The 288358-nt window shown below is 41.3% G+C and overlaps 2 protein-coding genes and 1 non-coding gene across 3 annotated transcripts; 1 reads left to right on the top strand and 2 right to left on the bottom strand.

The window, feature by feature from the left end:
• Positions 1 to 6120: 6120 nt before the first annotated feature.
• Positions 6121 to 126920, bottom strand: VSNL1 (visinin like 1). Its single transcript, XM_019970671.2, has 4 exons — positions 126622 to 126920; positions 76559 to 76725; positions 10177 to 10392; positions 6121 to 7079 (listed from the first exon to the last, which is right to left on the bottom strand). The coding sequence occupies exons 2-4, from the start codon at positions 76718 to 76720 to the stop codon at positions 6882 to 6884; spliced, it is 576 nt and encodes a 191-aa protein (XP_019826230.1). The 5' UTR covers positions 76721 to 76725; positions 126622 to 126920; the 3' UTR covers positions 6121 to 6881.
• A 30459-nt stretch (positions 126921 to 157379) lies between these two features.
• RAD51AP2 (RAD51 associated protein 2) lies at positions 157380 to 164234 on the top strand. Its single transcript, XM_019969511.2, is given in 3 exon segments — positions 157380 to 160465; positions 160715 to 160798; positions 163690 to 164234. Coding segments are annotated over 3 exon segments (3294 nt in total). The 5' UTR covers positions 157380 to 157413; the 3' UTR covers positions 163848 to 164234.
• A 41988-nt stretch (positions 164235 to 206222) lies between these two features.
• TRNAC-GCA (transfer RNA cysteine (anticodon GCA)) lies at positions 206223 to 206294 on the bottom strand. Its single transcript has one exon. It is a non-coding gene; the product is annotated as a tRNA-Cys (tRNA).
• Between the last annotated feature and the right edge of the window lie 82064 nt (positions 206295 to 288358).

A 288358-nucleotide genomic window follows, 5' to 3' on the forward strand; every position in this document is an offset into this window, starting at 1 on the left:
TGCCATAAGGGTGGTGTCAGCTGCATATCTGAGGTTATTGATATTTCTCCCAGCAATCTTGATTCCAGCTTGTGATTCATCCCACCTGGCATATCACACGATGTACTCTGCATATAAGTTAAATAAGCAGAGTGACAGTATACAGCCTTTTACATACTCTTTTCCCTATTTGGAACCAGTCTTTTGTTCCATGTCTAGTTCTAACTGTTGCTTCTTGACCTGCATACAGATTTCTTAGGAGGCAGGTCAGTCTGGTATTCCCATCTCTTTAAGAATTTTTCAGTTTATTGTGATCCACACAGTCAAATGGAGTAGTCAATAAAGCAAAAGTAGATGTTTTTTCTGGAACTCTCTTTCTTTCCCCATGATCCAGCAATCCAGCAGATGTTGGCAATTTGATCTCTGGTTTTTCTCCCTTTTCTAAATCCAGCTTGAACATCTGGAAATTGATGGTTCATGTACTGTTGAAGCCTGGCTTGGAGAATTTTGAGCATTACTTTGCTAGTGTGTGAGATGAGTACAATTGTGCAGTAGTTTGAACATTCTTTGGCATTGCCTTTCTTTGGGATTGTAATGAAAGCTGACCTTTTCCAGTCCTGTGGCCTCTGCTGAGTTTTCCAGATTTGCTGGTATATTGACTGCAGTACTTTCACAGCATCATCTTTTAGGATTTGAAATAGCTCAACTGGAATTCTATCGCCTTCACTAGCTTTGTTCGTAGTAATGCTTCCTAAGGCCCACTTGACTTCCCATTCCAGGATGTCTGGCTCTAGCTGACTGATCACACCATCGTGGTTATCTGGGTTATGAAGATGTTTTTTGTACAGTTCTTCTGTGTATTCTTGCCACCTCTTCTTAATATCTTCTGCTTCTGTTAGGTCCATACCATTTCTGTCCTTTATTGTGCTCATTTTTGCATGAAATGTTCCCTTGGTATCTCTAATTTTCTTGAAGAGATCTCTAGTCTTTCCCATTCTGTTGTTTTCTTCTATTGCTTTGAACTGATCACTGAGGAAGGCTTTCTTATATCTCCTTACTATTCTTTGGAACTCTGCATTCAAATGGGCATATTTTTCCTTTTCTCCTTTGCCTTTAGCTTCTCTTCTTTTCACAGCTATTTGTAAGGCCTCGTCAGACAACCATTTTGCCTTTTTCCATTTCTTTTTCTTGGGGATGGTCTTGATCACTGCCTCTTGTACAATGTTACAAACCTCTGCCCATAGTTCTTCAGGCACTCTATCAGATCTAGGCCCTTAAATCTATTTCTCACTTCCACTGTATAATCATAAGGGATTTGATTTAGGTCACACTGAATGGTCTAGTGCTTTTCCCTGCTTTCTTCAATTTAAGTCTGAATTTGGCAATAAGGAGTTCATGATCTGAGCCACAGTCAGCTTCCAGTCTTGTTTTTGCTGACTGTATAGACCTTTTCCATCTTTGGCTGAAAAGAATATAATCAATCTGATTTTGGTATTGACCATCAGGTGATGTCCATGTGTAGAGTCTTCTCTTGTGTTGTTGGAAGTGGGTGTTTGCTATGACCAGTGTGTTCTCTTGGCAAAACTGTTAACCTTTGACCTGCTTTGTTTTGTACTCCAAGGCCAAATTTGCCTGTTACTCCAGGTATCTCTTGACTTCCTACTTTTGCATTCCAGTCCCCTCTCATAGGACTTTGTAAACTGATCCATAAAAAAACTATAAGATTTTTCTTTAAAGAATTGTATCAGCTTAGACTGAAAGAGACAGTACAAAAATGAAAACAAGTTTTTGTACTCCTGAAACCTTATGGGCAGGCAGTAAGCAGAGAAACCACTCAGCTATAAACAGGCTACTTTTTTATGAAAAAGGAAGGCTAACTCAGAAGGTAGAAACAAGAACACAAAAGGCAGAGCCAAAAGCCACGGAGAACAACCAGCAGAAAGTAGGACTGAGCCTTAATCAAGGAATTTACAAGATGTCCCTAGCTGGATGTCAGAACTGCTATGGACCAGAGACTACCTCAAGCTTTCCAGTTTCCCCTTTTCTCAAAGTGTGTCTCTACTGTAGTTTTGCTTCAATTCAGTTCAGTTGCTCAGTCGTGTCCGACTCTTTATGACCCCATGGACTACAACACGAAAGGCTTCCCTATCCATCACCAACTCTCAGAGCTTACTCAAACTCATGTCCATTGAGTTGGTGATGCCATCCAACCATCTCATCCTCTGTTGTTCCCTTCTCCTCCTGCCCTCAATCTTTCCCAGCATAAGGGTCTTTTCAAATAAGTCAGTTCTTCCCATCAGGTGGCCAAAGGATTGGAGTTTCAGCTTCAGCATCAGTCCTTCCAAAGAATATTCAGGACTGATTTCCTTTAGGGTGGACTGGTTGGATCTCCTTGCAGTCCAAGGGACTTTCAAGAGTCTTCTCCAACACAACAGTTCAAATGCATCAATTCTTCAGCACTCAGCTTTCTTTAAAGTCCAACTCTCACATGTATACATGACCACTGGAAAAACCATAGCTTTGACTATGCTTCCCCATCCCAACATTCTATGTTGTGTAAGGCAGGTGGGAAAGGGGGCGATAATTACCTATTGGTTGTCCACAGGCCTTTGGATTTAAAAGAATGATCTCAATGTGCTACATCTGATGAACCAACACTGAGGAGCCTTTAGATGATGAGATCTGGGGCTTCAAGCCCAACCCTGAAGTCGTAAGGGGATGAGACTTTTGTCGTTACTTGGGAGCAGGTGAATGCATTTTGAAGGTGGAAGAGATGGATCGTGGCTACAGGGCAGACTGTGGCCAATGGTTTTCCAAAACGGGTGGCAACAACATTGCTCCTGTTCTTCTAGAAACTTTTAAAAACCCATTAAGAAAGACATGGAATCTAATTTCCCTCTTGATTATGGGCTAGGTTTGTGACTTTCCTGTAATCAGTGGAAAGCCATGGAAGTGCTACTTCATGACAATTGAGGCTAGGTCAGAAAAGACTCCAGTGTTCTTGCCTGGAGAATCCCAGGGACAGGGGAGCCTAGTGGGCTGCCGTCTATGGGGTCACACAGAGTCGGACACGACTGAAGCGACTACGCAGCAGCAGAAAAGACTATGAAACTTCCAGTTTCTTTGCAGGAATGCCTGTGGTGGAGATCTGACCCACCAGGTAAGTACTATGGCTGCTGTGAGGTCACCATGCTGTGAGGAAGCACAAACTAGCCTGTGTGGAGATGCTCTGAGGTTGGAGGGGGAGAGATGCCCTCTCCACTCCAGGCTGCTCCAGGGACCTGTTTCAGCTCAAACTATCATGTGACTGCAACTGCATGAGCAACCCCCAACCAGAAACATTCAGGTGAACCTTCTCAAATTCCCGACCCACAGTAGCTGTGAGGAATATTAAGATGATGATTTCTATTTTAAGCCATCACCGCTTGGAGAGGATAAAATGTTGTGGTACACCCCTCAACTCTAATGTGATATTTCCTTTTATTTTATGTGTCTTTAGTGTTCTTTTGTGAGAATGCATGCTTCATTTGTATGTATTATACTGTGCAACAGGTTTCACTGTTGCTCTTTCTCCCTTTCAGCATTGTTAAAACCCATGTGTGGGCGTCGGCTCCCAGCTGAAGGTAAGTAGGCCATAGGGTGAATGCACCACATCTTACTTACCTAGTCTTCTAGTCACGAACCACTAGTCGCCTCCAGTCCCCACACCAGAAACAGAGTTGTCATAGACATGCTGGGAAAAGTCCCCATACAGACCCCTGTGAAAGCATCTTGGGCAACATACCCAGGAGTGGGGATGCTGGGTCAGAGGGCATATGTGCACTTATTCTAACCAATACTGCCAGACTGCTCTCAGCCCTCTGCAACAGTCTACTCTAGTACAGCAGTGAGGACTAAAACAAATAAGATGTTCATTTGCTGGCCCAATTTCTACATTTTATTTATTTCCCAGTGAGTCTGCTGGGAAAATAAGATCATGGCATCTGGTCCCATCATTTCATGGCAAATAGATGGGGAAACAGTGGAAACAGTGGCAGACTTTATTCTTTTGGGCTCCAAAATCACTGCAGATGGTGACTGCAGCCATGAAATTAAAAGACACTTGCTCCTTGGAAGAAAAGTTATGACCAACCTAGACAGCATATTAAAAAGCAGAGACATTACTTTGCCAACAAAGGTCCGTCTAGACAAAGCTATGGTTTTTCCTGTAGTCACATATGGATGTGAGAGTTGGACTTTAAAGAAAGCTGAGTGCTGAAGAATTGATGCTTTTGAACTGTGGTGTTGGAGAAGACTCTTGAGAGTCCCTTGGACTGCAAGAAGATCTAACCAGTCAATCCTTAAGGAAATCAGTCCTGAATATTCATTGGAAGGACTGATGCTAAGGCTGAAACTCCAGTCCTTTGGCCCCCTGATGCGAAGAACTCACTCATTTGAAAAGAACCTGATGGTGGGAAAGATTGAGGGCGGGAGGAGAAGGGGACAACAGAGAATGAGATGGTTGGATGGCATCACTGGCTTGATGGACATGAGTTTGAGTAAAATCCAGGAGTTGGTGATGGACAGGGAGGCCTGGTGTGCTGCAGTCCACGGGGTCGCAAAGAGTCAGACACGACTGAGAGACTGAACCGAACTGAACCGAGTCTGCTGGAGGGTGTGTTTTGTTCTTGTTCTTGTTTGTTTGGCTGCACCAAGGGGCATGGGGGATCTTAGTTCCATGCGGGATCTTAGCTCCCTGAGCAGGGATCAAACCCATGCCCCTATGGTGGAAATGTTGAGTCTTAACTGCTAGACCACCAAGGAAGACCCTGGAGAGTTTGTTTCCCCAAATACCCATGTGGCTCACTTCCGTCGCTTGGGTCTTACATCAGTGTCACCTAACCAGCTTAGAGCAAACACCACTGCTGCATCCCATCGTTTTCCATCTGTCTTCACCTCTTGTGCTTTTCTTCAGAGTTCTTACAATTGGAGTGTATGTGGTTACTGTCTTTCTCTCCCTAGAAGAATGGTGTTGGGGGCGTTATAGGTGATCAGTCAAAATTTGCTAAGAATTCATTAACTCGAGCTTGATTTCACCAAGTGCCTTTCTAAGGTGTCTTCCCAGTTCCTCGACCCTCCACCTCCACACCACCCTCAATCAGAGGAGAGAGTACTGGGGGCTCTGAATGACCCCATCTTCTCCTGCCTCCACTCTGGACTCACCAAGTACAGGGTTAAGGGCACCCGGAAGTCCTATGAGCCCTTGGGACTGTTCTTTCTGGGGGTGGAAGTGTGGTCTGGCAGGGTTTCAGGTACCACCGGTCTCCTGAGAGTTTGTGGGGAGTTTTGCTCACTCCCATCTTCTTGCTGAATAGATGAATGGAATCGTCAGGTCCTGGTCTCAGGTCTCACTTAAGGATCCTCAGACAGACAAGGGACGAATATTTAGGAAAAAAGGCAGTCCATAAAAAGTGAACAGTTTAGCACTGTACTGTCTGATACGATGACAACTTGCTACATGGGGCAAATTAAATGCAAATTAATTAAAATGAAAAATTCAGTTTGCCAGTCATATTAGCTGAACTTGAAGTGCTCCAAAGTCACACACAACCAGTGCAGAAGTTTCCACCATCCCAGCAAGTTCTACTGGATGGTCCTGGAGAAAGAAACCGGTCTCATCCACGCTTGCTCTGAAAATGCAAACCTGCCCCTAGGGCTCTTCATGGAATCTCTGCCTTCCTTCCTCAAGCTCAAAACGGTCAGGATTTTGTTCCATCTTTAAAACCACGAGTACGTTTATGATTTGGCAAGACAGAAGGCCCCTTTTCTGCCAGCAGGACGCTTCTCACTCAGTGTGTTGTGTAAAACATAACACACAGTCACACTGAGATAGCATGTATTGTCATATAGTGAGCAGTTTTTGAGAATGAGCAAGTTTTATGTTTTATTTAAACTTGACATGCCATATTAATTTTCCCTCTTCTGAGGGCCAGGATGAAGTATTGAGAAGTCACTTTTTCCCCGTTGGTTGTCACTACGTCTTTGAATTCCCAAGTTGTGTGTTCAAAGGGAAATTTAGTACGTTTGTTGCTACCGACCCTGGATGATCATGAAACATCTGTTTCCAATTTAAAATTATGAAATAAGAACTGAGGGGAAAAGTCAAATGTTATAAATTTATTTGGGACATCTATTGCCACCTCTTTGGAAGCCTTTGAAAATTCAAGCAGAAATCAATACACATCCATCTTTTTTTTTACTTTCAATAAATAATATCTTTGAGTATATGCATATTATAGATATATTTATGAGTCATTTAGCAGAGTTTGTAAGGTTTATACTGCATTAATTCCAACACAGCTCTTTCCAGGTTGATAGGGTGCAAATGAGGTAAGAATTAAGGCAAACCTAAAAGGCATGCAAATGTCATACATTTATATTCACTGATAATACAAGCTCTTGTGTGTGGACCATACAGAGGAGTCAAGATCTCCTCAGTGTGTCTGTCTAGTACTATTTTACAGGAGAATGGTGACACAGCTTAAAATTCAGTTACATTACCATGGGGGTCTCAGTGCTACTAACATTATGTAATCAAGGAGACACAAGCATTAGCAAAACATGAACAAGAAATCATAGAACTCTTTGCAGCACATTTCTGCCCAGGCTTTGGAGGAGGAAGGTTTTTTATGAAATGATATTACACATATCACATTGTGGCAGGTTGTCTGTTTTAGAATATATGTTTTTTAAAATTCATTAGCAAATGACATTCTCATGCACACAAGTGTTTCAAACACAAGAAGCAAGTCCATTTATAGGTAGTCCAAGCAATATCTGTGTGTGTGTGTGTGTGTGTGTTAATAGCTGCAGACTGAATGGAACATTGATACTCTTGTGCAGTCCATAGCATTGACCTCCGCTCATTTCTGAATGTCGCACTGCAGAAGTAGTACAATGGAAGGGTCGCTCTTGGCAGCTTCTTTGAATTCATCCAGTGTAATCTGGTCATCTTTGTTCTTATCCATCTTGCTGAAAATCTTGTCTACTCGTTGCTCGGGCGTGAGGCCATCCTCATTCATTTTCATCATGATCACTGTGCCCACCATTTTGTAGATAGCCTTGGGAAGACAAGAAATAGATCATAAAGTTCACCTCGGATGGGGTAAAGAATTTAAATTTACTTCAAAGGACTCCTTAAACGCTTTTAAATAAGAGAGTGGTGTAATCAAATCGGTGTGAGTCTCATGACTAACGGGATAGAGAAGAATTTCATGACTCCTAATTTTTCGGGCTGGAGGAAGTGAGTGAAAAGAGTTGTGGTGAGACCAAGAATGACGAAAATGATGAGCTCAGTTTGGAAACTTCTGAGTTTGAGGTCAGATGGTAATCAACAAGCTCTACTCCTTGGAGATCTAGGAAAAGATGAAGTGGTCCCAGATGAAATGGACCGTAATCTGATCCTAACTGATAAGGGACTTACAATCTGTCAAGAAAGCAAGCGAGGGGCACCAGTAAAATTAAGCCCTGAAAGAAGTTAGCTGAGAGGGATCTGCGAGTCAGGGACTATCTTCATGAGTGAAAGAACAGAGTAAGATGATTCCATTTTCCATTAAACTGCACACATGTAATTCTCAAAATGGAAATGAAAGGTAGAAACGAGTTTCATTCTTAGGAAAGTGCCTTAAAATGCTCATCTACACAAAGACTTGTAGGTAAACATATAGCAGCATTTTCAATAATAGCCCTGAAGTGAAACAGCACAAATACTCAACTGGCAAAGAGATAAATAAAATACGATGCATCTGTACAATTGAATATGATTTTAGCAACAGAAAGGAATGAAATACTGACAGATGCTACAACATAGATAAATGTCCAAAAAAGTGCCAGATATAAAAGGCCAAACGTATATTGTAAGATTCCATTTATATAAATGTTCAGTGAGACAAATCCATAAAGAAAGTAGAAGGGTAGTTTTCAAAATCTGGGGATACCCATGGGCATAAGGTATCCTATTGGGAGAATAAAAATGTTCTACAATTGGATTATGATGATGGCGAGATAACCTAGACCTTAAAGGGTAAAGAAGATTTGGATGGGCCCAGAGCCCTGAAGGAAAAGGTGAAAAGCCCAGGTGGAAAGCATGGTAGAGGCCGAAGTGGCCAGTGGTGAGTGTTCAAGGGTGAGCAGCCCTGGATGGACAGTGAGGCTGCAGGGGACATGCAAGCGAATGGATGTCAGCTGGATAGCCGGATCTGTGTGCACAGCTGTGCGTGGCATGGAGGAACCTCTCTATAAAGACTTTTGACCAAATGAATGAGCAGCTCCTGAAGTACAGAGATGCTGTAAAGGCTGTATCAGTTACTGATACCTTGGTTCTGAAAAGGTGACTCAGCAAAAAGGAACCTGGAGGCAGGAAGGGGTGCCAGGGTGCAAGTGCAGAGGGCTAGAAGCTGGAGAAACTACTGGAGAAGGAGATAGGGAGCCACGTGCAGAGGGAGTATGAAGAAGGGGCACGGCTGATTAGAAGGAAAGAAACTGAGAGTCGAGGTGGATATTTCCAAGGGGGACAGAGCCTTGACAGTGAACTGCCATGTACTGAGCATTTCCTACATGACAGGAAGTCTTGTTTAGTCGCTCAGTTGTGTCCAACTCTTTGTGATCCCCTGGACTGTAGCGCACCAGGCTCCTCTGTCCATGGGATTTCCCAGGCAAGAATACTGGAGTGGGTTGCCATTTCCTTCTCCAGCAGATCTTCCCGACCCTGGGACTGAACCTGTGTCTCCTGCCTGGGCGGGCAGATTCTTTACCACCGAGTCACCAGGGAAGCCTGAGAGAAAGTGTGCCAGGTGCTTAATCATTACCACAGTCTTGAAGGGTAGGTTCATTATCATTTTTTCATAAAGACATTGATGGTTTGGTGCTCAATGCCCTATAGCCAACTCCATGCCTGAACCTTACTGGGTCTCCCAGTTTACTTGGGAAGGGAAGTGGGTACTAAAGGTAGAGAAGGGACTAAAGATGCTGGTGCAGGTGGGGTAAGTGGAAGGCAGGGCTCCAGAGGTCAGAGCTGACTGAGCTGGGAAGCGGCCCCAGAGGGAGGAGAGTCAGCATAGCAGAGAGGGCATCTGGGTCACTTGGGTTTTGGCTACTGTTTCTCGCCATCACCCCTTAGCTTTGCTTTGGGGATCTACACCTCTGCTTCCCCCCCACCCCAAATCTCAGCCCTGTGGTCTGGGCATGGCCTTGCCCCAGCTCCAGGATGAGACACTTGGTCCTGCCTTCCCTCTTTGGGTCACCTTGTCAGCGCAGAGGTGGACACACAAGCTAAGACAGTGAGTGAAGAGGCATGACTCATTCATCAGCGGGTGAGTGCTCAGCAGGCTCCCACACTGCTCTAGGCTGGAGGGATACAGCAGTGAGAGAGTATGGCCCTCTCTGTACACGTAGCTTGTGTTCTATTGTATCAGATAATTTAGGGCAGTGATAAAATCTATGACCAAAAAAAAAAAAAAATGTTGGTAAGGGATTAGATGGCCCAGGGGTAGGGGGATGTGAGTTCAGGGAGGAAGGCCTGCCAAGATGTTGAGATGAAGGCGCAACCCTGAGAGGAATGAGGGGACCTGGGGGGCGGTCCTGGGCAGAGGGAGAGGATATCAAGGCCCTGATGTGAGGCTGTGTGTTCCAGGAAAACCAAGGCTCAGGTATCTCACACTCGGTGTGTAAGGAGTGGTGTTGAAGACTGAGGTTGCAGCAGTGGGCAGGGGGTCCTGGGACATTTGCACAGGCAACTGAGGAAGATGCTTGTTTACGTGGAATGATGGGAAACTGGGGACCATGAGCAGCATCTTGTGCCCACCGTGGGGAAGCTGGCTTGAAGAAGACAGTGGCGTCCAGCAGGGCGGAGCTAAGCCAAGGGCTAGAGAAGCTGGGTCCTGATACCATCCTTCTCACCCTCTAGGCTTATGTTGGTGGAAGATCTCACAGTGAGAGCATGGCTGGTTGAAATGTGGTTGACAGTCAGAACCCAGCAGCTTGGAGCTGAGACATTATCCAGCATGGAGGCAGGGGACAGGACAGAGGATTCAAGGCCTGCCAGGGCTCCTGGTGGGGAAGCAGGGGACCTGCCATAGGCCTGTGCCCAGGGAGGCTCTTCCCAAGGTCTGCGTTTCTGCCTGCAGCAGCCCAGGCCCTGAGAACACCCGGGGGCCTCACCTCGATGATCTCTAGCATCTCCACTCGGGTGATCTTGCCGTCCCCGTCCAGGTCGTACATGTTGAAAGCCCAGTTCAGCTTCTGCTCAAAGCTGCCCCTGGAGGTGATGGACAGCGCGCAGATGAACTCTCGGAAATCGATGGTGCCATCCCCGTTCTTGTCGAAGGTGCGGAAGGCGTGCTGGGCAAACTTGGAGGCATCCCCGTATGGGAAGAACTACAGGGCAGAACACACAAGGTCACCTGTCAGGAGGGGAAGAATCGCAGGCCCCAAAGTGAAAGCCCAGTGGCACACGCTGGCCCGGGGCTCTCCCAGCCCTCCCAGGGGGCGAGGGGGTCAGGCTTGCCCGTGTGGACCGGGTTTGGCCCAACACTCAAGGCTAAGGACGGGCACAAGGAAGCGGTCTCCCCATGCGTCCTCACTCCCAGGCTCCTCGCTCTTGCCTGAGGGTGAGGCTGGAGACACTGGGCTTTGAGGTTGGTGGGACCTGGATCAGGGCTGCTAGAATTCCTCCTCTGTGGCCTTTCTTGTCATTCTCCCTCGAGGTCTAGGACGGGGCAGCCAGCTGACTTCTCTCCTGCACAGGGCAGTATGACCTGGACTCCCACATTTCTCCGGGTGTCATCATCCAGGCTCACTGCCCGTGGGGCCTGAGCAAGGTGGCCCTGACCTCCCGCCAGTGGCTCCCGGTCCCTAGCCCACCAAGGTCCCCCTGGGTGTTGGGCCAGCATCCAACTCCTTTTTCTAGAAACTTTTCTTTTGCGGGGCATTTAAGACCCACTAAAAATAGAACATGACTGGGCTTATTTCTGAGAGACATAAAGAGGTGTCTTCTCAGAGCCAGCAGGGTGCTGCAGGAGACAGGAGAGGGACGCAGGAGGAGGAGGGGGTGCAGACCCCAAAGTGGGAAGACCACGGAGACCGTGGCCATGGCCCTGGGCTTGGACACACATCTGGGCCTGCCACACACAGCAGGGAGCTCTGATGCCTGACCCTCTGCCCTAGCAAAGCTAAAGGACATCCTCCATATACGTATGTAAGTATATGTAGGGCTGATTCTCTTTGCTGTACAGTAGAAACTAACACAACATTGTAAAGCAACTATACTCTGATAAAAATATTAAAAAAAAAAAAAAAAAAGGAAAAGACATTCTCTCCAGGTGGAGCACAGGAAACTAGCAAGCAAACCTCGTCCCATCCCTGAACAAAAACAAACCACGTGCTGTTTTAAACCAGAGAAGGTGCATTCGTGTTTCTGGATGAAGAATTCCACTAAATACAAAGTCCAAAGCAGATTCCTAAGGATGCCATGGCATTCATATTCTGGCGTGGGTGCTGCCACTTGCTAAGTGGGTCAGGCTGGCCACACACAGATGGCTGGCATCATGCCCTCTCTGACTGCGTCCTCTTTCTCACTGTACGTCCTGACCTGGGACCCGCTAAGCCCTGCTACCCACTGACCCTTCACTGCACATTGAATGGTAGGAAATCTCCCTCCAGAAACAAAAGACAAGCATTTCATGTAAGGGGCGAATACAGGAGGCCCAGGGATGAGACAAGCATTCCTGGGGGCAGGGGTGGGGAGATCTGGTTTCAACTTGCAGACGCCAGTATCTGATCAGGTGCTTGCTCTTGTTGTGTAAGAAGCTACCCCTAAACCTGGTGGCATGAAACAGTATCAATCATTTTATTAATCTTGGGAAATAAAAACTTGACCATCTCTTCTTTTCTAATCTAACAACTCATTCTGTAACTATGAGCCTCCTATATTCTGAACTGTTCATTATTTGTAACACTTATAACACCACATGGTGGGGGAGGAGTTGGGGGGTTGTTCTATTTTTTTCTCCTCACAACAACCAATTTTCTGTATCCCAGCTGGGTGTCCTACAGGTCAATTCACTTCTGATCCTAATGGCCTGGAGTTACTGGGGTGTCCTGCAATGCAGGAGACCCCAGTTTGATTCCTGGGTCAGGAAGATCTGCTGGAGAAGGGATAGGCTACCCACTCCAGTATTCTTGGGCTTCCTTGATGGCTCAGCTGGTAAAGAATCTGCCTCCAATGAGGGAGACCTGGGTTCGATCCCTGGGTTGGGAAGATCTCCTGGAGAAGGGATAGGCTATCCACTCCAGTATTCTGGTCTGGAGAATCCCATGGACTGCATAGTCCATGGAGTCGCAAAGAGCCAGACACAACTGAGCAACTTCACTTCACCACTTTGTTATAAAGGATACAATCCAACGGAGGAGATGCATAGAGTAATAAAAGGGATGCATGGAGCTCCCAGTACGGGTTGCCCCACTCTCCCAGCCCTTGAATGTTTTCATCAGCCTGGAAGTTCCTGGAACCCCATAGTTAATGGCAGTTTCATTATGCAAGCATGATCGATCAAATCATTGGCCATTGATGATTGAACTCAATCTCCAGACACCCTGTCTCCACTGGAGGTCTGGCTTGGGGCTGGAAGTTCCAGTTCTCTAATCTGCCCCTTGTCTTTCTGGGACCAGCCGCCCCCTCAACAATCCTGCCTCACTCATCTTATTAACATACACTCATCTTATTAACATACACTCATCTTATTAACATACAATAGACACTAAAGAAGGAAATGGCAACCCACTCCAGTATTCTTCCCAGGAAAATCCCATGGACAGAGCAGCCTGGCAGGCTACAGTCCATGGGGCTGCAAAGAGTTGGACATGACTGAACATGCATGCGGACACTGATCACTCCAGAGATTCCAAGAGTCTTAGAAACTTCTGTACCAGGAACCAAGGACTAAGACCAAATATATTTATTTCTTATTCTAAGTATCATATGTGCCCTCTGCCTGGGTGGTCTTCCTCTCTCTCTAAGGGGGTGCTGTTTGCTAATGTGTCGTCTGTGTTCAGGGGTCTTGAGCAGAGCCTGTACCTGAGAAATACAATAACCTAAAAACAGAGCAGACTGAGCCCCTGGTAGATTCCAAGGTCTCCCTGGGGACTTTTATCCATCAGTCTTTCTGCACCCAGTGTCAGGAGTCCACTGGGTATAATTTTTTCCATCCCTGTGGGTTTCTGGTGGTGCAGTGCTTTACCCATTTTACATCTCACAGCATCCTTCTAAGTTAAAGGCCTTCTGATATTTTTATCTGAAAATAGCTGGGCATCTTAGGTCAGTGTATTAAAAATTAATTTAGATCTGGAAGGCCTTCAGAAAAAAAAATCGATGGTAAATTTTGAGCTATAAAAGTTGCATGTGCCTTGCTGAAGGTCTGTTTACTGACTTTTAAAGCCAACATGTTTTCTCTGGAGGAACGGAGTGTGTGATGAAGAGCCCTCAGATATCTGGAGTGGTTGTTTCCTTTAGAAAATTCATCTTATCATTTTCTGAGTACTTCAAGTTTTTTGAATCAGGGGAATGATCCTTCTTTTGATGAAATAATTCAACTCTGGATGGGGCATGACAGAAAAAATGAAGCCATACTCCCTTCAGTTTCTGTAGGAAGAAATCAGGGTCTTGAGCTCATATCTACTTCTCTCGGAGGAAAACACTGCCTGAGAAGTACAAGTATCTGGACAGTATTATTGCTTGAAGGGTATTTTTAAATTCAATGTATTTTGCATCAACTCCTGCATTAAATATTGATGTAGAAATAATTTTTGTGTTATTAATAATCCAAATATTTTAATATAATAAAAAACTTGGAAGTTGAAATTTTATATATATATATATATATATATATATAGTTTTATATATTTCACTTGTGTCTTTGTGTGTGCATACTAAGTCACTTCAGTCATGTCCGACTCTTTGCAGCCCACCAGGCTCCTCTGTCCACAGAATTCTCCAGGCAAGAATACTGGAGTGGGTTGCCAAGCCCTCCTCCAGGGGATCCTCACAACCCACAGCTCAAACCGGAGTTTCTTAAGTCTCCTGTATTGCCAGGCAGCTTCTTTACCACTAGTGCTATCTAGGAAGCCCTTAGGTTGCCATAAAAAACTACCAAGGATTGGGTAGCTAGTAAACAACACACATTTATTTCTCATAGTTCTGAAGGCTAGATGTTCAAGATCAAGATGCCAGCATGGTCAGGTACTGGTAAGGGCCTTCCTCTGGGTTGCATTCTGCTGACTGTTTGCTGTGTCCTCACATTCTGGAAGGTGCCAGGACACTCTATGACGTTTCTTTTATAAGAGCACTAATCCTGTTCATGGGGCTTCCTAGGTAGCTCAAATGGTAAAGAATCTGCCTAAAATGTGGGAGACCTGGGTTTGATCCCTGGGTTGGGAAGATCCCCTGGAGAAAGGAATGGCAATCCACTCCAGTACTCTTGCCTGGAGAATTCCATGGACAGAGGAGCCTGGTGGGCTACAGTCCATGGAGTTGCAAAGAATTGGCCACAATTGAGCAACACTTTCACTTTCTTCAATCCTATTCATGAAGGTTCCACCCTCATGACCTAAGCACTTCCCTCCTAATACCATCATTTTGGGTATGAAGTTTCAACATAGGAATTTGGGACACACAGAGTCAGCCCATAGCAACTTGTTTAAAAGGAAATAAGTTTTGTTGTAAAAATTTTCAAAAACTATATTAGATAATCTAATATAGCTAACCTTCAATTAATTTCCATTGTCTCTTTTATGCCCATGTATACACACACAGCTCTACTTTTGGTCAAAATATTTAAATCTAGTGTATCTTGTATTTCCATTAAAAGGAAAGTAAAAAAAAACAAAAAACAAAAAACACCTCATCTGAGAAACAGATTGTTTAGTTTTGTCTGACTAAACAACATTTAGTCACTGGGTTGTGCCTGACTCTTTGAGACTCCATGGACTGTAGCCCACCAGGCTCCTCTGTCCATGGGATTTCCTAGGGAAGAATACTGGAGTGGGTTGCCATTTCCTCCTCCAGGGGATCTTCCCAAACCAGGGATTGAATCTACATCTGCATCTCCTACATTGGGAGGCAGATTCTTTACCACTGAGCCACCTGGGAAGCCAGGGAAGCAGCTGCAAATGGCCAGTTAATAACGCCTGCTTGATGGGAATCCAGGCTCCCAGCCAGGAATTCTTCTGACCCCAGAAGCCGTGTGGTGTGCTTCCCGGAGGCATCCTTTGGGGTTTGGCATCAGTGGGGCAGCCTGTCCTCCTGAGGATACCCAGGAGAAGGCTCCTTTGTGAAGAGCAGGGTTTGGGGTGGAGCAGGGTCTGCTCCAGGTTCGGGCCAGCAGAGCCCTAGGCTTAATTCTGGGGGCGTCTGAGCTGGCCAGTGCCCCAGGCTCCTTGGGCTGGGGGTGAGGCTGCCCCGGAGGCAGTCTTCTCTACAGCCCTCTTTTGTCCTTGCCCCTGTGGAGCCCACAGCCCTTTGGTTCCAACACCTGGGGACTCAGAGCTAGTAACCGAAGGTGGGACCACCAAGTAGCCCCTCTGTCCCTGGGTTCTCTGGGACCCCCAGCTGTGGAGGGCTGAGTGTACTAGGCCAGTTTATACAAGGAATCTGAGCATCTATGGATTTTGGTATTTGAGCCCTAGAATCAATTCCCATGGATGCTGAGGGACCAACTACTGTATAACAAACAAGGTAGAAGGTTAGGGGAAAAAAATGTATCTGCCTGATCTGCCTGGAACAGTCTGATCATAAACTCTGCATTGTACTCTGAACACTCTGCCATCACAAACTCCTGTGGACAAGCTTGAAATGTCAAGGCCTTGGCTCATGGTGCCTGGCTGGCTATGATAGAGGCAGGATTTGAATGCATATCTGTCGGGTCATTTCTGCTACATCTTTCTGTTTCTCTTAATCAGGTATTGTGTGTGTGTGCTCAGTCTCTCAGTTGTGTTCAGGTCTTTGTGATCTCATGGACAGTAGCCCGCCAGGCTCCTGTGTCCATGGGATTTCCCAGGCAAGAATACTGGAGTGGGTTGCCATTTCCTTCTCCAGGTAATCTTCCCAACCCAGGGATGGACCCCACATCTCTTGCATCTCCTTCATTGGCAGGTGGATTCTTTACCACTGAGCCACCTGGGAAGCCCTAACCAAGTATTAGCTGAAGAAATAAAGTTAAATCCACATCTGATGAAAAAAACGAATTTGTTGCATTATGTAATTCTTAGCTTTCATCCTGCTAATACTGTGTATTTATCGCCATCTCCTGGCAGGAAGTATGTACTACATGAAAATCACTACAATGCTCCTGAGGGACATTTTTTATGATTCATTCATTCTTTAATGCAACAAATATTTACTGAGCAGTTACTACATGTCAAGCACTGTGTTGGGTGGTGGCCAAAGTAGAAAAAATATATATTTATAATCATGGGAGACCTAGACACTAATCATACAACTGCTGCTGCTGCTGCTAAGTTGCTTCAGTCGTGTCCGACTCTGTGCGACCCCAGAGACGGCAGCCCACCAGGCTCTGCCATCCATGGGATTCTCCAGGCAAGAACAATGGAGTGGGTTGTCATTGCCTTCTCCATTGTGTGAAAGTGAAAAGTGAAAGTGAAGTCGCTCAGTCGCGTCCGACTCTTTGCGACTCCCTGGACTGCAGCCTACCGGGCTCCTCCATCCATGGGATTTTCTAGGCAAGAGTACTGGAGTGGCTTGCCATTGCCTTCTCCGAATCATACAACTACATAAGTATAAAATTGCACTATGATATGGTAACTCAGTTGGTAAAGAATCCACCTGCAATGCAGGAGACCCCGGTTCAATTCCTGGGTTGGGAAGATCCCTGGAGAAGGAATAGGCTGTCCACTCCAATATTCTTGGGCTTCCCTACTGGCTCAGCTGGTAAAGAATCCACCTGCAATGAGGGAGACCTGGGTTTGAAAGATCCCCTGGAGAAGGAATAGGCTGTCCACTCCAATATTCTTGGGCTTCCCTAGTGGTTCAGCTGGTAAAGAATCCACCTGCAATGAGGGAGACCTGGGTTTGAAAGATCCCCTAGAGGAGGGCACGGCAACCCACTCCAGTATTCTTGCCTGGAGAATCCCATGGACAGAGGAGCCTGGCGGGCTACAGTCCATGGAGTCACAAAGAGTTGGACACGACTCAGCAACTAAGCACAAGTGCATAGAGCCACAAGCGAAAGTTATGGGAATGATCTTATGAGTTTGAAACTTAATGAAAATTTAGTGTGCAGCTCCCCTCCCCCACCCTAATATGCAGGTGGTGACAACTCACTGCTCTTCATCATAGCTGAAGAAAGGTCTCAGAGTCCAAAACTTTGGGGATTACACAAATCTAGACTGTATCCCACTGTACTCCACATCCTTATTCAGAACTAACCAATGTGCAGAATAGGAACAAAACCAGGAAATGCTCGAGGACTCTGCCTCCCCCAGGGGGACAAAGGGAGACTTGGCACAAATTAATCAGCTTACTCCAAAGCCACAGCAGAGGTTTTTCTTACAGAGAGTGGGCTGATGTCCCATATTTCCATCTTTTCAATAATCTATGCAGTTGTGAATATTAAATGGGCTGTCTCCTTAAAAGACGGTGAGTGAACCCCAGATACCTCATACTGAATATGCCAATGTTCCCCCAACCCCCCACTACCCCCAGTGCAACACAGGTGGCTGCATCAGAAAAAAAAAACCCAAAAAAACAAAAACAAAAACAAATGACATCGAAACACAGTGCTTCCATTCCCCGCTCCAGCCCTGGCTGCTGTCCCTGTGTCTAGCTCATCCTTCTAGAAGTTGTACTGAGTTCCAAGAAAACATCGTAACATTTCCCATGAGAATCCTCCCTTCTCTCTCGGAGTCACTGGGGGCCTGCCTCAATTTGATGGAGGATTCCGGGTCCCCTAGAAGCTCTCCGTCCAACCTTCAGGCGGGGGAGGTTTTCACAAGCAAAGCCTTGACCCACCGTGACAGCTGACCACAGACCTGCTGTATCGGGGGGCGTGGCCACAGGACGCTGAGGAGGGCAGTCTCTCTCCAGCTCTGGGCTGCTGCTGGGCAGCCCTGAGACCTCAGAGTAGATATCTGCCCATTAATCTGCCTGAAATAGCGCTCACAATGGGATCAAAGAACAGAAGAGTATTCTTGGACCACTCTGCAGCTCACTGTCATGGAGAGGCCTGCCATCCAGTCTCTCACCAGACACAGTCCCTTTGGAAAAGTCCTCGCTCAGGTCAGTTCTGTTTTCCTTTGTTCTCAAATGTCAGAAGCCTATATTGTCTGGCTTATGAACCCACCAACAGAATCCCCTCCCCAGGGATGGAGTAGTACTCAGTTCAGTTCAGTTCAGTCGCTCAGTCATGTCCAACTCTTTGTGACCCCATGAATCGCAGAACACCAGGCCTCTCTGTCCATCACCAACTCCCGGAGTTCACTCAGACTCACGTCCATTGAGTCGGTGATGCCATCCAGCCATCTCATCCTCTGTCATCCCCTTCTCCTCCTGCCCCCAATCCCTCCCAGCATCAGAGTCTTTTCCAATGAGTCAACTCTTCGCATGAGGTGGCCAAAGTACTGGAGTTTCAGCTTTAGCATCAGTCCTTCCAAAGAAATCCCAGGGCTGATCTCCTTCAGAATGGACTGGTTGGATCTCCTTGCAGTCCAGGGGACTCTCAAGAGTCTTCTCCAACACCATGGTTCAAAAGCATCAATTCTTTGGCGCTCAGCCTTCTTCACAGTCCAACTCTCACATCCATACATGACCACAGGAAAAACCATAGCCTTGACTATAGACTAAAGTAGTACTAGGGAAGAACAAATCTGACTTCATATTGGATCTATTTTTTTAACTTTAACCTTTATATTCTATTGCTTTTGCTACAAGCTCATCACTAAAGGAATGTTGTTAGTTGCTGAGTCATGTCCCACTCTTTGTGATTCCATGGACTGCAGCCTGCCAGTCTCCTCTGTCTGAGGGATTTCCTAAGCAAGAATACTGGAGTGGATTGCCATTTCCTTCTCCAGGGGATCCTCCCAACCCAAGAATTGAATCTGGATCTGCATCTCCTGCATTGGCAGGCAGATTTTTTTTTTTTAACCATTGAGCCACCTTAAAGTATACATAATGTCCCACCTCCAGGAACCCTGCCTCCCATGCCTGAGAGTTAAGCTAAAACACTTTCCTTTAAGCTACAAGAAACATCCTGACCAGGACCACCTGTGAATGGATGCAGGAAAGAAGAAATTAACACATCCTCCCTGGAGTCTGGCTGGAACCAGGAAATATTTGCAACAACTTATCGCCTTTTTTTACTTTACCTTCTCACCTCCCCCTCTTTGTTCTATAAAATAAGCTAACATCCCAACTGGGCAAGATGGTTCTTAGGGACTCGAGTTCACCATCTTCTGGGTCTGCTGCTCTCCAAATAAAATCACTATTCCTTGTCTCAACAACTTCTCTTGATTTATTGGCCGGTTGTGTGATGAGTGGTATGACAGAGTCTTATCTATTGCACCCCTGAAATATAGCAATTCTGCTTCCAAGGTCATCTCCCCTCACCTCTGCTGGAATTAGCCAGAAGCCTCTCCTGGATGACCTGGCTCAGAAATTAACCTCTCCAGGTCCTGCCAGTAGAGCAGTGGTCTACTGGCCACATGAAAGTCTATCGGGGAGCGAGGTCCTAGGCAGTTCCTTCTCTTGTGCTGCCTCGGCTGGTCTTTCAACACATTTAGGACTAGAAGGTCATCGCTCTGCATTAAGTAACTGGCTCAAGGTTGTATCATTGGAAAAGACCCTGCTGCTGGGAAAGATTGAGGGCAAGAGGAGAAGGGGGTGACAAAGGATGAGATGGTTGGATGGCATCACTGACTCAGTAGACAAGAGTTTGAGCAAACTCAGGGAGATGGGGAAGGACAGGGAAGCCTGGCATGCTGCCGTTCATGGGGTTGCAAAGAGTCAGACGTGACTTAGCAACTGAACAACAACAATAAGGCTGTATCTCTAAGGAGGGTGAGGGCACTGGGATCAAACCCAGCTTGCTCAGTGGACGCTGCCTCTCCTGCGCTTGCTGAGTCTGCCTGGCCTTCTGCACTGAAATGGAGCTGCAACCCGCCTCCTCCACCAGGTTCTGGAAAGGATCTGCCCATCTGGCCCGTGGTTCTGCTTCTTCCTCCCCACGCACTCCTGCCTTGCACTGTGCTCACAGGAGCCTCAATCCTTGTCATCAAGGCTGGTCCAGGCCAGAGCAGGCTCACAGGGAGTGGGTACCCACTGTTAGGGACAAAGGGGGGAAAACACCTGTCCTTCACAGGGGACACCCCCTCCTCTCCAGGCAGTAGGAAGGGCTGGGCCCTGGGCAGGTCGGCGGGGACCATAGCCCCTGGCTCCGGGGCAGGTACTGCTGCAGAGGGAGAGAGGCTAACCAAGGATGGCAGTCAGCCTCCTGGACCTCATTGTGGCCCAGCTCAGAGCAGATACTCCATCTTGCCCCCAGGGCTGCAGTGGGGTGGGGTCCTTGAGACAAAGCAGGACCCACCCCAGGCTCATGAGAAGCAGAGGTGAGATGCGAGCTCAGTTCTATCTTATTCTGTGATGTTGACAAAGTCATCTGAGCCTCAGTTTCCTCTTCCACAAAATAGGGCAATAATAATCAATACCTATGATGTAGAAGTGCTGTGAGACGTACTGGGGACAGAACATGTGTAAACTGTCTGAGACTGTGAGGAGCTGGGCCTGGGCCCTTCCATGTTCCCCTCAAAGCTGCCCCAAAGCATCCATCTCCTGATGTTTGCAGATGGCAGCTGGGCGAGCAGCTGGTTAGCGGTGGGCTCTCTCACACACATGCCCCGGGCTGCTGGCCAAACTGGTGTCCTTGAGGATTCACTTGGTATTTGGTTTTGGCTTTAGGCTCATCACACCCACAAACCATCACACGTCCAGAGGGAACTTTTCACACCCAAGTTTTCTCCTGTTCACTTCCCATAACCATCAATAGCATCTAACTGTTTTCAGGACAAGGAACAAAATTACCCCCAAGCCTCTATGTCGTTTTCGGTCCACTCCTCTGCCCTCTGGGATTCTTTCACTACCTGCTACCTGGGACTTACTGAGCTCTCAGCCACAGCTATGCAGCCTTTGCCGTTTTTCTCTTTGCCTGAAATGCTCCTTTTCTGCTCCAACCCAGGTAATGCCTGTGTTCTTCTTCAGACCTTGAAGTCTTCTCCAAGGCAACGTCAGAAGCTCCCATTATACACACGCACATCACTGAGTCCCACCCTCGGTTACATTTATCATCACAGTGAAGAAATGTTCGTGGCCTTGCTTGATTAAGGCCTGTCTTCCTTAGCATTTGTTGTGGTTGTTTAGCAGCCAAGTCGTGTCCCACTCTCTTGTGACCCCATGCACTGCAGTCCACCAGACTCCTCTGTCCATGGGATTTCCCAGGCAAGAATACTGGAGAGGGTTGCCATTTCCTTCTCCAGGGGATCTTGCTGACCCAGAAACTGAACCTGTGTCTCCTGCACTGACAGGCGGATTCTTTACCCCTGAACCACCAGGGAAGCCCCTCCCCTAGTAGACCATAAGCTAAATGGAGGCAAGGAGTGGCCTGTTTTCGCCCACCACTGTGATCCCTGGCATCTAGTACAGGGCCAGGCACACAGGAGGTGTCAGATGAACATATGACTCAGCACAGCAGGTCTTTTTTGAGCCTGAGGATACAGCAGCAAATCCACCCAATGACCAGGGAAGGCCTGAAATGTGTTCCAAAGGGTGTCTTAAGTCAGCTCTGCTAAAGAAGGCTCCCACCTGGCCTTAAATCGTGTCATCCCCGTTACTGCTTCAGCCGATGATTCATGAGGATTGAATCATCATCAGAGCAGTATGTGCACTTGGTCATGTGCAGGGGAAAAGGAGAGAGATATTTCTCCTTAATCAGAAATGGTGGATCCCCAAACTGTTCTCTGCCAAGATGTTCATTCAACAGATACTCCCAAAAGCCAGGGGTGGTGCCAGGCTTCATGCTGAGATCTGTGTGGGAGGGAAGGAGGGTGAGGGGCAGCGAAGAAGAAAAAGAGTAAAATATAAGACCCGTCCCTGCCCTCAAGCAGACATAACCAATCATATGTAGATGCAGCCCAAAGTGTGAGCTGCCCTCCACATTTGGGCTCTCTGGAAAGAGATTAAAGATACAGCCCCTCTACCCTGCCCCCCATGGGGGGCACCCAGATCCTGAGGTCACTTTTCAGAGCTGCCTCTCCACTTGTCCTCTCGGTGACAATATCCATTTTTTACATTATGGGTCCCTCAGGAGTCCAGGTTTTATTAAGAGACAACCACTATTAGCTCATGGTTCTTGAGCTGCATCTATTTGAGAAGAAAATTAGTCCTGAATTAAATTCCTAGAGAAGGGGTTTTGCCCCTTGGGTCACGGAAGCAATTTTCATTTATGTCCTCGACCAGGTCCCTCCACAGGCATATCACCCCAAGAAGGTCATGAGGCCCAGGGGAAGTTCTCTGACCTTCTTATAGAAAACCAGACACAGGCAGCGGAAATCCTGCCTAATGTTCCGGTCTCCCTCATCTGAGAATTCACACCATGGGTAAAGCCAGAATCGCCTCTTCGTTAAAGGAAATACGATGCTTTGCTCTTAATTGCATCTTCACTGGTTTTAGATTAGGATCTGTTATCCTGCAGATGCTTGATAAATGCTTTATAAATGCTTAGCGTGGATAAAGGAAGCAACTCGCTGCAGAGGAGCCGATGCTGGGTTGTGGCAGGGTATCTAGTTGTAACTGAACTCAAGCCACTTGGGATATAAAATGACAGCATATATCAGGTAAGCTTCAAAATTTCTTTCAGCGATCACATTTTATTTATTTTTTTCTGATTCTAGAAGTGAAATCTTTAAAAAAGGAGAAAAGAAAATGATTTTGGCAAATGGGTGACACTTTCATGAATTTGGATTTGTTACTTTACTGCCCCTTTCTCTGGCTGTTGTCTAGTTGCTAAGTCGTGTCTGACTCTTTGTGACCTCATGGACTGCAGCACGCCAGACCTCCCTGTCCTTCACCATCTCCCAGAGTTGGCTCAAACTCATGTCCACTAAGTCAGTGATGCCAACCAATGATCTCAATCCCTGTCACCCTTTCTCCTCCTGCCATTAGTCTTTCCCAGCATCAGGGTCTTTTCCAGGGAGTGTGGCCCCTTTTGTTGGTATAGCCTAATTACAGGATCAGACTTTGAAGGGTGAACATATCTATTGTTGTTGTTTTATTCACTAAGTCGTGTCTCACTTTTGGTGACCCAATGCACTGTAGCCCTCCACGCTCCTCTGTTCATAGGATTTCCTAGGCAAGAATACTGGAGTGGATTGCCATTTCCTTCTCCAGGAGATCTTCCCAATCCAGGGATCAAACGTGGGTCTCCAGTGTTGGCAGGCAGATTCTCTACCACTGAGCCACCTGAGATGCCCACTCACTGGTTACTCAGACTTTAAACTCTCTCTCTCAAAAAATAAATAAAATAAAATAAAAATAAACTCTCTTTACTTCTGCCCAAATACCCAATTCACATTACAAATTGGTTCAATGACATCTTGATTTGGGACAAGGGGTTTCCTCCAGTACTTCTCTTGTTGACTAATGTTGAACCACCAGGATAAAGCAGTCTACTGTTAGCACTTATTACAAAATAGGGGGTCAACAATAGTAAATTACACAACAGTCAATTGTCATGTTTCCATTTAAGTCAGTCTACTATATTAGAAAGAAGACAATTTTGTCAATTTAAAAAGAAACCCATCTTTGAAACTGAGGAAGGGTTGAGGCTCTTTGAAGATGCTCAGTGAAAAGCTGGTCGTGTGGGGGAAAACTGGAAAAGGATTCCTCATCTCACAGTCTCTTCAATTATTCCAACTGAAGTGGGTAGAGCAGCAGATTTTGCAGTGGGTCTGAAACTGCTTATTTATTTCACCTCCTGAACTCCTCCTAGAATAAAGTAGTCTCTTCAAGATCGATGACCATTTCACCCTAGGCCCAACTCATTTCACAGTGTCATGGTGACCATGACGAGAATGCTCAGCCTGGCTGCATCTCAATTAAAACCTTCTATTAATATAATGTCACAGGCCACCAAGGCTGCAACTCTGAAGAGAGAGCTGTACAGCACAGCTGGTGACAGGGACCGCAATGATTGTCTGAGATGGGGAGTTCTGTCTGTAGCAGTTGAACTCATTTGTAAGAAATGAACATATACAGGGCCACCACCTCAGTAGCTGTGTCCTCCCTTTCCTGGAAAGAGAAGTCTCCCTCCCAACTCTAAAATGTCCCCCTCGATTTTTTACCGTCCATCATTGCTGACATATCCATAACTTTTACCTAAATTGTTCCAGCGAAAGTGAAAGCGTTAGTTGCTCAGTCGTGTCTGACTCTTTTTCGACCCCATGGACTGTAGCCCGCCAGGATTCTCTGTCCATGGGATTCTCCAGGCAAGAATACTGGAGTGCATTGCCATTCCCTTTTCCAGGAGACCTTCCTGACCCAGGGACTGAACCCAGTTTTTCTTGCATTGCAGGCAGGTTCTTTACCATCTGAGCCACCAGGGGAGCCACAAATTGCTCCAGATGTAATGCCATCTCTGCCACCTGAGGTATAAGAAAAAGGTCTGACTGCAGACCAAGAAATGAACAAGAGATACAAATCCCATGGAGGAGGAAGGGTGGTATGCCGTGGTGGTGGGATCAGATGGGTCTGGGACTGAGTATCAGTTCTGCAGTTTCTTAAATGTGGGACCTTTGGCAAAGTGTTTTTAAAGCTTTTTCAAAGTCTTTGTTTATATGAAAACTGGGCAGGGGAAGAATTGGCTGCTGGGCTGGGATCTTTGGGATTTAAGGAGGAGGACACTAGAATCGAAAAAATGGAACGATTAGTCAATAATCGTCTACTAACTGGACATGGAACAACAGACTGGTTCCAAATAGGAAAAGGAGTACATCAAGGCTGTATATTGTCACCCTGCTTATTTAACTTCTATGCAGAGTACATCATGAGAAATGCTGGGCTTGAAGAAGCACAAGCTGGAATCAAGATTGCCAGGAGAAATATCAATAACCTCAGATATGCAGATGACACCACCCTTATGGCAGAAAGTGAAGAGGAACTAAAGAGCCTCTTGAGGAAAGTGAAAGAGAGTGAAAAGGTTGGCTTAAAGCTCAACATTCAGAAAACGAAGATCATGGCATCTGATCCCATCACTTCATGGGAAATAGATGGGGAAACAATGGAAACAGCGTCAGACTTTATTTTTGGGGGCTCCAAAATCACTGCAGATGGTGCCTGCAGCCATGAAATTAAAAGATGCTTACTCCTTGAAAGGAAAGTTATGACCAACCTAGATAGCATATTGAAAAGCAGAGACATTACTTTGCCAACAAAGGTCCATCTAGTCAAGGCTATGGTTTTTCCTGTGGTCATGTATGGATGTGAGAGTTGGACTGTAAAGAAGGCTGAGCGCCGAAGAATTGATGCTTTTGAACTGTGGTGTTGGAGAAGACTCTTGAGAGTCCCTTGGACTGCAAGGAGATCCAACCAGTCCATTCTGAAGGAGATCAGCCCTGGGATTTCTTTGGAAGGAATGATGCTAAAGCTGAAACTCCAGTACTTTGGCCACCTCATGCGAAGAGTTGACTCATTGGAAAAGACTCTGATGCTGGGCGGGATTGGGGGCAGGAGGAGAAGGGGACGACAGAGGATGAGATGGCTGGATGGCATCACTGACTCGATGGACGTGAGTCTGAGTGAACTCCGGGAGTTGGTGATGGACAGGGAGGCCTGGCGTGCTGTGATTCATGGGGTCGCAAAGAGTCGGACACGACTGAGCGACTGAACTGAACTGAAATGAAGTGCACCCATGATGTGCCAGGTGCTAGTCTAACTGCCAAAAGGGATGCAGAAAAGCATAAACTGTGGCCAGATTTTGAGTTGAGGCAAATAATTCTTGCAACAGGAGAAATTCTAAAAAGTGTAGGCTCTCCCTTGCCTCCTAGGGCAGCAATATATCCCACCTTCCCAACCCAGCCCCGGAGCGGAAGAATGAAAAAACCAGAACAGACCATAGCAGTAGATTTCCACTGCTACAGAAAAACCCCAGATCCCTATTTCCAGATCTTGCTGGACTGCTGATTCCAGGAGGGGTTCCTTTTTACCACAACCCAGAGTCCAGAACCTGCTGTGGGAAGAAGGCTTTATTTGAGAAGGGCCAAAACAGGAACTGGGCTTGGTGGCTCAGTTGGTAAAAAATCTGCTTGCAATGCAGGAGATCCAGGTTCGATCCCTGGGTTAGGAAGATCCCCTGGAGAAGGGAATGGCAACCCACTCCAGTATTCTTGCCTGGAGAACTCCATGGACAGAGGAGCCTGGTGGGCTATTGTCCGTGAGATCAAAAAGCGTGGGACACGACTGAGCCACTAACACACACAAAAGAGGCACCAAGAGTCAGGACTCAAGATTACAAAGAGCAGGAACATGAAACCCACACAGAGGAGCAGCCAAGCCAGGGTGTCAGACCCGCACGGCTTCTCATGCTGCTGCAGAGCCAGCTCTTGGACCGAGTTCCCTGGGATGGAACCTGCCTCTGCAGCTTCTCCTCCCAAACCCAGACTCCTTGATCCTCCTCTCCATGGGGAGTAACCCCAGCAAAGGCCATCTGATTCTTAACTCGGTTGTCTAGAAGGATCTATTTAGAGATTAGATCTCAGGGTGCAGGGGAAATCTCTGAAGAGTCTGCCAGTAGGGGGCCATGATAGAATCCTCCCACCCTGATGAGGCCAAAGGGCAGGAGCCACTGGGGTTCTGGGGTGCCAGACAGCAGAGGTTTGACTCTCTAACTATCTCCTGCAGGGTGTGAGCCCATCGCAGACAAGGGACGGAGTCCAAGTTCTGAAGGTGACACTTACTGATGTTGGGGAAGGGTCTGAGCAATTGGGCCTGTTTCCTCTCGTGTAGAATGAGGGGGTTGATTCTCCATCAGCCCGAGAGGGTCTATCAACCCCTGTAATTCTAAATCTGCATAATCGACAACATTATACTTGACAAAAGATGCTGATTTAATTAACAACACTTTTATAGCACTTCCTACGTGCCAGGTGTGTTTCAGCACACTGCCAGTGTTTCCCCATGGAATCCTCTAACAACCCTCTGACAGAGGTACCACTCCCAACCCATTACAGACACGAGTCAGCAGAGGCAAAGGGGGTATTATGTTACTTTGCCCAAGATCACACACCTAGTTATTGGCAGAATTGAACTCGTTTCACTCTAAAGGCTACACTTTTACCAAGCTACTTGCCTCTGATCTAACACGTAGGAACACAGACACCAGAAAGGTCAAAAATCCCAATTCTGCCTCTCACTCTCACCACGTACCAACAGTAGAATCTGAGTCCATTCTAGTCTGATAGAGAAGCAGAGAAGCCTGGCGGGTGAGGTAGCAGACATTCTGAAGCTCCAGATGGGCTCTGTAGCTCAGAGATTGCATAGGATCGTGGGCTTTGGCCAGAGCCAAGGCTTCTTGACTTAACTGCTCAGCATCGCTGGCGGGGGGTTAGGGGGGTGGAGGTGTTGGGGGTACAGCCCGCAGGGGGTATGGGGCGGGGGGGGGGGGGGGCGGGGAGGGTGCAGCAATGGTGATGTGAGATGGCACCGGCACCTGTGAATGAGCTGCTTCAGCTGCATCAGTCTGCCTGGGTGATACTGTCTGGGGGTTGGGGGAAGGCTGGAGGGGGCACTGAGCTGGAGTTAAAGACACTGAGCCATTCAGCCTTAAAGAGCCAGAAGCTACCTCCTCTGGCCCGAGGTGCTTAGGCATTAGATGAGGTGGGGTTCAGACTCCAGACAGGAAAGTTCTTCTCTCACATTTCCATATTTATCTCTCAGCAGGGAAAGCAGAGAGCAGACTTACCAAGGCTCCAGGCTCCTCCCTCTCCCTGCCTACCCCCAGGCTCACGAATAAAGATGCAGAACCTCCCAAGGAGAGCCTTGCAGGCCTTCCCCTAGGGGAGGGGAGGGGAGTCCACACGGGGCAGGAGGCATTGAAAAACATCCACCAGCAGCCTTAGGAGGGGGCATGGGAATGGGGGCCAGGGGCCAGGCGGAGGGTCTACAGATGATCGTGGAGGGCCAGAATCATTTCTGCTCTCAGCACCTCAACTTCTCTGCTTATAAATGGGGTTGTTTAGTTGCTCAGCCCTGTCCACCAGCTCTTTGTAGCTCTGTGCACTGCAGTTCACCAGACTCCTCTATCCATGGAATTCTACAATCTGGAATACTTGAGCTGGTTGCCATTTTCTTCTCTAGGGGAACTTCTTGACTCAGGGATCAAACCCATGTCTCCTGCATTGGCAGGCAGATTTTTTTTACCACTTAGTCACCAGGGAAGACCTAGAATGTGTTTTAATTACCTAGATTCTAGAAATATAGGCTACTGCTTTAAATGAACTTTGTGATGATGTATATGTTATACAGAAGCATCCACTTGGTCAGGGAAGTAGGGGTGTGTGTGTTAACAAGGAAAGTTGTGCTCTCTCAAGCCCAGTCATTGGTTTTCCTTCCCACTCTCGGACACGGCAGGCTTCTCCGCCAGCTGCTCTGGGCCTCTTGCTGATGGGTGGCGCTTTATTCCAGATCCAGTGTCTGATGCCTTCTCACCTTGGTCACATCTCCCATTTCCTCAAAACGCTGGCTGGTATTTCCCCATTCTGGGTGCATGCACAAGGAGTGCCATGGTGCAAAGCCACTGAATTTGTAGAGTGTTTTAAGCTGTCACTCTGGGGAGGCACTGTCTCCAGCAACAAATCCTGACCCTCCGAGAGAGAGACCAGTGTTTGTTTTTCTTCTCAGAGAAGTAACAGGGGAGACAGCACAGCTGTCAGAGTCCCTCAGAGTGACGCTCTGAAGCCACAGTGACCACATCAAACCCCAGCCCACCTCTGAAGTGGCTGTGTGACCTTGAGGAGGGCACTTTGTTCTGAGCCTCAGTTTCAGGTGTGAAGAGAACAATCCCAGGACTGGCTAATGCACTAGCTTATGTAAAGCATTTTGGACCGTGTCAGGTACATGGAAGACACTAAAGAACATAAATAAATAAAGCATAGCTTACACCTCTTCCTCCTGCCCTCAAGATCATGCATGCCTGTGTTTCAGACTCTACATTACAGTTTGTGCCATCTCTAACCACAAACCATTTTTATCCCAGAGAAATGTAGTTGATCACAGGTTGATCCACCTCTGTGAGCTGGACTTCAGGTTAGGTCCTTTTCCCTGTGAAGAGCTGACTCATTGGAAAAGACCCTGATGTTGGGAAAGATTGAGAGCAGGGGTGACCAAAGATGAGATGGTTGGATGGTATCACCGACTCAATGGATGTGAGTGTGAGCAAGCTAGGAGACAGCAAAGGACAGGGAAGCCTGGTGTGCTGCAGTCCATGGGGTCACAAAGAGCCAGACACCACTGAATGACTGGACAATAACCTGCTTTAACTTAATTCTCATAACGGTCCTATGAGGTAGTGCCCACAGATGAGAAATCTGAGGCACAGAGAGGTTAAGTAATTTTCTTAAGATCACACAGGAAATGGCAGAGTGGAGGTATGAACCTGGGAAAGTTACGTGCAGAGCCCGGGGGCCCTTTTCCCCCCACTGCTATACCAGAGGCAGGACTCTCAGGGGAGAGAATTTTGACTTTAAGCCCGAAAGGCAAGAGCTTTCCAGGTGGTGCAATGGTAAAGAACCCATCGGCCAATGCAGGAGATGCAGGTTCAGTCCCTGGGTAGGGAGGATCCTTTGCAGGAAGAAATGGCATCCCACTCCAGTGTTCTTGCTTGGAAAATTCCATGGACCGAGGAGCCATGGAATGGAGTCCATGGGGTCATAAGAGTTGGACATGACCAAGCAGTCACTCAGGCACCAAAGGCAAGAACCACAAACCAGTGTGGAGGACGAATGACCTGAACCCAGGTCATCCTGCCAAGGCAAATCCCATCAGCATAGATTTATGAATTCGTGCATTTTGCCTGCCACCTGTTATCAGCACCCGGGCCGTTTCCCCACTGCCCACGGCTTTCTGTCGGGATTCTGTTTTCTGGACCATCATTCCAGCAGGCCCCTGAGAGCCGCGGCTCAGCACCCATGCCTCAGTTGTCCTGTCTCTGCTGTCCTGCTGGCCTCCTCACAGCCTTGTCCTCAGCTCGAGTCCCTCCCAGGGACCCTCCTTCTCCCATGGGGCACCTGCGGTTACAGCAGCTAGAGAACCATTTAATTCCCAGTTCGGCCCAAGGGTGTGTTGCTAAGCAGCTAGTGCACACTGAGATGTGTGGAAGGAACCCTCATGGTGACAAAAAACAAACCCTGATGTGCCCAGAGCCATAGGCATGAGTGTGTGTGTGTGTGTGTGTTTGTGTTCGTGTGTGTGTGTTTAAAGGAGCTGGGGGTGGGTAGCAGTGAGCTTCCCACGCACTCAGGTCCAGCTGGCAGCCAGCACTGGCTTTGGGACCAGTTCCCTGCAGCAGGACTGCAACAGAGCATGGGTGCGGCAGGAACGCAGGGGGTGGGGGGGGAGGGGGTGGGCAGGAGGGGAGGGGATGGGGGTGGGGCAGGTGCACAAAATGACCTAAAGCAGGGAGGTAACCATTTTCTCTTCTTTGGTAGCTGTGCTCCTCAGGGAGGGAAAAAATAATATACAAAAATACCTGTCTTCCCCCCTCTCTTTCAGCGCCTGCTGTGAACCTCATTCTTGCTGTCAGTTCAGTTCAGTAGCTCAGTTGTGTCCGACTCTTTGTGACTCCATGGACTGCAGCACGCCAGGCCTCCCTGTCCATCACCAACTCCCAGAGTTTACTCAAACTCATGTCCATCAAGTCAGTGATGGAATCCAACCATCTCATCCTCTGTCATCCCCTTCTCCTCCTGTCTTCAATCTTTCCCAGCATCAGGGTCTTTTCAAATGAGTCAGTTCTTCGCATCAGGAGGCCAAAGGATTGGAGTTTCAGCTTCAGCATCAGTCCTTCCAATGAATATTCAGGACTGATTTCCTTTAGGATGGACTGGTTGGATCTCCTTGCAGTCCAAGAGACTCTCAAGAGTCTTCTCCAACACTACAATTCAAAAGCATCAATTCTTCTGTGCTTAGCTTTCTTTATAGTCCGACTCACATCCGTACATGATTACTGGAAAAACCATTGCTTTGACTAGACAGACGTTTGTTGGCAAAGTAATGTTTCTGCTTTTTACTATGCTGTCTAGGTTAGTCATAGCTTTTCTTCCAAAGAGCAAGCATCTTTTAATTTCATGGCTACGGTCACCATCTGCAGAGATATGGGAGCCCATTCTTGCTGGGCTGATCCCAGTTTCCACAGAGAGGAGAAATGAGGATGGCAGGACAGGAGAAGGGGCCACAGCCAGTGAGTCCTGGACTCAGGTTTCTTACTTCTGCATTGCAGGGCATCTTCATGGGTCTGGGTAAGGGCACTCATAGCCCCCTGATTTGTCACTCCTGTCTTGTAAATGTGTTGACAAGACCTTTAAATACAATGGCCGAGAGAGGGAGATACAGAAGCCAGGATGGCCTCCCACTATGATCCACTGAAACACGAAGCCTGCCTCTAGTCTCGGCAGGACCTTATACATACTTTGTGGGACCCAGCAAAGAAATTACCTGCAATACAGGAGACACACAGAAGATGCAGGTTCAATCCCTGGGTCAGGAAGGAGGAAATGGCAACGCACTCCAGTTTTCTTGCCTGGGAAATCCCATGGACAGAGGAGTCTGATGGGCTACAGTCCATGTGGGTCTCAGAGAATCAGATATGACTAAGCAACTGAGCATACACGCATGAGTAAAATGAAAATGGGAGTCCCCTGTTCAACAGTGATTAAGGATTTCAAGATGGCGACAGGAACATTAAAGCAAGTGCAGGCCCTTCTGAACACGCGGTCCTGAGCCGCTGTTCTGGTCTCACATCCATGGGCGGACCCTGGGTCTCGCCTCCACACTGCTGTTGGAATGAACTAGTACATATGCAAATCTAACCCTTTCACATCTCTACTGAAAGCTCTTTGATGTTCTCACACCACAGGATCCCACAGCCCCAGAAACAAAGTCACCCTTTGGGACCTGGGTCCAGCCATCTTTCTGGTCTCATTTCCCAGGCCACCCCCTGGGCACTCCATGCCTGTATGATCCAGTGGAAATCCTCCCAAAGTGTTCTTTCAAACTTCTCTCTCTCTCTCTGCAAGGAATATCCTTTTTCTCTCTCACTCCTGGCTACTTCCCATTAGGCCTATGCCACTCATCTCAAGGGTCGCCTCCTCTGAGCTGTCTTCCCAGATCATCCTTCCCTTTCAAGCCCAGAGCCCACATTCTGCCCTCCTAAGCTTCCCCTCTGAGGAGTGATGGAGCCTGTATCACTGTGTACAGGACACTCACCACTCATCACTGTCCTGACCTGTTATGTGACTGCCTCCAACTCTACTATGAGGTCCTCAAGAGAAGGACTGTGCCTGACTCATTTATGTATCTCTAGTGCCTGGAACACAGTGGATATTCAATCTCTAGTTCTTCATCAATTTAATGGGTGAAGCCCTCCACCAGATCTGTCGTATTCAGTTCTGCTGTAACTTTATATGAAGTGAGCCAAGACAAATTTTTCACATGCTCCATTTCACATTTCTTTTAGAATTCTTCTCCATAGAGTGAGCTGCTCGATGTCTAACTGAAGGAGATTTGTTGTTGATTTTAAAGAAGCATTTCTATTTTCATTTAATGAAAATAGCAATTTTTTTTACTATAAAGATAAAGGCCTGGTGTGCTGCAGTCCATGGGGTTGCAAAGAGTCAGATACGACTGAGCAACTGAACTGAACATAAAGATAAAACACCTTTATAAAGAAAAAAAATAAAACATTGTCATTAAGGACTAACTATGCAAAACTCTGCTGCTTAGAGAGAGCCATTAGGAATAGTTCGCTCATTCACTGATTCAGCAAGTATTTAGTGAACACTATAATGTTTCATATGTTGGAGATATGGAAGTGAATCGGGCACATAGAAAGCCTTTTCTTTATTCTAGCCGTTGCTTGTGTATATGCCTGTGTACAATTTGCACACACAGCACCTACACACACAAGTATATCTGCACTTTCTAACGAGGTTTATCTATTTAGTGATAGGCCATGAAAATCTTTTCATGCCACTGGCTTTAAATGTATGACCCTCTTTTTCATGGTCAATATGTTTTGTAATTTCTTTAATCAAGTCTTCACTCTTGGCATGCTCCGTTGCTAAGTTGTGTCTGATTCTTTGGTGACCCCCATGGATTGACCCCTGTCACGCTCCTCTGTCCATGGGTTTTCCCAGACAAGAATACTGGAGTGGGTTGCCATTTCCTTCCCCGAGGGATCTTCCTGATCTAGGGATCAAACCTGTGTCTCCCGAGGCTCCTGCATTGGCAGGTGGATTCTTTACCACTGAGTCACCAGGAAAGCTCCTTAACTCTTGGGTAATTGTTTAGCACATCAGGGTCATCAAAACCTTAGTCAATTTTTTTTTATTCATAAAATTGATCTATATGCTATGTGTGCGTGCTCAGTTGTGTCCAATTCATTGTGAACCCATGGACTGTAACCCGCCAGGCTCCTCTGTCTGTGGGATTTCCCAGGCAAGAATACTGGAGTGAGTTGCCATTTCCTCCTCCAGGGGATCTTCCCAACCCAGGGATCAAACCCATGTCTCCCGAAGCTCCTGCATTGGCAGGTGCATTCTTTACCATTGAGCCACCTGGGAAGCCCTGGTTGATCTGGTTACTTCCTAAAATAGATGGCTGGTATAAACAGTACATGAATTTTAATTTTGACACATATACCAAATGACACTCCAATAGTTAACCAGCATTAATTTATCCTCCATCTTTGTCAAATTGGGTATGAACATTCTCCTTCATCTCTTCTCTTCTAGTAGAAGAAAAAGGGTATCACTTTATTATCTAAGTGTTTGTGCATTTCTCTGATTCCTGGTCAGCTTAAATATTTCTTGTATTTCCTTTGGGAAATCATAAATAAACTTGATTATAATTTTCTTTTTTTTCTATACAGACATTTAAATTTTTCGGTAGTCAGATCCATCAGCATTCCTCTAATTGTCTTCTGGTTTGGGGGTCATACTTTGAAAGGCCTTTCTCACACTGAGATTCAAAATATTCCTTTATATTTTCTTTTAATTCTCTCTCACACTGTCTCTCATTTACCCTTGAACAGTCACATGTGTTGTGTGAATAGGATGAAGAGACAAACTTTATATGATTTAATGAAGAGTCCATTTATTCCCTGGCTGTTTGAAACGCTACATTTTCCCCATATCCTGGGGCCTATGCTTGCACTTGCTATTCTGTTTCTTTGCCTGTCAGGCAGTCTATTCCTCTGTTAATAGCTTGCTGCTTGAATTACTGCAAGATTATAATACATTTTAATATGCAGAAAGTGAAGAAGAACTAAAGAGCCTCTTGACGAAAGTGAAAGAGGAGAGTGAAAAAGTTGGCTTAAAGCTCAACATTCAGAAAACTAAGATCATGGCATCTGGTCCCATCACTTCATGGCAGATAGATGGGGAAATTATGGAAACAGTGGCTGACTTTATTTTTCTGGGCTCCAAAATCACTGCAGATGGTGATTGCAGCAATGAAATTAAAAGACACTTACTCCTTGGAAGGAAAATTATGAGTAACCTAGATAGCATATTAAAAAGCAGAGACATTACTTTGCCAACAAAGGTCCGTCTAGCCAAGGCTATGGTTTTTCCAGTGGTCATGTATGGATGTGAGAGTTGGACTATAAAGAAAGCTGAGTGCCGAAGAATTGATGCTTTTGAACTGTGGTGTTGGAGAAGACTCTTGAGAGTTCCTTGGACTGCAAGGAGATCCAACCAGTCGGTGTTCATTGGAAGGACTGATGTTGAAGCTGAAACTCCAATACTTTGGCCACCTGATGTAAAGAGCTGACTCATTGGAAAAGACCCTGATGCTGGGAAAGATTGAGGGCAGGAGGAGAAGGAGGTGACAGGGGATGAGATGGTTGGATGGCATCATCAACTCGATGGACATGGGTTTGGGCAGACTCTTGGAATTGGTGATGGACAGAGAGGACCGGAGTGCTGTGGTTCATGGGGTCGCAAAGAGTCGGACACGACTGAGCGACTGAACTGAACTAAATACTCGATAAGCATTCCTTTTATTCTTCTCTTTTGGATTATTTTGAAAATACGTTCATCAAGAGGAACTTCAAAATAATTAGGTCAAGTTCAAAAACAACGAAACAAAGCAAACCTAATGGGATTTTGACAGGTTTCTCTGAGCTGCTACACTCATTTATGGAGAGCTGGCATCTCTGAGTTTTGCTATCCAAGAACTAAGAGCATCCATGTGCTGATTGACGTCTGCCCAAATGATTAGGCTCTTGGAGTGTGAACAGCCAGCTCCCCAGGCCTTGAAGAGTGGAGGGGAGGCACTGAGCTCTTGAAATGAGTCCCCCAGCCCAGAAGGACTCTGGGCTGGCATTCCCAGGGGTAGCTTAAACCCACTGCCAGGTAAGTCAGTTCTGTTGGACTCCGAGGTGCATACACAGGGAAGGAATTTAGAAAATCCTGCCCTGGGAATAAATATATCTTTCTCTGGAGAACTGCCCTAGCCTAGATCTCAGTAGGGGTGGCTCAAAAGGCCTTTTCTGAGCCAAGTGAAGTGGTGCTAATTCTGGCCCACCTCCTAGGGTAGGTGTTTTATGTAAGCATTTCACCGCATTTTCTCACTGACCCTGGAGGTGGATGACACTGCCCCATATAACAGGGATAGAGAGGAGGATTTGGTGACCTGCCCAAGGCCTGGCAGCTGAGGCTCTGGGATTGGATTCTAGATCTGCCTGGCTCTAAGCCTTTCATTAAATCATCGTGATCATCAAGGGGCCTAATAACAGCCTGAAAACCCAGCCTAAGGGAGGTAGGAGACTGAAGGAGGGGGCAGCTCTGGATCCCCAGGCTGGGTGCCTGGGAGAGGGGCCAGGTGGGCGGACATCCAAGAGAAATGCATGATTGGAGGAGGATGGGGCTTTGGCGCTGAGCCCCATGTGGAAGGCAGAGGTTCAGGAGCCGGAAGACCTGAAGTTCAGACAAGAAAGAGCCAACACTCTGTGAGTGTGGGGGAGGCAGAGTCTGAACAAGTGGCACAGACGAGAGAATGAGGATGCAAGTGTGGGGCTGTGTCTTCTAGCGCCTGGGGGGCGGTGGACAGAGCGCTGGCTCCTGAGCCCTGGCCCCTCAAGACACCAATGGGGCCACAGACCAGGCAGGAGGCCGAGCTTCATACCCAGCTCAGGGTCCACCTGCCAGGGTCCAAGGGCCATCCCTGACCTTCCAAACTCAAGGACCTCGGATATTATGGGGCAACCTCCCTCACACCCAGAGGTGGCTAGCCTGTTCCAGGGCTCGAGGACTTTGAGTTTCTCTTTTAAAACTGTGAAGAAAAAATGAACAGAGTGTCACTCATCACCCAGTTTTACAAAGGGTAAAGTCACAACCCAGGGACAGTGTTCCCGAGGGGAATTGAGGATGGAAAAAACAGGACTGGATTCTCTGTCCATTGGGAAAAGGCCCCATAGCTAGTTTGATGTATATCTCAGAAAGAATTTCAATGACCCTAGATTCTTGCATCTTCCTGAATATTCATTGGAAGGACTGATGCTGAAGGTCCAATACTTTGGCCACCTGATGCGAAGAGCTGACTCAGTGGAAAAGACCTTGATGCTGGGACAGATTGAGGGCAGAAGGAGAAGGGGGTGACAGAGGATGAGATGGTTGGATGGCATCACCAACTCAGTGGACATGAGTTTGAGCAAACTCCAGCAGATGATGAAGGACAACATATTCAAAGAGCACTAAAATCATTAACTTGAGATTTGTGATTAGCGGTCATCTTTTATCAAGATGTACATTTGACCATATGGATTTCCTAACCACAATGACTCATACATATACTGGCTCCTCCCCTGTGTCTTTGGAGCAATTTCTCAGAGCCACTGAGAGACTGTCTCCTGAGTTACAGTCCTTGGTAAGACCCTGAGTAAAACATAACTCACATCTCTTACTCTGTGTTTTTTTTTTTTTCAGTTGACAACACCATTTAAAAGATGTTCCAACAAACTGAAACCCACGTTTGAAGACTCAGATGACTGCAGCCCTCACAAATCTCTTTCCTTCGAACAGAACTCCTTTGCCACACCTCTTGCCTTTAATCACTACCCAAGGGCAGTATTTTCAAAGCCATGCATTTCACAGCTTCTCGTATCTCTTGAACATCTTTTCTGCCCTTCTTGCCCAGAGGAAACAGGGCTGACTCCTATGCACGGCATCCTAAAGCCTTTGAAATGGGGTACCAGATCTCTCTTCAGTCTCTTCTCTCTCTGCTGGAACTCAGACATGTTGAATTATTATTATCTTTTTTTTTTTTTTTTCAAATTCTCCATATGCCTCCAATGATAAGTTAACTTAACAAATGTTAGGTATCCAATATGTGTCAGACACAGTGCTAGTCCCAGACAAATACAGAAAGAGAGAGAGAGAGAGACGATGCAAGGCTGTTCTCAGCTCATACGTTTGTGCCTTTGCTGATTCAGATTAGAATCTCTATCCTGGGGGACTTTCCTGATGGTCCAGTGGTTAAGCCTCCACATTCCCAATGCAGGAGGCCCAGGTTCAATCCCTGGTCAGGGAACTAGATCTCACATACCACAGCTAAATGATATCATATGCAGCAACTAAGACCCAGCACAGCCAAATAAATGTTTAAAAACATTAAAAAAAAAAAAAAAAGAATTTCTATCCTGGATGTATTCTTTCCTAACATTTTATTTACACTTTTCTAAGGGTTCCTACCCTATTGTATCTTATTTTACAGGCAGGTTGTCTGTTTCCAGGGGGAAATGGTCATTTCTATCTTTGTGTCCCTCAAGGCACAAAACAGGGAACAAGATAGGTGCCCCATTGAAAGAATGAATAACTGAAGAAGCCCTGGGAGCAATTACAGTTTTGTCTGATGTGTGATATGTATGAGTGTTTTGAGGGGTGCTCCTCTAAGCTCCTCCAGTAACCCCGAGGCAGCCACACAGCAGTGGTGCAGTCAAAGGGAGCCAAGTCTGGAGATGCGCAGCCCTGGGTTTGCATCCTGATCATTGAAGCTGTTTTTAGGCAGTGTTGTCAGAATGAGGGTGGAGCTGCTGGGGTAGGCCAGGAACAGTAGGCTTTGGACAAAATAGCCCTTTACGGCTTTTGCTGCTTGGGTCTCACTCATCCTGAGTCTCTGTGAAGGCATGGGGGACCCAGCAGGTCATGGCAATGGTCAGTTGGAAGTGGGGCTGGCATAGGAGTGCTGGAGTTCTTATCATGTTAATACATTGATGAATCTTTCTGGTACTTCTAAGTCAATGAAGCTTCTAGCCAGTGACAATTTTTTCTGGTGTCCTGAAATTGTGGCCCAAGGCCCAAACTGGGAATTAGAGGCGCTAAACACTTCTCATTCTAGCTTCAGAGAGCTGCTGGCAGTTGGGGTCAGCCATATGCTGAGGGGGGTTTATGAGAAGGTGCTAATCCAAGAATGCATCCTGCATCCAACCATCGTCTCCTGGGTAGCTGAGAGAGCCTGATCCCTTTTCCTGCCATGCCTCCCCTCCTCACCATCAAAGTGGGTGGCTCTATAAAAAAGAATGAAATAATGCCATTTGCAGCCAACATGGATGCAACTGGAAATGATTATATCAAGTGAAGTAAGTCAGAAAGACAAAGACAAATACCACAGGATATCACTTATATGTGGAATCGAAAATATGATTGAACAAATGAACCTATCTATGAAATAGAAACAGAACCACGGACAAGGAGAACAGACTGATGGTTGCCAAGAGGCAGGGGAGCAGGGAAGGGATGCAGTGGGAGGTTGGGGTTAGCAGATGTAAACTTTTATATATGTATAAATATATATATTTATAGAACAGATAAACAACAAGGTCCTACTGTATAGCACAGAGAATGATATCCAATATTCTGTGATAAACCACAATGGAAAAGAACATTTAAATAGAATATATGTAGAAGTATAACCAAATTACTTGGCTGTACAGCAGAAATTAACACAACTTGTACATCAGCCATACTTCAATAAAAAAAATTGATAAAATAAAAAAAAGCAGTTTTTATTTTGAGAAAAAATAAAAATACACAACTTAATTAAAATAGCTCCAGGAGGGTTACTATAAAAGAACGTCAGGCCCTGCATAAAGCAAAGGCTGGCATCTTGTTCCCTGGATGAATGCTGTGTAGGCGGTTCATTAGTGGCCCCCAGGCTTCTGACCAAGAAGCCCTGGAGACTTACGATGTGGTCGACAAAGACTAGGCTGGAGGTTCCTCATTCAGGTCCCCCTTTCCAGTTCTTAGTTCCTAAGGGGGTTAGACAATGGATCTGGCAGGTGCCCACTAGCCTGAGTGTTAGCCTGGGGGTGGCTGATGGGGAACACAACCCAACTCCTCACAAAAAAGTGAAGTCGCTCAGTCCTGTTCAACTCTTTGCGACCCCATGGACTATAGCCTACCAGGCTCCTCCATCCATGGGATTTTCCAGGCAAGAGTACTGGAGTGGGTTGCCATTTCCTCCTCCAGGGGATCTTCTGGAGCCAGGGATCGAACCTGGGTCTCCTGCATTGCAGGTAGACGCTTTACCATCTGAGCCACCAGGAAACCCTGACCTCACAGAAAAGCAGCATGAAATCCAAGGGCTTAGGGGGTACCGCAGAGTCATAAGCTCTGCTCTTGCTGGGGGAGCCTACTGGAGCCTCGGCCATCCTTCAAGGATCCTGAGACAATGGGTTAGATTAGATCAGCCAAGGAGAGGATGTAACCAGAACCAGTTCAGTTAGGAGAGGACTCCCTTTTCTCTACATTCTCCCTGCCCTAATGCACTGAAGGGGGACAGGAGCTATAATGGTAGAGGAAAGACGAGCACTTTGCCAAGAGCTGATCATTGAAACTTCCCACTCCCGTCACGAGAAGCTGAGGCTACAGACAAGTCAGCCTACGCCGTGGAGTGGGGCAGGGGAAAGAGAACCAGACGTGAGATGGAGATGGGATTTTTTTTTAATGAATAGGACTGAGTCCTAAATACCTGAAATGAGTCTATCCTAATAACTGAAAGTGACTGCAAATGTGGGGAATCTTGCCAAGATGCTGTCAAAGCAACTACTACAAAGGGTAGAGTAGCATGGTTGCTGTGTGGGATTGTAAGGGGAAAAAAAAAAAACACTTCACGATTATAAGTCAAGGAGTCAAGACTCCTCAGGAAATCTCATCACTGAGCCTCCTTCTAGCTGCTCTGTTAAGGCAACCAGTGCTTTCAATTGAGCATCTGGATGCCAATCACCATACTAGCATTTCACATAGGTGCTTTCATTGAAAATGTCTTAATCATACATTGAAGTATCATTTGTTGCAGGCTTCCCAGGTGGTGCAAGTGGTAAAGAATCCACCTGCCAATGCAGGAGACATGAGATGTGGGTTCGATCCCTGGGGTGGGAAGACCCCGTGGAGGAAGGCATGGCAACCCACTCCAGTACTCTTGCCTGGAGAATCCCACGGTCAGGGGAGCCTGGGGGCCTACAGTACGTGGGGTCGCAAAGAGTCGGACACCACTGAATCGAATTAGCATGCATATGTTATTTCTTGCATTGGTTTCCTATTGGTGCTATAACAAGCACCTCAAAGTTGTGGGCTAAAAACAAGGCAAATGTGTTATCTTACACTTCTGGAGGTCAGAAGTGTCACATGGGTCTCCCTCAGTTAATAGCCAGGTGTTGGTAGGGCTGCATTCCCATCTGGGGGCCTTGTCATCGTTGCTGTTCAGTTGCTCCATTGTGTCCAACTTTCAGACTCCATGGACTACAGCATGCCAGGCTCCCCTGTCCTGCACTATCTCCTGGAGTTTCCTCAGAGTCATAAACACTGAGTTGGTGATGCTATATTACCATTTCATCCACTGTGGCCCTCTTCTCCCTTTGCCTTCAATCTTTCCCAGCATTTAGGATCTTTTCCAATGAGTCAGCTCTTCACATCAGGTGGCCAAAGGATTGGAGTTTCAGCTTCAGCCTCAGGCCTTCCAATGAATATTCAGGACTGATTTCCTTTAGGATGGACTGGTTTGATTTCCTTGCAGTCCAAGGGACTCTCAAGAGTCTTCACCAACACTACAATTCAAAAGTATCAATTCATTGGCACTCAACTTTCTTTATGGTCGAACTCTCACATCTGTATCTAACTATTAGTAAAACCACAGCTTTGACTATATACACCTTTGTCAGCAAAGTGATGTCTCTGCTTTTCAATATGCTGTCTAGGTCTGTCAGAGTTTCCCTTAGAAGGAGCAAGTGTCTTTTAATTTCATGGCTGCAGTCACCAACCACAGTGATTTTGGTGCCCTGGAAGCCCTAGAGGATAGTCCATTCCCATGTCCTTTTTTCCTTCTTCTATAGGATGTCCTTTTCTAAATCCAGCAGAGGAACCAGAGTTCAAATTGCCAACATCTGTTGGATCACAGAAAAAGCAAGAGAATTCTAGAAAAACATCTACTTCTGCTTTATTGACTAACCCTAACCCTAATTTTGACCCTAGCCTTTGATTGTGTGGATCAAAATAAACTGTGGAAAATTCTTCAAGAGATGGGAATACCAGACCACCTGACCTGCCTCTTAAGAAATCTGTATGCATGTCAAGAAGCAATGGTTAGAACAAGACATGGAACAATGGACTGGTTCCAAATTGGAAAAGGTGTACATCAAGGCTGTATATTGTCACCCTGCTTATTTAACTTATATGCAGAGTACATCACGTGAAATGCCAGGCTGGATGAAGCACAAGCTGGAATCAAGATGGCTGGGAGAAATGTCAATAACTTGAGATATGCAGATGACACCACCCTTATGGCAGAAAGTGAAGAGGAACTAAAGAGCATGTTGATGAAAGTGAAAGGGGAGAGTGAAAAAGCTGGCTTAAAACTCAACATTCAGAAAACTACGATCATGGCATCTAGTCCCATTACTTCATGGCAAATAGATGGGGAAACAATGGAAACAGTGACAAACTTTATTTTTGGGGGCTCCAAAATCACTGCAGATGGTGACTGCAGCCATGATATTAAAAGACGCTTGCTCCTTGGAAGAAAATTTATGAACAACCTAGACAGCATATTAAAAAGCAAAGATGTGAGTTTGCCAACAAAGGTCCATCTAGTCAAAGCTATGGTTTCTCCAGTAGTCATGTATATTTGTGAGAGTTGGACCATAAAGAAAGCTGAACACCGAAGAACTGATGCTTTTGAAATGTGGTGTTGGAGAGGACTCTTGAGAGTCCCTTGGACTGCAAGGAGATTCAACCAGTCCATCCTAAAGGAAATTAGTCTTTAATATTCATTGGAAGGACTGATGCTGAAGCTGAAATTTCAATACTTTGGCCACCTGATGTGAAGAACTGACTCATTGGAAAAGATCCTGATGCTGGGAAAGATTGAAGGTGGGAGGAAAAGGGGACGACAGAGGATGAGATGGTTGGATGGCACCACCAACTTGACGGACATGAGTTTGAACAAGCTGTGGAGTTGGTGATGGGAGGCCTGGCGTGCTGCAGTCCATAGAATTGCAGAGTCGGACATGTCTGAGCAACTGAACTGAACTGAACTGATAGGATGTCCACATTCCTTGGCTTGTGGCCCCTTCCTCCATCTTCAAAGCCAGCAATGGGCAGTGGAATCCTCATATCACACATCTCTGAGCTCCTCTTCAGCTCCCTTCTTCCACTTCTCAGGACCCATTGTGATTACATTGGGCACCTAGATGATCCAAGGTTTTCCCCCTATTTTAAGGTGAGCCTATTAGTAATCTTAGTTCTACCTACTACCTTACTTCTCCTTTCCCACATAATGTAGCATATCCACAGGCTCTAGTGATGGTGCTGTGGACATTTTTGGGGAGCATTATTCTGCATCCCACACCTGTCATTTTCCACAGGAGGCAAAAGGCACAGGGAGGCAGAGGGACGACTCCAAGTTTACCCAGTAGGTAAATGCAGCCCAGTTGATCATCACACACTGCAGGCATCTGTCCACAGCTAGGCTTGGCTTCCCAAAAGCACTGGGTCTGACACGTATCAGTGAAATCAACACTGCTCTCCCAACCTCTGGCAGACTTGAGCACATCCTCTCTCAAAAGTTGCCTTGCAGAAATCGGTATTTTTGATCAACAACTTTAGTCCTTATTGTAACTCAGTGCAAGGTGTTTCTACAGCAGAACTGGTTTTTGGTCTTTAATTTAGCCTGGGGCATTTCTGGATTGACAGTATCTTTAATTTATATGTAGTCAAACTACATGTATATAAACAAATCAAACATATATTTTCCATTACTTTTAGAAATGGCCCTTCATGCAGATAATTAACAGCCCCTTCTTTAGATGGTAAAGAATCTGCCTGCAACGTAGGAGACCTGGGTTCGATCCCTGGGTCGGGGAGATCCCCTGGATAAGGGAACGGCAACCCACTCTAGTATTCTTGCCTGGAGAATCCCATGGACAGAGGAGCCTGGAGGGCTACAGTCCATAGGGTCACAGAGTCAGACATGACTGAGTGACTAACACTTTTCTATTTCCTTATTTTCCTTATTACTTAATTTAAATAATAAATTCTTTCATTTGCCTGAATTTATTTAATGCTGGATGGAAGGAGAGGATCTGAATTTCTTTTCTACTCTCTCCCCACAGAAAACGAAAAACCGACAAATGTCCCAGCAGTCTTTAGTTGGTGATGGCATCTGAACACATGCAACATTTTTATGCAGCGAGGCATTGTTTCTGACCTAACTGCCATTTTTCTGTCTTGGACACTGGTGCCATACTGTTTTAATTACTGAAGTTATGGAACATGTTCACATCTGAGAGAACAAGTATCCCACTTACTTAAGAGTTAGCTGCTCTCAGCTATTTATTCTTCCAAGGTGACCTTAGAATCATTTAAAATTGACATTTAATTACAGGAAAATTGGTATCTTTATAATATGTAATTTTGTTGTCCAGGAAAATTGAGTTTCCCTCCATTTACTTCAGGCTTAAGTCCCTCATCATATAAGTCCCACACTTTTTTTTCCAAAAGGTTGCTTCTAGGTGTTCTATTTTGTTGCTATTATAATTGTTACCTTTCTTCTAATATGTTTCCTGATTAATTATTAATGTATACAGAGAAGGTGATGACTATTATATTTTTAACTTAGGTCATTTAAAATTAATCATTATTAATATAAATTTTTCTGTTGATACTCATGGAGTTGTTTTCGGGGAACATGGTCCCTTAATAATTATATCTCTTAATTTATGATACTAGTGCTGACGGAGAAGGCAATGGCACTCCACTCCAGTACTCTTGCCTGGAAAATCCCATGGATGGAGGAGCCTGGTGAGCTGCAGTCCGTGGGGTCTCTAGAGTCGGACACGACTGAGCGACTTCATTTTCACTTTTCACTTTCATGCATTGGAGAAGGAAATGACAACCCACTCCAGTGTTCTTGCCTGGAGAATCCCAGGGACGGGAAAGCCTGGTGGGCTGCCGTCCATGGGGTTGCACAGAGTCAGACACGACTGAAGCGACTTAGCAGCAGCAGTAGCAGTAGCAGCAGCAGCAGTGCTGATATCCTATCTTACTGAATGGGGGAGGATTTCCATAACAAAAATAAATAACAGCAGCCAAAGATCATGGATGTACCTTCATCAGTCTTGGCTTTAATAAATGTTTATTATTAAAGATGATGATACCAATTAAGGTTTATGATAGTGAACCTTGCTCAAATTTAAGAATTTCCCTCAGTTATTATTTTAGATGATGTTTTAAAAAATTTTTGGTGTAATTATATTATAAAGTATTTATAGTTTTTTCTAATGCTAAACTAGCCTTAAAGTCTTGGGAGAAAACAAAAACTTAGTGGTAGTTTTACTATGCATTAAATATAGATGCCTAGGGGGACTTCCATGGTGGCTCAGTGGCTAAGATTCCACACTCCCAGTGCAAGGAGCCCAGGTTCGATCCCTGGTCAGGGAACTGGATCCCACGTGCCACAACTAAAAGGTCTCACATGCCGCAACTAAGACCTGGAAGAGCCAAATAAATACATAGTTAAAAAAAATATAGATGACCAGGATGCATGGAAGATTTTTCTATGTTTAGAGGTAAGATTGGTGCTGGATTAAGGGATGAGCTAGAAGAGGTTGATGGTTTGGGATGCCTCTGGGTTTGACTTGTGTCATAAGTAGGGGAAAGGGGGAGGTAAGAAAGCATCTCAGAAAAAGTGAGGAGAATGAATGAGGACTTCACCTATTCAGGTTAGCCTCTTGCATTGTGATTTCTCCTGGTCTTCCCAGAAGAATCGAACCTATGAACCAGTAGCCTCCCTGGAAACCACTGATTATTTCAGGGCCATCTGTTCAGCGAGAGATTCTCTATTAAGTGAGAGGCTGGATATTGTTTTAAGAAAACTATCCATCATCAAGTTCATTCCTGTATATGAAAATGACCAGACTGCTCCTGACTCACCATTATATAACACAAGTCTATTATATTTTCATATTAACTTGCCTTATTCTACTCATCAGCATCTGATGACACAAATATTCTCTTACCCTTAGATGTGAGAGGATTATAATTGCATTCCTTAGGAACCATGTAAAATTCAACTAAGCTTTCCTCAGTGAGTTCAAATTGAGACATTTCACTCTACATGTTTCCTGAATTTATCAAGAGTTACTCTCTGAGTTTTGTTTTGTTTTTTTAATCACAAGCAAGGAAACACTGTGTGATCTTGCTATTTTTTTTTTTTTTTTTACTATACACCCTCTTTGATTTCTGAGGCTTGGAATCTATTTTGTAATGCTACCAGAAGAAAGACAATGGTGGGTGAGAAAATCTTTTTCTCAAAAGAGCATATCATGACTAGCACATTACTCACTTACCTCCTACCTGCCCACTTTTCCAGGAAAGCAGAGAAGAATGCACTTTTCCAGTGGCTCCTTGGTTTTAATTAATAGGGTTGATCTGTGGGTGAGGGTGTATGCGTGCTCAGTCGCTTCAGTCATGTCTGACTCTGTGCAACCCTATGGACTATAGTCCACCAGGCTCCTCCATCCATGGGATTCTCCAGGCAAGAATACTGGAGGGGGTTGCCATGCCCTCCTCCAGGGAACGGAGCCCATGCCAAAGCCAGAGACAGTCCTCTATCCTGAAACCTTTCTATACAGGGCAATCCCCTGGGGGTTCAAGGACCTTCCTGAGGGAAGCGACAGTGACCTGACCTCCTCCCAGCTGGGTCACTTGGTCAGTGGCTCCTGACCTTGTTGCCTCCAGCCTGCCCCTCTCATTTCGCCAATCCATTGTCCACACACTCTGCCAGAACCAACTACTTAAAAGGGGCTGTTCATCTCTCTAAGGTTTACACTATTCATACAGCGGTGCCCTACCCGCCTGATCAATACTTTCCACTCTAGTAAAATATACTTTTGTATCAATACTTCTCAACGTACCTCCCAATGTAGTTTCACACCTCCAGGCTTCTCCCACTATATGGAAAGCTTTCACTCTGATGCTTTCTTACCTCCTGGCATTTTCCTACACAACTTCCAGGACTCAGGTCACATAGGGAGCCTGAACTCAAGCCAGGTGGACTGCTCTGCCTCCCCGCCCTCTTAACACCCCCAACAGGACCCTGTGTGGCACCAACCACGTGCCAGAGGAGCCCAGTAACATCCCTGTGTTCCTGAAGAGTTAGGGACGGCATCCAATTTTTAATTTTAAAAAAAAGACTGACATTAGGGACTTCCCTGGTGGTCCAGTGACCAAGACTCCGAGCTCCCAATGCAGGGGGCCCGGGTTGCATCCCTGGTCAGGGAACTAGATCCCACATGCTGCAACTAAGAGTTTGCATGCTGCAACTAAAAAGATTCCACATGCTCCAACAAAGATGGAAGATCCCGTGTGCCACACCTAAGACCTGCAGCCAAACAACTAAATACATATTTTAAAAAGACTGACATTAACTCATCTTTGAATCTCTGGTGTCTAGTACAGTTCCAGGTCATCACAGGTGCCCAGTAAACCTTGACTCAGTGAATGAATGAGTCACTCCTTCTTTTTCAGGTGGGGACATGCAGCTGGTGAAGTAAAAGAAGCAGGAGATGGGAGTCAGGACAGGACAATTCTAATATTGCCGATGACCCACTTACTCTGCCTAGAAGAGGCCTTTTCTAAAAAGGCAAATACGAGACAATCAACCTGGTTGAGCACGTTGGGGGACGAGGCTCAGATCTGCCACCAGTGTACACTTGGAAGTAGAGAGTACCTGTGGCCTTGGTAGGCTCAGGGGCTGCTGTTTGAAGCTTCACATTTTACTTAGCATGTATTTATTTATCTCACATTTTATTTATATGAAATCTGCCTTATGCTCCCTAAAATGTCTTATTTAAAAACTGAAACATGCAACTCAACTCTCCACTGACAGATCAATGGATAAAGAAAAATGAGGTATATAGATGCAATGGAATATTATTGAGCCTTTAACAAAGGTCGAAATCCTTTCATATGCAGCAATGTAGATTGACCTGGAAGACACTGTACTAAGTGAAAGATGTCAGTCATCAAAGGACATGTGTTAAATGATTCTGTGGTTAAGAAGTGTCTAAAGCAGTCAGACTAATAAAAGCAGAAAATAGATGGAGTTTGCCAGATATGGGGGAGGGGACGATGGAAAGCTGCTCCATGGAGATAAAGTCACAGGTACAGAAGATGACTAAGTTCTCGAGATGGGCTTACACTTAGTGCCTGTGGTTAATGACACACTGTCGTGCACTTAAACACTGGTTAAGGTGAGCAGATCTCAAGCTAAGTGTTCTAACCACACATAAACACACACAAATCACAAAGGGACACAAAAAAGTTTTTGGAGGTGACGCATAGGTTCATTACCTGATTGTGGTGATGGTGTAGTGGGTAAATGTCTAGCCCAAACTCATCAAATTGTACACATTTTACACATTAAACATGGGGCTTCCCAGGAGGAGCTAGTGGTAAAAAATATACCTGCCAATGCAGGAGACGCAAGAAATACCAGTTCTATCTCTAGGTTGGAGAGATCCCCTGGAGAAGGAAATGGCACTCCACCCCAGTATGCTTGCCTGGAGAATTCCATGGACAGAGGAGCCTGGCGGGCTGCAATCCATGGGGTTGCAAAGAGTCAGACACGACTGAAGTGACTTAACATGCACTCAATGTAATCACAAGGGTCCTTAAAAAAGTCAGAGGAGATGTGAGAACATAAGCAGAAGCAGAGAATTGAAAATGCCATTCTTCTGTATTTAAAGACAGAGGAGGGACCATCAGTCAAGGAAAGCCAACAGCCCCTAGAAGGTAGAAAAAACAAGGAAGTGGATTCTCTACAAGTCTCCAGGAGAAACACAACCCTGCAGACACTCTGATTTTAGCCTAGTGAAACCCATGTCACACATCTGACCATTGGAACTACAAGAATATAAATCTGTGTTGTTTTAAGTCACTCAGTTGGTAGCAATTTGCTGTAGCAACAGGAGACTGATACACCAGGTGACAACAATCTTGAACACTGACAGTAACAATGACCACCAAACTCTGGTCACTAGGTACAGTGATGACAGCTGGTCCCCCTCACACTTCTCTCATCCCCTCTCCCCACCTCCCCTTCCCAGGTTACTGATGCTGTCTGAGGCTGGGAAGGTCCTTCCATACCTGAAAAGGGCCACTGGGAATCAAATGTGGTGAGTGTGTATGTATGTGTGTGCGTATGTAAATGAAGGCATTTTCAAAACTGAAAAAATATTACATGGTGGGGCAAAAATTCAGCCCTGCTCTACTCCAGAATGCCTAACCTGGCAAACCGAGGATGAAAGGCAGTTGCCACGGAAACAGCACCCCTTGGCTTCTGCTCGCTGCCTCCTTAGAACAGCTCTGCCGCTGTGCAATCCAGTCACCACCCAGGGCTCGGCAGTTTCTGGTCAAGACAGGGTCTGACTTACCATGAGGCTAGAGCACTTCTGCTATGCTCCCTCTTTCTAAATTAACTGCAGGATTCCAGAAGCCAGGAAATTTGATTGAGAACATGGTTCTCAATGGACAGGAGGCTGCAAGGAAGAGTGGGCAGAGCACTGGATTCAAGATCTCTTCACTAAGGCCTTTCCTGCTTAGCCTGTTTCCTCTTTGGTGTGATGAACAAGCGGTTGCCCAGGAGGGCCCCTGACAGCCCCTCTAACAACTCTGAGATAAAGTTCACTGGGAGACAGTAAACTTAAACTCAAGACTGAGCTGGAGCTAAAGAAATCAGGTTGATGGCTATTTTTTAGCGTTCCCCAAAACCAACATTTTCCCTGCGGCAGAGGGGAGAAGAGCCCCAGCGGACAACTGCCAAAAGATGCTACTCTCTGTGTTATTCCAAATTCTCATTTTTCTCCAAGGAGTGCCCCATTCTAAGGTGGATGAGATAGGAGAATAGGTGATGAATCCACCCTCCGGTTGCCATCCATTGGAGGAGCCCCAGAGAGCCTTGCTTCCTGTACTATTTATTCCTCAGAGACCTATTCCTATTCCTCAGGCATAGTTCATAAGCCCCACCTCTGACCAGGATGGACTCCCAGACCCTGTTAATACAAAGCAGGAGAAACTCCTCCAACCAATCTGATCCACCAGGTAACTTCTCTAAGGATGCTCAACTAGCTCCCGACTTCCAGGAGCTGTAGTCAAGCAAGTTGAGACATACACACAAGTAACTGTAATTCAGGGTCGACGTGGAGCTCACCTTGACCAAGGTTGCATTTAGAAAGCAAATTCACTTCGCTCTGTCAGTTCATGCCACCTAAAACTGCACTGCCCATCAGCATGGGGTATTCGGAGTAGTTTATTCTGTCCTTCCTCATCTTCGTGGGGCTTGCTAGAGTGCTGCAGAGAGCATCCAGGGAGCTAGCAGCATTCATGGGACAAGGCTACACTGTGCCATTTCATAACACTTTATAATAAATAAACAGGACTTCATTAATTAACCATGAGAGCCCAACAGGAGCCACACAGCTGGCTGCAGGGCCACCCGGAGTCAAGAATCAGTGTGTGGCAGCTGGGCTTCTCTCTGTGATGATGTTCACAGTATGTGAGTGACTTGTTCCCTTCACCATGTCCTCCCAAGGGAACCTGTCATAGCCAAGAGAACAGTGGAGTACAGGGATGGAGGTGCCACATGGAGGCTTGTTTGATGACAGGAAGCTGTCTGTGTTAGCTGGTGCTTGGACTAACTCCATGAGAAAGAAAAGTCACCAGGCCATCCAGCAGATAGTTTAAGTCACCTCCTACTTGCCCTTCTCCATGCTTGACTGCTAAGTCACTTCAGCGCTTCAGTCGTGTCTGACTCTTTTGCGACCCTATGGACCATGGCCCGCCAGGTTCCTCCTATCCATGAGATTCTCTGGGCAAGAATACTGGAGCAGGTTGCTATGCCTTCCCCCAGGGGATCTTCTTGACCCAGGGATCACACCCGCATCTCCTGCATTGGCAGGCAGGTTCTTTACCACTAGCACCACCTGGGAAACCCAAAGTCCTTGGGTCCGCGTCTCACCAACAAGCAGGTTTGCATTTTTCCATTTTCCTTCATTACTGCCCATGTGTTTCATGCTTCCAGATGCAAATATATCTGGATGGCTTCGATGGGATATAATGCAAAGTGAGCGCCCAGGGAGCTTCCTCGTGGTGGATTCTGCTGAAAAGCAAAATGCTCTGAACCTGATCCTGAGGGTCAATGCTCCCTTGGGTGCTGGCCAAAGCTGAGTAAGTAAGGCAGGCACAAACTGGCATGGGTTTGGAGGGAAAGGACAAGATGAGAAAGCCACAGAAAGTGCTGTGTGGAGCCCATCAGACTGGTTTCCCTTCTGACTGTTAAGCAAAGCTCTTGGGAAAAGTGACAACTGGCAAAACTCATAGTGAGGGATAATTATGTTGTCAGAGGCACTCTTTAGTGCTCAGGGCTGGCAAAATCTGCCAACGGGATTCATCGTGAATATGCAGTTTGCTGAACGTCGTTAAGCCAATGCTTTCCCCAACTGGGAAGTCTGACAACCGGAAGTGCTGTTTCAGTGCCCTCGCTTCTGCTGCCACAAAAGCAAAGGTTGTGGGAGAGGCCTCAGATAGACTGCAGGGGGCTTTGCCCACATAAAAGCAATGCCTGTTGCAATGCCTTCCCCACTACAGTCCTGGGGAATTCTAGGCTGGTTCAGAGCCCAGCTCTAATACGACTTCTTCCATGAGGTCTCTTCTAACGGCCCCTCCTCAGCATGTTTCCCTCCCAGCCTCCTTTCCAAACCTTTCTGACTTCCCTGTTAAAGGCAGCTGAGCACATTTTGCTTTATAGAGTTAACAGTTCATCCCTCACACCTGGACCGGGAGCTCTTCATGGGACGGGATCCTGTCTGGTGGATTTTTCTCTTGATCACCCTAAAAAGAGCTATGTAATTGACACATGCTACTTACGTTTTGGTGGAATAAACGAATGAATAACTGGTGGGAAAGATGTATCCTTTGCTTCTAGGCAATTGTATGAAAAGTGAGGTGAGCCAATGAGCTTTGGGCCAGTAGCTCTGTCCAGCTCAGGGGAAAATGAGCATTCTCCAGCATAGGGCCCCACCTTCTGCCTGGCTGCAGGTGGAGGGCAACCATGAGCAGAGAAGGGAGTTTAACATGAAAGAAACACTGGGGTGACTCTCCCAAGAAGGAGAGTCCTTAGAGGTTATTTAGTCCCGATACCTTTCATGAGGAGGGAATAAACCCAGAGACGAGGTTTGTCTGGTCTGGGATCTCATGGGGGTCAGTTGGAGCCACCCCTGTTCTCCTCGGAATAATCTTCCAAACCTCATCCTAACCTGAAAAAAATCTACCCTTTGGCCCAGGTCAAGCCCCACTTCCTGGGTAAAGCCAACCCCAGAGCAGTCATACATGAGGGTTCCACTGTGTATTTGTCATAGTCATGGTTACCCCTCATTTTGTATCTATACGAGCATGGTATCTCAACATAATGACTGAGATGGACATGAAGCATTGCTGTCACCATCACTGAGATGGAGAAACGGGGGCCCAAAGAGTTTGTGTAATTTGTCCATGGTCATACAGTAAAGATCAGAGCTGGGGATTCCAAAGTTGAAATCTGTGTACAGTTCAAGCGTTCAGCATTTGTGTGACCTTAGACACATTACAGTTCTCTATTTGTGTTCAGTTGCCTCATCTGCAAAATGGAGACAGTAACGGTATCCATTACAAAAGGCTGTTGTATGAATTAGGTGAATTAAGACATAGAACATACATAGTATAATGCCTGGCATATAACACATAAGTGTTTGCTATCATTATTGCTCTTGTCCTTTTTATTGTAACTATTCACTAATTTTCCAAGGGGATCCTATCTCCACGGTTTCTCTCATAGCATCTACTGGACACACAGTAGGAACTTGGTAAATATTAGCTCCCTTTCCCCTGTCTTTTCTCTTTCTGAAAACTACCATCAGGAACAGAAAAGGGACGTAATTGCTTGTTTAATGGAACAAAGATGTTCATGTCCCCCAAGAGAAAAAGCCAACAGAGGCACTACTGGATCAAAGCAAGCAGGGTTCAGGGCTTTGGGCTCTGCCCTTGCTTGGCTAGAGTTCAGAGGAAGATTCCTTGGAAACACACAGTGGAGATGGACAGCCAAGGCCCCATCACCCGGATGTTTCCAGTCCCCTATCACTGACACGTTGCAATCCAACGTCATGTTTTTGGTCCTCGACAGGGCTCTTCTGATAAAAGGCTGACTAATGGGCAGGAAGGGGAACACTCTGCCAGCGTGCTTGTTTCCATTAGATTATGGATGTATTTTTAGTGTGGCTGAGAAATATCTAAGATCTTGCCTTGCAAGATGATTGTGTGCACTAGGACTAGGAAGAAATAAATCTCAGCCAAAAAAGAAAAGGATTGCAAATGCGTACTGCTGTCAACAGCTCCTTCTTTTCATTGCCAACTGGCTCAATGTGTTAAGATGTGGCTCAAGTATTATTTCTTCTGGGAAGCCTCCTCCTTCCACCCCAAGTCTCTTCCCAGAACTACCTGGTTTTCACTGCTTCTAGTTCATTTACCTCATTGCATCATCAACGCCAGCTTCCCAGGTGGCTCAGTGATAAAGAAACTGCCTGCCAATGCAGGAGACATGGGTTCAGTCCCTGGATTGGGAAGATCCTTTGCAGAAGGTAATGGCAACTGACTCCAGTATTCTTGCCTGGAGAAATCCCATGGACAGAGGAGCCTGGCAGGCTACAGTCCACGGGGTCGCAAAGAGTCGGACATGACTTAGCAACTAAGCAACAACAACAATCATCAATGTCAGTTTACTTGACAATCTCTCCCATTGACTGAGCTCAATGAGGACAGGAACTCATGGATCATGGCTACTGATTCATTTCAATATCCTCATGGCTACTGATTCATTTCAATATCCTCAGCTCTTAATTTGGGACTTTCGTAGGGCATTTTAATGAATAAATGGATGGAGGGATAGATGGATGGATGGATAGACAGATGGATGGATAGATAGATGGGTAGATGCATGCATGAATTGGTGAATGGACAGATGGGTGGATAGATGAATGGATGAATGGATACATGGAAGGAATACAAAGAGCAAACAGTCATTCTGCGTCAATAACTCTCACAATGAATGTGATTACAGGCCCTGTGTCTCAATATCTCTCACCCATTGTTAGGTGTTTGTCCCTCATGTGATGGTGCATTTGCCTAATGCCCTTAGAAGCCTGCTGTTCATGTGATGTTCAAGTCACTGAGCAAATAAACACCTCTGCTACCACACTGACACAAGGAGAGAAATGCAAGCACTAAATCGTGGTCCTCTAGTCCAGTGCTGCACCCCGCAGAGGCAGCACTGTAGGGATTAAAGATTCAAAAAGCAGGCACAGGAAAAGGGTAGAAGTGACAGGGGATTCTTGTGTTAGCAAATTATGGACAACAGTTTTTCATGCTTCAAAAATGAACGCCACTGCCTGCAGCATATGGAGTGACCACCATTGGCACATTTATGGCCACATCCATTTGGATGAAGTTTCCATCAAGCCCCATCACATCAGACAGAGCAAAACCTGGGAGAGGTAGTGAGGCCCAGTCCAGGCAGGATGGGTAACTTGACATTGCACACTTTGGTAAAACAAAAGCACACTCAGAGTGAGTCCATTTCTGCTTGACATGCCTCAAATCTCAACCACAGAGATGCTTAAACAATTGAATGTTTCAACTGAAGAGAAGCTGGTGAGAGACTGCTAGGTTTCCCCATTTTTTAGTCTTCTCTCCTTCCAGGGTGAGTGACTTATATAATGGGCATATGGCCATCCAAAATTAAGACTACTTTCCCAGTGTCCTTTGTGGCTACGTATTGCCGTGAGACTAAGCTCTGCACATGTGCAATTTTGGGGTCTTGCCTTTAAAAGGAAGGGTATGTTCCCCCATCTCTTCTGACTTCTCCTTCCACTAGCTAGAATGTGATGCCGTGGCGAGCCACTTGGGGTTGTTTGAATCAGAGCAACACCCCAGGAAGGTGCACCAGGAGAGAAGAGGACTGAGTCCCTGATGACTTGCACAGCAGTGGCCAGGCCAGCTTGGACTTTCCACAAGAGAAAAATAACTTTCAGTCATGTTGAAATGAGATGAACGTCTGTCACACTCAGTTGAATTTTCATCTTAATTAAGGCACCTATATAACCAAATACATTTATATGTGTGTAAACTGGAAATATAGATGTGTATGTGTATGTATAAAATCTCTCTCTCTCACAAGACACCCATATAAACAAATATATTTTTATGTGTGTAAATTGAACATATATGTGTGTGTGTGTGTGGCTCAGACGGTAAACAATCTGCCTGCAATGCAGGAGACCTAGATTCGATTCCTGGGTTGGGAAGATCCCCGGGAGAAAGAAATGGCAACCCACTCCAGTATTCTTGCCTGGAAAATTCCATGGATAGAGGAGCCTGCAGGCTACAGTTCATGGGGTTGCAGAGTCAGACACAACTGAGCAACTAAAACACTGTATCTGGACAGTGTATGTGTGTGTGTATCAAATCTCTTTCTCACACATAACACACACACACACATACACTCAGCAGTATCTTTATGTCTCCTCCATCGACAGTTACAAATTCAACTGAATCTTGGTCCTTCAAGGGAGGATCTTCAAGGGTCCTTCATCCATTTGAACAATAAACACATAAAACACAAAATAAGAGGGCATCTTCTTCAATATCTCTGACATCTTAAAAGAAAATGGTAAGACTGATTCTTGGGGAAATGGTCATCCTTGCTCTTATATGTTATATTAATTCTCTATCAACTGGAATCCTCAGTTACCCAGAGCTTTCTTTCTTCATCAGTCTGTTCCCTAAGATATTCCATTTAGGTGGCCAATCCAGGTGTCTAATGCTGTCCACTTCCAAGTGTCCCCACCTTGATCCATGTCCTCCTCCTGAAGGCAGAAGGAACTCTTTTCATCCCCTGACTCCAGGACTTCCCTTAGCTCTTCCCAGTGGGTCTTGTCTTATGTAATCTCTCCCCAAACCAGCCCCATCCTCATCCAGCGAGTTACCCTGGCAACCCAGCTGCGTCATCTTGAAAGATGTCTCTAAGTCCCTGCTTCTGAGTCTGCAAAAGACTTTACTGGGCTGATCTGTGAATCCACAACATATTAGCTTTAAACAGTGTCATCATTTATCGTGCTCTCAGCAGACACATCACATTTTTTAAAAGAACATGAATAAAAATAAGTCCTACCTTGACTATGCAGAGAGATTTACTTAGAAAGCAGACAGTCATCTATTTTCAGAGACCATCTATGTTTTTAATGGTCTCCTTCGCATCTCTTCTAAAAGAAAATCCTTTCAGTTCTCACAGCTTTTTTTCTTTGACAATCTCATTACAAACTCAAACGTAAGCAGCCTAATTTTCAAGTCATTACATAGCTTTTTCATATGAGACATCTCGACTTTACATTTTACTCTATCATTTCCTCTTTGGGAAAAATAGTACTTAAGGAAGTTCATGATGACTCTCTTTTGCTGGCAAATATTTGTAAGAAAATGAGCCACTTGACTCCGAGAATGGGATGCTATACTATCCTGTTACCTGTTGTTGCACCCTGTTTACTTAAATGTACTATATGCAATGGTTCATTATGAATCTCTGTAGGTTTATTATTCTGGATTACACACTAGAAAATGTTTCATTCATTTATTTTTCAAACACTTCAGGTAACCTGTAAGACAGAGTCCTTTATTCATTAATTAACTTGTTCTATTAACCAATTAGTTTTTGTTACTGGGTGCTGGGGAGACAGTGATGAGTAAGACAGTCCCCGCCCCTGTGGGTAGTTGGGCAGAAAAACTGCTATGATGCCAAGGGACATGTGGTACTGAGACATTCACATCTAGCAGAGATTAGTGACAGCTCCACTTGGCTTCCAGAATCTTGGTGTTGGAGAAGAAATTAAGAGGTCATGTGGTTCTCTCCATCATTTTACAGAGGTGGAAACTGAGGCTGCGCTTATCTCTTCTACCTCCCGTCTTCTGCCTCTGGTCCCTCCATCTCCGGTGCTCAGTCATGGTGAACTCCTTTCTTCTGTTCGTGGAACATGGAGTTTACCCCCATATTTGTCTTTTAAAATTAATTTTACCCATTCCTTTTTTCATTTCATGTATTCATTCATTTTTATCCATACCCTATTTTATTCATTTCGATTGGGTAGACCAAAAAGTTCATTAAAACCCAAATGAACTTTTTGGCCAACCCAATGTATCTTCAGAACAAAGTAGGAGGTGGGGCTAAAAAAGTTTCATGTGGTCTCACAAGTGTTCTGAGAAGGAGGTAAAGCAAGGGTTACTAGCCTCTTTAATAAATTAAGGGACTTCCCTGGTGGTCCAGTGGTTAAGACTAAATGTTTCCATTGCAGGGGGCATGGGTTTGATCCCTGGTCAAGGAACTAAAATCTTGCATGCTGTAAGGTGCGTCTGAAAAGGTAAAAAAAAAAACAAAAAAGTATAATATAAAAGTAAATAATTAAATAAATAAATTGAGACTATGCCTCGGAGACGTTGGTAACTGGCCCAGATTCACACAACTTCTTAGCAGCGGAGTCCTGATCAGAACCAAGGGCTCCTGGCTATCAGTTTCAATCTCTTATGATGCTTTCTTCTGCAAGGAACTGACCAACCAAAGATGGCCCACATCACAGAGGGTTAATTATCCCATACAACGCATGGTCCAGACACTGTTTTAGGATCAAGTCAGCAGCTCAGGGATATCAGCAAGGGCCCAGGCTCCTTCTGTCTTTCCATTTTGCCATGCTCAGCTTGGAATCAGCATCTTCCTTCACCTCTGAGAGTTAGCCATAGCAATTCCAGAAATCACATGCAGGTACTATATAAACATCACTACACTGGTCCTTCTAAAGTGAAGAAATGCTTTTTCAGTACCAGCCCCAGTTTCCAGCACAGCTTTTCTCAGATACGTTTGGACCAGGATTGGGTGACATGCACACATCTCAAATACAAGATGGACCAGGGTTTTTAGCCTCTGCCATGGGAGGTAGGCCACGGGCAGAGAACGAGGACCATGGCCACTGGGTATACAACCCACAATGTCTACCACCTCGCTTCATCAAGCCACCCCGCTGTGTCTCCTCTGGTCAGTGCCAGGCAGTAGGCAGCCTGGTCCCATAATCTGTAACCATTAAGCCTGCTTGAGAATGAAGCTGTAATTCCTCATAGTGAGTAGGCTTCTCCAGCCTCGTATACATAGTCAGCTCTCCTTGGTTTTCCGCTAAGCCAACTCTAACACTGCTGGCAAGGAGCTCTCGCACTGGAAATACAGGCACTGTCAGACCTTTGCCTCGTTGGCCTTCACAAGGACCCTGGCCTTTTCCTTGTCTGGTGAGAAAACGTAGACTCAAGAGTGAAGAACTTGCCTCAGTCCAACAGACTCCTGGACTCCAGGCTCCTCACTCCTTCCACTTGTCTGTACTCTGGAACCACATCAGTTGTTTATTTGGATGTTTTGAATTAAAGACTGTGGGAAGGTAAACTATACAAACTACCCTTTTTAGTAGGGATCAGGTCCTCTGAGATTTCTATTAGGGATACATCTACCCAGTAAAGAGCACCAGCAATGGGGCCCAGCGGCCTGGGTGTAAATGTCACGTGACCCTGGGAAAGTTATCAATCATCTTTTGCCTCAGTTTCCTCATCTGTAAAGTGGGGGAATACCAATGTCTACTTCATACACCGTTCTGAGGACCAAATGAGTTAACATACACAAAATGATATGTTTGGAACAGTACCTGACTCTTGATAAGCATTCAGTTAATGTTGCCTATTGTCACCTATCCATCATTCATCTCCGCACCTAGTCACAGTTTGATTTGTCCTAGAAAGGACCTTGAGGTACTCCCTTCCCAGTTTTGAACCAGTCCATGTCTGATTCTAACTGTTGCCTCTTGCCCTGCACACAGGTTTTGCAGGAGACAAGTCAGGTGGTCTAGTATTCCCATCTCTTTAAGAATTTTTGACAGTTTGCTGTGATCCACACACTCAAAGGCTTTAGCGTAGTCAATGAAGCCAAAGTAGATGTTTTTTGGAATTCTCTTGCTTTTTCTATGATCCAACGGATGTTGGCAATTTGATCTCTGGTTCCTCTGCCTTTTCTAAATCCAGCTTTTACATCTAGAAGTTCTCGAGTCATGTACTGCTGAAGCCTAGCTTGAAGGATTTTGAGCATGAACTTGCTAGCATGTGAAGTGAGTGCTATTGTCCGGTAGTTTGAACATTCTTTGGTACTGCCTTTCTTTGGGATTGGAGGTCAAACCAGTCAATCCAAAAGGAAATCAACCCTGAATATACATTGGATGTATGGATGCTAAAGCTGATGCTCCAATACTTGGGCCACCTGATGCCAAGAGCTGACTTATTGGAAAAAACTCTGATGCTGGGAAAGACTGAGGGCAAGAGAAGAAGAGGGTGGCAGAGGGTAAGATGGTTGGATGGCATCACTGACCCAGTGGACACAAGTCTGAGCAAACTCCGGGAGATAGTGAAGGACAGGGAAGCCTGTTGTGCTACAGTTCATGGGATCACAAAGAGTTGGACATGACTGAGTGACTGAAGAACAAAACAGAAAGGACCTAAAGCATGCGGTTTCTACTGTATTTTTTGTTATAATAACAACCTGCCCCCTCTCTACTCACCTCCAAGGTGTGACAGTGCCCTGGAGCAGACAGCATATTTACAGATTGCACAAGGATAACAGGAACCTTCCCGGCCACCAACCTCCATCCCTAGTGTGAGGATGCTTTGCCTCAAATGGGATCCTGCTCCTCCCGTTCAGCCCTCCAAGGGGCCTGTACACGTGCCCCAAGTGCGCCACCTGGGCTTCCCGTCCAGGGGAAGTCACTTCCTCCCAAAGCTCTTCTCTGGAGTCAGGGTAACGCCTCCGAGGCTGTTACTGTCTGCAGCAGAGACACACAGGGAGAGGGAGAATTTTCTGTCTGCTAGATTCCCTCCCCAGCCGCTGGGAGAATTCGGGCTGGCATCTGTGCCTGGAACAATCTCTTCTCTTCCCCTCTTTCCCCACAGGGGTGGGATGGCTGGTCCCCGGGGAAGCCTGATTCACAGGATGTGAGGCGAGACAGCACTCCCCCTCAAAGAGACGGACAAGGCCCTGGGGCAAAGGGTGACGTGAGGCTGCTAAGAGGCCGGCAGAGCCAGAAGGATCTCCCCCACACTGTGAGGCCAGCCTCCGCACCCCTGCACCCCTGTCATCAGTCCTCAGGGCCAAAGTGACTGGGGCATTAATTGAGCAGCTTTAGCGGAAGCACGTGTAAGGGAGAGATGGAGAAGCAGTTAATGGCGGCAGAAGTGAAGATAAGAGAAGTGAAGGACCATGTCCAAGAACTCGCAGATCTTAGGGGCAGAACCTGGGTTCAAACTGTGGTGTCGGCTCCAGCGTTGTTCTTTACACACAGAAGAGGCTGCCTTTTCAGCTCTTACTTATTTAACACATATTCTGAGCTGCTCTCTGTGTCTCTGATAGAGGGATCCAAGCCCCAAATAATCTTAATAATATCCATTATTTTAGCTCCCATCATTGTGCCCTTTAGCAAAAAATACATACACAAAACAGAGGACTGCATCTGTCTTATACTTTTCCCTGAACCCGTCCTGCACTAAGCTAAGAAAAAAATCCAATTTGTCTTTCTTAAGATTTTTTTTTTTTTTTTGATGTGGACCATTTTTAAAGTATTTTATTGTATATTGTCACCCTATTTATTTAACTTATTTGCAGAGTACATCATGCAAAATGCTGGCCTGGATAAAGCACAAGCTGGAATCAAGATTGCCAGGAGAAATATCAATAACCTCAGATACGCAGATGATATCACCCTTATGGCAGAAAAAGAAAAGGAACCGAAGAGCCTCTTGATGAAAGTGAAAGAGGAGAGTGAAAAAGCTGGCTTGAAACTCAACATTAAAAAAACTAAGATCATGGGATCTGGTCCCATCACTTCATGACACATAGATGGGGAAACAGTGGAAACAGTGACAGATTTTATTTTTTTGGCTCCCAAATCACCACAGATGGTGACTGTAGCCAAGAAATTAAAAGACACTTGCTCCTTGGAAGAAAAGCTATGACAAACCTAGACAGCATATCAAAAAGCAGAGACATTACTTTGCTGACAAAGGTCTGTCTAGTCCAAGCTATGGTTTTTCCAGTAGTCATGTATGGATGTGAGAACTGGACCATAAAGAAAGCTGAGCGCCGAAGAATTGATGCTTTTGAACTGTGTTGTTGGAGAGTCTTCTTGAGAGTCCCTTGGACTACAAGGAGATCCAACCAGTCCATCCTAAAGGAAATCAGTCCTGAATATTCATTGGAAGGATTGATGCTGAAGCTCAAACTCCAATACTTTGGCCACCTTATGCAAAGAACTGACTCATTTGAAAAGAACCTGATGCTGGGAAAGACTGAAGGTAGGAGGAGAAGGGGACAACAAAAGATAAGATGGTTGGATGGCATCACTGACTCAATGGACATGAGTTTGAGCAAACTTTGGGAGTTGGTGATAGACAGGGAAGCCTGGCGTGCTGCAGTCCATGGGGTTGCAAAGAGTTGGACACAACTGAGCGACTGAACTAAACTGAACTGATTTAATTTGTTACAGTATTGCTTCTGTTTTATCTTTTGGTTTTTCAGTCATGAGGCACATGGGATCTTAGCTCCCCAGCCAGAAATCGAACCCTCACTGCCTGCATTGGCAGGTGAAGTCTTAACCACTGGATACCCAGGGAAGTCCTGCTATTTCTTTTTCATTTCAAATCAGAACACACTGAGTTTGCTCCTCGACTTCAGAGAGGTCAGGGGTGTGGGATCTGAAGTCACGGATGCTGCCTCTAACAGCCAGACCCAGAGGGTCTTTCCGGAACACCCAGAGTCACTGTCTTCACCCTGAAAGTTTTGACGAATTCACTTTCTTTCTCAGCAAGCGGAGGGCTCGGAGCAGGCAGCTCAGGCTGGGAACTGGGCCAGGATGACAGGACAGGACTAGTCTTGTGGGGTGGGGTCAGTCTCCACTGCTAAAGGGAGGAGGCAGCAAGTCTGCCTGGGTGAACAGACAATGGGAAGGAACATTCCAAATGCCCCTGAGCATTCCAGAAGGCACCGGCCACTCCAAGAGCAGGGCTTTATCCACCTACAGCTCACCACCTGTGCTGAGGAGGCAATAGCTTCTTCCCCACTCTGTCTCTTGCTTGGGACCCAGCCCCCAGCTCCCACACTGGCCCTGCACCCTCTGCCCAGGAAGCCTTACCAGCCCCTCCCTGGTCCTCTCTTTCCCTTCTTCTCACCTGAGCTCACAAAGCTCTGACGGACCCGTAACTTCACTGAGCTCTTAAATTGTCCCTGCACTTGTCTGCTTGGAAGGCTTCATCTCCCCCAGATGGCCCGGCTCTTCCATGGGAGTCCTACCTCCTGCTCCCCTCAGGGTTTAGTGCGCACAGACAAGGTACAGCTGGTACGTACTTGATGAATAACTCCGTCAAATTTGACGTAAGTCATTTGCTGGAGGGCACGCCGCAAGCTCCTGCAGCCTCACCCATGGAGTCACTGGGGCCATTTACAAAGGAAATGAAAAATAATTCTTCCTTCCCAGTCCCTCATTATGCTGTTTTAAGACGAAGACAACACCAGGTCACCAGTATTTCCACGCTCCTCAAACACATTTCGGCAGGAAGCCGTCTCTTTACCTCGCCACAGCATTCAGGACGTCAGAGCTTTTTCTGGCAGTCTGAGCTCTCTGCGATTGAACCCCACTCACATCTCCAACCTCACTTTTCCCTGATACCTTTTTGGTGAGCCAACATTTTAGCCAACACAGTGGCTTGCCGTTGTTTGCCACACCACCCCCTGCTCCCCTGCACCCCTGCCCTGTACCGCTGCTAATGTCATCATCCTTGCGGCTGCCAATCTGACCTCTATTTCAAGGTACCATGAAATGTTCAGTGAAGATTTTTTTTTTTTTTGCCCACACCATGCAGCAGGTGTGATCTTAGTTCCCCAACCAGGGACTGAACCCACGTCCCCTGCATTGGAAGCATGGAGTCTTAACCACTGGACCGCCAGGCAAGTCCCTTCAGTGAAGAGAATTATCTAGAAATTCACTATGCTAGAACATCTACATGGGTTTTGCACAGATATCACTTTCTCTATGATTTTTGCACTGTCTACATGGATTGTTCTACTAGGCTGCAAGCTCTTTAAAGGACTGAGGGAGTCTGGCTCAAACTGCATCATCCAGGGCTCTTGGTTACAGACTTATACATACAACCCAGTAGTGCTTGGCAAAGGTGGGTGATTGGTAGAAGCTGCTATGGGTGATTATCTACAACAAGATTCCCCTAAGATAGTGAAGGGTGCCTTTGGGCATTTCATAGATGGAGAGGTCTGTTTCATGGCTGAACCTCCCCCCTACCTTTGCTGCATTCTCTCCAGTGATGACAGGAGCACACTGATTGCAGATGTAAGGGGAGAAGCTGTCTTAGAGCTCATCTGCTTATGATACCCAGCAACACAAGCACTGTCACAGGGAGGGGAGCCCAAGTTTCATCACAACCTTGGAAGGACAGATGAGGGTCCAAGAACCATTCCAAGTGGAGACACAGAGGTACATAATCAAAAAAACAGACAGCTTTCTTCTAGCAGGTGCTGAACAGGCCACAGGAGGAGAGGAAATGATTTCTACTAAGATGGGTCAATGATATCAGATCCCAGTCCCTCTCACCCTTCCAAAACGTCAGAAAAATACAGTGATGTAAAACAGCTTTACATTGAGAGATCCAGATATAATTTTTTATATTCAAGTCCAACCCTGTAATAGGAATGGGCTGTTTCTTCCTCTTTGGTTCTGTTTCCAATTAGAAATGTATTGTCCTTTAATACATTTAATACATACTGAGGAACCAGAGATCAAATGGCCAACATCCATTGGATCATCGAAAAAGCTAGAGAGTTCCAGAAAAACATCTACTTCTGCTTTATTGACTATGCCAAAGCTTTTGACTGTGTGGATCACAACAAACTGGAAAATTCTCCAAGACATAGGAATACCAGATCACCTGACCTGCCTCTTGAGAAATCTGTATGCAGGTCAATAAGCAACAGTTAGAACTGGACATGGAACAACAGACTGGTTCCAAATAGGAAAAGGAGTACGTCAAGGCTGTATATTGTCACCCTACTTATCTAACTTATGTGCAGAGTACATCATGAGAAATGCTGGGCTGGAGGAAACACAAGCTGGAATCAAGATTGCCAGGAGAAATATCAATAACCTCAGATATGCAGATGACACCACCCTTATGGCAGAAAGTGAAGGACTAAAGAGCATCTTGATGAAAGTGAAAGAGGAGAGTGAAAATGTTGGCTTAAAGCTCAACATTCAGAAAACAAAGATCATGGCATCCGATCCCATCACTTCATGGCAAATAGATGGGAAACAATGGAAACGGTGACAGACTTTATTTTTGGGGGCTCTAAAATCACTGCAGATGGTGATTACAGCCATGAAATTAAAAGAGGCTTGCTCTTTGGAAGGAAAGTTATGACCAACCTAGGCAGCATATCAAAAAGCAGACACATGACTTTGCCAACAAAGGTCTGTCTAGTCAAAGCTATGGTTTTTCCAGTGGTCATGTATGGATGTGAGAGTTGGACTATAAAGAATGCTGAGCGCCGAAGAATTGATGCTTTTGAACTGTGGTGTTGGAGAAGACTCTTGAGAGTCCCTTGGACTACAAGGAGATCTGACCAGTCCATCCTAAAGGAAATCGGTCATGAATATTCACTGGAAGGACTGATGCTGAAGCTGAAACTCCAATACTTTGGCCATCTGATGTGAAGAACTGACTCATTGGAAAAGACCCTGACGCTGAGCAAGATTGAAGGTGGGAGGAAAAGGGGATGACATAGCATGAGATGATTGGATGGCATCACCAACTCTACGGACATGAGTTTGAGTAAACTCTGGGAGTTGGTGATGGACAGGGAGGCGTGGCGTGCTGCAGTCCATGGGGTACGCAAAGAGTCGGAAACGACTGAGCGACTGAACTGAATTAACTGAAAAGAATAGCTAACAGGAAGAGTAGGTTCTTCTGGCTTTAAACCTTCATACAGAACGTGGAGTTGAGGCACGTCCTTTTAGATGTTAATTGGAGAGATTAGGAAACAGCTCCTTGGAAAGCCCTCCCCTCACCCCCTAGGACATCTGTTTCCTCTTTTGTAAAACGGGATAAGGGTGGACTCTTTGCAACCTTAACCTGAGGCTGCAGAAGTTGAGGTATTCTCTAAGAGCATTCCTTTGGATGGCATGGCTGCAAAGATCATTGTTATCTCTCTAACTGACACCTACCCTATCATGGGAAAGTAAAGTTCCAAGGTGTGGAAGCCATTCAACATAATTTCACACCCTTTGAGACAGAAGAAGGTTATCACTTCCACCCTTCCAGGATAAATGCTCCCTCTAATGCAAGACATGCAGGAAATAGCCAGCTATTCCCTGAGACAGTCTCACCCTGATAAAGTATCTTTGCAGTCTTACATGGGACCTTGTTTTCCCAGAACTGTAACTTTATTGTCATCTCTTCCTTGAGATTTCAGACCCCAGCTCTTGTTTTCCACATTAATTCAAGTTGAAGTGCAGCCTGGATCATGTTGGCAAACATTCCAAGTGGAAATGGATTTCCAGGTTCTCACTAAAAATTACCACGTTCTCACCAGCTCAATCTGGATAACATTTTGTGTCTTATGTAATGTCTATTTCCCAAAGGAATTAAAATGCTTCTGTATATCGCTCTGCCCAACAAATTTATAATAAGGCCTGCTCCTAATTACCTCTTATGAACAAGCAGAATCTGAATCCCCCAAAACTGATTACCCAAAAATCTTTTCTTGAGCCAAGAGTATTATTTTCAAAATGGATTTGAATCAGGTGTTGAGAAGCAATGTTACATTTTATTTTGATAAATATCTGATAGAGGAGCCAGCTTTTGATGCCACAGCCCAAAAGACTGGCTATTGGGTGTCTGGAAGCCTTCCCATGCCCAGGTGCCTAAGATCAAGTCCTGATCAGTCTTACCTGGGCAAGGATAATCACTGTTTATAAAGCACTTTGGTTGGCTCTCTCATGATATAAGCAGGCGTCAGAGTAATTCTCTCCATCCGAAAGATGAGGAGTCTGAGGGTCAGAGTGGTTTGTTGACTTACTTAACAACATTTAAGCATAAGACATTCCCAAGTTCACAAGACCAGCTAACGGAAGAGCCAGGTACACTTCTAGCCTTCTCATCAAACCACATCACATTGAAGTGTATTCTGGCAAAACACTGACAGCAGTATAGGCTCTAGAGAATGAAGAAGGCTTCTATTTAGAGAGACGGTGAAAAAAGCCTACAGAATTTTGTTGCAAAACCATAATGTCTTGAGATGGATGCAGGTGAATCAAAGTCAAAGGAACTCAGTGGAGAAAGAGATTCTTCTGTCTTTGAGGGTAAGGAGATCAAAGGAGGCTCTTCCAGGGCGAGACTGAAGGAGGAAACAGAACAGGCTCTCTCTTGAAAGCAGGACTCCATCTTGGGCCGGACTGTGGACTTTGAGCTATATGCCCAGTATCTATGGAAACGACATACCAACAGAAAACCAGGCCCCCATTGCCTAAAAGAATACCTTAATTATCTGTGTAACCAAATAGAATCATACATTCTATTATGCTTATTGGGGTATGACCACAAGCCTATTGATAATTGTCCACTGTTAACTACCTAGGCTTAAGGCTTATGAATCACGGGTTAACTTTGATTGTATCTTTCTTTTTCTTCTGTTCTGACTAGTTTCAGGGAATTTGGGGGAGGTGGGTTTGGACACGTACACTTAGGGTATATAAGGTTTTCCTAAAAACTGGTCAGGGTCCTTGGCTAAGAGGAGACTCTACCTTGGGCCCGTTGGTGTAATAAACTGCACTCCACTATCTGCATTATTCTTCTGAGTGAGTTTGTTTCCCGGAACACGTGGCTACAACAAGACTTCTGAGCTGGTCCTAGAAGGATGGCTGGATGTGGCACACATGGCTTACAACAAAGTAGACAGAGAAACTCCTGGTGCTTGCTCCTGAATGTGACCCAGAGGACACAGAAAGCACCGCAAGGAGGGGAGAATGCTGCTTGCAAGGTGGCCTACGTGTTTGACTCTGCTGGCCCCTCTGCAGGTCAGGTCTCCTGACTTTCCAACTCTTATGGCTTCAAGTGAGGAAATACTATGTCCAAAGTCTGGCTCCTCAGTCATGGAGAATCAAGTGTGCTACCAGGCAGATGGGAAGCACTTTAGAGTGATCACAAAGGAAGGGAAGAAAGGGAGGGAGGGAGAAAAGGGGGAGACACCAGAGAGGAGGCCTGTGGTGGAGTCCTGGTGGGTATGAGCTTTAGTTTCAACAGGCGGTTTTTCCAAATTATCTCAGCGAGTTTCTGCCGAGAGGTTTTAGTGAGTGAGTTTGTTGTGTTTGTTTCATTGTACTTTTGTTTCAAGCTGATATACTCAATCAGAAGGGCCTCATGCCAGCATTATGCAAAGGAGCTCTCAAACACAATAGTTTTTTTGTTTTTTTTTTTTAGCTTTTGTGATTCTGGTCACTGGGATTTTGGAGTTTCCAGACAGACTGACAGCTCAGGTCCAAATCACTCTTCTTTTGAGACTCAGCTTTAATATCTCCTTTCCCACCAGCCCTCCCTAGGCCTTCATGTCCTTCTTGTCTTTCATGGTCTTGATAACAATAGCCCCTGTACCATAGATGTGTGTATGTGTGTATATAAAAAACACATACTTATATATATATATATCATACACACACACACATATATATATGTATGTATGTATATATACACCTACCCATTTATAGGGGTTTCCCGGGTGGTGCTAATGGCAAAGAATCCGCCTGCCAATGCAGGAGACTCAAGAGATGAGGGTTTGACCCCTGGGTTAGGAGGATTCCCTGAAAAGGAAATGGCAACCACTCTAGTATTCTTGCTTGGGAAATCCATGGAGTTGCAAAGAGTCAGACATGATTGAGCAACTGAACACACACACATACATATCTCATACACTCGACCTATAGACTTCTTGATAGGACCAGATCATAGCCACTTCAGCTCAAGGATCTGTGACGTGTTCTGTAGACTCAGAGCCTACACAGCATCTGGCACATAGGTGCTTAGGAGAATGAATGGCAAGCAGATACATTTCATCCCTGTGGGGCCTTCCCATTTTCATGGGGCTCTGGACAAAATACAGCTTAAATAATGGGCCCTGAATGAATCAGGAAAGCATCCCCAACAAACTGAAAACAATTTCACAGAGTGCAATCTAGAAACTTTTGTTCTTTTATTGCCTGCAAAGTTTATTTGAAAGTCTAGTATAGAAGGGAGATCTTCCCCATTTGTCTCATGTCAGTTGACACCCCACAACTCTACTGTTATGGAAATTAGAATGTTCAGCCCGTCAATGATACAAGTATCTTTGGTGATCCTTAACATTTTCAGATCCTGATAGATAAGACCCTAATGCTGGGAAAGACTGAAGGCAGGAGGAGAAGGGGATGATGAAGGATGAAATGGTTGGATGGCATCACTGACTCAGTGGATATGAGTTTGAGCAAGCTCCAGAAGTTGGTAATGGACAAGGAAGCCTGGCATGCTGCAGTCCATGGGGTTGCAAAGAGTCAGGCATGACTGAGCGACTGAACAACAACAACAACATTTTGAGAGCTTGCAAAGAACCCTTTATAAATCTGAGGAAGGGACTTCTCTGGTGGTCCAGTGATTAAGAATCTACTCACCAATGCAGGGGACATGGGTTCGATCCCTGCTCTGAGAGGGTTCCACATGTCACAGAGCAACCAAGCCTGTGTGCCACCACAACTACTGAGCCTGTGAACCTAGAGTCCAGGAACCATGATGACAGAAGCCACTGAAATGAGAAGCCCATTGACTGCAACTAGGGAGTAGCCCCTGCTGGCTATAACTAAAGCCTGCACATCAATGGGAGATCCAGCACAGCCAAAACTAACTAAATAAAATAAAACAAATCTGAGGAAGTTATCCCTAGAGGGTAGATACAAAATTTTACATTACAGGCCAGTGTCTCTCAAAATATCATTCATGGGTTTTCTCAGGACTATCTTTGAGGTCATATTTCCTTCTAATAGTAGGTTTTTAAACATAAGAGCACAATTTGAGAGTAAACTGCTAAAGCCATAAAGCAAATTAGGTGTAATGTGTAATGTTAGTCGATCAGTTGTGTCTGACTCTTTGCAACTCCATAGACTCTGGCCCGCCAGGCTCCTCTGTGCATGGAATGCTCCAGGCAAGAGTACTGGGGTGGGTTGCGATGCCCTTCTCCAGGAGATCTTCCCAACCCAGAGATCAAACCCAGGTCTCCCACATTGCAGGCAGATTCTTTACCATTTGAGCTACCCAGGGAGCCCTTTAGCGAATTAGGTAATAATGCGCTATTATCTGGAAAATCTCTCTTGTTCTATTAAAATGTCTTTATCATCAAATGTTTAGATGCTCCTGATTCTATGATAGCATTTAAAAAAATTTTTGTTCTAATCCTTGTTTCTGGGTAGTTATATCATCAGAATTTTGGGGTCGAGATTTGTATTTCTTAAGTTTTAGGCCCCGACAATTGCTCACTGAATGGAATTCCAATTATATTTTATTTGTAAAATAAACATAGTTTTGTGAAGTGAAAAGCATTATACAGAAAAAAAAAAAAAGATATTCCAGCTCTACCAGGTTCTGAGATTACCAAGGGCAAGTCCCAAGACAGAGAACATGTTACAGAAAGCATAAAGGAAATGGGCCTTGAATGACTAAATGAATGGATAAACCCAGTCTTTGAAGGATAAGCAGCAAGAGTATTTTCTAAAAACCAAATTACAGGAGCTATTCAGGAAACGACAGCTTGGATGGACACATGGAATCACTAGGCAAGAACTCTTCTGTTATATGTAAATAAGTTTTACTAAAATTCAAACTGTTGGATTAGAGATGGTTCAAAGGCACTCTCGGGCCCTCCCACCTGCCTCGGGCCCTAACACCTGTAAGTGTTGCCTATCACTTAACACTCTTGAGGAGAAAATTTGGTGCAATTGTTTTTGCTTGGTGGAAAAACAGTGGCTCAAGAGAATTGGGCTAGACCTCAGGTGGCACTAGTGGTAAGGAATCTGCCTGCTAATGCAGGACATGCAAGAGATGCAGGTTCAATCCCCGGACCAAGAAGATCAACTGGAGAAGGAATAGCACTTCATTCCAGTATTCTTGCCTGGAAAATCCCATGGACAGAGGACCCTGGCTGGCTACAGTCCATGAGATCACAAAGAGTTGGACACGACTGAGCGAATGAGCACAGAACAGAACCAGAAGAACAATCTTTGGCTATTTAGTTACCTCTGAGAATTTATCTCTTTCTTCATCTGCAAAATAATATGCAGTAGAGACTGAGCAGGTAGAAGCAGGTGGAGGTGTGTGGGGGACAGGACGCCAAGTGGTTGGTGGGACTGAATACAGAAGATCTGGAACACCATGCCTTATTCTGCCTGGTAGCAGGGAGCTGGGAGAGGCCACTGTGCTGGAGAAAGCACAGAACTCAGTGGCTAAGAATCTCAGGGCTGGGGATGTAGCCTCGTGGTGGATCCTGCTACCCTGGAAACATGGTAGACAACACTATTCGATTCAGGCTCATTTTCCTATTGAACCTCCGCAGAACCTCATTTCCTCCTCTATAGACCATTCTATGGTGCCACTGCCTTTGGCACAGGAAATAAAACCTATTTTCCACCTTGGTTCTTTGAGAGTAAATGAGCGGATCATCTATCATGATGGCAAAAACATCTTGTTATAGGTTGCAAGTCATTTTCACTTCCTTTCTTTCCTTTGGGACTCCACCACTGAGGTGACAGGCCAGGGCTTATTATTTCCATCATGTAGATAAGGAAACAGATTCAGAGAGGCAGAGATCTGGCAAATGTAGCACAGCTAGGATTGAATCTCAGGTCTGTCAGATTCTAAATCCCATGATTTTTTTAAACTTACTCTCTTTTAAAAAAAAAATTGGAGTATAGTTGCTTTAGAATGTTGTGTTAGTTTCTGCTGAATAATGAAATGCATCAGTTATATGTATGCATATATCTCTTCCCTCTTGGACCTCCCTCTCAGCCCACGCCCTATCCCATCCATCTATGTCATCACAGAGCACCGAGCTGAGCTCCTTGTGCTATATAGCAGGTTTCCACTATCTGTTTTACACGTGGCAGTGCACATATGTCAAATACTGTGTATTAATGCATGTGAGAGCCAAAGAATTGATGCTTTTGAATTGTGGAGCTGGTGAAGACGCTTGAGAGTCCCCTGAACTGTAAGGAGATCAAACCAGTCAATCCTAAAGGAAATCAACTATGAATATTCATTGCTGATATGACTGATGCTGAAGCTGAAGCTTCAATACTTGGGCCACTGATGGGAAGAGCCAACTCATTGGAAAAGACCCTGATGCTGGGAAAGATTGAGGGCAGGAGGAGAAGGGGATGACAGAGGACGAGATGGTTAGATAGCATCACCAACTCATGAATTTTGAGCAAACTCTGGGAGATATTGGAGGATAGAGGAGCCTGGCATGCTATATAGTTATGGGGTCGTAAAGAGATGACTTAATGACTGAACAAGTGGAATCTAGAAAAATGGTACAGATAAAGCTATTTGCACTGCATTAATTAACTTCTTACTTTAATATGCCATCATGAAATTACATCTACCTTCCGCTTGTGCCCCAACAACATGCATCAGTGTCATTCTGCCTTGGCTTGTGGTTAACTGTGTCTCTACAATTAGCTTCTGAGTTCCTGAAGAGCAGGCAGGACTATCCTTTAGCTGCTTCTCTATGCCTCCACCACAAGGCTTCCCAAAAAGAAGATACACAGCCAGTGTTTATTATTTATAGGTCACTCACCAAACACTGATGCTTGCTCTGTGGCAGGCCCTGTGCTAGCCACCAGGTTTTATGTTAATGGAAGTGAGCTGACTGTCCTCTATAACAGTGGTCCCCAACTTTTTTGGCACCAGTGACAGTTTTTGTGGAAGACAATTTTTCCATGGACTGGGCGGGGTGGGATTATTTTAGGACGATTTAAGTGCATTACATTTATTGTGCACTTTCTTTCTGTTATTAATACTTTCTATTATTATTACGTCAGCTCCACCGCAGATCATCAGGCATTAAATCCTAGAGACTGGGGACTCCTGCTCTACAGGACTGATGAATGAAACCTGCAAAACTGTGCCCCATAGGGTTAACAGAAATCCTTGACTTCCACAGAACAGCAGATAAGGGAACAGATTGTTAAAAAAACAAACAAAAAAACCCTGCTTGTAACCTGCCTTTATTGATTAAGCTTGGTTTAGTTTTTTTTTTTTCTTTAATTGCATTCCCTCCAAGTTTCACATAGCGAGGTAATAATATCACAACACTTCTTAACCACTCCTATAGATAACTCCTCTGACTATGGATCACTATAGGAACAACAGGCACTTAAGCTGTTTTCCAGCTTGGCATCAACTCCTGTCTAGTCAGGCTGACTAAAGCAGGTAGGGACCGCTGACACTAAAACTGGGCCTGCACAGTTGTCTGATGAGTGACTTTTTGATGTCAGAGGGCCAAAACATCCATCCTCAGATCTTGCTAAAGCACCTCCATTTTTGAACATGCATCCCATGAAGAAGCATGTAACCCGGACACATCTGCACTGAATGCTGATAATTCACCTTTTCTCTACTCGCATCACCTTGCCCCAGGCCTCAGACAACCTCGCTTCTTTATATATAAATATGTCATGCCCTTTGCCTTCAAGGCAGTGGATCTGAGACTCCTTCTCCTGGCTGTTTTGTCCATCAGCTCCTTGGCTGGCTGTCTTGAGTCAGCTCTTTCCCTGCCACAAACCTCACCATCTCAGCGTTTGGCTTGCCATGCGTCAGGCAAATGAGCCTGGTTCGGTTACCACCAGCCACAAACCAGGAAGGACCATGCCCAGCCCCGTGTTTTTCAAGGCTCACTCCAGCAGGTTGTACGGTGGAGGGGCTTGGAGGGAGGGTGATGAGAGGCTGCCAAGAGAATCCAGGGGACAGGCAGGGCCGTGTGCTGCTGGGTGGGTCAGGGTACCCCATCTTTAATGTCTGTCCTGATCGCCAGTCTTCTTGTGACACTGGGAAAATAATCTACATTTTCTGAACTTCAGTTGGGTCAGGGTACCCTATCTTTAATGTCTGTCCTGATCGCCAGTCTTCTTGTGACACTGGGAAAATTATCTATGTTTTCTGAACTTCAGTTTTGGACAGTTCTAAAGAGAGACTGGATGGAATTTCTTTATATTTTGCATACAAAGTCTTTTGAAGTTGAGGGTTTGTGGTTCCCGGCCTTGCAGGGGGTGGCGGGGGCGGGGGCCTCTCTGGTTATCCTGCTCCACCCCACGCTCTCCTCACAGCTGATGCTACAGCAGTGAGGTGACTCTCCTGAAGCCTAAACGGGGTCAGGTCAGTAACAGTAAATGTACCAGGCTGACCTCACAGATAGAGGGCAGAGGCCACCGGCCGCTTTGTTCGCTCAGCTGGATTCCAGGATGTCTCACCGTTCAGCCTGAGACAGAAGGGACTACTGAAAAATGCCTATTCACCAAGATGAAGACTGCCTTGGTGAACATTTGTACTTTTAAGCAGCATTAAAGGAAGAGTTTTCTTCCCAGCCCTTCTCCTGGGCCTTCATTACATAAACCACATCTTTCTCTGTTACTCTCCCCTCTAACCTATCAGACCTGTCTTTCTTTCTTTTATTCTTTTTCCCTGTGGAAGGAAGTGGCATACTTCCTCTGTGATTCTTCTTTGTATTTTGTCCTTGGACAACTCTCAAAGGAGAGGAAGACTTTGCCTACTTTCTGACTATTTGATAACCAGAGCAGTGGCTGAGTTTAAATACGGTTGTTAAGAGTCTGCCAAGAATCTAAACTCCATCTACCAGGATAAAACTTCACCTTCTTGGAAAAAAGTCTACTCTGAGGTGGACTGGGGAAGGTAGAAACGGGGGCTGATGTTGGTCATGTACATCAGTTGTACCATAAAACGCTGAGGGATTTTTAATGTTTATACACGCTCCTCCCTTATCTTGAGGTGGATTTTATTTTCCGTGTGGAGTCCCTCCAGCATGTAAATAAAATACTTCATTTCCTGCATTTGAACTATTTCTTCAAAGGCAAAATCGCTCTCACTGTAAACAAATAGTGAGAAACGTGGTACACACAGCTCTCTTAAACACAGAGTGACAGCCTGCATGACCTTTCCTCAGAGGAAAGTGGCTTTGACAAATCTCATTTATTTGTACTTTCCTTGGGGCTGAGGGAAGACAATGTGGAGGCACAGGCTCACTCCTGGGTAATAAAATGATAGAAGATGTGACTTTGAAAGCTATGGAGAGTGGTATAAAAATTTAGGAAAATGACCATCCCACTTCTGTGCAAAAGCAGTTTATGTCTATTTATGTCAATGATAAATGCATTTCTCAGTGCTTCCATATAGAAGATCTCTACACACTAAAACCAATGGCTCAGCTCCTCTTAGAAATGTCACAGTGATCTTATAACATGCACACCTGCCACTTTTTGTCCTTTTTACGCACATGCAAGGAGAGAATTTTATAGATACCTCGAGCTCTCGGGGGTCAGCATTGGATTCATGATAATCATGGATTCTTGACATTTACTAGTGATCCGTGCTTATTGCATGAATAAAATTAGTAATTTAATAAGTACCTGCAAACCCAGCCCCCAAAGCAGTGGCTAAGACTTTGACACAATCTGTATCTAACCACGTGGCTAAACTTCCGTCTCACCCTTTGCCTCTTATGCATGGGAGGCAACCATCGGTTTTAATCCTGTCTTCATCACTCTCTTGCTTTCTTTTTTGTGTGATTTTATTGCTTTTATTTGTGGTTCTATAAAATATATTTTTATCTGATCTGTGTTTAATTTAAAGTATTTTGAGACTGACTTTTAGCACTTAATGTTTCAGTGTTGCTGAAGTTCCACTGTTTGGATGACTGTGTGAGTATACCACAGTTTATTTTCCACTCTCCTTTTGATGGGCATTTGGGTTGTTTCCCAGTTTTGCTATTGTGAACGGTGCAGCTATGAGCATTCTTATATATACCTTTTTTATATGCACAGGATGGTATTGCTGGAGCAAAGGCTATGTGAGATGTTCAACTTCAGGAGAGAATGACAATGTTTAATATTTTATATAATCATCCCAACACACATACATGCACGTGGACGGATCATATTGCTCAAATTGGTATTCCTGCATTTAAATGATAAGAGCACTATTATATATTTGGTATTCTAGTCAGAAAAAATTAAAAGAAAAACAATGCATTTCTTCCACAAGCCACAGATTATCCAAGTATAAAGAAAAAGGAATGTCTTAGATCATGCCAAATCTAGAACCGATACAACTGATAAATTCAGCAAAACTGAAACATCACTGCGGTACAAATACCTTTCATGGAACGGTTTTATCTAATGTCCTTGGCTTCTGTGGTGGCTCAGTGGTGAAGAATCTGCCTGCCAATGCGGGAGACACAAGTTGGATCCCTGAGCTGGGAAAATCCCCTAGAGAAAGAAATGGCAACCCTCTCCAGTATTCTTGCCTGGGAAATCCCAAGGACAGAGGAGACTAGCAGGCAACAGTCCACGGGGTTGCAAAAGAGTTGGACCCGATTTAGTCACTAAACAACAATGGGGGAATTTTAACTTCTAAACAGTAGAAAATGCTGGGAAGAATTCATATTTTAGAACTTGATAAAATGTAGATGACCATCCATGCTGACCTTAATATACATCAGAACTCCCTACTTCCTTTTAAATTCAAAGCTTTGGGGATCTATATATTTTTCTTATCTGCATATAAAGGAACCTTTGTTGCAAAAGCCCTCCCATGCACTTCCTCTTTGACTGAGGTGTGCTATGCAGGGCTTAGTCACTTAGTCATGTCCAACTCTTTGCGACCTCAGGGACTGCAGCCCGCCAAGCTCCTCTGTCCATGGGGATCCTCCAGGCAAGAATACTGGAGTGGGTTGCCATGCCCTCCTCCAGGGGATCTTCTGAACCCAGAAATCAAACCGGGGTCTCCTGCATTGCAAGCAGATTCTTTACCAGCTAAGCTACCAGGGGAGCCGGAGAAACGTGTAGATACCTTTAACAAGCCAAATGATGCAATTAGTTGCTTGTCCATAATCATCAAGAAACACTATTATCTGGAATTTTTACTCTTCTTTACCAGATGCTGTCAAAGTCTGAACTCTGTTTGGTGTTTTGATTGAACAATTACTCTTCTTGTTCAGAAATTTCTTGACTTATCTCTGGAACAAAACACATTCCTTTACATTTAAAAAAAAAATGACCATTTTTCTTTTGGGGTGGAAAACCACTAGAGTTGAAACAAACTGGCTACTTGGAGTTATAATCCCATGTGAAGCTATAGTTGATGAAGACAAGGTTTTCTGGCCTGAAAAATTTTTTAAAAAGGTTGAAAAACAACTTACCTTCACATAGAGCTGCTGAAATTCCTCGAGATTCAGTCTCCCGCTTGGACAGTCCTTGAGAAATCCTTTGTACCACTGCTTGAGTTCATGCTCATTAAACTCTGTGCTCTTCACCAGGTCCTCCATCACTTCAGGGGCCAGTTTGCTATTCTGTTTCCCCATTCTGCCTGAAGAAAAGCAAATTAATGCAATTAGTGCTGTGCCTGTGATCATTTCAAGCTTGATTAGGAGCCAAGCTAGAGTTCTGAGCAGTCCCTTGGTTGGAAGTCCCTCTAGCGTGTCTGATCAGTCTTCCCAAATCTGTTTCCTTCTATTTGATATTCTAGAAAAGAGACGCATGAAAAAGATTTCTCAAAAGGCTACTGACTTTATCTTCCTTCGTCATGTGTCATCTTTTACACACATTGACTCCCACAAGGAAAGCCAATCATCTCCTTTTATGCTATTCAGGTAAAGTATATGGAAACTGTTTATAATCTCATTTTATGAATTATGATTCCTTAGCACTTACTGCCCAGATACCTAATTCTGCATTTAGTTTGCAGGGTTACTAAGTGGGGCTATTGACAAGAACAATAAGAAGGCTTTATCGGCAAATCATCAAAAAATGGCTTTGAAAACATGATCAGCAATGGTGGTTGTTCTAATTCTAAAGTTTCTGCTGTTTTTTCTTTTTCAAATGGAAACAGCTCATTTTTACTGGTCACATTAGCTCTCTATTTCTCTTTTCATCTTCAGAGACTTCCTACAACATTGCCTTCAGTGTTGACAACCTCTGGGTGGCTTTTTTTTTAAGATTGGTTAGTGAATTTCAGTTGATATAATTTCATTATTTTATTATTACTGCTAGTAAGTAAAAATAAGTGCATAAAATAAAATATAAAATATATCAATCATGGGCCAGGTTGTGTGACCAACATCACTCTCAAGTGTAGGTGGGCAGAGCATAGGTTTAGAGTTATCCCTGATTTGGCCAGCCATTTATCTTGTGTGCTGCTTAGAGAAATATTAATTATCTGCTTTATCGTCAATTTCTTTCCCAATAAAGCACACATTAAAAAAAGAAAAACTAAAAAACTCTTTCAGATTTACTGTGATGGCTAATTAAGAAATAAGTAGGTAAACAAAGACCAAAAATTATTCCAAAATTAGTGAAGGAAAATTAAAGATGATTTAAGCTTTTCCCCTTTAATGTTGTTGTTTTGTAACAAAACGGAATGAAAACAAAACAAATTAACCACAGGGTGATTTAAAAATCAAGTTAGACTTGAAAATACGAGGGGTCACCAGAACAAGAAAGGTATCACAAGATCTTTAAAGTACTGTTAGAGGAGATAGGTTTAGAAGAATTTACCCAAGCAGACCTAGCCCTTTTACGTGCTGGAGACAGATTCTCTACCAGGCCTTCAGCAGGCCCACACTTGCAATAGCCCAAGAGGGGTAATCTTACCACATACCTTGTTGTTATTATTTTTTATTACTTTCTTCTAAAACAGATTCCACACCTATTGTCAGTAGCCTGCCCTAACACTGCACAATTCTTTCATTGTAATGAAACCAAACCACTCTTGCTGCTTTCAGGAGATTTCCTCTTGGGAAGAATACACGGTAAAACAGTGCTGTTAAGATGGCCATTTGCTTTCAAATGCTTCTGTTTGAGAAAAGGACCTGAGGATCAGCAACAATGACCTCCGGAGTTTCTCTACTTATTTTCGCTCTTAATTTCAAGTTCCAAGTCTCTTATTAGCAACTGTCTCTTAATTATAAGTTTCTGTGGGATTCCACAGCTGGGTATGGAAATCAAGTGGGTACTCAGGTGTCAGATTTAATTAATCTGGGTAAGAAAACTGTAATTCAGGGTTTTCTTGATAATCAAAAGATGTATTACCCAACCTTTCACTACTTCTCTTTGCTCTTTTCAGTAGAGAAGTACAAATTGTCATTTTTGAACTAGAATCTCACCTAATAATAGCTACTGAACCCTGACAGTGGCTGGGGGGTAGACAGTATGTTGAACACTTCATAAACTTGACCTCTAGCCCCATGACAACTGAGCAAGTGATTAGAGTGGCTTTCTTGTACAAGTCATACAACCAGAGCTAGAATTTGAACCTGGAACTGTAAGGAAGATATCAGTGCACAACTACCCAGAGATAGGTGGTCCGAAGATATTTCAGCAGAAGGAACAGGAGCAGAAGCAGGAAGGTTTGAGAGGCTGAATCAGTCCTTTGGTGCTGAAAGAAGGGATGAGAGAGCAATCACTTTGCCAGGCTCTTGTTTGGAAAAGCCTGTTAGATTTGCCAAAACCACAATCTCAGAAGTGAGTTTATGTGAATGATGGGAAAATGGATTAAGCATTATTAAAAACCTCCTCTCCCAAGGGCCATTAGAAGGTCAACAGTGTGTCAGCTTCTCTCTTGAGCTAGGAAACTTGCATTCTCCAAGGATCACTGTGATGCCTTAAACTGTTCAGTTGACCCAGGAGAGGATGGCCTCTTATACATAAGGGGAACACCATTAGCACCATGAATCACAGTTTTGGAGACTCAAATACATAACCTCATGCAACCTGGTTATGGGTCATCGTCAGTATCATCACTCAGGTGTGCCAGGAAATGAGTGACTCATATAGAAAATCAAGTTCTGGCCTGGATCTGAGCAGCCTGCCACTGCCCTTCTTAGGTTTTGCCTGGATTAGTAATCCTCACTGTGTTCTCTAACTGTAGCCTGGCTTCTGCATGGCTGCTTGATGGCATTTCTGAAGTGCAAACCTCAACATCTGATCTTCTCCCTAAAACCCTCAGCAGCTCTCCATTGTCTACAGGATGTAGCCCCAGCTTGCTGACATGGCACAGTCCTGCCTATTCATAAACTCACTTTCTGCCAACCTGTCTTTTCATTTTGCATGCCAGCAATAATCAACTGTTACAGGTCCCAGAACTTGCATGCTTCCACACATTCATGGTTGGCATGTGCTGTTTCTTTTCCTGGAATTTCATCCTCCTTTGTCTGCTCAGCATACTTCTTTAGGTAGTCTCAGTTTCACATACCTCCTTGTCTGTGAAATCTTTGTGGACTTTCCAAGGCTTTCCATAGGACTTTCTTTTGTCCTAGGCATCTCCCTTCCCTTATAAAAGCTTCCATGATCATTATTTCTCTACTGGATTGTTAGTTGCTTGAGAGGACTGCTTTTTTTTTTTTTTTTTTTTTTTTATCTTTGCAGCCTGGTACCTCATACCAGATGCTCAACAAATATTTTTTGAGGGAATGAATGAAGGATACATGAGCCACTATAAAGGAGCTGGTCACTGGTTTTCATTAAGTTATGGGATTTGGTATGTTTCTTTCTGGGAAAATCAACCTCATAATAATCTATACATGAGGAAAGTTAGTGCAACCATAAGTATAAACATAGGGTGCAGATGGCAGATGGGAGGAATATTTCATTTAACTGTATAGAAAAGAGACTGCCCTTCTAAGAGATTGTTTCCTTGTCTGTCTTCATCATTACATTGTGCATAGCTTGAAGCAGGGCCTGTGCCTTTGTCTTAGCATCCTCGGTATGAGGTACAAATGTGGTGCTAAGTTATACGGTTTTTCCAGTAGTCATGTTTGGATGTGAGAGTTGGACCATGAACAAGGCTGAGCACCAAAGAATTGATGCTTTCGAATTGTGGTGCTGGAGAAGAATCTTGAGTCCTTTGGACTGCAAGGAGATCCAACCCGTCAATCCTAGAGGAAATCAATCCTGAATATTCATTGGAAGGACTGATGCTAAAGCTGAAGCTCCAATACTTTGGCCACATGATACAAAGAGCTGACTCACTGGAAAAGACCCTGATGCTGGGAAAGATTGAGAGCAGAAGAAGAAGGCGACAACAGAGGATGAGATGGTTGGATGGCATCACCAACTCAATGGGCATTAGTTTGAGCAAACTCCAGGAGATAGCCTGGACAGGGAAGCATGGTGAGCTGCAGTTCATAGGGTCTGAAAGAGCTGGACATGACTTAGCCACTGAATAACAACAACCATACTGGAGTTGCAATGATGTGGGCCAAGTAGTCTTCATTATGAGACTGGGATGAAAGGAAGGGTAAAAATGACAGTAAAGCTTAACATGTTCCCTAAAGCTTCCATGACATAATGGGGAGTATTTATCCTCGCCCTGTTTCCAGTTAAATCCTGATCTTGGGCAAGATCTTTTCCTCCTCTGTTGCTCAGCTTCTCCAACTGAAAAATGAGTGAGTTGGACAAGATAATCTTTAAGGTCCTTTTAACCCCACCGTTCACTGATTGCAACATAAGTTTTTGAAGTACGAAAATACGAGTCACGGACTTCCATGTGGCTTGTCTCTAAGGAGTCAGGGCATGTTGGCTCTGTGGATTCTTTCCCTGAAAGCCAGTCGGTATTTGAGAGTCTGTTACCTAAGAAGTGAGGGAACAGAAACAGGAGTGTATTATTTTTAGGCTAGGGCTCCAGGCTATAAGATAAAGGGCAGCCCAGCCCCAAATCAAATCACTCCTTACGGTTTGAGTTATCATAGAGAGAGATTTGGCACTAGGCACAAAATGGGACTGATGGAAGGGTTCTGATGGGCAAGAGAAAACCACCAGGAACAGACCCGTGGGCAAGGCACCAAAGTGCAATTGATAGCCAGAAAAGACCACATATTTATACACTACAGCTTGCAAAAGGCTTTTGTGTAACAATATTTACCCATATAACAATGCTGTTGCTGCTGCTGCTGCTAAGTTGCTTCAGTCGTATCCGACTCTGTGCGACCCCATAGACGGCAGCCCACCAGGCTCCCCCGTCTTTGGGATTCTCCAAGCAAGAACACTGGAGTGGGTTGCCATTTCCTTCTCCAATGCATGAAAGTGAAAAGTGAAAGTGAAGTTGCTCAGTCATGCCCGACCCTCAGCAACCCCATGGACTGTAGCCTTCCAGGCTCCTCCATCCATGGGATTTTCCAGGCAAGAGTACTGGAGTGGGTTGCCATTGCCTTCTCCAAACAATGCTGTTAGGAAGAGATAATTATCATCCCTTTTATTAGTGAGGAGTTTGAAGCTCCTCAGAAAGATGAAGTAATTTACCTTAGCTCCAGAGCTAGTAGAAAGCTTGAAAAGTGAAAGTGGCTCCGTCCTGTCTGACTCTTTGCGACCCCATGGACTATACAGTCCATGGAATTCTCCAGGCCAGAACACTGCCTTTCCCTTCTCCAGGAGATCTTCCCAACCCAGGGATCAAACCCAGGTCTCCCGCATTGCAGGCGGATTCTTTACTAGCTGAGCCACAAGTACAGAGTAAATGGGTTGTCTCAAACCCCACTGATTTCCAGACTGTCATCTCTTACTTGGATACTGCAACCACCTCTTAACTGGTCTTCCTGTCTTGCATTTGGCCACTTCTCATCCATTTCCTACCCTGTCTGGATAACAGGTTTCTAGTACGGAAGAGGCGACACGTGCAAGAATGCTCTAAGGAGAGAACTAGGAAACTTCCTAGAAGGGGAAAGAGACCCCCCAGAAGGCCTGGAAAGCTCCCATGACCCTCTTTCCTCCACAGACCCTTTCGGTCTTGAAGAGGATTCAAATTAAATATATTTTTGTATGGTGTATGTATGTTTGTGTGTGTGTGTATTGCCCTGAACCTATCCCCTGCCTACTCTGACATCTAAGCCCAGCTTCTCAGGTCACACCAAGGCTTGCTGTGTGCATTGAGGCACCCAGAATGGCACGCCTGGCTTCTCCCAGGAGCCTGGGCATCAGCCTGTCTGAGTCTTGGTGAGGCTCATGTAAAGACTGGGGGGCTGAGCTGGGGATGGTGCCACCACACATGCAGGTGGACAGCAGGGTGAGCACCATTGATAGGGAAATAGTCCTGGAAATTGAGTTCAGATTGGAGGACGAAAGCTCTTTAGGGGCTCAGGTGGGAGGCCTAAGGAATACAACAGTGCCCGGTATGGAAGGAGTCTTGAATGGAGTTAAGGTGGTTCTAGTGTCAGGTAACCTGGGCCAGATCTGAATGAGTGAAAAGTGAATGAGTTGCACAAGATAATCTTTAAGGTCCTTCCGACCCCACTGATCCCTGATTTGCAACCTAAGTTTGGTAAGTACGAAAGTACAAGTTAAAGACTTCCAATTGGCTTGCCTCCAAAGGCTACATCTGGCTTTCTTTCTGGGCCATGGGATCCTTACCTGAACGTAGAAATAATTGGAGGAGCCTGGCTTTGCTCACGCTTAAACTTCTGCCTGGATTCCCCTTTCTTGTTCTTACCACCTGCCCAATCTTACTCCTTCTGCAAGGCTCAGTTTTCATGCTGTCTTCTCTGTGGTACGTCTCTACAAATTCTCCTCTCCTCCTTGTCCCTAAAGGCATGGATTTGTATCAATAATGACTAATGGTCTGGTTAACTGAGGCAGATAGAAACTCTCTGGGCAACTCAGTTCAGTGGACGTTATAGGCATCATCTGTGAAAAAGGCCCTGTGCTGGGCACAGTGGAATGTAGAAAAGAAGACATGGTTCCAGCCTTGAAGGGCTCAGAACGGGATGAAATAGACACCTCTTGGAATGTGGGGCTTGGTGAGATGAATGGTCACAGCTGAAAGCCAGGGAGCACAAAGGACACAGAGACAAATTCCCATCAGGCAATTTTACCTGTGACTGGTCCCCAGGTGAAAATTCTTAGGCAATGTGTCCCTAAGTTGCCTATGTACAAGAATCATCCTTGGTTATTTTGTTACAAATACAGCTTCAAGAGACCCTCACTTAGAAGGAAGCTTGTACTTTGAACAAGCAACTCAGGTAAATATGGTTCTCAGTCAATTTGGGAATCACTGATGAAAAATACGAACAAAAATCAAGGTAGAAAATGCCCACAGCAGCACAGACATAACCCTGATGTCTCTAATCCCTCACGCCTTCCATCTGGCATCCTTGATGTGGTTTCAAGGTCCAGGGACTAGCATTAAGGTTTTAAAAATCACACAACCAGAGAAGATCAAAGCTTGTAAAGACCTGCCTCTGGGTTATTCTGTTTTAAGCTCCCTGGTTGTAGGTTGGTGCATTTAAAGTTCCTCCAGGATCACACGGACAACTGATGGCATGACCATGATGAGAACCCCGACTCTCCTTACCTAACTGGGTGCCCCCACCCTCTCAGCCCCGCAGCACGCTGTCCTCATGCCAAACACACACAGTCCATCGGCCAGGAGGCGTGTTTTTCTCCGAGCCAGGATGTTGAAACAATCCCCATTACCACCCCTCTTGGATCCCATAAACAAATGACATTAGGTTGCTAGTTTCCAGAGACTGTTAAAACAGCCCTGAAGAATAAGCCTCAAAGTTTCCCAGTACATTGTGTGGGGTTTTCTTTTCTTACAAAGGCAAATGTGTCCTTCTGGTTCTTTCTGTTCTTCTCATTTTCATCTCCTGAAAGCCAAGTACTTACAAGTCCCCAGCAGCATTTCCCAGGGGGTAAGGAGAGTGCTGATCATAGGCTGGCATTTCATGCCACCTCTGGGGACCAGAGCAGCTTCAGAAAGGAAGAGACAGGCTTTCTTGGGGCATTCTCTGCTGACCTTACTTCTAACTGGGAACCTCCTGGGATGACAGCACAAGTCCTAGCCCACAAGCATGAAACAGGCAGGGGGCAGAGATTACATCCTTGAGGACTCAAAATAAGGCAAGAGTACTTATTTGATTTGTCATAAATGAGGAAAAACATTTCCTCATTTCCATTTCATGGCAGTGGCAGAGGCACTGTTAGGGCAAGTGACAGGAGTTCTATTCCAGAAAGAATAATAAATGCGCACACGAAGGTGAAAGCACAAGAGGGCCCCAGGGATCCACCGTCCGACTCAATCCCTTTGCTTTCTAGAGGCAGCCTGGGAGGTCAGGGGACTTAAACCCGGGGACTACAGCAAGTTAGTAACAGGCTCTAGCGGCGCCCTGGCTACCAAGCCTTGACAATAAGATTTGAGGCTGCTGCAATGTCCAGGCCAGTGATCCTCGGGCGCTAAGATGGGCCAAGGGTCTAGACCCTGCAGGATTTGGAAGAGCATCCCATGACCGAGGTGTGGACAGTGGACTCCTCCCCAGGCCCGTGTCTGCTGCCCCCAGTCAAGTTGCCACCTGAGTTGTCCTTCTACAACTGAGGGTCTGAGAGCTGCAGGGGCCCTGGAGAACCAGCTGGATGGGACAGCCCACCCTGACCCCAGGACAGGAGCTGCCAGTGGACATTAGCCCTTGGATCTGACTAGGTGGTTCCAAACTGAACCCATCTGGTAACTAGGTGGCCAGGTGCTCAGGGACTCTGATCTGCGAGGAATCAAGTGGCCTTATAAGCCCTTAAGGGTCAGATTCAACTGCCATCTTCCCCCTCATGTTCTCTACACAGACAACACTTCCTGAACACCTGGAAATGCCACGTAGACAGAAGCCACATCCCATGACCAGGTGCTGGGCTACGACCTTGGGAAAGTTTCTACTCAGACCCAGTTTCCCCTTCGACCTCATTTTGCGGGTTCCCTACTCTTTCTATCACACCACGTGCCTCTTTTATTTTGCACTTGGACTTAGTTTAGTGGTGGGGGGCGGGGCATGTGTGCTGGAGTCAGACCTGGGATCAAATGAAGCTCCTGCTGCACACAAGGTGTGTGACTTTTGACAAGTTACTTGCCCGCTGGAGCCTCGGTTTCCTCATTTGTCAAATGGACATGATGACATTGGTTCACTGAGCTGTTATGAGAATTAATGAGATAACACGCTGAATTCCTTCCACCAGTGCCTTCCACACAACAGGCGTTCAACAAACAGTAGCTATTATTACCCTCAGCATAGGACCCAGGAAACTGGGCTATTCCAGAAGAGGCAGAGGCCAACATTTCAGGATTCAGGTCTAGACACCAAGGTGTCACTCTAACCTTGACACCTACACCAGGCCTGGTGTGCATAAACAGAAGTACGTGCATGCGTGCGTGCATGCATGTGTGCTAAGTTTCTTCAGTCATGTCTGACTCTTTGCGACCCTATGGACTATAGCCCACAAGGCTCCTCTGTCCAAGGGATTTCCCAGGTAATTATGCTGGAGTGGGTTGCCACTTCCTCCGCTAGAGGGTCTTTCAGACCCAGGGATTGAACCCCCATCTTTTTAAGTCTCCTAAATTGGCAGGTGGGTTTTTGACCACAAGTGCCACCAAACGGAAGACCACACATAGTCACACACGGACAGTTCTACTGTGGTCCTATTTCCTCTGCTTCTTTCCTGTTAGTAAAAGTGCTTCATACCCAACCTGACAGAGGAAAGTCATCTGAGGAGTCCACAGTCCTGATGAAGCCTCAACTGTTGACTGAAGCTTCCATCCAATTCCTTGCTCACCCACTGAACAGAATGTGAGCTGATTAATAGCTAGTAACCTTTCATCTGGGAGTTGTTCAAGCCACTGCCCACTTTTCTGAGTCTTATTTTTCACTTCCCCCTGGGTCTTGCCTCTGACCATGCTATGTGTTTCTGAGCAGCGATTTCTGTGAAAGGAAACGGGCCGCCTCTGGCAGTGTCAGAGCCTCGCTTAGTCCGGTGAGGTCACAGAGGAAATGCGTTCATTAATAATCACCCCCTTCTGTCCAACAGATTGTGTTCCAGGTTGTGCTGCCAAGTCGCAGTGGGGAAGAGCCATGGCCCTTATCTCCGAATGGCAGGGAGCTGTGAGAGAGAAGTACAGGCCGGGGCACCGATGTCACCCGCACATCCTTAGGCACAGGGCTAGGAGCAGCCTGGAGCATCAGTGGTTTGAGCCCCTCCTTGCCTGCAGAGTAAGGAGATACTCCAAGGGGCGACGGATGCATCCAACTGTCTACCAGTCGTGGCAGAGACGTGCAAGTCTTCTGACTCTTCAGTTGGTGGCCTTTCCCCTCTGAGAACCATTTGCTCTTACCATGTTATCTCTACAGTATTTCTAAAACTACTTTAACTCATGTTGGTGGGACTTAAATACAGAGAACTTGGAAATTCTCAGACGAACGTGACTTGATAGAAGTAAAATGCTCTATTTAAAGGATGCGTGCATGCCTGCCAACTCGATCTGGTCATGGCCAACTCTTTGCCACCCTATGGGACTATAGCCCACCAGGCTCCTCTGTCCATGGGATCCTCCAGGCAAGAATACTGGAGTGGGTTGCCATGCCCTTCTCTAGGGGATCTTTCTGACCCAGGGATCAAATCCACATCTCTTATTTTTCCTACATTGGCAGGTGGCTTCTTTGCCACTAATGCCACCTGGAAGTCCATTTGAAGGATGTGCTCAGTCGTGGTTGACTATTTGTGACCCTATAGACTATAGCCCTCCTGGAGAAGGCAATGGCACCCCACTCCAGAACTCTTGCCTAGAAAATCCCATGGACGGAGGAGCCTGCTAGGCTGCAGTCCACAGGGTCGCAAAGAGTCAGACATGACTGAGTGACTTCACTTTCACTTTTCACTTTCATGCATTGGAGAAGGAAATGACAATCCACTCCAGTGTTCTTGCCTGGAGAATCCCAGGGACGGGGGAGCCTGGTGGGCTGCTGTCTATGGGGTAGCACAGAGTCAGACACGACTGAAGCAACTTAACAGCAGCAGCAGCAGCAGCAGCAGCAGCAGACTATAGCCCTTCAGGCTCCTCTGTCCATGGAATTTTCCAGGCAAGAATACTGGAGCGGCTTGCCATTTCTTATTCTACATTTGAAGGATATATGATACTAAAATTTAATTTGTTCATTTATTTAACAAAGTTTTATTCAATATTAACATATATTAGAAAGGTAAACAAGTTCAAGCTGGTTTTAGAAAAAGGCAGAGGAACCAGAGATCAAATTGCTAGCATCCGCTGGATCATCAAAAAAGCAAGAGGGTTTCAGAAAAACATCTATTTCTGCTTTATTGACTATGCCAAAGACTTCGACTGTGTGGATCACAATAGACTGTGGAAAATTCTGAAGGACATGGGAATACCAGACCACCTGACCTGCCTCTTGAGAAACCTGTATGCAGGTCAGGAAGCAACAGTTAGAACTGGACATGGAATGACAGACTGGTTCCAAATAGGAAAAGCAGTACGTCAAGGCTGTATATTGTCACCCTGCTTATTTAACTTCTATGCAGAGTACATCATGAGAAACGCTGGGCTGGAGGAAGCACAAGCTGGAATCAAGATTGCCAGGAGAAATATCAATAACCTCAGATATGCAGATGACACTACCCTTATGGCAGAAAGCGAAGAAGAACTAAAGAGCCTCTTGATTAAAAGAGGAGAGTGAAAAAGTTGGCTTAAAGCTCAACATTCAGAAAACGAAGATCATGGCATCTGGTCCCATCACCTCATGGCAAATAGATGGGGAAACAGTGGAAACAGTGGCTGACTTTATTTTGGGGGGCTGAAATAGCAACCCACTCCAGTGTTCTTGCCTGGAGAATCCCAGGGACGGGGGAGCCTGGTGGGCTGCTATTTATGGGGTCGCACAGAGTCAGACACGACTGAAGCGACTTAGCAGCAGCAGCAGCATAATCACTGCAGATGGTGATTGCAGCCATGAAATAAAAAGACACTTCCTCCTTGGAAGGAAAGTTAGGACAAACCTAGACAGCATATTAAAAAGCAGAGAAATTACTTTGTCAAACAAGGTCCATCTAGTCAAGGCTGTGGTTTTCCCAGTAGTCATGTATGGATATGAGAGTTGAACTAAAAAGAAAGCTGAGCGCTGAAGAATTGATGGTTTTGAACTGTGGTGTTGGAGAAGACTCTTGAGAGTCCCTTGGACTACAAGGAGATCCAAACGGTCCATCCTAAAGCAGATCAGTCCTGGGTGTTCATTGGAAGGACTGATGTTAAAGCTGAAACTCCAATAATTTGGCCACCTGATGCGAAGAGCTGACTCATTTGAAAAGACCCTGGTGCTAGGAAAGATTGAGGGTAGGAGAAGGGGACGACAGAGGATGAGATGGTTGGATGGCATCACTGACTCAATGGACATGGGTTTGGGTAGACTCCGGGAGTTGGTGATGGACAGGGAGGCCTGGCATGCTGTGGTTCATGGGGTTGCAAAGAGTTGGACATGACTGAGCAACTGAACTGGAACTGGAACTGATTCTCAAATCTCATTTTATGGTGAGCCTTTCCCGAACACTGGAGAACATACCCTCTACCTTTGTCCTACAACCATATCAAACTCCACATATCTTCCTGTGCTCCTCACTGTGTAAATGGCCTCACCGCCTACCCAGGGTCTCTTACGTAGCCTGGGGGTTACCCAGGACTCTGTCCTCTTCTTCGTAATGCTATATCTAGTCCATCATCCAGTTAAATAGTGTGTAGACGCTACTTCCTAACTGTCTCTTAAGTTCCATCTGCTTCTCTCTGTTGCTTCTACTTTAGTTCAGGACAGGATCATCTCTCACTTTGATTACTACAACAGCCTCTACTGAAATCCATCTGTGTTGCTCTCCTGAAATCCATCTTCCACACTACAGACAAAGTGACCTTTTCTCTAAAACCTGAAATCCAATCACATCACTGCTCTGCCTTACCCCACAGTGGCCTCCCATTGTCCTTATTCTGACTCAGTCCTCACCTGGACCTACTCTGGCCCCCACCCAGGAACCTTTCTGTCCACCCTCCCACCCTGTGCTCCAACTTCCTTTACCATTTTGAACGTCTCTGGCTGTTCACGAGCTGTTTCTTTTACTTTGAGGGCAGTCCCATCAGGTCCACTTTGGTCTGCCAGTTAATCCAATGTCTACTCCAGACACAGATGGGGATCTTCGTCAGTGACTTTGTTGTCTGGTTTCCTCTTTCTCACCTTGACTCTTGTACACACTGCTGTTACCACACCACCTGCCCATGACGTGGTCACCATAAGGCATGTCTGCTGTCTCATCAGACCTGGGCTTCCTCAAGGGGAAATAGACCGTCATGTTCCCCTTGGCATCCAGTTCAGAGCCTAGCTCTGAACAGGTGCCCAGAAAATGTTGTCAGATCAATTAATTATGACGTGATCTCTGTCGACAAGGAGCTAGAGCTTATTAGCTGAATGAAAAGCAAGAAACAGATCAAAAATAACTGTGCTTAGTGCCATTAGAGAAAGACCAGCAAAGTTTTGGGAGAAAGAGAGAGTGAAAGAGGATTGGGGGGTGGTGGTGGGGAACTTCTAGGAATCAGTAACAAAACTACTTTAGGAGATGAAAAATGAAAAAACTGAATGAAGGATTTTTCACAAAGTGGTCCCACAAAATTATTTCAAGGAAATAATCACAATTCTGCAGAGACATATACAAAAGAATGTTTGCCCCATCATTGTTTAAAATAATTTTAGAAAAACGTTTAAAAAAAATAACCTAAGTATCCATCAAAACAAAAAAACCAACTGGTTAAATAGATTTTGGTAGAACTAGACAATGGAAATGACAAAGCCATTACAAGTGGTAATGTAGATCTATGTTGATTGGGATGAATTAGTATTGCGTCAGTGTCATTTATTTAAATTAAAACACACAAATAAACAAAACAAATGTATATATGCAAGGATAAAAACTCACTGAGAAATGCATTAAATAAAATAGAATGGAGGAGAAGAATGGAAGTGAGTGCAGAAGATAAAAATATGTAATAAAACACCAGAGGGACTTTGTAATATAGACGATGATTGCATGCCATGAACAGAGGAATATGATTATCATAAGTGTGCTCTTGAGATCCAAAAAAGAAAAAAAAGAGAGAAGACATTGCAATAAACTCTTAAGTAGAAAACACAAGTCATAAAACAGTGTATGTCGTATTGTCTTGCTTTTACTCTGTACGTGCTCAAGCTCAAGTTATTGTGCACTGAAAGTTAGGGCAGTACATCATTTATGATGAAGTCTTAACAGTAGTTATTATTACTGCTGGCAGTAGAATGGTAGTATTTCACTGCTCAGAATCGTTCTGGAATTTTTATAATGTGTACATATAACATTTATAATCAGAGAGAAAGTACATAAATAATTTCAACTAACAAATGAAATGTCTTTTGTTAACAAAACAATCAGTCTCAGGAACTGTGGAAAGAGAACTTTTATGGTGCTTTCAGTTAAAGCCACTTTTTCTTCAAACAATTAATTCACAGCAATATTTCAGGGTTCAGTCTGAACTGGAAGCTAAGGAGAACATGATAATCACTTTACCCTTGAGGAAGCCCAGGTGTGGGGAGACAACAAACCTTTAGCTCTGAAGCCAGGGTTAGCTCTGGGTGAAGGGATGAACATGGAAGAGAAGCTCAGAAGAACCCCGAGTCTGTCGCCTCCTCACCCACATTCACCCTGGAGAGGCAGTGATGGGAGACACAGGTTGGGAGGGGAACCCTGTGTGTCAGAGTCTCTGAGGTGAAGAGGAATAGAATTTGTCACTCAAAACATGCCTCTTTGGCATAAAGATTATTTTAGGCTGATTACTTTTAATAAACACCAGACATAGGAGAATCTCTGAAAACCAAATAGAAGTTACTCTTCTGAAACAGACATTTACATCTCTGAGGGATATCTCCATTTGTAAGGTGTCTCCCTCTCTAAGCAGAAGAGGACAATGACTAAATCTCCAGGAACTCAGTGGAGAAGGCAACTGACTTAAATCTGCATCACCATACCCTGTTTACTGAGCTTTGCCCGCCCCTGCCATAGCATCCCACATCTAGCTTTCCTTCCCACCAATATCTTCTTTATCCTTAGCTGGAGATGGTATTTAAGGGGATGGTTTGGACTATTTCAGAGAGTTCCTCAGTTTTTTGAATATTTTGCTTGTATAAGGAGTTATACATGTTATTAAACTTCTGTTTTTCTCCAGTTAATCTATCTTAACCAAGGACCCATAGGGCAGAAAGAGAATTATTTTTCCTCCCTTACAAAGGTTTTGGAAGTAGTGGTATCTCTGGATGTGTCTAGGATGAAGCTTCCCTGCCATCTTCCTAAGAAATAAGGAAATGGTGATTTGCCTGAAGGTGAAGACCACCATGGAGCTTCCCTTGTGGCTCAGGGGTAAAGAACCCACCTGCAAATTCACAAGATGTGGATTCAACCCCTGGGTCAGAAGATCCCCGAGAGAAGGAAACGGCAACTCACTCTAGTACTTTTGTCTGGAGAATTCCATGGACAGAGGAGACAGCCTGGCGGGCTACAGTGTATGGAGTCACAAAAGAGTCAGACAGGACTGAGCGATTAAACACCAACAACAAAAGCCCACTACCCAGGGTTCTCAATCCAGAACTTTTGGCCATGAAACCCATTGACATCCTCAGGAAAAGTACCCAGGGCCTCCCCAAAGACCTGTATGGGTTTTCTGGGCTTTGATAGATTAATGTGACCATGCCTTTTCTTAAAACATGAGAGCTGGGTTTTCAGTCCCAACTCTGCCCATGTTTTCCTGTAAGTTGGCTTCCTCTTTGAACTTCCATTTTCTCATCTCCAAAAGTTCTATGAAAGAATTCACCTAATTCACTGGGACAAACCACAGAGGCAGTTTGCGAAATGGGCAAGTGTTTCTAGCTCTCCATGTAGGCACTTTCCAGGACACCTCAGGAGAGAAAATAAGACCCAGACATATGGAAAGGAGTGGGCTTTATTAGGCAGGAATGAAGAGAGAGTGACTTGCAAGTCCCAGCAAGAAGGAGCAAAGACACCTGGGGATGAGCAGCCATCAGAAGCTTCACAAAGCAGCCAGAGAAGAGGAGGCAACCACACCGCCCACCTTGGGGTTTTGGAAGGGGAATGGAAAGAGCATATTTACCCAAAATTGCCAGCAGAGAGAGCTGACCCTCCCATCGAGGTTCCTATCTCTAATGTATTTCCAGCTCTGAATTACGCTCACCCCGTCCTTGCTGGGTCTTTGTGAAGCACCCAGTAAGGCTGGAACAAAGCACTTTTTCGTGGTGCAGGAAAAATATCTTGGCTAAAAGGGACAATGCCAAGGCTGAGAGGGCTAAAATTAGACCTTCTGGTGCTGTTTGACTTGGCAGTTGCGTGCACAGGCTGCTAACATGGCCCTTTCTCCCCGCCTCCCTCCCGGCCCTGGGCCTTCTGAGTGCACAGGTAACATGTGCTGAAGGAGTGGAAATGCTGCTTCCCCTGGCACCCTGTGGGGATGACAAATGCTTCTGGACCTATGTCACTGCCGCCTGGAGCTGCAGGTAGAGTAATGCTGCTGTTGCTGCTGCTGCTGAGTCGCTTCAGTAAGCGACCCCATAGATGGCAGCCCACCAGGCTCCCCCGTCCCTGGGATTCTCCAGGCAAGAACACTGGAGTGGGTTGCCATTTCCTTCTCCAATGCATGAGAGTGAAAAGTGAAAGTGAAGTTGCTCAGTCGTGTCCGACTCTTTGCGACCCCATGGACTGCAGCCTACCAGGCTCCTCCGTCCATGGGATTTTCCAAGCAAGAGTCCTGGAGTGGGGTGCCATTGCCTTCTTCAAGGTGGAGTAATACTCAGTTTGAAAAGACTAGGTTTCCACATCAGCAAATTTATAGATTAAGATCAAACTGTATATCTGCTTCCTGTTAATCTAATGGCTTTTCATGTTGAAACCAAAAGGAAATCTCAAGATAATCATATATTTGAACCTTATATTTACCTAAGAATTTGCAGCTTCACTTATGTAACCGTCGCCGAACCCAAAGAACCAGTTCTAAGTATCTAACATCATGCCGTGCGGTAGTGTTATCTACGAGAAACAGCCCAGACCTTGGAGTTAGACACATGAGGTAAGATCTCCACCTCCAGCACTTCTATTAGTTGGTGCCTTCAGGAAAGTTATTTAATCTTTCCCATTCATCCAACTTTAAATTATCTCCAAATGCTAAATGGCTCAGTGGTAAAGAATTTGCCTTGCTGATGCAGGAGACATGGGTTCGATCCCTGGGTCAAAGATCCCCTGGAGAAGGAAATGGCCAGCCACTCCAGTATTCTTGCCTGGAAAATTCCATGGACAGAGGAGCCTGGCAGACTACAGTCCATGGGGTCGCAAACACTCAGACATGACTTAGCAACTAAACAACAACAACAAAAACTAAATGAAATAATAAATCTATTTCACTGATATTTTAGCAGTAACAATCCTGGCTTATATTAGCAAGTACTTACCATGTGTTCATTCATGGATTATGCACTTCATCTTTACAATAATTTAAAGTAGATGCCATGTATATCTTCATTTTAGAGTCAAGGAAAATAAGGCTCAGAGAATTTAACAAACTTGTCCAAGGTCACACTACAAGAAAACAGTGGGATTTGAACCCTAGAAGGCTCTTACCCTCTGTTAGCTATTCTGCTTATTAAAGGAGATGAGAAACAAGAAAGATCTTGCCAGGGGAAAAACTATTATTTTAATGTAAGGGTTCATTATTCTCCTTTCTTGCCTGGATGCTGCCCTGATCTATGCACTTGTTTACCTAAATGAGTCAACTTAAAGGTACTGGTCGTCCTAGTCAGCTACCTCCCAGTTGCTGGGCTTTGGCCCTCATGGGGTTGGGGGAGGGCTTGGTTGCTAAATACAAGGGCAGCAATTGAAGGAACTGGGAATGTTTAGGCTGGAGAAGCAAAGGTTCTAGAGAGGAAATTTGAGCTCTCCTCATATAAGTGAAGGATTTACTGGTACAAAAATAGACTTATACATCAGCATAACAGAGCGGGGAGTCTAGAAATAGATCTGGCTATACATAATTACTTAATGTATGATCAAGGAAGCTTTTCAGAGCAAGGGGAAAAGAAAATATAATTTTGTAAGGGATGCTATCACCATCACTTGATAGCCATTTGGTGCAAAAAGGAAGTCAGAACCACACCATGTACATCTTTTAACACATCATTACCATTTAAAATAAACACTTTAATATAAAATTAAATGAAAGAAAACTATTAGAAACTGAAAATATGCCAGACAAAATGCTAATAGCTATTTTATATATATATGGTGCTGGGCTTCCCTCATAGCTCAGTTGGTAAAGAATCTGCCTGCAACGCAGGAGACGCCGGTTCGATTCCTGGGTTGGGAAGATCCACTGGAGAAGGGATAGGCTACCCACTCTGGTATTCTTGGGCTTCCCTGGTGGCTCAGCCAGTAAAGAATCCACCTGCAATGCGGGAGACCTGAGTTGGGAAGATCCCCTGGAGAAAGGAATGGCTTCCCACTCTAGTATTCTGGCCTAGAGAATTCCACGGACTGTATAGTCCATCGGGGTCTCAAAGAGTTGGTCATGACTGAGCTACTTTCACTTTCACCCACCTGTCAATGAAGGAGACATAAGAGACGTGGGTTCAATCCCTGGGTCAGGAAGATACCCTGGAGGAGAGCATGGAAAGACACCCTAGAGGAGGACAGACACCCCAGTATCCTTGCCTGAGAATCCTATGGACAGAGGAGATTTTCGGGCTACAGTCCAGAGGGTCACAGAGTCAGACACAACTGAAGCAACTTATCATGCACGCAGCAATTCCATTTAGACATATAAACCTTAGAGAAACTCACACAAGTACACAAGGGGACTTGTGAAAAAGATGTACACTACAAATCTGTAATACCAAAGTAAAAAAAAAAAAAATGTGACAATAACTTAAATGTTCATCAGATTTGTTGTTGCTTAGTTTCTAAGTTGTGTTTGACTCTTTTGTGACCTCATGGACTGTAGCCCATAGGCTCCTCTGTCCATGGGGATTCTCCAGGCAAGAATACTGGAGAGGGTAACCATTTTCTGCTCCAGGGGATCTTCCTGACCCAAGGATTGAACACATGTCTCCTGCATTGCCAGGAGATTCTTTACCACTGAGCCACCAGGGAAATAGCAAATGATTAATTAATTTGAAGTATAGTCACATGATGAAACACTATAAAGTAGTCAAAAAGAACGAAGATATTATATGAATAAAAATGGTAATCTAAAAATATTTTTGAGAGGAGTTGGAGAATGACACATGCATTATGATGTCATCTACTTAAACATCAAACAGCCAAACTGATACTATAGAGATATACATAACTGGTCAAAAGAATAAAGGTATTCAAGAAGAAAATGCATAGCAAATAATAGAATGATTTTTCTGAGGAAGAAAGGAGGTGAGTGGGATTGAGAAGGAAAATGATGATCATTTCAAAACATGAGATGGCAATAATATTTCTGAATTCTAGGTAGTAGGTCAATGGATATCTGTCATACTACTCGCTAAATTTTTCTGGATGTTTGAAATTTTTCACAACAAAAAAGTAATTTATTTTCCTTTATTCTGTAATTCAGATTTATCTCAAATCCCAACTGACTTTTTCTTAGGTACACTCCATTGCAGAAAATTAACTAATCAAATGGCTTGGGTGCCATTATAATTTTGAATAATGATGTTTTCTTTCAGCTTTTATACAGAGTAATCACATTTATTTCAAAGAAAATATGTGGCAGAATAATGAGGAGAAAATTGTGCCAGACTCTAAGAATTTTAGTGAATACTTTAAAGCATGTCCATTTTAAGTCTAGGGAAAAAAGACATTTCTCTTATTCTCCACTGGTAATTCTCAGGTGGTTTCATTTTTGTGGTATACAAATTGGTAGCACAAAGCAAAATGGAAATCAAGTTAATTTCCATAGTTTCATGACTGTTTTGTTGGTGCTACAATTGCATCTACAGTTAACACTTTCTAGGTAGTTTTTGTGCATTACAATTACTTGTTTCCTCGCCTGACTTGACTAGACTCTTGGAATGCTTTGAAGATGGACACCCAGTTTTGTTCATCAAATATCCTTATCATATGGGCATTCAGTGAGTGCTTTTAAACTGATTTTATAAAATTTCAATTTTCATCTGTGCACGTGTGCTAAGTTGTTTCAGCTGTGTCCGACTCTTTGCAACCCTATGGACTACAGCCCACAGGCTCCTCTGTCCATGGGGTTCTTCAGCAAGAATACTGGAGTGGGTTACCATGCTGTCCTTCAGGGGATCTTCCTGACTGAGGGATCAAACCCACGTGTCTTATGTCTCCTTCATTGGCAGAAGGGTTCTTTACTACTAGCACCACCTGGGAAGCCCAACTTTCATCTGTGAATGGAGATATTAGATACAACAGTTTGATGAAACATTGGCAAGACATTCTGAGAGATTCTGACCTTTTGAGGTGCTGAATCAATAAAGTTGGAATGATGGCAACTCTTTGAGTCCATCTGGTTTCCTGCCATTGTACTAAACACATTAAATGAGTATGTAATTGCTTGTAGTTGCTGTTGTTGTTTTTCCAGAACTGTAAGCATGAGTATTGGGATAATTTTGTAAAGGTCACTCTGAACAGTCTCATGGAATGGTGTAATAAAGTCCACTTAATGATAAATATGTGTTTCATTGCCAAAATGGAACATAATCCTTGGCCAACTATCTAGGCACAGTTTCTTTCAGCTTATTAGCAGCATATTTTGGGTCAGAGGACTCAAGGAAGGTAGAGAGGAGCTTGCCAGGCCACACAGAAAAACTTCCTTGTTTTCCTTTTTTGAAACCTCTCTTTTCTAATTAACTTTTTTTTTACTGTTTTATTTCACTGTATTTGATACATTTCCTAAACCTAACTGAAATCACTTCTGAAGTATGGAAGAAGACTAGATAAAAGAAAACAGAGAAGAGCATGACTCTTGAAAAACACGTGCTATTAGAAGAATTTGTTTTAAAAAGGAATACTTAGAAGAGGGTAAATTTTCTTTATATCACAACAATGTAAAGAAGTAAGCGTATAGAAAAAAGATCAGAAAGAAAATGTCGAATAATCATAATAATTAACTTTGAATATTAAGATGATGATTTAAATTTCTTTCCATGTTAGAATTTTTCAGATTCTTATCATTGTCAAATATTATCTTTATAGTGAAACCGAACATTACTCTTAAAGGACTTACACATTTAGATAGCACACAGGCAATTCTCAAATGTTTAGCAATTATATATTTGCTTAATGTCTTTAGAGTTGTCTTGACTGACCTAAATTTAAACAAGTTGAACTGGTTAACAAGTATTCTCCCCAGAATTAAACATATAATACTGACTGATGCCAGGGACAGCTAAACACTCCAGGTTAGAAGGGGTCTGCAAAAAGTTCAAGTTCGGGAGTCAAAAAGGCCTGGGTCTGCTGGATGACCAAGCACATTGTTCATTCCCTCAAAGCTCCACTGTTCTCTTCAGTTAAATACATAATTTTATAAACCCTCTGGTTTTGTTCTGAAGATAATATGTTCTGTTATGGACGCATGGGAAGTGCCTGAATTATTTTTGTCATGAAATAGTTCCCATCCTTCTCCATCTTCCCCTTCCTGGTTATTCCTCACTAGATATACTGGACATGTTACTATTAATATGTCCCATCTCTTCTTTTAGCTGAGATGGTCTTATCTGATTTCATATTCAGGGAAGTACTGTTAAGGTGTTTTTAGGCAGAGATGACCTAAAAATCCAATCAAAGCTGGCACAGCACAGGTCAATCAATGACGCTGGATGGTGGGAAGGGCTGTGCAAATAGAGATAAAAGTCATCAGACTTACACTTTCAGGGATTTGGAATGGAAAGCAGATGGTACTGGATCCTTCGTCAATAGTGATCACAAAGCTAAATTGCAGAGAGAGTGGCTGAGATGCTATGTATAGACAGAAGAACATCTTGGATTCCACAAGACCAAGAAAAGGAGATAACAGCAAGTCCTCAGAGTTCTGCTGGTTCCTGATGGCTCCTTAGGTCTAGTTCTGACGCTCATTCTTAAAATAAATATTCTTTGTATAAATTCAATGTTCAGAGACAGATAACACTGCTTTAATGCAATGTATGCCCTGACTGGAGAGAGCTTCTAGGTTCTAAATTTATGCCGCAGCTGAGAGAATACCTGCTTATGTAATCTCATGGCCCGGTCTAAATGCCACCGTGAGGGAGCAAAAATTGATTCTTTCATGTTAACAGCAGCATTCTTTTATGTAAAACAAAAACTTTTTTAATCATCTGAAAGATACATTTTGGTCTGTGAACACATGTGAAAACTAAGCCTTGTAAATGGCATAGTGTGTCTTTCATATATCATTGCATTATTTTCAAATATATGTCAATGCTACTGCTATTAATAATACATGAATTTTAAGCATTACTGAATTTTATAGCAGCTATGTACCACTCTGTGTTCTTTCAATTGACTAATAATGAAATCACAATGATTAACTTTGAGACTTGAAAAAGCTCTAGTATTACAAAGAAGTCCTAGGAGTGTAAAGTAGGGCTGGAAAAAATTAGGAATGCCTGACCAACTGTAGACCTGATGAAAACCTTAATAAGTTTGAATTTATCCTCAATAGAAAAGAATATTAATTCTGAAGGGTAGGGGACTGAAGACCCTGCTGGCTTGATTAGAGGGTTTGGTGTTGAGTTACATTTTTTATTCTGATGAGTAATGGCAACCCACTCCAGCATTCCTGTCTGGGAATCCCATGGATAGAGGAGCCTGGCAGGCTACAGTCCATTGGGTCGTCAAGAGTTGAACATAACTTAGCAAAAATAACAACAAACCATCTTTGGGGCTTCCCAGGTGACTCAGTGGTAAAGAATCTGCCTGCCAAGCAGGAGACGTGGGTTCAATCCCTGAGTCTGGAAGATCCCCTGGAGAAGGAAATGGCAACCCACTCCTGTATTCTTGCCTGAAAAACCCCATGGAGAGAGGAGTTTGGCAGGCTACAGTCCATGGGGTTGCAAGGAGTCGGATACGACTTAGTGACTAGACAACAACAAATACCTTTTTAGAACAACATAAAAGGAATGCCATTTTCTCTATTAACTTCCGGGCTGTACAGTTAAGAGTTACAAAAAAGAATAGATATTCAACATTCATTCTCTATCTGATGAATTATCCCATCAACCCAATCTTCCATGAACACAATATCATCCTCTCTCTCTTCACAAATTCAGTCATGCTCCAATGTGATCTACCTCCTAAATATTTCCCAAGTTTGTACAAGTCTCTGAATCTGCACTGCACAATTTCAGCCCAAGCCAATATCACTTCTCACATGGACAATTCTAATTGTCTCCAAACTGGTTTGTTTACGTTTAGCTCCTCCCTAATTCATTCTCCAGAAGGATCTTTTGCAAATGTGAGTCTGATTAAGTCACTTCCTTTCAAATACCTTCCATGGTTTCCGTTTTCTTCTTTGTTGTTGTTCCGTTGCCTAGTCATTTCCATGCCTGACTCTGCAACCCCATGGACTGCAGCACATGAGGATTCCGTTCTTCACTATTCCTCTTAGGACCCAGTTTAAAAAAAAGCAAAAACAAAATAAAACTCTGAACAGTCCTCATAAGATTCATCACAATATGAAATCTGGCTGTTCGTCACTCTTTGGAGTTGCTGTCTCCCACCAGGTTCACTTTCGAATCCAGCTCTTTGCACTTGCTGTTATCTGTGTTGGGAGCGCTCTTTCTGTGCCTCCTTCACCTGGCTGACTCCCACTCTTACTTCATTGCTGTTGTTTAGTTGCCAAGTCATGTTGGAATCTTTGCAACCCCATGGACTGTAGCCTGCCAGGCTCCTTTGTCTAGGGGATTCTCCAGGCAAGAATCCTGGACTGGGTTGCTACTTCCTTCTCCAGAGTATCTTCCCCACCCAGGGATGGAACCTGCATCTCCTGTATTGGTAGGCGGGTTCTTTAACACTGAGCCACCTGGGAAGCCCCTACTCTTACTTTAGATTGCAGCATAAATCTGCCCTAAATTCCTTAGATTAAGTTAATCTCTTTGCTATACATGCCCATAGGAGCATAATCTCTGCTTCTCCCAAACCCACCACCTGATCAGTTCTTAATCATTTGTTTGTTGTATTTTCCTTACTATAAGCTCCATGAAAGACTCTAGGTTGTTGGTTTGTTCTTTTTTCCCACTTCTAAATTTTCCACTACAGGGCTTGGCACGTAAGAAAGTGAAAGTGAAGTCGCTCAGTCGTGTCCGACTCTTTGCAACCCTATGGACTGTAGCCTACCAGGCTCCTCTGTCCATGGATTTTCCAGGCAATAGTACTGGAGTGGATTGCCATTTCCTTCTCCAGGGGATCTTCCCAACCCAGGGATTGAACCAGGGTCTCCCACATTGTAGACAGACGCTTTTCCATCTGAGCCACCAGGAAAGTCCTTAGGACTTTTTTTTGGTGGGGGGCAGTGGGGGGCGGAAAGAATACTGGAGTGGGTTACCATTCCCTTCTTCAGAGATCTCCCCGACCCAGGGATTGAACCTGGGTCTCCCGCATTATAGGCAGACGCTTTAAAGTCTGAACCATCAGGGAAGTTTGGCACATAATAAGCACTCAATTAAAATCTGCTAAGTGGAATTAATCAATTAATGTTTATTGAGTTGGATTAACTGTCACACTCTCACAGAAGAAATTCTGAGGCCTGAAGAGGCAACTTCAAAAATCTACTGATAACAGATTTGTTTCAGATAGTTAACATCCAAAAAGTATTTGCCTTTCTTAAAATTTTTAATCCTAAATATTTGTATTTGTTGTTATTGAACATAGAATATTTTTCCAATTTTCATTTCTGAAAGCTTTTTTGATAGCCTAAAAGAAAAGTCTATTTATTTTTGTAATTTATCTTGCATCCAGCCTCCTAATATTTACTAATTTTTGTCTCTACTTGAAACTTTGGATTTTCTCTAAATAAGCTCAGTAAGGCTTCCATGACAGCTCAGTTGATAAAGCATTCTCCTGCAATGCAGGAGACCCTGGTTCGATTCCTGGGTCGGGAAGATCTGCTGAAGGGAGAGGCTACCCATTCCGGTATTCTTGGGCTTCTCTTGTGGCTCAGCTGGCAAAGAATCCACCTGCAATGTGGGAGACCTGGGTTCGATTGCTGGGTTAGGAAGATCCCCTGGAGAAGAGAAAGGCTACCCACTCCAGTATTCTGGCCTGGAAAATTCCATGGACTGTATAGTTCATGGGGTTGCAGAGCATTGGACACGACTGAGTGACTTTCACTTTCACTTTAAGCTGAGCCCCCCCTCAAAAAAATTGATAACTTAATCTCTTTCTCAGTGTTTATTCTGCTTATTTTGTCATCATATTGCTTTTGCACAAATAAAGAACAATATGAATCTTTAATTTTTTTCTGAGTGAAGACAAGGTATAAATGAAAATGAAAGTGTTAGTCACTCAGTCATGTCAACTCTTTGTGACCCCATGGACTGTAGTCTGCCAGGCTCCACTGTCCATGGAATTCTCCTGGCGAGAATACTGGAATAGATTGCCATTTCCTTCTCTAGGGAATTTTCCCAACCAAGGGATTGAACCTGGGTCTCCTGCACTGCAGGCAGATTCTCTACCATGTAAGCCAGCAGGGAAGCCCCCAAGTATAAATATACAGTAATAAATCTGTGTCTATTTCTGAGAAAAGTGGCTCATTGCAAGATTTTTGCTCTATAACACTTTAATATTCTGGTAAGACCTTGAGATTTACCTATTACATTTGATAACAGTAGGTAGGGATGGAAAGATCTTAGAGATATCCTAGTTTAACCCTACTTATTCTACATATGAACTGAGGCCCAGCAAGAGAAAGTGATTTGACCAAGACAAAGAACTAGGAGTAAAGCCCAGGCAAAAATACCAAAGTTTTATGACCCCTGGAACAATGTTTTTAATAAAAATTTTGTTGATTAGAACTTTAGATGTATTTTTGTGTGTGTGTTGATTTTTTAATATTACACATAAAAATTGATAATCTAAATTAAAATATTTATTCTAAAATTTTATTATTACTAGCACGGCAGAAGTTTCCAGCTTCCTTCAAAATCAATGTCCTTCTTCCTTAATAATAAAACTCCTAATTTATAGCAGGGGTTTTGTTCAATGTGATTGAATTCTGGCCAATGGCATATATGTCAATTTTCAGGTCTGACTTAGGCAAGGGTCCTTAAAAGGAAAGGATGCACCCTTTATCTCCCCCTTCTCCTTCTTGCTAGTAGAAAGCACATGTGAGGCTTGCAGCCATGGCGGATCGAGAGATGGAAGCGACCTGTGAAGGATGGCAGAGGTGAAGGGCAGAAGGAGACTGAGCCCCTGAGAACTTCGTGAAGCTCCCCTATCAACCTTGTACTGCCCACTGCTGGATTTCTTTTATATGATTGAGAAATAAACTCTCCTTTTAACTTATTGTTATCTGGGGTTCTCTGTCATTTTAAGCTGAATCTAATTCTAGCTGGTCTGTTAGTAAATTCTAGGAATGCAAGCTCTTGCTCAAAAAAAAAAAAAAAAGAAAGAAAGAAAGCATAATAGAGTATGAAAGTGTTAAATCACTCAGTTGTGTCTAACTCTGCAATCCCATGGATTATAGCCCGCCAGCCTCCTCTGTTCATGACATTTCCCAGGCAAGAATACTGGAAAGGAAAAAAAAAAGAGAGAGAGAACACTGTGGCAAAAAAAAAAAAAGAATACTGGAATGGGTTGCCATTTCCTTCTCCAGGGGATCTCCCTGACCCAGGGATTTAACCCAAGTCTCCTGAATTGCAGGCAGATTCTTTATCGTCTGAGCCAAGATGTTAAATAGAATTCTGGTTATATTCTCAAGAACTTGAAACTTAAAATAATGATAATAACAGCAGTGTGTTGACTACTGGGGGCAGCCTATGGAGAGCACTCAAGAAATGGCTCTGAAGTCATACTTTCTGGTCTTGCCGCTTATTGGCTGTGTGATGGTGGGCCTGTTGCCTATTGTTTCTAAATTTTCTTTGCAGTCAGAACATTAAAAGTTCTTTAGCATGGGTTGTGAGTGTTAGAAAAATAAACACAATTGATAATGTCAATATAAATTAATCCCATGTAGTATTATTGATCTTATCATTGAAACCATCACTACTACTACCTCTAAAGTCTAGATATCATATATACTTATGTGGTAATATCTGTAATTTAATTATCATGATAATACTGTCCCATAGGTATCATTATCAATATTTCATGATAAAATGACTCACCTAATTTGGAATATTTTGTGACAGAGCCTGATTACAAAACCCACAATTCTTTCCATTACACCATGCTCATCTTATTTAAGATTCTATAAACTTTAACACTTTATGTCAAACACACTTATTTGAAAGTATTTTCTTGCCATCATTGTAACTAACTGTGGTTCCTGCTCCTTCTGTCAATAATAGTGTCCTTACTCCTCTTTCCCACTGTCTTCCTAATTCATAGCCTTGGCGTCCTCAAAGTGATCCCACCTTCAACTCTCATCCTAAAGGGAGGTCTGGGTCCTGTATATTCCAGAAGTCTTCCCATAGCACACTCTGCTTCTCTCACAACTGTTCTTATCAGACTATCAACTATCATCTATCTTCACCACTGGAGTGTCAGTTCTGAGAGGGTATGAACAATGTCTTGTATCCTCAGAGTACACTGTAAGTGCTTAATAAACACTTGTTGAATCAATGAAAACCACTTCTGGAACTTAGTGGAACTATAGAGGCATTTGGGTGTGTTTAAAGGCCCCCATGAAAACAGCCAAGGGTTTGGGAGAAGTACTTGACACACAGGTGCTTGCAAGTTATCTGGACACTGTCACAGTGCATGATGCATCAGAGAGTGTGGTTCTCTTAGAGATGAGCTGGCATCAAAAGCTCTGTTGTCCTTATTACTGGGGGACTTGTGAGTGATGGATAAAGTGGGAGATGCTAAAACCTGGAAGCAAGGCCCATTCCTCTCTTCTCAAAGAGAAATGCAGCACTCATTACCTTCCTAAGACACAGCCACGGTAAACATGTCTCAGTGGCAATCCCAGGAGGGTGAGTTGGAAATCTAGACCTCAGTGGATTTCCCTGGTATCTATTACTTCATGCAGCTCAAAATAGATCTCCATATTACCATTTCTTACAGCACCATGTATTTTTCTTTCATGATACTTAATCTTGTAATTTTAGGCTATTTTGTGATTCTCGTGCTTGCATGCACGTGCTCAGTCTTGTCCAACTCTTCGTGACCCCATGAACTGCAGCCCACCAGGTTCCTCTGTCCATGGCATTTTCTAGGCAAGAATACTGGAGTGAGTTGCCATTTCCTTCTCCAGGGGGAATTTTCTGACCCAAGGATCGAAGCTGCATCTCCTGCATTGGTAGGCAGATTCTTTTATCACTGTGCCACCTGGGAAGCCTAAGGGCAGGGATTGTGTCTGTTTTAGTTTACTCTGTACATTTCAGTTCAGTTCAGTTCAGTTGCTCAGTCATGTCCAACTCTGCGACTCCGTGAATCACAGCACGCCAGGCCTCCCTGTCCATTACCAGCTCCTGGAGTCCACCCAAACTCATGTCCATCGAGTCGGTGATGCCATCCAGCCATCTCATCCTCTGTTGTCCCCTTCTCCTCCTGCCTCCAATCCCTCCCAGCATCAGAGTCTTTTCCAATGAGTCAACTCTTCCCATGAGGTGGCCAAAGTACTGGAGCTTCAGCTTTAGCATCAGTCCTTCCAATGAACACCCAGGACTGATTTCCTTTAGAACGGACTGGTTGGATCTCCTTGCAGTCCAAGGGACTCTCAAGAGTCTTCTCCAACACCACAGTTCAAAAGCATCTATTTTTCGGCACTCAGCTTTCTTCACAGTCCAACTCTCACATCCATACATGACCACAGGAAAAACCATAGCCTTGACTAGATGGACTTTTGTTGGCAAAGTGTCTCCGCTTTTCTAATATGCTGTCTAGGTTGGTCATAACTTTCCTTCCAAGGAGTAAGCATCTTTTAATTTCATGGCTGCAATCACCATCTGCAGTGATTTTAGAGCCCCCAAAAATGAAGTGTGACACTGTTTCCACTGTTTCCCCATCTATTTCCCATAAAGTGATGGGACTGGATGTCATGATCTTAGTTTTCTGAATGTTGAGCTTTAATACAACTTTTTCACTCTCCTCTTTCACTTTCATCAAGAGGCCCTTTAGTTCTTCGCTTTCTGCCATAAGGGTGGTGTCATCTGCATATCTGAGGTTATTGATATTTCTCCCAGCAATCTTGATTCCAGCTTGTGCTTCCTCCAGCCCAGCATTTCTCATGATGTACTCTGCAGAGAAGTTAAATAAGCAGGGTGACAATATACAGCCTTGACGTACTCCTTTTCCTATTTGGAACCAGTCTGTTGTTCCATGTCCAGTTCTAACTGTTGCTTCTTTACCTGCATACAAGTTTCTCAAGAGGCAGGTCAGGTGGTCTGGTATTCCCATCTCCTTCAGAATTTTCCAGAGCTTATTGTGATCCACACAGTCAAAGGCTTTGGCATAGTCAATAAAGCAGAAATAGATGTTTTTCTGGAACTCTCTTGCTTTTTCGATGATCTAGCAGATGCTGGCAATTTGATCTCTGGCTCCCCAGCCTTTTCTAAAACTAGCTTGAACATCTGGAAGTTCACAGTTCATGTATTGCTGAAGCCTGGCTTGGAGAATTTTGAGCATTACTTTACTATAGCGTGTGAGATGAGTGCAATTGTGTGGTAGTTTGAGCATTCTTTGGCATTGCCTTTCTTTGGGATTGGAATGAAAACTGACCTTTTCCAGTCCTGTGGCCACTGCTGAGTTTTCCAAACCTGCTGCCATACTGAGTGCAGCACTTTCACAGCATCATCTTTCAGGATTTGAAATAACTCAACTGGAATTCCATCACCTTCACTAGCTTTGTTCGTATGATGCTTTCTAAGGCCCACTTGACTTCACATTCCAGGATGTCTGGCTCTAGGTCAGTGATCACACCATCATGATTATCTGGGTCATGAAGATCTTTTTTGTATAGTTCTTCTGTGTATTCTTGCCACCTCTTCTTAATATCTTCTGCTTCTGTTAGGTCCATACCATTTCTGTCCTTTATTGAGCCCATCTTTGCATGATATGTTCCCTTGGTATCTTTAATTTTCTTGAAGAGCTCTCTAGTCTTTCCCATTCTGTTGTTTTCCTCTGTTTCTTTACATTGATCGCTGAGGAAGGCTTTCTTATCTCTCCTTGCTATTCTTTGGAACTCTGCATTCAGATGCTTATATCTTTCCTTTTCTCCTTTGCTTTTCCCTTCTCTTCTTTTCACAGCTATCTGTAAGGCCTCCCCAGACAGCCATTTTGCTTTTTTGCATTTCTTTTCCATGGGAATGGTCTTGATCCCTGTCTCCTGTACAATGTCATGAACCTCATTCCATAGTTCATCAGGCACTCTATCTATCAGATCTAGGCCCTTAAATCTATTTCTCACTTCCACTGTATGATCATAAGGGATTTGATTTAGGTCATACCTCAATGGTCTAGTGGTTTTCCCTACTTTCTTCAGTTTATGTCTGAATTTGGCAATAAGGAGTTCATGATCTGAGCCACAGTCAGCTCCTGGTCTTGTTTTTGCTGACTGTATAGAGCTTCTCCAACTTTGGCTGCAAAGAATATAATCAATCTGATTTCGGTGTTGACCTGTACATTTAGTACTAGGCAAATGATAGATGCCTTCAACAGGTATTTGTTGAAAGAATGAATGAACTGATGAAGCACAGGGATGGTACTTCATGTAAAAGTAACATAGTGAAGAGAAAAGCAATGTAGTAAAGTAAGTGGAAAGAGCACAGATCTGTTTGGGTCTAAGAGCCAACACTTACAACTTTATGACTTTATGTTAATTAATCGATCCCTATAAGTACTAATCTCTTCATCTAAAGTACAGATATTTCACTGAATTATTGTGAAAATGCATGAGATAACATGTATGTAAAGTAAAGCATCTACACAGTCCTTGGCACAGAGGGAGCGTAAGTGCCACAAGTGTTTGCAAACACTGCACACCTGAAAAGGCAGCTCTTCCTCTTTTCCCCTTCTTTGCTGAATTAACTGTGGGGAGTTTCAGAACATTTGAACATCATAAGGTGTAAGACTGTGACAAGTGGAAAGAACTCTGATGAGTAAACCCTGGAGAATGTGAGGTTCTTTTGCCCCTGAAATATCTTCCCCATATAACCAGAAATTACCACTTCCCTATTCCATCTCTTAGACCTCTTGGGGTTCTTTGATTCATTTAATCCATATTTATTGAGCATCTATGCTATATATGCTAATCACTGGATTTGGTTTTGAGAATACACTGGTAAATTACATAGAAGTTGAGTCTAAAAGCTTTGTTGTGCAAATAAGTCCTGGAAGAACCTAGGGACCTTAATTATTCACATTATCACTGTAAACATTAATGATAATAATTATCTGATATTGCACATTCCTTCTATCCCCAGCTCTGTCCTACATATGCTTCATACATAAACTGATTTAATCTTTATGAGGACGATACAAGATAGACTTTCCATTTCCAGGCAAGGAAACAGAAGATGCTGCAACTAGCCAGTGGTAATGCTGTGTTTGACTTCAGGTCTATGTAACACTACTGACATGATTTTTCCATCTGCTACCGACATCTGCCTATCACTTTTAATGTTCTAACTGATTTAAGAAGTGATGAACTGGCATTAGTTTATAATTTATTTTATTAGACTAGTCACTTTAATAAATATAGTTCTTATAATAAGTGATATAAAAATATAGGTTCATAAAAGTTGAGTTTTCACACCACTTGCATTTGGTACAGCAATCTTTAAAAAAAAAAAAAAAAAAAAAAGCCTTAAAATGATAGCAAAAGTCAGGATCCAGGAGTTTTTCTTTTACACCAAGTGTGCCAAATTAATGAACCTTGAACCACATGAAACCATGTATGTGCTTATGTTGGCCAGTTTATCCACGCTATGTTTTAAAAGTGGAAGCAGTGACAGATATGATTTTCTTGGGCTTCAAAATCAGTGTGGATGGTGACTGCAGCCAAGAAATTAAAAGATGCTTGTTCCTTGGAAGGAAAGCAACGACAAACCTAGACAGTGTATTAAAAAGCAAAGACATCACTTTGCCAACAAAGGTCTGTACAGTCAAAGCAATGGTTTTTCCAGTAGTCATGTATGGATGTGAGAGTTGGACCATAAAGAAGGCTGAGTGCCAAAGAAATGATGCATTTGAACTGTGGTGATGGAGAAAACTCTTGAAGAGTCCCTTTGACTGCAAGGACATCAAACCAGTCAATCCTAAAGGAAATCAATCCTGAATATTCATTTGAAGGACTGATGTTGAAGCTGAAGCTCCAATCCTTTGGCTACCTTATGCGAACAGTCGACTCGTTGGAAAAGACCCTGATGTTGGGAAAGATTGAAGGCAAAAGGAGAAGAGGGCGGCAGAGGATGGGATGGTTAGATAGCATCACAGACTCAATGGACATGAATCTGAGCAAACTCCAGGAGATAGTGAAGGACAGGGAAACCTGGCGTGCTGCAGTCCATGGGGTCGCAAAGAGTCAGATATGACTTAGCGACTGAACAACAACAACAATGTTTTAAAAGGTAGAGATTCTAGGCAAGTATTCTGTTTGAACAAAATATCATCATTTTAACACTCCTTTAACATATAGCCCACTTCATTTAACTGCTGCTTTAGATCATGAGCTTCTTGAAGACAGAAATTTGTCTTAAAGATCTTTGTACTCCTGGAATCAAACTGGATCCCTGGCATATGATAAAAGCACAAGAGGCATCTGCTGTATGAGTAAGAGAAATTCTGCCTATTAAGAAGTCCTGGGAGTGTCAAAATGGGGCATAGGGCTGGCTTGGAACAGAACAAATTCTGAATGCAGGAAATGTTATTCACCACCTTCCGGGAGCCTAACAGTCTGCTATTTTGTTTCTTCGAACAAAACTTGTTTTCAAGAGAAAAACTCAGAAATTTATTTAAGCTAAAACAAATACGGGTGAATTCTGTTTTAAAGCCCCTAACTATGTCCTCGTAGGTGTACGGCTTTGTGAGAGATCCAAAGATTACTGAGGCCCTGTGTCTGCTTTCTAGGAATTCCCAGATGGGTTAGGAAGGGTACTACTGGAAATGATGATGAAGAGGATGATGATGATAGTGGTAATAGCAGTCATAATGATAATAAAGGCAGAGCATGCTATTAAAAATGGTAATCAAACAATGTTCTGGGATCTTAGCCTAGAAATGGCTTTCTCTCCTATTTCCTGCTTCAAAACAGTGACAGACATAATGACATTTCAGGAACGTTTTGATCAGAAGAGGTTTTTCAGAACTTCTGAAAGGAATACAGCTATCTGCCCATAAAGTAGTCTCCCCAAACTACAAACTAGTCTAGGTGAATTTTCCACAAACTATTTAACATTATGACTCCTCAGGCCTACTGTTTCTCCAGAGTCCCATTCTCTGTCACCAAGCAGAAAAGCCTACATTCAAAGAAATTACTCATTCTGCTAGTGATGCCTGGAAATGTATACCAAGGACATTGTCCAGTCCATTCTTAAAAAGGCAGTGAAGTTTGTGCACAAGATGCTCCCTTCTGCTGCTAAGTCGCTTCAGTCGTGTCCGACTCTGTGCGACCCCATAGACGGCAGCTCACCAAGCTCCCTGGTCCCTGGGATTCTCCAGGCAAGATGCTCCCTTCAGTGGTCTTTAACAAGTTAAAAGTGTAAGAATAAGAGAACACTGAAGCAAATCTTCTCTATGCATATGGTGGAGTGTAATGTCTTAAAATTATATCTGTGGGGCTTCCCTAGTGATCTAGTGGTTAAGAATCTGACTGACAATGCAGGGGACATGGATTTGATCTCTGGTCCAGGAAGATCCCATGTGCTACAGAGCAACTAAGCCCACAAGGGCCTAGAGCCCAGGCTTTGCAACACGAGAAGCCACTGAGATGCGAAGCCTGTGCACCGCCCTAGAGAGTAGCCCCCTCTTGCTGCAACTAGAGAAAGCCTGCAGGTAGCAACAAAGACCCAGCGCAGCCAAAAATAAATAAGTAAATCTTTTTTAAAAATTACATTTGTGAACAGTTTTAATTGCAAAGGTGGTGTTAAGGGGGGAAAAAAGCAGAATATAAATTTTAAAGAGACGAGTAGTCTCAATTAGAAAAAAAGTTTATAAAGGAGGAAACTATAACCTATAAATAATAGACTGTAAGTGATTTTTATTCTTTCCTCTGATTTTTCTTTTCTTTTCTGATTCTGTTTTTTCTGGGTTTTTCTTTCTAAATTTTCTACAGTGAGCAAGTATTATTGTTTTTGCTCAGAAAAAGTACTTTAAAAGAGCAAAGTCCTGGCTTTCAATGAAGCTCATTTAAGAGCTGTCATATGAGTAGCAGCTTGAAGTGTGGTTATTTGTTTGGTGAGTTATCTGGAATGCCGACAGTAACCCTCTTTAGTTCTAGTTTTTGGAGTTTTGTCAAATGAATTTTTAAAATTAGATTTAAAAAGTCTTTTGAAATAAAAAAGCAGTCTCTGTCTCCACTTAATTAAAAAAGAAAAATTCTGCACTCATATCTAATCTAAGACAACCACAAAACTGGAATATTCTCGCTGTTATAATGATGCAAACTCAGTCACCATGATAACAATCAGTGGTGTCCAAATTAGATTCAAATTCAGAGAAATAATGTGATTCTTGGCTACTGACCATAGAAATCAGTAACTACACTTCAGATAAACTAGCTGGAATGCTGTATGAATTTTTAGCCTTCCCTCTATCAGCATTACATCACCTCCTAGTGAGTTTCAATTCACAGATGTATAACCTTATAGACCTATTACAAAAATCTGAATACTCTTCACCAGCAACCTCTGGTTCTCACATGACACAGAAAAAAACTGCTTACTTTATATTTTCTAAATAAGCAGGCATAAGCACTATAAGAACACTATGTTACTGTCACTGGGCTATAAGCTTTTATAAATATAATGTTTTGAATTCAAACATCGTGTTCTAGATAAAGTACCTGTTAACTTCACAAATGGCTTTAGATGTACCCAATTCAGGAGATGGCCTGCCAGCTGTATTCAGTTCTATGCTTCCTGATTATGAATTCATTCAATTTTCTCAATTTAAATGAAAAACTCTTGAGAACAGCAAATACTACTTCATTATTAAAAAACTGAGTGTCAATTAAATGCTTGGTTTCTGCTAGTCATTTAAAATGTATGTATAACCTCTGGTTTTCACAACAATTTTGTGAGCAGCTATAATTTTTATTTAACAACTGAGAAGACTGAGGTTCAGAGAGATTAAATTATTTGCCTAAGGCCACACAGCCATTAAATGGTAAAGTCAGAATTCAGATTTGGTTTTATTGCCCAATATTATTTCCATTTTCCCATATTGCTGATGTCTGATCTTTAGATTATTTTGATTATCTTATTCAGAATTTGTATTTTATACCCTAGGAAACTGGGATCTCGAGGAATGAAGTGACTTGCCCAAGTTCATAAGAACAAAAAGTAAATTCAAACCTGAATCATTTTAATTGCCCCTATTTGTTTTTTTTAATTATGCTACTTATGCAAAGTTAACCTCTGCTAACATGACATCATATTTTAATTTTTTCCTATTACTTTTAACTGACATGATAATAGCTTGTAACATTTCATTTATTTTTGAACTTGAGATCATTTTAAACTCACAAATTTCCTTCCTCTTCATGTGGGAAACCACATGAAACATGCCAGTGAGGAGGATTCAGAGCTGTTAGTCATCAGCCATTATGGGACAACTGTGATCAAATTTATATCCAGAAGCAAAACAAGAGTGATCACAAGGGTCAGTAGCCAAAGCACTCCAAGAAGTTTCCTCAAGTTTCTTGGCCTAGTATACTATGTTTTTCTTTTAAATTTTTTTAAGGAAAAGGAGACTAAAATTCACTAAAATATTTGTACATGCCAGAGATTGTTCTAAGCACTTTTTAAAACATTATACTATTAAACCTTGCAACTAATCTCAGGAACATAATTTTCACGTTTCAAAAGTTAGATAACTTGTTCAGAGCAACTACGCTCAAATTTGAAGCCATGTCTCTTTTATCCATAACATAGTTTCCTCTAGTGAGAAACATGTCTTATATAAATGTTTTATATAAAACAGGCTGCTGTCTACTGGACAAGGAAATGGCAATCCACTCCAGTATTCCTGTCTAGGTAATCCCGTGGACAGAGGAGCCTGGTGGGCTGTTGTCCATAGGGTCGCACAGAGTTGAACACGACTGAAGAGACTGAGCATGCATGCATGCATTGGAGAAGGAAATGGCAACCCACTCCAGTATTCTTGCCTGGAGAATCCCAGAGACAGAGGAGCGTGGTGGGCTGCTGTCTATGGGGTCGCTCAGCATCGGACACGACTGAAGCGACTGAGCAGCAGCAGCAGCTGTCTACTAGCCAACTGGGATGTGTAGACCTTATCTAAATCCTGATTCAGATAAATTATAATAATACTTATGAGCTTTGAACACTGACTAGATATTCGATGACATTAAATAATTTTGGGGGTATATAACAGTACTGTGGACATGTTTCAAAGACTCCTTATAGACACATATTTGAATATTTATAGATGCAATGACATAGTGTCATAATTTGTTCAAACTAAACTATTGGAGGGGGAAGTATGGGTATAGAAGTGAAGCAAAGTGACTCTTGGTGGTTAAAATTGAGTGATGGGTACATAAGAGTCATTATATCATTCTCTTCAAATGTGTATGCTCTCCATAATAAAAAGCTTTAAAAAAAAAAAAAAAAAAAGCCTATATAGATAGGCAGGCTTTCCTGGGGGAAAGAATCCGCCTGCCAAAGAAGGAGACATGGGTTTGATCACTGGGTCAGGAAGATCCCCTGGAGCAGGAAATGGCAAATTCAGTATTCTTGCCTGGGAAATCCCGTGGACAGAGGAACCTGGCAGGCTACAGTCCATGAGGTCACAAAGACTTGGACACAACTTAGCAACTAAACAACTACAAAAAGATAGATAGAGAGAGCCTTTGGTTTAAATAACACCTTTATCACTTAGTAGATGTGTGACCTTGAAAAAATTACTTTCTGAGACAGAGCTTCTTGGTCATAAAATGAAGCTTACCTTGCAGACCTGTAATGTGGATTCAATGAAGTAACGTGTCAATAGCCAAAACAGTGTCATATACACTTTAAATTCTTTACACCATTATTACTTAATGTTATTACCAAGTATAAATGATCTTTGCTTTCATTTCCTTGCTCTCCTGAAATTAGCTTAGAGATAACTTCAATATTCAGATGAATCTGATCTTGGTTATGAGCCAAAGATGAATGATACAAGTGCTCTGTGTACTTGGATATCTACAGAGCGCCTCTTTGGAAGTCATTCTTTTCCCATTTCTCCTGAACCATTGGTGATCTGGATCCAGGCCATTTTCTTCTGTCAGTCGAGTTCATACCAGTTTCTTCTTTCTAACACCTACACCAGCAATTCTGGTCTCTACCTCTTGCGTTATGGATGAATTATATGCCATTTTGTATTGTTTCTTTTATAACCAGTTTGTCGAATGGATTGGTTATATAGCTTTATTTTCTCATCTCTTCCTCTAATATGCTTTAACTGTGCCTCCCTTTCCCATTCCAGGATGATATATTGGGCTGATCTGTATCTTTCCAAGTAACTTTCAGGTATCAGAAAAGTAGGTATTATAGTAGGTATTAAAAAGCTCAGTCTAATTTAACTGCAAATTTCCACTATATATCCAACCTAGTCTCTCCTTTCTCAGCTCAATTTTGAAATAAGCAGAAGAGAGGAGACTGTAATCTGTTCTTTATTCTGCTCGCTTCCCTTTTCACTGTTTGCTCTGCTGCTCCAGGGAGGGGCCAAGAAAAGGAGGTTATATAGGAAACGGGCGGTCTTACTCTTACAGGTACTGTGTAACCTAGCCGCCAACACCCTTTATGAGTCAGATGCCCAAATGCTGCTTCTCATAACCCTAGGTGTTTGCGAACTCTTTAATAGCGCCTGACTGGTGATTGCCACTCTTTACGACTTACTAATGGGGCAACGACACTTGACATGGTACCACCCCTATTCAACTGCCCTCCAGTGGTACACCTCTCTAGAGGGGACCTAAAAATCTATCAGGCAGATTTCCGTTCAAGGAACTTCCAGTTTCCTAGGAGAACTGGCACATACACAAGTAACTATGAGCTCAGATGTGGTAAGAAGCCTGAGAGAAAACTCTTGGCTAAGATGACTAGGGGAGGATTCCGAGGAAAGAATCAGATTTTGATAGTCAGGGTTGTGGAAACTCATGAGAAATGATTTCCATTGTCCCTGGGGGGAAGTCATGGCTCCTGCTGGCCTGCACTGAGAGGCACAGACCTTGTTCAAAATGGATTCTCTTTGGACTCAGACATATACGGGTCTCTTTTGTTTCTTCGGTCATTTTTCCCCATCCTTGCATTGTTCAGTTCTACATGCTGCATTCAAGAATGCAAGGCCCAGTGACTCTCACAGACCTGTTTATTCCATTAGGATAAAAGTCTTATTGCCAAAGCTTGTCTGCTGGAACAAACACTTGGGCATGGCCATGGTTGCCTCTCTTTCCACAAGAGCGTCTCTGAAAATTGGAACATGCTTACTCCACTGAGAAACACTGTGGGCTCAACTACATGAGAAATCCTGAGGGAAAAAACCAGAAGTCGATGTGCCTAAAATTTTAAATAATTTGATTTTCCCCTCCAGATTTATTTTATTTTAAAATCACCTTTTCAATTTTACTGCGTGAAAACCTAGTTATAGTTACCATATGTTTACCATTTTATACTGAGGTAGGGGAGGATAGGGGGCAGGGACTTCTTTTAGTAGATATAATCTCATTGCAATAATTTGCACCAGATCAGTACTCTGATTCTTAATTTATCTTTTTAAAATAAAAGATAAACTAAAATTCTAAAGTTGAATAATAATCATAAGTCTCTTACCCTTACTTGGCACGATCCAGATTATAGCGTATGTTCAAAGTCATTTCAATCTCACAATAAACTACTAATCAGAGAAGGGAAGGCAGAAAATCTCATATTTATTTTTAAATGACAAAACTAGAACTCAGAAAAGTAAAGTAACTCTTGCAAGACTTCACACTTATGATACCTGAAACACAACTTTGATACCTAAAAGACACAATTAATGGCTCCTTGTCCGAAAGTACCTTTCACTACATACTCCAGTTTTTGTCCTTCTTTTCCAATTGGGTTCTTCAGAACCACAATGAGATGGTTAACAAGTGCATTTTAACATAACTTTCCTGGGCAAAAAGGTTTGGAAACATAAGGTTAAGCAAACAAAACATATGCTGGGTCTTCACAGGACCACTCAGACTTACTATTAATATGAAAATATGCACTGAAAATAATTTAAGACTAGGATGTTGGAAACATTATCTACGTCAAAAAGGGTTTCCACAAGACTCTTCGAGGGGAAATAACTATTAGTATTTTGGAAATATTTCTTTAAACAAACAAAGTCTAAAATGTCCTTAACGTGTGAGTGCTTGGTTGTGTCTGACTATTTGATCACATGGACTGTAGCCCTCCAGACTCCTCTGTTCTTGGGACTTCCCAGGAATGGGTTGCCATTTCCCACTCCAGGGGTTCTTCCTGACCCAGGGGCTGAACCGAATCTCCCATCTGTTCTGGCAGACAGCAGATAGCAGAACCGCATCTGCACAGGCAGGCAGTTTCTTTACCACCACACCACCCGGGAAGCCTTAAAACCCCCTTCACTTTCAAATCTGCCACTTCACCTAGAACGAGAAGACTTTCATCAAGGCCTTCCTTTTAATGCCATCTCAAAAGTGCTGATTTATTATGTAGTTATTTGCTCTTCAATCTTTTCCTTAAAATGTAAAACAACCTATGACAACATACTGAGCTTACTGTGTGTCTATCATGCATGTAAGTATGTATGTATTTATGTATCTGTATGTAGGTGCACCTCTCCCTCACCCTCACTTTGAGAGCTCAGCTCCTAGCTAACTTACATCAGATTACACTTCTACAAATGCTCAACAAATGAAGGCTCTGAGAGGCCAACCCTGGCATGAACATGCTCTGCAACAGGTATTATGTACTCCACTGAGGGCTCCCTTTCTACCATTTATTTGATGTTATTTGATGGACATTAGTTGGGCCAAAAATACAGAAGTGATAGTGCTAGACCTGAAGCAAAGAAGTGAAGTAAGGATGTCATTAGAATGTTTAAAACATGCTCAAGGCACCTTGGAGGAAAAGGTAGAGGAGGGAGAGTACGAAGGTTGAAAGATAATTAAAGGTCGGCAGATATCCTCTGACAAGATTTATGAAGAGCATTATAAATCAATGGAAATAGTGACAGACTTTATTTTCTTGGGCTCCAAAATCACTGCAGATGATGACTGCAGCCATGAAATTAAAAGACACTTGCTCCTTGGAAGAAAACCTATGACAAACCTAGATGGCATATTAAAAAGCAGAGACATTACTTTGCCAACAAAGGTCCATCTAGTCAAAGCTATGGTTTTTCCAGTAGTCATGTATGGATATGAGAGCTGGACCATAAAGAAAGCTAAGTGCTGAAGAATTGATGCTTTAGAACTGTGGTGTTGGAGAAGACTCTTGAGAGTCCCTTGGACTGCAAGGAGATCCAACCAGTCCATTCTAAAGGAAATCAGTCCTGAATATTCACTGGAAGGACTGATGCTGAAGCTCCAATACTTTGGCCACCTGATGTGAAGCACTGACTCCTTGGAAAAGACCCTGATGCAGGCAAAGATTGAGGGCAGGAGGAGAAGGAGACGACAGAGGATGAGATGGTTGAATGGAACCAGTGTCAGACTTTATATTTTGGGGCTCCAAAATCACTGCAGATGGTGACTGCAGCCATGAAATTAAAAGACGCTTACTCCTTGGAAGGAGAGTTATGACAATCCTAGATAGCATATTGAAAAGCAGAGATATTACTCTGCCAAAAAAGGTCCATCTAGTCAAGGCTTTGGTTTTTCCAGAGGTCCTGTATGGATGTGAGTGTTGGACTGTGAAGAAAGCTGAGTGCCAAAGAACTGATGCTTTTGAACTGTGGTGTTGGAGAAGACTCTTGAGAGTCCCTTGGACTGCAAGGACATCCAACCAGTCCATCCTAAAGGAGATCAGTCCTGAGTATTCATTGGAAGGACTGATGCTAAAGTTGAAACTCCAATACTTTGGCCACCTCATGCGAAGAGTTGACTCATTGGAGAAGACCCTGATGCTGGGAGGGATTGGGGGCAGGAGGAGACGGGGACGACAGAGCATGAGATGGCTGGGTGGCATCACCGACTAGATGCACATGAGTTTGGGTGAACTCCAGGAGCTGGTGATGGACAGGGAGGCCTGGTGTTCTGCGATTCATGGGGTCGCAAAGAGTCGGACACGACTGAGTGACTGAACTGAACTGAACCTCTTTTAAGTGGTGTGCGTGGGTGCATGCATCAGTCATGTCCAACTCTTTGTGACTCTATGGTCTGTAGTCTCCTGGGCTCCTCTGTCCATGGGATTCTCCAGGCAAGAATACTGGACTGGGTTGCCATGCCCTCCTTCAAGGGATCTTCCCAACCAAGGGACTGAACCCGAATCTCTTATGTCTCCTGCAGTGGCAGGTGTGTTCTTTAAGTGGTATACATATACATGTGAGGTACACACACATACACACCTATTAGTACCAAGGTAGATATATGACCCCATTTCAAAAATGAGAAAAAAAAAAAGCCCCCAAATTAATTAGAATCAAAACTCCTACCTAATTCTGTGAATCATACAATACTCCTCCTATAGAAAAGAGCCTCAGAATTTAGGTGCAACTTTGTTACAGACTTCAAAAGGAGAAAAAGATATCTCTTTAACTCCAGATAAGAAATATACTTGAGTTTTCCTAGTAAGTGGGGCAGGAAATAGAGGGAGAATGGAGGAAAAAGCTGAGGAGAAGTGAAAAAGCTCTTAGAAGAGCTGAAGATAGCTAAGGCCATTTTGGATTTATGTATGTGTATGTGTGGGCTTCCGTGGCAGGCTACAGTCCATGGGGTCACAAAGAGTCGGACATGACTGAGTGACTTTCACACACACACACACACGTATGTGTGGGCCTCCCTGGAGGCTCAGTAGTAAAGAATCCGCCTGCCAGTGTGGCATACACAGATTCGATCTCTGAGTCAGGAAGATCCCCTGGAGGAAGGCACGGTAACCCACTCTAGTATTCTTGCCTGGAGAATCCCCATGGACAGAGGAGCCTGGCGGGCTACAGACTCCATAGTGTTGCAGAGTCAGACATGACTGAAGCAACTTAGCATTTAGCACAGAGAGTATCAGACAGAAAGCTCTTTTTTGGAAGGTATCAAAGGATAGAAGTATCATTGTATAATATTTAAACCAAAGGCAAGGCTCTTTTTTCACTGAGTTTCAATGACCCTCTGGAGGCTTGGGTGGGAGACAAGGGCCACATTATTTAGCTACATTGGAAAATAATTAATAGATGACCTTAAAATGTATTCAATAAGGAAACAAGCTTAAAAATATCTTCTTGGTTCCATATTCTGTTGTGTCCAATTATACGTTGGTATTTTATGGTAGGGAAATAATGGCAAAGAAACAGTATAATGAAAGGAGATGCATTTAAGGAAAGAATGAAAGAAATAAGAATGAGAATAAGGTCTCAGTGTAGGCATTTCTTCTACAAATTATTTCCTTTATGCATCTATACCATATTTTTGTTTCACTTGACTTACTGAACTGCGCTTACCTTCCTCATTAGGCATAAATTCCTTGAAGGCTGAGACTGTAACTTATTTAATATTGATTCCAGTGACTACACAGTGCTTGGCACACTTACTTAATGGATTTTTTTTACAAGGTAGGTTAAGCACTGTTAACTGTGCATTGGTCATAGCTCAATTTCTTATTCAGAGATTCTATTATGAGTGGGATTACTATAACTCAGAGACTAAAGTGGTTTATGAACCATTAATTTCTGATAAAAGAAATGACAGTAATGATAATGACTATCATTAATTGCACATTTTCAATAATGAGGCATTATATTATATTCTTTAATACATAGTCTTCTATTTCTGTTCAAGAATCCAATTTTAAATGGAAACTGAGCTTGACAGGTTAAACAATATATTCAAGGTCATAGAACTAATAAACTGTGGAATTAGGGATTTTTATCTAAGTGTATCTAGCTTGAAAACTCATTTTACACTTTCATAATTTCTTTTGAGTCAATTGAAACCGTGAGAATTGAGGAATTTTTCCATTTACTAATTAAAAATGGCAGAAGATTGCATGGATGGTTTTCATCTCACTCTGAGGAATAAATATCTTTATAAACACTTAAAAGAAAAACTAACAATTTTGTTTAGAATTTAAACTCATTTCACAATTTCTTTTTTATTTTTCATAAAATTTCCCATATGAACAAGAAAGCATATACCACACACCTTACGTATAAATTTCAAAAACACTTGAACTTCTGGAATAAACAAAATTGATAGTCTTTCATTAGCTCATAACATCAAAAGCCAAAAAACTCCAGAACAGAAGTTGCTAATTGAAAATCAAACTTGTACAGCACTATTCCACACATTAAAAATAAGATATTATATTAATAAGCATGTCAACTTTAGTGATAATCCTTAATGGGCCTCCAATGGGAAATTTCACTCATAATTTAAGACTGGGTTTCAATAAGTCAAAAATAAATACACTAATCACAAATTAATAAAACCAAGGCAAAATGTAAAACACAAGACTCTAGCAGCATCAAAATCTACTATTCTGAGAAGCTTTCAACTGCAATAAACATTCTAAACTATGAAACAGCAGAAATATTAGGATCTAGTTGTTTGCACTGGAAAAAATTTACCAAGGCTGCAAAGCACATTGAACATGTTAATAATTTGCAAAAAATCTATTTACTTTCAGCTCTTCAAAAGTTCACAGTCTTTCAGAGCCTGAGAGATAATAAATAAGATCCAAAGAATGGAGAAAAAAATACATTTAAAGGGACATATTTCTTAGAAAAGTCCTTATATGAACAAGAATAAACAAAAGTCATATTCATTCTATAGATATATAAAAATTGCAAGTAAATTTAGCTTATTTGTTAACACGTTGCCTTTTATGAGCAATGTTTCATAAAAATGAACTCTTTTTGAGAGTCTTATTTTCTATAAAAAGTTCTGCAATTATTGCATTAGATATAGTGAGCTTGAAGGTTGCTGGTGAATGAGAATATTCCAAATCTTAAATGTAATTGAGAACAAAAGGAAATATGTTGTTCACCTGAAAATAATCCAACAAATGGTTAGAAATGCAGTGCACTCTTTTTTAAAAAAACGATTGATGGCTACACATCAGGTCATCTGTGTTAGAAATGTAGTTAAGGAAGGCAACGGAGAAATCCAGAGTGAAACAAAAGAATCACCAACAAATTACCCGACTGGCATGCTTTAAGTCAGCTGATAAGGGTATAGAGCATCTTTAATGTATTCATAGAACCTTGTTATTAAGGTGTCAAACCTCTTTGAGGATTCCTCAGTAATTTTCTATTGCATATCTATTTCATTCATTAAGCAGTTTCTAAAGTACCCCTAAGATTCCATTTGTGGAGTTCTCAATGAATGAAGCTGGAAGCAACTCAAATTATTTTGATTCACGTAAGAGAGCATAAGCTATCTTTAGAAACAAACTGTAAATGAGAAATCCAGTGTTATGGTCCCTTCACAGTGTGAACACATTAAAATAATTCCATAGCTCAAGAGAATCATGATTTAAATACGTGGTATACATATCTACTACAGTGTAGGTTTATACTCCCTTTTTGACATATTGATATCAATTCTTGTAAATACATAAAATAATTTACATTTTTACCTATGAAGAGATACAAGGGAATATACTCCGTAAGTACATCAAAAAGCATGCTTAAAGGTATTAGCATAGTGCTTTTATGTCCTTATTGAAAATAAATTATAAAATAACTTTTAGTTTAGATTTTCCTTTTAGTAACATAGATACTTAAAGCAATTCTAATTTTGTGCATGCTTTTAGTGGTGGTGGTGGTTCAGTCACTAAGTTGTGTCCAACTTTTGTAATCCCGTGGACTGTAGCTTGTCAGGCTCCTGTGTCCATGGGATTCTCCAGGCAAGAATACTGGAGTGAGTTGCCATTTCCTTCCCCAGGGGATCTTCCCAACCCAGGAATCAAACCCGGGTCTCCTGCATTGCAGGCAGATGATTTACCAACTGAGCTATGAGGGAAGCCATGCTTTTAGTATTCATGATTTAATTTCTTGACATAATTAACAAGGTTTATGTAACTGAATCTTATTAAAATAGTTAATTGAGAAATATTACAGAGTATCTATTATAAAGGACATTGTATAGATTTTGTGGAAATATGAAAAAGATCATTAAAATCTCTGCTCTTGTGCAATGTGTTTTCACATTGCAGATATGTCTTTAAGATAAAATGTTCCTTGCTCAGTCACTTCAGTTGTGTCTGACTCCTTGTGACCCTATGAACCATAGCCTGCCAGGCTCCTCTGTCCATGGGATTCTCCAGGCAGGAATACTGGAGTGGTTTGCCATGCCCTCCTCAGGAAAATGTTCCTTACTATACTACAATTTTTTATGTATTGAAGGGATGGATTAGGTAATTTATATGGATCCCATCCAGTTCACATACTCTATAAATAATGTGAATTAACCATCAACATAGTAGAAATATCAACCATTTGTTCACTTATCTCTGTGCCATTTGATACTTTAGAAAATTAATATATTTACATCTAATAATGTAACTGAGATGGACTTTGTCAATTTCAGCCTTAGATCAACGGCATGTGATCACGTCTATAAGGAGAGCCTTTCTATCTTCCTAAATAATTGCTAATCGTAGAAACATAAAAATCATTCAACACAAAGAAAAAGACCTTCGGAATGACATTAAACATATTTTGCTCTTGCAAACTAGGAAACCACGCATTTGATATTGATATTATACTGTCAGTCTATAAAATTCCACAGGGAGCTCCTCAGCAAGGTTTGGAATCCATATATACATGCAACCCAAATAGAAAACCTACCCACTCCAGTATTCTTGCCTACAGAATCCCACGGACAGAGGAGCCTGGTGGGCTACAGTCCACCGGGTCACAGAGTCAGACATGACTTAGCAACTAAACACAGTCATCAGGTAATTTAATTTAATTTGTTAGTAACCCGATGTTAGAATGTTTTCCATATTACTCATTTTTCTTTGTCCCAGTTGAGACAGAATCTCATCAAATCCCGACATCTCTCCTCAGGAGAGAATGTCACAAGCCAAGGGGGTGGGCAGGGCTTGAGGAGAGAATGGTTATTACACGAACTGTGTTCATTCTTGTTGCTTTGAAGTTAAGAGGCAAGATGACTGGCAGTGGGATTCCTTCTCAGGATCACATTTGCTGCCACATTAGTTAATATCAGAGCACTTTAATCTGAAGGATGATACTGTAACTTGATTGAACTAATTCGCTTTTAATTATCGATAGCTGTCTTATTTAAAACCCTCCTACATACAGTACTAGGGACCATTGTAAACCTCTCATATGACTCGTACTTTTGTAGTGCTAGGAGATTTATTTACATCCCAATAAAGAGAACTGGATGTTTGCTTGAAAAAAAGAAATAGAAAAATCTATAGCTTGCTCAGGACATTTCTAATCATGCTGTCTTATTACAGAATGAGATTTATACCGCAGCAAAGCAAAGCATCTTTAGTAGCTACAAGTCTCTGACCTCTGTATAAGGTATGTGGTGTATAGAATAGCTTGGACATGGCTGTTTTCAGAACAGAACAGCAAGGCCAGGTGACATTTGACCCAAGAGTATGTGTTAGGGACAGACTCTCTCCAAGACAGAGCTCATCCCAACTCAGTAAAAGTTTACCATGAGGGAAATGGTTAAGTTAAATTGTTAATTGGGAAATGTGTTGAGAAACTCACTACCTTGCTTTCTGAGCTTCAACACTTGTCAAGTGTATTTAGCTTATCTCTCAAATGAGGAAGAGTCTCAGACTTTGTCTTTCTCAAGCCTCCCCCAACTTCTCAGCTTTTTCAGGTAAGAATTCCTGGCATTTCCCCAAAGGGGACATTTGTGATAGTTCCTGAGTGCCTGGGGAGAAGGGACAGGGATGACTGAATTATCTTTAAAAGGCCTAGAGCTTCATGGCACAGATACTCAAGAAATTTTTATGAAAGGGAGAATATGAAGGAGAAATAGAGAAAGCAAATGAGTGGAAAAGAGATTAAAAAAAGAAGGAAAGAAGAGGGCAAATTAGGCAGGTATAATTATTGCCTGCTTTGCAGTCCCTGTCCAGCAAGACTGCGCTTTAAAAGCTCTAAAGGCTTTAAAAAGCTGCTCTCCTCTCCTCTATAGCGCCGACTTCAGGAAGAACAGTCAGGTGTCTTCCTTCAGTCTTCCCGCCCAGCCTTCAGTCCCTCTCTCTGCAGGTGGCTTTGTCTGGTGGATTTCCATGAAGGCTGGAGACAGCTAGGCATCTTGGATTTGGGTTCTGCCTTCTAGGAGCCAGAGGCGAGCTGGCAGCGCCTGCTGTGTGTTGACACTGCAACTTCCTCACTCTGCTAGGTCCCAGTGCCCGCAGCTGCAGCACAGCTGAAGGAGGTGAGACAGGTAGAACAGAAGGGGAGATACCTGCAGTGTCTCAGAAGCCTGGATTCCCTGAAAGGTTCTGGGGAACAGAGCAGAGAGGGGTTGGCGATGGGCCTGGACAGTTTTCAAACGGGAGCTGAAGATTCCAATTGGATTGTCAGTTCTCTCCAAAAACTCGAAGGATTCCAAAGGAACTGACTGAGATGCCAGGAAGGCCAGACTAAACATCTAATGAAGTGGGTATATTAGAAGTGAGGGGCAACAGCAAAAAGAGATGGAGACCTTACCAAAAAAGAGAGGCAAAGAGAGGTGCAGTGGTGTAAAAAACGAACCTTCGGGACTCTCTCGAAAGATGTGCTGGGAGCAGGCAATTATTTGTTGCAAGACCTCAGCGATGTCACTGAGGATGCTATAAGTGCAGAGAGAAGGGAACATTTTCCCTCAACATTACTCTTTAATTCTTTATTCCATAGACTCGAAGTTAATTGACTTTCCCCTAGCTTCACGGCTCTGGGCCTCAATTTTCTCATCTATAAAACAAGGGGTTTGGACTAGATGTTTTCAAAGGTCTCTGCCCGATGCGATTCTCTATAACTCAGCCTTATGAACCAGGGTATCTGGGAGAAAACATCTATGAGCTTTCACACCAGGTTTCCCCCTTCTTTCTCCTCCACCCATTTATCAACGCAGTGCTGCACCTGCACCATTCAGAGAGCTGATCCAACTTTCACTGGTGACAAGGAGTATGGCTCAGTTAGGACAAACGACTGGTCCTTCTGCCCTGGAGTAAAGAAAGGAGGGACCGAGAAGGCAGTATGATTTACACTTTAGGTTTCCAAGGAGAGGATCTTCTAGAATTTTCTACTTCAAATTTCATCCACTTAAATAAATTGTAGATTCCTTTGAAAGGTTCCAAATAGTTGAACTGACTAAAGGGTCAAGAGTCTAAAATAGCTTGTCCTATTTGGAGTAAAACGTATTTCATTTCATCCTCGAAACTGGATCTGCTTTTTCTGTGGAAATTCAGCACACACTGGCCATGCTCTTCTCCTGTCTGCCTGCCTCATGCCATTCTGCCAACCTGCTTCAGTGCAGCATTTTCTGGGGTTAAACACCGAAGCTTAATGAGCGTGTGCTCAAGAGTGGGGTGTTCAATGATGCAAGACCCCTCTACACCACCACCATCCCCCCGCCCCCGCCCCCGGCCGCCTCCACCAAAGACAACAATAGCCAGTTTAAACGGTAGTGAGGAAAAAAATGTGTCTTCCCAAGAGTTTCATTTTTAATTTTTTCAATGTGAAATTCCTTTAAATTGAAAAATTAAATATGTAGAAATACAGCTCCCTGGGTCCTCTTGTCTCCAAGTGAGATGTGACACATAGATAGTATACACTTTTTTTTCTACACCCACTAGCATTTCCACTTCATTTTGATCTCCGAAATATGGACAGGAGGGCAACTCTAGAAAAATGTATTCTCACTCTGGCATCTCCTTGCAGTGCTGAGCACCCACAGAGAGCATCATCATTTCCTGCACCCTCCCCCAGTTCCCCAGACCCCCTGATTTCCACAGGGGGTTTGACCTTGCAAAGACCCTTCTTCAGTATCTGGGCAAGGAACAATCCATTTTAACTCAAAACACAGAATGACCTTTTCTCCTTTAAAGAAACACTACCAAAGGTAAAACATCTGGTTTTATATTTTTTCATCCCTGCATTCTGGAATGCAAATACAGCATGCAAAGGCAGGTAACTAGTTTGGATCTGACAGTCCCCATTCAAGGGCTCTGAGTCTCATACTCTGTTCAAAATAGACCGGGCTGACGGGTTGGTTGAACATCTTTCCTTTTTCTGCCCATTCACCATCGTGATGAAAAATCAAAACCGAAAATTATCTTCTCATTTCTAAACACTAACAGAGAAATGAGCTGATTTTGCGCCTAGCCCTGTGGTTCTAAACATCCCACTTTGGAAACCAATCCTGGTCTCCACACCATCTCGTCCACTCAGTTTTACTTAACAAACACGTTCGCTCCTCTTCCACGGTGAGAAAAATGGTGCACCAGCCCCACGGATGACAGGTTGGTACTTGACTGCAACCGCTCAATAGTTTTATCAGCAACCGGAAAACTTCACAATCGGTCCATTAGCTACTTAAATCTGTGTAAGGAAATCTGCGTATGTATAGACACACTTAAAAAGCACCTCAGTTTCACCTGTCTTAAATCTAGCGTAAGGCAATTCCCCAAACACGCCGCATGTAAACACTCCCCCTTCCCCCACCCCCATTATTCCAAAAGGTCCCCTATGGACTAACAGTATACGTTTAGATCACCAGCATTAAACAAAGCTATTGTCACACCATGCATTTAGACGTATCTATGCAAAGCCAAGTAGGTGACAATAACCCAAGCGTCTCCCAGACAATTGGCTGCACTACACATGCACAAATGCAACGAAGATTGTATTTTCCACTTACAGTTATAGCGCTGCTCACGGTCACTTAACGAAAATGATAAAACTCAACAGTTCTCTATAAATAAATGTATGTATATATATATTTAATTCGGATAAACGGTTAAGCCGTCTCTGGGTATGGTTCTCTCGCGCTCTTTTTTTTTTTTTCCAGTGGAGCTCTGGGCTGCTTAAATCCCTCCTGGATCGCGCCTTGCAAGCCCAGTCGCCGCCGCAACACGCTCCGGTAGGTCTCTGCTGCAGATTGGGAATCCCATAGAAAACCTAGGGTCCCTGGAGCCGGATGCGCAGGCGCGCGAGCCGCCGCCTCTCCAGGCACCCCCTCCCCTTTCCCCTCCTCCCTCCTCCCTCCTCCGGCTCCGCAGCCCAGCTCAAAGGGAGCTGGGGCCGGTGACCAAAAGCAGCCAGGCATTGGCGCATGCTCAGTTGGAGAGGCTCGGAGTTGCCGCGAGTGGATTCCACGTCTCCAGATTTTAGCAGAAACTCGGAAGGAAAGTAGATAGGAAAAGGGAGCCTGGCCACTGGCGCAGCCCTTCACCTGGACTGGCTGAGCGAGTTGGCCTCACCACGCCCCCGCGGTTAACCAGCCAAGTCTGGTGATGAAGGCTGAGGCCAGAAATGGGACACGTGGAGCCTGCTTCCTGCCACCCTCAGGCCTGGAGGGCCCCCGACCCCCTCTTTGTCAGGCTTGTAAGGTGAAGGAGAAAACTGCAGAAATCCCTTGCTCCGAAGGAAACGTGTCCGGCAAGCTGTAAGCTTGTCTCCATGGCTCACTCTGAAGAAAACCCTTATGGTTGGCACTTTGTGTGGGTCATTTCTTCCGAGGGTCTTAAACTGAGAGCACTGGGAGCCAGGCATTCTAAAAGCCTTCTACTCAGGATGATCGTGGTCCCTAACGGCCTTGGAGAAGCTGTGTGTTGAAGGGAGGGGGAGACTGAAGCTCTCGTCCTGGTCCTGAGTGACCTTGGGCCAATCATGCTAATCATCAACCAACATTTACCAATAAGTGCCTTCTTTGTGCACTAAATACATTTTATTGAATATGCTTTGGGTGGGGCTGTGGTGGGCAGAGAAGGGCAGTCAATGAGCCCTCATGGGAATCCAGGGTTGAGGGATTGGACTAAGCCATCTTATAAAGCCCCCTTCTGTGTCTTTGAAGGACACTTACATTTGCCAGCCCTCCCCAGATCATGACTGTCCTAGCCAAAGCCTAGAAGACTTGGCAAGGAGTAGTGCCCAGTAAATGTTTGGTCGCTTCTCTACCAGGAAAGCAAGGTGAAGTCTCAAATGTTCTCAACCCAATTAATTTCCTAAAGTGTGTTGTTTGTACTTTTCTTGCTGCTGCTGCTGCTACTAAGTCTCTTGAGTCGTGTCCGACTCTGTGCCACCCCATAGACGGCAGCCCACCATTCCACCGTCCCAGGGACTCTCCAGGCAATAATACTGGAGTGGATTGCCATTTCCTTCTCCAATGCATGAAAGTGAAAAGTGAAAGTAAAGTTGCTCAGTCGTGTCCAACTCCTAGCCATCCCAGGGACTGCAGCCTACCAGGCTCCTCCGTCCATGGGATTTTCCAGGCAAGACTACTGGAGTGGGGTGCCATTGCCTTCTCTGGTACTTTTGCTTATTTAACAATTATTCATTGACCACCTGCCCACTTACTTGAGGCATTTTTCAATGCCTTGGGGGTAAAGGCAGGGAACAAAATCCCTCTCGAGGTTTTCATTCAGATGGGAGTTTTCAAGAGAGGGAAATTCTGAGGGGCAGTGAAGATGGGGGCTTCCTCAATGGCTCAGTAGTAAAGAACCCACCTGCCACTGCAAGAGACACCGGTTTGATCCCTGGGTGGGGAAGATTCCTGGGAGGAGGAAATGGCAACCCATTGTAGTACTCTTGCTGGCAAGATTCCATGGACAGAGAAGCCTGGCAGGCTACAGTCCATGGGGTAACAAAGATACTCTTTGTTACACAGTGTAGATGGACTTTCTTTTTAAGCAGAGAATTTTACAACTTGCAAAGTGCCTTCAAACACCTTATCACATCCAGGAAGCTGATTCACTTTGCGGTACAGCAACTTTTTTTTTTTTTTTTTAACCTGCAGTTAACCTTTCGGTTCTGAGGACACCAAGAGTATCTCTTTGGGCAAAAGAGCTGGAGATAGACAAATCTCCATTGCTAAGAGGGTGCCTACTCCTGACTGCTAGTAGGGGGCGCCCAGCTTGGAAGACCTTGAGGCTACTTAAGCAAAGATCAAGAGAAACTCCTCAAGTCTCTGGCTTTGGAAGGCCAGTGGTGGGTGAGGGCCCCAGGTGGTGACAACTAAGCCGCTGCCTCAAGCTCAAAGCCAACCTGGCCAGCCCAGAGCTCAGGAACGCGCTCCGCTGGGCCGGAAGGAAGACCTGGATAGAGCAGAGGAGCGCTCCCGGGACTCCCCGAACTAGGCTCGCCGAAGCGCCCTCCCCGCGGGGCTCTTCCGCGCGGCGGCGGAGACCGCGGAAACCCGGAGCGTGGACTGACGCGGAGCAGGGCGCGCCGCCCCGGCGCGCTGCGGCAGCCGAGCAGGTTGTGGATCTGGCGGGCGCCAGCCCTGCGCTCCGGGACGCAATGCGCACTGCGCAGCGGGGCTCGCCCGGTCGGATTCTTTCTGTTTCTCCGGATGGGGTGGGGGCAAAAGTCAGTTCCAGATGAGTCGCTTTGGTTGGCCAGGGACACAACCTCCAAAAGCTTTCAAAGTGATTCCTCGTCTTTTGTCGATTTCTGTTGTCAAGCATTTTACACTGTGCTCTCTGATTTCTCTCTCGAGAACAGTCTCCGCACTGCAATCTGCAGCAACCGAAAGGGTCATGATGCCATTTCTTCGGAGAGATGTACCTATTCATTTCCCCTGGAGGTCTCTTTCGTGGCTGTGTTAGGTTTTAGATGACTTACTGACAACTTGTGTGTAGGGTAAAGTGAACACTGAGACTTTAAACCGTGTTCTCTTGTAGGGGAGATTTGATTTAGAAGCGTGCGCTTTTGTGAAGCTGCTTTGTCTCATTGGGCAAGCAGATTTTGTTAGTTCTGTTTGCACTGAGGCGTTGTTTGGCGATATCTTTTTTAATCCTCAGTTATTGTGCACCTTTATCTTTTTAGTGTTTTTTGTTAAAATGTTTTGTGTGATGCCTTTTATATATGTAACAAAGTCACATGTAGTCACATAGGAAAGATGATTCTAAAAACATCGAAGGAATATTATCATTTAAATTACAGAAAGCAATTCCCTTCTATAGGATGGTAGAGTGAACTCTAAAAAAGGAGTGTGGTAAGAACACTAAACGCGGGAGCCCTGTGTTTCCTTCCTTCTTCGGTCATTTACACTTGTGATCACAAGAGAGCAGAGATGCGCGGCCCTGGGACAGAGGGACCGGGATGCTGGGCCGTGATGAGCGGAGAATGCCATCAGCTGTAGCACTTGCCCTATTACTTGAAGCCAAGTCCCCTACACTGCGGATCGCGGTGTCAGCTTTCACATCCTGGAGGCTTGGGAAGTGCTGCGTGCTAAGTCGCTTCAGTCTTGTCGGACTCTTTGCGACCCCATAGACTGTAGCCCGCCAGACTTCTCTGCCCAGCGGGATTCTCTAGGCAAGAATACTGGAGTGGGTTGCCATGCCCTCCTCCGGGGATCCCCGACCCAGGGATCGAACCGCCATCTCTGAAGTCTCCTGTATTAGCAGGCAGGTTCTTTACCATTAGCGCCACCTGAGAAGCCGGGAGGTTTGGGGAGGGGCTGTGTAAATCGGAGCTGGGGGAAGGGAGGGAGAAAGGTGCTTTAAGGAAGAATTGTTTTTTTGTTTTTTTGTTTTTTTCTGGAGGACCTGGTGGAACCCTCACTTACCTGGAAACCCCTGATAAGCCATTTTTCCCTTCCTCAGTTGCAAATAACATTCTTTTCTGAAGTAGCTCTACTTTAGCCTTTCTCCTTCCGAGATTCAAACAAAATAAACAAAACTAAGAACGATTTTCAGGTGTACACAACTGATTTAATACTTAGTAAATTAATTTAATTTAATATTTCCATCCACTTTATTTGTGACATAGACAAACTGAAAACTGAGAATGGCAGTAAAAGTGCAAATTGCCAGTGATATAACAGATCTCAGCTCATTGTAATATTATTTATCGGACATGCTCTGTATAAAATATATGAGCCAAAAAGGGTGGAACTGAAGGCATGGGCGCATTTAGGATATTGGAAGAAAAAGTGTTCAGAAGATGACATTAGAAAATGAAAAGAGACAGGAATTGGAAAAATGAATTTATAACACTTATATTCATAGAGAATAATGATAGTAATTTTTTTGTATGGTAAAGGGTCTTTATTTAAAAAACCTAAGGGTATTAATCTTTACAGAGGGAAGATATAATGTAAAATAATTATGTTTAGGAAATGGCAATCCACCCCAGTGTTCTTGCTTGGAAAATCCAATGGATTGAGGAGCCTGGCAGGCTACATACAGTCCATGGGGTTGCACAGTTGGACACGACTGAGCAACTGAGCACACAACATCCTAATTTTTTAATGCTATTTAAAAAAATATACGGATAGACTAACAAAATAACTTCCCTAAGAAAAACAGAAAGTTATCACCTACAATAAAACTGTACAGTAGTTTTTCTGATACATAGTGTTTTACCCTTTATGTCTATACTCCTTCTACATGCTTCTTTTCCCCCCTAAAATAAGAGAAGACTCTACACATGGACATCACCAGATGGTGAACACCGAAATCAGATTGATTATATTCTTTGCAGCCAAAGTTGGAGAAGCTCTATACAGTCAACAAAAACAAGACCAGGAGCTGACTGTGGCTCAGATCATGAACTCCTTATTGCCAAATTCAGACTTAAATTGAAGAAAGTAGGGAAAACCACTAGACCATTCAGGTATGACCTAAATCAAATCCCTTATGATTATACAGTAGAAGTGAGAAATAGATTTAAGGGCCTAGATCTGATAGATACAGTGCCTGATGACTACGGACTGAGGTTAGTGACATTGTACAGGAGACAGGGATCAAGACCATCCCCATGGAAAAGAAATGCAAAAAAGCAAAATGGCTGTCTGGGGAGGCCTTACAAATAGCTGTGAAAAGAAGAGAAGTGAAAAGCAAAGGAGAAAAGGAAAGATATAAGCATCTGAATGCAGAGTTCCAAAGAATAGCAAGGAGAGATAAGAAAGCCTTCCTCAGTGATCAATGCAAAGAAACAGAGGATAACAACAGAATGGGAAAGACTAGAGATCTCTTCAAGAAAATTAGAGATACCAAGGGAACGTTTCATGCAAAGACGAGCTCGATAAAGGACAGAAATGGTATGGACCTAACAGAAGCAGAAGATACTAAGAAGAGGTGGCAAGAATACTCAGAAGAACTGTACAAAAAAAATCTTCATGACCCAGATAATCACGATGGTGTGGTCACTCATCTAGAGCCAGACATCCTGGAATGTGAAGTCAAGTGGGCCTTAGGAAGCATTGCTATGAACAAAGCTAGTGGAGGTGATGGAATTCCAGTGGAGCTATTTTAAATCCTGAAAGATGATGCTATGAAAGTGCTTCACTCAATATGCCAGCAAATTTGGAAAACTCAGCAGTGGCCACAGGACTGGAAAAGGTCAGTTTTCATTCCAATCCCAAAGAAAGGCAATGCCAAAGAATGCTCAAATTACTGCACAATTGCACTCATCTCACATGTTAGTAAAGTAATGCCAGGCTTCTCCAAGCCAGGCTTCAGCAATATGTGAACCGTGAACTTCCTGATGTTCAAGCTGGTTTTAGAAAAGGCAGAGGAACCAGATATCAAATAGCCAACATTCGCTGGATCATCAAAAAAGCAAGAGAGTTCTAGAAAAACATCTATTTCTGCTTTATTGACTATGCCAAAGCCTTTGGCTGTGTGAATAACAATAAACTGTGGAAAATTCTGAAAGAGATGGGAATACCAGACCACCTGACCTGCCTCTTGAGAAATCTGTATGCAGGTCAGGAAGCAACAGTTAGAACTGGACATGGAACAACAGACTGGTTCCAAATAGGAAAAGGAGTACGTCAAGGCTGTATATTGTCACCCTGCTTATTTAACTTATATGCAGAGAACATCATGAGAAATGCTGGACTGGAAGAAATGCAAGCTGGAATCCAGATTGCCGGGAGAAATATCAATAGCCTCAGATATGCAGATGACACCACTCTTATGGCAGAAAGTGAAGAGGAACTGAAAAGCCTCTTGATGAAAGTGAAAGAGGAGAGTGAAAAAGTTGGCTTAAAGCTCAACATTCAGAAAACAAAGATCATGGCATCTGGTCCTATCACTTCATGGGAAATAGATGGGGAAACAGTGGAAACAGTGTCAGACTTTATTTTGGGGGGCTCCAAAATCACTACAGATGGTGACTGCAGCCATGAAATTAAAAGACGCTTACTTCTTGGAAGGAAGGTTATGACCAACCTAGATAGCATATTGAAAAGCAGAGACATTACTTTGCCAACAAAGGTCCGTCTAGTCAAGGCTATGGTTTTTCCTGTGGTCATGTATGAATGTGAGAGTTGGACTGTGAAGAAGGCTGAGTGCCAAAGAATTGATGCTTTTGAACTGTGGTGTTGGGGAAGACTGTTGAGAGTCCCTTGGACTGCAAGGAGATCCAACCAGTCCATTCTGAAGGAGATCAGCCCTGGGATTTCTTTGGAAGGAATGATGCTGAAGCTGAAACTCCAGTACTTTGGCCACCTCATGGGAAGTGTTGACTCATTGGAAAAGACTCTGATGCTGGGAGGGATTGGAGGCAGGAGGAGAAGGGGACAACAGAGGATGAGATGGCTGGATGGCATCACTGACTCGATGGACATGAGCCTGAGTGAACTCCGGGAGTTGGTGATGGGCAGGGAGGCCTGGCGTGCTGCCGTTCAATGGGGTCGCAAAGAGTCGGACACGACTGAGCGACTAAACTGAACTGAAAATAAGTGGAAAAATATAAGATTGCTCTCTGAAGGAGTAATACCCATGCAAATAGAGGGAATGTTCTATGCCTTCGTATACAGAAGAGGAATTGAAAGGCCTACTTTTTAAATGACAGTTGGTCATTTCACCCTTCCCACTACTGATTTATCTCTGTAATCCATGATTGAATCTAAATTCAGAGAGATCATTCTCTGCTGTGTCACCAGTTCCCCTTAAAATTTGAACTGCTGCTGTTACTAAGTCGCTTCAGTCGTGTTTGACTCTGTGGGACCCCATAGACGGCAGCCCACCAGGTTCCCCTGTCCCTGGGATTCTCCAGGCAAGAACACTGGAGTGGGGTGCCATTGCCTTCTCCGAAAATTTGAACAATCTGCAATAAAAATTTATATCCCTGCTGAGTGAATTATTGTCAACGTTTTGAGTTTCCAGAAGTTTCTTGGAGTGTTAGAACTAGTTCTAGCAAGTGCAGGTGATCTTCAGCCTTAAGAATGTAAAGTACTTTATTCCATTCTTTTCCATTCATCCCATGTATTCTACAGTTGGGCCTAACCTGTGGATTCATAGCAGTGCACTTGAGCTGGAAAATGTCACTGCTTATAGTGACAACACAAAAGGAACAATGATAGCAGAATTAGACTATCTATGGCTTATATTCCTTTTCTTTAGTGGCTTTTTAGGTAGTCCTGTTTGCCAGGCTGTACACTTTTTTAGTTGTGTGACTAGCCACTACAAATATTATTGTGGATTCATGTTCTGGAACTTTTGTACTTTGGATACCATCTGATCCTGAAAGATCTTCAAAAGCACTTCTTACCTGAAGCAGATCTTAATGATTTGTTTTTCCCTTCAATCTTTATTTTCCTTACTATAGTTCCTTTGAATTTTTTACTTGAACACAACAAAGAAACCTAAGGGAAAAATAAATATAATGAATTCTACATCCCCGCTGAGACAACCACAAGAAGCAAACCCACATTCTGTACCTAAGAATTTTCACAGTGGCGTTTACATTTTTACCTACTGTCTGAAGGAGGAAAGAAACAGTTGGCACTCTCAGTTTTTTGTGTTCTTATCATATTCCGGCTTTAAAGTTCATGTTACCACTCTGAAACGGTTCAGGAAGAGAAAGAGTGACCACTGATGACTGTTGATTTTTTTCAGAATGTAGATTTAGCACTTGTACCATAGTCTCTAGGAGCGTGGATTGTTCTGATTGTTTAGAAGAAAGAAAATGCTTGAGTAACCCATGGTTGTGTTCAGTAATGCATGCAGGCTGAATTTCTTTTGATCTCACTCATCATTCATTTCTCAAACACCTATTGAGCACCTACTTTGTGTCAGGCAGTGTGCTCAGCACTTTATATGCAACACTGTATTTAGTAACAAAGCTATTTACCTGTGAGATAGGTGCTATTAAAACCCATTTTCAAATCCTATTTCAAATCCTAAAAAAGGCTGTGAAAGTGCTGCACTCAATATGCCAGCAAATTTGGAAAACTCAGCAGTGGCCACAGGACTGGAAAAGGTCAGTTTCCATTTCAATCCCAAAGAAAGGCAGTGCCAAATAATGCTCAAATTACCACACAATTGCACTCATCTTACACACTAGCAATGTAATGCTCAAAATTCTCCAAGTCAGGCTTCAACAGTACATAAACCATGAACTTCCAGATGTTCAAGCTGAATTTAGAAAAGGCAGAGGAACCAGAGATCGAATTGCCAACATCTGCTGGATCATTGAAAAAGCGAGAGAGTTCCAGAAAAACATCTATTTCTGCTTTATTGACTATGCCAAAGCCTTTGGCTGTGTGGATCACAATAAACTGTGGAAAATTATTCAAGATGGGAATACCAGACCACCTGACCTGCCTCCTGAGAAATCTGTATGTAAGTCAAGAAGCAGCGGTTAGAACTGGACATGGAACAACAGACTGGTTCCAAATCAGGAAAGGAGTACGTCAAGGATGTATATTGTAACCCTGCTTATATAACTTGTACACAGAGTACATCATGAGAAATGCTGGACTGGATGAAGCACAAGCTGGAATCAAGATTGCTGGGAGAAATATCAATAACCTCAGATATGCAGACGATACCACCCTTATGGCCAAAAATGAAGAAGAACTAAAGAGCCTCTTGAAAGTGAAAGAGAGTGAAAAAGTTGGCTTAAAACTCAATATTCAGAAAACTAATATCATGGCATTTTGGCCCCATCACTTTATGGCAAATATATGGGAAAACAATGAAAACAGTGAGAGACTTTATTTTTGGGGGCTTCAAAAACACTGCAGATGGTGACTGCAGCCATGAAATTAAAAGATGCTTGCTCTTTGGAAGAAAAATTATGACCAACCTAGACAGCATATTAAAAAGCAGAGACATTACTTTACCAACAAAGGTCCATCTAGTCAAGGCTGTGGTTTTTCCAGTGGTCATGTATGGATGTGAGAGTTGGACTGTGAAGAAAACTGAGCACCGAAGAATTGATGCTTTTGAACTGTGGTGTTGGAGAAGACCCTTGGACTGCAAGGAGATCCAACTAGTCCATCCTAAAGGAGATCAGTCCTGGGTGTTCATTGGAAGGACTGATGCTGAAGCTGAAACTCCAATACTTTGGCCACCTGATGCTAAGAACTGACTCACTGGAAAAGATCCTGATGCCAGGAAAGATTGAAGGTGGGAGGAGAAGGGGAAGACAGAGGATGAGATGGTTAGATGGCATCACTGACTCAATGGACATGAGTTTGAGTAAACTCTGGGAGTTGGTGATGGACAGGGAGGCCTGGTGTGCTGCAGTCCATGGGGTCACAAAGAGTTGGACACGACTGAGCAACTGAAGTGAACTGAGCTGAAAACTCATTTTACAGATGAGGAGGAAACTGAGGCAACATTTGTGTTAGTAACGTCTCCAGATACCTTCTTCAGTTGGCCTTCATTCCTCTTTATTCTTTACCCCATTCCAAAGAATATTATGATTCTCCCTCTATAAATTACTACATTTTTATCCACCTAATATTCCTTTGCAAGATAAATATTGTGAATATTGTGATCATCTTATTTCTTTTCAATAATCTCCAGTTTCCTCTGAGAAAATGTCAAACCCTAAGTCATGTATTCAGAATTTTCCACTATGTGGCAACCTTAATCACAGAGCATCTGGGTTTTTTTCAGAGGGGTGAGTAGGAGGCAGGAAGGAAACAGGCTTAGATAAAGACTGCCTTTCCCAGCATTACTACCTTTTGTCTACTGCCTGAGGAAGAGAAACAGAAGACTCCCTCATTTTTTTGCAGTCCTTACTATGTTTCTTCCTTAAGTTCATTTTACCGTACTAAATAGGAAGTGTTCAAAAACAGAAATAAGGACCACTGATGGTCTTAAACCCAGAGAGTACTCTCTAGTTCATTATTTATGATTGCCTATAGAACACCTTCATATAAATTTCTTACAGATACTTCATGTTCAACATGTACAAAACACTTACTTCTCTGGCCCCTTACCACCTCCAGTAACCTCCCTATGCCCCTACCACTTTGAAGGTACCTTCTATCAGCCCAGTCCTATAAATAAGAACCTTGGGTAGCACCTTCAGCTCCCCCATCTTTCTCATTCCCCATCAACTCATCACTTAAGTCCTAAAAGTCCCATGTCTTGAAAGTCTCTCAAACTCATTCCTCACTGACACTGTACTAGTTAATCCTTTCATCATCTCTTTTGGATCCTTTCATCATCAAAGCATCATATATTTCCTTCTCATAACTATTGAAAAAAACTCAGATAAAACCACATCACTCTCTTGAATAAAACTTTTAAGTGGTTTCTCACTTTATATAGTAAAAAGAAAAGGGCACAGCAAGCCCCTTTATTTTCTAGCTCTTGCATACCCCTTCAGCTTCGCCTCCTGCTATGTCTTTCCAGGCTTCTCTGCTCTGTTATACTGTGGAGCAGTACTGTCTGTACTTTTGCATTTACTCCTCTCTTTTAGAGAAACTCTTCTTTCTTTTGCCTGAAAGATTTCTGTTAATCTGTGAAAGAATAAAATTTTGTATCTAAGCCACCCAATCTGTTGTATCTTGTTACAGCAGTCCTAGGAAATTAATATAGAGGATGAAAGTGAAAGTGAAGTCGCTCAGTGGTGTCCAACTCTTTGCGACCCCTATGGAATGTAGCCTACCAGGCTTCTCCGTCCATCAGATTTTCCAGGCAAGACTACTGGAGTGGGTTGCCATTTCCTTCTCCAGGGGATCTTCCTGACCCAGCAATCAAATCAGGGTCTCCTGCATCGTATGTAGACAGATGCTTTACCATCTCAGCCACCAGGAAAGTCTCAATAATAGAGGATAACTACATTCAGCAGATAGGTCTACAGTAAGAATATTCTGGGATTGAGATGATAGAAAGATAACATTTTCTTTTCTACAAATAGACATTTCTCTTTCCCCCTCTTTTTCATGTGGAAATCACTGGATTTTAAATTAAGAGATTTTGATTCAAGAGCCAGCTTTGCTACTTATTAGATATGGTATTGGGAAAATCAGCTAAATTTCCCTCATGACTTGATTTACTCATTTATAAAAGTAGAGCTCTATAGTTCAAAAATTCAAGATATTGGGCATCTACAAAATTTCAGATAGTAAGTTAACAGTGCTAATTTACATCTAAGATAATATTGAGCCAATTTCTTCCAATTGTAAAGCAAATTAAATTCATGGTTTTGAGTTCATTTAAAATAATTTCCTTAGAGACCTTGCATATTGTTGCTTATGAAAATCAGATTAGGGACAGTGATCACAGCACCACTACTAGACTTAATACAAGTGGGTTTAAAATTTCTTGGGCTAATTTAGATGTTCTAATAAAATTAAGTATTAATAACACTGGAGTGTTAAACAACATTTTGAAATTAAACTTACATAAATAACACTTTACCAGTATAATATCTTTAAAAAGACTATTTTTAGAGCAAAATTCATTGACCTTATTGGTTCCGGTAGTATAGATTATAATATAGTTTTGGAGGTTCAAGCCTGTTGATTTTGGATTGAATAAAAAATAAAAATACATAACAGACTAATTATATTGCTTACTTAATATATTGTAGACCTTTGACTTTCCTGAAGGATATGTTCTAAAACTTTCCTGATTCCCTATTATATGAATATCACTCTAGAATAAAATTGCTTTGTTGGTAAAGTAAGCTATATTGCTTACTTACAGAATATTAAGTGAGATAATAAATAAGAACAACACAGCTATATTGAGATGCAGACATTAGGTGGTCATTTGATCAGATTTAATACCAATTTAATTATCAGTTACAACTACCAGCTTCCTAGTTGTTTAAGATTTATATTTGAATTTTAGCAAATGACATATTACTGTCATTATAACCTTCAGGATCATTCATAAATAGATACAGTCTAAAGATTAAATCTATAAAGACCACATTCTATTAAAACCCTGCTACCTGGAAACATTTAAGTGTTCAAACATCATTGTACTATTTGAAAAATAAGTGATTGAGGCTTGAGATCATGGCCATTTTGAAAGTAATTTTAATTCAATGAACGAGGGTCAGGTTTGAAAAAGCTAAAATTTATTCTTCAAATTTTATAAATTCAGCATGCATTTTTACAATAGACCTTCCCAAATACTTCTAAATAGATTGAAGCTCTTTCTCCTTAGGAGTTAATAAATCTATTAATCTAAGAGAATGAACCATTAATGATACTATTTATGCTTTCACTCTTTCTGTCCTTAAAGCTGTGCAAACAATTTGCTACTTAGGCCAGGAGGAAAGAATACAGTACCCAACTCTATTTATGTCTTTGGGAAGCTACCAGTGTCCATCTGAGGAGTCCTGTATCTCTCCAGCAGCCGTTAATATAGCTTGTAGGGTCACCTTGAAACAAATTAAGAAAGCCTTATTCAGGAACATTAAGGCAGTTAAGACAAAATGTCCTTGCTGTTGTCAGGTGAGTATGCTTTCTTCTTATTTCTCTGAATATTTCTTTCCTCCTTCTCCCATAGAAAAGACCACATTCTGCCTTGGTGATGCATTTTATTCAAAAATAGTATGAATGAGTGGAAAGATGCCAAAGATGAATCTCTTCCAATTTATGACAAAGTATTTTTCCTTCAGAGAGAAGAAAATTGTCCTCTTTGGTAGTTATGGTGATCCTCTGCTGTGAAGTGAACCGGAGCTGGGGCAAGTAACAGGTTGTGGTAGTAATTTCTGATCAGATCCTAGATCTGGAATTAGAATAGAATACAGTTTTCCATGGAGTCACAAAAAATCAGACATGACTTAGTGAATGAACAACAACGGTTGTCTTGGTATCCACAGGGGACTAGTTCTAGGATCCCATTGGTAATGAAATTTATGGATGCCCAAGTCTCTTATATAAAATAGCTTATATATAACCTATGCATATCTTCCCATATAGTTTAAATTGTCTCTAGATTATTTTTAATACTGAATGTAATGTAAATACTGTGCAAATACTTGTAAATACAATGTAAATGCTGCGTGAAAATTAAAAGGGTTAGTCACTCAGTCATGTCTGACTGTTTGTGACCCCATGGACTGTAGCTCTCCAGGCTCCTCTGTTCATGGAATTCTCCAGGCAAGAATACTGGAGTGGGTTGCCATTCCCATCTCCAGGGGATCTTCATAAATAGTTGTAAATACAATGTAAGTGCTATGTAAGTAGTTGCCTGTTCAGCTTTTTGGAATTCTCTGGAATTTCTGCTCCAATATTTTCAATCCTTGGTTGGTTGAAGCTATACACATGGAACCAGTAGATACTAAGGACCCACCATAGCATTTTTAAATGAGCCTAAGCAGGGCAGGATCTTCTCAAACAAATATTTCCTGATTCACCAATTTGTACCCCATGTGAGGAATTTTAGAATGGATTGGCAAGTTTCCACCAAAGAATCAGAGTACAGGACATTGCTGAATTTGAATAGCAGTAACATTTTGTACTTTTTCTTCAAGGTTTTGTTCAAGTACTGTGATGACTTCCCTGATTATCTATTCCAAACTGATAGTTCTTTCTTTTCAATTTCTATTGGATGTAAGATGTGTGGAACAATCAATGAAATATCACCAAGACACATAGTTTTCCTTTTAGATTTTAATATCCAACTGTATTTTAAAGCTCCTTAGTGCAGAATCTGTGTCTTATATTTCTACTTTAATTTACTAAAACTGCCAAGTTCATGCTTCATAGTAGAGCTTAGTAATTATTTGGTGGATTAATCTCCTGTCTCTTTAGTGTTTATTTTCAGTGTGTTGTTTTTCTGTGATTTTACTACTTAGAAGATTTAAAATTCAGTTTAGAATTCTGATAATTGGAAAGATTATTTTTACAACTTATTAATGATTCTGTTTCATAATTGGTATTGTAAGTGTGATACATAATTTTCTGTTTATAGAATTCTAAACAATGAAAAGCAGTTTTTTTATACTGATTTTAAAGAGAAAACATCTCCCATCAGGTGATTATATTTATTATTCAATATAGGTTTGTACCATATGTAGTGAAATATATTATAAAAGAGCTTAAACAAGAAGTGATTTAATGCTTAAATTAATTTCCATGATGCCATGTGATCTAATTTATGAAGAAAAGAGGACTTTATATTTGACAAAAGGGAGTTTCTAGATTTATTTGACTGGGCAGCAGTGTTTACAATTGGCATTAGACACTAGAACCAAACCATCTTTTGGCAACCAGTGTAATCATTTGTAAGCCAAGAAAATTTTTATATTCTTCTTTAGGTTGACATCTCTTCCTCTGCTCCCCCTTCCTTTCTCTTCTTCTCCTTGCTGCTGCTGCTGCTAAGTCGCTTCAGTCGTGTCCAACTCTGTGTGACCCCATAGACGGCAGCCCACCAGGCTCCCCCGTCCCTGGGATTCTCCAGGCAAGAACACTGGAGTGGGTTGCCATTTCCTTCTCCAATGCATGAAAGTGAAAAGTGAAAGTGAAGTCACTTCAGTCGTGTCCGACTCTTAGTGACCCCATGGACTGCAGCCCACCAGGCTCCTCCGTCCATGGGATCTTCCAGGCAAGAGTACTGGAGTGGGGTGCCATTGCCTTCTCCGCTTCTTCTCCTTGCTACTGACAAATGAAGGTTGTGCTAGATTATTTTTTTCCCCTAAGTGTTCCTTGGACCTAATCATGGCTTTTCAAGGCCTTTGTAAAAGTTTAAATGGTTTTCCCTTTTAGAGTTTCTGAGGGAAATGTCATACATCTCAACATTTTGTGGGTGATTGTCTATATGTAGGTAACACTTTTTGATCTAAGACAAATAGACTGCCAGTTATTTCTCCAGCAAAGATGGGTTTATTCAGGATCTGCAGAGAATTGCAGTTGAGGTCTGCAGTCATGTCAAGCCACATGCAAGTGCTTGCACAAGCCAGGGAGGGAGAACTTTTTTTATAGAGGGGGAAAGTTGGGAGGACTACAGTAAGCAGCTGCTGCTGCTGCTGCTAAGTCGCTTCAGTCGTGTCTGACTCTGTGCAACCCTATAGACGGCAGCCCACCAGGCTCCTCCATCCATGGTATTTTCCAGGCAAGAGTACCGGAGTGGGGTGCCATTGCCTTCTCCAACAGTAAGCAGAGCCCATGGGTTTTCATTGGCCAGTTTGTTGCCAGGAGAGAAGAGGAGTCTTCCTTCTTCCTGTTGGGCTCTACTATTGTCATATGGTGTGAGGATTCCCGCTTCTGGTCTCTTAACTCTATTTAAATATTTTGAGGTTCCTGACAAAGTTTGACCATGTATCAATGCTTCAAAGATGGATAATTATAGTTTGAGAAAATTAGTTAATAAATAAAATCCAATAGAAAAGGTTTTTTCTTCAGTGGCCTGCATAAGTTAAACTATTGCCTTTTTGAAAAAAATTATTTTATCAGAGAGGAGTTTGGAGAGTAAAAGTGGAAAAGATGATGCAGCTATTACATTACTGTGCAAGCAGAAGGCTGTTCATCAGCAAGACACATATATCAGTCTATACTTTTCAGAAGAGGATGGCATCTAATATGGCATCTGATCTAATATTGAGCACATGCATGCGTGCGTGCTAAGTCGCTTTAGTCGTGTCTGACTCTGTGAGACTCTATGGACTGTAGCCCACCAGGCTCCTCTGTCCATGGGGTTCTCCAGGCAAGAATACTGGAGTGGGTTTCCATGTCCTCCTCCAGGGGTATCTTCCTGACCCAGGGATTGAACCTGTGTCTCTTATGTCTCCTGCATTGGCAGGTGGGTTTTTTACCACTAGCGTCACCTAGGAAGCCCATTGAGTACATATTGTGTACTAAATATTGTTTGAATTGAAATGATGGGTTTTTTTTTTTTTTGGTGTATTTGTTTTCGCCCAGCAGAGATTTTATAAGCAAAAAACAAAGAAAACCTCTATGCCTTTTTATGTAGTATTATTGAAGATTAAATTACTACAAAACATGGATGGTCATACTGCTGCTGCTGCTAAGTTGCTTCAGTCGTGTCCGACTCTGTGCAATCCCATAGATGGCAGCCCACCCAGCTCCCCCGTCCCTGGGATTCTCCAGGCAAGAACACAGGAGTGGGTTTCCATTGCCTTCTCCCATGGATGGTCATAGATCATATTAAAGTAAAATTCTATTTTTAATCCTTTGATTCTTTATATCATTTTTATAATGGAGAACACACATATTTTTCCTTTATATCCTAATTAGGAGAGCTTGGAAATGTATGGTCACAGTGCTTCTGCTTCTCCTTCTCACCTTTTAGTTTTTCTCATATGAGAAAAAGGATCTTCATACAAACCATGATTGTTGTGGTTCTGTCTTTGCTTAGCTACTCATTATATACCAAGCCCAGCCTCTGTCCTGTTTCTCTGTTTTCTGAAAGATGGCATTGTTATATATGTGTGTGTCTATATATATATATATGTTTTTCCAGGTTATTGTTCAAGATCTGAACTAGATAACTTTTAAGAGTCACCTCTAGAGTCCTTCTGAGTGGTCTCCAGATAGCATGGGTTTAGCTTTTGGAAGTTGATGTATAACTGTAGTAAGTGAGTGATTACTACAGTTATATATGGGGGCTTCCCTGGTAGCTCAGTTGGTAAAGAATCCGCCTGCAATGTGGGAGACCCAGGTTTGATCCCTGGGTTGGGAAGATCCCCTGGAGAAGGGAGCAGCTTGCCACTCCAGTATCCTGGACAGGAGAATTCCATGGACTGAGTAGGACACGACGGACCGACTTTCACTTTCACTTTTCAAGTGGGTGATTAGCATGTCTGGCCTCAGGAAAACTGCAAAACAGGTGACACTGCTAACCCTAACCCTAATCTATTCATGATCAAGTACAATGTATAACAAATATTAGGTATATAATGAATATGTGTCAGATAACTTTGTGAAACTGAATATGTATTCTTGTGCTACTTTGTTTCTCATAGGGCATAGCTATCTATGAGAAACTTCTAAAAATTAAGGAATGAGTTGCTGTTTAATAGAATTGTGTGACAGCACACTACAATGGGCAGCTAATTGCGTCTCTGCATGTCCTAAAGTTACATTTCCTTTCCACTTTCTATGATTCTTGGCTGTCTTTTTTCAAGACTCCCTCAAGAACCTCCTCAAGAGAGTCATGGCCTGGGTCACATTTTTCTATCATTAACTCTTCTCTAAAAGATCCACTAATGTATAGAATGTGCGGGGTTCAGTTATGAAGAGTGTGCCCAACTCATTCATTATAATTAGGAATTCTGGGACATATATTATTGATACAATCACAATAGATAGGTTACTATATTATAGTCTCTATGTAGATTTGGTTTTAAAAAATATCACTTTATTTCTTTCAGACCATAGTTATTTTATGTCCTGACTAGGTAGCATTTTCTATAGCCAAACTTCTTGGATTAATGACTTTCCTAATTAGTTCATCCTTATTTCTCTCAGTCCAATGTTAGAGCTATTTCTGCACATCCTTTAATTCTGTGAAAGCAGAGTTCTATTTTTTAGATCTTAGATCCTTTTTGTTTTCTAGTTGAAACTACTCTCCTGAGGCTGTCTAGATCCTGTTTTTCAAGACCCAGTTCAATCTCTCTCCTCTGTAAAGATTTCTCACCTTCCTATCTAAAACTTACTTCATTCTTCACTGAATTCCACAGAGAATGAGATGATTGGATGGAATCACAGACTCAATGGACATGAGTTTGAGCACACTCCAGAAGAAAGAGAAGGACAGGGAAGCCTAGCATGCTGCAGTCCATGGGGTTGTAAAGAGTTAGACATGCCTTAGTGACTAAACAATAACAACAATAAATTTATTGAAATTATTTATTTCAATAAATAGTGCTGCTACTGCTACTGTTAAGTCACTTCAGTCGTGTCCGACTCTGTGCGACCCCATAGACGGCAGCCCACCAGGCTCCCCCGTCCCTGGGATTCTCCAGTCAAGAACACTGGAGTGGGTTGCCATTTCCTTCTCCAGTGCATGAAAGTGAACAGTGAAAGTGAAGTCGCTCAGTCATGACCGACCCTCAGTGACCCCATGGACTTCAGCCCTCCAGGCTCCTCCATCCATGGGATTTTCCAGGCAGGAGTACTGGAGTGGGGTGCCATTGCACTCTTCTTAATAGTGCTAATATTACTCAATTGGTATATAGTCAACCCAACAGTTAAAAATTATTATTATCTATTAGATGGTAATACCCATGTATACACTAGAAATGCAAAGGTAAACAAAGTAACTGTTTTAAGTGTCAAGGAGCTAATAATTTAGTAGAGGAGATAGTATATAACATTATGTAATTTTATAGGTATTACAATAGATGTCTGAAATAATGGGGATATGGATAAAAACTGCTTAGTATGGAGAAGAGAAAAAAAGTTATTTTATAGAAAATTATAGGCTCCTAAGTGGCTGCACAGGCGCAGGAGGGCCTAGAGGAGCTACTCCACATTCAAGGTCAGGAGGGGTGGTGGTGAGGAGATACCCCTCATCCAAGGTAAGGAGAAGCGGCTGCACTTTGCTGGAGCAACCATGAAGAGATACCCCACATCCAAGGTAAGAGAAACCCAAGTAAGACGGTAGGTGTTGCAAGAGGGCATCAGAAGGCAGACACACAAACCATAATCACAGAAAACTAGTCAATCTAACCACACTAGGACCACAGCCTTGTCTAACTCAATGAAACTAAGCCATGCCCTGTGGGGCCACCCAAGATGGGCCAGTCATAGTGGAGAGGTCCTACAGAATGTGGTCCACTGGAGAAGAGAATGGCAAACCACTTCAGTATTCTTGCCTTGAGAACCCCATGAACAGTATGAAAAGGAAAAATGATAGGACACTGAAAGAGGAACTCCCCAGGTCAGTAGGTGCCCAATATGCTACTGGAGATCAGTGGAGAAATGACTCCAGAAAGAATGAAGGGATGGAGCCAAAGCAAAAACAATACCCAGTTGTGCATGTGACTGGTGATAAAAGCAAGGTCCGATGCTATAAAGAGCAATATTGCATAGGAACCTGGAATGTCAGGTCCATGAATCAAAGCAATTGGAAGTGGTCAAACAGGAGATGGCAAGAGTGAACATCGACATTCTAGGAGTCGGCGAACTAAAATCGACTGGAATGGGTGAATTTAACTCAGATGACCATTATATCTACTACTGCGGACAGGAATCCCTTAGAAGAAATGGAGTAGCCATCATGGTCAACAAAAGAGTTCAAAATGCAGTACTTGGATGCAATCTCAAAAACAACAGAATGATCTCTGTTCATTTCCAAGGCAAACCATTCAATATCGCAGTAATCCAAGACTATGTTCCAACCAGTAACGCTGAAGAAGCTGAAGTTGAATGGTTCTATGAAGACCTACAAGACCTTTTAGAACTAATACCCAAAAAAGATGTCCTTTTCATTATAGGGGACTGGAATGCAAAAGTAGGAAGTCAAGAAACACCTGGAGTAACAGGCAAATTTGGCCATGGAATACAGAATGAAGCAGGGCAAAGGCTAATAGAGTTCTGTGAAGAGAATGCACTGGTCATAGCAAACACCCTCTTCCAACAACACAAGAGAAGACTCTACACATGGACATCACCAAATGGTCAACACTGAAATCATATTGATTATATTCTTTGCAGCCAAAGATGGAGAAGCGCTATACAGTCAGCAAAAACAAGACCGGGAGCTGACTGTGGCTCAGATCATGAGCTCCTTATTGCCAAATTCAGACTTAAATTGAAGAAAGTAGGGAAAACCACTAGACCATTCAGGTATGACCTAAATCAAATCCCTTATGATTATACAGTGGAAATGAGAAATAGATTTAAGGGCCTAGATCTGATAGATAGAGTGCCTGATGAACTATGGACGGAGGTTCGTGACATTGTACAGGAGACAGGGATCAAGACCATCCCCATGGAAAAGAAATGCAAAAAAGCAAAATGGCTGGGGAGACCTTACAAATAGCTGTGAAAAGAAGAGAAAGAAAAAGCAAAGGAGAAAAGGAAAGATATAAGCGTCTGAATGCAGAGTTCCAAAGAATAGCAAGAAGAGATAAGAAAGCCTTCCTCAGCGATCAATGCAAAGAAACAGAGGAAAACAACAGAATGGGAAAGACCAGAGATGTCTTCAAGAAAATTAGAGATACCAAGGGAACATTTCATGCAAAGATGGGCTCGATAAAGGACAGAAATGGTATGGGCCTAACAGAAGCAGAAGATATTAAGAAGAGATGGCAAGAATACACAGAAGAACTGTACAAAAAAGATCTTAATGACCCAGATAATCACGATGGTGTGATCACTGACCTAGAGCCAGACATCCTGGAATGTGAAGTCAAGTGGGCCTTAGAAAGCATCACTACGAACAAAGCTAGTGGAGGTGATGGAATTCCAGTTGAGCTATTTCAAATCCTGAAAGAGGATGCTGTGAAAGTGCTGCACTCAATATGCCAGCAAATTTGGAAAACTCAGCAGTGGCCACAGGACTGGAAAAGGTCAGTTTTCATTCCAATCCCCAAAAAAGGCAATGCCAAAGAATGCTCAAACTACCACACAATTGCACTCATCTCACACGCTAGTAAAGTAATGCTCAAAATTCTCCAAGCCAGGTTTCAGGAATACGTGAACCATGAACTTCCAGATGTTCAAGCTGGTTTTAGAAAAGGCAGGGGAACCAGAGATTAAATTGCCAACATCCGCTGGATCATCGAAAAAGCAAGAGAGTTCTAGAAAAACATCTATTTCTGCCTTATTGACTATGCCAAAGCCTTTGGCTGTGTGGATCACAATAAACTGTGGAAAATTCTTCAAGAGATGGGAATACCAGACCATCTGACCTGCCTCTTGAGAAACCTATATGCAGGTCAGGAAGCAACAGTTAGAACTGGACATGGAACAACAGACTGGTTCCAAATGGGAAAAGGAGTACGTCAAGGCTGTATATTATCACCCTGCTTATTTAACTTATATGCAGAGTACATCATGAGAAACACTGGGCTGGAAGAAGCACAAGCTGGAATCCAGATTGCCGGGAGAAATATCAATAACCTCAGACATGCAGATGACACCACCCTTATGACAGAAAGTGAAGAGGAACTAAAAAGTGTCTTGATAAAAGTGAAAGAGGAGAGTGAAAATGTTGGCTTAAAGTTCAACATTCAGAAAACGAAGATCATGGCATTTGGTCCCATCACTTCATGGGAAATAGATGGGGAAACAGTGGAAACAGTGTCAGACTTTATTTTCTGGGCTCCAAAATCACTACAGATGGTGACTGCAGCCATGAAATTAAAAGATGCTTACTCCTTGGAAGGAAAGTTATGACAACCTAGATAGCATATTCAAAAGCAGAGACATTACTTTGCCAACAAAGGTCCGTCTAGTCAAGGCTATGGTTTTTCCAGTGGTCACGTATGGATGTGAGAGTTGGACTGTGAAGAAGGCTGAGCACCAAAGAATCGATGCTTTTGAACTGTGGTGTTGGAGAAGACTGTTGAGAGTCCCTTGGACTGCAAGGAGATCCAACCAGTCCATTCTAAAGGAGATCAGTCCTGGGTGTTCTTTGGAAGGAAGGATGCTAAAGCTGAAACTCCAGTACTTTGGCCACCTGATGCAAAGAGTTGACTCATTGGAAAAGACTCTGATGCTTGGAGGGATTGGGGGCAGGAGGAAAAGGGGACAACAGAGGATGAGATGGCTGGATGGCATCACCGACTCGATGGACATGAGTCTGAGTGAACTCCGGGAGATGGTGATAGACAGGGAGGCCTGGCGTGCTGCGATTCATGGCATCACAGAGAGTGGGACATGACTGAGTGACTAAACTGAACTGAACTGAAGTATGGAATGAATTAATGTATCCTTTAAGAATGAGATTTTGGGCATCATTTGTTCCTAGGTATCTTCCCTAAACTTCCAGACTCGGTTTCGTCTCGTCTCTTCAGTGCTTGGGTATTCCTCTGTTGTAGCACTTATATTATTATATGTCTGTATACTTTATGTGCCTGTTTCTCCTATTATATTGTAAACCCCTTGAAAAAAGGCTGTCTTGATTTTGAATATCTAATACCTAACACAGTTCCTGAAACATGAAAGTGGAAGTGTTAGTCACTCAGTTGTGTCTGACTCTTTGTGACCCCATGGATTGCAGCCCACCAAGCTCTTCTGTCCATGGAATTCTCTGGGCAAGAATACTGGAGTAGGTTACCATTTTCTTCCCCAGGGGATCTTTCACCCAGGGATTAAACCTGGGTCTCCCACATTGCCGGCAGACTCTACCATCTGAGCCATCAGGAAGTCTGGAGCATAATACTCAATAAATGTCTTGAGAATTGAGTAACAACAAGAAAACATGAGTGTTTGGGGAATCGAAAGCAACTTGGTGAGGCAGAGTGTGAGAGGCATGGGAGAAGGGAATGGATTAGTTGGAGATCAGGCTAGAAAACAGTCTAGGACAAAGTTGTGAATGGCCTGATTAACTGGGCTATGTAATGGGCAATGTAGTGTTAGTTTTATATCACCTTTATCCTTTTATATGCATATAACTGTCTGGAATGTATTTGTTAGAGACAAAGATTACATTTTATATGTCATAATATTTACTTCAGTATGAGGCATAGTTTCTTGCAGATAACAGGTATTTCATTCAGCAAATTGAAGGATAGTTAAATCAGATGAGAGCATTCACTTAAATTACTTTGAAAATTATGTTATTTAGTTGCCAGTGATTATTTATTGATAGTAAACAGTGACTACATTCTGCCCTAAATAGTGATAGAAGAAGCATTCTTTTGATCCATTCCTTTCCTCTGAACTGAACCTATGGCCATTCTGAAATTATAGAACCATAGGCAAACTTAAAATATTGAGAGAGTTATAAAGAGGAGAGTGAAAAAGCTGGCTTAAAGCTCAACATTCAGAAACGGAGATCATGGCATCTGGTCCCATCACTTCATGGGAAATAGATGGGAAACAGTGGAAACAGTGTCAGACTTTATTTTTGGGGGCTCCAAAATCACTGCAGATGGGGACTGCAGCCATGAAATTAAAGGACGCTTACTTCTTGGAAGGAAGGTTATGACCAACCTAGATAGCATATTGAAAAGCAGAGACATTACTTTGCCAACAAAGGTCCGTCTAGTCAAGGCTATGGTTTTTCCTGTGGTCATGTATGGGTGTGAGAGTTGGACTGTGAAGAAAGCTGAGCACCAAAGAATTGATGCTTTTGAACTGTGGTGTTGGAGAAGACTGTTGAGAGTCCCTTGGACTGCAAGGAGATCCAACCAGTCCATTCTAAAGGAGATCAGCCCTGGGTGTTCTTTGGAAGGAATGATGCTAAAGCTGAAACTCCAGTACTTTGGCCACCTCATGGGAAGAGTTGACTCATTGGAAAAGACTCTGATGCTGGGAGGGATTGGGGGCAGGAGGAAAAGGGGACGACAGAGGATGAGATGGCTGGATGGCATCACTGACTCGATGGACATGAGTCTGAGTGAACTCCGGGAGTTGGTGATTGACAGGGAGGCCTGGTGTGCTGCAATTCATGGGGTCACAAAGAGTAGGACATTACTGAGCGACTGAACTGAACTGAACTGAACTGATACTTTTTTGTATGTGGCAAATTTAGGATTCTTCACCCATAAAAATTATCAAATGAGATGAAAACAAACTAACAGAGTTTTGTTTTGTTGTGATAAAGTTTTCACAATATGTCCTGGTACCAATATATAATCTGTTGAATTGCCTCTCTGAGTCGGATGTGGCCTAGCAATTGCACACACATGCACGCACGCATGCACTACTTTAGCCAGACAAGACACAAAAACTCCCTGGCTTACCACAGCTACAATTCTGTAGTGAGAATTGATTTACAGAGTAATGTATCTGAAGTATTGTAAAATAGAGTTTGATTCAATACTATGCTGGTAACTGTTTGACACGTGGCTTGTCTAGAACTTAAAAAAAAAAAAAAAAAAAAAACTCCCTAATTTGTAGTGTTTCTGATTTTGGCAATTTAAATAGAAATACTTCCATCAAGGCCTACTCTAAGCTACCCACAGGATATTACTGAAATGGAGGGTTGGATAGAGATGCTGACATTCATCAAACTGTAAGAACTAGTCTAACACCTTGCTGCTGCTGCTAAGTCGCTTCAGTCGTGTCCGACTCTGTGCGACCCCATGGACTGCAGCCTACCAGGCTTCTCCGTCCATGGGATTCTCTAGGCAAGAACACTGGAGCGGATTGCCATTTCCTTCCCCAGTGCATGAAAGTGGAAAGTGAAAGTGAAGTCGCTCAGTCGTGTCTGACTCAAAGCGACCCCATGGACTGCAGCCTACCAGGCTCCTCCATCCATGGGATTTTCTGGGCAACAGTACTGGAGTGGGGTGCCATTGCCTTCTCCCAACACCTTGCTAGTTTGATGTTAATAATAACTATCATAACTTAAGAAATGTTTAATAAATATCTATTTACATGTCCAACTCTGTTCTAAATGCTTTGCATGATGTACTTCATTTAAATCACAATAGCCTAAGAGGTAAATTCTATTACTACTTTACAATTCCCATTTACAGGGATCTGTCTCAGAAAGGTTAAGTAATTGGCTCAGATTACAAAAGTAGGAAAAAGTAGACCATAGATTTAAACACAGACAGTTTAATTCCAGAGCCTACTCACCTCAGTGTTATTCTATATTGCCTTCAGGATAAAAAAAATTACGTTCAGTGTAGTTTTTAATGTTAACTCTATTTTGTATTTAATGTAAATATATATAATTCCTTCAAATTTTAAAGTATATTATAGTTTTATAAATTTGCAATGCCCAGCTAAATATTTATTACGCAACCAACCATAAAAAAATGACTAATCTCAGCAAAAAAATTGTACAAAAGGAGAAGGCAATCTAAGTAATTACAAGTTTGTATGATAAAAATAATTATAGACATTTTGCCATCTCAAAATCTTGAAAAGATTCTTGTAAAAGGCTAATTGAAAAGAATTCACAATTATTTTTTAAAAGAGGTGTTATTTACAATTGTATGAATTTCAAAATAATACAGACTCTTGCTTTTATCTCAGCAACAAAGAATCTTTTAATTGTTGCTGAAATTTATTAGACCATCAAAGAAATGTTGGAAATAGTTGAACATTTCCCCTGGTTTTCCAACAGTCAGGGCTTAGGAAAAAAAAATATCTTTGAATAGCTAACCATGCAAAAATATAATAGTACATTAGTGAAATCATATTTAGAACTAAAGAATGAGGAGCAGATGAAACTGTGGGTGTCTAAACATACAACATAGCTGTAAACTGGAAGGAATTCAGAAGACTTTTAAGTAAAGCCTGACATCATACTTACACAAATGAACCAGCATATGCCCAAGACTTAAAGATGTGAAAGGACTTTATATATTTGAAGAATGGTGAAAAGCTTAGTGATGCAGGAAATCAAGTTGTGTTGTGTAATAAGATAAAAAGCAGCTGAAAAAACAGTTTGGAGAACTACAAAGAACTTTGCATATCAAATTAAAGAGCCTGTATTTTATTCTATGGGCATCAACGAGTCAAGAGAGGTTCTTGGTTAGGAAACAAGCAACAAAGCGATTAATATTTTAGGAAAAAAAATCTCATGATAGTGGTGGGTGGAAGTCAAAGAGAAGACTAGTAAAAAGACCATCTTTTTACTATTCTCAACAGGAGGTGATGAGGGTTTAAAATAAAGCAGATGTGTTAGGGATAAAAAGTAAAGGATTCATTCCTGGGTCATAAGGGATAAAGAGTAGAGGAGTCATTCCTGGGTCATATTTAATATAGAATTAAAAAGATTTGATGAATGTCTACATAGGGATTGGGTGATGGGGAAACACTGTAAGAGAGAAAAAAATTAAGGATAACAAGAAGAGTTTCTAGTTCAGAAGACTGGGTAGATAATGATGTTATTAATAAAATGGGTAATGAGGAGATAGTTTAAAACTCAAAGTATTTGTATATACATTGTCTCATTTAAGACTTTTATAAGTTACTGTTGTTACTCAGCTGAAAGGTTAATTGCATATGTGGATGTACAGAACATCACAGTTTTCTTAAATATTTTCCCAACTAGAGCTTCTTAGTGACTATAAAGAATGCTTTTTGTGTTATTTATAGCCATATTTATTTCAAACATTTTTTGTAAATGGTGGCATTTCTTCTTTAACCCCCGTATTTGTTTCAAATATTTTTGTTAGTTGTTCTTATTAAGTGTTTAAAATATATTTGATTAACTTGTTGGTCTGAAAGTTTTAGGTTGAGTGTATTTATTCATCATTTACGTGCTTTATTAAAAGATATAAAAGAGAAAAACTGCCCTGTCAAATATCTGGTCTTACCATGAAACTTAAATGACATTAAAACCAGTAATATTTAAAGTCAGTTTTTGGCTTTATGCTGATATGAGCTCAATCAACTCTCCATTTTATCGTATAAAATCAAAACCAAAAGCAGAAGCTTAAAATATACTTAACACACCACTAAATGCATTTGGATTAGTAAAAGTGTTGTTGTTGTTATTTAGTTATTTAATCATGTCCAACTCATGTGCGACCCCACTAGGCTCTTCTGTCCATAGGATTTCCCAGGCAAGAATTCTGGAGTGGGTTGCCATTTCCTGCTACAGGGGATCTTCCTGATCCAAGGATTGAACCTGCATCTCCTGCAATGGCAGGTGGATTCTTTACCACTGAGCCCACCAGGGAAGCCCAGGGGTAAAAGTATAGTAACAGTAATATTCCTACATTCTATTTCATTAATTGAAGTTAACTATGGCACTGGGGATGTACCCTACTCCAGTATTCTTGCCTGGAAGCTCCCATGGATGGAGGAGCCTGGTAGGCTGCAGTCCATGGGGTCACTAAGAGTCGGACACAACTGAGTGACTTCACTTTCACTTTTCACTTTCATGCATTGGAGAAGGAAATGGCAACCCACTCCAGTGTTCTTGCCTGGAGAATCCCAGGGACGGCGGAGCCTGGTGGACTGCCGTCTATGGGGTCACACAGAGTCGGACACGACTGAAGCGACTTAGCAGCAGTAGCAGCAGCATGGCACTGGTGATGTAAAAATGAAAAGATCTTTGCCCTAATTGACAAGGCTAGTAGAGGGGATGTAAACAACTTAATACAATGTTTTAAGTGTTATAGTATAGTTGAAAATAAACTTCTATAGGAACAGAGATGAGGATCTAAGTAATATTTCCTAAGATTTGGATAGGGCAAGAATGCGATAAAGATGCTCCCTCAGTGGAGGTAACTTTTGGGTAGAACCCTTTTACACTGAAAATGAATTTGTCAAATGGAGAAAGAGATGGGCATTGAAAACATACATGAAAAGACAAGAAAATAACAGTCTGGTGTAGGCAGCACAGGGCAAATTATAAAACCAGATGAAGCCATAAAAGTTAAGGTAGGATCTAGTTGTGAAGATCTGCCATACTGAGCTAAGGACATTGGTCCTCAGGCATCCTGAGGTACTGGGTGAACTTTTGACTTTAACAGGAACTTGTGTCATATTTTCAGTATGGTATTTATCTCATTCTTTCCTTCAGAGCTGCACTGTAATAGGACACAAAGCTGAAAGGAATGACAGGTGCTGGCCTTAAAGCTCAGTTTATTGTTATTAAAGGAGGTAGGATTTTTCAAAGGAAGGGCAGGTAAAGTGATACAGAAAAATGGGACAATTAAAATGGGCTTTCAAGAGTAGGTAAGATTAGAAGTCTCATGTGTATTTAGATTAAAATGAGTTGAAGATACAATTTTTTTGCACTTATCACTTGTAACTAGTCTATTTTCAAGACAGCATTTTACAACTCAAGGAAAATGCACATAGTAGTTTCAATAGACATTGATTAAAATGACAGTGGTCATTAATGTTGAAACAAGTAAGTTCAAGGAAAGATTTTTTCTGACTTTATTGCTATAAATTTTTTCAAAACAGAAAAAAACATACATTCCTATACACTTAACAGCATCTTAGACATAGTTCTCAAACAAATGTTGAATTAAATGGAAAACTGAGTTTTATTTGAATTCTAGTCCTTAATGCAGTTTTAAAATAATGGTGTGATGGAGATTTTAAAAACTGTGTGTTCTTGGGAAAACTAGCAAGTTGAAGAAAAAAAACACCAAGTTACAGATCTATCTAGAATCACAAAGCTATAACAGTTACTATACTGATAGAAAGCTTATTTCTAATATTATGTCACTATACCAATTACATCTACTGAGAGTTGGACTATAAAGAAAGCTGAGCGCTGAAGAATTAATGCTTTTGAACTATGGTGTTGGAGAAGACTCTTGAGAGTCCCTTGGACTGCAAGGAGATCCAACCAGTCTATCCTAAAGGAGATCAGTCCTGGGTGTTCATTGGAAGGACTGATGCTGAAGCTGAAACTCCAATATTTTGGCCACCTAGTGTGAAGAGTTGACTCATTTGAAAAGACCCCGATGCTGGGAAAGATTGAGGGCAGGAGGAGAGGGGGATACAGAGGATGAGATGGTTGGATGGCATTACCGACTCAATGGACATGGGTTTGGGTGAACTCCAGGAGCTGGTGATGGTAGAGACGCCTGGCGTGCTGTGGTTCATGGGGTCACAAAGAGTCGGACACGACTGAGCAACTGAACTGAACTGGCTATGCAAGTCAGTCTATGGGTTGGTCAAAGCATACAACAGAGTGCATTTGAATGGAGTGTAGAATTATGGAAAATCTGAGATTAAAAAAAAAAAACAATGCAACCAAAGATATATAGGAACAGCACTTTGAGAACTTGCTGATATATAACCTGAACTATTGCCACATTTATATTTATAGTGTTGATGAAGTGCTTATACTGTAAGGCTTTCTATAAATTTAAGTAAACATTTGTCTGGAGGAATTCACAAGCTAAAGTAACGTCTAGAATTGGAATTATAATATATCTAAGAATATTTATGAGACAAGAGGCTGATGAACAGTTTATTAAGTAAAGCAGTATGCCAGTCATAGTTTGCCATTTATACACTTAGAGTTTCTGAGATTTTATATATATATATATATGTATGTATCTATGAATGTACAGCTTATCAACTTTGAAACTAGCATCAAGGGGATAGAAGCTTCTGATTACTGAACAGTAATGATATATTTCATAATGAACATATATATAAGAATAATAATAAGCACTTTGAAAATAGCTTTCTTTAGAATTATGACATTCACAAAAATCAGAATTGACTGAAGAGAATAAATATATTGCTTTCAAACCAGAAGAAAAAGAAAAATAACATTTACAAAATTTATTACGTGAGTCAGAACTGTCTGATTACACTTACAATAAATAGAATACTTGAAACATATAATTTTTAAGTAATTGTATTCACAACAGGGCTTCCCTGGCGGCTCAGAGGTTAAAGCGTCTGCCCGCAATGCGGGAGACCTGGGTTAGATCCCTGGGTCGGAAAGATTCCCCGGAGAAGGAAATGGCAACCTACTCCAGTATTCTTGCCTGGAGAATCCCATGGACGGAGGAGCCTGGTGGGCTACAGTCCACGGGGTTGCAGAGTCGGACACGACTGAGCGACTTAAAAAAAAATCACAACATTGGGGAAGAAAACTCCACAGTGCATTGAAAATCTTCTACAGTCTTAAAGTGTAGATTAATAGTTATCTGGATAATAATTTCCACACGACTTTTTCCCTGAAATATTCAGATTGTTAAGTACCAGTCCTGCCTTCTCTCAAAACACACTTCAAGACTGAAGTGGGAATATGATTGTAAACGCCATTGGCATCATTAAGAGCACTTTAGGAAGTTTTACCACACATAGGGAGATTTGGTCTGGTGTTTACAGAGCTACACGGTTTCAATGGACAAGATAGTCCAGAGAAACTGTGGAGACGTTCTTCTGAGAAAAAACAGAATTTTAGAATTTTAAAAATACAGCCGTGTCCGTTCACAAATTAAAAAAAAAAAGATTCTGACTTTTCTCTTTAATTCTACCAGAGGGAAGAAAAAGTTTAGATCAGCTACAATTGTAACAATAGCAAGGGGCGCTAACAATAGACAAAATAACGGTCACAGGCGGTTGGTGTTTTTTGAGGTAGAGACTATGTGGGCGGGGCTCGCTGCAGCAGGGTGGGTGGGGGCGTGGCCCTGGGGGCGTGTCAGGGGCGTGACCGAGGCGGGGCTGGAGGGGGTGTGTTGCTTAAGAGCCGCCTCGGGCCGGCTCAGAGACCCGAGTCTGCCCGGAACCTGTGACGGAATACCTCAGTTCGCTGTCATGTCACTCACGCAGCGCGCGCCGCAGGTTTCCGAACTCGGGGAGCCTGCCTCCCCTTTACCACCTGCTGACGACCCTGATTCCCTACCACCCCGTAGTAAGAGGCCCCGTCTTGAGGAGACCGGTGGTGTTTCTGAGGTGGAGTGGAGGCTGCCTTTGGTGCCTTGCTTGTCTGAGGTGGAAAAAGTCTGGGAGTTGTCGCTCAGACCCCTCACAGCGCTCATGATTTCAACTGAGGAGATTTTTGGTAACGCCACAGGCTCGTGTGTGAAGAAATCTTTAAGTGGGAAACAGATATATAATCCGGAAGGCCAAAATAGCAAATTTGAGATGAATAGTTGTTTGCGGTCTCTACCCTCACAAAATTTTGTTTCTGGTGTGAAGACTTCTAGAACGTCTTGTGAACCAGGGCTGTATGCCAGAGAGATTTTCAGTGTGCATTGCACTGATAGATTTGAAATAGAGACTGGTCAGCTGTCCCACGCCTCTGTACAGGATGTACATGTAATTAAAAACGAGGATGGACAATATTTAGTTCAGGAGAGAGACAATAGTCAGGAAGACAATAATGACATAAAACTGACAGAAAATCCATTTTTAGATATTACCTTTTACAAGGACACCAAATCAACATGTCATGATATTAAGAACAGATGTAAAGCTGGTAGTGTTATGCCATCAAATAAAAAAGAAAATAGCGTTCCAGCATCTACGCTAAAAATACCAAAATCTCAAAACCAGCGCGGCATGGAAATTGCCAAACCTAGCTATTTTAGAGATAAGAGTACAACAAGTATCCCTGAGTTTCCAACTGATTTAAATAGCAAAATGTCCTCTGTCTATTTAAAGGAAATAGGGAAGAAAAATGACAAAAATGAGGCATATGTTAGGGATTTCACAAACACTCATTGGTCCCAAAATAGACCTGATGTTAAGAAGCAAAAGTTACAGAATGATAAAAAAATTGTGGATGCAGAAAATATTTTTTCTGAGTGTTATGAAAGTAACCACCAGTCACTCAGCAACCAAAGTGTTTGTGTGAGAAAAAAAGACTTGATCAGTTTACACTACTATAATCACAGTAGTATCAAGTTTGATGCAATAGACTCCGCAAAGAATTTCACTATAAAACTAGAAAATGCAAATTGCAAGGAGACAGAAACATGCCTGTACAGCTACATATTTACCAGATTGGAAAAACTGCAAAGCTGGGACTGTAACATTATATATATTTTGAGAAAAAATAGGGAAAATAGTTGGACTATGGATAGTTACAAGGTGAAATATGAAAATATGAAAAAAGCTGGAGAAATACTGAATTTGCAACAATTATTAGAAATAGATCTAAGTAAAGGAAATTATCACAATATGAAAGTCATGAAAACACATGATGAAAAAGCAAAGCCTCTCATGACAGAAACACTGGATAGTCAAAAAGCTTTAAAGCAAATTTTTTGCTTAAAAGATAAAGGAGAAAAAGATAATATGCTATACTTCAGATATTATACCACACAAAAAGATTTTCATTTAAGCAGTTATTTTGAAAGTTTCATTACAGAAATTTTTTATTTCCATGAAAGTATTTCAGGAAATCAAAAAGATAATAATATCTTAACCTGGTATGGAATTTTGAAGTGTAAAAAGCAAATTGATGTTCAAAATCTAATAACTGAGACTATGAATGTCAGTATAAATAATGATATTTCAAGCATATGTTTACAAACCAATGTTTTGGACCCTCTAAATATTATATTGAAAACCAGCATAACTTCTTTGCTCAATGACTTTGTCTCTTTTACAGTAGTTGAAAATGATTCTAAATTAGAAGAGGGATGCATTTTCAAATGGATAATGTATTTGAATTATCCAAAAAACATCACATTGGAAAGTCATACTGTATGTTCAGTCAGGATTTTAACTTTTTCAAGACTTTTAGACAGTAATATGAAACCTAAGTTAAAGAAAAGAAAGCTATTTAAAAGTGAACAAATTTTTGAAGAGCCTAAGAAAAAACTTACCAATTCCTTCAGTATGACAAGTAAAAACATACACTTTCCAATTTTTGAAACATATGAAAAAATTCCTCTTTTAATGGACTTTGATGACATTGATGAAGAAAAGCAAAAGCATAAAAGTTTTAATTTTAACTACATATTTAAAGATTTCTTCAATACTAGGCAACAGGCTATACAGGCAAGCCATGACAAAAAGCATAGTGAACAAACCAATCCCATGACTGTAACTCAGGTGCTAGGTTTTGGGAACTTGATAAATGAAATTGAAGATAAAAAGTACAACTTAACTTTGAAGGAGGAAGGAAAAATCACAACACAAAATTTAACAAACTTTTGCCAAGGTCATGAAGACATTAAGACAGAAAAAGAAGAGAAAAATAGTTTTTATTCAATGGATGACATGTTTATTGTGCAACCAGTTTCATTAATGACTAAATTGGATGTGGAAGAGACTAAATATGTTAATCAAAGTAATGTAGTTGACAGAAATGAATATGAGAGTACTTGTCAAGAAAGTGAGTTAGCTAATTCAAAGCATTTTCATCCAAAGAATGACTCTTCAGAATGTTTTAATCATCAGTTTGAAACTCATTTGAGTGTAGGGAACAATGAATGTTTTCAGGACTTAACTGCCAAGTGTTTATCAACAGACGTTCTGACAATAGCAAACAATTTTGAAATGAAGAGTAAATTTAATTTAGTGCTTGAAGAACTTCGTATGTTTCATGAAATTAGTAAGGAAAATGAAATTCTAAGCACTGTGGAAACCAACAATAGGCAAGAAAATTACTTTGTAGAAAGCAATGCTGTTGAGGAGGTAAAAATGGAGATAAAAAAAGGTTTGAAAATGGGTACAGAAAACAAATTATGTTCATCGTCTTTGCTTGGTGATACGATAGCAAGTCCTAATATGCATAAAAAACACCAAAGTTTATTTAAGTGGAAAACAGTACCCAAAAATGGTGAACAGGAAGTTCCTAATGATTGCTGCCTAAGAACACCAGAGGAAGAATTACTTTATTCTACTTCTAAGGAAGGTATGAAATTGATTTTAAAATGTACTTTCTGAGATAAAATATGGCATTTTTTTTCTGTGTAGGCCAAATATATAATTTTGGCAAAAAAGAAAGTAAGGTGTAAGACAGTATTTATTGATGTTATTATTTTTCTATTATATATAAGGAACGAATGGGAGGGAATATTTCTGAAAAAGTAATTTGTTTATAGTATTGACACTTCATATAAAAAGTTACTTTTTGTTATAACACATTGATCTTTATTTTCAGATTGTGAAAATCCTTCACCTGAAAGACCAACTTCTTTCTCTGATGAATTTAAGGAAGAAAAATTTAATTATCTACTGAAGGCAGGTAGGAGTTTTGGTTATTTTCTTTAATACTTTATAAGATGATTACTGCATTCTTGTATTTTTAGCATAAGGAAAATATGCTAAGTTGTTAAAAAATAAATACAAAAATGTAATACTTTTGTAAACATTAAATTTATTGATACAAATTCCTACAGGTAAAAATTGGCTAAAAATGAAAAAAATCATTTAGAATGTAACTAGAAAATATACTTTATAAAACTTTACATATTTTCAGTGATGTCTTGCAATCGCTATATGATAAGATAGGTATTATATATATCTAGTATGTATATCTAATATATGTAACATTAATTAGCAAAAGCAAAAAAGGCATTTGTCTAAGTTAGATTTACATTGGTGTTACTCCCAATTATAAATTTAGTATCATTGTTTTCTATCCTTTAAATATTATAGGGCTGTTTATATGGACATTTTATATTGTAATTTTGAAAGAAATTAGCACCATTTACATATATTAACATAATTTAGTACTATGGCATTTAAATGTTTGATTATAAAAGAATCAAACTAAAGAAAAGTTAAACAGCTAACCTTATTCTTTGCCTAAGAGGTCTGTAATATCAGAATAAAATACACTAAGTCTACCATCTGTTCTAACTTGTAGTACCAATGAAGATGAGGTAGGGGTTGGATTGAAATTAGGGAATTCTTTTCTTTCTTTCTTTTTTTTTTTAGGGAATTATTTTCTAAATGACTACATTTTCATTTGATCTGAAATTGCTGGTTTTATACAAGACTAGATCTAGAAAGAATAATGATGTAGGTGAAATACATTTATCAAAATATCTTCAGTCTTGCATCACTTCTCAAAGCATTTCTCCTGGCTTCTCATTAGGAGAAAATGCTGTCCCTGACACTTTTATTCAGTCACTTCAAAACTGCATAGTTTCTTTTTTCTTAGCTTTCAATGAAATACTCTTAAAAATTAATCCAGGTCCTTGGAAGATCAAAAGCCTGTGGGTTTTCTCCCCTGAAAAAAGGAAATAATTTAAGGAACAATACTCTATGAGACCGAAAGCTGGGTAGTAGAATTAGCCTGAAAAGGATAGGGGTTGTTTCTTCTAGAACAGGAAGAAAGGAAGAAATTGGGTTTAGGAACATATTCTCTGATAGAGGAAGATTATTAGAGAACACAAACCCATATTGTCCTCTTGATGATAATTGTGTTAATGAAATGGATATTTAAGACAGATTAAAGTATGTGCCTCAATCGGGAAAGAAATGTTACATTTGTTGGAAATATCTGAACCCATAATACTCTATTGTGGCTTCACGAGGAAAGATACCTCCTTGTCAAGAAATATGAAAAATAATGTTAGAGGTCAGCCAAAATTACTTAATACTATGTTAGGATCATTGTGAAGCCTCTTTCAAAGTGCATAAAAATGGAATGATATACCTGGGATTTGTTAAAATCCATAGTGTAAGGGAAAAGTTGGGAGGTACTGGGGAAAATGGACTAATTATGGACTAAAAATGGACTAATTCTGGGTCCCTACTTACGCAGGGTATTTTTAAAGGTATTGAAAGACTTCTGATTGTGCAGAAATGTTTTTGATACCCACCCACTTGTCATCATGATGCCTCCAATTAAAGTTTCTGCTACCAACATTTCTAGCACATCCTATCTCCCTTTCTGTCTCTCTCCTTTCTCTGTGGTATGGAGGAGGCAAATACTTTGAGTGTGTCAAATGGCAGCTAGCCAGTATGCCAGGAGCTTTATATATCATTTAGTACCAATACTTCTCTAATTTTAATGTGTATGTATATGTCAACCAAAGAATATCACGAGTCACCTGATTCTACAAGGAGTGAGTCATTAACCACTGCACTTGCTAATCTCTAGCATAGTCTGAAAGGAGTTTAGGAATTCTGTGCTCTGGAAAAACTGGCAGAACAGGTCTTCAGATAGATATTTTCAAGAGAAAATTGTATGAACCCAATTTCTTGCATCTTCCCATACTTAGAAAAGCACTGAAATAATTGACTAAAATATCTGTTCCTCCTAACTGGCACTAAGCTTCTACCAAGATGTGAGTCTGGTTGCATATACCTCTTCTCCAAAATCACATGTATGCTCACCTCCTCTCTAAACTGTCCACAGCAGTTCTTCAGAGCTATCTGAGAGGCTGTATCCAGAGGGTATACTCCTCAGTAAGTCCCCAAACAAAACTGAAACTCACAGCTCTCCGTTCAGTTCAGTTGCTTAGTTGTGTCCGACTCCCAGAGTTTACTCAAACTCATGTCCATTGAGTCAGTGATGCCATCCAACCATCCCATCCTCTGTCGTCCCCTTTCCATTCCGCCTTCAATCTTCCCTAGCATCAGGGTCTTTTCCAATGAGTTCTTCGCATTAGGTAGCCAGATGTTTTGAACTTTTTACAAAATGTTAGTGTCATGTTAAATAAAACTTCAAAATTAGAGCTCTCCATTGATACATGAAGATGAAATACATTTGTGCTGTATTATCTATAATAATCTCTATTAGAAGCCACATGTACATATTAATGATATAGTCTAATAACTTCTAATGGAAAAATAACATAGTCTTTACAGCCACTACATCATGTTAAGTTTAAACTCTATATAGTTTTGTTGATGTTAAGCCAGATTGCATGACTGGAATGCTGATTTTATTTAATTGCTATGTTATGTTATGTTGGGCAAGTTACTTATCATTTTTGTGCTGAGTTTTCCACATTTAAAAAATGGAGATAAGAGTAAGTAAACTAATGCACTCAAAGCACTTAGCTCAGTGACTCAGTAAATGTTGTTAGTATCGTGATTTTAGAAGTTAGGAATCATTTTTAAGCATAGAAACTATGAGTGATTTTTACTCCCTTATGTACCTTTATTGTCTTATATTTTTAGGTAGCAGTTTTTCATATGGAATTTCAAGAGTACTACCTCTTAAGACATGCGGTCGACCAATCAGGGTTGGATTGTCAAGAAAAGCCAAGCTTAAACAACTTCATCCCTATCTGAAATGAATATGTTTTGAGAACTTAAAAGAAGATTTTGGACTTTAATATTTCAAAACATTTCACATCTATAAATCTTTTGTTTCTTTCTTTGGATAAATGCTTTCTTCCAGCTTAGAAGTTTGTGTATGTGTGTATCTAATGTGTATATCTTGAAGAAGGCAATGGCACCCCACTCCAGTACTTTTGCCTGGAAAACCCCATGGACGGAGGAGCCTGGTAGGCTGCAGTCCATGGGGTCGCTGAGGGTCTGACGCGACTGAGCGACTTCACTTTCACTTTTCGCTTTCATGCATTGGAGAAGGAAAGGGCAACCCACTCCAGTGTTCTTGCCTGGAGAATCCCAGGGACGGGGAAGCCTGGTGGGCTGCCGTCTATAGGGTTGCACAGAGTCGGACACGACTGAAGCAACTTAGCAGCAGCAGCAGCAGCAGCAATGTGTATATCTATCTTTAAATGTTATAAAATACTTCATTAATGTTTTCATAGCATATTAATAAATATATACATGAAGGCTTTTCATAGTCTTATAAAATATGTCAACTTATTTTCATGATATATGTATATAAAGTGTTTGTGGAGAGCATTGGTAGTATTTATTGGTTTCTGAAAAGAATCTATGACTCCTAAAAATGTCACAAACTAACTGTTCTAATCCACTCTCCCTATTTTTAAAGTGAAAAAAACAGAGGTACAAAGAGGATGGGTAAATTTTTCAAGACCACTTAGTCAGGATTGAAGGGCTTCCCTGGTAGCTCAGTTGATAAAGAATCCACCTGCAATGCGGCTCGACTTCTGGATCAGGAAGATCTTCGGAGAAGGGACAGGCTACCCAATCCAGTATTCTTGGGCTTCTTGATGGCTCAGCTGGAAAGAATCCACCTGCAATGTGGGAGACTTGGGTTTGATCCATGTGTTGGGAAGATCCCCTGGTAGAAGGGAACAGCTACCCACTCAAGTATTAGTCCATGGGGTCTCAAAGAGTCAGACATGACTGAGTGACTTTCACTTTTTATTTTAGTCAGGATTGAAATAAAAGCACTCTCCTCTGTAGCAATTTTTTCACCTTTCTCTGAATTCACTTTCTAGTTTTTGTTTTCCCCTCCAGAGTCTTATCTTTGGCTAGAGCAGAATTATGATCATGTAGTTATCAATTAATTAATTTATAAAACAAACATATTTTGATACTCCTGCTATTGTATTAGGCTCAGTAATAGAATGTATAAAAAGACATGTATAAGACCTGCCTTAATGAGCTTACTTTTTATACACAGATAAAATATATGATTTGTATAATTTAAAGATATAATTTAAAGGTCACCATTAGTAGAGCAATAGTTTTCAAAACATTTAGCAGAGAAATAGCAATAAAGTGGGCTACTTAGCAAAAAGTAAGGAAAAAAGGAAGTGTCAAGAAAGGATAAAATCAGAAAAAGGAAGACTGATGTATCAGTTCACAAATAAATGTGACTGGATTAAATTATCCTACTACAAGCCAAGGTTCTCAGACACACTAAATACCATTTCAAATTCAGCTCTATTCATTAATTTTCATTCCCCACCATGTACTTGGTAACTTCAACATCCTGCTCTAATTTCTTATTTTTCCCCACAGAACTCACCACATAATTTATATCTTGCTAGAATGCAAGACCCTTGAAGGCAGGTTTCTTAAGAGTACCTGCCCCTTGTAAGTACCCATAAAATATTTGCGTGTACAAGTGAATAAATTTCTACACCAGGTCATAATAGCTATGTCTTTTGAATGCTTAATAGCTTTATGACCTTGGGAAAGTCTAAAAAGGGGATAATAATATCTCATGGGATCATTGTGATGTTAAATGAGCTAATGCATGTGATAGATTCATAATAGCTTTGATATTAGTAGAAACTTCTCAGTAATGAAAAATAATGTACTGATACACAGTAAATACTCAATAGCTAGTCACTAGAATGTTTTGACTTTTTCTTTTTTTCTGTATCTTGAATTAGATTATCTTTGGGATTATGCCTACTCCTTTGAGTCTGTTGAAGATATTCCTTTAACTTTTTTTTCTACACAGGTCCTTATCTTCCTTCTCCTTCTTTTTATTATTTTTATAAGTTCCATGTTGGATTTTTATTTCATTTTATACATGGCAGATCTCATCACAATCAAAGTTTGTCTTCACAGACCTTGGTCCTTTTCCCTATTCTTTGTTGCTGTGTGTGAATACTGAATTCCATTCTCATATCAATTTCTCTAGGACAAATTTTTATGCTCCCAGTCTTATTCTTAATTTTAGGAAGCTTTTATATATGCTTTCATTTTTTTCTAGTAAATGGTGCATAAACTTACAACCACTACAGTTCTTTCACACTCTGAACTACATAATAAGTATAAACTCCTAGCACATACCATTTCTATGCTGCTACACCATTACTGGGCTTCCCTAGTGGCTCAGACAGTAAAGAATCCACTTACTATGCAGGAGACCTGGTTCAATCCATGGGTCAGGAAGATCCCTTGGAGAAAGGAATGGCTACCCACTCCAGTATTCTTGCCTAGGGAATTCCATAGACAGAGAGCCTGGTGGGCTGCAGTCCATGGGGTTGCAAAGAGTCAGACACGACTGAGGGACTAACACTTCTTCACTTCACACCATTACTATTAATAGCTTGATCTATAGAGCTTTTCTTATTAAAATTTTGAGAAAGATTACACCTCCTCAAATTGAAATTTGCTCATACTAGCATCATTATTCAAGTACTCCTTCCCTCAGTACTTCCTTCCCAAATACACATATGCACACAAAAACAGACACCACCTTCCTCCTTAGGCCTAGTTTTATGAGTTCTTGTTTCTGGAATTAGAAAGTTGGAGGATAGGAGGGAGATAATGTTTTGGCTCTTTTGCTTTTGTCTTCATGGCCAGGTTTGGAGAGTCTGCATTGAGAGCTATGGTTGAAGACATTTAAAATTGAAATCCATCCTCCCTCCACCTTGTTCTTAAAATGTAAAAGTTGAATGCTTTCAGATTAGAAGAAAAATATTCAAAGGATGAAAAGCCACTTCAAAAAATACTTGCTCTTCTTCAACTTTAGAATAAATCTCTGTGTTATTTCAGTTTAAAGCAACAAGCTTTTGGATGCATTAACAGTGAGCATGAGAAAAGAAGCAGAACCTTCCATTAAATCAACTTGAAAAAGTTATGTTGATAGTGCCTTAAACTTCTGAGTTAATGTTATCTATTTAACATTATTTAGTTAATCAAAATAGAAAATAAAATATTTAGTAAGTTGATCTTTAGTTCCATCTCAATGGCCACATGAAAGAATTTATAGAGTCAGCCATCAGTTTGGGAAATTTTTCTAATAACACAAATATTACACATATTTACATAGACATATAGTACTTTGCGACAGAATTTATACTACTAAAAATTATTTTTGGGGACAACTTCCCAGGCGATCCAGTGGTTAAAACTCCATGCTCCCTATGCAGGGGGGCATGGGTTTGATCCCTGGTCAGGAAACTAGATCCTGCATGCCTCAGTTATGACCTGGCACAGCTAGATAAATGAAATTATCTTTTAGGCTAAAGAGATTAGGATATAAAGATATCAGAAAGGTTCCAAATTATATTTTTTCTACATAGCCGTAAAATATACCACTGTTTGAAGCTATCCCTCAGATATTCCCACTTTATGTTTTTGTTGCTGCTGTTTTTGCTCTTTTTTTTTTTAAAGCATAGGCACATGTTATAACAGCAAATTGAGAAGAAATAGTCATTAAACTATTTCATTTATCCAGGATATGGGCAAAATAATAAACTCATGATATAAAAGTCTCTATAATTATAATGTTTCTGTAGTTTAACAATTTTTATAATTTGGACCATGTGTAATTAAAAAAAGAAGAAAAAAAAGAAGTCTTGAGGACCTCTTCACAGAAATTGACTCATAACTGTTTACTCAGCATCTCTACTATAATGTCTAATAAATATCTCAAACCTGACATGTCCTGAACTGAGTTCCTGATATTTCCCCTCAAATCCCTCCTCCTGTAGGATTTCTCATTTCAGTGAATGGTAATGTCATTCTCTCAGTTAATCAGGTTAGAGATCTTAGAGTCATTTTTGTCACTATCTTCTCATGACCCACAGCTGGCCCAGTGTCAGATCTGTTGGCTTTGTTTTTCTTGCCAGGACTACTGCTGTAGAGTCCAAACTGGTCTTCCTACTTTATAGTACTTGCTCCCCTTTAATCTATTTTGGACACATTAGCCAGAATGGTTCTTTAAAATATGTCATAGCACATCACAACTCTGCTCAAAACTTTCCAAAGGCTTTCCATCTCACTTAGAGAAAAAGCCGTAATTCTTACTTTCATGTACAAGGATATATGATGACTTGATCCTCTTAATTCCCTAAACTCCTCTCTAGTATTTTCCTCTTTTTCATTCTACTGAAACCACGCTGGCCTTGTTCCTTGGATTCCTTAGGAATGTCCCTGCCTCAGGGCTTCTTCACTTGCTTTCTTTTCCTGGACTGCTCATTCCTAAAATATCTGTATAGCTTGCCCTGAACTGCCTTCCTTAGAGCTTTACTTAAATGTCACTTTCTCAATGTGGCTTTTTCTTTCTGCTAACATTCACATATCTTTTCCGCGCTTTTATTTTTTCCTCTTTAATACTTTGCTATCAACATACTGTGTATTTTACTTATTTATCTTGTTTATTGTCTGGCTTTTCTATTATATTTGAAAATCAATAAGGGCAAAAGTTTTTCTTATTATATTTATTACTGTGTTTCCAATGCCTAGAAATGGTGTTTCATACAATAACTATTCAATACATGTTAGCTGAATGCAAGAATCAACAATGTGAACAAGAGTAGTTATGTGTTAAAATGTATCATGCTGATTAAATTTTATTCTTCAGGCACATAGTGCTGTGTACTGGCCTTTAAAGTTCTCTCCCCTCTTCTTTGATATTCTTTGTTGCATTTTCTCCTGGAGCCAAAGATGTCAAAACAAAGCTTGAATCTAGATGGCTTACTGTGTATCTTTCTTCAGGAATTCAGGGGCTGTCAGAATTTTAAAAGTCTTTCTCTTTTTTTATGAAGAGAAAAATAAGGTAGAACAAATAAAAGCATACATGATTTTTAAATAATTTTGAAAACTAAATTATAAAAATACTTCTCAAAATTCCATGCTATCTTACCCCATTTAAAAATCTTCGTAAAGTCTGTTCAATACACTAAAATTTTCTGGTTATGTATTCTCTTTGCATTAGTAAAAAAATAGCTATTAGATTATGTTTTTATTTATTTTTCCCTTTATGTTTCCCCTTAAGTAATCTTTTGAATTTTGTTTGTTTTTTGAAAAGTTAATATGTAGATATGGTACAAAATGCAAAGGATAAAGAAAAAAATAAACAGTGACTATAAGGCCCTCTCTTTCTTTTCGGCACTCAGCTATTCAATTTTTCTTGATGGAAGAAATAACCGTTAACAGTTCCTTACCTCTACATATTTTTATGAAATAATGAACTTTTATTATAAATAGGCACATGGATTATTTTTAGTTGTTGCCTTTTCTATTACTATAATTTTAAAATATAATATTTAATAAATTCAGTAATCTATGTATTTCAACATGTTAAAAGTTTGAAATTAAGAGGAGAAAAAATTAACAGTAAAGAAACTGAAACATAAGTCAAATGGGTTTAGTGAATCTGACATTTTGATTAAAATAACAATTTTTAAGACAACTTTAGGAATTCTGATATAACTTTTAAAAATAGTCTTAATACCATTTTAACATAATATTCATATTTCAATAAGTAGAATTTTATTGACATACTAATTATATAATCCATATGTCTCCTTCTTCTTAAAAAATCTTTGTGATTGATTTTCTGTTGCCTGGTTAATTGCTGTTTCAGTTTCTTTCCTTTATGTCATTGCTCTGCATTCAGTAGCTCTAATTCCTACTCATTAATTTTGTAATCTTCCATCTTTATATACACATATCCCTTCTCTTCTCAGAGTCTTTTATTTCTTTTTGCCCTGTCCTGCTTCCTTTCACTAGAAAGAACACTCAAGAGTCATTGACCCTTTGGCTATTTTTCAGTTTGACTTTTCTCTTATTTCTTTGCATTGCTAGCTGCCTTGCATCTTTGAAACATTCACCTTGTAATAATATACTACCTCTTATTTTCCTGACCACACTATTTTTTTTTAACTTTCTGATTTTTAGATATAAGTAAACTCTAAAGTTTAGCCCATGGACTTATGCTTTTGACTTCCGTATTGCTGGGCTTCCCTGGTAGCTCAGATGGTAAAGAACCCACCTGCAATGTGGGAGATCTGGGTTAGATTCCTGGGTTAGGAAGATCTTCTGGAGAAGGGAATGGCTACCCACTCCAGTATTCTGGCCTGGAGAATTCTGTGGACATATAGTCCATGGGGTCACAAAGAATCAGACACAAATGAGTGACTTTTGTTTTCTGTATTTTATTCCTTAGAAATCTTATCAATCTGGTGGTACCATTTACTATACCAAATCTATGGTTTTGGCACCAAATTATATCTTTCTCAAATTCTGATTTCAATTGTATAACAATAATAGAGAAACCTAATATTCATTAGATGCATGCTAGGAGTCAGGAGCTAGTCTAAATTCTTTACATATATTAAATCATTTAATCCTTAAATAATGTCATAGTAAGATTTCCAGGTCTGTTTTACATTGTGAAATTTAAATATCTTGCCAAAGGTCATAAAGTATTAATTGGCAAAATTAGAATTCGATCCCAGGCAGCCTGCTTCAGGGCCAAAGTGCCTAACTGTTACTGTATACTGCTTTAATTTCCATATCACTACAGGTCAAGAATTCAACTCATATCTAAAATTCTACAGTTATCATTCACTTTTCTACCTGATATTTATTTCATGCTATCATATCCTGTTGCTTCCTTTTTCTGAGGAATTCTCTGACTTATTCATCCTTTTCTATTCTTCCAATACCGTGACTTTGCTTAACTTTCTAGGTGACCACCCCATGACTTCCCTACAACTAAACTAGCTTGTTAACACTTCACTTTCTCCAACTATTATAATATTTTCCCATTTTATTCATAGTCTTTCCTCTCTTAAAATACTCTCCTACCTATTTAAATCTTACCTATCCTCACATTATAATCTCTATAATGCTTTCTCCAACTATTTGAGTGTGTTATGTTTACTGTGTCCCATAAATAGCATTAGTAGTTTCTTTAAAAATTCACTCAAAAAATGTTTATGACACCTGTTTCAGTACTATTTATCTCTTCACCTATCTAAGCTTGTGCACAGGCATCATTTTAGAAATATTTTGGAATCTCTAATGCACTTTATCAATGTCTTATATTTAACAATATTTATGGTTATATGTTGAACATTAATATGGCATTTATTTCATGATTTTTATACATGGCTTTGCATTTTTATTGATAAATCTACCATATTTACAGCCTTTTTGGTTTGTGGAAGAGAATAAACCTAAGTCCAATGGGACTCGGTGACACTTTTGTTTTTGCCTCTTATTTGTTTACTCTCAGTATTTAGGCCAGCTTCAAGGCAGAACCCAGGGTTTTCTCATATAAATTCCTTTTAAAATGATTAACATCTACTTAAATTGATTTACACACTCATTTTTTATTTTTGATGACATTTATTTTCAACAAAAACTTCTTGAAATTTTTATGTACTTTCACATATACGCAAAAATGAATGTTGTAAGACTATTCTTTTGTGTCTTTTAAAGTTTGTTTCACAGAATAATACCTTGCAAATTTACTACTATTCTGACTGCTACACTTGGAATGATCATCCTCATCATTACTGTCATTTTCATTACTAGCCATCAAGTGCCTTTATGAGTAGGACATATGAATAACCAAAATTTATAGGCAACTTATTGCAATGTAGCAGAACAAAAAGTTGTTTCATAGCTTGCTGGATGGATCAGAATCTTCCGGCTGCTACTTCATTTTCTAATCAGTAGCATTTTGCTCAAACATTTTATATATTTTTACAAAATTTCTCTACACATGTAAGTCTCCGTTTTTGGGCATGAAAAACTACAAACATATTGATAGAAAATTTTAATTTGCATGTTGCAGAGTATTATAGAAATTAGCTCAATATATAAGTTTGTGTACATACCAATTTATTTCTCTAAAAACAGACCTGATCCACATATATTTTTAATGGTTTAAATTTTTTTTGACATGAAAGAGATTTCTTGAAATATTTTGATTAGAATGCCACAAGTTGGACTTGGATCTAGGAATATTTTTGAAGGTGCTGAATACAAAGAAAAATAAATTTGAAGGTGATCTCAGCTGGTAAAGAATCTGCCTGCAATGCAGGAGACCCCGGTTCTATTCCTGGGTCAGAAAATTCCCCTGCAGAAAGGATAGGCTCCCCACTCCAGTATTCATGGGCTTCCCTGGTGGTTCAGACAGTAAAGAGTCCACCTGCAATTCAGGAGATCTGGATTGGATCCATGGGTTGGAAAGATCCTTTGGAGGAGGGCATGGCAACCCACTCCAGGATTCTTGCCTGGAGAATCCCCATGGACAGAGGAGCCTGGGGGTCTACAGTCCATGGGGTTGCAAAGAGTCAGACACAACTGAGCGACTAAGCACAAGGAAGTGTAATAGCACCAACAATTTATAAATATATAATGTTATAGAAATATATAGAGCTTAGCATGTGTTTGTCTAAAGAGATATAACACTCTCATGTTAGACTAAAACTCTCATTAAGAGAGAGCATAGTTTTGTAATCATTAATGTTTTTATAATACTAACTTTAGAAAATAAATAGACTATTTCTCAAAGTAGTTTCAGATTTACAAAAAAATTAAATAGAAAATACAGAGTTCTTGTATACTACTACTCTTCTCCAGTTCCCCTGTAAAATCTTGTGTTACTATGGCACATATGGTAGAGCTGTTGAGCCAAAATTGATACATTATTTTTAACTAAAGTTTATAGTTTACAGTAGAGTTCATTAGAGTTCATTCTTTGTGTCAAATGCATAATGCCATGTATTCACTGTTATACCATATAGAATAGTCGCACTGCCCTAAAAATCCTCTCTGCTCTACTTATTCATCCCTCTTCACTCCCCCATGCCCACGACTTCTGACAGCTACTCATCTTTTTATAAGTTTGCCTGTTTCACAATATTGGATAGTTGAAGTCATGTATGATGTATTTGCATACTGCCTTCTTTCAACTTGGCGATATTTATTTAAGCTTCCTATAGTCTTAATTTTTCTAGCGAGGCACCTTTTAGGAGAAGATCTAAGTCTCAAGTGCTTTAGGCCTTTACCTTCTATTGTTACATTTTCTTTTAGGGAAAAAAGAAAAGGTAATTATGGTTCATTTCAAATTGTGGTTGTGTTTACCTATCAACTTCTGAAAGTCTTTCTTATAGACTTTCTTATGCGGATACTTTACAGAAACTATACTGTCAACATTGGCAAAAGCTTCTTTTTTTTGTTTTTGAACTGAGACACTTCAAAGCATTTTAAGCCATGATAAAATGGCTCCAAAGGAAGTTTTATCTTCTTGTTAGCAAGATCTGCACTTAGGAACCAAAATGCACAGAGACTAAATGGTCAACATTAAGATGGAGCTGTAAAAGTCGATGCTGGGCCTGAAAAGCCGCTGCTGCTGCTGCTGCTACGTCGCTTCAGTCGTGTCCGACTCTGAGCGACCCCACGGACTGCAGCCCACCAGGCTCCTCCATCTATGAGATTTTCCAGGCAAGAGTACTGGAGTGGGGTGCCATTGCCTTCTCTGTGAAAAGCCTCTACTAAATGGGAAATCAAGAACACTAACCAATATAAAGAACATTTTAATGTGTTACTTTTGTGATATTTTGTATATTGAATGCCCTATAGTATAGTGCATGGACAATCAAACACTCAGTAATTCCCAATTCTGGGACCATATGAATACTAACAACCGTCGAGTATGTATTTAGACATAGGAAATGTCCAGCAGTTTGTCAACTACTGCATGGATTATTCATATATATACTATATATATATACACATACACATATATATACACAGATATATCTATATATCTATATATCTATATATATCTCCAGATTAAGAGAGTATACAAATTCAGCTGATAAAACCTAAGAGGCGTTATTTTGTAATGACTTTAAATAGAGTATAACCTATAAAAATACTGAATCACTGTTATATACCTGAAACTATAATATTGTAAATCAACTATACTTCAATTAAAAAAGGCAAAACCTGCCCAAAAATCTAAGAGGCAAAACCCATTAAACAAGTAAAAGAATAGTTAGGAGATTTGAGATTTCAGTCTGATTCTCTCTGCATGACTTTGAATATGTTATGTAGCCTCATTTAGCTTCAAATGTTTCTTCATTTGTAATAACTAAAATAACTTCTGATAGTCTGTTTTTCTGCAAATAAAATTCCCTGTGTGTAAGTTGCTCAATCGTGTCTGACTCTTTGTGACCCCATGGACTGTAGCTGCCCCTGTCCATGGATTTCTCCAGGCAAGAATACTGAAGTGGGTAGCCATTCTCTTCTCCGGGGAATCTTCCCAATCCTGGGATGGAAGCCCGGTCTCCTGCATTGCAGGTAGATTCTTTACCATCTGAGCCACCAGGGAAGCCCCATGGAATAGCTTATGGGTTACTAATTGGAAATAAAAGGAGAAATGCCAAGAGGGAAAAAAATTATTAAATGTAGACAGTAAAGAACATGTAATATTTTTAGGTACTTTAGAAACCTTTATTTACTATTAAAGGATGATGAAAAGAAAAAGAACAATTAGGTTAATGATTATCATTATCTCTCAGTATCTCAAATAGGAAGTATAGGATCTGATTCCTAACTCATTCATTTATGCTCTCAACAAACATTTATTGAGGGCATATCATGAGTCTGGAACAGAATAAATGATCTCATTTCTATAAATGCTCACATTTATAAAACTCAGATATGTTACTTACCTTTCTTTCTCTACAGGAACCATTTATTTTTTTTTTTAAGGTAAACTATCCTTGGAATGGTTGGGCCTGTCTGATTTGTAAGGTACTCTTTTAAGTTCATTCCTATTCTATATCACAAGGATGATTATTTGGATTTTTTGAAGTCCTTTATGAAGGCAATATTAGGGAAGTGACCTGTTTTTCATACCTGAAAAGCTATATATCAGTAGCTCTAATGTTTGTGATTATGGGAAGTAGGGGGGTGAAGTAGGGGTTATTTGATTAATTTTCATGTACATTAGATGTACATTAGAATAATATACATAATAAAATGTCTACCTGGTACATAATAAGCATATAATTATGAATAACTTATTAATATATTAGAAAGGAATTTTTTCATCCATTATAGATTGCTAAGGAAAAAATTACCAATAGGTTCTTCTGCCTTAAGGGATCCTACCTATGAAGCATCGTGTTGTGCTGTGTGCTTAGTCTCTCAGTCGTGTCCGACTCTGAGACCCCATGGACTGTAGCCCCCAGGCTTCTCTGTCCATGGGGATTCTCCAGGCAAGAATACTATAGTGGGTTGCCACGCCCTCGTCCAGGGGATCTTCCCAACCCAGGGATTGAACCCAGGTCTCCCTCATTGCAGGCAAATTCTTTAACCATCTGAGCCACCAGGGAAGCCCATGAATACTGGAGTGAGTAGCCTACTTTTTCTCCAGGGGATCTTCCTGACCCAGGAATTAAACCAGGGTCTCTTACATTGCAGGCAGATTCTTTACCAGGTGAGCTACCAGGGAAGCTGAGCTACCATGAAGCATAGGCTGAGGAATATTTACCTTTATGCTTTGAAGTCTGTTATATATTTTGAATATTTACTTTTCAGGACACTTTCTTTATTAAGGCACATTTAAACCGTTATACATGTTTGGCCAATTTACTTTAACATGTGTAAATTCTGTGCCAGGTCCAGTGGAAGTCCTTTTATTATAATAAAACAAAATTTAAAAGGAAACAGCAATTTCTTAATTACAGTAAAATTCTCTTAATACAAATTTATCACTTTAATCATTTTTAGCTAATGTAGTCATTACCTAAAATCACTTAAGTAATATAATTTAATCCTTTTACATTTCAGTGGCATTAAGTACATTCAGTGTTGAACTTCACTTTATTTAAAAAATATAGTTTGCCTAGTTTTCCTTTCTTATCACAAGAGTGACATCATAATTTCATAACAACAGAACGAAAAAAGTCTCACTTTTGCAACTCTTTCTAGTTTTTGACTTAAACTGATTTTATGGTAGAATTCTTAGCTATGGCTAACACATTTTTTGTGTTTTTGAAAACTGCTTGGGAATTTGTTAGAACTTGGATGTAAAGTTCCTTTGCTTAACAGCTTTTTCTTATAAAGACAGTACATCAAGGAGATAAATTTTAAATTGAGATAAAAATTTGAAAGTAATTGGGATTATCCTTGAAATTAAATTTACAAAATACTGAGTAATCTTCAGGCACAGAAAAAGACTGCATATTGGTAAACTTGAAATAAAGCATGAAATATTGTTATATTAAAATAGATAAAACTCATTTAGTTGAAAAAACATTTCTTGAGGATTTGATATATACAAAGCACTGGGCAGGGAGGTCTGGCATGCTGCAGTCCATGGGGTCACAAAGAGTCAGACATGACTGAGCGACTGAACTGAACTGAACTCGTAAGTACTGTAGTAATTATAATGATAGACAAAGTGTGGAATTTTAATCTAACTGAAGGGAAAAGCATATTGACAGATAATACAGAACAAAATGAACAATCTTTGTACTGTAGAGGTGCAGAAATTTGAAAGACTGAACCTGGCTGGGGAGTGAGAATTTATAGAAACCAGGTAGAATTTAAACTAAACCTTAAGATTTTTAATAATTATAGATTAAGGCAGAACAGAGAAGATTCTGATCAGAATAGCATGAAGATGAGCAATTAGTTTAGTTGGAGATTTATAAATTTGTTTATGATGTAATTTTCATTTTATTATTTTTATATAAAATCATGGGGATTATAGATTAAAAAGAAAATATTTTGAAGGACTTAATCCTCTTCTTACAGTGATAAATTGTTCCTTATTTTATGCTTCAAAATTCCTTTTAATTTTAAGAAATTGATTTGTGCTCAATAAATCAGAAGATTAAAATAGGTTTTCTGGAATAGGAAGCATGTACTGAAATTCCAAGATTTAGAACAAGTTAATTTTTAGTACTTCACACTTTATACCCTAAATAAGGAATAATGAATGTTCTCATTTTTTAGTGATTTGTATGCCTTTGAAGAATTCTTTCTGTAAACCAGAACTGCAGAATTGTAGCTAGTTTATCATTATCATCGTTACTTGTATTTGTATAGTTTTTTAAAAGATTACAGTGCGTTTTATATTTTGCATTATTAAATCTTATCCAGCTATTTTCATCTCCATTACAGATAATGAAACTAATATTTAAAATGACTTTTCCAAGTAAGCCTGTTATAAGACTTTAGATCCAAACACAGTACCTGTCATATACTAAATTCTGTTGAACCTATTTGAATGCAGAGTTTCAAAGAATAGCAAGGAGAGATAAGAAAGCCTTCCTCAGCCATCAATGCAAAGAAATAGAGGAAAACAATAGAATGGGAAAGTCTAGACCTCTCTTCAAGAAAATTAGAGATACCAAAGGAATATTTCATGCAAAGATGGGCACAATAAAGGACAGAAATAGTATAGACCTAACAGAAGCAGACGATATTAAGAAGAGGTGGCAAGAATACACAGAAGAGCTATACAGAAAAGATCTTCACGACCCAGATAATCATGATGGTGCAATCACTAACCGAGAGCCAGACATCCTGGAATTCGAAGTCAAGTGGGCCTTAGGAAGCATCACTACGAACAAAGCTAGTGGAGGTGATGAAATTACAGCTGAGTTATTTCAAATCCTAAAAGATGATGCTGTGAAAATGTTGCACTCTATATGTCAGCAAATTTGGAAAACTCAGCAGTGGCCCCAGGACTGGAAAAGGTCAGTTTTCATTCCAATCCTAAAGAAAGGTAATGTCAAAGAATGTTCAAACTACCACACAATTGCACTCATCTCACATGCTAGTAAAATAATGCTCAAAATTCTCCAAGCCAGGCTTCAACAATACGTGAACTGTGCTGTAGTCCATGGGGTCACAGAGTCAGACACGACTGAGCAACTGAACGGACCTGAGCTGATTGAACTGAAATGAAGGCTTTTTCCATTAACTTCATAGCCGCATCTTCTTCATAACTGAACTTCATAACTTCATCTTCTTTAATGTTATTTTTCTTCTTTCTTTCCTTTCATTCTCCTTTCTTTTTTTACTGAGTGCTACTGTATGCAGAGGAGAAGGTGATGGCACCCCACTCCAGTACTTTTGCCTGGAAAACCCCATGGATGGAGGAGCCTGGTAGGCTGCAGTCCATGGGGTCACGAAGAGTCGGACACAACTGAGCGACTTCACTTTCACTTCCCACTTTCATGCACTGGAGAAGGAAATGGCAACCCACTCCAGTGTTCTTGCCTGGAGAATCCCAGGGGCGGGGGAGCCTGGTGGGCTGTCGTCTATGGGGTCGCACAGAGTCGGACACGACTGAAGCGACTTAGCAGCAGCAGCAGCAACTGTATGCAAGACATCAAGTCTAACTTGTGGATGTACAATGAATATCAAACTTGGTTACTCTCATGAGGCTGACAACCTGTCTGAGAAGATACAGGAGTCATACATTTAAAAGTTAAATAAAAATAAATTCTCATTTTTCTTAAATTCCACAGACTAAGTAGAAAGAAAGAAATCCAAAAAAGTAGCATTGTATATCTAATCATAGGGCATGGTATCTTAATCTTTAAATATTAAAACATTTCTTCATGTTTACAATTCTATTTAAAAGACTATATTTTGAATATTCATAATTTAAGGCATTGTGTGCATGTGTGCTCAGTCAGGCCTGACTCTTTGCAACCCCATGGGCTGTAGCTCACCAGGCTCTTCTGTCCTCAGAACTTTCAGGCAAGAATACGAGAGTGGGTTGCCCTTTCCTCCTCCAGGGAATCTTCCTGACCCAGGGATTGAACTCGAATCGCCTGTGTCTCCTGCATTTTAGGAAGATTCTTTACCACTGAGTCACCTGGGAAACCCTAATTTAGGACATTGGCTTACATTTAAAATTTTTAATGGAAATGTTGAATTTAATTTCCTTGATTAAAAATATATTTTTATATTAAACATTAAAGGCATGGCATGACATTAAGTGATGTTACGGTTTGTGGGCTCTTAATGAACTCTGAAATTTGTGTCTCCATTACTCATTAGTTAAATGTTAGCACCTTGCCATTGCTGTGTTTTCAAAATATGATTGCAAATAAATGAGACATTAATAAATCTGTCAGTACATGAATATTTTAACTCAAGCATAAAAGATTATGTAAAAAAAAAAGATTATGTAATAGCTTAAATATTGCACAAAGTAATCCATTTATGTGTTCATGTCCACATTTTTATCACTTTAAATATATATGTATATATTTTAACCATAGCTTCACTTATGCTGAAGCCTAGCTTGCCAAATTGATGGAAAAACTAAATTCATTGCAATGAACATATAATTAAAAAATTAAAACATGACCTTATCAAAAATTCTTTCAAGTTGTCGCTGGACAAACAGAATAATGTCATATTTGACAATGTTCATATAAGTGAAAAAAGATTTTGTTTAATATTAGTTAATCTCTAAAAATGAGTTTATGAGGAAATTATTACCTCATTCCATTCCTAATTGCAGACTGATAAGAGGTAAAATTTATTTAGTGATAGAAGTTAAAAAATCATTTAAAAATAATGCTTGGACAGATAGATTCGATATTCTTCAAGTTTTTGAATTTTTAACATTCCCAGACCGTCAACCATGAAAATCTTTTAAGTTTTGGAAATTAAAGGATTTGAGAAAATATACCTGACTTAACTTTCTATTCTGAAGCAAAATAGAGAAAAATCTTTCTCCAGATAAGCATGTGCTAATTTTCAGCTTCACTGATGAATAAGAGTCTGTGTTGAAAGTTCTTTCTGATCTAATATTTAGTTCTTTAAACATTTCCCTCTGATTTGAGTACTATGGGGATGTGGACTAGCACCTCTTTCTCTGACATATGGAGACTTAATCAGCAGACTGGGTTGTGGTTTGTGGTAGAAAAGGAGTCGGGCAAGAGATGAAAATAAATGCATCGTTATGACTTTTGGTTACATCATACCCTGCATTTCCAAAAAGGGTGTGAAACAAATAAACTGAAAGCAGGAATAGCATATTGTAAAAGAAAGATCAGGGGGTTTTCAAGAAAGAGGGGTCTGTGTCCAACCCATTATAACTTCTTAGATTCTCTGTTTCTTCATCTCCAAATTATTGATAGTAAGGCCTAACTTTCAAGATTTTTATCAGAATTATAAAGTTCGTAAACCATCAGACAGAGTGTATGGTACATGATTTCTGTTCAGTCGCTAAGTCGTGTCTGACTGTGACCCCATGAACTGCAGCACCCCAGTCTTCCCTGTCCTTCACTATCTCCTGGAGTTTGCTCAAACTCATGCCATTGAGTCAGTGATGACCTCCAATCATTTCACCTTCTGTCGCTCCCTTCTCCTCTTGCCCTCAATCTTTCCCAGCATCAGGGTCTTTTCCAATGGTACGTGGTGAGCATTTAATAAATGATAGCAATTAATATTGACTTAAGCACTGTCATGAACAGTTGCTCAACTACTTATTATTATTCATTAATATAAGAATAGAATTTACTTATTAATGTATTCAAAAATATTTATTGGGCACTTGCTATGTATAAGACACTGTTCTAGGAACTCCCACCTTCTATGGCAATAAAATGATTTTTTTTAGCAAATTACTCCTCTAGCACTAGCCACTTGATGTGACACTTGTGGGGCTCCAAATCACTATAATGTGCCTGTGATCACAGACATGAGTCTTTGATTTGTGTGTGGCCAATCATAGTACAAGATCACCTGGAGCACAAAGATTTTTTTTTAAAAGACATGTCTCAAGTCTGATCAGTCTTTCAAAGGATTTTTATATACTGGTGCAATTTATTGTTTAATGAATGAGATGATATAATATCTGAGTAGCTTTAGCCATGCTTTTTTTCCACAAAGTGGAGAAGTGATGTATTCAGTAGGAGAGAGAATGACACCACAAGACAGAGGGAGAAAAAGAGAAAGATTGAGAAGGAGAGAGGGAGAGGGGGTTAATGACAATATTTGAAATTCTGAGCACAGTCATGTCTTCATGACTTTTTCTTCCCAGTTGTTTGAGCCAATAGAGTCCCTCTTCTAAAGGATTTTTTGAATTAGATTTAAACTTATTTGAATTAGATTTATTTCATTTGCACCTGAAGTAATCCTAACCATTGCAGGTAGAAAACTTTAGTAGTTCTTGCATGTTGAAAAACATCTTTATTTTGTCCAGATACTTAAATGATAGTTCATCTGAGCAAATAATTTTACCTTTTTCTTTAGCCCCCTGTAGACATTTCTCCATTCCTCTCTAGTTTTATTCTTCTTCAAAGGCTTGTGAAAGTCTCTCAGTCATGTCTGACTCTTTGTGACCCCATGGATGAATTCTCCAGGCAGAATACTGGAGTGGGTAGCTGTTCCCTTCTCCAGGGGATCTTCCCAACTCAGGGATCAAACCCAGGTCTCCCACATTGTAGGCAGATTCTTCACCAGCTGAGCAACCAGGTCCAAAAGCTTATTGCTATCTTAAAGATTATTGCATTTACTTACTTATGTTTGTTGTGTAACTCTCCTCAGTAGAATGTGAGTCCCATGAAGGTAGGGGTTTTGTCTATTTGTTGACTGCTATATACTCATCATATAAAATAATAATTGATACCTAACTGCATACAAATTGTTGAATGAATGCATTGGAAATTCACTTTAGACTGTACTTGTAGAACTTAAATAGTTTAATGTATATCAATATGCCCATATTTACTGAAAAAGAAGTGATTTTTACTCTATTATGTGGATTTATTCTCAACCCTCTATTTCTGCTATTGTGAAGATCTGGGTTAAAAAACCCTTCTATACATTATTATTTTTTTATTTATTCATTTTTAATTGGAGGAGAATTGCCTTACAATATTGTGTTGATTTCTGCCATATATCAACATGAATCAGTCATTGGTATATGTAGGTCCCCTCCCTCATGAACCTCCCTCCTACCTCCACCCTATCCCACCCCTCTAGGTTGTCATAGAACACTGAATTTGAGCTTCCTGAGTCATAGAAAATTTTCACTGGCTATGAATTTTAAGCTAAATAATAAAGTCAAGATTCTAATGCCTAGAGAGAACAAACCAAATAAATTGTCACCCTTTATAGATTTTTACTTTAATAAAACATATCTACCTGGCTATATATGAAATAGTTTCACTTATTTATGTTTCACCAGCTAAGGTGATTTAAAATAGATATTTCCAAGCCTATACTAAGATTTTAGCCCTGAATTCTTTGTAAATATGTCACATTATTTCTTTGGGTTTTAAGACTTCAGACTTATATTCAGTGTTTGAGAACCCTCTTGATACTGAATATAATAGGAAGATTAGTTTGTAATTCTTAAATCCTATATTTATAAATATTGGTTGTGCTTGCTTTAAAAAACAACCGATAATTTATTGATTCTTCTTCAGTTTTTTGTCTTTTGTGATTTCTTGGTATTGTTCCATTATTCTCACACAGAGCCTGTTGTTTTCTATGCACTAATCCACAACAAAAAATTGACACGATGGTTTTTGCTCTTCCAATATTAGCTAAACATTTCATAAGCCTGGGAAACTATAACTCATTGATATAGAAAGTTTTGATCTACCTCCTGGTACTTTGATGAAAATTCCAAGAAAAGAAAGTATAGTGGGTCCTCTTTTGATTTAGGTAATAGTATAATGTAATAGTGAAAGTGAAAATTTTAGTCACTTTAGTCGTGTCCAACTCTTTGCAACCCTATGGACTGTAGCCCGCCAGGCTCCTCTGTCCATGGAATTCTCCAGGCAAGAATACTGGAGTGCATAACCATTTACTTCTCTGGGGGATCTTCCCAACCCAGGGATTGAATCAGAGCCTCCTGCATTGCAAGCAGATTTTTTACCATCTGAACCACCAGGGAAGCTCCTAATAAATGCAGTAAGGAAAAATGATAGTTTAAATGAAGCTATATCTTATTCCATTTAGCTTTTTGTAGCAAATAATTGAATTCATTTGTAGGAGATTCCAGATCCAAAGTGTTTCATGCAATTGATGAAATATGCTATTAGACTTGGGGCTTTGGGAAGGATATCGTGAATGGTGGGACCAGGGCTTACGGATCTTAATTGCTTTTTTCTAATTATTAAGAAAGAGAACTTTGAATTGGCAGAGCAGGTCAATGTTACTTGAATACTCACTAGCTGTAAACAGTCATGGACTTTTTTTTTTAGCAGCAGGCTTCATGGTAGTCACAGGCCAGACCAGTGATATTGGCACATGAGTACATGAAAGAATCATGTAAACTTGTTGAAAATGGATAATTCTGAAACTTAACTTCAGAGATACTTACTCATTAGGTTTGGTGTGTGTGTGTATTTATGTATTTTTGACAAATATCTTAAGCAGTCTGATACTAGTTTTAAAAACACCAGTTTGAAACCTGGCTAGATGTTAGCACTAGGTAGATTTTCCCACATACTCCAAAATCTGCCTGCCTGTAATAACGAGCTTCAAGGGGCAACTCTGACTCCATTGGCTTTCACATTGTTTTATGAACTTTAATTCTTACCTCTGACACACCTAGACTTAGTGTCTACTTGTGCTTTTTCCAGAATTTGGATTTTTGCCTCTTTTCTAGTGGCTGTGGCTGGCAATCTCAGTGTCTTCTGTTCCCTCAAGTACTTGTACTTCACAGAACCAATGACCACTGGCCACTGGGCTGGGCTGATAATGTCTTTATAAATTCTGGTGAGATTATGAACAATTGTTATCTACCTTTTCACACTTGTACTTTCTTAACAAATGTGTGCTACTTCTATGAGAATTCTAAAATAACCAGGAGGCACTAGTGGTAAAGGACCCACCTCCTGTCAATGCAGGAGACGCAAGAGACTTGGGTTTGTTCCCTGGGTCCTGAAGATCCCTTGAAGAAGGAAATGGCAACCTGTTCCAGTATTCTTGTCTGGAAAATTCCATGAACAAAGCAGCCTGGAGAATTACAGTCCATGGGGCTGCAAAGAGTTGGACACAACTGAGCAACTGAACACACACAGAACAACAAAAAAGGGAGAATAATATTCCCATTCTAAAATATCACAGGTAATTCTAAACATAAGAGGACTGTGTGAGACTTGTAACAGTTGTGGTACAATTGGTTAGGTCATTTTTTCAATGTAGCTTCTATTTTCTCAGCATTTTCAATCTTGCAGTGCCATATAAGATTTCACAGGGCACATCATGGACTCATTATAGTAGTTTATTGCTCCTTGTTTAATTTCTTATGACCTTTAAAATGAGTCTCTTTCTCTCACTTATAAGTTCTCCCCTTGCATCCTAAGACCATAGCATTGGCCTTTATATCTTATGCTGTATTTTCTGAGATGCCAATTTGATTATGTCACTTTTCATCCTCACTCCCTCTTCCCATCCTCAAACTGCTTCAATGGCATCTCATTTTTCTTAGAGACTCAAGTCTTTAACCCGGTCTTAAATGTGTATTCTCATCTTTATTTACTTTTCTAGCCTTAGTTTTCGGAGAAGGCAATGGCACCCCACTCCAGTACTCTTGCCTGGAAAATCCCATGGACGGAGGAGCCTGGTAGGCTGCAGTCCATGGGGTCGATAAGAGTCGGACACAACTGAGTGACTTCACTTTCACTTTTCACTTTCATGCATTGGAGAAGGAAATGGCAACCCACTCCAGTGTTCTTGCCTGGAGAATCCCAGGGACGGGGGAGCCTGGTGGAGCCGTCTATGGGGTCGCACAGAGTTGGCCACAACTGAAGTGACAGCAGCAGCAGCAGCCTTAGTTTTGCACTCGCACCATGTTCTTCTCTCTCAGCAGAGATTGCACAGGCTCCTTCTTTTGCTTGAAACTTGGCCCCCTTCTCCTCCCTTCTTCACTTATTGCATTCCTATTTATCTCTTCAGTTCTCATCACATCTCGGGCAAGTATTCCCTGACTTCTAAACAAGTGAAATCTTCCTATTTTATTTCTTATGTTAAGCTATATGCCTCTTTGCTGAAAGTATAGTTTTATATTTACTTGTGTGATTATTTTACTGTTGTCCACCAGTCTACTAGAAGTTTGAGATCCATGATTGTCTGCTTTTTTCAGTATTGAATCCCAGCTTCTAAGATCATGCTTGGTACACAGAAGGTACTCTTTTGTATTTGTTGAATGAATGATTATACTTTCTGAATTAAAGAATTAAATTAAATTAAAGAATATACACACCAATTATGAAAAACACATTAGCATGACTAGAGTAACATTAATAAAAGGGGCTGCTTACCTGACTCTGCTCCATAGGTCCCTGTAGGTACCAGAACTTGCTTGCTATGATTAGATAGACCAGATATTTAACAATAACTAAAAAAATCTTTTAAACTCAGACTTTATGAAGATGACCAGTTGATTTATTTAGAATGTCAACCTGGAATTAACACTACTTACAGTTTACATATATGTAGTTAAGTAGGAATATTTGTCCACTAATTCTAGAATATGAAAATTATCACATCAATTTTTTTTTTTTTTTAATCAAGCTAAGGCTTCCTCACTGCTGCCCACCTTGGCTTGCAGGATGCCCAAATTTCAGTCCAGTTTAGACTTCATGCTCTTCCAGAGACCCTTGCCCTTGCTCTCAAGCTCCCCTGTGTCTCTTTGTGATCTCCCCATTCCCAGTGTCTATTCTAAGCAGGCAAGTCTGGCTTGCATTTGGGAAAATAAGATATTCCCATTTATCTCCTTAATCTCCTCCATTTGGCTTCTTCCTCCTCCAGAAGCCTCTTTCTACCTTTATTCTGGCATCACTTTGCTCACTTCTCTAAACAGACTATTGAAACATAAAACTCTGCTTTCTGCTGGAGGTGGGGCTTTCTCGATGGCTCAGACCTTAAGAATCTGCCTGCAATGCAGGAGACCATCTGCAATGCAGGAGACAAAAGTTTGATCCTGAGTCGGGAAGATCCCCTGGAGAAGGGAATGGCCACCCACTCCAGTTTTCTTGCCTGGAGAATTCCACAGACAGAGGAGCCTGGTGGGATACAGTCCATGGGGTTGCAAAGAATCAGAGACGACTGAGCGACTAACACTTTCCGCTGGAGGTGAGGAGGTAAGGATTGCTTAGGATTTTATAAACACAATCCTAAGCTGCTTTTTCCTTGCATATGAAGGAGAAAGCAGATATTAATACCACTTGCTTATTTTAGTAATAACTCATTTTGTACATGGGCCTCCCACGCAACACAGTGGTAAAGAATCCACCTGCCAATGCAGGAGATACAAAAGACGCAGGTTCCATCTCTGGATTGGGAAAATCCCCTGGAGGAGGAAACAGCAACCCACTCCAGTATTCTTGCCTGGAAAATCCCATGGACAAAGGAGCCTGGCAGGCTACAGTCCATGGGGTTGTAAAGAGTTGGACGAGACTGAGCAATTGAGCAAACACAACACTCATTTTGTACATATGTGGATATATATGTTTCTCATCTCTAACAAAGTTTCTGATCTCAATTCCTTTTTTTTTTTTTGGATCACTAAGGTGATATGAAACAATTACTGTGGGTTCCTAGGGAGTAATTCTGATCTAATCTGAACCCTCCACCTATTTCCTGTATTGTCATTTCCTGAATTGTGCTGGGATGTCTGTGTCTTGCTTCAGGCTTCTTATTACTAACTCTGTGTTCCTACCTTTGCATTTACTCAAACTTAATCTTAAGAACAGATTTGTTTTTAGCTGTCTGATTTCTATAGTGCTTTGATTCCCTTAAGACAGATTGCTGGGTTAATTCTGAGATAGTTAAAGGGACACTTCTGGGCTTCAGATGGATTTTTTAGTCAGTCCTTTTTGGATTCAAAGTGTACTTATGTTGTGTATTGCAATTGTGACTTTTGGATAGTGGTTCTTAAATAGGGGCGAGTTTTGCCTGTGAGGGGACATCCAGCAGGCATTCTGATTCTCACGACTCCAGGGGTGCTACTGGCATCTAGTGGGTAGACACCAAAGATGCTGTGAGACATCCTGCAGTGCTCAGGATGGCCCCTCCCCACATGTCCAACAACGACAAAAAATCCCTACCCAGAGCGTCAAAAGTATGAAGGCTGAGGAATCCTGTCTTATGGAGTTTGCTTAACCTTTCTAGACTTAGTTTCCTCTTCTGTGAAACAGAGATAACAATATCTCCTTACAGGTTTGCTGTGCAGCAAAACTTAGATAACACTATAAACAGAGTGAAACTAAATAGATGGAAGGTATAAATAGTGCTGTAGAATAATATTAGAGCTGGATGGATTTTGCAAGCCTGTTGACCAGTGTTTCCAATGCACTTGGCTTTGTTTTTACACTGGTCACTGCTCAGGTGACCACTTCTGGGCAGGATTTGAACTGCTTCCCTTCAGTGTAACCTGAGAGCACTTTATTTCAGACTTCACTTCACACCTGGTCTCTGGTGTCCTGAACAGGGCTTCTCTGACAGCTCTGAGGGAGCATGTGGGACCCTGTTCTGCACTCTTGGATTTGTAAGCCTGAAATGTGGGGCCTTTAGTACCCTTAGGGCCACCCTAGATTGATGAGACACTGAGCTGATGAATAAATGTATCTTTCCCCTTTCAGTCCTCTTGATGGACTACTCTGAGATGGCTCATTTCCAGAAATTCCCGAAAGGTTCTGAGCACCAGTCACGCAAAGCTGTGGCCAATTTGACACCATACAGGTCCTTCTATTGGCTTTTCTCCTTTTCTGTTTCACTCCTCTTGCTCTCTAAGATCATTTCCTAAATAAACTGCTTGCATGTAGGCTTTGTTTTTTTCCTAGACTCTGTTTTCAGGAAACTCTATCGGTGACACTTCTCATACATGAGGTAGGGAAATGGAGGTTCAAAAGGTGAGGTAACTTATCAAAGGTGGTACAGTTAGTCCTAAAGTCAATATTAGAAACAACACACCCTGATACTTTCATAGTGCTCTTGCCACCACATTATAATTTCTCTCTACATTATACTTTGGCTCAGCTTATCAATGCTATTTATATGCTAACTGTTTTGGTTATTATTAGGGACTGTTAAAATATGACAGGGAGGCATATGCTAATAAAATGTGTGGGTTTCTAGAATGCCAGCAAAAACTGTTTATTCCATGGTTTAGAAAATTATTTAAAGATTTTTAGGTGTTCAACCATCTGGAATGCCTACAAAAATATAAAAATATATCTCAAGGTTACGTGACACTTCAATATACTTATACATATACATGTATAAAGATTTTATGTGAATAAAAACTTCTATAAGATTTGCACAACAAGAGGAATTGTTAAAAACTTTCACCAAATATCTATGTTACTCAACCTTCCACAAAAGCTCCAGGTCATTTTAGGACATGAAAAAGGCATCAACTTTGGAAAAAACAGAATCAGGCTGAACAGTGCTCGAAATTGTTAATCAACTGTGTTATTAAAAAAAAGAATCTAAAGGTAGTTCTTAAAACATCTATAATAAATCTGACAAGTTAAGAGAAGGCAAACATATATCATTACTTTGTGTGATATTTACCTTGGCTTGTCTATAGCATTACATTTCCCAGAAGTTGTTAAGAGCGTGGTGTTCTTCTGCATAGACAGATCTTCTGTCACAATCTAATTCGCAGTTGCTTTTCACGAACTGTAAATTCATGCCAAGTGGGAGTTGATGCATTAATCCATTTTAGCATTTGTGAAAATGCATGTGAACACAGTGAGTGAGTCATCCTAGAATCTGGATTACCGTGCTCAAGAACAAAAATTATCAGCAGGGTTTCTGCATGTGTGAGCTCAGAAAAGCATGAAGCCTCAGCTTACCTACCTCAGGAAGTGCTGAATTTATACCAGTTACTCAGGATCAGGGCTGATCTTTCATCAAACTGGTGGTTCTACTCTAAGGAGAGAAGAGAAATAGAGCTGGTTTTGGAGACAGACAGTAGCATGGCTCGTTCTGAGGTATAGGAACCGGACTGCTGTGTAATAGAAAGCATTCACATTTTCTACCCAAATTGCCAAGCAGGACCAATTAATTGTATATTTTTGTTGCTTTTGTTTTGTTTATGGACTTGGATAGTTAAGAGATGCTTGCTTGAAAAGTTGCCTCAGAACAGAGATTTTCTTGGTGGTGCTGGCCCTTCCATCATCTCCAGGCTAGTTTCCTGGTCCTAAAGGCCTACTTGGGTTTCCCAGGTGGCACTAATGGTCAAGAATCTGCCTGCCAACCCATGCAAGAGATGTGGGCTGCATCCCTGAGTTGGGAAGATCCCCTGGAGTAGGAAGTGGCAACCCACTCCAGTATTCTTGCTTGGAAAGTTCCACGGACAGAGGGGCCTATTGGGCTATAGTCCATGGGGCCACAAAGAGTCTGATACAACTGAGTGACAGAGCACACAAAGACCCAGTTAGCCCGCGACAAGAGCTTGTGTGTCATCCTAAGTAACCTGAAGTCTAGCCCAAGAATACTGGCTAGACAATGGGAGTCTTAAAGCAGGGGAATGGCTTCAGATATTTATATTACCAGTGACCAGGAGTTGACGAAACTCGTGCTGGAAAGACAGTTTTGATGTTATTGCTATAATATAACTAAGAGATGAAGAAAGATTTCACTTAGAAAGTGTAAGTGGGAGTGGTGAGCACTCTTTCGAGAGTAAGAAACAATTATTTACTTCACTTGTTGATTGCATACTTTCACATGCATATTTTATGTATTCTTTCCATCACTGTTGGCTTTTCCTCAGATAGTTATTACACTTTTAACATTTATTGCCATTCATTCATTCACTTACCCAGCTATTTATGGGACATGAAGCATATGCTAGATTCTTCACACTGCAGGAGGAAAGGAAAGGAAAGTTTACGTGAAAATTGACCTGAGCATAGTGACAGATCCAGAGCTTGATTCCTGGTTAAAGGAAGCTATAATCTACTGGAGATATTCTAATCTTTCTTTTAAAAATGGTTATAGTTATTGCTTCATAGAGGAAAATCAGCATTTAATAAAGAGCCAACAGAAGTGAATTCTATTTTGCCACTAAATTTCTTAGTCATCTAAATAAATCATTTCTCTAGTTGTGAGTCCACTAATTTATAAAATAAAGAGCTTGCGATTTCAAAATGCTAAGAGCTGTTCAACATCATTAGTTATTAGAGAAATGAATGTAAATCCAAGCCGCAAAGAGATACCACTTTACACCCACTAGAATGACTATCATAAATAAAACAAGCAATAACAAATGTTAGTGAAGATGTGGAAAATGTGACTCCTTATACACTGCTGTGGGAATATGAAATGATGCAGTCACTTGGAAAATAATTTGGCAGCTTCTAGAAAAGTTAAAGATAGAACTACCATATGATCCAGCAATCCCACTCGAGGTATTTACCTAAGAGAAGCAAAAACATATGTGCATACAAAGACTTGTGAGTGAATATTTGTAGCAACATTGTTTTTATAGCCAAAAACTAAGAATAATCTTAATGTTCATCAAGTCAATGTGTAGACAAAATGTGGTAGATCCATATCATGGAATACTATTCAGCAATAAGAAGGAATGAACTACTGACATATGCTTCATGAATGAACTTCAAAAACCATTCAAAGTAAAAGCATCCAGACATGATACTACATATTGTATGATTCTATTTATATAGCACATCCAGAAAAGGCAAATTTATAGACAGAAGGTAGATTATTGGTTACTTGACCCTATGGGTAGGATAAGAGTTTAAATGAGCATGAAGGATCTTGTGTGGGGGATGAAATGCTCTAAAACTGACTTAAGATCATGGTTGTACCACTCAGCAAAGTTATTAAGAATCACTGAATTATAAACTCCAAAAGGATGAATTTTGTGATTTGTAAAATACATCCCAGTAAAGTTGTGTGAAATATGCTAAAAGCAATGCAGATGGCCTCTGATTCCACTATCCTTTAAGAGATTTGCAGACAAGAGACCCAGTAGGGCCAGAGTCAGCACATTTTCTGAATGTGATTTCTGTATTCTTGCATAGAACTATTTACTTTTTCTTCATGTCATTTCATAATGTGATCTGATTTGTTTTGCCTCAGACTTTATTTGGAGAAGGCAATGGCACCCCACTCCAGTACTCTTGCCTGGAAAATCCCATGGACAGAGGAGCCTCTTAGGCTGCAGTCCACCGGATCACTAAGAGTCAGACATGACTGAGTGACTTCACTTTCACTTTTCATTTTTATGTATTGGAGAAGGAAATGGCAACCCACTCCAGTGTTCTTGCCTGGAGAATCCCAGGGATGGGGGAGCCTGGTGGGCTACTGTCTCTGGGGTCGCATAGAATCGGATACGACTGAAGCGACTTAGCAGCAGCAGCAGCAGCAGCAGCAGCAGACTTTACTATTTCGTACCGACCAAGCATTTGCCCAAGGGCACCACGTCTTCTTTTGTTTTTTTTTTTTAGAAAGGATAAAGGCCATCTGGGGATATAAGAGTTGATCTGGAGTACATTATAGGGCTAACTCTATCTGGAACAAGAGCTTCACACCATTTAACAAAAGTTGACTGCTTAAATAGCTAAGGAAATTGCAAACAAAAAGAACTAGCACCTTCAGAGCCACCCAGGAATTTTATGCAGATTGTCTTTAGATGCTATCCTCTGTAAACTGATTAGTAAATTTCACTGATGTTTTCATCTTAATTTTGCTTCGCAGTCACTTTTTCTTTTAAAGTTTTTTTTTTTTTTAAGCTCTCTTCATTTACTAACTAAATTACACGCTAACTCTTTAGGTGTTTTATTTTTGTCCATTTTATCTATTCTCTTTTGATTTTTTTTTTCCTTTTTGAAATTCTTGATTCCTTTTCTTGACAGTAGTATTTAACTATGAAGATGGTTTCAAAATATAAAATGCACTAGGGGAAAGTATTGGGTTGGTCAAAACGTTCATTCGGGTGTTTCCATAAGATGGGACAGAAAAATACGAACGAACTTTTTGGTCACCATCTGTTTAATCAAATATGTTTACCATAAAAATTTTGATATCAAATATTTAGAAAATTTACCTTGCATGCATTTTTATTAGGAAGCTATTGAGGTATAGATACTAAAAGAAGGATTATGGGATAGAGAAAATCATGGATCTATAATGCAATTTTAAAGAAGTGATCAGGCTGAAGTGAAAAGGGAGACCTAAAGAACAGTGGAAACAGTGTCAGACTTTATTTTTGGGGGCTCCAAAATCACTGCAGATGGTGACTGCAGCCATGAAATTAAATTAAATTCCACGCTTACTCCTTGGAAGGAAAGTTATGACCAACTTAGACAGCATATTAAAAAGCAGAGACATTACTTTGCCAACAAAGGACCATCTAGTCAAGGCTATGGTTTTTCCAGTGGTCACGTATGGATGTGAGAGTTGGACTGTGAAGAAAGCTGTGCACCGAAGAATTAATGCTTTTGAACTGTGGTGTTGGAGAAGACTCTTGAAAGTCCCTTGGACTGCAAGGAGATCCAACCAGTCCATTCTGAAGGAGATCAGCCCTGGGATTTCTTTGGAAGGAATGATGCTAAAGCTGAAACTCCAGTACTTTGGCCACCTCATGGGAAGAGTTGTCTCATTGGAAAAGACTCTGATGCTGGGAGGGATTGGGGGCAGGAGGAAAAGGGGATGACAGAGGATGAGATGGCTGGATGGCATCACCGACTTGATGGATGTGAGTTTGAGTGAACTCTGGGAGTTGGTGATAGACAGGGAGGCCTGGCGTGCTGCAATTCATGGGGTCTCAAAGAGTCGGACACGACTGAGCGACTGAACTGAACTGAACTGAAGGAACAGCTCTGTTCCAGGCTTAGAGAGCAACTAATCCAGAGCAGAGCAGGTGGGTTCTGGAGAGAAATTGTTGGGAAAAAAGGAATTGGTATGTTGTGAAATCCTTGAACATTTGAAAATTGTATAGTAAGTATATGGTATATTTAGTGAGACATTTAGGTATAATAGGGCTTCCCAGGTGGCATTAGTGGTAAATAACCCACCTGTCAATGCAGGAGACTGAGAGACAGGGGTTCAATCCCTGAGTAGGGAAGATCCCCTAGAGGAGGGGATAGCAACCCATGCCAGTATTCTTGCCTGGAGAATCTTATGGACAGAGGAGCCTGGCAGGTTACAGCCCATGAAGTTGCAAAAGAATTGGACACAGCTGAAGCAAGTTAGCAGCATTAGATAAAATAAAGGAAAGTAATCAGAAAAGTAAGCAAGAGAGTAACTGACAGTTATTAAATCTACTTGGAAAAGGACCCATACACAAATAAAGGGATAAAATATTGGTACAGTGGTTAGTTTCATAACTAATAAGCACAAAGAAAGAATGAAAGTGTTAGTCACTGAGTCATGTCTGACTCTTTGTGACCCCAAGGACTGTAGCCCACCAGGCTCCTCTGTCCATGGAATTCTCAAAGCAATACTGGAGCTGGTTGCCATTCCCTCCTCCAGGGGATCTTCTTGACCCAAGGATTGATCCTGGGTCTCCCACATTGCAGGCAGATTCTTAACCATCTGAGCCACCAGGGAAGTCAAATAAGTATGAAGTAATAGTAATTTAAGGGCTGACTACTAAATTAGCCAAAATTAAGATACAATTTTAAGATGGGAAGAAGGGAAGGAAGCAGGTTTAGGGGCAGCATTTTTAAGTATGTGAACTACTGATCTATCATACCTGAAAGTAAATAATTAATTTCTAAACTGGCAGATCAAGAAATAGCAGTATAAGCATTTTATTCGGAAATGTGGATGAAAATATAACCAAAAAGAGATGAAATAATTGGGAGAGTTTGCTGCTGGAACTAGGGAGTAGGGAAAGGAACTTGTCTTAGTCTGCTGTAAAGAATTCCATAGACACGGTGGTTACTGCTCTTGCTCGTGTCTATCAAGGCATTTTTTTTTTTATTTTTTCCTTCAGTAGTCCTCATTTGACTATTCACCTGACTTTTTCCTGTAAGAGGAAGTGATTCTCAGCATGTGGAAACGCATGTGTAATTGCTTGCCTTGGCAGTGGTGTAGTTCTGAACTAGAGCATTTAAATTAGTTCCCGTGATGGATAACAGCATCTATCTTTGAGATTTTGTTTTGTTACTCATTATTCCATAAAGATTTTAGCTTCAAGATGAATATCCTTTATGGTTTGAGAATTTTGTCCTTTTTCTTCAATCATCTTAGCTAAGTGTGCAGTCTTTGAAGATTATTTGCTAAAGCCGTCTCAGCGAGACTAGACTTAAGTATTCAAAGGCCAGGCTAGTGTTTAATTTCATAAGATCTACAAATTGAAAACTTTGCATGAGAAAATCCAAGGCAGGATTATCTAGATTGTATATCTGATGGTCAGTGTAAACACCTGCACATTTATTTCTCAGGTATTAAGAGTCTCTGATCATCTTTTGAAATACTTTCAATTCCAGATGAAAAAGCACATTAATACCTGCTCCATAATAACTACCTTGTTTCGAGTGTGCTTGGAAAATGTCTTTTGCAAAAAGTGTTTTTTTGTGTGTGTGTGTGAAACTGTGAGAAAGAAAGTTTGATAGAAGTATTTGGGATTGTCACAGGTTCAGTTCAGTTCAGTTCAGTCGCTCAGTTGTGTCTGACTCTTTGAGACCCCATGAATTGCAGCACGCCAGGCCTCCCTGTCCATCACCAACTCTCGGAGTTCACTCAGACTCACATCCATTGAATCACTCACATGCCATCCAGCCATCTCATCCTCTGTCGTCACCTTCTCCTCCTGCCCCCAATCCCTCCCAGCATCAGTCTTTTCCAATAAGTCAACTCTTTGCATGAGACGGCCAAAGTACTGGAGCTTCAGCTTTAGCATCATTCCTTCCAAAGAAATCCCAGGGCTGATCTCCTTCAGAATGGACTGGTTGGATCTCCTTGCAGTCCAAGGGACTCTCAACAGTCTTCTCCAATACCACAGTTCAAAAGCATCAATTCTTCAGTGCTCAGCTTTCTTCACAGTCCAACTCTCACATCCATACATGACCATAGGTTAGATAATCCAATTATTTTGGTTTGTAAATTTAGGTCATGGGGCAGGCATTAGGGAGGAGATAAGCTTGGTCAGATAGATTGATATCATTAAGCTGGATATTGAATACAGGCTGAGGAAAATCATCCTGGACATGAGATCTGACTTCTTTAATACTTAAAATTAAAAATTTAGTAACTGTTGGTTAAAATGTGCTAAACTAAGCATTTGTGTGAACTGATGAAAAATGCAGGATTCATATATTTATTTTCACAAAGAATTTATTTTACAAGGAACCAGAGGTACTAGTTTCTTATTTCTGGTTTTCCTTTAATGGTCAGGAGGGTAAACCAAATCTGTTGTGAATACTTCTTCATGGGCTTCCCTGGTGGTTCAGTGGTAAAGAATCCACCTGCCAAAGCAGGAGTCTTAGATCCAATCCCTGTGTTGGGAAGATCTCCTGGAGAAGAAAATGACCACCCACTCCAGTAAGCTTGCCTGAGAAATCCCATGGGCAGAGGAGCCTGTCAATGGGGCTACAGTCAATGGGGTCACAAAAGAGTTGGTTATGACCTAGTGACCAAACAACACCCCTTGGTACTTAGTACTTTTCTATGCTTAACTGCAGATAAAATTAAAATTCTTCCCTTTTTTCCTCATCTGGGAAGATAAAACATGTAAATGTGGAAATATAGTAGTAATACAAAATGGAAAACGGTAAGTGCTGATTAACTGATAGAAATGAAAAGCATACCAAAAGAAAGGTCAGAAATTATCATAGAACTACAAAACTGCAGAGACTATGGATAAGATTAAAAATTCTTATATTCTAACTGGAGAGACATACACATGTATATACTCAGATCAGTAATATAAACTAGAGTGTGAAAAGTGACTTGATCAGAGTAATATGAATTTAGAGTTGGAGCAGTTCAGATTAGTATGAGTATGTGGAAGGGTGGTATTGACGTTAAAATAGTTTTTTAAGCCAGATATTTGGTTTACATATATATTTTTTGTACCCGTGTGTATCGCTATATAATAAAAAGATAATTAAAAGTGATTGGAAGAACAAATACAATGCTATAGCGGTTGGAATGAAGAAGAGAGAACTTCCCACTCTGGTGGGTGGAAAGGTCTCCTGAAGGGGTGATCTTTGAGCTGTGATTTGCTTTGTACAATGAATAGGTTTCCTACAAGGTGAGACGTGAGTAGGTTTCTGGGTAGGGAGAAAGGAGTAAATAAAACCGCAGACTGGGGAAACTGTAGTGTATTTAGAAAATGGTGGTAGTCCAAATATGATTTCTTGCAATTGCCGTTCTTGGAGCGGATGGTGCAGTGAAACGCACAAGCTGGGAAGATAGATTCAGAGGATGGGGAACACGTGTGCTTAGTTGCTCAGTCGTGTCTGACTCTTTGAGACCCCCATGGACTGTAGCCCATCAGGCTCCTCTGTCCATGGGATCCTCCAGGCAAGAACACTGGTGTGGGTTGCCATGCCCTTTTCCAGGGGAACTTCCCGACCCAGGGATCAAATCCAGGTCTCCTGCATTGCTGGTGGATTCTTTACCATCGGAGCCACCAGGGAAGCCCATGGGGAACATCAGTAACAACTCGTGGTATGTACTATATGTCCCCAACTCACACTAGTCAAATCTGGTAAATACTTTTTGAATAAATACTCTCTCAATTAAGTGGTATACAATTGATTTAGTGCCTAGATTGATCTGAATTTTCCCCTTTAGCAAAGAATGCTGTCAAACATTTCAGCCCACCACTGATGCATAAACAAGCGCCTGCAGAAAAGAGAAAGGACAAAACTTAAAATCTATCAGCGCCTGTTTATGCAAAAGACAATAACGACTGAGGAGCCTTCAAAATGGTACAGGTTAACTCCTTTGGTAAACTTTTTCTTAAAATTTGAAATGTTTATATATTACATCAAAAGTCACGAAATGAGATGACTTGGAAATGGAGAAGAAAATCAGAGTATTGAAATTAGAAACACTTGGGTAAATAGAAAAAGTGAAATTGGAATTAGTAAGTGATTGGCTGGGCAGGAAAGTACATGTCACCTATATGGAAAATGAAAATATTTTTGAGTTAGACAGATTTTGGATTTTGGATCTTGGTCATCCAATGATTTGGATGAGACAGTTAACCTTACTGAACTTCAGTTATATTTGGGGCATAAAGCTGTTGGATATAAAGAGACATTGGATGTAAAATATCTGGAAGTGTGTGCCTGTTATGTTGTAAGTTCTCAATAAGTAATGGTAACCTTTCACCATTCTTTCACTTTCTCTGCCCCCTCCCCATAATTACTTAGCATATTTACTTAGCTTCTATGCTAATGTTTAGTTAATAAAATGCAGAAAATTTCTATTCACTAAGTCAGATAGAATTTACATGCTAGGTATCTACCCTGGTGCCTGGGTGTCTTTTTATATTTGATCTGAGTAGAGACCAAATTCCATCTGGAGTTTATAAAACATCTTTTCACTTATAATTTTCAAACAGATTTTTTTCCTGCATGTGTCTGCTGGATGGTTTGAAAGCTGAAAGGGGGAATAAAATGGTGTGAAAGAATTCTAGGGTGGTATGTAGATTTCCCCTTTGTAACTTTTTTTGTTATTAAGATCACCAAAGTTTATACTTAAAATTACCAAATGGGCTTTCCTTAAAGAAGTGAAAATGAAAGTCACTCTGTCTGACTCTCACGATCCCATGGACTGTAGCCCACCAGGCTCTTCTGTCCATGGAATTCTCCAGGCAAGAATGCTGGAGTGGGTTGCCATTTCCTACTTCAGGTCCTTAAAGAAGGAACAGTATAATTTTTACTAATACTCAGTTTTCTTACTGTTGTTGTTGTTAATTTGCTAAGTCACATCTGACTCTTTCGTGACTCCATGGACAGTAGCTGGCCAGGATCCTCTGTCCATGGGATTTTCCAGGCAAGAATACTGGAGTGTGTTGTCATTCTTGCCTCCAGGGGATGTGCCTTACCCAGGGATCAAACCTCCATCTCTGGCATTGCAGGCGGATCCTTCACCACTGAGTCACATGGAAAGTTCCTCCTTACTGTTACTATTAATAGCCGAATAAACCCAAAGGTCTTAATTTGACAATTATGTCCCTCCATTGCTGATTGAGACTTTTACTTTAGTCTTATCATATATAATTTTCCAACTGTATTATTTACAAACTGCTTTTTGTCTTCTCATCTAAATCTAATAACTGGCCACTACCCAACTATTAAGTAGTATGGGTAGTGATTCAAACATGGTTTCTGTATGTCTCTTGTAATCTTTACTAAATGTACTTTTTTCTGGTATATACTCTGTACCTTCCCATATCTATGCTTTCGTTCATAATATTCCCTCTGCCCAGAGGGTGATTTTACTTGTTTGTTGTTCTATTTAAATTTCATGGCTCAGATGACACCTTTCAGATGAAGCCTTTTCTGATGTTTGCAGTTGGAATTTTAGCTCCTTTTCCTGAGCTGCCAAAGTATTATGGACCTTTATTATAACACAGTACCTCAGTTTGTTCTATCAGAGTTCATTATTATGACAGATAGTAATTCATTCCTATGAATATGCATTTTCTTTAATAATAAGTAGAACTTCCAGTTTTTAGCTGGAAGTACATAACTGTGTGACTTAAAGCAATACTCTCAGTCCCTCTTGTAGATAGGGATGCTCATATGACTAAACTGTGGTTATCAGGATACAGATGGGAGTGTCATGTATGTCCATTCAAGGGGTCCTTAATGAGATGTGTTTGCCCTTTTTCACCCTTACTTCTGGCTGGAAATGTGCTTTTCCCCTCTGGAACTTAGCCACAGTGGGCCATGAATCAGGAACTGTATGCTGAGAAAGGAGGAGGAACAAGAGAGAAGCTCAGGTCCATGATACCTTGAGACTATCTTGCCAGTTCTCGTCTACTGCCACATTTCTTTTACAAGTGAAAAAACTTCTATTTTTTTAATCAACTGTTACTTTAGGATTTCTATTATTTGAAACTGAATATGATTCTACATATAATTGTTACTATTCCTAGACAATGTCTTATCTCTAACCCAACCTGTCTTCTCCTCCTATCATGTTCAAGAACTGCTTGAGTTTAGGAGTTACGTTGCATTCGTGTTTCACATTTGAATAAACATATGTTAGAGGGTTAGGTATTCTTTCAGTTATTCAACAAATACATGACTATATGTCAGGTACTTTGTTTAGTAGGAGCAGTTCAAATATAGCTCCTGTCCTGACAGAGCTCAAAATCTAATGGGGAAGACAGACTCTTGAATAGTAATGTTACCAGTTAATCTTACCATTTGCTTTACATTATATTTACCTGGGAGATTTTAAAAATCACTGAGAACCATATCTCTTCTCCACCCCCTACCTATTAAACCAGAATCTTGGGATTTGGGTCTGGTCATGCATGTTTTAGGAACTTCCCAGTGATTTAAAAAGCAGAGCCATTACTTTGCTGACAAAGGTCCGTCTAGTCGAAGCTATAGTTTTTCCAGTAGTCATATACAGGTGTAACAGTTGAGTCATAAAGAAGGCTGAGCGCTGGAGAATTGATGCTTTTGAATTGTGGTGTTGGAGAAGACAATTGAGAGTCACTTGGATTGCAAGGAGATCAAACCAGTCAATCCTAAAGGAAATCAACCCTGAATATTCATTGGAAGGACTGATGCTAAAACTGAAGCTCCAATATTTTGGCCACCTGATGTGAAGAACTGACTCTTTGGGAAAAACCCTGATGCTGGGAAAGATTAAAGGCAGGAGGAAAAGGGGATGACAGAGAATGAGATGGTTGGATGGCATCATTGACTCCATGGACATGAGTTTGGGCAAGCTCTGGGAAATGGTGAAGGACAGGGAAACCTGGCAAGCTGCAGTCTATGGGGTCTCAAAGAGTTGGACATGTCTGAGCAAATGAACAGCAACAGGTGATATAAATATGCAATGAAGATGGAGAGCCATGGAATTAAACCAACAGGAAGACGTATCAATGACTCTAACTTAAATATGATTAAGTATCATGTGAAAACTATAATAGTTTCCCATCACTACCATAATAAATTACCACAACAGCGTGGCTTGAAACAGAAAAAAATCATTTGTAGTTCTGGAGGCCAGACTTATGAAATGAACGTATAGGAATCCCTCTGTTGGCTCTAGGGTAAAATCCTTCTTGACTTCTTCTAGCTTCTGATGGCCTAAGGAATTCTTTGGTGTCCTTAGCTGTGGCCACAATGCTCCAATCTCTGACTCCATCTTCATATCTGTTCTTCTCTAAGGATACCTACCATTGCATTTAGGGGCCACCTAGACAATCTAGGATAAAATCTTCACCTCGAGATTCTTAACATAAATCTGCAAAGACCTTTTTTTCCAAATAAGATAACATTCACAGGAATTAGGGCATGGACATGTCTTTTTAGGGGCCACAGTTCAACCCACTGCAAGAACATATTGTGTATCAGATACCAAAATAGCTTTATTTATTATTCTTATTTAATCCTGCTGCTGGATCCATGAGATAACAATATCCAAATTTTACAGATGTCAAAATGCAGACAACTTTGTCCTTTTGATAGAAGACAACCACTTTGATATTGTTCTTGGGTCCAATTTTTGGCTTTAAAGTTTCATCAACTATTAAAAAATCAATAGTGTTATTCATGAAACTGTAGTATAGCATATGGAGCAAAGACTAGACTAAAAAATGATTTTTTTTCTGGCATAGTGATACGAACAGACAAAGTGGGAAGTCTTGATATATTCTTGGGGGGAGGGGCATGGGGGTCATTGATAATGTTTGAGATGGTTATGTAATTAATTTGTCTCTACTTATTGACACATCTTCAGTATTCCTCTTTTGATTAAATGTATAGAAATATGTTCCTTTTTAGTTCATGACTATTTTCACCTCTGAAAAAGCAGATGAAAAGATCACTGCTTAATGTTTCTCTTATAGCTCGAGAGAGTGAATGTTCCTATAGTTTCACAGTGCCTAGTCCCTTCAATATTTAAGACAGGTTGAAAAACATCTGTTTTCATGGTTTAATTAGTCTCATTAGGATTTCTTACCAGTAACAAAACTGTTTATTTCATATTACTGTGCCCAAATGTGTAGGAACTTGTAGATATGTTGTATTTTCATTTTACTTTCTAAATTTTAATTTCTAATGATGCTAGTTGATTTTTCAGAAAGAACATGATATTTTTGAATCAAATAAGTCTTATGTATATTTTAATTTCAGTCCAAGCACTTCCTCAAGAGGAGAAAATAACACCTACCTTGTAGGAACACCCTGAGAAATAAGTGGGACAACATGCTCTAAACAAATTCTCCTGGTTATTATTTTTAAAAAAAATTCCTAAACATTCATAATAATGGTGAAGATCTATGAAACTTTAACCCAAGCATTTATCCACAGGTAAAATAGCTAGAAAAATGAATGATATTTTACTATGTTCACAAATTCAATTTCTTAGAAAATCTTTCTCTCTGAGAAAATTGTGCATATTTATCTGTATACAATGGATGATGTGGGCTTATTATTTCAGAGAAAGATCAGAATGGGTGGAAACTAATTAAGAGTCAGGTCTTTAACATCATAAACACCCTCACATATCCAATAGCATACAAAAGAATGAAAACAAAATCTCAGTACCTAATTAAAACTCATACTATCTAATTATGCTTTAAACAGAGCATAATTAAAACATGCATACATTTAGCAAGCTACTTTCTTAAAGTGCAATGTGTTTCAAATAGGAAGTAAACAAAAGCTTGGGCTGTTTTACAAAAGAGACTGCACCAAGTCTAAAACTTTTTAGTAATTAGAGGTCAGTTCAATTTGACTTTAAAACTACATATCAGAAAATATATAAGATGTATATATTTAAAATTTGTTATATATTTAATTATTATATTTATATAATGAATTGTATAATTTTATAAAAATATATAATATTATTTATATACAAATATCATTTTCTCTTATTTTCTTTTTGAGTATCATGCTATTCTCATGGATTTTTATTTATCCAATGTATTGCAGTCAATTACAAAATTTGATACCCAAGTTATCCTAAATGTGACCAATGGAAACATATTTACACTGGCTCTTACCTCTATCTATTTGCTACATTTCTTTTTGTCTCTGGGTACTTTGCTTTCTGACACTGGGTGACCCATGTTCTACTTGTACTTTCCCTGGCGCAGACTTGGAATCAGCCAATTCTCCAAGAACTGATCCCCTCCCTGTTTTTAACAACTGTACGTGGATGGTATTAACTAGTTGTATTCTTATGTATCTAGACAAGTACAAGGTCTGTGGGTGTGGTCAGTGCAGTACTTTGGGGCCCCTGTTCAGAAGAGCCCTGTGCTTGGAGTTGCCTCTATGACTGCTATCTTCAAATTCTTAACAAGTCTATCTTTGAATTTATGTTTTGTAAGAAGTCTGATGGAACAACTGAATATACACTGAGGTTTGCAGCCCTGCTTCATGCTGAGTCCTGCTTTCTGCTGCCACTCTCAAATGAGATCTTAACTGCATACTCCAGGGACCCTGTTGTCCTGGCCACAGAAGCCCCCTCTCAGTGTCCTTTTCTGGGACCCACAGTGTCCTCTGCTCATGGAAGGAGGGAGGGCTTGGTGTGGACACACGCTGGTAGGGCCAGGTGAGCTTGCTCTGCCGCCTGGTGTTCCTCCTGCCCTGGCTGGGAGCACCATAATGCATCTGTTAGGCTGCCTGCTTGAAGCTTCATCTTTGTGGGGACAAGATCTTTCAGGAGAACTATCCACAAATAGGATAGACTGTAAGAAAATGGCAAAATTTTTAAACAGGGAGAAAAGTAGTTTCAGCAATCCAGTGGTGGTAAACATGAATGAATCATACTTTCATCTTGAAAGTGTTTAATATTGCCATCATTTTCCTTTAGCCCCTCAATATTAGAAGTGTGGTATGTAGACAAGCAGGATTGGCACCACCTAGAAACTTGTTGGAAATGCAAGTGTCACCCCCACAGTCCTACTGATTCAGAATCTGCATTTTTACAAGATGCCCAGGTGATTCCTATGCACATCAAAGGCTACTAAGCACTGATCTGGGCTGCTGCTGCTGCTAAGTCACTTCAGTCGTTTCCGACTCTGTGTGACCCCACAGACGGCAGCCTACCAGGCTCCCCTGTTCCTGGGATTCTCCAGGCAAGAACACTGGAGTGGGTTGCCATTGCCTTCTCCAATGCATGAGAGTGAAAAGTGAAGTGAAGTCGCTCAGTTGTGTCCGACTCTCAGTGACCCCATGGACTGCAGCCTACGAGGCTCCTCTGTCCATGGGATTTTCCAGGCAAGAGTACTGGAGTGGGGTGATCTGGGCAGTCTAGTGCATTAATTTCTTTTCCGAATTTACAGATTGACTAGTTACTGGGAATGATTATGTGGCAATATAAACTCCAAATGATGTGGAAGCTTTGAAGGGATAGATTTTCCTAGAGAGAATTACAGGCTTTTTATATAAAACATTTGGATCCATAGAATATTAGTGATAGAGTTTGAACTTAAATTTCTTTAAAATCCACACCTTACTAAGAGGCTAGAGAGAGAGAGAGAGAGAGAGAGAAATTCATTGCATGAAATATTTGCAGCCAGTAGAGTTTGGGATATGCCTGAAAAAGTTTATTCATCACTGAATTTTGTTTTGATATGATGCTTTTGCCAGAAAATCAACAATATAAATTACAGCTCATTACACATTACATGTATAATAGTTCTAGGAAGCACACACATGAAGGATGTTTATGGTGAAACTGTGTGTGAGGGAAGAATATTTCACATAAAAACTACAATGTTTTAATTTCAAAAGATATTCAGATAACATCTAGTTTAAATCCTTCATTTTAAAAATGAGGAAACCACACAGACAGGTTATATGATGTACCAAGTAAAAGAGCTAGAACTAGACTCCCAGACTCCTCTCCCAATCTTGTTGTCTCTAGTTTACTTCCCATGTCAATATAAGATAGTATTTAAGAAAAATCACTTGGGTGATGCAGATTATCAAGTAGTGTTATACAGAGGTTCATAGGATGAAACAGTCACTATAAGTTGCAGAAGCTGTGAAGAACTTTACTGTAAGCCAATGGCTTGATTGACTGATCAATTGCACCCCTCTTTCTTCCCATGCACTCCTGGGAGCACTTATTCTGAACAAGTTCCATAATCTTTGGCTTCTGAAATATAATTTACATATTTATTAAATTTATGCTTTAATGCCTGTCTCTTCCTGACCTCACAAAAATATAAACTCCACTAGAGAAGGAATCTTTGATGTCATTTCATTGATGTATGTGCCTAAAACTGTGCCCAAACATAGTGAGGGCTTAATGAATATTTACTGAATGAATAAACCAATGAAGGAGCAAGTGAGATAAATAGTTTCCTAGATTTAAAATTTTATTTATAAATTTGAGAGACAAGAGAGGCAGAAGAGACAGAAGTTGGAATTAGGAAAAGCTTATATATCCTGTAAGCAGTGGATGCTATGAAGACTAAATTTTGTCATTGGCTCCATGAACACACATATGCTCACATTTATCAAATAATTATCTGCTTGTCTTATTATGGGCTTCACTGGTGGCTCAGACAGTAAAGAATCTGCCTCCATTGCAGAAGACCTGGGTTCGATCCCTGGGTCAGGAAGATCCTCTGGAAACGGAAATGGCTACCCACTCCATTATTTTTGCCTGAAGAATTCCATGGACAGAGGAGCCTGGTGGCCTACAGTCCATGAGGTCACAAAGAATCAGACAGGACTGAGAGACTAACACTAACTTATTAAAATGAATACTTTCCTCTGAGGTTCCAGGTGATGTTGATATTTGTTTCAATCATAAGATATACTGGAGATACTAGTTTGCAATATTGGACTGTTGGAATAGTAGAAAAATCTCTGGAAAAGAAGTTTGGTTTTGATTTTGTAGATGTATATGCACCCATTTATAAGTAGATATTATGCATTTTGATTTAAAAAATATTTAAAGTCAAAACACTGAGTTCTGTCTTTATCTAGAATATATTCTGCTCTCAGCAAATGTTTTATTGCCCCAATAGGTCTTAGGCAACTCTAATTTGACAATCAGAAATTGCAAAAATGTTTGAATAAGACTGTTGTTGTTGTGTTAGTCCCTCAGTTGTGTCTGCCTCTTTGTGACCCCATGGTCACACCAGGCTCTTTGTGACCCCATAACACACCAGGATCCTTTGTCCATGAAATTCTCTAGGCAAGAATATTGAAGTGGGTTGCCATTCTCTTCTTCAGGGGATCTTCCTGACCCAGGGATCGAACCTGGGTTTTGTGCATTGTAGGTGGATTCATCTGAGCCACCAGGGAAGCCCCATGGGATTTTCCAGGCAAGAGTACTGGAGTGGGTTGCCATTGCCTTCTCCCAATAAGACTTTAGCACACAGCAATTCATCTTAAAAATTTTTTTCTCAGTAAAGATTGTTTTCTGTTGCATTTGGATGCAGAAAGTTGTTAGTTTTATTGTGTGATAAAAGCAGTCAACAAGCAAATGCAAATACATGGGAACATTTGGAGAATTATAATTGTCTTTGAACCCACAGTCTCTTTTTTCCTCCATCTGGGAAACTGTTAATAGCCCTCTTTTAATTTAACCAGATCTAGAGGATCTTCCACAATAGTAAATTATAAAAGATTTTTGGCTGATCTTACATAGAACACAGATGCCAGAGTAGTATACATTTTGAAACAACCAATTCTGATATTTTCTGAGATTTCTAAAACAATTATAACCAGTATGAAGAAGGAAGAAAGATGCATTTAAAAGACCAGTGGATAATTTATACTTCAAGTTCAGGATGGCCAACTGAACACGTTTTCTTCCTCTAAGGTCTTGTTTTGTGAAAGGAAAGTGAAAGTCAAGTCGCTCAGTCGTGTCCGACTCTGCAACCCCGTGGACTGCAGTTCACCAGGCTCCTCCATCCATCGGATTCTCCAGGCAAGAATACTGGAGTGGGTTGCCATTTCCTTCTCCAGGGGATCTTCCCTACCCAGGGATCGAACCCAGGTCTCCTGCATTGCAGGCAGACGCTTTAACCTCTGAGCCACTAGGGAAGCCCCTATACAGTCTCATAAAAAGCAAAACCAGCATAATATGAATGGTGTCTCCTAGACTTAGCCAAGATGTTGATCCTATTCAGGTCCCTCCGAAGATCCAGCTCCCTCCTCAGATCTTCTGGTTCTGTTGAACTTGTGTGCACGTGGGTATGTGTGCTCTAAAACAGTGTTGAAAAGCAAGACGGTATTCCATATATGGCAACCTGGCAATGCAGCCATCTAAAGATTCAATGAGGCTAGTTCTCCCAAGACATTGTCTTCACTCACATGTCTATGACCTCAACTGGGATGTTGGGAACTTGGGCATGGCTGGGCGTCTCACTCCCAAAATCTAACTGTGGGCTACTGCACGTGGATGGCTCAGGCTTCCTCACAGCATGACAGGGTGGTTGGACTTCTCACATGGCAGCTGGCTTCCCCCTGAGGGAGCATACCATGAAGGAGGATGAAGAAGGTGCCATTTCTCTTAAAGGCTAGATCCAGAACTGATATAATATGGTGTCTGTCATATTCTATTGGTCAAAATAATCAGATTTGACTCAGCCCAGATTTACGGGAGTAGATAAATAGACCCTACCTCTTGGTAGGTGACTGACAATGAATTTATGAAATCTTTAACCCACTACTGATGAATAGAAAGATTGACATAGCATTTGAGTTAACTCTGGAATGAGAGATTGATAATCATGACAGACAAAAGTAGAAAGGACATTTTAGGCAGAAGAAATAGTAAAATTATATACAGGACAGTTGACCTCCAGAATATTCTAGCTTTCTGAAGTAGAAAGTGACTTGTTGAAACTTAAAATCAGAAAGGTAGGTTAAAGCCAGATAACAGAGATTTTGAAAAGGAGTTTCCACTTGAGTCAGCAGGCAGTAACTATAAAAGAATGTACAGTTTAACTATCCAACTTTGTTAAATCTTGATGAAGGAAGAGCTTACTACTTAGGCTACAACATATAGTTTTATAAGTAATTTTTCTATTAACCTATTCACACAGCAAGGGATCATTTGGATGGTGTGGTAGAAAACACATTATCACCTTGAAGTCTTTTTTCACCCTTGCCTCTTACCCCCAAACAAAATAATGCCTTCCCCCTCTATGTTCCTGCAGAATTTTCTTCAATTATACCACTACATCCAGTCACACTAGGTTGACATCATGATTATTTCTGTCTGTGTCTGTTGTTTCAGCTCCTAGACACACTCCACAGTCTTTCCTAATTTGTGTCTCATTCTAGTGAATGGATGATTTGACTCAATAAGGTCAAATTAACATCTGAAAACACAATTGCTTTTCTTATTAATTGGCCAGACAATTGATTCCCTCATTCTGCTCCTTAATTATTTGAAATATGGATTTGCCTCAGGGGCTTCCTTGGTGGCTCAGGCAGTAAAGAATCTGCTGCAATGCAGGAGACCCAGGTTTGATCCCTGGGTTGGGAAGACCCCCTGGAGAAGGAAATGGCAGCCCACTCCAGTATTCTTGCCTGGCAAAACCCATGGACAGAGGAGCCTGGTGGGGTACAGCCCATTGGGTCAACAAAGAGTCGGACACAACTGAGCGACTAACACTTTCACTTTAGCTAATCGTATCTTTCCCTTCCTTACTGTAGTTAATAGAAAGAAGAAATTAAAGTAACCCTTAATTACTTAATTAAAAAAATATTTTTTCTTCTAGTTGGGACTCAAGTGCTTTTCATATGCTGCCTCCTTGAGTGCATGCTCAGTCACTTCAAACTCTTTGCAACTCTATGGACTATAGCTAGCCAGGCTCCTCTCTGTCCATGGGATTCTCCAGACAAGAATACTGGAGTGGGTTGCCATGTACTCCCCAATGGGATCTTCCCTACCCAAGGGTCAAACCCCGGTTTCTTACATCTCCTGCACTGGCAGGCAGGTTCTTTACCACTAGCGGCACCTGGGAAGTCCTCTGCCTCCTTATATATCTGTATTTTCTTATAAATGTCATTTCATGAAAGCATCAAGAATGCTACATGGATAACAGAGTCTACTTTAAGGCAATTTGCTTACAGAAATGTTATGCTTAGTTAAAATCAAGATATTCTATAAGGGGAAGAGAATGAATAATAATTTTGAGTATCAGTTCAGTTCAGTTCAGTTCAGTCACTCAGTTGTGTCTAACTCTTTGCAACCCCATGTACTGCAGCATGCCAGGCTTCCCTGTCCATCACCAACTCCTGGAGCCTACTCAAACTCATGTCCATCGCATTGGTGATGCCATCCATCTCATCCTCTGTCGTCCCCTTCTCCTCCTGTCTTCAGTCTTCAGCATCAGGGTCTTTTCCAATGAGTCGGTTCTTTGCATTAGGTGGCCAAAGTATTGGAGTTTCAGCTTCAGCATCAGTCCTTTCAATGAATATTCAGGACTGATTTCCTTTAGGCTTGACTGGATGGATCTCCTCTATATAGTACAATATAAAATTAGATGACAGGAAGAGAAGATAAACATGAAGGAAACTATTACTTTTTCTTCTCTTTAGCATGAACCCATAAACATCTACTCAAATATTTTTCCTTTATACTGTTTGAAATAAGAAAAGCAAAGTAAAATGATAGCTCTGACGAGTGATCTAGAAAAAGACTCTTTATGAGTAATACAGGAAAGGATTTCTCTTCCATTTAACTGAGTCTATTTCTGTAACATTTCAGAAGTTTTTCCCCCTAGCACTAGAATTGAGGCTAGAATTTATTTAATTACTAGATAAAATCTCACATGGAATTAATTTTATACCCTCAGAAGCAGCTGCTGGTCCACACACTCAGAAATTAGTGCTTAACATTTTAATATGTTACTCTTTTTCTCCTTAGTGTGTGATTCTGATATTCTTACTTAACCCAGTTGCTCTCTAATTTGTTCATCTGTAAATCAGGAGATTCCAATGAAGGACTTGCATGCTATATTTGAACACAGTTTTGCAAATAGATGCTGGAAATTCAAGTTAAAAGTAAAAGAGAAGTTCAAGATATATTCTATTTTTCAAACTCCAGGCTTCAAGGAAGATGCTAAGTATGTCTTCCCTAAATATGCTATTAGCTAAAAATGATTTTCTTCCCTCTCCTTTAAAAGAAACCTATGTGGTCTCAAGGTTCTTATCTCTGTTACTGTGATTCAGAATGCCCCAGGATTTACTGGATTTAATTGAAATGAGACAAAGAGTTTTGAATCCTTTGGATGAAGAATTCAGCATTTTCATGGAGTTACTGGGATATTTATGTATAAAGGAAGAAGAAAGAGAATTCCAAAAGTGCTCTTCTCAGTTCAGTTCAGTTCAGTTGCTCAGTCATGTTCGACTCTTTGTTACTCCATTTACTGCAGCAAGCCAGGCCTCTCTGTCCATCACCAACTCCCAGAGTTTACTCAAACTCATGTCCATTGAGTTGGTGATGCCATCCAACCATCTCATCCTCTGCTGTCCCCTTCTCCTCCTGCCTTCAATTTTTTCCAGCATCAGGGTCTTTTCTAATGAGTCAGCTCTTCGCATCAGGTGGCCAAAGTATTGAAGTTTCAGCTTCAACATCAGTCCTTCCAATGAACACCCAGGACTGATCTCCTTTAGGACGGACTAGTTAGATCTCCTTGCAGTCCAAGGGATTCTCAAGAGTCTTCTCCAACACCACAGTTCAAAAGCATCAATTCTTCTACCCTTAGCTTTCTTTATAGTCCAACTCTCACATCCATATATGACCACTGGAAAAACCATAGCCTTTACTAGACAGACCTTTGTTGACAAAGTAATGTCTCTGCTTTTTAACATGCTGTCTAGGTTGGTCATAACTTTCCTTCCAAGGAGTAAGTGTCTTTTAATTTCATGGCTGCAGTCACCATCTGCAGTGATTTTGGAGACCAAAAAATAAAGTCTGTCATGGTTTCCACTGTTTCCCTATCTATGTGCCATGAAGTGATGAGACCAGATGCCATGATCTTAGTTTTCTGAGTGTTGAGTTTTAAGCCAACTTTTTCACTCTCCTCTTTCACTTTCATCAAGAGGCTCTTTAAGTCTTCTTTGCTTTCTGCCATAAGGCTGGTGTCATCTTCTGATCTGAGGTTATTGATATTTCTCCCAGCAATCTTTATTCCAGCTTGTGCTTCATCCAGCCCAGCGTTTCTCATGATGTACTCTGCATATAAGTTACATTAGCAGGGTGAAAATATATGGCCTTGACATACTCCTTTCCTGATTTGGAACCAGTCTGTTGTTGTTCCATGTCCAGTTTTTACTGTTGTTTCCTGACCTGCATACAGATTTCTCAAGAGACAGGTCAGATGGTCTGGTATTCCCATCTCTTAAAGAATTTTCCACGGTTTATTGTGATTCACACAGTCAAAGGCTTTGGCATATTCAAGAAAGCAGAAATAGATGTTTTTCTGGAACTCTATGGCTTTTTTGATGATACAATGGATGTTGGCAATTGATTCTGGTTCCTCTGCCTTTTCTAAATCCAACTTGAACATCTGGAAGTCCAAGGTTCATGTACTGTTGAAGCCTGGCTTGGAGAATTTTGAGCATTACTTTACTAGCGTGTGAGATGAGTGCAATTGTGCAGTAGTTTGAATATTCTTTGGCACTGCCTTTCTTTGTGATAGGGATGAAAACTCACATTTTCTAGTCCTGTGGCCACTGCTGAGTTTTCCAAATTTGCTGGTATATTGAGTGTAGCACTTTCACAGCATAATCTTTCAGGATTTGAAATGGCTCAACTGGAATTCCATCACCTCCACTAGCTTTGTTCGTAGTGATGCTTCCTAAGGCCTACTTGACTTTGCATGCAGGATGTCTGGCTCTAGGTTGGTGATCACATCATTGTCGTTATCTGGGTCATGAAGATCTTTTTTGTATAGTTCTTCTGTGTATTCTGTGTACCTCTTCTTGAGATACCAAAGGAACATTTCATGCAAAGATGAGCTCGATAAAGGACAGAAATGGTATGGACCTAACAGAAGCAGAAGATATTAAGAAGAGGTGGCAAGAATACACAGAAGAACTGTACAAAAAAGATCTTTAAGGCTCAGATAATCACGATGGTGTGATCATTGACCTAGAGCCAGACATCCTGGAATGTGAGGTCAAGTGGGACTCAGGAAGCATCACTACGAACAAAGCTAGTGGAGGTGATGGGATTCCAGTTGAGCCATTTCAAATCCTGAAAGATTATGCTGTGAAAGTGCTGCACTCAATATGCCAGCAAATTTGGAAAACTCAGCAGTGGCCACAGGACTGGAAAAGGTCAGTTTTCATTCCAATCCCAAAAAACGGCAATGCCAAAGAATGCTCAAACTACTGCACAATTGCACTCATCTCACACACTAGTAAAGTAATGCTCAAAATTCTCTAAGCCAGGATTCAGCAATATGTGAACCGTGAACTTCCTGATGTTCAAGCTGGTTTTAGAAAAGGCAGGGGAACCAGAGATCAAATTGCCAACATCCGCTGGATCATCGAAAAAACAAGAGAGTTCTAGAAAAACATCTATTTCTGCTTTATTGACTATGCCAAATCCTTTGACTGTGTGGATCACAATAAACTGTGGAAAATTCTGAAAGAGATGGGAATGCCAGACCACCTGATCTACCTCTTGAGAAATTTGTATGCAGGTCAGGAAGCAACAGTTAGAACTGTTAGAACAACAGACTGGTTCCAAATAGGAAAAGGAGTTCGTCAAGGCTTTATATTGTCACCCTGTTTATTTAACTTATATGCAGAGTACATCATGAGAAACGCTGGACTGGAAGAAACACAAGCTGGAATCAAGATTGCTGGGAGAAATATCAATAACCCCAGATATGCAGATGACACCACCACTATGGCAGAAAGTGAAGAGGAACTCAAAAGCCTCTTGATGAAAGTGAAAGTAGAGAGTGAAAAAGTTGGCTTAAAGCTCAACATTCAGAAAACAAAGATCATGGCATCCGGTCCCTCCACTTCATGGGAAGTAGATGGGAAAAACAGTGTAAACAGTGTCAGACTTTATTTTTCTGGGCTCCAAAATCACTGCAGATGGTGACTGCAGCCATGAAATTAAAAGATGCTTACTTCTTGGAAGGAAAGTTATGACCAACCTAGATAGCATATTCAAAAGCAGAGACATTACTTTGGCAACAAAGGTCCGTCTAGTCAAGGCTATGGTTTTTCCTGTGGTCATGTGTGGATGTGAGAGTTGAACTGTGAAAAAGGCTGAGCACTGAAGAATTAATGCTTTTGAACTGTGGTGTTGGAGAAGACTCTTGAGAGTCCCTTGGACTGCAAGGAGATCCAACCAATCCATTCTGAAGGAGATCAGCCCTGGGATTTCTTTGGAAGGAATGATGCTAAAGCTGAAACTCCAGTACTTTGGCCACCTCATGCGAAGAGTTGACTCATTGGAAAAGACTCTGATGCTGGGCGGGATTGGGGGCAGGAGGAGAAGGGGACGACAGAGGATGAGATGGCTGGATGGCACCACTGACTCGATGGACGTGAGTCTGAGTGAACTCTGGGAGTTGGTGATAGACAGGGAGGCCTGGCGTGCTGCGATTCATGGGGTCGCAAAGAGTTGGACACGACTGAACGACTGATCTGATCTTAATATCTTCTGTTTCTGTTAGGTCCATTCCATTTCTGTCCTTTATTTTGCCCATCTTTGCATGAAATGTTCCCTTGGTATTTCTAATTTTCATGAAGACATCCATCTCTAGACTTTCCCTTTCTATTGTTTTCTTCTATTTCTTTACACTGATCACTGAGGAAAGCTTTCTTATCTCTCCGTGCTATTCTTTGGAACTCTGCATTCAAATGGATATATCTTTCCTTTTCTCTTTTTCCTTTTGCTTCTCTTGTATTCACGGCTATTTGTAAGGCCTCCTCAGACAGTCATTTTGCCTTTTTGCATATGTTTTCCTTGGGGATGGTCTTGCTGTCTGCTGTACAATGTCACGAACCTCTGTCCATAGTTCACCAGGCACTCTGTCTATCAGATCTAATCTCTTGAATCTATTTGTCACTTCCACTGTATAATTGTAAGGGATTTGATTTAGGTTATACCTGAATGGTCTACTGGTTTTCCCTACTTTCTTCAATTTAAGTGTGAATTTCGCAATAAGGAGTTCATGGTCTGAGCCATAGTCAGCTGCCAGTCTTGTTTTTGCTAACTTTATAGAACTTATATGCAGAGTGCATCATGAGAAACACTGGACTGAAAGAAGCACAAACTGGAATCAAGATTGCTGGGAGAAATATCAATAACCTCAGATATGCAGATGACACCACCCTTATGGCAGAAAGTGAAGAGGAACTAAAAAGCTTCTTGATGAAAGTGAAAGAGGAGAGTGAAAAAGTTGGCTTAAAGCTCAACATTCAGAAAACGAAGATCATGGCATCCGGTCCCATCACTTCATGGGAAATAGATGGGGAAACAGTGGAAACAGTGTCAGGCTTTATTTTTCTGGGCTTCAAAATCACTGCAGATGGTGACTGCAGCCATGAAATTAAAAGATGCTTACTCCTTGGAAGAAAAGTTATGACCAACCTAGATAGCATATTGAAAAGCAGAGACATTACTTTGCCAATAAAGGTCTGTCTAGTCAAGGCTATGGTTTTTCCTGTGGTCATGTATGGGTGCGAGAGTTGGACTCTGAAGAAAGCTGAGCTCCAAAGAATTGATGCTTTTGAACTGTGGTGTTGGAGAACACTCTTGAGAGTCCCTTGGACTGCAAGGAAATCCAACCAGCCCATTCTAAAGGAGATCAGCCCTGGGTGTTCTTTGGAAGGAATGATGCTAAAGCTGAAACTCCAGTACTTTGGCCACCTCATGCGAAGAGTTGTCTCATTGGAAAAGACTCTGATGCTTGGAGGGATTGGGGGCAGGAAGAAAAGGAGACGACAGGGGATGAGATGGTTGGATGGCATCACCGACTCGATGGATGTGAGTTTGAATGAACTCTGGAAGATGGTGATGGACAGGAGACCTGGAATGCTGCAATTCATGGGGTTGCAAAGAGTCAGACACGACTGAACTGAACTGATAGAGCTTCTACATCTTTGGCTGCAAATAATATAATCAATCTGATTTTGGAATTGACCATCTGGTGATATCCATGTGTAGAGTCTTCTCTTGTGTTGTTGGGAGAGGGTATTTTTTATGACCAGTGCATTCTCTTGGCAAAACTCTATTAGCTTTTGCCTTGCTTCATTCTGTACTCCATGGCCAAATTTGCCTGTTACTCCAGGTATTTCTTGACTTCCTATTTTTGCATTCCAGTCCCCTATAATGAAAAGGATATCTTTTTTGGGTGTCAGTTCTAGAAGGTCTTCTAGGTCTTCATAGAACTGTTCAATTTCAGCTTCTTCAGTATTACTGGTTGGGGCATAGACTTGGATTACCATGATGTTGAATGGTTTGCCCTGGAAACGAACAGATGTCATTCTGCCATTTTTGAGATTGCATCCAAGTACTGCATTTTGGACTCTTTTGTTGACTATGATGGCTACTCCATTTCTTCTAAGGGATTCTTGCCCACAGTAGTAGATATAATGGTCATCTGAGTTAAATCCACCCATTCCAGTCCATTTTATTTTGCTGATTACTAAATGTCCATGTTCACTCTTGCCATCTCTTGTTTGAGCACTTTGAATTTGCCTTGATTCATGGGCCTAACATTCCAGGTTCCTATGCAATATTGCTCTTTACAGCATTGGACCTTGCTTCCAGCACGAATCACATCCACAAGTGAGTGTTGTTTTTGCTTTGGCTCCATCTCTGCATTCTTTCTGGAGTTATTTCTCCACTGCTTTCCAGTCGCATACTGGGCACCTACTGACCTGGGGAGTTCATCTTTCAGTATCCTATCATTTTGCCTTTTCATACTGTTCATGGGGTTCTCAAGGCAAGAATACTGGTTTGCCATTCTGTTCCCCAATGGACCACATTTTGTCAGAATTCTCCACCATGACCCGTCCGTCTTGGGTGTCCCTACATGGCATGGCTCATAGTTTCATTGAGTTAGACAAGGCTGTGGTCCATGTGATCAGATTGGTTAGTTTCCTGTGATTGTGGTTTTTAGTTTGTCTTCCCTCTGATGGAGAAGGGTAAGAGATTTATGGAAGTTTCCTTCTGGGAGAGACTGACTGAGGGGAAAATTGGGCCTTGTTCTGATGGGTGGGGCCATGTTCAGTAAATCTTTAATCCGATTTTCTGTTGATAGGTTGAAATATGTTCCCTCCCCAGTTATTTACCTGGGGACTTCCCCCGTGGCTCAGACGGTAAAGCATCTGCCTACAACGTGGGAGACCTGGGTTTGATCCCTGGATTGGGAAGATCTTCTGGAGAAGGAAATGGCAACCCACTCCAGTATTCTTGCCTGGAAAATCCCATGGACGGAGGAACCTGGTAGGCTTCAGTCCATGGGGTCGCAAAGAGTCAGACACGACTGAGGGACATTTACTTTACTAAAGTATGGTGGAGGTAATGAAGATAACGGCAGCCTCCTTCAAAAGGTCTCGTGCATGTGCCCCCAACCCTGCAGCAGGCCATTGCCAGCCCACGCCTCCACTGGAGACTCCTGGACACTCCCGGACAAGTCTGGGTCAGTCTCTTGTGGGGTCACTACTCCTTTTCTTGGGTCCTGGTGCACACAAGGTTCTGTTTGTATGAACCAAGAGTTTGTTTCCCAATCCTGTATAGTTCTGGTGGCTCTATGGTGGGGTTAATGGTGACCTCCTCCAAGAGGACTTATGCCATATGCAGTTCTGCTGCACCCAGAGCCCCTGCCCCTGTGGCAGTCCACTGCTGACCCGTACCTCCACAGGAGACATCCAAACACAGTTCTTTCTCAGTCTCTGTGGGTCTCTGGGTCCTGGTGTGTACAAGGTTTGTTTGAGCCCTCTGAGCGTCTCTGGCAGAAATGGGGTTTGATTTTAAATGTGATTTCTTCCCTGCTACCATCTTACTGGGGCTTCTCTGCCCTTGGATGTGGGGTATCTCCTCACAGTTGCTCCTGTGCCATGCAGCCTCACAATGATTTATACTTTCAGGGAACAAGATGCCATTTTTTTTTCCTGTTTTTTTTTTTTTTTTTTTGTGGTATGTGGGGTCTTGGTTTCTGGACCAGGAATGGAATCCATGCCCCCTGCAGTGGAAGTGTGGAATCTTAATCACTGGACCACCAGGGAAGTCCCAGGGATGCCAGTTTGAACATTATTACCAGGGCAAATAATCACTGAAATACTGACAATCAGAATCACAAACCTGGAAGTTTAACAGGTTAAATTTCTCAGGGCAGAGCAATAACCTTTGAAGTCCAGGTGCCCCAGAAAACTTCTTTGTACAAATAACACTTCTAAGGACAGACAGTCTCAATAACCTAACATACAATAGCTTATACTTATTCACATATTTGATAGATGTACAAATATTCACATATTTGATAGATGTACAAGATTGATACTTTTGTAGATGTTCTCCATTTACCATTTTATCAGAACTAACTGTATGAGGCAGAAAAATGTTTTTTCTGCTCTTGTACAGAGAAACATGTTCTCTTTCTTCTATTTTTGAGATTTCTAGAACCAGTATTTAGGAGCACATGCAATTTCAAATCTTAGTACTGCAATATCATGGTGATATCATTACTAAGCCCCAAGAGGGGAAAGAAAGAGGTGGCCTAACAAAATTGCAACGTAAAATGTGAAAGAGGCACAGAGAGTATTTACAAAGAGAATCCTGAGTCATTGAACATTTTACATTTATAATTTTTGTCAACTGCAGTCAACACTCCGTTTTGGCTGTGGGTCTGTGTTGTCTCCCTTAAACTTCTCACTGCAGTACCATGCTTAGCATCCCAGTGGGAAAGTTATGATGCCTCTTTTCAAGGCTACACATTGCTTAGCATTTCATAAACATTGCTTTTACATGTAAATCAGCGTGGTCCTGTTTATTTTATTATGTATTTCCTAAATTCCTGCAAGGCTATTAGCTGATATAAATAGGTTCTTATCCTCAATATTATGTGACTTTCCAAATTCCCTTCATATGGGGCTTGGTAAATCACAGATACACTTTAAATGGACAGGAATACAGTTGGAGGGATTCCTTCAAGGAACGAACATACACCCTTTTGATGCTTAAGGTGAAATTCCAAGTCACTCTCTCAGTGGAGGGGCTTCCCAGCTGGCACTAAAGGTTAAGAACCCACCAGCCAATGCAGAAGACATAAGACACATGAGTTTGATCCCTGGGTTGGAAAGATCCTCTGGAGGAGGGCATAGAAACCAACCCCAGTATTTTTTCCTGGAGAATTCCATGGACAGAGGGGGCTGGTGGGCGACAGTCCATGGGGTTGCAAAGAGTTAGACACAACTGAGCTGACCTAGCATGCACATGCATCCTCTCAGTGGAGACCACGTTTAAAGAAGCAGTCCTGGCATTACTCCTTTGTTTTAAAAGGTTGGTTGGGTGCTTGAGCAGCTAATCCCATAGGCTGGATATGCTATACTCTGAAATCGTTTCACCTCAGCCACTTCACATGGAGGGTGGGAACTTTCCCTTGTGGATCCTTGGTAGCTAACGCATTGCAAAGTCTTTAAAACTTCAAATTTTATAGAGAAACAGAGTTGTGATCCACTTTCCAGGGTCACATTTTTAGTGCAATGTTGGATATGGTTACTAATAACTTCTTTTCTAAGACAATTTTATCACTCTTATGATAAAAAAATTTCAGGGATAACAATCACTAAATATAGGTTAGGTACTCCCTTATTTCTCTGGGGCTAAGCGAGAAACTATGAATTTTACAAATATTAATTCTCACCAGTATCATACCCAGAATATTTAGGGAAGGAAATATTCCCCTGCAGGTGTTAGACTATCACCTCAGGAGAAAGATGCTTATCACAGCGATTTCTCTTTCAGTGCTATGTGCCATGGAGAGCAGGCCTAACATTTAGAAATATTTAAGGAATGTGTTGTCGCTGTCTCTTTGCCTTAGAAAAGATTATAGTAGCAGTAACTAACTGCAGGTATACAATTCTTGTGTGGTTTAGTTTCTATGCAGTCCTTAAGAATAAATTCTTTCCTTTTATACTTGACGCTCTATGACCAAACCAGGGCAGCAGTTAGAGTACTCACTGAAACACACTAATACTTTCGGTTTGGGGGCATTTGTAGATCCAGTCTTTTACAGTGATGGAAAAGAGTGGAATGACAATTCTGTGCATTTGTGTGACAATTCTCAAGTGAGGATGTATTTTTCAATGAGAAAGTAGTCAGATCAGTTCCTGAAAGAAAAGGGTTATCAGAAGAGTTGTTGGAATTTAAACATTTCTTCTTCTTCTTCTTCTTTTTTTAAGCTTCTAGACAACAGAGAATGCCAGGGCAATATATGAAGGCAGAAGCGGGACTAGCTTTATGGAGCCCAGATAGAATCTAATCAGAAAAAACTGTAAAGTTAGAAGCACGGTCTTCCTGCTGACAGACATGTAGGTTGTTGAATGTTCTCTCTGTGGAAAGTGTTGGTCTCACATGTGGACCAGCTCTGGAAGTTTGGGACAGCTTTTACACAGGATTGACTTTTTATTGTTAAGATTAGTTTAGGGTTGCCACATGTCTAAAGAGTCTCATACCTTTATAAGTAGCTTTCTATTGGTTGTCAGCACGGGTCTGGACTCAAGAGAATAAAGTGGATCACAGATCCCTGTGTCTAGGGAGAAAATACAAATTAAAAACAAGAAACCTATTATTATAGAAAGACTGAACTTAAGACAGTAGATCTTGACACTTTACTATGTACTCGTTAAAGCCAGCAGGGTAAAATGAAGATCTTTCATTGCGATATTTTCCTCTGCTAAACCTCCAAGTGAGCTCCATTATGTCTTAATATCTTAGCATTGTTTGTCCAGGGCTACAATGCCCAGAGCTCCTTTTACTTGTGAAAGGAATATGATCATGCAATTTGTTAGTGTTTTGCAATAACAAAGCACAACATTGTTTAGTACGGAAATGTTTTTCCAGTGAGTGTTCACTGGGGAAGTAGTCAGTAACATCATAAACTGTTCATTAGCCATTGACGTGGGAAGTTCCTGCTCTTCTGTTTACTATAGATCTCATATTTTTAAGAACTTGGAGAAGTGCATCTGATCACTTCAGTTCTGTTCCTACATATACTTTGGTCATTTTATGTTTTCAGGATTCATTTTAATACGCCATTACTCACCGATGTGGGGAATGGGAATAATTGATGAATTTATAGGGCTTTACATACAGCTTTTACAGTTCAGTTCAGTTAGTCACTCAGTCATGTCTGACTCTTTGCAAACCCATGGACTGCAGCACACCAGGCTTCCCTGTCCAACACCAACTCCCAGAGTTTACTCAAACTCATGTTCATTGAGTCGGTGATGCTTTCCAACCATCTCATCTTCTGTTGTCTCCTTTTCCTCCTGCCTTCAATCCTTTCCAGCATCAGGGTCTTTTCAAATGAGTCAGTTCTTCACATCAGGTGGCCAAAGTATTGGAGTTTCAGCTTCAACATCAGTCCTTCCAATGAATATTCAGGACTGATTTCCTTTAGGATGGACTGGTTGGATCTCCCTGCAGTCCAAGGGATTCTCAAGAGCCTTCTCCAACACTACAGTTCAAAAGCATCAATTCTTTGGCGCTCAGCTTTGTTTATAGTCAAACTCTCACATCCATACATGACTACTGGAAAAACCATAGCTTTGACTAGATGGACCTTTGTTGGCAAAGTAATGTCTCTGCTTTTTAATATGCTGTCTAGGTTGGTCATAACTTTCCTTCCAAGGAGTGTGTCTTTTAATTTCATGGCTGCAGTCACCATCTGCAGTTATTTTAGAGCCCCCCAAAATAAAGTTTGTCACTGTTTCCCCATCTATTTGCCATGAAGTGATGGGACCAGATACCATGATCTTTGTTTTCTGAATGCTGAGTTTTAAGCCAACTTTTTCACTCTCCTCTTTCATTTTCATCAAGAGAATCTTTAGTTCTTCTTTACTTTCTGCCATAAGGGTGGTGTCATCTGCATATCTGAGGTTATTGATATTTCTCCTGCCAATCCTGATTTCAGCTTGTGCTTCATCCAGCCTGGCATTTCACATGATGTACTCTGCATATAAGTTAAATAAGCAGGGTGATAAAACACATCCTTGACATACTCCTTAACCGATTTGGAACCAGTCTGTTGTTCCATGTCCAGTTCTAACTGTTGCTTCTTGACCTATATACAGATTTCTCAAGAGGCAGGTCAGGTGGTCTGGTATTCCCATCTCTTTCAGAATTTTCCACAGTTTATTGTGATCCACACAGTCAAAGGCTTTGGCATATTTAATAAAGTGGAAGTAGATGTTTTTCTGGAATTCTCTTGCTTTTTTGATGATCCAACAGATGTTGGCAATTTGATCTCTGGCTCCTCAGCCCTTTCTAAAACAAGCTTGAACATCTGGAAGTTCACGGTTCACATATTGTTGAAGACTGGCTTAGAGAATTTTGAGCATTACTTTACTAGCATGTGAGATGAGTGCAATTGTTCAGTAGTTTGAACATTCTTTGGCATTGCCTTTCTTTGGGATTGGAATGAAAATTGACCTTTTCCAGTCCTGTGACCACTGCTGAGTTTTCTGAATTTGTTGGCATATTGAGTACAACACTTTAACAGCATCATCTGTTAGGATTTGAAATAGCTCAACTGAAGTTCCGTCACCTCCACTAGCTTTGTTCATAGTGATACTTCCTGAGTCCCACTTGACCTCACATTCCAGGATGTCTGGCTCTAGGTGAGTGACCACACCATCATGGTTATCTGGGTCATGAAAATCCTTTTTGTATAGTTCTTCTGTGTATTCTTGCCACCTCTTCTTAATATCTTCTGCTTCTGTTAGGTCCATACCATTTCTGTACTTTATTGTATGTATCCCAATAATTTTTAATCACAAGTATTCCAACCATGAGAAAAAATTATTTGGGAGTGTTTTGCTGACAGTCAGTATGTCAGCTCCTGAAAATGTTCATATAATTACTAATTTTTATTCATGTGAACATTTAAAATGTGGATAAAATCAGTGGCCACAAGGGAATAGATAAGGCTGACTTTTTGTTTTTAGAGCTTTCTTAGATTGAAGACCTGAAATATAGGACAGATTTTATAATACCACTTAGCAATGCTGAAAAAATTTGGAGCATAATATCCATGCCAAATATTCTCAACATTCTTCTTTGTTTTTGTGTCTGTACCATGAATTATAAGAAAGATGAGGGAGTTAATTTTTGGTATTACTAAGTGTCTATATGAGAAGTGCAATGATAATCTAAATATGTGTAAAAGACACCATGAGTGCATAGACTCTGAAAATCAGTGCTCTAAAGATTATATATATATAGTACATATGATCATACATATGTAAAACTATTAATGTAGATAATCTATATAAAGATAAAACATATCTTAATTCTGTCTCTATGTCTTTCTCTCTCTATATATATATAAAACATGTATATTCAAAGTAAGGGCCTGATTTTGAAGGACAGCAACCAAATGAGTTGACACAGTTGTTAGTTGTTAAAGTTGAAAGTTCCTGAAAATAAAAAATAGCCAGAGCTCTAGTTGCATACTTAGTCAGAGGAGACATTTTATAACAGCCAATCAGAAGTGGATTTCTCTCTGAAGCTAATGAAGTTTAAGCATTAGGATCTCTCAACTTCACCCTGTATGGAACATAAGTACCTTAAAACATTTCAGTTGCTCTAGAAGCAAGCAGTCCTCATTGTTTTTACAATAGCTTATAGTTATGGGAGACCACCAATGCACAGTGAGGGTCAGCGTGAATGTTAAAAGAGCTTTGAGAGGTAAAAGACACAATCTGGTGAGGGTAAATGACTCTGCCAACTAGGCAGAAGGGAGAGGAAATTTTACTAGCATTTACTAACTCAGAGCCTGAGATCAATTTTATTTTCCTAGAGCTACTGGTTTTCTTTCTTATTACATAAAATATTTAAAAATAACTTTAGTGCATCTATATATACACACACACACAATATTCCATGCTGTATTTAAATGATATTGTTTAATCTTTAACAAAATTGCTCTATCAAGTACCTTATAAGAAAACATTTATCATGCCTTGATTTTGCTACCTTAACTTGAATGTTATGAAGTTTGAACTTCTTTGTCCATTGAGAAGAATACACATAGGGATTGTGTGGTGATTCTTTGTACTTTTTTTTTCTCATGTTTACTTTTTAGTTCCTTTGCCCTTGTATTCTTTTACTTTGTTATTACTCTTTTCATTTTCTTTCTGATACCCATTTTTCTTTTAAATTATTTCATACAGATACAGAAATGACATTGCAAGCACTAATTACAAAATTACTGAAATTAATCAAATAAAACATGGTATGATTCTTGCTGAAAATTTGGATTGTTTTACCTTATTTTTTAACTGTCGATGTATTTGACACACGTTAACTTATGTGTGTGTTAGCATCATAGTTCCTTTTCTGTCATAATGAATTTTGGGATTAAGTGTTGTTTTTCTTATTTATTATATTTACATCTGCTTACATCAAATTAGATACTAGATTTTAGAATTCTCATAAAATAAAAGCTATATGATTATTAAAACTGCATGCTCTAATTTATTAATCTTAAAGTAAAATTAAATTCTCCAAATGGTTAACAGTAAATTATGAAGGTGGAAATATTTTTCCTTCTTTCCTTCTATATTCTTTTCCTGATCTAACAATTAAATTGACACAGGACAGATTAGGCTTCCCAGGTGGCGCTAGTAATGAAGAACCCACCTGCCAATGCAGGAGACATAAAAGATGCTGGTTCGATCTCTGGCTGGGAAAGATCCCCTGGAGGAGGGCATGGCAACTCACTCCAGTGTTCTTGTCTGGCAAATCCTCAAAACAGAGGAGCCTGGAGGGCTACAGTCCATGGGGTTGCAAAGAGTCGGACATAACTGAAGTGACTTAGCATGTGCACATAAGAACTATTCATAATTTACAGATACTGAAAACTCTCAAAACTTCTCTAGTATTTTATGCTTTCTCTTCTCTCCTGGAGACTTATTCTTTCTGAGTAAAAGGTTAAAGTGTAGGTTAATGAATTCAGACCCAGGGATTTGGATTTAGTAAGCTTGGGCTGGGGCCAGGGAACCACTTTTTTTTATTCTTTCAGTAAGGTCCTTTGATTCTGATACAGTTGTTCTGAGGATCACACTTTGTGAGACCCTGCACTTTTTGTAATTTTTTTAAAAATTATATAGGCAATATGGGACTGGCAAATTTTATCAGTCAGGGATGCAAACTCATAAATTTTAAGATAACTCTGGTAGACAGAGAGAATGAACTAAAGTGGTTGAAAGAGTTGGTTAGAAGACTGGCAAGGAAGCTATTGATATAATCTTAATGGAAGATGAGAAAGAGAGTGTGTGATCACTGGATGTTTCTCAGGTAAAATCATCAAGATCCAGAGATGGAGTGATATTGGAGATGAAGGAGAAGAAAGAGGAGTCAGTGATGACTCTGAGAGTTAGTCTTTTCGCATTTTAAAAAGTTTTTGACTTCAGAGGGATGATTCTGTTCAGGGCTCAACTTTTCTATATATAAAATTTTACATTTTCTTGGGCAATATTTCTTGAATGTGCAATTAAAATCACTCCATGACATTTTATAAAATAATATAAAACACACATACGTAATAGGAAGACGCTTTATGCCCTATTGCCCTATGTATATGCTAAGCTTGATATTTAGAAGGTAAATGTTATGCAACATCACTATAAATGTTTTTCCTCCTTTTGGCATTTGGAAGAATCACAACAGACCTTTTTTTTAAAGGCAGAATTAGAAAAAGTAACATAAAACCAAATGTCATAGGGGATCAAGAGCTTCTCAGAAATTCTATGACTCTGGTTAATAAGGTAAAGTTATGATAATTCTCTGACAATTTCCAAGATAGCTTAATGAAAGTTCCAAATACACACAAGCAATAAGCAGCAGAACACAGGACAGTGGGTTGCTACACTTTTTGATCTAAACTTTACTCAGCTGCTGCTGCTGCTGCTAAGTCGTTTCAGTCATGTCCGACTCTGTGCGACCTCACAGACGGCAGCCCACCAGGCTCCCCCGTCCCTGGGATTCTCCAGGCAAGAACACTGGAGTGGGTTGCCATTTCCTTCTCCAATGCGTGAAAGTGAAAAGTGAAAGTGAAGTCGCTCTGTCCTATCCGATTCTTCGCTACCCCATGGACTGCAGCCCACCAGGCTCCTCTGTCCATGGGATTTTCCAAACAAGAGTACTGGAGTGGGGTGCCATCGCCTTCTCTGAAACTTTACTCAGAGGGATGTTCAAAACCAATTGTACTTACCTAGACTATTATCGAGAGAAGGCAATGGCAACCCACTCCAGTACTCTTGCTAGGAGTCGGACACGACTGAGCGACTTCATTTTCACTTCTCAATTTCATGCATTGGAGAAGGAAATGGCAACCCACTCCAGTGTTCTTGCCTAGAGAATCCCAGGGACGGGGGAGCCTGGTGGGCTGCCGTCTCTGGGGTCGCACAGAGTTGGACATGACTGAAGCGACTTAGCAGCAGCAGCAGCAGACTATCATCTGGTTACCTTGGTGTAGGTAAGTCTTCAAATGCAATGATAAAGTATGAGAGATATGAACAATTCAAGCGAGTTGTCACATCACACCCATGGTCTTCCTGGCTCTGAAAACCCACTGCAAGCATAACTGTAGATGTTGTAATCTCTTCTGGAATTTACACTGCACAGAAACTTGATGTGTTGTTCTCTTCTTCACCTTCTATTCCTTGGGGTGTAACCTTTCTATGAGGCTTTCCACAGCCACTCTGCTGCTGCTGCTGCTGCTGCTAAGTCGCTTCAGTCGTGTCCGACTCTATGTGACCCCATAGACGGTAGCCCACCAGGCTCCCCCGTCCCTGGGATTCTCCAGGCAAGAACACTGGAGAGGGTTGCCATTTCCTTCTCCAATGCATGAAAGTGAGAAGTGAAAGTGAAGTCGCTCAGTCGTGTCCGACTCTTAGGGACCCCATGGACTGCAGCCCACCAGGCTCCTCCATCCATGGGATTTTCCAGGCAAGAATACTGGAGTGGGGTGCCATTGCCTTCTCTACATTACATTAACTCACAAGTCCTAGGAGAGATAAGTCGTTTATGAGGGAGTTTTAAATGTCACCACGTTATGGAACATGTAATTCTCTAATTTTCATAGGAATTCATATTAAGTGAGTTTTGGGAACTTTAACAGAGAAGGAGAAAGCACAAAATTTTCAGTCTAACTTTTAAAGGTAAAATAATTTTAGATGCTCAACAAGTAAATGTCAGCCTTAAAATTTCGACATAGTTTCCTTTTTGGAAAATTAGAAATAAAAATGATCTTAAAGTTTTCCATACGTATTTAGCAAGTCTATTTATAGACTTCATTCTTTGAAAGACCCATAATTCTCTCTGATATACTTTCTTTCACTTTGCTAACTCAGAAGACTCCTTGAATACTGAAGATCTAATGAGATTCTTCAACAATGACAATATGAAGAACAATGTTCATGAAAGACTAAGTTGTTCTAAGAAGAGGACCTCACTTGGCAGTGATTTTATTCTGGATGTAGATTTCTAACAAGTTAAAGTCCAGGACTGCATGCTGTTGAGTGGGGCTTTGGAGAGAGGCTTTGGTGTTACTAATTGTAGGACCATATAACCTCTCTATGTCTCAGCTTGATCATCTTTAAAACGGAGAGTAAAATACAGCATGAATTTCTCTGGAAAATTAAAGGAGGTGGTAGAAGCAAAGTTCTTGGTGAACACTGACTTTCAGTAATATATAACTGCCATACATCAATGGCACCCCACTCCGGTACTCTTGCCTGGAATATCCCATGGATGGAGGAGCCTGGTAGGCTGCAGTCCATGGGGTCTCTAAGAGTCAGATACGACTGAGTGACTTCACTTTCACTTTTCATGTTCATGCATTGGAGAAGGAAATGGAAACCCACTCCAGTGTTCTTGTCTGGAGAATCTCAGGGATGGGGGAGCCTGGTGGGCTGCCATCTATGGGGTCGCACAGAGTCGGACACGACTGAAGCAACTTAGCAGCGTACATCAAGTACTTTTCACAGTGCAATTGCAAAGCTTGTCAGAGACCAGCTTACTCTGGTCTCTATGAAGTCTCTGATTAATGAGTAATCTCTCTATGAATGATCTCTGGTTATTATGAGGTAATCCTGTTCAAAGTCAATATTGCATGGTTTTTAAAATCAAGATACTACTCACCCCATTGTTGTTCACTGTTCATTATTCCCTTCTGCAGAACCAGTGGATTTAGAGTCAGTGGTCCCTTTCCAGAGTGACTCATGGTTGCTGGTTTCCATTAGATGCTTTTAATCATGGAATCTCAGAGAAGTAAGGGATTTAAGGATCATAGTTCTATTTACTACTTTTTTGAGTGTGTGTGATTTTTCACATGAGAATCCTCAAATACATATCGAGAAGAAAGCAAAAAAGACTTGAGAGTCACATTTGAATTTGATTTCCAAGACTGTCATTAAGTCTTTTTCCCTTCTGGTTAAGTGCATCACTGGGTAAGTCACTTTATTTCTCTATCTAAAAAATAGGCAAATAGTTGTAAAGATTAAATCAGATGTCAAATATAAGAAGCCCAGCAGAGTGTCTGATGGTTTTGGGTTTATTTTCAGTCTCAAGAAACTTACCCGAGGTCACATGCTGGTAATATTAGAAAACTTTTGCCATAACCCAGATATCCCAATCCCAAGTCTAGCCCTGTTTCTATAGTCTTAAAGGAGGAACACTGTGGGCAAGGAGGTTAGTTCTGTAAAAAGGTATAGAAAGAGTTGTTAGATCACAGAGCAATGAATGTCTGCTTCTACCATAAACAAACATAAAGGGCAAATAACAGACAAGAAGAGGATATTTTCAATCCCTATAATCAATAAAAGATTAGTATTCCTTCAAAAATGATCTCTAATAATTTAATGACTTCCCAGGTGGTGCAGTGGTAAAGAATCTACCTGCAATGGAGGAGACACTGGAGGTGCAGTTTTGATTCCTGGATTGGAAAGGTCTCTTGGAGGAGGAAATGGCAACCCACTCTGTATTCTTGCCTGGAAAATCCCATGGACAGAGGAGCCTGGTGGGCTGCAGCCCATGGGGTCACAAAGAGTAGGCCCGACTTGGGCACTGAGCACATGCAATAATTCAATAAGAAAAGGACAACTTGTTAAATAAATTAATGAAGGCTATGATTAGAACATTTGCAAAGAAGGAAGCTTGGTAAAGTGAGATTTTCCAAAAGGGCTTTTGGAGTCAAAGTATTACTGAATTTAGTGAGACAGCTCTTGTTTTCATTATCTGTTATAGCCTCAAACACTTCTGTTTGTCTCATTGCCAGTCAACAGAAGGATCTTGCACAATGTCTGGCAAGCAGTAACTCCTCAATAAATATTTGTTGAGTAAATGAATGAATGTTTTCCCAACCTTTACTGCCTGATGCCACTCTAGTGGGAATTCTGCCTCTAGTACATCCTTGTTGCCCAGAGAGAGAGGTGGTTCTGCCAGTCCTGCCAGTTGCAGTTCCCTGAGAATGTGTTGGGGCTGGGCTTGTGAAAACTTCACTTCTGCTCCTACCCGTTCTGTGCTCATTCCCAACTCCCTGTCCCTTTCCCATGCTTTTTGCAAAATAAGGGAGTGCTCCTTCCTTCTGTATTATTTTTTTACTGCCTAGTTGGGGTGGTGGAGTGAGTAGAATTCCCAAGCAGGATTGCCTGGTTCCCAAATTCTTCAGCTCTTTCATTGAACGTCTACAGTTCTGTTACTCTCCAGGAAGCACGTTCCCAGCCTGTCTCTAAAACCACTGGCCTGGATAACAGTTAAGATGCTCTGCCTTGGTCTCCCTCTTCCTTCTGATCCTTATTCACTGTTTATGAGCCGGGTTTACTGTGACATATTCATTTTTTTCTTCTGGTGAATTTTCTTTCAGAGGTTTTCTAATTTCCTCTGCAAATTTGTTCTGGCAACATTGGCCTCTGTCTGTTGGACACACCTGATATGTGTCCACACTAGTCAGGTTCAAGACTTTTCCCCTGAAGTCTCCTCATCTTCTCTGTGAGTGAGCATAGCCAAATGGGCACACAGGTAAAGCTCCAGCCTCACTCCATTCACTGAATATTTCTGAGTCTCCGCTCTAGATGCAATAAAGTTACTACTGGCAGAGTTGTGAGGATTAATGAGATAACATAACACCAGACATATGGTAGGTAGGCTTCTCAGTAAATGGAAACTGTATTATTATCAGGGATTGTGAGCAGATTTTCTAGAGCTAAATAGGGAATTCAGTGTTAGAAAAAAAATAGGATAATGGCAGACTATCAAGGCAAGGACCCAGGCACAGAGGAAAAAAATACTGAGTTACAAAGAAAGAGTGGAATAGTATTGACAAACAAAAGTAAAGCTGCTGGAATTTGGCTGCAAGATCAGTATAGGAGTTCTTAGACTAATTCAGTGCTGAGTCTACTGAATACTGAGCTCGGGGTCTTTATCATCTTGTACCAGAGACAGTGTGTCCCACTTGAAAGCCAGGACATTGTCTTGTTTTCCCACTTGATGGGAGGGGAGCTGACCCTGAATCCCCGTCATACCACTTGTTTTCTTGAACCACTTCAAGGACCACTTTTGTTAATCTGGGATATCCGAGAAGCAAACTCCAAAACAGGATTAGACATGCAAATGATTTATTAGGGGAAGTGTCTGTGAGGAAAAATGAGAAGCTGGTGCAGGCTAGTAGAACCGTTAGCCCATAATGAAATTCTGACCCTTGTAAGGGAAAGAAGTGTTAGATGAAAAAAATCTTCAGTTATATGCAGTTAAAAAATAAGCTTGAAAAGGTCAATGCTGACTCCTTGAGCCAACTAGCAAAGTTATTTTTTACAAGCGTCCTACATCATCCAAGAATAGACCCACCTGCCTTGGTATCCTTATCTCATGTGATCACAACCTCTGTGCATATGCGGTAATGGATTTTTGAGTATGGAAGCTGGGACCTCCAGGCCATTAAGCTCCTCATACTCAGTGGTCTGGGACGTACACTTCTATAGCCATCACAATCAGGTATCAAACTGGCTCACATCCTTGTTTTATTGTTGTTGTTTAGTCGCTAAGTTGTGTCTGACTCTTTTTGACCTCATGGACTGTAGTCCTCCTGGTTCCTTTGTCCATGGGATTATCCAGGCAAGAGTACTGGACTTGGTAGCCATTTCCTTCTCTAGTGTATCTTCCTGACCCAGGGATTGAACCTGCGTCTTCGGCATTAGCAGGCAGCACTGAACCACCAGGGAAGCCCATTTGTTTAATTTAGAGCCGAGTAAAGATATTTATTAACATTTGTCTTCATTGTGTGTACATGTTAATACATGTTAAAATGTTTTAGAATGACTGTTAACACAAAAAGGGGAAATAAAACCTGGAGAGATAACACAAAATATGGTAGCATTTTATCTTCAAATAAAAATGTATCCAAAGGCATCAGTAATTCAAATCAATGAAAATGGTCTAATTTCTCCATTTGAGAGACAAAATCTGTCAGATTGGTAAACTAACAAATAGTGAAGCTATGTTTCTACAAGTGTCGTATCTAAAATGTTGTTATTTAGTCGCCAAGTCGTGTCTGACGCTTTTGTGACCCCGTGAATTGTAACCCGTCAGACTCCTCTGTCCATGAGATTATCCAGGTGAGAATACTGGAGTGGGTTGCCATTTCCTTCTCCAGGGGATCTTCCCTACCCACGGATTGAACCCGTGTCTCATGCTTGGTAGGTGGATTCTTTACCACTGAGCTATTGGGGAAGCTCACCTAAAACATTAAGACACAGAGAAAAATAAACAATAAAAGAATGGAAAAGATATAAAGACAAAAACACACCCAAAAGACACTGAGTTAGCTATATTAACATCAGAAAACTTCGAGGCAAAAAATATCACTAGCTATAAATGGTTCAACTCCTCAGAAAGGTATAATTCTATACTTGTTTCCTTTAAGAAGATATAAACAAAAATTGATAGAATTCAAGGGAGAAATTGATTTTATTTATCATGATAGAGGGAGGTTATAACATGTCTTTCAGTATATGACTTCAGACAAAAATATATCAGTAAGTATACATAAAATTTGAATATTACAAATAATAATCATGTCCTAATGAATATGTATGGAATGTTGCACCTAATAATTGGGAACTTCTTCAAGTACATCTGGGATGTTTAGAAAAACTGACCACATACTAGGCCATAAGGCATGATTTAATAAATTTCAAATAAATCATACTATGTTTGAAACCAGTAACTAAAAACATTACATTAGGAAAAAAAATATCAGGAAAAATGCACCCAGAAAAGAAAAAAAATGGACTCTAAAGTGGCTAAAGAACTAAACATTATGAGCTAAGCATTCAACTTCAAAAGTTGAGAAAACAGAATAAATCCAAAGAAAGCAGAATAAAGGAACTGGTAATAATGAGGTAAAATTAATAAAAACTGAAGCTGACAATACAGTAGAGAATATCAATAAAGACAAAAATCAGTTTTTTGACTAAATTAAAATTGACCCCAAAAAAAGACAAGTGAAAGAAAGAGAGTGAAGGTACAGATAAATATCATTAGAGGTAAAACATGGGCATAATTATATGCTGTAGAAAATAAACAAATAATATAATGATATAATATTGTATTATGATATAATAATATATTATAATATAATTATATATAATAATATAATATAATTATAAATAATATATAATATACAATATAATTATTATATATAATATTATAATAATATAATATAATATTATAATTATATTATAATAATATAATGAACAATTACATGTCAATATATTTTAAGCTTGGATAGAATTTAAAAAATCCTAGACAAATTTAAATTACCTACGAAGAAATTGAAAACCTGAATAGAATTGAAAAGAATAACAATAAAAAAACACCTGGCCAGGGTCTCCCCTGGAGGTCCAGTGGTTAAGACTCTGCTTCCGCAGCAGGGGGCACGGGTTCCATCCCTGGTCAAGGAACTAAGATCCCACATGCTTGTCATGCTATGAGGCCAAAAAATGAAAAATACCAGGTCAAAATGTTTATGTCAAGGAAATTCTGCCAATCACTGAAAGAAGAAATAATTCCAAAATTTCACAAACAATTCGTCAAAATAGAAAACACAAAATAATAGCAATAAAGGAATAGTTTGAAATCATTTTACGAAGTAAAAAGGATCTGATAACAGACATGAAATCAAGAAGCAAGAAAAGCAACTAGTAATACTCCCATGAGAGACACATGCAGGACATGGGTAAGATCAAACAAGTAAAGACCATGTATTCATATTTTTGTCATTGTTGCTGTTAAGGAGAATATCATTGCATTTGTTTTTGTTTTTGTTTCCCAATGTCTAATTCTAAACCCTCCAAAGTTAACTGTAAGAGCAATGCAATTCTCCTCAAGGCAGGTGTTTCATCTTTCCTACAGTATTCCGATTCTTAGGTCTCTTTGTGAATGTCTACTTTTTAAATTAATAAAATAATTAATTTTTAATATTTCCAATAGTTAATGAATTAAATTTCAACTTAATTCCTTTGATGGAAATGTAGTCTCATTGTCCTTTGTAAATAATTAGCTTTTTCCAAGTGGACTCCCTAGTGGCTCTCCTGGCAGTGCAGAAGGCCTGGGTCAGGAAGATCTCCTGGAGAAGGGAATGGCAACCCGCTCCAGTATTCTTGCCTGGAGAATTCCATGGGCAGAGAAGCCTGGCAGGCTACAGTCCATGGGATTGCAAAGAGTAAAACACAACTGAGCAACTAACACATAGTTATCCTCCATTCACTTAGGTTCTTCTCCTCTTTCAAAGCTCAGAGTGTGGCCTGAATCTCCAGAATGGTCTCTCCAACTAACCTTATTTATGTGAATCTTGTCTTCCTTAAAATCACTGTTGCTTTTATTGTTTCTATCAAAGAGATAAGAATAATAATCTGCAATCCAATTTACTGCAGTTAATTCACCAGATAATCATATTGCTCATATTTGCTAGAGTCTTTTCGCCACAGAATTCTACTTGGCCGAATATCAATGTTTCATGGGATTCATACTGGAGAATGCAAAGGTATCTCAGAATTCTAGTGTGCTTTTCCTTGAATACTGTTCTCAGTTTTTCAGACTTCAATTCTGAACTTGCTTCTCAAAGTGAAATGGTTGTGAAAAACCAGTTTAAGTTGCTTGGCAGTTTTTGATGAATTGGTCATTTAGCAAACTATATTTGGAAAATTGATGTTTTGGCAAATTCACTTAGAGCCCCGATTTTTTTATGTTCCAGAGCACTTATCAGGAGAATAAACAGAAATGGTTTCTGTCTTTTGAGGAAAGACTTTTTCAGGGTTGCCTTCCCAGCACTTAACATACTATTTAGTATGTTGTTTGCAGGAAATAAATGTTTGTTGAATAAATGAATGAATGAATGAGTGAAGGAAAAAAATTGGTGAAGTATGCATGCCATAAATAATTAAAATGTAAGGTGGTATTTACAACAATAGATGTATGTTTAAGGCCACTGCAGATACACAAAGGCTGGTTGGAAGCAAGAATTGGAGGAACTTAAGAGAAGATGTTTAAATGGTCTTACGGGATGCTATATGTATTTTCAAAAATGCATAAGAAGTAAATAAGGGAATCATTCCAAACAGAAAAATCCATTTGAACACAAGATGGGGACCAGGAAGTGTGCTCACAAGCATATCGTTTTCTGTTACTGCCTAGGAGACAACTACTAACTTGGCATCTTAATACAACATGCTTTTATCATCTTACAATTTCCATGGATCGGAATTGTGGGCATGGCTAACCTGAGTCCTTTGCTCAGTATCTCAGAGCTGTAATCAAGGTGTCAGTTGGGCTACACTTCTTTCTGGAGCTCAGGATCCCCTTCCAAGTTTTCTTTATGGTCATAGGGTCAAAGGTCATAGGGACAAAAGATCACGACCCTGAGAACCTAGAGGCCCTGCCATGTGGCCTTTTCTAGTCATATCATAACAACTTTGGAGAAGGTAATGGCAACCCACTCCAGTACTCTTGCCTGGAAAATCCCATAGACAGAGGAGCCCGGTAGGCCGCAGTCCATGGCGTCGCTATGAGTTGGACACGACTGAGCGACTTCACTTTCAATTTTCACTTTCATGCATTGGAGAAGGAAATGGCAACCCACTCCAGTGTCCTTGCCAGGAGAATCACAGGGACGGGGGAGCTTGGTGGGCTGCCGTCTATGGGGTCACACAGAGTCAGACACAACTGAAGTAACTTAGCAGCAGCGGCAGCAGCATAACAACTTGCTTTTCCAGGCCTGCAAGAAAGACTTTCTAGTGTATGCTAGCAAGACAGTGTGTGTGTGCATGTGCTGTGCTCAGTCGTGTCCAACTGTTTGTGACCCTCTGGACTGTTGCTGTCCATGCTCCTCTGTCCATGGGATTTCTTAGACAAGGATACTGGAGTGAGTTGTTATTTCCTTCTCCAGGGCATGTTCCCAACCCAGGGATCGAACCCAAGTCTCCTGTAGCTCCTGTACTACCGGCAGATTCTTTACCTGTGAGCTACATGGGAAGCCCAACAAGACAGGTCATATACATTTCATAACCTAATCCTGGGAGTAACAAATCTCTGCTTTGTAATACAATGTAACCTAGTCACAGGAATGACATCTAATTACTTCTGCAGCATTGTGTTGGATAGAAGCAAGTCACAGGTCCTGTTCACATGAAGGGGATCCACAATAGCTTGAACATCAGGAGGTAGAAATCCTTGAGAGCCACTTTTGGGTTTAGAGCCACCACAGTGAAGGGTCATGTCATAGAGGGAAAGTAGAAGAGGAAGCTACTATTTCTAAGGATGGCAGGAATTGAATCTTGAAAACACTTGGAAGCCATGTATGAAATCTAAAAGAAATAGAATTAAAAATACACTAAGGCATAAACTCAAATTTATGCTTACATCCTTGGAAGGAAGCTTTCTTAAGAAAATTAATAGCGTAAACAAGTTTGCACAGAGAATATGTTAATGTGCCTTGGATTATGAAGAGTATTTGAAAGCATATAACTGTTTCTTTTAGATAGAGAAAAAGTAATATATCATTTTAACTTTCTGCTCAGGTAGTTTAAATTGGTTCACTTCTAAAGTTTTATTAAAAAAATGTATAAACTTTGTGTAACCTTTCCTGTCTTTGAGTTATACAACATCAATTTATTTGGGGAAAGTTTTTCTAGTCGATCTGTTGGAGCATTAGAGAATCACAAAGATCTGACCTGCATGTTGACTTTTTTCTTTCATTTCTCTCTTTAAAAAAAATAGCTGTAAGACAAGGGTGTCTGCCACCCACTCGTTCTAGAGATACCTTTGCTTTGGGCTTCAAAAAGTCAGGTTGAAAGAAATTGCAGTTATATTGGTCTCCTATGTGTACCACAGAAAAATGCAAGACAAGAATGAGTGTTTTATTTTTTTGTAATTTGATGAATTTCTTCTTCCCCAGTGAGAGACTGTCAATGACCCTCCAATGATTAGAGTCTAAATATACTTTCCCCATTTATTTTTAAATGATGAGAAATGTTACACATATATACAAAAGGATAAAGAATAGTTTAACGAATGTCCATGTACCCAACGCCCACCTTTCATAACTATTGACATAGTCAACATTGTTCATCTATGCTCATATCTCTTTTTTTCTCATAGCCACTCTTTAGATTATCTTAAAGCAAATTCCAGACTAACTGAATTTCATCTGTAATACACTCTCATATATGTCTTTTAAAAAAGTACTTAAAAGAATACCATAATTCCATTAACATACCAAAAATTAGTAATAATTCTTTATCATCATCAAATATTCAGTTTTAAAATTTTCTTAATTTCTTTTGATAGTTGGATTATTTGAATCAGAATCTAAATAGTCAGAATCCTAGTAAGATTCACACTTGTGTTTCATCAATAAATCTCAATTCTTTTCAGTCTATAAGTACTCTCACCCTGCTTTAAAATTTCCTTACTAATTTGCTGTTGTTTTATTGTTGAGGAAATGGAGTGATTTTCACTATCTAGATTTTGCCAGTTGCCTCACTATTAACATTCTTGGGCTTCCCTTGTGGCTCAGCTGGTAAAGAATCTCCTGCAATGCGGGAGACCTGGGTTTGATCCCTGGGTTGGGACTATCCCTTGGAGAAGGGAAAGGCTATTCACTCCAGTATTCTGGTCTGGAGAATTCCATGGACTATTAAGTCCCTGGGGTCGCAAAAAGTCAGACATGACTGAGTGACTCACTTTCACTAATAACATTCTTCTCTGTTCTTTCTATTCATTTGAACCAGGTGAAATTGTATTTTTGTAGTTCAAAATGGTCAAGTATTGGCCATTTTATATGGTTCAACTTAATAATTAAATCTGGAGGTATAATCAGATTTAGCTTCAAATTTTTGACACGGGTACTTTGTAGCAGTGAGAACTTCGTGTTTCATTACTTCAGGTGGAATGTAATGGTTGATTTCTTTCTTTTTGTGATGTTAAGATTAATCAGTGGGCCCAGGTTCAACTTGACCCAGTCATAACGTTTCCTATCAGATTTCCACCCAGTGGCTTCAGAACCATTGATGATCATTACTTTTACCCATTGTTTCATTACAAGTTACAAAGTGGTGGGTTCTTAAATAACTAATTCTTTAAAGAGAAACTTCCCATTATCAACTAATAGATTAGCCTGAGGTATAGGTCAAAGAGGAAAGGCAGGGCAAACACTCTGAATTTAGTTAACGTTTTTCAGAATTATGTGTTGAATCTTCTAACATCCTCCAGTGATAACAAATAAGCTAGTATTTAATTTTTAGAATTATTTAGAAAACATATATAATGATTTTAAAGCTCATGAATATATTAAGTATACTGCTCAAATTATCCTGTCTTTAGTTAGCTGAAGTTCCCTGAAGTTGGCTGTTGAGTTCTCTTGATACAAATACAGCAGACTTTGAAAACTTCCTAGATTTTTCAAATTAAAAAATGTTGTACATTTATTGCTCCAGATGTAGAATCAGCAAGGTTGCTTAATTCTGTTATCTAGTGATTGTACCATTTGGCATTCACATTAGCAATGTGTGACACTCTTTCTCTAAATCCTTACCAAGAAGAATATATTGCTATACTTTTGAATTTTTGATAGCCTGAGAGGTGAGAATGGTGTCTTTGTAGTTTTGATCTGCAGCTCTCTTATTCTGAATGATGTTGAGCTTATGTTCATATTAAAGGGCCATTTGCATTTCTTTTTCTGTTAAATCTGTATTATTACCTCTTGCTCATTTTTCAATAGGGTTATCATAGTTTTTCTTCTGTATATTAGATGATTATCTACTTATCGTCTTTCTATTTTAGGATTGTCAATCCTTATCTGGTAGCTCAGATGGTCAAGAATTCACCTGCAATGCAGGAGACTCTGGTTTGATTCCTGGGTTGGGAAGATCTGCTGGAGAAGGGATAGGCTACCCACTCCAATATTCTTGGGCTACCCTGGTGGTAGCCTGCAATGCGGTAAAGAATCTGGATGGTTAAGATGGTAAAGAATCTGCCTGCAATGCGGGACACCTGCATTCGATCCCTGGGCTGGCAAGATTCCCCAGAGAAGGAGCGGCTACCCACTCCAGGATTCTCGCCTGCAGAATTCCATGGATAGAGGAGCCTGGCAGGCTACAGCCCACGGGGTCACAAAGAGTCGGACATGACTGAGCAACTTTCACTTCACTTCATCTGTCATGCATGTTGCAAATATTTATCTGTGTATTGTCTTTTCCACTTTGCTTATGCTTTCTGTCATAATTAAAAAATATTTATGAAATTGATTAATCTTTTCTTTTTGCTTCTTAAATTTGTCTTTTTCCAGGTTATAGAGAATTTACCAGTGCTTTTTTCCTTAATATCTATACGTTTTCAATTTTTACATTTAAATGCCTTATCCCCTGTTAATTGTCCTGGTCTGTAGCATGAGAAACAATCTGTTTAATCTTTTTTTTTTAGTGATATGAATAGTCAGTTACCCCAATATGACATATTAAACATTTTTCTTTCTTTCACTGATTTGCATATTAAATATACTAAAATATTAAATATTCACACAAAACAGGTCCTGTTTCTAGGTACTTAATTCTGCTTTATTGATAAGTCTTTCAATCCATATATAGCAATAGCATATTGTTTTACTCTTAGAGGGTTTATGCTTTACTATATGGTAGATCTAACCACCTCTTATCTCATCCTATTGCTCTTCCTTTTCAGAGATATTCTACTAATATGGCATATTATGATTTTTTAACCATACACTTTCTAATCAACTTGTCTAGCTTTAGAAACGATGGTAAATTTTACTGGGATCACATTGTATTTATAATGTAACTTAGAATGCTTTTTGCATTGTCTTGCAAATCAAGAGCCTGATATGTATGTCCATTTGTATAAATCTACTTTTAAGTCCTTCAAGAGTTTTATAGTTTCATTGTTTTGTTCAGTAGATTTTGAACATTTATTGATAAGTGTTTGCCTCAGTTACTTATTTATTTATATTGTAGATGGGAAGTTTTCCCTTCTGTTATTTCTTATTGAGGTTTTTTTTTTTTTTTTCCTGTGTGTGTGTGTGTGTGTGTATGTATGTATGTATGTGTGTTTGTGCAGTAGAGCCTGAATCATAGTTTGATTTTATTATTCATATTTTATTTATTACACTTGTGCAAACAATTTTCCTCTCTAGGAAAATGGTTTACATTTGCCCCCAGGGAACCTTATATTTTCCCCAGTACCACAGCATTGCTTAAGTATCCCTTCTACCTTGGGTTTTCTGTTTTCCTGCACTTTCATCTGTGTTTGCATAAACCCTTCAATGCCTTCTCTTCCACATATATTTCCTGTAGCATTTGAAACTCTATTTATTTACATGCTATACAGCATAAGTTGCTATTCAGTTCCTTTCTAAGGGGTGTTTGTTTATTATCTAAGGCAAGCTTATGAAATATAGAAAAATAGGACCTGTGTTTCACACTTTTATTTTCTTCTTAGTACTCACTGCTTTGTAAATGTATACTATATGGTTAATAAAGTTTATTCATCAATCTTCATTAAATATTTTAAATTGTTTCTGGTGACCATTACTTTTCTTGAAAGAGTTTGCTTTCTTTCTTTCTTTTTTCCTTCCTTTTCTTTCTTCGAGTGTTTGTGTTGACCTGATGGTGGATGAGGTTAGGGGCTAGCAGGCCCCAGAACAGGTGCTGACTTGCTAGTGGTTGGACTGTGTCCGCAGGCTGTGGGGCTGTCATTGTCCTGGGGCCGTGTTCACCCACTGGTGGGTGAGGCTGGTCTTGAGACTAAGGTAGGCTGATGGGTGGGGCCAAGGTTCAGCAGGTCCCAGGGCTGGTACTGGCCTGCATGTAGGTGGGGTAGGTCTGCAGGCTTGGGGGCTGAGGGTATCCTGGGGTTGTTGTCCACCCACTGGTGGGTAAGACTGGTCCCAGTGTTATAGTGGGCTTGCTGGTGAGTGAGACCAGGGTCCAGGGGATTCTGGAGCTGGTTCTTGCCCACTGGTAGATGGAGCTGTGTCCCCAGTTTTCTGAATGCAGGACTCTGGGGTCCTGAACAGATCTAGAGCTTACACACTAGGTGTGTATGTGGGGCTGGGTCTTGGGCTCTCTGGTGGCTGTGTCTAGGGATGGCTGTGGGCTCAGGGACTCTTAAGGCAGTCTGTCTGTTAGTGGGTGGGGCTGTGTACACACCCAGTTAGTTGCTTGGTCTGAAGTATTCTAGTACTGGTGCCTACAGGTTTGGTGGGTGTGGGACTTGGTCCTGTGGCTAATAAACTAGAGGGAGAATCCCCAAATTACCCTTGTCAGCACAGTGTCCATGTGGTAGAACAAGCTCACCCAAATGGCCGACTCCAGTGTCTGAATCTCCAAGGTGAGCTTTAGTTGCCTCTTCTCCAGGAGAGTCTCCAAGGTTAGCAGGTGGGTCTAATCCAGGCTCCTTTCAAATTACTGCTTCTGTCCTGAGTCATGGAGCATGTGAGATTTTGTTTGTGCCTTTAGGTGTGGAGTCTCTATTTCCCACAGTCCTCTGGGTCTCCTGAAAATAAGTCCTGCTGATCTTCATAGCCAAATGTTCCGGGAGCTCCTCTTGATGCAAAAGCCTTGGATGGGGAACCCAATGTAGGACTCAGACACCTCACTCCTTAGGCAGAACCTTTGTAATTGTAATCTTTTTCTATCTGTGGATTGTGCATGGTGGTATGGGACTTGACACTACCATGACTCTGCTCATCCTGCTGGTCTCATTTTGGTTTCTTCTTTATATCTTTAGATGTAGAAGATCTTTTTTGATAGGTTCTGGTCTTTTCCATCAGCTGGCTTCCTGACCCAGGGATTGAACCCAGGTCTCCTGCATTGCAGGCAGATTCTTAACCACCCGAGCCACCAGGGAAGCCTCTATTTTCAATGTAAATAGTTGTAATTGTGGTGTGCCTGTGAGAAGAAGTGAGCTCAAGGTTTTCCATTTTGGCTAATCCGATTCTACTTGATTCTTTTTTAATAAATAAGTTTCCTAATTTGCTCGGAACAGAATTTTCATTCTACTTCCAGGAGACAGAACACTGGAAGATTAAAGAACCTGTGCCATGAAAAGCTAGGCCTGAGGCTTGAAGTCAGCTCATTTAAGAGTTTAGAACTTTTTCCTACTGAATTCTTCAGCCTCTCGCTGCTAAAAGGACTGAGTCAGAAGTTGTCCTACATAGCTCCCTAGAGCCTCTTCTCCTTCTTGGAGAATAAGCTGATGTGGTTTGAGAAAGAAGAGATTGGAGTCATTGTGGTTTCACTGGACCTACCACAACAGAGGTCTTTAACTTTTTGCCCAGTTTAAACATATAAAATTAGTTTCTCTTCCTGACTATTGCTGATCTTGAAACAAGAGTGACAGAACTTCCTGCTTAGAAATAAATCACAACCCCTCAAACTAGTAACAACTCTTCAAGCCTTTTTCAGGATTCTTGATCAATAGTAGTCCTAGAACAATAGTGGGCCTGTGCATGCACATACTAAGTCATTTCAGTCATGTCTGATTCTGTGCGACTCTATGGACTGCAGCCTGCCAGGCTCGTCTGTCCATAGGATTCTCCAGGCAAGAACACTGGAGAGGTTTGCTGTGCCCTCCTCCAGGGGATCTTCCCAACCTAGGGATTGAACCCACATCTCTTAGGTCTAACCTGCATTGGCAGGTGAGTTCTTTACCACTACCACCACCTGGGAAGCCCCAGTAGCCCCACCTGACCTGATCAATAGGTCTGTTTCAAAGTTACAAATAGATTCTGAGAGCCCAAAGAAAAGAGAAATATTTATTGTAAGAGGTAATTGAGAGGATGTGACCTCTCATTGACCTGGGAGCTGGACCTGGGTGATTGCAGGTTTCTCATCCCCTACCCCATATTTGGAATGTACATTTCATTCAGTTTCCAGAGCCATTTCAAGGATACTGCCTTAAGAGAGCAATGTGTTGTTGGAGATCATTTAGATGGTATATGTGACTGAACTTAGGTAAGTCCTGTATGTAAACTTGAGGTTCTGGTGTATGGATGTGTGTGCCCAAGACAAGCATTGAATGTCCATTTCCTTGCTTATTAAACCTGCCCTACCAGCCTGGGTGCTGAAGAATTGATGCTTTTGAACTGTGGCATTGGAGAAGACTCTTGAGAGTCTCTTGGACTACAAGGAGATAAATAAGTCCTGAGTATTCATTGGAAGGACTGATGTTGAAGTTGCAACTCGAATACTTTGGCCACTTGATGCAAAAAACTGACTCATTTAAAAAGACCCTGATGCTGGGAAAGATTGAGGGCAGGAGGAGAAGGGGACGACAGAGGATGAGATGGTTGGATGGCATCACCGACTCAATGGACATGAGTTTGAGTAAACTCTGGGAATTGGTGATGGATGGGGAGGCCTGGTGTGCTGCAGTTCATGGGGTTGCAAAGAGTCGGACACGATTGAGTGACTGAACTGACCAGCCTGGAGAGGCTTCTTTCTTGAGCCTCTCTGTGCCTTTTGGGCATGGGGGCCAGTTTGTGAACCAGCAGTACTGTAGTTCTTCCCATGCGTGCTATGGGATTCTACACATTGCTTTCATGTCACTTCCTTTTCAAGGAGGCATTCTGGCTCCGTGAATAGAGGCACCAGCTTAAACCTAGAGAAACTTGATTTCTGTTTTTTCTTTCATTACTGTTCACTGGGCATGCAGCTTAATCTTTCTGGCTTCTTAAATCTTTCATCCTGCTGGGAAGGATGGTGAGGGAAATTTTACAGAGCCTTTTGTAAGCTGGAGATGAAATGTGCTATGTACAACCGCTACCAAATTGTCATTAATCATAACCAGGACTTAAGGCAGCTGTCAGTGTTGCAAGAAGGAGCAAGTCCACAGGGTTAAATGACAATCCCTTTCATGAGTTTTAACATGCACTGCTCTTGCTGACACTAATACTTCAGCTAACCAAAGAGTGGAAAATCAAGGTAATAATTGCAAAGCAATAGGAGGATGTCTGGAGAAGGTAATGGCACCCCACTCCAGTACTCATGCCTGGAAAATCCCGTGGATGGAGGAGCCTGGTTGGCTGCAGTCCATGGGGTCTCGAAGAGTCGGACACGACTGAGTGACTTCACTGTCACTTTTCACTTTCATGCATTGGAGAAGGAAATGGCAACCCACTCCAATGTTCTTGCCTGGAGAATCCTGGGGATGGGGGAGCCTGGTGGGCTGCTGTCTCTGGGGTCGCACACAGTTGGACATGACTGAAGTGACTTAGCAGCAGCAGGAGGATGTTTGCAGGCTTGGTATCAGGGAACAAACTCTTCATTCAGGAAAGACTAATCTGAAAGAATCTAAATAACTGGAAGCTGTTGTGATGGTGGAATCCTTCCTTTCTGGTCTCGTGAGAACCTGAACAACATTCACGTGTATGGACATGTGATAGGAGAAAACAGTTACTGCAGAGTCTCTGGAAGGAGCTTCATATGTCTTGACTCTGCTCACTCAGAAGCAAATTCTATCCTGTTTCCTTAAAGAGTTTTGTGCCTGGAGCACCATAAGCACTCAGTAAATGTTACCAATTATTGTTTTATATGGAAGTGGAAAAATGCTGTTCACATTGGTCTCCACGGGCTTAATGATGAAGCACACAGCGTTACTTCCACAAATAGGGGCTAAATGCAACACTGTGCGTATCTGTCTTTACCTGTGCTGATGAACAATACCTCCAACTCTATTTCCCCCCTGCCCCCTGAAAAGCACTTGGAGGCTTTTGGAGTGCACCCAATTTTATCCCTGGAAATAGACTTGATTCTAGGGTAGACTTTGTTTCCCAACCATTGCTTCCAGACTAAAAATCATTACACAGCCTCTGTAGAACATTCATTCCCTGAATCTTTTTATAGAATCCACCAGGGCAAAGGTTTTCTCTGTCAAACCAGGTGATTAGAATGAGCACAGTGAAGGTTGGAAACTTCTCCAGACTGTGGCTCTATACACACATCGGATTTTTGCAGTATGTATTATTCTTTGACTTTCCCTGACTTCCTCTCCCACCAGCTGTCTAGCTTGTTATTTAGACAGCTGAGCTTCAGCAACTCAGACTTCCTCCTTCTTGCTCCTTAGTGTAGCTCCATTTCTTTTTGTTTTGTGGGACTGACCTCCAGCTAGAAAATAATGCTTTAGATCTCCCTAGGAAACAAGTAGGGGTGAGGGCATGCTAATCACCATCATGATAACTTAGTTCTTCTTATCACCTTGAGCCTCTTCCTTATTCCCCGTTTGAACTGAACTATTTTAGGGCATCTCTGGGGGCATCTTTGCCAGCAGAGTGACCACAAAGGATACGAACAACAGGTGTTGTTTTTGGAAGTTTGGTTGCTGTCTGGTACCATGGCAGGCATTTAGCATACACTATTGCCAACATCTGCTGGATCATGGAAAAAGCAAGAGAGTTCCAGAAAAACATCTATTTCTGTTTTATTGACTATGTCAAAGACTTTGACTGTGTGGATCACAATAAACTGGGGAAAATTCTTCAAGAGATGGGAATACCAGACCACCTGACCTGCCTCTTGAGAAACCTATATGTAGGTCAGGAAGCAACAGTTAGAACTGGACATGGAACAACACTCTGGTTCCAAATAGGAAAAGGAGTATGTTAAAGCTGTACATTGTCACCCTGCTTATTTAACTTGGAGAAGGCAGTGGCACCCCACTCCAGCACTCTTGACTGGAAAATCCCATGGATGGAGGAGCCTGGTGGGCTGCAGTCCATGGGGTCGCTGGGAGTCGGACACGACTGAGTGACTTCACTTTGACTTTTCACTTTCATGCATTGGAGAAGGAAATGGCAACCCACTCCTGTGTTCTTGCCTGGAGAATCCCGGGGATGGGGGAGCCTGGTGGGCTGCCGTCTATGGGGTCGAACAGAGTTGGACATGACTGAAGCGACTTAGCAGGAGCAGCAGCAGAGTACGTCATGAGAAACGCTGGGCTGGAAGAAGCACAAGCTAGAATCAAGATTGCCAGGAGAAATATCAATAACCTCAGATATGCAGATGACACCATCCTTATGGCAGAAAGTGAAGAGAAACTAAAAAGCCTCTTGATGAAAGTGAAAGAGGAGAGTGAAAAAGTTGGCTTAAAGCTCAACATTCAGAAAATGAAGATCATGGCATCTGGTTCCATCACTTCATGGGAAATAGATGGGGAAACAGTGGAAACAGTGTCAGACTTTATTTTTCTGGGCTCCAAAATCACTGCAGATGGTGATTTCAGCCATAGAATTAAAAGACACTTACTCCTTAGAAGGAAAGTTATGACCAACCTAGAAAGCATATTGAAAAGCAGAGACATTACTTTGCCAACAAAGGTCCGTCTAGTCAAGGCTATGGTTTTTCCAGTGGTCATGTATGGATGTGAGAGTTGGACTGTGAAGAAAGCTGAGCACCGAAGAATTGATACTTCTGAACTGTGGTGTTGGAGAAGACTGTTGAGAGTCCCTTGGACTGCAAAGAGATCCAACTGGTCCATTATGAAGGAGATCAGTCCTGAATATTCATTGGGAGGACTGATGCTGAAGCTGAAACTCCAGTACTTTGGCTACCTCATGCGTAGAGTTGACTCATTGGCAAAGACTCTGATGCTGGGCGGGATTGGGGGCAGGAGGAGAAGGGGCCGACAGAGGATGAGATGGCTGGATGGCATCACCGAGTCGATGGATATGAGTTTGAGTGAACTCCAGGAGTTGGTGATGGACAGGGAGGCCTGGCGTGCTGTGATTCATGGGGTCGCAAAGAGTCAGACACGACTGAGCAACTGAACTGACTGAACTGAACTGATATAGTTTAAAGGACTCCCCTGGTGGCTCACTGGTAAAGAATCTTCACGGATGAGGAAGGCTCATGTTCTCACGTTTGTGAGTTCAGACTTCCTCCAAGGTCAGTTGTAAGTTGAGAACTATTTCTCAAAATAGGGGATTCTAATTTGATCCCTGTGTCAGGTAGATCCCTTGGAGAAGGAAATGGCAACCCACTCCAGTGTTCTTGCCTGGGAAATCCCATGGACAGAAGAGCCTGGTGCGCTACAGTCCATGGGGTTGCAAAGGAGTCGAATAAGAGTTAGTGACTAAGCAACACCACCACCACCACCAAATCTCATTTAAAACATAAGCCAATCCTGGAGTTCACAGATAGTGAGTAATTTTCTCAGTGTTACAGAGTCAGGATGTCACTAGGATTTGTACCAAGAATAGTACTTTCTGTAATTTTCTTAATTATGCTATGTGCTATTAGTAATGTCAATTATAACACCACTAGGGATCCTCAAGCTATATGTGTGTGTGTGCTTAGTCATTCAGATATGTCTGACTCTTTGTGACTCCATGGACTGCAGGCTACCAGGCTCCTCTGTCCATGGGATTTTCCAGGACTGGAAAATGGAGTGGACTGCCATATTCTTATCTAGGGGATCTTCCTAACCCAGAGATTGAACCTACATCTCCTGCACTGCAGGTGTCTTTATGTCAATTATTATACCACCAGGGATCCTCAGGCTATGAAGTTGGTCAGATTTTCCCCTTTATCTTAGGCAGTGTATATAATTAAACATTCAAGACTTTGAAACAAACCAACAAACAAATGGTTAAAATCCAGATTATTGAGATGGCTGTGGATGCTGCATTTGCCACTTAACAATATTATTTTAACTATATTACTTAGCTGCAATTGCTGGCAGGTTGAAATATGCCTGCTTGCTGGGGATATAATTTCTGGAGGGTATTCTTTGAAATGAAATTGAACTTGATGCCATTAAAGGGCAATTATCATTAGCTCCTGCTTCTGCAGCATCATATTTAATAGGACTTCACAGGAATTGTCATAATGATATGAAATGGGGTTTTGATTTTAGTTTAACTCTAAAAAGAAAGTGTGTGCTTTTAAAAATACACCAGAGTATTTAATAACAGTGATCTCATATCCAGTGAGCAAACAATGTTGATTTTATGGAGATAATGCAGCTGCAGAGAGCACACAATTGCAGGACAGGAGGCTCAGGTTGGAGAGGAGGAGAGCTATGGCCTTGTGCAGCTGATGGTAGGTACCCTGTAGTTTAAAAGATGCTTACTCCTTGGAAGGAAAGTTATGACCAACCTAGATAGCATATTTAAAAACAGAGACATTAGTTTGCCAACAAAGGTCCGTCTAGTCAAGGCTATGGTTTTTCCAGTGGTCATGTATGGATGTGAGAGTTGGACTGTGAAGAAAGCTGAGTGCCGAAGAATTGATGCTTCTGAACTGTGGTGTTGGAGAAGACTCTTGAGAGCCCCTTGGATTGCAAAGAGATCCAAACAGTCCATCCTGAAGGAGATCAGTCCTGGGTGTTCATTGGAAGGACTGATGTTGAAGCTGAAACTCCAATATTTTGGCCACCTCATGCGAAGAGTTGACTCATTGGAAAAGACCTTGATGATGGGAGGGATTGGGGGCAGGAGGAGAAGGGGACGACAGAGGATGAGATGGCTGGATGGCATCACCAACTCCATGGACATGAGTTTGGGTAAACTCCGGGAGTTGGTGATGGACAGAGGGGCCTGGCGTGCTGCAGTTTATGGGGTTGCAAAGAGTTGGACACAACTGAGGGACTGAACTGAATCCTGTAGGTTCCATAGAAGCTGAACAGTAAGTTTAATGCTTTCTTATCTAAGCAACAGACCAGGACTTAACACTCAGTCCTAGACAATGAACAGGTATCTGGTTTTTCTATGTAATTCAGGTGAGAACAGGTAGTCCTCCATGATTGTGGTAGTCCTCTACAGATTCGGACTTCAGGTACTAAAACTGTGCTGAGCTGTAAGAGCATATATTGGAGACACCTGATCTGAAGTCAGGACCAGTCTGAGTATTTTCTGTGGCCCTAGGCCCCATCTAGAGTGGTAAATTACTAGGTGAAATGATCCAAGTAGAACACCAAGTGATGTAACTTGCTCTTTAACCCAACAGTGTTCACCAAACATTGCACTGTTTTCTTGACCAACTTGCCACTTTGTTCCATCAATATAATGTCTTTCTTCCTTTAAATTAGAAAAAAAAAATTATTGAAGTATAGTTGATGTACAATGTTATGTAAGTTATAGGTGCTCAACATATTGACTCACAATTTTACAGGTTATACTCTATAGTTATTATAAAATATTGGCTGTATCACCCATATTATATGATATATCCTTGTAGCTTGTTTTATACCTAGTAGTTTATACCTCTTAACCCTCCACATACTACCTTGCTCCTCCTTTCCCCTTCTTTCTCTCCACTGGTAACCGCTAGTTTGTTCTCTATATCTGTGAGACTTCTTTTTTTTGCATTCACTACTTTGTTGTGTTTTTTAGGTTCCACATACAAGCGATACCATATAGCATTTGTCTTTCTCTTTCTGACATTTTACTGAGCATAATACCCTCCAGGTCTATCCATATTATTGCAAATGGAAACATTTCCTTCTTTTTATGGCTATTATTCCACTGTATTTTTACACCACATCTTTTTTATCCATTCATCTATTGTTGGACACAGGTTGCTTTCATATCTTGACTATTTTAAGTAATGCTGCTGTGAACATTGGGGTACATGGGTCTTTTCAAATTAGTTTTTCTTTTTCTTTTTTTTGTTTTCTTTGGCTATATCCCCAGGAGTGGAATTTCTGGGTCATATGATAGTTGTATTTTTAGTTTTTTGAGGAACCTCCCTACTGTTTTCCACGGTGGCTGCATTAATTTACATTTCTGCCAAAAGTGTACAAGGGTCCCTTTTCTTCACATCCTCACCAGCATTTGTTATTTGTGTTCTTTTTGATGATGGCCATTCTGACAGGTGAGAGGTGATACCTTGTTGTGGTTTTGATTTGTATTTATCTGATGATTGGTGATGTTGAGCATCTTTTAATATGCCTATCTGTCATCTGCACTTTCTGTTTAAAAAATGAGCAGAAGAACTCAATGGACATTTTTCCAAAGAGACAATATAATATCTTTAATGAACTGAACTGGCATGATATCCTCCAGGACTGTGAGAGATTCTGGGAAACTAAGTTTTGGCACAGAACTTGGAAGTTGACAACTCAGGCTTGTCATTCCTAGGACACTAAAGCTATACTTTTGTATGACCAAGTTAAAGCAGACTACTTTTAGTGTTTTTTGTTTATGAGAATGGATAAGAATGCATTTGTTCTATCAATAACTGCAGACTAGGAGCAGATAACTCCAATAAGGAAACCAGTATGGCAAATGCCTGCAATACGCATTATCACCAATTTTCTAATCTCATCAATATTTTGCACTGGCCAAACTAAAGTTGAATGCTAAGAAGCATACCATATGCATCTTTTGGGTATTTTATGGTGGCATTCCTATGGTTCCTCAAGGGATAAAATCTTTCTTTTGAAGTATAGTTTGGTAGGGATGAGGGTAATTCAATGCTCTCATTTTGTCCTTCAAATCATTGTGTAGTTCTTTCTCCATGGGCTTCACTGGTGGCTCAGATGGTAAAGAATCTACCTGCAATGCAGGAGAACTGAATTCGATCCCTGGGTTGGGAAGATCCCATGGAAAAAGGAATGGCTACCCACTCCGGTATTCTTGTCTGGAGAATTGCATGAACAGAGTGGCCTGGCAGGCTGTACAGTCCATGGGGTTGCAGAGAGCTAGAGATGACTGAGAAGCTAACACTTCTCCATGGGTCAAGATTCACATGAGGATTTGGCAGATTGGAATTACATTGGAATTCTACAAATCATTGAAACTATTTATTCCAAATATACAATTAAGAACTGAGGTATTAACTATGAAGTAGCATCAGTAAAAGTCTATTTGGATAAGGATAAAGAGAAAATATAGTTATCACCATTATACCATAAGATATTAATATTGTATTATCTTATTGAATCATTATGATGATTAAAGATAATGGATGAGAAAGAGCTTTTTAAATATCACTTTTCTCTCCTGCCACAATGTTATAAATCTCTTGAAGACGGAAATCAGGCCTCATCTATCCCTGAGCTGCCAAATGTGTCTGGCATACAGTTTGGCTCATAGAATAGGAAATCAGTAAATGTATGTTAAATGGAATTGGATAGAATGAACTGTACGTTGGATATCCAGATTCATCCTAGCATTGGAGAGTGGGGATCATGGTATAAATGTGGTACTAGAACAAAAGGAACAAGATAAGCTTAGAAATATTTCTGTCAAAATTTGATGTGTCCTCCAATATTATATATAGAAAGAAGTTAGTGGAAAAATCATAGACAATGGGGACTGGAGAGAGCTCAGAATTTAATTGTTATAGTGGTTGTTATTTTAATAGACACCAGGCAATGTCCAATTTTGCACACCTAAGACAGTGAGGATAGTCCAGAATACGTAAGGCTGTCAGAGCTGTAAGGGGTTTTGAGATCTCTGAGCCCAGTAGCCTCCTTCTCTAGTGAGGAAAGTTGCAGTCATGACTCCATAGTTACTTAATTGGGAGAGTTTAAGCCCAATCTGCCCAAGATCATAGAGCTAGTAATGGGCTGAGATTACTAGCTCTGTGACTTTGAAACATCAATAAATCCATTCAAATCTGTTTCTTTGTTTGCTGGATTGTTGTAATGAGGTAGTAACCATAAGTACTCAGTGCCTAATAATGCACCTGGCATAATAGATAACAAATTAGATAACAAATAGATAACAGATAAATGGTGTTATTTTGGTAAACTGCTCTAGGAGAGACCACTTCTGCATTTACTGGAATTATCAGGATTTGAGATTTTTCTGCCTCCACAAATTTGGCCAAATACTCACAGATTGCTCTCCAGAGTCTGTTAGGCCTCTATGCAGATCTCCTTTCTTCTATTGATGTTCTTTCTTCTAGTAGACAGTACCATTGAAAGATTATAGCTGTCTCTTTTATTCATTTTTCACTGCCTTGATCATATCACCTTGGTCTACCTCATAGATCTTCTGTGGGAAACTTTTCTCCTGCATTTCTTCATCTGAGGGTAATCTCTGGGACTATGGTAGGCCTTCACTAGAACTGTGACTCAGTTCTCTCATCTGAGAATTAGATGAGGACTGGCTCAGATGGTAAAGCGTCTGCCTACAATGTGGGAGACCTGGGTTCAATCCCTGGGTTGGGACGATCTCCTGGAGAAGGAAATGGCAACCCACTCCAGTATTCTTGTCTGGAAAATCCCATGGATGAAGGAGCCTGGTAGGCTACAGTTCATGGTGTTGCAAAGAGTTGGACACGACTGAGCGACTTCACTCACTCACTCAAATACATTAATGTTATTCAAAACTCTCAAAGGAGTGCCAGGCTTTGCTATCATTCCATCTACAGTTATTAAAGAATCAGTAACTGGCAAGGTCAAAATCTTGCAACACAAATGCAAAAGTAGAAGATTTTATATAGTCCACTTAAGAAACGTACCTTCAGATACTGGATACTTGGGGCTGGTGCACTGGGACGACCCAGAGGGATGGTATGGGGAGGGAGGAGGGAGGAGGGTTCAGGATGGGGAACACATGTATACCTGTGGCGGATTCATTTCGATATTTGGCAAAACTAATACAATATTGTAAAGTTTATAAAAAAAAAAAAAAAAGAAATGTACCTTCTATAGAGTCCTGGACCACCTTTGCTGTGTTTGATGAGTGGCTCAAGTGAGAGACTACTTATTGGTTTAAAGCTGGGGTGGGTTTGTGTGTCAGGCTTCTCTGTTAGCATGCAGAGAGCCCGTTGCATTATAAGCACTGGCCTGACAAAGTGCTGGGCTCTTTTTAAGTGATTCAGCCAACCCATTCCCCCACCGCTGACAAAGCATCAATGCCCAGTCACTTCCCAACAGTGCTGCCATTATCTCCCACTTCAGGAAGATGGAGAGCTTAGAGGGAGCAGTGTACAATTATTTTCAGAAATGAGATGGCTGTATTTGAGTCTGAGAGCTCAAAGTCATGGATAATACATGTCTCTCTCCTATCTCTGTCTCTCTCTTGCATATAAAGTATTATGGTTATGAATTGAAACATGACTTACCAATGTAAAATTTATGAAGAGAATTTAGTAAATATGTGGATATTTCAAGAATCATGTATTGATGAAAACACAGAGCTGAATTGATTGAAACTATTTTGCACAGTTTGTTATTTGACAGTGGGAAATTAACAGTGAAAATATGGAATGTTCTTAGTGTAAATATATTTTCAGTCTTATTTTTTGGTTTACATCATGCTAATACAGCCATAAACTTACAGTTTGTCATCACAAAATATTGAAAATATCCAGAAAGTTGCATTTGGAGGGTGATAGACTTTTCTATGGATCATTGCAAAGGATTTCATTATGGTAGAGATAGAATTTGTTCTGTTTTTATGAACTCATTACATATTTGTTTAAGGATTTGGAATTTTTTGTTTAGAGTCATTTTTTGGTTAAATTTATTTTATGGAGCATTTCTTCATTTACTGTTATGGTGAAATTCTTTTGTTTTAAGCTCAATAGCTGTTATTTCTAGTCCTTGCAAAATATTAGACCTTAGAGTCTTTTAGAGTTTCTTTTACTGCAACCATCTACTATTAATAGACTGATTGTTGGCCTCATAGGATAGAACATCCAGCTTTGTTATGTGCTATAGTTTAATATCCATCTCATAGAAACTGCTGAAAATCAATCTTCAACTTGCAGATACTTTGGATTTGAGGCATTGATTTGTGAGAAATCTGTATCACTTTTTGTGGTTCTCTTTCATACAATAATGGTAAATCAATATCAGTTGTTGTGTTATTTTTTATTTCTTTAGAAATATTGGAGTAAAACATTGGTTGTCCAGTGTTGTGAGGTTTAGTCCTGATTGCTTTTAGCTTACTGTAGTAACTTAACCTCCATGTGCTGTGGTGTCTCCATCTATAAAATGAAGAAGAGGAAGGCATCAGACTAGAGCATCTTAAAAATTCCTCTTCTCTTTTGCTCTCTGATCTTACACGTGGTATATTTTGGACTACGTTGGGCAGACTCAGGCTGTTATGACGATGATAGTTTGCCTGAGGTTAGGAAAGAGGATGAATTAGAGGAAATGCCTCAGATCAGATGGGGCCAGGAGAATTACACTGTTAATAAAAGAAAGTCCCAGTAGAGACAACTCAGAGGGTTTACACATGGGCCAGAATGGCTTGGCAAAATTAGATGAACTCCAGTGATATGTCACTAACAGGACTTGAGTGGTGGGAAAGTGGGAACAAATTCCCAGAAGGGGCAATGCAGAGAAAAATCACCAGGTAATACGCAGGGCCAGGTGATACAGAAATATGCCTCTGGATAAATGGACACAGAAAGTGGAAAATTCAGTCACAGCGTGATAAGTTGGAGCTTTGTGAGGTAGAAGATAAGATAGGAAACACGCAACTGGAAATCTCTAGGATTATCACAAGCTCATCCCTGTCATACTGACATAGAGTCTGCTGGCAGAAAAATAATAACTCTAAGCTCTACCAACTTTTGGTGTCATTGTGTCTAAAAGCAAGTGTATCTTCTTAGGGGTTATAAATGAAAAGGAGGGAAAGAGTAATCAGAACTACATGCCTTAGCTGGCTCTCCTTCTGCAAGACCTTATTAGTGCTTAAAAATTTTGTTTCTTATTTCTACAGGCAGGGAGAGTCAGAGAAACGATGGAGGAGGAGGAGAAGTTCTTATGGAAGGAGATTTTTTTAAAACTGAAAGAACCTGTTTTAGCTGGAATGGAAAATATGTTTCCTTGGTTACAGATCTTTATATGTGGCAGAATTATGGTGAAAACACTGTAAGGAAAATTACTTGATTGCTGGGAGGTATCAGAGTTTTTCAACAAATATTTCACTGAATTGAAACGGATTGAGCACCTCCTATGTACAAGGGTTGGAACTGAGTGCTCTGGGGGATAGAAAAAATATACTCCATTGTTCTTTCCTTGAAGGGGTTCATACTAGCAATGAGAGCCAGAGCACACAGAATAGTGATTAAAGGAGAAAGTGAGATTTAAATATCTGTATAGAATGCTGATGTGTCCAAAGGGATTCCCTCCCTTCCCCTTCTAGTTCTGGAGCAGTCAAGAAACACACCAAATATAATGCATATCAGGCAATAAAGTACATTTATTTAGATTAGATAAAGGCTAGACTGAGGTGCACACAGCTTAGCATAGATCCCAGCAGGTGATCTGATACTGAAGTCTAAACTTAGAGATACTTACACTCTTACCGTGCAGTGCGTCTCTCCCCAGGGAACACAGAGGAACCACTCTTTGTAGAAGAACTTATTTCCAAGAAGAAAAGAGAGGAAGTGAGTCTATAATTATGAATTTATCCTTTGCTACTTTTCCCTGAGAAGAAGTGAATAAGGGTAGAGAGATGTTAATAATTATGCTCTTTTTGGAGGGGAAAGGCTTACCTTGGGTGGGGAAGAAGCATTTCCCTTAACAAAGGATAACAGTATAAGAAATAAAGTACATGCAAACGTGTCAAAGAAGGGTCTTAGACTTAAGGTGTTAGAGATAGAAAGGAATCTTGGGCCAGCTGTACTAGGAGGGTTTTCTGGAATTTCGGAATAGATTTGGGCTAGCTTTTCAGTGATTATAACTTTAATTTTGCATGGAGAAGAGCCTGTTGGTGGGAGTGGTGGGGAAGCCATGGGCAGAGCATTAAGAATACAGCGAAGGATGTGAACGCCGAAGTGGGAACTGAGAAAAAGTGGGGAGGTAGGAAACGTTAATAAGGAGATGCCATTGAAGGGAGAAAATACAGGGGAGGAGAAAAGAAGGAGTGTGAACTTAAGGCCAGGGATCTCTGTTCTTATTCTCCTTTGGTGACTTCTCTAGGTCTGTCTCAGTTTCCTCATCTGCAGAATGGTGGGGGCGGGCTGGGTATTGGATACCTAGACTTCTCTGGACTTCGGTTAATTATCTTGGCCTGCCTTGCTGGGAGGGGCTATTAAGACTGTCAAGAAGAACCAGAAAAGACCAGAACTGATGTGCGGTATTATCCCCACACCCCTGAGAGGTACAGAGATAGAGAAAGTTTTCAGTAGTCAGCAGAGCTCTCTGAGAATGAGGCTGTGTTGTTTCACTGGGAGTTGGTGACTTTCTATCATGGGGTGGTGATGGTGGTTTAGTCGCTAAGTCATGTCTGACTCTTGGGATCCTGTGGACTGTAGCTTGTCAGGCTCCTCTGTCCATGGAATTCTTCAGGCAAGAATACTGGAGTGGGTTGCCATTTCCTTCTCCAGGGGATCTTCCAGACACAGGAATCGAACCCAGGTCTCCTGCATTGCAGGCAGATGATTTACCAACTGAGCTATCTATTGTGGGGAATGGCCTTTAAAGTACACTAAGCCGATTGATTGCAGAGAGCAAGGAAATAGTTCAAGGCCCAGATCCAGGTAAGAAGCACCCAGTGTCGAGCCTGGCTCATCTCTGAAAAGACATGGCTGAGAGCTAGGAGGGAGACCACAGGAAATCAGCCTCTCTCCAGTCCAGCCCACTCTAATGCAAATGTGTTTTGGGTGAAGGAGAGAATTTTCATTTGTTCATTGTCAAATACTTAGTGAGTCCCATTAGGTACCAAAGCCAGTGTTAGGTGCTGAGGATTCATTGGTGAGCAAAACCATTGGAATTTTTGTCTTTCTGGAGTAGGTTTAGGATAGAGTAGAAACTGGGGGAGAGACATATGAGCAAATCTTACAAATATATACAAATACAAACCACGAGACTTGCTATAAAGGAAAAGTGCAGATGCTTCAGTGATTTTTAACCAACCCAACAACTGAGCTAGGGAACGTTTGAGCTAGGGACCTCCCTGTAGCTCAAATGGTAAAAACCTGCTTCTGATGCAGGAGACCAGGGTTCAATCCCTGGGTTGGGAAGTTCCTCTGGAGAAGGGAATGACAATTCACTCCAGTGTTCTTGCATGGTGAACCCCATGGACAGAGAAGCCTGGTGGACTATAGTCTGTGGGGTTGCAAAGAATCAGACACGACTGAGTGACTAACATACACACAACAATTGATTTCCCAGGCCAGGGAATGTAGATACCTGTGCACTCTGGGTTCCAACCTCCACTGTGTCAGAGGACAGTTCAACCCTTGATCCCTCTTCTAGAACTTCTTGCCTTCCCTCTCTCTCTACTTCCTGATGAACCACCTGTTGTTCCTGTAGTTCCAGCTAAAATGTCAGTGTCTTGTTAGGTGGTAAGTCAGGGCCAGATTGAGCCCCATGCTTTATTTCCAACTATGTGTTACTTTAGTTTGGGCTACCCCGGTGGCTCAGTCAGTAAAGAATCTGCCTGCAATATAGGAGACCGCCTGTAATGCAGGAGACCTGGGTTTGATCCCTGGGTCAGGAAGATCCCCTGGAGAAGGAAATGACAACCCACTGTAGTATTCTTGTCTGGAAAATTCCATGGACAGAGGAGCATGGCTGGCTACAGTCCGTGGGATCACAAAGAGTTGGACACTACTGAACGACTAAAACTTGACTCTGTGCTGACCTCTCCCTCTGCTCCCCTTCACACAGGCATCTTTGTGGGCCAGAGCCAGTTTATCTAAAAGCTGCATTAGATTATTTAAGTATAAATTAAAAATGAGGGATGCGACTGCCTCAAGCCACTTACGTGTGGAATTAATTGCCTCAGAGTCCTACTTCTTGGCACTCAGTTCTGAGTGAGTTTTCTGTTGCAGTGAGCTTTCACCAAAGACTGAGGGTTGGGGTCTGACTTCCTGTGCTTGAGAACTTCTTCTGCACACCCCAAATTGTCATTTAAATCTGGTTTACAATGAACTCTTATTTTGACCTCCCTGTATTGAAACTGAGTTTATAGTTATAATATGTGCCCAATAAGTACCTACAAAACTAGAAGAAAAAAATTTAAATGGCTAATAAATGATTCAGGGGGAGAAGAAATTACATTCCAAGAAAAGCTAATAAATGGCCATGAGCTGTGTTGTCCTCAGGAGCAGGGCCTCCAGTGCCCCATCACCAGGTAACAAGACCACAGGACCAGCACCCAAAGCATTGGAAGGGATTCCCAAGTAAGGACAGACTCTAGCTTGCAGACCAAGTCCTGAGTTCCTTTCTCTTAGGCTAGAGACTAATGTCCTCTGCTAAAGGATCAGGCTTGATACAATTAACTTTCTTAGGGCGTAGGGTGGGGATAGGGACAGGGAAGTATGGGTTCTCAGCACCTTGCCTGACAAATGTGGGTAGTATTCTGTAAAGACCGGTTTTATTCTGGGGGAGGAGACGGGCACTAAGGTATCCTAAAGTGGGAAATGACTTGGGATGTGGAGTGGAGAAAGGGGAGGGATAGGTTGATAGAGGTGGTTTATAAACTGGCACCCAGCAGCTAAGCTCCAGCTTTTCTGGGTTCTGTTTTTCTTAGGATTTCAGATACAGCTCAGCTACACGGATATGTGGTTTCAGTTTTCCCTGTGAGTGAGTGACCGAAATAACAAGGTTCCTCCAGACAACTGACTTGGAAACTTGTAGAAGTCTTGGAAACTTCTCAGCAAACCTTATGGCTTATGGTAAAGAACCTGCCTGCAATGCAGGATGCCGGGGTTTGATCCCTGGGTTGGGAGGATCTCCTGGAGAAGACAGTGGCAACCCACTCCAGTATTCTTGCCTGGAGAATTCCATGGATACAGTCCATGGGGTCACAAAGAATCAGACATGACTGAATGACTAACACAGCAAACCTTGCCCCTCTGTCTTTTGCTAAGCCTCTGCTTCCCTCTCTCTCTCCATGACCATTTTGCCTCTGTGTCTCTGTCTGTCTCTGATTACCATTGTCAGAGCAGCATCTTTAAACGCCCAGGCCGTGAGCATCACGACTCATCACGAGAGAGCCACAGCACTCTCGGCCCTCATTCTTTCCTCAGGCTCTCAGCACTTCCTTGCACACCACTGAGATCTGAGCCATCCTTTCCTAGAGAGCGAGCAGGCTGAGTGCTGCATTGCAGTGGAACCATTTAAAGAAACTGCAAGAACCATAAGTTTATGTCACTCCCTAGCCATTCACGTGGATGTGCTATTCAGGGGCTATTTGGATATCAGGGAGCTCCTTGTGCCAATATGGAGGAACTGGGGTTTCGCTTTTTATGTGTGCAGAACCAAACTATAGCTGTCTGCAGTTTGAAGACTACACAGGGAGGCAGATAAGGTGCTTAATTGTTCATAGCCCACAGATACGAAGGAGCTCAGAGATGGAGCCTTGACCTTTTGTGTTTGGTCATGTATTTAGCCAAGTAGAGGGCATATTCTGGTCTACTCAGGTAAGTGGTGGGATTAGGTTAGAAGTAGAATCACTTCAACATCTGGCCAAGATTGAACTCAGAAGCTAATGTGCCTGTGTTTATTAGTCAGTGTTTATTAGGAACCCACTATGCATGAGATACTACCCTGGACAATGCTGGGATGAGGCAGAGAAATTAAAATTGGTCTCTGTGTCTGTCCATTTGAGGAGGAATGTGGAGTAGGTTTTAATTAAAGCTGTGAGTGTGCATTATTCAGCATGGGGCACATGAATCTGAAAGGATTCAGGAAGAAGAATGTGATAGAGAGGGCTTCCTGGAGCAGATGAGCCTTGAATCAAACCTTGAATCAAACCTAAGAGGCCGAGAAGACTCAGGGGTCCCTCAGACCCAGAGAAGAGAAGGCGTCTTCCTTGCAGAGGTTGGCCCAGCAGGAAGAGCTTCATTAATCAGCCCCTTTAATTCAGAAATTTTATTAAAATAAGGCAATACTAACCCAAAGGATGGCCATTGGGCTTTTGGTACAATATAAGCCAGTTATTCATTGAAATTACATTTAGTGCAAAGGACATTTATTGAGCACAACCTCTGTGCAGAGTTGTGGAGAAGAAAGGGATGAATACTAGCTACTCAGCCCCTGTTCTCAAGAAAGTCTTAGCAGAGAAGCTTATGCGAAGGGATGGAGAGGATGGGATCAACACTTGGGGCTGTTTACTGAAAAGACGAGGGTCTGGGGATCCTGGTGGCTCAGATGGTAAAGTATCTGCCTGCAATGCAGGAGGCTCAGGTTTAATCCCTGGGGGAAGATCCCCCAGAGAAGTGAATGGTTACATACTCTAGTATTCTTGCCTGGAGAATGCATGGACAGAGGAGCCTGGTGGGCTACAGTCCATGGGGTTGCAAACAGTTGGACATGACTGAGCAACTAAACACACATGGAGGAAGCATTCTTAGCTTCTGGTCCTGCCTTCTCTCTCGATTGTTTGGTCTTTGGTAAATCATTTAACCTTATGGACCTTCAGTTTCTTTGTGTGTAAAATGAGATTAGTGATGTCTTCCTCTCTCTTGATATGATAGTTGGAGAATCCAAAGGGATAATGGGTCTAAAAGTGTTTTGTCAACTGTAAACTGATGCGTGGATGTGCATCATTACTATGCATGTGAGTGGTGATAGTCTTAGTAGTGAAGACCGAGCATTACAGTACCATGGCTCATGACTAAAATGTTGTCATCTCTAATGCGTGTGTCTGTGCTCAGTCGATTCAGTCGTGTCCAACTCTTTGTGACCCTATGGATGCCCACCATGTTCCTCTGTCCATAGGATTCTCCAGGCACGTTTACTGGGGTGGGTTGCCATAACCTCCTCCAGGAGATCTTCCTGGCCCAGAGATCAAACCCGACTGTCCTGCACAGCAGGCAGATTCTTTACTACTGAGCCACTGTGGAAGCCCCTGGTTTTCTCTAAAACCTAACTTCAAAGCACATATCTCTTAGGGAGCATTTTAGTAGCCTGCTTTGAATTACCTATGTCTAAGCAGAACAAAATTGAATTACTTTAAAAAGATTCTACTATATCTTTCAGTCATTTAAGATAATTTTTGCACATAATTAGTTTCAATTTATGTTGTGTTGTATTTTGTATATGCTAGAAAAAATAAACTTTTGTGTGCAACCATTTGATAGGTATTGGAGATGGGAAGAAGAGATGAAAGGCAGGGATGATTTAAAAAAAGACAAAAAAAAAAAAACAAAACAAAACTATGGATCCATGAAGAAAATTATAAATCTATAAGCGATAGCAGAGAAACCTAGTCTGTTTCAAGCTCTTGTTATTTCATCTCTTACTTTTCCTGGAACTTTTTTTTTTTTTGGTCTAAGATAACAAATGATAGGAGTAAAGATTTAACAATTGAATTCATAATTCAAAACTTAAAGGGAAAGATAATTTCAAACTTTAATGACAAAATTGTAATGTTTAATGTGGAACGTAGGCTGTTGAAGTCAGAGGCTTTGAATTTCAGTTCAAGTTCCTGCAGTATCTTGGGTAAGTTTCCATTAGTCATCAACATTCTGAGCAGTCCTCCATTCAGAATGGATGTAATCATGACTTACTGAGTATGTCCCAGAAGAGCCTTGAGTTAATGCGTTTGAGACAGCCTGAGCTGCTCAGATGAAAGGTGGCCCAAATGAATACATGGTTAGATGAGCCTGTTACAAAGCTGCTGGGTTTCAAATGTTATTTGAAAAAGTCAGGCTAGCAGACAGGGTGCCAGCACCAAATAGACTATGAAAGAGAAGATGTAAATGTGGACAGGAAAGGGAAAGGATAAGGAAGTAACAATATTGAAAAAAATCATGAATTATCTTGGTGTTTCATAAACAAAATAATGAGAATATGTTGCAGTCAAATCAACATGTGATACTGTTGGCATTCTTGGCTAAGACTATTTAAAATTTCTAAATGATAGAAATTTATAAAGCATCTAGTATTTTCATTGCTGAATAAATTTTGCTGCCTGACATCCCTTTTGTAAAAGTCTGGCTATTCTATTCTGTAAAAACTATGCTTCTACTTTAATAGATTCATAGTCTACTGGCCAAAGCAAAATGGTTCAAGCAAAGATAGATGGAGATAAGAGATGTTTATGATGTCTTCCTGTCTTTGTGGGTTATGAGTACTGTTTTTCTCTTATTAATTCAGAACCAAGTTTCAAAGATCCAGAAGAGAAAATATGGCTCCCTCCAACACCACTCTGTATAAGCAACAGTTTTAACAATCAAAAGCTAAGTGGTAAAATGCATAACTTACATAAGCCCAACTCTCTGGCCATGAAACAAAACTAAAATAATAACAGAAGTTAATCAAAAATTCCAGTCCCCAATGATGATAAACTACACTGAAACAAAGCCAACTTTCCCAAATAACACTTGGCTAGAGAACGCATCAAAACTGAAACTATGTACTGCTCAGAAATTAACAGTAATGCAAATGCAACATTTACAAACATAGAATAAGGCCAGGGTTATACACAGAGAAAACAAATTGTATTAACTAAATTTATTGGACTTCTCTGGTAGCTCAGATGGTAAAGAACCTGCCTGCAATGCATGAAATCTGGTTTCAATCCCTAGGTCAGGAAGATCCCCTGGAGAAGGGAACGACTACCTTCTCCAGTATTCTTGCCTGGGAAATCCCATGGACAGAGGAGCCTGGCAGGCTATTGTCCATGGGTTGCAAAGAGTCAGACATAACTGAGTGACTAAGCATGGACCAATGACTACATTTATTAGGAAAGAAAAATAAAACCACCTAGAAAGTACTCATCAACTTCCTACTGACCAAAGATTGCAAAAGACTCATTGTAAGAAAATTACAAGTGATAAACACTTGTATGCCAAAATTAAGAAGCTGTTAAGTGGTAAATCTAAACTGTAGATCTTTATCTCTAGACACCATGTTTCTGCCAATACATCTCTCTGTGTCTCTTTAGGAATGGTTGAATATTCATCTAAACACTTTCATCCAGTTGCACTAAGTAGAGGAGAATATCTTTGTTTTCCATCTTTATATAGAGTTGTGTTGTTCAAGCTGTACCTCTGATATAATTGAGAGGAGATATTTATGGAAAGCTAGAAGTTGTGAGAAGGCAATGGCAACCCACTCCAGTACTCTTGCCTGGAAAATCCCATGGGCGGAGGAGCCTGGTAGGCTGTAGTCCATGGGGTCGCTAAGAGTTGGACATGACTGAGTGACTTCCCTTTCACTCTTCACTTTCATGCATTGGAGAAGGAAATGGCAACCCACTCCAGTGTTCTTGCCTGGAGAATCCCAGGGAAAGGGGAGCCTAGTGGGCTGCCGTCTATGGGGTCGCCCAGAGTTGGACATGACTGAAGTGACTTAGCAGCAGCAGCAGAAGCTGTGATTGGTGGGATGACCATTTGTTACCATGTCTGCCTTATAATGGCTTCCCTGGTGGCTCACACAGTAAAGAATCCACCTGAAATGCAGGAGACCTGGGTTTGACCCCTGGGTTGGAAAGATTCTCTGGAGAAGGGAATGGCTGTCTTATAAACATTTCTACAACTCCTGGGAGAGTGGCCACCTTGGCCTTGAGTTAGAGGAGTATTTTCTCCTTTATTAATTTTCTTCATAAGCATTATTTACCTAAGAAATTGATATTCAGAACACTGCTCCAGGCTAAGACATCACGTGCCGGTTGGGAAGAGAGTTCCTACTCTTAGCCAGGCCCAGTTCTCTAGGGAGCACCAGGGCAAAGAGATAAAATGAAAGTGTTCTCTGTCCTAAGAAACTCACAGTCCAGAAGGGAGCAAGATACAAACAGAAGACCATACTTTGGGGCAGGAAGTCATGAGTACTGAATAGATGTTCATCAGGGTTTTGGGAGGTGAAAGCAATCACGCCTGACAGTGAAATAAGAAAAGACTCACAAGGCAGTTGGCATCTTGAGTGGATCTTTACACCTAAGAAAGATTGGGTTAAGCAGATAAGCAAACCTGTGCAAAGGCTATGGATGTGAACATAGAGGGCACGCTATATGAAAGGCAAGCTCATTGGTATTTCTGTCTCTTAAGGGTCAGGGTGACAAATGGAGAGGGATTTGAGGTTCAGAGTTCACTTTCCAGCACTAACTTTCAGCCTCTCCTGAGTGAGGTCCCTGAGAAGTAGATTCTATGTTTGCTATAATTAGCTTACATAGCCACGTCAACAGCACCCTTGCTGGTCATTTGGGACCTCCCTGCTTTTCATTTAAGTTGCACTGCGGAAAAATTACACTGCTCTAGGTTACACTGCTGAAGGGCTGTAAGTTATACTGCTGAAAAATTCCATCCCAATGATCTCCACTTGTTAGTTCCTTGGGACCAGGTAGATGAACATTATCTAGGTTATCAAAGTGGAAGTTGCTACTGCTAAGTCACTTCAGTCGTGTCTGACTCTGTGCAACCCCATAGACAGCAGCCCACCAGGCTCCCCCGTCCCTGGGATTCTCCAGGCAAGAACACTGGAGTGGGTTGCCATTTCCTTCTCCAATGCATGAAAGTGAAAAGTGAAAGTGAAGTGGCTCAGTCGTGTCCGACTCTTAGCGACCCCATGGACTGCAGCCTACCAGGCTCCTCCACCCATGGGATTTTCCAGGCAAGAGTACTGGAGTGGGGTGCCATTGCCTTCTCTGGAAAGTTGCTAAGTAATGTCCAACTCTTTGCAACCCCATGGACTATACAGTCCATGGAATTCTCCAGGCCAGAATACTGGAGTGGGTAGCCTATCCCTTCTCCAGTGGATCTTCTTGACCTAAGAATCAAACCAGGGTCCCCTGCATACAGGTGGATTCTTTACCAACTGAGCTATGAGGGAAGCCCAACTAGGTTATGAAAATTTAACCCACCCTGTGCTTCAAGACAACACAATGATAAGATATGTGTGGAGAAGGCTAGGGTGGGGGGTGGGTGAGAAAATTCTCTTCTCATCAGAGATTTTTAGATATTCTTCTGCTGAAACTCCCATAGGGCACTTAGTCCAACATGGATTGTCTGGATGCCTACCAGGCTCTGTGTAAGCCAGTGGTTGCTCACAAGTGATTCAAGTGCATTTCTGTGAAATGGGCAGTGTGATTTCCTGAAGTATGATGGCCCTGTTTCATCCGCATGTTTAAAGGCCACACCTTGTGTGCCAGACAACTTATTTGGGTCTTTGTTGGTGGACAACCATTGTGTCACTCTGGCTTATCTCTGGTCGAAATCCCATAAGGGAAGACCCCATTGGTTGATCTGAATATTCAGACAATCTATGTGAAGGAAAGGAGTTTGGCTCTGATGGAAACATCTGCTTATCCAGGCTACCTGGTTCAGGAAAGATATCCTGGACTCCAACTATGGAGAACCTTGAATATTACAATAGTCAAAGGAATTCAGCTGTTCATTATATCATAGGCCCTGGAGAATTTATAGGTATGTTATATCATCAGGTTTAACACTAGGAATATTCTTTCATTCAGGACATTCAATGAGTTGCTACTATATGCCATGTCCTGCCATAAGCATGGGGGAAAGCCCCAAGGAAAAGAAGACAGTTCCTGCCCTTGAGTTGTTTTCACTCGAATTAGGAAGGCAGAAAAGTGAATCAGGGTTTGCAGGATAGTGTGTTAGGTGTAGTTATAGATATGACTAAACCCAGGGACTGTCTGAGCACAGAGGAGGGGCTTCTAAGACAGACTAAGGGATCAGGGAAATCTTCCTGGTTGAGATAACAACTGACCTGGTCTTTGAAAGATAACTGGGAGTTAGCTTTGCGGAGTTCAAAAGGAACAATGAGCAATGAGTAAGTCACTGGAGCACAAAGGGTCTGAGAGCCCTTTGACATCAGTGTGAGGCTAGAGCTGGAGGCAAAGGTACTGCCTGGGAGGCGGCACTGAATCAGTCCAGATGCGGAGGGTCAGCACTAGAGCAGGTGCTGTGGAGCGGCCAGGAGAGGCCAGGAGAGGCATGGTCAGCACCTTTCTCTTAATGTGTTCATCTCTATTTGATCTTACATTTTCTCTTTGCTCTTTTTTTTTGTTGTTGTTCTATTGTCCTACCTCTCACTTTGGCTAGCAAATGGATAATGTCCCCTGAAACTGTTCTAGAACTTTCCTGAACTACGCAATTTGCAAAATTTTATAAATTCCTATAGTATTTGTAAAAACTATTTCTTCACCTAAAACTGTTCCAAACCTCTTTGGCTGTTTTTCTATGGGTGGGATTTACATGTACACAGAGAGTTCTCTCCTCCAGCCTCAGTTTTGGGGGAGGGGAAGCCATTTTCCCGTGTTTGCCCACTTTTTTCCCCTGAACTTCTTATGTTCCTGATGATATTCACCTCGGCTCCTCAGTCTTGAAGGGTCCTCATGCTCCATTCTCTGCCTGTTTTCTATCTAATCTCTAGTGAGGATCTAAAATATATGCACTCATACATGAACAGTACCAGCAGTGTTCCCTTTCTGTCTTACTCAGAAATTTGATGGGGGCTTTTCAGGCATCAGATTGTGGATGGGAGATGAATCAGCCCTTCATGCAGATGGTTTCCCGATCTCCCTATGGATTTATTGACCAGGTCAACATCGCTGAAGGAAACATGGACCTTTGAGGCCCTGAGATACACTCTATCACTAAACCATGGTGTCACTGGAGGACTGCGTCTTCCCCATTCTGGAATTTGATTTTCTTATCTTTAAAATAAGAGGGCTGTGCAAATTTAGCTCACATCTTTGTGACATTCTGTAATTTACCTTGATTTCTTTTTAGCACAGCTTATGTCTAGAACAGGATGTCCTGGCAAGTAACTTCTATCTTTCTTTTCACATACATGATTTTATTTGACAAGTGATGTACAGACATGAAAATGGTGTATTAGTTACATCAGGCTTATTCCAAACTTGTGCCTCAATGGAGTGAGCACAGGCTAGGTACGGCTTCCCCAATACTTCCTTGTGTGTTGATGAGTGAAAATGTTTTAAAAAGGAATAGAACTTCCACTTCATAGAGAGACTGGTAAATAGCTGAGGAGAGGAGAAAGTCTTCAGTGTCTGCTCATAAAGTAACTCATATGTACTTAGGAAGGGAAGGCTACCTGGGCAGTTCTAGAGCACCAGTATGTAAGAGACAGGCTTCTTGGGTGGCTCAGTGGTGAAGAATCTGCCTGCAATGCAGGAGATGCAGGTTCAATCCCTGGGTCAGGAAGATGCCCTGAAGGATGGCACGGCAACACACCCTAGTACTCTTGTCTTGAGAATCCCATGGACATAGGAGCCTACTACTACTACTACTAAGTCGCTCCAGTCGTGTCCGGCTCTGTGAGACCCCATAGATAGCAGCCCAGCAGGCTGCCCCATTCCTGGGATTCTCTAGGCAAGAACACTGGAGTGGGTTGACATTTCTTTCTCCAATGCATGTAAGTGAAAAGTGAAAGTGAAATCGCTCAGTCGTGTCCGACTCTTCGAAACCCCGTGGACTGCAGCCTACCAGGCTCCTCTGTCCATGGGATTTATGGGGTTGCAAAGAGTTGGACACAACTTAGCGACTAAATAACAGCAATAAATATGAGACAGGGCGCTAAACATCACCGGTGCTAAATGGATTCCCACTCCCACTGACACTGAAAATACTGTCCAGTGGAAATTTATACCACTTTTTAAGTGGGAGAAGGAATAATAGCTCCGTTGATCACTGGTTGTTCTGCACCATGATACATGCATTCATATTTGGCATTCAGAATCAGCTGAAATTTTGAGGCCAAAAACATAGGGTGTGCTTCTCTTTACTGGGAATGAATGATTTATTATGTTATCTAAATACCAAATCTTGAATATGCTTCTCAGGTTGTATCTGGCTTGGAAAAATTATTGGACATATAACAACATAAATATAAGGACAATACAAGGACATAGACTATAGGAAAATGAGGAATTATTTTGGGCATTCTGTTTTTCAGACGTTGACTCTCCTTCAGACATTGGAAGTGGATTAGTAATTAAATCTGTTTATGTATATAGTTCTTATAAGTAAAAGGTTGCTTGATATCTTACTCCCGCCAGAAAAAACAGTGACAAAATCTTTAAGCAATATGGATTTGGAGGGGCTCCAGGGTCCCTACATTTCTCCATTTGCTTCTAACTTTTTGTATCCAGAGAGTGGCTGACAGTAACAGAGACATCTTGACTTATAATCCTCCCCAGCTGAAATGCCCAGGTAGCTAGTCTCCCTAGTTCCCACTTAGCCTCCTTGTCTTAGCTGCTACCCCTCAGGTCAATATTTCATCTGACATCATTCCAAGACTCAAGGAGAATTCTTGCCTGTCAGACTAATTTGTCTTTAAAGACTTACTATGTACTATGTACTTTCACTAAGCAGATGCGTTCCATGGCCAACTCAGCATAAGGACCATGGGGAAACAATCAATAATACCAAATCATATTCACCCTAGGGATACCTATATTTCTTTCCTAAAATGATAATGTAAAAGGGTTACCTTAGATTTGCATGTTTCCATCTGGCCATGAGAGTGTGTTTCTGTAGCAATATCCGTTTTTGATATTGAATTTAAATGGAAGATTCTTAGGGTCAGATCCTGTGCCAGGTGCTTGAGGAGCTTTTAGGGGGGAAATGAAGTGCTGGTTTGTTCTCAATAAAAATGTAATTCCTTCTTAAAGCAATTCCAGGCATAATGGAGAGGGAGAATTAGGCAAGGGGATGTATTTTGCAGTGTGGGAGGTTCTATGAGTCTGCATACAAAGGGGCAGTGAAAACAACACAGAATCCAAAGAAGGAATGCCATAGGCATTCAGAGTAGGAGAGATCAGGTTTCTGTGCAGAAAAATATAGCCTCCACCAGGGAGGCTTCATCAAGCAAATGTCACCAGAGCCACACTGGCCATTTATACAAATTGGCTGGCATTTTGGCTAGTGGAGATGAGAGGGAAGTCACAGCAGGCAGAGGGAGAGAAATGAGGCAGGAAGACTCAGAGACTGTAGGGGAATGTTGAACAACCATGTTTGGCCAAAGCACAGGGTCAGAGTAAGGGTATGGTTGGAGGTAAGGATAAAATTGTGGGTTTTAGCCACATTGTACTGTGCTTTGGCTCTGAGGAATGGGAAATTAATTAGGCAGTTAATGAGAGTCATTAACGGCTTGTGTGCATAGAAGTGATAGGATTAGAATTGCACATTGAGATTAATCCTGAAAGACTCTATAAGATATATTGATAGTGTAGAGAGAGAAGGAAGAAGGAGATTAGCTAAGAGGTTATTGCAGTTGTTCATTTCTCGTCAGAGGTAATGGATGAGGCAATAGGAGTGCAACTGCAAAGGAGATGGTGAATTTAGGGACCATTTCCAAGAATGGAATATTTGGGAGTTTTCAGCTGATGATATGAGATGAGGCTGGGAATAAAATGTAATTCCTTGTAATGCAAGCCTGGATAATTAGGGACTGAAGGTCAGTGTGTCATTTATGTAGTGTCACTTTCTGCCTGGCTACTTTCTTTCCCATCCTCCTCTGCTCATTAACTGAAAAGATTTTTCTCTCCTCAGCATTTTCATATATCTTCTTTATTATTCTATTTTAGCATTTTAACACTCCCCCCACCCACATTACATTTTATTTAGTGGCAATTTTAATTGTAAATCTCCATGATGGCATCCCCCAGATTTCCAACAAAGTACTTTACATGTAGTAGGTCAGCATTTACTTTTGCCAGAAGATTATTTTAAGATGGTGGAAAGGTTGAGGTGAGAGTTCAGTTCCATATTATGTTTACTGAGTATCAGTTATTGTGTTAGATATAGACTCAGATATGGAATACAACATAGCCACTCCCTCAAGGAGCAATGGGGATAGCAGACATATAAGCAATTGCAATACACTGGAAAGGTATTGAAGAAGAGACTAGTATGAGGTTCTGTGGGAACACAGAAATGTGAAACACAACTCCTGGAGAGAAGGGAGACAATTCAAGGACGGCTTCCTGGAGGAGTCAGTAACACTGGGTGTGGATTAGCATTAAGGGAAGCTTTATGGTGAAGGAGGGATAAAGAATTTAAGTAATATTTTTATTGTTCTTCGTGAGAACCATCCAGAGTAAAAAAAGAAACTGAAAATGAGAGAGGGAGGGAGGCAAGGTCACAAGGCATCATGATATTTTAGAACTGACTAACTTTAATATTCTTTCCCTGAATATATTTCTGGGTGCCTCTCTACATTCAATCAGATGTATGAATGACCATCATTCTTACCCATTTATCCATACCCAGAATGATGGATTTTAATAGTGGATTTGTGGGAACTCATGTATGGATGAAAGATGTATTAGTCCCTGAATTTTAGAGACAAACAGCTTCCTGGTCAGCTTATGATTTTCTTGAGTTTGGAGAAGCTTAGAAGGAGAATTATGTGGTTTATTCTTGCAGTCTTTAGAATAATGAGGTAATTGTGAACTTTAGAAATAATCAAGACATCTTATAGAGATACATGAGTCAAAAGGAAAACTGATCTTCACTTCAAGATGGTGCTCCTAAGAAGCAAATAGGAATGATTCAGCAGAATGAAACAGAAAATAGGAGATATGCTTTGACTTTGGCTAAAGAGGTAGATATTTTGGAAAGCCTTTTACCTCTCATGGACTAAAGTGATGATTCTGTGTTAAGTAGGAAAGGATTCTTGTCTATTTCTGGGAAAGAATAAAGAAAGATGTTCTGGATCACAAAATGCTGGTTGCTTTTCACTTGCTGAAAACACTAAGTTCCAGAAATGATTTTTCCACTAGCAATTTGGCAGTTAGAGCCTACCCAACATAGAAAATAGACTGATTCTGTGCTGTAAAGCATATTTAATTATAATCAATTAGACGTTTATTTATCTTAAAAGCAGGAATAAAAAAGATTGTTTAAAAAATCTGTTTCCATTGAGTTGGCAGTGAGATGAAATTGTTATTAATTTATGAAAGCTTTCATTGATTTTTTAAAATTGATAACCTAAAAATGTAACTCATCAACAGAATAATGTATTTTAAAAATTCTTTACTTTAACAAATATATTTTCAAGTATCTGGAGATAAAGGTTCTTTTAATTAAGAAGATTGTTGGAAGTTACGTCTCAGCATCTATATGAAGCTTTTCCTGCCTCGTTTTTTTAATGCTGTCTACTCTTTGGATACATTTTTCTCTTCTTTTGTTATTAAATATAACATTTGTAAAGAAATATCATTAAATATATCTGTACAATTTAATAAATAATTACAAAGCCAATACTGGAATAATGACCACCTAAGTCAAGAAATGGTGCATTGCCAGCACCCAGAAGACCTCCATGTGGCCCTTCTCAACCATAAACCCATATTCTACCCTCGAGGGAATAAGTATTCAACTCATGGGATAACCCATTTACTTGCTTTTGTACATTTATTGTCTGTGTTTGCAACTGTAAATGATACAGTACTTTCATTTTTCCTATTTTGGGACATTATACTCATGAAAGCATACCAAATAAATTGATATTATTTTTCTGAGCATCATTCATATATTTGAAGGAAGCTGCAGCTTATTTTATTGCTATATGGTAATCCGTGGTCCGGAGAAGGCAATGGCACTCCGCTCCAGTACTCTTGCCTGGAAAATCCCATGGATGGAGGAGCCAGGTAGGCTGCAGTCCATGGGGTCGCGAAGAGTCGGACACGACTGAGCAACTTCCCTTTCACTTTTCACTTTCATGCATTGGAGAAGGAAATGGCAACCCACTCCAGTGTTCTTGCCTGGAGAATCCCAGGGACGGAGGAGCCTGGTGGGCTGCCGTCTATGGGTCACACAGAGTCGGACATGACTGAAGTGACTTAGTAGTAGTAGTAGTAGTAGTAGTAATCCGTGGTCCTACTCCAGTACTCTTGGGCTTCCCATGTGGCTCAGCTGGTAAAGAATCCTCTTGCAATGCAGGAGACCTGGGTTGGGAAGATCCCCTGGAGAAGGGAAAGGCTACCCACTCCAGTATTCTGTCCTGGAGAATTCCATGGACTCTATAGTCCATGAGGTCGTGAACAGTCAGACTCAACTAAATGATTTTCACTTTCAATCTGTGGTCCCATTTCATCACAACTTAAGAGTTCTTTTATTGATAATGATTGGGTTGTTTCCAGTTAGGTGCATTTTGAAAAATGCAGGTATTAATATCCTATGAGTATGAGTATATGTCCTGGTGCACATGTGCAAGATGACTCTAATGCAGGGTGTTTCAAAGTGAAGTGTTTTCATCAGCAATATCATTATCTGGGAATTCATTAGAAATGCAATTTCCCTGGTCACATCCCAGACCCTACTTAGTTGGAAACTCTGGAAGAGAGGCCTGGCAATGGGATTTAACTAGTCTTATGACACACACTGAAGATTGAGAACCATCTTGAGTAACTACCCTGATATGGACATGGGTGATGTGTACCTTCTACTTGAGGAAGTCCAACTATTCTATCTAGTAAAACCAATGTCCAGCATGATCAGCATCATAGTTTATTAAAGCCATGATCTGATGGCGTGAAAACATGGGTGCCCGCATGCATGTTCAGTTGTGTCTGACTCTGTGATCCCATGGACTGTAGCCCACCAGACTCTGTCTGTGGAATTTTCTAGGCAAGAATATTGGAGTGAGCTTCCATTTCCTTCTCCAGGGGATGTTCCTGACCCAGGGATCAAACCAACAGCTCCTGCCGCAGCTCCTGCTGCATCTCTACAGTACAGGCAGATTCTTTACCACAAAAACATAGGACCTTGTTATAAAATGCAAAATGTTGAATTTCAAGCATCCTTATAAAAATTTCGATGCATTATTATTTACTCATGGGTATTAATGCATTCTTGTCACACTAGTGGTAAAGAACCCACCTCCTAATGCAGGAGACACAAGAGATGCAGGTTCAATCCCTGGGTCAGGAAGAAATCCTGGAGGAGGGCATGGTAACCCACTCTAGTATTCTTGCCTGGAGAATCCCATGGACAAGGATCCTGGCAGGCTACAGTCCATGGGGTTGCAAAGAGTTGGACATGACTGAAGCTACTTAGCATGCATGTACTAATGCATTCTTATTTTTTTGACTGTGAATAAGCAGATCAAATTGTCAACATCTGCTGGATCATGGAAAAAGGAAGAGAGTTCCAGAAAAACATCTATTTCTGCTTTATTGACTATGTCAAAGCCTTTGACTGTGTGGATCACAATAAACTGTGGAAAATTCTGAAAGAGATGGGAATACCAGACCACCTGACCTGCCTCCTGAGAAATCTGTATATAGGTCAAGAAGCAACAGTTAGAACTGGACATGGAACAACAGACTGGTTACAAATAGGAAAAGGAGTACGTCAAGGCTGTATACTGTCACCCTGCTTATTTAACTTTTATGCAGAATACATCATGAGAAATGCTGGGCTGGAAGAAGCACAAGCTGGAATCAAGATTGCCAGGAGAAATATCAATAACCTCAGATATGCAGATGACACCACTCTTATGGCAGAAAGTGAAGAGGAACTAAAAAGCCTCTTGATGAAAGTGAAAGAGGAGAGTGAAAAAGTTGGCTTAAAGCTCAACATTCAGAAAACGAAGCTCATGGCATCTGGTCCCATCACTTCATGGGAAATAGATGGGGAAACAGTGGAAACAGTGTCAGACTTTATTTTTCTGGGCTCCAAAATCACTGCAGATGGTGACTGCAGCCATGAAATTAAAAGATGCTTACTCCTTGGAAGAAAAGTTATGACCAACCTAGATAGCATATTGAAAAGCAGAGACATTACTTTGCCAACGAAGATCTGTCTAGTCAAGGCTATGGTTTTTCCTGTGGTCATGTATGGATGTGAGAGTTGGACTGTGAAGAAAGCTGAGCTCCGAAGAATTGATGCTTTTGAACTGTGGTGTTGGAGAAGACTCTTGAGAGTCCCTTGGACTGCAAGGAGATCCAACCAGTCCATTCTAAAGGAGATCAGTCCCGAGTGTTCATTTGAAGGAATGATGCTAAAGCTGAAACTCCAATACTTCGGCCACCTCATGTGAAGAGCTGTGAGTGAGTGAGTGAGTGAAGTCGCTCAGTCATGTCCGACTCTTTGCGACCCTATAGACTGTAGCCTACCAGGCTCCTCTGTCCAAGGGATTTTCCAGGCAATAGTACTGGAGAGGATTGCCATTTCCTTCTCCAGGGGATCTTCCCAACCCAGGGCTCGAACCCCAGTCTCCCGCATTGTAGACAGATGCTTTACCATCTGAGGCACCAGGGAAGTCCATGTGAAGAACTGACTCTTTGGAAAAGATCCTGATGCTAGGAGGGATTGGGGACAGGAGGAGAAGGGGACGACAGAGGTTGAGATGGCTGGATGGCATCACCAGCTCAATGGACATGAGTTTGGGTGAACTCCAGGAGTTGGTGATGAACAGGGAGGCCTGGCGTGCTACGATTCATGGGGTCGCAAAGAGTCGAACATGACTGAGCGACTGAACTGAACTGAAATGAAGCAGATATCAGACAGTTATTGCTTTTTACCCTGGACAAGGATTAGTTTCTTGAATCATTTTTAGATTTTTAGTTGATTAATTAATCAACTAGTTTTAGTTTATTAATTAATTTGTGAATTGGTGATGCATGTAAAGTGTGCACATTTCAAAATTGAAGAATACATGTATACTATGAAAGTAAGTCTATCTAGTTCTATTTTTCAGTAGATAGCTCTCCTAAGTCATCCACTGTGAGCAGTTTCCCAGTAAGGATTCAGAAATAGTTTCTCTGTGCTTGTTCTTTGTATCATTTAGGATTAGGGAGTCTCTCTCCTATCCTCCCATAGCTCTGTGACTTGCCTTCATCATGGTGTTTACAGCACTGAATGGTTAATTGTTTACATTTCTGTCTCCCACTTTAAACTGGGATTTCTTTGGCTATGGAGATTGAGTTTTATTATACCCAGATCCAGTACAGGCAGTGCCTGGTGGAAAAGGCAATTAATAAAAATGTGACACCTAAATGAATTAAACCACTATTTCTTTTTCCTTTTAGCTCTGCTGCTTTCTCAAGCTTGAATGTCTAGCTTTTTTTGGCTGGCTTTTCTTTCCCAGCTTGTCTCCATTTGGGTGATGTTTGTAGAACGGCATCTTGCCTTGAATGTGGCTCTGTGGAGGTAGATAAATAACTAATAAACTTTGTTGGCCTTTAGAGCCTAGGGGCAAGAAGATGGGCATCTCTGTCTTGTCTCTGCCCTCCTCTGTGAGGCTACAAAGGACAGTGCTGCTTTCCTGCGTTGAGAAGGCTTATGAATACTCTAGTTTACAGAATCCATTCATTATCGCTGATTAGGGAGCAATAGGACACCCATTTGATTAGGAGAAATGATTTCTTAGGGTTTTGTACTTCTAGAAAAGCCAATGTTTGCTGAATAGGATTTCTAATCTTTCTACCTAAATGAGGTTTCTTTTCTAGCAAATCTACTGAGCTGCATGTTTCTGAGCACTCTGGGATTTTGTCTGCTTTTGTTTTTCTCATTGTACCTGGAACTCCACCACTTTAAGGCCCTGATTGAGTTTGGGGAAAGAATGTTCTGTCACCTCTGGTTGCACTTGAATGTTGAGAAACTGTTTTAAAGTCTGTATCTGTCAAACTAACAGCTCAGAATTTTAACTAGCAGATTTGTTCTATCTCTAGTGTGAAGAAGCCTTAATTTTTTCCTCTTGCTCTTTTTATTTTGAACTTGAGGATAGTTATCTTGAGCTGCAAGGTCTGAGGAAAAGGTACCTGAAGCTTGTGTTGCATTGGCACAGCCAGAAAACAAGTTGTGTCTTTTGATTTTTGCTGTGAGTGTGAAAGAGGATATTGCCCGGCTTTATCCTATTTCATGTGCGCTACCTCGTAAACAACATGAATGAAAAATTTCCTTTGAAAAGGACTGGTCTCTGGGATGGTGAGATACTGATAAGTAGTATTGTTTAAGTTAATTCTGTTGAAATTGATATTATGAACTTTTCTCAATTCAATTGTTAAATTTCTTAAGGAAGAGAGTCACTGGCAAGGTGCAAAGGATGGTGGTTACCAAGAGACAGGAAAAATGAATCTTGTTTTGGATTCTATGGAAATGAGCTGTTATTAAATAGAATGAGATAGAGCTACATGTGCTGTTCTGGAAAGTTCTCCAAAAAGTACCTTGCTACTGATACAAGTATGGTGCAAAATATTATTCATTAACTAATCCAATTTATGTATTAAAAATGGCTAATATATACATTGATGTTAGGTGTCTACTTTTCCACAAGCATTAGGCAAGGATGGTTACCTCCAGACAGTGGGGTCAAAGTTTGGGAAAGATGGAGCAATACTTAAATTTTTTGTATTTATCTTGGTGTTTGAGTATTTTACCATGAGATAGTATTACTTTTATGAAGAATAAAAGAAAAAATTAAATAAATATATGAAAACATCAACTGTGACACTTTCTGTGTGGCACTTGATGGCTTGAACTTCAGTTTCTTTACCTGAAACAATCAGTGATAATTGCTTTAGTAATTAGTCTGGAATATCCCTACTTCTTGGGTGTTGCATCATAAACAACATGAATGAAAAACCTTCCTTTGAAAAGGAATGGCCTGTGGCATAACCAGATACTGATAAAATATTGTTTTTCATGTTAAGTCCTGTTGACATTGATATTATTACCTCTTTTCACTTCAGTTTTATGAAGCTACTAATGGGGAGAGTTACTTCTTGCTCATGAAGCTTTTTGAAGATGAAATGGAGAAGTTATTTTAGTAAAAGTTTTTAGAAAAGATTCATTGCTTTAATTTGGTGAAAAATCCAAAGAAGCCTGCTCCTTTAAAGAATACTGTCTGGTAAGAAAGCAAAAAATTCAAAAACAAGGACTTTAAAAAGAACTCTTCTCCATTTCATCTCTTCCCCTAGAGCTGAGCATATACAAATATTATTTCATATCCTTAAATTCTAAGCAACCATTTTCTTTATGTATTCAATAGAGTTAATAAAGGCTGCATGCTTACCTCTGTTGCTTTGTCCAAGAAGGAAATGACCAGAGAAATAGGAAAGCTCTTCATATTAAGACTGTTACACAGAAGGAGGGAAATCATGGCTTTTAAGAAAGAAATTAGATATTATCGACAGGCAGTTGTTGCATTCTGAAGCCTTGTAAGCTGTCTGATTAATCTTTATAGCCCAGTGAAAAAGAAGAAAAGTGAAAGTGTTATATTTCAGTCATGTCTGACTCTTTGAATGAACTGGGAAGAGACACAAACATGAAGAAAATCAAACATCTAATTTTCAAGAAAATCAGAGATACCAAGGGAACATTTCATTCAAAGATGGGTACAATAAAGGACAGAAATGGTATGGACTTAACAGAAGCATAAAATATTAAGAAGTGGTGGCAGGAATACACAGAAGAACTGTACAAAAAAGATCTGCATGACCCAGATAATCATGATGGTGTGATCACTGACCTAGAGACAGACATCCTGGAATGCAAAGTCAAGTGGGCCTTAGGAAGCATCACTACAAACAAAGCTATTGGAGGTGATGGAATTCCAGTTGAGCTATTTCAAATCTTGAAAGATGATGCTGTGAAAGTGCTGCACTCAATATGCCAGCAAATTTGGAAAACTCAGCAGTGGCCACAGGACTGGAAAAGGTGGGTTTTTATCCCTATCCCAAAGAAAGGCAATGCCAAAGAATGTTCAAGCTACTGCACAATTGTACTCATCTCACACGCTTACAAAGTAACGCTCAAAATTTTACAAGCCAGGCTTCGACAGTACGTGAATCGTGAACTTCCAGAGGTTCAAGCTTGATTTAGAAATGACAGAGGAACCAGAGATCAAATTGCCAACATCCGCTGGATCATGGAAAAAGCAAGAGAGTTCCAGAAAAACATCTACTTCTGATTTATTGACTACCCCAAAGACTTTGACTGCGTGGATCCCAACAAACAGTGGAAAATTCTTCAAGAGATGGGAATACCAGGCCACCTGACCTGCCTCCTGAGAAATCTGTATGCAGGTCAGGAAGCAACAGTTAGAACTGGACATGGAACAACAGACTGGTTCCAAATAGGAAAAGGCATCCGTCAAGGCTGTATATTGTCACCCTGCTTATTTAACTTACATGCACAGTACATCATGAGAAATGCTAGACTGGATGAAGCAGAAGCTGGAATAAAGAGATTCCAGGAGATGCCAGGAGAAATATCAATCACCTCAGATACGCAGATGACACCACTCTTATGGCAGAAAGTGAAGAACTAAAGAGCCTCTTGATGAAAGGGAAAGAGAAGAGTGAAAATGTTGGCTTAGAGCTCAACATTTAGAAAACAAAGATCATGGCATCCAGTCCCATCACTTCATGGCAAATAGATGGGGAAACAGTGTCAGACTTTATTTTGGAGGGTTCCAAAATCACTGCAGATGGTGACTGTAGCCATGAAATTAAAAGATGCTTGCTCCTTGGAAGAAAAGCTATGACCAACCTAGACAGCATATTAAAAAGCAGAGACATTACTTCGGCAACAAAGGTCCATCTAGTCAAGGCTATGGTTTTTCCAGTGGTCATGTATGGATGTGAGAGTTTGACTATAAAGAAAGCTGAGCACAGAAGAATTGATGCTTTTGAACTGTGGTGTTGGAGAAGACTCTTTAGAGTTCCTTGGACTGCAAGGAGATCTAACTAGTCCATCCTAAAGGAAATCAGTCCTGAATATTCTTTGGAAGGACTGATGCTGAAGCTGAAACTCCAATACTTTGGCCACCTGTTGTGAAGAACTGACTCATTGGAAAAAAACCCTGATGCTGGGAAAGATTGAAGGCAGGAGGAGAAGGGGACAAGAGAGGATGAGATGGTTGTATGGCATCACCAACCCGATGGATGTGAGTTTGACTAAGCTCTGGGAGTTGGTGAAGGACAGGGAAGCCTGGGGTCAGAAAGAGTCAGACATGATTGAGTGACTGAACTGAACTGAACTTGGTATTGTACTTTCCAGCCTACATAATTATAAGAAATACATTATTGTTGTTTAAGCCACTGGTCTATTGTATATTATAGCAATTCAAGCTGACTAATGTGGATGGATATGGAGTATATTAGTTTAATATCTAAGTGACAGCAAAGTTCTTTTCATAGATTATTTCATTTAAATCTCATATCTAGTGTGAATATAAAATTAAATCTATTTATTCTACTTTATCTAAGAGGAAACTGAGACAAAGTGAGAAATTGTGTAGTTGGTCAGTCATCGGTAGAGCCAGGATTTCAGTCAGAATCTGTCTGACTTGAAAAACCAGTTCTTACCAGTGCCCCACACTGCTAGAGAAAGTTGATTATTTCTCCCTAAGGTCTAGATGCTTCTACTTTTATTGTATTTTTGATCTTCATGTTTCAGTTAGATCCCTATGACATTAAAAACTACAGTATTCACAGGACTATTATCACTGGATTTGCATTTTTTAACCAGAGGCATTGTCTTTGGAATCCTGGGCTATGGTTTTTAATCCAAATCAAATTTGTTTTTGAGGGTAAAGTCAGAAGAGGGGATATAACTCTATTTTTCTAACTGGTTAGCTGAGTCCCACAGTACTTATTGAATAAATCATCCTTTTCCATCTTATTTGAAATATAATCTTTACCATATGACTTATTCTTTTATATACATTAAATATTTATACTTCAGGGATGTTATTTGCTCCTCTGATATGTCATATATTTGAATGTCAGTGTCTGTTTTAAAATTTATGATTATCTGACCAATTTTAATACTTAATTCATAATTACACTCAATTGTTATGATTTTAGAAAAGTCTTTAATTTTTACGCAGCAACTCTTTAAATTGCTTTTAAATTTACAGAAATAAACAGGTGTATTTTAATAAAATTACCTTCACATATAAATTCATTTATAGATAATCAACTCAAAATATTCTGATCTAGGAAAAATAGTATTTACTCTATATTTCTTTTATTAACCTCCAGGAAGTCTATGGTTTCCTTTATAGAAGCTATTATACATTTCCTATTGAATTAATCTAGAGTATTTCTTAGGTTCTTTATTGGTGTATTTTCTCTTTATTATTATTAATATCAATAGATAGGGAAATACCAAATCCTGAACATTTTTCCATAACTCTCTATGTTAGCTTCTTTAAAATTCTATGGTCCTTTCAGTTCAGTTCAGGTGCTCAGTCATGTCCCACTCTTTGCAACTCCATAAACCACAGCACACCAGGCCTCCCCATACATCACCAACTCTTGGAGTCCACCAAAACTCATGTTCATTGAGTCAGTGATGCCATCCAACCATCTCATCCTCTGTTGTCCCCTTCTCCGCCTGCCCTCAATCTTTCCCAGCATCAGGTCTTTTCAAATGAGTCAGCTGTTTGCATCAGGTGGCCAAAGTATTGGAGTTTCAACTTCAGCATCAGTCCTTCCAATGAATACCTAGAATTGATCTCCTTTAGGATGGACTGGTTGGATCTCCTTGCAGTCCAAAGGACTCTCAAGAGTCTTCTCCAACACCATAGTTCAAAGCATCAATTCTTCGGTGCTCAGCCTTCTTTATAGTCCAACTCTCACATCCATACATGCTTACTGGAAAAACCATAGCCTTGACTAGACAGACCTTTGTTGTAAAAAGCAGTAATGTCTCTGCTTTTTAATATGCTGTCTAGGTTGGTCATAGCTTTTCTTCCAAGGAGCAAGCATCTTTTAATTTCATGGCTAGAGTCACCATCTGCAGTGATTTTGGAGCCCAAAAAAATAAAGTCTGACACCATTTCCACTGTTTCCCTATTTGCCTTGAAGTGATGGGACCGGATGCCATGATCTTTGTTTTCTGAATGTTGAGTTTTAAGCCAACTTTTTCACTCTTCTCGTTCCCTTTCATCAAGAGGCTCTTTAGTTCTTCACTTTCTGTCATAAGGGGTGGTGACATCTGCATATATCAGGTGAATATTTGATATTGATATTTCTTCCGGCAAAATTGATTCTGGCTTGTGCTTCTTCCAGCCCAGTGTTTCCCATGATGTACTCTGTGTATAAGTTAATAAGCAAGATGGCAATATACAGCCTGACATACTCCTTTTCCTATTTGGAACCAGTCTGTTGTTCCATGTCCAGTTCTAACTGTTGCTTCCTGACCTATATACACATTTCTCAAGAGGCAGGTCAGGTGGTCTGGTATTCCCATCTCTTGAAGAATTTTCCACAGTTTATTTTGATCCATGCAGTTAAAGGCTTTGGCATAGTCAATAAAGCAGAAGTAGATATTTTCCTGGAACTCTCTTGCTTTTTTGATGATCCAGAGGATGTTAGCAATTTGATCTCTGGTTACTCTGCCTTTTCTAAAACCAGCTTGAACATCTGGAAGTTCACGGTTCATGTATTGCTGAAGCCTGGCTTGGAGATCTTTGAACATTACTTTACTAGCATGTGAAATGAGTGCAATTGTGCAGTAGTTTGAGCATTCTTTGGCGTTTCCTTACCTGTTGAGCCACCAGGAAAGCCCAAAAATACAGGTAAAGAATCTTCCTGCAATGCCGGAGACCTGGGTTCGATTCCTGAGTTGGGAAGATCCCCTGGAGAAGGGAATGGCTACCCACTCCAGTATTCTGTCCTGGAGAATTCCAGGGGAGAGTTCCATGGACTATACAGTCCATGGGGTCACAATGAGTCGGACACAACTGAGTGACTTTCACTCTCACTTACTCCCTTTTATGTGGTTAAACTCCCAAGTTCAGAGATATGCTTTCTTATCTTTAAATGTCCTCCCTTCATTTCCGGCGCTCACTTCATTTCCTGAATACAACAAACATATTATATATGCTTGATATCTTATTGATTGAATGAATGAATACAACAAATAAAATAGAGAGTCATTTTCAGATGAGACTGTGCAGATGACTGCTTATTTTGTTTGACATTCACAGCAAAAGTTCATAGGAATATATACAAGCAATATCTCCAGCATTCTTTTGCCTACTATTGAAGGAAAAATAGTTAAAATTTATTTAACTGCATTTTGGGGGATTTTTTGAAAGGCCATTTCTATTTGTTTCAGGAAGAATGGATTATTGACAGTGATTTGCAATCTCCCTTCTCCCTGTGTATGGCAAACGGTGTAACTTCTTCACTATAATCTGGTTTCAAAGTTAATGGCACTGCTGTTTCTAGAGGCTTGACTTTGCTGATGAGCCTCTGATCAGCATTTTTAGTTGAGACTTAGATGAGGCTGTGTAAGAGATAGATAGGCTCATCAACCTTGCTGCTGCTGCTGCTAAGTCACTTCAGTCGTGTCCAACTCTGTGTGACCTCATAGACGGCAGCCGACTAGGCTTCCCCATCCCTGGGATTCTCCAGGCAAGAACACTAGAGTGGGTTGCCATTTCCTTCTCCAATGCATGAAAGTAAAAAGTGAAAGTGAAGTCGCTCAGTCGTGTCCAACTCTTCTTGACACCATGGACTGCAGCCTACCAGGCTCCTTCATCTATGGGATTTTCCAGGCAAGAGTACTGGAGTGGGGTGCCATTGCCTTCTCTGCATCAACCTTGCAGATTACACAAATCTTCATATTGGAATGAAAGAGGAACATAAGAGACCAGGATGATGGTTTGAAACCAGCAAGTTTGACCTTTAAAGGTGGAGTGTGAAGTACTGCTTTTAGATTTAAATAGTCAACTGAACAAGCCAGAGTCACAGCTTGGTAGCACTTCTGGCAAAAAGACCTTGCTTTTAATTGACCAAAAGATCAATTTAGCCCTAAGTAGCCCAAGACTGTTTATATACATGAACCCAAACTTAGCTTTATTAACTGGCCCATGATGGGAGTGATACTTTTTTCTGCTAGGGTGAGATCAAACCTGAATGCAACAAGCACATTATATATGCTTGATGTCTTATTGATTGAATGAATGAATAAAATATTAGGTTCAGTTCTTGATAAAAAATATTAAGAAGAGCCTTAACCAACTGTATCTGTAGAGAAAAAAATCCCATGATTTTGAAGGATGCTGGTACTATGTTTTCTTATTTTACAAGCTGTGGTTAAATAACTGAGCATATCTCAGAAAAGGGAATTTTTAGAAGTTCAGTGTAGCTGTGGTATAACTGACAGAATGTTGTGTGAAACTGGGACAGTTTTCACTCAATTCTGTTTGTCTCTAGAAGACAAGATAAAAAGAACAGAAATAAGTTACAAGAAGCAACTCTTGGCTACGAGTAGAAGATCGATAAAGATGAGAAACTATAAAACTTTATACAGTGTTATGTGGGTAGTGTCATCATGGCCATTTCACATGGAAAGACTCCAAGATCCAGAGGAGAAATACTTATGGCTAGTAGAGTTCGAGTCCAAGTCTTCTAACTGCAATTTCCGTGTGCTTGTCATCTGTCATTCTTCAGATATGGGACTAGATGTCCTCTCAGGTAAAGTTTTTCTACATGACCAAGCTGATACTGAACTGAAAATCCTTTAGTCGGAAATGTTAAAGAGGGTATATATATATATATATATATATTTTTTTTTTAATTGAATGGTTTATAGGAAGGAGTTCCCTGGTGGCTCAGACGGTAAAGCGTCTGCTTACAATGCAGGAGACAATTCCTGGGTTGGGAAGATCCCCTGGAGAAGGAAATGGCAACCCACTCCTGTATTCTTGCCTGGAAAATCCCATGGATGGAGGAGCCTGGTAGGCTACAGTCCATGGGGTCGCTAAGAGTCGTACATGACTGAGCGACTCCACTTTCACTTTTCACTTTATAGGACCAGATAGTTTGGTAAGAAAACACTTGAAGGAAGTACTTTTTAGACCAATGTTATATAGATCTTATTTTGCATTACCTTAAAGAAGCGCTTCATGAAAATAGGGTGATTTCATTGACGAAGCTTGGGAAATGCTGAGTTAAACCAAGATTAGTAGGCTTTTTTTTCACTGTAGAATTTTTAAAGCCCTTAATATCCATATGCATATTGTGATCTCACAAACTTTTTTGACAAAGAGAATGCTTTTTTCTTGTAGTCCCCACTAATATTTCAGAACTACTTCGTTGTGGAACACAGCTCATAAAACACTGCTTTAATGTTTCTGTCCTTGTTAAGAGGCTATGATAACAGAGAAAACAATCCAGACTGATTTAACAATAGCCACTGTTCTTAAAGATTGCTAACAGTGTGAACCAGCCAGTCTGTAAACACAGACTCTGTTAAATCGTGATCAACTTACTCCCCTTGCATTGTTCTCACTGTTGTTGTTGTTCAGGCGCTAAGTCATGTCCGACTCTTTGAGACCCCATGGGCTGCAGCATGCCAGGCTTCCCTGTCCTTCACTGTCTTCCAGAGTTTGTTCAAAGCCATGTCCATTGAGCCAGTGATGCCATCCAACCATCTCATCCTCTGTTGTCCCCTTCTCCTCCTGCCTTCGAGCTTTCTCAGCATCAGGGTCTTTTCCAATGAGTCAGTCAGGTGGCCAAAGGTAATGGATATCTGGTAGCACATCTCATTGTACTTTGTAAGATACCTGGCTCTGGTTCTCTGTTTTCTTTTTTGAACCTCAATTGTCAGGAAACATCTTAGCAAGATTCAGACAGATAAAATTATACAAGAAGCTTTCCCAAAGTATGAAAGAGGTTACAGATTTCACAAATGAATCAAGTCTATCAATGTTTACTGTTCATGTTTACATAAACATTAAAAATGTTTACTTTTCTCCTTCTACTGTGCTTGCTCTGTCCTACTCCAAGCCTCAGCTCCTTCCTGTTCTTCATCCTTTGGCCAACATTCCCAATCTGCTAGCCCTTCTTTTCAGCTTGGACAGCATCCACAGACACAGCAGAAGTGCTCTGTGAGAAGGGACCGTAGACTCCTCTGCCTCATGTCTTAGCTCACTCACCCACCCTCCTCCTCTGAAGAGATTCAGAGCAGAGAGCCAAATTTTCATGATACTCTTTCTCTAGGGATCTCCTCCCATATTTGTTAGCATCCTTTAACTCAGTTGGCTGGGGAGTCTTGCTGAAAATAGGTATTCCTTTTTCAATTAGATCAGATTTAAATTAAAATTTTCCATATCAATAACACTTATTCTTCTAGCAGGAAGGAGTGGTAATGGAAGCAATAGGAATTCTCAATGAGAGGATAAGGCAGTGCATACTGGCCTCTTTCCTAGGAGGGGGCGTCTCACCATACCTGCCAGCAGAACACTGGGCTGTAGGCTTCTTAGCAACCCCCCTCCCTTCCTTCCACTTGATAAGGAGAAAACAGGAGGAACAAATAATTCTTTGCTAATGATAAAAATGTTGCTTTAAAGTTTGTCTTCTAATTGTAGAGACCATTTTAATAATTATCATTTATTAGTGCCTACTGTGTGCCTGAAACTGTCTCTTAATTCTTATTTAATCATCACAATAAAACTATCTAAAACTAAGATCATAGCATACAGTCCCATCACTTCATGGGAAATAGATGGGGAAACAGTGTCAGACTTTATTTTTTTGGGCTCCAAAATCACTGCAGATGGTGACTGCAGCCATGAAATTCAAAGACACTTACTCCTTGGAAGAAAAACTATGACCAACCTAGATAGCATATTGAAAAGCAGAGACATTACTTTGCCAACAAAGGTCCGTCTAGTCAAGACTATGGTTTTTCTAGTAGTCATGTATGGATGTGAAAGTTGGACTGTAAAGAAGGCTGAGTGCCGAAGAATTGATGCTTCTGAACTGTGGTGTTGGAGAAGACTCTTGAGAGTCCCTTGGACTGCAAGGAGATCCAATCAGTCCATTCTAAAGGAGATCAGCCCTGGGATTTCTTTGGAAGGAATGATGCTAAAGCCTAAACTCCAGTACTTTGGCCACCTCATGCGAAGAGTTGACACATTGGAAAAAACTCTGATGTTGCGAGGGATTGGGGGCAGGAGGAGAAGGGGACGACAGGGGATGAGATGGCTGGATGGCATCACTGGCTCGATGGACGTGAGTCTGAGTGAACTCCAGGAGTTGGTGATGGACAGGGAGGCCTGGTGTGCTGCAATTCATGGAGTTGCAAAGAGTCGGACACGACTGAGCGACTGATCTGGTCTGATCTGATCACCTGTACTGGCAGTGCCTTCAATGACAAACCCTCTCAAGGTTAGCTGGCCAGCCAGAGGAGTTCAGCCTCTGGGTCAGGACCCAATACTGCTTCAGTGAGTCACTAGTTCTGCATAAGACCTGGCCTAACACTTGTTCTGTGAGCCAAGGGTTGTGGCCTGAAAAGTTCTAGTTAGAGGTACATTGGTCATGATAGATCCTGCTCTGCTTAGGGCCTTTAAACTGTCTTATGTGAGTCACCAAGGAGGAGGGATATCAGCAGAGTTTGAGCCATGCTTAAAGCAAAATAATTTTCACTGTTACAGTGGATACATTGCTATCCTCAATAGAAAACATGTCTATGTCAAGTATCAGATAGAAACATGACTGATGCAGTCTTTCTCAGATCAGTCTTGGATTTATAACATTTATGTCTGGGCTAAATTCCCATGAAGTTGACTGTGAATCATGGAAGGCAGATTCTTTGGGAACTGTCTGGCATCATTAGTTCTAAGACAAAACCACAAATCAGTTATTGATCAAAATCAAATAAAGCCCAATTAGATTTTGTACAAACACAGGTAAACCTATACAGAAGACTAAGTGGCCAAACTGAAATACAGATTGTTGTTGGTCCCATATTGTACAGATGAACAGATGGCAGAGTTCCCTCCTTGGAGCCCAGTAGGTAGGAGTTTCCAGTTGAGCTATTTCAAATCCTAAAAGATGATGCTGTGAAAGTACTGCAGTCAATATGCCAGTAAATCTGGAACACTCAGCAGTGGCCACAGGATTGGAAAAGGTCACTTTTCATTCCAATCCCAAAGAAAGGCTATGCCAAAGTGTGTTCAACTGCACATTTGCACTCACCTCACACGCTAACAAAGTAATGCTCAAAATTCTCCAAGCCAGGCTTCAACAGTATGTGAACCATGAACTTCCAGGTGTTCTAGCTGGACTTAGAAAAGGCAGAGGAACCAGAGATCAAATTGCCAACATCCGCTGGATCATCAAAAAAGCAAGTTTCAGAAAAACATCTACTTCTACTTTATTGACTACGCCAAAGCCTTTGACTGTATGGATCACAACAAACTGTGGAAAATCCCTAAAGAGATGGAAATACCAGACCACCTGACCTACCTCCTGAGAAATCTGTATGCAAGTCAAGAAGCAACAGTTAAAACTGAACATGGAACCACAGACTAGTTCCAAATCAGGAAAGGAGTACATCAAGGCTGTATATTGTCACCTTGCTTATTTAACTTATATGCAGAGTACATCATACAAAATGTCAGGCTGTATGAAGCACAAGCTGGAATCAAGATTGCTGGGAGAAACATCAATACCCTCAGATATACAGATGACACCACCCTTATGGCAGAAAGTGAAGAGGAACTCAAGATCCTCTTGATGAAAGTGAAAGAGGAGAGCAAAAAAGTTGGCTTAAAACTCAACATTCAGAAAACTAAGATCATGGCATCTGGTCTCATTGCTTTATGGCAAATAGACAAGGAAACAGTGGAAATAGTATGAGACTTTATTTTTTGGGGGCTCCAAAATCACTGCAGATGGTGACTTTAAATTAAATTCAAATTAAAAGATGCTTGCTCCTTGGAAGAAAAGCTATGACCAACATAGACAGCATATCAAAAAGCGGAGACATTACTTTGCCAACAAAGGTCTGTCTAGTCAAGGCTATGGTTTTTCCAGTAGTCATGTATGGATGTGAGAGTTGGACCATAAAGAAAGCTGAACACCAAAGAATTGATGCTTTTGAGCTGTTGTGTTGGAGAAGACTCTTGAGAGTCCCTTGGACTGCAAGGAGATCCAACCAATCCATCCTAAAGAAAATCAGTCCTGAATATTCATTGGAAGGACTGATGCTGAAACTGAAACTCCAATACTTTGGCCACCTGATGCACAGAACCAACTCATTTGAAAAGACCCTCCTGCTGGGAAAGATTGAAGGCAGGAGGAGAAGGGGACGACAGAGGATGAGATGATTGATGGCATCACTGACTCGATGGACATGAGTTTGAGTAAACTCTGGGAGTTGGTGACAGACAGGGAGGCCTGGCATGCTTCAGTCCATGGGGTTGCAAAGAATCGGACATGACTGAGCAACTGAGCTGAACTGAACTGAAGGTAGGAGTTTGCAGGTGGCAGCAGCCCATCAGAAGGTTTTGAAGAAGTTTGAGGCTTGGAGCTTGAATTTCTAGGCCACTTGGATTCATGAGCACCCTATCTCTTTCTGCTCAGCTTCTGGAGGTCTCTAGGCAGTAGTTGTGAAGCTTTACAAGGGCAATTAATGGACTTGCATTTGTTCTAGGAGAAAGATCATTTTTGAAATGTATGTTCATGGGCAGAAAACAAAATTTCAGCCCTGACATTGTGTCTCTTTTCTCTTGAATTTAGTAAAAGAAAAAACAATGAATTCTTAACATTGCTTCCTTTTCCACCCTATGGTCCTGAAATCCCAATGCTCACCATCCCCCAGCTTCTCTAATACCCATTCAGGCTTTCTCCACCAAAAGAAATATCCTCTTGAAATCACAGAATTAACTACTTACTAATTTCAAATGGTTATAATATAAAGGAAATATACAAATCAGATAAAGGATTAAGAATTAAAATAATTTAGGTGACATTTAATGTTTTTGTTTGGTTTTGTTTTGACTTTTACTAAATTACAACTTTTAATTCTATCAAAGGCACACATGCATTTTTATGCTGCTTTGGGACCTGATAGCAACTTTCTCATCAACAGCTCCTAACTGAAACAAAGAGACTTTAAATTGCCTTCTATGCACTTCTAAATAACACTGAAGTGGCCTTTTGTTGTTGTTGTTGCTTTCAACTGTGTCATCATTATTCCTTTTTAATGTGTGTAGCTTGCATTCAGCTTGGATAGGGAGAGATTTCTGCCACACTCATATGCCATCTGCATCCCCTATGATGGTGTTTCTCCAACAGGATGATCTTAATTCCCTCTGATTCCTCTTTTGCCTCTCTTAGCCAGAGGCCAGTGGTTCTCAATCCTGGCTACATATTAGAATCTCTGGGGAGCATCTAAAGATACCAATACCTAGTTTCTTCCTGACAGGTTTGGATTTAATAGTATGTTGCTGCTGCTGCTGCTGCTGCTGCGTCGCTTCAGTCGTGTCCGATTCTGTGCGACCCCATAGACGGCAGCCCACCAGGCTCCCCCATCCCTGGGGTTCTCCAGGCAAGAACACTGGAGTGGGTTGCCATTTCCTTCTCCAATGCGTGAAAGTGAAAAGGGAAAGTGAAGTCACTCAGTTGTGTCCGACTCTTAGCGACCCCATGGACTGCAGCCTACCAGGCTCCTCCACCCATGGGATTTTCCAGGCAAGAGTACTGGAGTGGGGTGGGATTGCCTTATGAGGTGGGGTTAAAGTATGAGTATTCTAAAAAAGCATCCCAGGGAGTTTGCATGTGGGCTAGATGGTCTTTGCGGTCTCCTTCAAGGCTATGAATCTATAGGTCTAGAAGATCCTGAGTTCATAGCCCACCCACAACACAAGGAAGATGTAGCAATTATTTTTTTGCATTCAGAAAGTGAAAGTCGCTTAGTCATGTCCAACTCTTTGTGACCCCATGGACCCTAGACTGCCATGCTCCTCTGTCCATGGGATTTTCCATGTGAGGACACTGGAGTACGTTGCCATTCCCTTCTCCAGGAGATCTTCCTGACCCAGGGATCAAACCTGGGTCTCCCTCATTGCAGGCAGATTCTTTACCATCTGAGCCACCAAGGAAACCCCTTGCATTCAGAGGGCTCCTGCTATTTTATCACTCTTGCTCTTCTGCCAAATAATTGTTTTTAACTTTCAAAGAGGACAGGATCTTTCTCACAAGAACCTTATAAATGCATGTAAACATGGAGATGGAGAATGCTTTCTGAAAAGTGTTGTAACTGCAGAGAAGTAGACAGTGTTTTTCTGGATATCTGCCATCTTACCAGGGGATTTCCATTCCAAAGCTTGCTCATTTATATCCTATTTTACAAGTGGACAACACTTACAAAGCATATGAGATGGATTTATCTGAGTTAAAGAAACAACAATGTGATTAATCATGCTGTTCCATGCTGCCAACTTTCTCTCCTCAACAACACGGGGATAGATCTGCTGGAGGGGATAACATTAGCTGTTTGGCCCCAAATCTTCCTCTGCTCAAACAGAAGCTTTGCACATCTGATGGGAGAATTAACTCCACAGACGGAGAGAGACGTGTATTTGAGATTCAGTGAACTATTGAATGATGCTGTCCTCGTATGCATTTAAACTCTACTTAGAGAATACTGAATAACAATTTTACTTTGATATTCTGTTTTATTAAAACAGTGACAGATAAGGAGAGAACATTATTCTAATTAAGTAATTGAATAAAATGGCGAACAGATGCACTCTGGCTGCTATAGACAGCATCCTCATT

Source organism: Bos indicus, chromosome 11 (genome assembly GCF_029378745.1).
Source record: "Bos indicus isolate NIAB-ARS_2022 breed Sahiwal x Tharparkar chromosome 11, NIAB-ARS_B.indTharparkar_mat_pri_1.0, whole genome shotgun sequence".
In the NCBI taxonomy this organism is placed as follows: domain Eukaryota; kingdom Metazoa; phylum Chordata; class Mammalia; order Artiodactyla; family Bovidae; genus Bos; species Bos indicus.

Excerpts from the sequence above, each read along its gene's own strand:
- VSNL1 (XM_019970671.2), bottom strand. The coding sequence starts at position 76,720 with ATGGGGAAACAGAATAGCAAACTGGCCCCTGAAGTGATGGAGGACCTG. Across the intron at positions 10,393-76,558 it reads TTCAGCAGCTCTATGTGAAG|TTCTTCCCATACGGGGATGC; the intron begins GTAAGTTGTTTT and ends TCTGCCCTGTAG. Across the intron at positions 7,080-10,176 it reads AGATGCTAGAGATCATCGAG|GCTATCTACAAAATGGTGGG; the intron begins GTGAGGCCCCCG and ends TGTCTTCCCAAG.